Source organism: Astyanax mexicanus, chromosome 13, assembly GCF_023375975.1.
Source record: "Astyanax mexicanus isolate ESR-SI-001 chromosome 13, AstMex3_surface, whole genome shotgun sequence".
Lineage (NCBI taxonomy): Eukaryota > Metazoa > Chordata > Actinopteri > Characiformes > Acestrorhamphidae > Astyanax > Astyanax mexicanus.
Genome location: NC_064420.1, coordinates 45510918 through 45755183, shown reverse-complemented (window position 1 = coordinate 45755183; position 244266 = coordinate 45510918). Strand labels below are relative to the sequence as shown.

At 38.8% G+C, this 244266-nt stretch overlaps 2 protein-coding genes and 1 long non-coding RNA gene across 5 annotated transcripts; all 3 read right to left on the bottom strand.

Moving 5' to 3' along the window:
* Positions 1 to 58882: 58882 nt before the first annotated feature.
* Positions 58883 to 60588, bottom strand: LOC111195049 (uncharacterized). Its single transcript, XR_007423901.1, has 2 exons — positions 60150 to 60588; positions 58883 to 60002 (listed from the first exon to the last, which is right to left on the bottom strand). It is a non-coding gene; the product is annotated as an uncharacterized LOC111195049 (long non-coding RNA).
* A 37884-nt stretch (positions 60589 to 98472) lies between these two features.
* Positions 98473 to 130055, bottom strand: klf15 (Kruppel-like factor 15). 2 transcript variants are annotated; one of them, XM_022676817.2, is made up of 4 exons: positions 129870 to 130055; positions 123746 to 123899; positions 119306 to 120447; positions 98473 to 100993 (listed from the first exon to the last, which is right to left on the bottom strand). In XM_022676817.2, the coding sequence occupies exons 2-4, from the start codon at positions 123809 to 123811 to the stop codon at positions 100825 to 100827; spliced, it is 1377 nt and encodes a 458-aa protein (XP_022532538.1). In that variant the 5' UTR covers positions 123812 to 123899; positions 129870 to 130055; the 3' UTR covers positions 98473 to 100824. The 2 variants fall into 2 exon arrangements, with proteins under 2 accessions (XP_022532538.1, XP_049319108.1); XM_049463151.1 differs by lacking the exon at positions 129870 to 130055 and adding an exon at positions 124061 to 124240.
* Positions 130056 to 149032: 18977 nt separating this feature from the next.
* Positions 149033 to 241974, bottom strand: cpne9 (copine family member IX). Of its 2 annotated transcripts, XM_049463156.1 has the most exons (21): positions 241705 to 241974; positions 228567 to 228607; positions 216034 to 216080; positions 201232 to 201335; positions 200296 to 200335; positions 199801 to 199803; positions 197322 to 197398; positions 172028 to 172091; positions 168745 to 168848; positions 167720 to 167824; positions 165488 to 165529; positions 165297 to 165372; positions 165058 to 165111; positions 164908 to 164969; positions 162963 to 163009; positions 159491 to 159672; positions 157327 to 157454; positions 153706 to 153808; positions 152782 to 152839; positions 151584 to 151657; positions 149033 to 151104 (listed from the first exon to the last, which is right to left on the bottom strand). In XM_049463156.1, the coding sequence occupies exons 1-21, from the start codon at positions 241797 to 241799 to the stop codon at positions 150922 to 150924; spliced, it is 1689 nt and encodes a 562-aa protein (XP_049319113.1). In that variant the 5' UTR covers positions 241800 to 241974; the 3' UTR covers positions 149033 to 150921. The 2 variants fall into 2 exon arrangements, with proteins under 2 accessions (XP_049319113.1, XP_049319112.1); XM_049463155.1 differs by lacking the exons at positions 199801 to 199803; positions 200296 to 200335; positions 201232 to 201335; ... (1 more) ...; positions 228567 to 228607; positions 241705 to 241974 and adding an exon at positions 197519 to 197618.
* Positions 241975 to 244266: the final 2292 nt, after the last annotated feature.

The following is a 244266-nucleotide window of genomic DNA, read 5'->3' as shown; positions in this document are numbered from 1 at the left end:
TTTACTTAATTACAATTTTTCAGTACTTTTTCCACCTCTGGGAATCACCCATATACACACACATTAATTAAATCAGATCATCAATTAATCCACAATTCCTCAACTGTTCATGCATTTAGGTTGCTTCTGCTGGCACACTGACAATGTTTAGACCTGTAAATAGCCACCGTGTTCAGTTCATTAAAGAGCATGCAGCACATGGCGGGTCACATGCTTCTCTCAGGACAGATCAGACCAGATCATGACTAGAAATCATATTCGTTATTTAAAGTATCAGATTCAGTTTTAATAAGTTTTATCAAACAGCCTGTATCCAGTACAAATATCATATTTAAATCCAGTGAAAAGCACATGGTCTCCCATTCAGTCCAGTCTAGTCCATGCAAAGGCCACGCTGGAGCTCCTTACCTACCCAGCTGTCTCAGGCTCGAGTGCTGCTTCCAGTGTGTGGCATAAATCTTAGCAGGCCCCCAGAATAACGGTGGCAGTGGAGTGTGCAGTAGAAGGGGGTGGGGGGGGGGGGGGGGGAGAAGGGGGTCTTAAATTTCATCCCGTTGGCAGATTGGTAGGACACCCCAGCCTGTCTGACCCGATCAGTCTCGTGGAGAATGGTGTCGACAGCAGCTCTTATGAGCTTCGTACTCCATGGGCTTTATTTTGACCCTCACAACTAAAATTATCACAGTATTGTTACTATATGCAGTGGCTTGCAAAAAAAGTCATGTTTTCTTGCAGACATCCAACATCAAGTTTCAAAAATTAATTATAGGGAGGTACCCCCGAACCTGGATCCATTGCTGTTTTATTCTATAAACTACAGACAACATTTCAGCCAAATTTCTAATAAAAATATTTTCATTTAGAGCATTTATTTGCAGAAAATTAGAAATGGCTGAAATAACAAACAAAAAAGATGCAGAGCTTTCAGACCTCTTCCTATTTATAAAGTTTCATTAAGAGTTCAGAAATCAATCAATATTTAGTAGAATAACCCTGGTTTTTAATCACAGTTTTCATGCATCTTGGCATCATGTTCTCCTCCACCAGTCTTACACACTGCTTTTGGATAACTTTATGCTGCTTTACTCCTGGTGCAAAAATTCAAGCAGCAGTTCAGTTTGGTGGTTTGATGGCTTGTGATCATCCATCTTCCTCTTGATTATATTTCAGAGGTTTTCAGTGTGGTAAAATTTAAAGAGACTCATAATTTTTTGTGTTTTTTTATATATTTATTTAATATGTATATTTTGTTATCATTTCATTTCACCAACTTAAACTATTTTGTGCAGATGGATGACATACACTTCAGATAAAAAAAAACATATAAATACAAGTGTAATGTTACAAAATAAGTAAAAAGCAGAGTGGGAGTAAATACTTTTACAAGCAATTGTATACTAGGAGTGGGCCAAAATATCAATATTATAATATATAGCATTACATATAAGTATTTTTTATTAAAAAACACGGGCACTCTAAACTCTAAAGACTCTTCCCCCACTTTGTCTTACTGAAGTTCCTGCATCATTACTCCACATGGTGGCGCTATAATCTAAAGAATAGGGTAAACCTGCGGTGAAGAATATTGGTTGTTAAATTCTGTGAAATTAATAAATCACAATTACTGGTATTTATATATTTAGGAGTATTTTATCCTATTTAGTAACACAGATGCTGTGAAGTATTACAGAATCACAGTGATATTAACTTTATCATATATATTATTATATATACTGGAACCACTAATACACTCTTAAGTGATTTTAACTCTAATATATAAACAAAAAATCTGGGCATAAGGAAATTGAGTGGTTTTGCATTATTTTAAACATTTCTGCATTGTATATTACTACTATAGCCATCCAAACTATGACGGAAAACACATGCAGGCGCGGCAATGACTGTCAAAAACCTAATGATGAAACTGGCTCTCATCAGGACCACCCCAAGAAAGGAAGAGCAAGAGTTTCTTCTGTTGTACAGGATAAGTTCTTCAGAGTTACCAGCCTCTGAAACCAGATAAGAGCATTTAAATGCTTCTTCACAGAGTATTTTGGTTTATTCAACACTTATTTTAAGTTACTACATGATTCTGTGGTGTTCCTGTGGGGTCCTGAGCACTGATAAATGGTGTCTGTGTGTGTTCACTGCCCTGAGTTTAGATCTTTAATGTAAAGGTTGTGTTTTTAATGCAGGTAAGATTAACAGAGGCGTTAATGGTTTTAGTCCTCCACGAGATGGCAGTCCCACACAACAGGAAGCAACAGGCACGTTTTATTATTAACACCAGGGCAAAACATGGGGCACAATTCACTGACTGTGATTTTCCTGCAAGCAGCAGCATTGGCACCAAAGCTCTAAATAAATGTGTTCATTAGATGATCGCTAATGTTGTTTATGTAGCAGAACACTTCAGTCAAGCCTGCAAGAATTAGTTTTTGCAGGCTGACAAGATAAAGAAAGTATATAAAAAGCAAAATAAGTAAATTCAAATAAGTGTGTTCTTGTTGAGTAAGTAGAAAGAACAGGGTTCTTTAGAGCAACCACATAAGATGCTCAGTAAGAAAGTACAAATACTTTTTTACGTTACTTAAGTAGAAATGTTGGTTATCTATACTTTTTTCACACATCTGAACTTTCTACTCCTTACATTTTTAAAATAGCCTCGTTATTCATTCTATCGTCTCATCGTTCAATAAAACCCCTATCCAGATAAATCTCTCCTTTATCCAGATAGAGTGAATCTGATTGTGATTGGATGTAGGGAAATATAAACATATATCATTCCGACTCCCTATTGGTTTATACTGTGATCCATCACACCTGCACACACCACCAAAGCGACTTACAATAGTGAAGTACAAAAGTAATAGAAGTTTAAGGTAAAACATCTTTAGATAGGGCCTAAAAGAGGTCAAAGGGAAATAATGGGATAGAGGAGTGAAGGAGGGGAAGAAGGAAATGAGGTTAGAAGTAGTTAAAAAGTAAGTTAGAGGTGTTAGGAGAGTAAGTGCTCTTCAGGAGTTTATTAAAGAGAGTGAGAGATGGACGCCGTGTCTCCGTTCCCATTCATTCAATGAAAATGAAGCCAAAATCTTCCGCCATGTTGGCGATATCGAAACCCGAGTCTGCGCAGTAGAGTCCAGAGGAGGGAGAAAGACTGTGGAGAGCAGCCTACTCATTTAAATAACCCCGCCCCTGAGGGCTGCCTCGAGGTCACAGGCTGCGGAGCGGAACAGAGCTGACGGTCTGTTATTGGTCCCGCCCATAACCAGCTCTTTTACAATAACCACACCTTTTTGAACAGAGCTGAATAACATTAAAAAAAACGAATTCTGTGGGGATATAAAATATGACAATATAAGCAGAGGTTACACTAGCTGCTGCATTTAAATAAAGGAGGTAAAATTACAGTATATTAGAAAAAGAAACGTGATTGAAAGTTGTCTGTTTTGCCATTGAAACCTATGGGGATGGGTGGGGTTACACAGCTTTCTGAAACTGAATATCCCTAAATGCAAATCCCCTGCATTTCAATTGTGTAATACATATAAATGTGTATAATACTATAAGGCACAGTACTAGTCATAATTTTAGACACACCTTCTCATTCAATGTTTGTTGAAGGACTGTGAAGGAACACATAAAGAATCATGTAGTAACTTAAAAGTGTTAAATAAACCAAAATACTCTGTGAAGAAACATTTAGATGCTCTTATCTGGGGAGCTGTTAATATGCTGTTTCTGAGGCTGGTAACTCTAATGAACTTATCCTGTACAGCAGAGGGAACTCTTGCTCTTCCTTTCCTAGGTTGGCTCTGATGAGAGCCAGTTTTTTTTTTTAATTGACTAAAAATCTTCATTTTTTAATTTTTTTTTCTTTACTTAGTTGAGTATTTCTTGCTTCTCATAATATGGATTAGAACATTAGTCAAATATTCACTATTCACTGTATACCTGTAACTCTACCTCTTCACTACTTTACTTTAACTGATGCTCTCAAACACTTTATTAAGATAAAAGAAATTCAAGTAATTAACTCTTGATGAGTTCAGCACAGCTGTTAACTGAAAGCCTGAATTCCAGGTGTCTCTACCTCATGAAACTGACTGAGAAAATCCAGCAGAGATGTACAAAACGGTCTAATCTAAACAAGAGGTGCTACTTTGTAGAATCTAAAACATAAATATAAATATAAATATGTTTTACTTCATAGTTTGGAAAAGACTGAATTTAAGGTTTGTCCAAACTATAACTTTGATATTGGTATTGTACTGTATGTTATGAGAATCTCCCTCAAGGAGCAGAATGTCCTTCACACTACCTTTCGCCAGCCACACAGGTTTGTCATTCCTTCAGGCGGCAAAATATGAAACTTCAGCAATCATAAAGCGTTATAAAGAGTTATTCATGAGGAAGACAGAAAAAAGAGGACGAGAAGAAGAAAAAAGACATCAGTTAGTGATAATTTACATTGGAAAAATTAGGCCTACGTGTCCATTATACAAATGTTTTAATGGGTTAGCAGCAGGTAGGCTATAGCTGCCTGCCTGGCATACTGTAGCGTCTCTGCTATGCTAGCTAATTTACCATGATACTCTACCGTCTACCAAAATTCTGCTAGGGGTTTGCTAGGGGCTCCCAAATGCCTTAAAATGGCCCTCATGGTGTTTCAATCAACCAACCTTTATTTAAACTCGGAGTACGTCTAGGGTGGCCCTCATTTAAAATGTAGCTGAGCAATTACATGGGGAAAGGGATTGACAATTAAAAAAAATAGAAAATAATAACAAATAATAATAAAAACAGCATTTTAATAAGATAAGATATTATAAAGAAAAATAAGGTGAAAAAAAGAATTTAAGAGTAGGAATCATATAATCATATGTAAAAAAAAAATCCCTTCACACATAAACACAATCCATATATAGTTAGAAAGGGCGGAGCTTACTCTTTCTAAAAATAGTGATCACATCCCAGTGCGGTAAAGCTAAATCTACAAGAAACCCATTGAGAAAAAATATCTAAAAAAAGTGATGAGATCTCCTTCCCCAACCAATATTATTTACCTTTAGTGCTTCAAACACATTTATATGATGTTTCAAACCAAATCATATCAGTAAATAAAGACTCAAAAGTGTCCACAGAAAAAAAAGTGTGAAACTACCTGCTTTACTCAAACTAAAGCTAGGTATGGTGTGCACACTACTTTATATAGTTTTTATTTTACTTGCACATTTAAAAAAATATATATAATAAGAAAAAACTGTATTTTAATAAGATAAGATATATCTATATATAAAAATGTATATATATATAAAACAAATAAGTTAAAAAAAAAGAATTTATGGGTAGGAATCATAAAATCATATGTAAAAAAAAATCAAAGGTAATAAAACAAATAAAATGCAACTACAGATGAATAAATAAAATTAATCACATAAAAGAGTAAAATATAAATAAACAATAGCTAAAAACAATAAAAGAAATGGAAAAAACAGCTTAAACAAACGTGTTTACGAATATTTGGACATATACAGTAGTATAGTGTAGTTCAGTGGTCCTATCTTTCACTGAAATTAGAGTAAATGCAGGTCGGCTAAAGTTCAAGGCCCTAACATACTGAGATCTTCAGACACGTCCCTCAGATACAGAGCGCATGCTCATGAGGACGCGAGACCTCATCAAAGGCCGAGATTCAGAAGCTGACTAGAGTCTTCATGCTCGTTTTAACTGCGAGGCAAGACCATCCTGTTATTATGTGTGTTTTCTGAGGAGAGGATCTTGTGTCTAATTGCTTCCACCATGCCCATCAGCTCCGGCTTACCTAATAAAACTGTCACTTCAAACGAAGTTACAGATGTAGGCGCAACAGTATGTGTGTCGCTAACAACTACCAGACAACACGGCTTAGCTCGAGCTGCTGCAGGAAGAACCTACTGAGATCTGCAGAGATATTCTCACGCTGCTACTTTACACTCACTTATGGGCAGAGGTGGAAAAAAGTACAGAAAAATTGTAATTAAGTAAAAGTACCTTTACTTTGCTAAAATTCTACTCAAGTAAAAGTAAAAAAGTACTCAATTTAACCAGCCCTTTTACAATAACCACACCTTTTTGAATAGAGCTGAATAACATTTTAAAAAATGAATTCTGTGGGGATATAAAAATATGACAATATAAGCAGAGGTAACACTAGCTGTTACATTTAAATAATGGAGGTAGAATTACAGTATATTAGGAAAAAACGTGATTGAAAGTTGTCTGTTTTGCCATTGAAACCTATGGGGATGGGTGGGGTTACACAGTGCTCACGCTGCTCACGCTGCTACTTTACACTCACTTATGGGCAGAGATGGAAAAAGTACAGAAAAATTGTAATTAAGTAAAAGTACCTTTACTTTGCTAAAATTCTAAAATTAAGTAAAAGTAAAAAAGTACTCAATTTAAAATCTACTTGAGTAAAAGTAAAAAATACTCAATTTAAAATCTACTTGAGTAAAAATAAAAAAATACTCAAATTAAAATCTACTTGAGTAAAAGTAAAAAAGTACTCAATTTAAAAATCTACTCGAGTAAAAGTAAAAAAGTACTCAATTTAAAAATCTACTTGAGTAAAAGTAAAAAAGTACTCAATTTAAAATCTACTTGAGTAAAAGTAAGAAAATACTCAAATTAAAATCTACTTGAGTAAAAGTAAAAAAGTACTCAATTTAAAAATCTACTTGAGTAAAAGTAAAAAAGTACTCAATTTAAAAATCTACTCGAGTAAAAGTAAAAATTTACTCAATTTAAAATTTACTTTGAGTAAAAGTTACATAGTTAATTTTAATTATTTGATGTAAAAAAAATGTACTACAAATCATAAATTAAATTGTTTTTAATGAACTATTATTCCACTTAATAATTTGGACCTTTCAGGCAGTATTTGTTCAGACCCCCCCCATTAAAATATTTTCAAGAACAAGTGGCATAGGTTTCTATGATCCATTTTTTTTCTTTACTTTTAAAAGTTTGGGCATATAGGTGACTATAAACTGTATTTTTATAGTTTTATAGTTCATTATTATATTTTAACTTGCAATTGTTATGCTTTAACTGCTATTTAAATGTTTTTTTTTTAACATTCAAGCATTCAAGATTGTTTAATGATAGAAATATTTATCACCACGTGCTTTCACAGGTTTGATGTGGAAGTTTTGAAAGCTTGCATGAGGACTTTATTGCCTCGTTATTTCACGCGTGAGCATCCGTGCGCCAGCGCATCCGTGCCAATTTATTTATTTTTTCCAATTGTTTTTTTCCCCCAGCATTTATTTTTTACTCAGTAACAGGGAGTTTTCTAATGTAGCGAAGTAAATTACTTGTGTCAAAATGTACTTGAGTACAAGTAAAATTACCTATTTTAAAAACTACTTTAAAAATTACAAGTTACTCATCTTACATCTACATCTTACATCTACTCACATTACATTACATCTACTCAATTACAGTAACTTGAGTAAATGTAATTCATTACTTTCCACCTCTGCTTATGGGTTAAGGAGGAGGATGAGCTTTCTGGAAAAAATACACCTAATATGGGCTTGTGCTAACATGCTAATGTTGCTACATCTATTTAATTGTACATTCATGATTCACAAAGAGTTGTAAGATCAACCCTAACAACATTCACATTACTACTAGTGCCTAAACAAGAGCACCCATAGGCTTCGCAAGCAGAGGTATCAAGTCAAAGTCAAAGTCAAAGTGGTTTTTATTGTCATTTCAGCTATATACAGAGTACACAGTGAAACGAAACAACGTTCCTCCAGGGACCATGGTGCACATAAACACAGTGTAGACAGAACAATAGTGCAACAGTACAAAAGTGCAGACAGACAATACAACACAATACAGACAAAGAATAATAAATAACAAGACAGTGTGCAAATTATGCAGTGTGCAAAAAAGACCAGTGAGGTAGTAATTACCTCTATTACACAGTGTGCAATAGAGTCCAGTGAGGTAGTAGGGTTTTTAGTGCTTTCCATTTTCTGGGGTAAGTGGGGTAAGAGTGTGTGTGCATGTACAGAAAAACCATCGGTTCAGTCTCTGCAGTTGAGGAGTCTGATGGCTTGGGGGTAGAAGCTGTTGCAGAATCTGGTCGTGCTGGACCGGATGCTGCGGTACCTTCTTCCCGAAGGCAGGAGGGAGAACAGTCTGTGTGAAGGATGGGTGGGGTCATTCACAATGCTGGTTGCTTTGCGGATGCTGCGGGTGGTGTAAATGTCCGTGATGGAGGGGAGAGAGACGCCGATGATCCTCTCAGCTGTCCTCACAATACGCTGGAGGGTCTTGCGGTCAGAGACGGTGCAGGTCAAGTATATAAGTACAAATACTTTCTATACTTTCTATTTTTTTTTTACACAAAACTCCTTACATTGTAAAAAATAGCCTTGTTACTTCTATTTCATTTAGCTAGTTTTCATTCCGGCTTTTCATTGTTCAATAAAATCCCTATCCAGATCAATCTCTCCATCCAGATAGAAGAGAGTGAATCTGATTGTGATTGGATGTAGAGAAGTATAAACATATACCATTCCGACTCCCTATTGGTTTATACTGTGATCCATCACACCTGCACATGTTAGTTTCTTTGATTTTACCAAATTGAAAACCTCTGGATTATAATCAAGAGGAAGATGGATGATCACAAGCCATCAAACCACCAAACTGAACTGCTTGAATTTTTGCACCAGGAGTAAAGCAGCATAAAGTTATCCAAAAGCAGTGTGTAAGACTGGTGGAGGAGAACATGATGCCAAGATGCATTTTAAAAACTGTGATTAAAAACCACCAGGGTTATTCCACCAAATATTGATTTCTGAACTCTTAAAACTTTGAAGTGAATAAGAACTTGTTTTCTTTGCATTATTTGAGGTCTGAAAGCTCTGCATCTTTTTTTTTTAATTCAGCCATTTCTCATTTTCTGTGAAAAAATGCTCTAAATGAGAATATTATTATTTGGAATTTGGGAGAAATGTTGTTTGTAGTTTATAGAATAAAACAACAATGTTTATTTTACTCAAACATAAACCTATAAATAGTAAAATCAGAGAAACTGATTCAGAAACTGAAGGGGTCTCTTCTATCAACACAATGTATAATTTAATGCATAATGTTTAAAAATACATTTTATGCAGAGAAATGCAGAGAAAGTGTATTTTATGTGTATTTTCATAAAGTATATTAAACTGAAAATGTACTTGTAGTATTTTTTTATTTACCTAATTTAAACATACTTTAATGCTCTTAAGTACAGGGGATGGACAATGAAACTGAAACACCTGGTTTTAGAGCACAATAATTTATTGTGGTGACGGACAGTTCTGGTGGAAACAGGAGAGTTGAGGTGCACATTGAATTCTGCCGTGATTTGATCAGCCGTGGTTTTATGTTTTCTGGATACAATCCGGGTTAGCACCCGAACATCCCTTTCAGACAGCTTCCTCTTACAGCGTCCACAGTTAATCCTGTTGGATGTGGTTGGTCCTTCTTGGTGGTATCTCGCTGACATTACCCTGGATGCCGTGGCTCTTGATGCATCACAAAGGCTTTTTTTCCTTTTCACAAGGGTTAACCCTGATATTTATGCTTCAGCATTAAGCAACACAGTTGTTTAAAAAGGTCTATTAGGTTCAAAAGAATACTGAAATGAACAGCACTAAGCTTTGGAAACACATTTTGGCATACAATTTGGAGGCAAATCGAGGCACCCCTTTTATAGAACGCTTAACGCGTAATAATTGTGGTTCAGAGAACATTGTAGGACGTTGTGGAACTTGTGGCCGAGCTCCTGAGTTGTGAAGCGAAATCGGAGGAAATTGGGCTAATAGAAAAATACCCATAAAGAGAAGGCCTGTACTGTATCCCGCAGTCTTGGACAGGGCTGTACAGTGCGCTGTCCTGTGCTGTTTTCTGTGTTTCGACACTTTGCTAAAGGAAATTTGTGCTGAACCCGTGCCAGGCCCGACTGTGAATGAAGATCACATGAGTGCTGCTGTCAAATCATCTGCCAAACAGGATGCTGCCGCCTGTACGGGCCTGTTCTGCTGCAGCGGTGCCTAATCTAGATGCCAATGCTTGATTTGGAAAGCCGCGTGGATCACATGTTCAGTGTGTTTATACTGTAAAGACATGCTTTCTCGCTGGAGAGGAAAAAAAGTGGGCAGATGGAGAATGTTTATGAGTTTACGAGCAGAAATGATCTTATGATATTTATTTCCTTGTTCTGTCTTAACCCTTAAAACCATACAGACGGATTTTATGTCCAAAATCTCACCTTGTGTTCTCAGCTTAATTACTCAGAAATCCCTTCACACATAAACATAGTCCATATATGGTTAGAAAGGGCGGAGCTTACTCTTTCTAAAAGTAGTGATCACATCCCAGTGCAGTAAAGCTAAATCTACAAGAAACCCATTGAGAGAAAAACACCTAAAAAAATGAGAAAAAGATCTCCTTCCCCAACCAATATTATTTACCTTTAGTGCTTCAAACTAATTTATATGATGTTTCAAACCAAATAAAAATATCAGTAAATAAAGACTCAAAAGTGTCCACAGAAAAAACAGTGTGACTAAACTACCTGCTTTACTCAAACTAAAGCTAGGTATGGTGTGAGCACTACTTTATATAGTTTTTTATGTATTTTTACTAAGTAGTTATTTTGCACTAAACATTTTTATTTATTTAGACTAAAAACTTTACACGTTTGTATATATATATATATATATATATATATATATATATATATATATATATATATATTTATATTTTTTATTATTTTTTTCTTTGTGTGTCCTGATGCTGAAAAATACTGAAAGGCATAGGCTGCTCTGAGTATCAGGTTTTTAGTATCTACATGTATCCTAGAGGTGTGATTATTGATTATCAAGAAAAATAAATCCACCTGATGCTGTTTCTCCATTTATTTTAGTTATAAGTAATAATTAATAAACCATGTAATGAACTCAAATCATCAATATTCTTATACTTTTAACTCATAAACGCTCTAGTCTAACCATTTTTGAAAAGATATCTTAGGTGTGAATATATTTAAAATCTATACATTCAAAAATAATACTAAAAAAAAAAAGAAAACAGGCGCTTTTGACCAAAACGTGATCAGTTCCAGGAAAATATAACAACTCTGCTTCCTTTTACGTTTTAAATGATTATATTTTTGAGCAGCCGTATGTCTTCTGGAGTAAAAGAGATCAGGGCATGTGTCTGTCTGATATAATTACTGTGTTATAATACCTGAAAGAGGAACTGAAAACAAAAACGAAGGTTTTTTAACCTAGGGTTAAAAAAATCTGTTTTGGAAAATGAATTGAAGTGTAATGAGATAAAGTGCTACAGACTAGTAGCTCTCCAGCCCAGAGGGTTGTTGAACCCAATTGCAGAACAGTTGATTTTAAAGCAGGTAAACCCAAGAAGAAAGGAAAAAATAAATAAACACACCGCTCCTCACGCAGAATCAAACACGTGTCATCAGGGTCGTGGTCCAATACACCAAGTTGCCCTGGCTTGTGAATGGGACAAAGCTGGGAAAAAAAACGCCCTTATAAGGAGATAGGTGGCCCAAGAACAAGCGGAAAAACGAGAACGGGCAGAAACTAAGGTCAATCCGAGCGCGACAAAGAGACAGGGGAGGATGGAAAACAAAAGCTTGCCAGAGAAGCTTTTATTTATTTATTTTTTCATTATCGTTCATTATAATTAATTTATCCTTACGCCTATTACCGACCCCTGATGTACAGGACCAACTAAAAATTAGGACACACCTTAAATTCAGTGTTTTCTCATTATTTTAGAAATGTTCTGCTTTGTAGATTAATACTCCACCCGAGTCATCCCAAAAACTATGAAGAAAAACATACAGAATTATTTAGTAAACTAAAAGTATTTATATTTTACATTATACAAAGTAGCACCTCTTGTGTAGATTAGACTAGATTAGATTAGTTTTGAACATCTCTGCTGGATTTTTTCAGTCAGTTTTATGAGGTAGAATCACCTGGAATTTAGGCTTTCAGTTAACAGCTGTGCTGAACTCATCAAGAGTTAATTACTTGAACTATACTATTGCTTAACTATATTCCAGCTACCAACTTGTTGGATTGTTTTTGTTTATACTGTAAGTTAGTATATATACATAAGTGTGTAAAAGTGATAGTGCGTTTGTTGTAATATAAATCTATATATATATATATATATATATATATATATATATATATATATATATATATATATATATATATATTAAACTTTGTGAAACTGATGCACACACATGTAATGAAGTCAATTCAGTGCATGGCTTTATTCAGTTCACAGTTGAGAGCTGGCTGTAAGTGAACTGAGCGCGCTCAGAAGCAGCAGCTGTTCATGTGGGCCTCGCTCCCTTTCTCCAGTCCTGCTCTGCATTACATAACATTACTGAGAGTGATTAATCACCAGCTCAGCTTACACTGCAACACTGCCAACCCTGCAACCAACCTCATACTCTCTCTCTCTCTCTCTCTCTCTCTCTCTCTCTCTCTCTCTCTCTCTCTTTCTCTCTCTCACTCAATTTTTCAATTCAATTCAAATTGGCTTTATTAGCATGACTGTTTAAAAAAAAACAATGTTGCCAAAGCACACAAATTTCAAAACCGAACCTATAGTGAAACAACGATGAAACATAAACATCAATTAATTAAAGAAATAATAATAATAATAATAATAATAATAATAATAATAATAATAATAATAAAAAAATCACAATAATAATAATAATAATAATAACAATGATGATAATAGTAAAAACAACAATAATAATAACAATAGTAATAATAAAAAAATTATAGTGATTATAATGATCTCTCTCTCTCTCTCTCTCTCTTTCTCTCTCTCACTCTCTCTCATACTCTTACTCATACTCATATCTCTCTCTTACACTCTCTTTCTCTCATACTCTTACACTGCAACACTGCCAACCAACCAACCTCATACTCTCTCTCTCTCTTTCTCTCTCTCACTCTCTCTCATACTCTATCTCTCTCTTACACTCTCTTTCTCTCTAACTCCCACTCTTCCTCTGTTTCTTTCTGTCATATTCTCTCTTTCTCTCTCATACTTTGTCTCTCACAGTCTTTCTCTCTCTCACTACATCTCTTTCTTACTCTCATACTCTCTGTCTCGCTCACTCCCTCTCTTTCTCTCTCTTACTCTCTGTCTCGCTCACTCCCTCTCTTTCTCTCTCTTAAGCTCTCATACTCTCTATCTTGCTCACTCCCTCTCTTTCTCTCTCATACTCTCTGTCTCGCTCACTCCCTCTCTTTCTCTCTCTTACGCTCTCATACTCTCTATCTCGCTCACTCCCTCTCTTTCTCTCTCTTAGGCTCTCATACTCTCTGTCTCGCTCACTCCCTCTCTTTCTCTCTCTTAAGCTCTCATACTCTCTATCTCGCTCACTCCCTCTCTTTCTCTCTCTTAGGCTCTCATACTCTCTGTCTCGCTCACTCCCTCTCTTTCTCTCTCTTAAGCTCTCATACTCTCTATCTCGCTCACTCCCTCTCTTTCTCTCTCTTACGCTCTCATACTCTCTGTCTCGCTCACTCCCTCTCTTTCTCTCTCTTACGCTCTCATACTCTCTATCTCGCTCACTCCCTCTCTTTCTTTCTGTCTCATACTCTCTCTCTCTCTTAGTCTTAGAGTTGGTGTCGTGTCACTGGTGCTGTGTGGTTCTGTTATACAGGCACTGCCTGGATCCGTTATCATAAAGTAGAGCAGAAAATATTGTGACACACACTGAAAAGATCTACTGGAGAAACTGTATCAGTCATCATTTGTTATGGTATTAATATAATATAAAGAGGTTTTATAACATTGGCTGCCTTCAGCAGTGAAACTCATTCAATCTGTGTGTGGTTAAACCTGTTTCATCTGAATCCAAACTGGACAAACCCCAAAACAACTGCTGTTGGATATTCAGAGCAGTGCAGTGCTGTGAAAGAGTGTATGATAATGAATTTATGCAAAAAATATCATAACATATTATTTCAGTAGTAATACGATAGTATTACAGTTCTATTTGTGCCTAATCTGTGGTCATATGGAATTCAGCTATATTCAGCATGATTCACTTTGAATCTGCAGCCTATGCCTTTCAGTATTTTAATCAGGACACACAAAGAAAACTATTGTATATACAAAAACGTAAACTTTTTATACTAAATAAATAAAAATGTTTAGTGCAAAATAACTGCTTAGTAAAAATGTGCAAGTAAAATATATAAAAACTATATAAAGTAGTGCGCAAACCATACCTAGCTTTAGTTTGAGTAAAGCAGGTAGTTTCACACTGTTTTTTCTGTGGACACTTTTGAGTCTTTATTTACTGATATTTTTATTTGGTTTGAAACATCATATAAATATGTTTGAAGCACTAAAGGTAAAAAAAATATTGGTTGGGGAAGGAGATCTTTTCACTTTTTCAGGTGTTTTTCTCTCAATGTGTTTCTTGTATATTTAGCTTTACAGCACTGGGATGTGATCGCTATTTTTAGAAAGAGTAAGCTCCGCCCTTTCTAACCATGTATGGATTATGTTAATGTGTGAGGGGATTCCTGAGTAATTAAGCTGAGAACACAAGGTGTGATTTTAGACGTAGGGTTTTAAGGGTTAAAGTAGCTTAATGCATTCATTTGTAGATGTGTCCACAAACATTTGGACATATAGTGTATTTCAACACAGCCCATTAAAATGCATTAAAATTCAAGTCATGTCCAAACCAGATCAAAACTGTCCACTTGTTTACAAGCAATATCATTATGTACAGATATTATTATTATTATTATTAATAGGGTGTTATTATGTCCTGGCAGGCTGTTATTATTAGACTGTAACCACAGGGCATCCTCCCGGCCTGCAGATGAGCTGGACCAACCTGTTCTTCATTACCCGCATAAACACACACACACACACTCAGGCTGGCCAGGACTCGTGGTCGTATGTTTAAACTGATGGATCAGAAGATTATTGGGACGGATTGAGAAAGACAACAATAGGCTCACTGTAGTCGCTTTCACAACCTAATACTAAACTGACAAACATCCTCCTAAAACTGGCTGTTATTGGTTAAACCCCATCAGAATCACCAGCTGTTCTGAATTTTTAACCCTTTATCTTTACAGATAAACTATTGGAGATAGAAGGTTTTGTTGTGGTTAAGGCTCAGGCCTGTCAGTGATGCTTTGCTAAATTCATGCTGTGACTTTTACTTTGAATCATGATGGAAATGACATTTTTTATTGTGTGTCATTATTGATTTTTCAATCCAAACACCATAAATGAACTGGCTAGTGAACTAAGCTGAATAAAAAAAAAATTCTGACATTTCTGATGGTTCAATTCAGTTCAGTTCAGTTCAGTTTAGTTTAGTTCAAGTTCATTCCATTTGGTACATTTCACGTCAGTTCGATTCAGGTCTGTTTAATTTGAACTGATTCAGTGATTTTTAATTAATTAGATTGATGGGTCTAATTTGTTCAGTTTTCAGTCTTATTACATTTTGTTTTGATGTGATTGAATTCAAAATAATTGAATTCCATTTGATTCAGTCAGATTCAATTCAATTTGATTCACTCTGATTCAATTTGATTCAGTCTGATTCAAGTTGATTCACTCTGATTCCATTTGATTCATTCTGATTTCATTTGATTTCTCCTGGGTGTAAACTGGATCGTGAGATCACAATTTCGTTCCACCTCATGTACCACATGTGATGCGAACGACAATAAAATCTCCTTGAATCCTTGAATTCAGTCTGATTTAATTTGATTCTCTCTGATTCAGTTGAATTCTCTCTGATTCAATTTGATTTAGTCTGATTCAGTTTAAATCAATCTGATTCAGTTTAATTTACTCTGATTCAGTCTGATTCATTGATTTATTTTACTTTAATTCAATTTGATTCAATCTGATTGAATTCAATTTGATTCAGTCTTATTAAATTCAATTTAAATTGATTTTATTCATTTAGTTTCACCTTTAATTGAACTTTTAAATTAGACTCAGTAGATTGAATTGCTTTAATCTTATATTACGTTTAACAATCTCATTTATATTCTGACTTTGGATTCGGTCTATTTATATTTGATTAATTCTTACTTTGATTCAGTCTGAATCGATTTTAGGTAGTTTGACTCAGTTGGAAATTATTAATTTAATATTTAATGTGATTAAAGTTTTTTTGAGTCATTTTTTTATTGAATCCTATTTCATTTGGAATGGTTTGATTCAGTTACATTCAATATTAAAAAGTATATATGGGAGTTTATACAGCAGACTGCCACGGTTATGTTATTATTGTTATTATGATTTCTGAGAAGCTGTTTTTGAGCTGATGTGTTTGACTGACTCCTGTCTGAACATGTTTTGAATACAGTGTGTGTGTGTGTATGAGTGTGTGTGTGTGTGTGTGTGTGAATGTGTGTGAGAGAGAGAGATAGTGTATCTGTGGGGAGACTGCACCGTGAGGCCTCTGGTTGTGATTTGCTAAAGTCATTATGTTATTAAAGCATGCTGTGGTGTTGGTTACGAGTTTCCTGGAAAGAGCGGCTGGGCTCGGACTCTGTGAAAGCAGAGAGGAACGGCAGAGCGGCAGAACGCAGATCCAGCTCATGAAAGGGGAACATTAAACAGCACATGAAAGATGATGACAGTCTCTGGAGGACACATATGTGCATCCGTCCGTCTGTTACATAAGCTGCCTTTCAGAGCCACCGAGCCGTGCACGTGAACTAGCGACACCAGTGATAATAAATGGTATAATAAATGTTTCACCTTTAAAACATTAGTAAACTCAGATACAATTTAGATTTTGGCTGCTGCTACTCTTTTTATCTTTGAGACATGGGGGAGATTGGGGAACAAACTAGCACAGGGCAATATCTGACACAGCTTTTTATGTGGGTAGCATTTTTTATAGTTATTATGGTATCAGTTTGTGGACACTCCTTTAATGAACGAAAGATTTAACTTTTAAACTTTGAACCCATTGCTGACACATTTGCAATAGCACATACACAGCTTGTATAGTCCTTGTCGCAAAACAAATAGGACTTCCAATAGAATAGGATCCTTTGGAGCCAATAAAAATGAACCTATTGGCACTACCAAATAAACCCAATAAATACTTTAACTCATTATTTACATAATTTACAATCTGAATGTATAATCTGTGTGTAGTATTGCCCACCAGGGCTATCTTCCATTGGTATTCCATTGGGTGTTCCATTATAATTTATATAATGGTTGTTTGCCTAGTTAATGTGTTGTAGGCTATAGGAGCAAGTTGCCAAGTAAGCAGGGATGTTTTATCCTGTTTTAGGAATCAAAAACACAAGCTAACCTCCCCCGAGTAATAATTTTATCAATAAATAATCATATCAATTTACTAATCTGCTTCTAATTTATTATTTTTAACTAATTTTTTAGTGTTCGCATAACAACCACTTAACAGCACCTTAGTAACCACTTGGAATACCTTAGCAACTGAATAACAACACCTTATCAACTTAGATATTAGTGCACTTTTCCATGCCAACTTAAAAGTTCATTCATAAATTTTCCCCCTTTAGTTAGAAGTTAGCAAGTAACAGATGTCACCAACCATAAGGGGTTAAATGGAGCATTATTTTTGGTGCATAAAGGGGTTAAACTGTTGTTTTATGCGTATAAAGTTGAGTAAATGTGTGGAAAGCTGTGTTTAACTGCTTATGTTAGCAAATAAGCTGCGATGTGCTTTTATATAATGATTTATATAATGATCGTTTGCCTAGTTAATGTGTTGTAGGCTATAGGAGCAAGTTACCAAGCAAGCAGGGATGTTTTTTATCCTGTATTAGGAACCAAAAACGCAAGCTAACCTCCCGCGAGTAATAATTTTAACAATTGCTAAGGTGTTCCAAGTGGTTACTAAGGTGTTGTTAAGTGGTTGCTATGCCAACAGTAAAAAAAACACCTTTCAGTGGTATTAGCGCACTTTTCCAAGCCAACTTAAAGTTAATTTATGAACTTCCCCCTTTAGTTAGCAGTTGGCAAGTAAGTTACAGGTGTCACCAATCATAAGGGGTTAAATGGAGCAATATTCCTGGTGCATAAGGGGTTAAACTGTTGTTTAATGTGTATAAAATTGAGTAAATGTGTGGAAAGCTGTGTTTAACTGCTTATGTTAGCAGATAAGCTGTGAGGTGTTCCATTATAATTTATATAATGGTCGTTTTCCTAGTTAATGTGTTGTAGGCTATAAGAGCAATTTGCCAAGTAAGCAGGGATGTTTTTTTTTATCCTGTATTAAGAATCAAAAACACAAGCTAACCTCCAGCTAGTAATAATTTTAACAATTGCTAAGGTATTACAAGTGGTTAATAAGGTGTTGTTAAGTGGTTGTTATGCCAACCGTAAAAAATAACACCTTATCAATCAACCTGAATAGCAACCAACTCTTAGTGGTATGAGCGCACTTTTCCAAGCCAACTTAAAGTTCATTCATTAACTTTCCCCCTCTAGTTAGCAGTTGGCAAGTACGTAACAGATGTCACCAATCATAAAGGGTTAAATGGAACATTATTCCTGGTGCATAAGGGGTTAAACTGTTGTTTTATGTGTAGAAAGAAGAGTGAAAAACTGTGTTTAACTGCTTATGTTAGCAGATAAGCTGCGATGTGTTCCATTATAATTTATATAATGGTTGTTTGCCTAGTTAATGTGTTGTAGGCTATAAGAGCAAGTTGCCAAGTAAGCAGGGATGTTTTTTATCCTGTATTAGGAATCAAAAACGCAAGCTAACCTCCATCGAGTAATAATTTTAACAATTGCTATGGTATTCCAAGTGGTTACTAAGGTGTTGTTAAGTGGTTGTTATGCCAACAGGAAAAAAACACCTTTCAGTGGTATTAGCGCACTTTTCCAAGCCAACTTAAAAGTTCATTCATGAACTTTTCCCCTCTAGTTAGCAGTTAGCAAGTAAGTAACAGATGTCACCAATCATAAGGGGTTAAATGGAGCATTATTCCTGGTGCATAAGGGGTTAAACTGTTGTTTTATGTGTAGAAAGAAGGGTGGAAAGCTGTGTTTAACTGTTTTAGTGAGCAGATAAGCTGCGAGGAGCTCTCAGGAGTCGACGGAAATGGAGTTTAGCTTTGAGTGTTTTTTTTTTTAGGGGTTGTGTAATGTTTTTAGTGTTTTAGAGGATCTACAGCTTTAGTGATCTTACTCATTAGAACTGGTGCTGTAATGGGGCCAAACCATCAGCGCTGGACAACAAAATTACAGCACAATGTGGTCTAGCTTGAGTCCAAAAGCAGCTAATACTGGCTCTCTGCTCACTCAACATCTGGCCTCCATCATAGGCTTATGCTGCCCATGTGGTAGTGTTTACACCCTCCTCTTTTACACACACATTCTTCTCTACTTCATTCCCTGTCTTGTTCTTTCCATCTCTTCTTTCTCTATGCATATCTAATGCTTTCTTTTTTTGTTCCAATCCTCTCTTTTCTCATAATCTGGCCTCTCCAGATCGAGCGCTGCCAACCATTCAGTAAGGTGGTCTCTCTCTGCCAGTCTTCCCCTTAGGCAGGGGTCCGGTTCCTGCCCGTTGAGGAAAACTGGAGTAGATAAGCTGGAGAGTGATGTCATCTGGAACATCCAGCTACCAGCAGTGTTGGGAGTAACAGCGTTAAAATTAACGGTGTTACTAACGCCGTTCCTTTTTTTCAGTAACGAGTAATCTAACTAATTACTCTGACTGTAACTATAACGCCGTTACCATTTCCCACACCCCGTTACTGCACGTTACTTTAGCCGCTCAATGAACTTTACTTCGCTTTGCCCTGGTTAACCCCTCCTCTTTCCGGTGAACTTCTGGAGCTTCTGGAGCTTCTGTTTTGGTAAAGCTGTTTGATCCAGCTGTTATATTAATACCATTTTAATGGCCATTAGATTGTTGTTTTTGTCCATTCTTTTGTTTTGTTTATATATACATATTTCCTTTGAGTGTGGCTTGGTTTGTTTAATTTCATCCCCAGACGTGTTTTTTTCAGTTTTTTCAGTATTACAAGTTTTAGTAATTTTCTTTGGTCGTGTGGAGAATTTTTTTTTTTTTTTTCAACATTTTGGGTATATTTTCGTTTGTTAGTTTTATAATAATAATAATAGTAAATACATAATTGATTTTCTTTTTTTTTACGGGCAAATAACAAAAGTAACGTGATAGTTACTTTTACTGGTAACTAGTTTACGTTTATAATGGAGTAACTCCTTTTTTGGAGAAGTAACGAGTAACTATAACTAATTACTTTTTCAAAGTAACGTGCCCAACACTGGCTACCAGCTGCTGCGTTATGATCATGGTCATGTTCAAACTCCATCAAAAAGGAAAACTCGGTAACACTTTCTATAAATCAGGTATCTGTAACGTAGGGGTGTGCTATATCGTATCGTACGTGGTAATATTACCAAAGAATTTTAATATGGTGAACGATATTATACCCTAAAATATCGTGCCATATCACTCACCCCTAATTACCTAATTATCACATCAGGGTTCTACTTTTTTGCTGTTTTTAGCAAAAGAAAAATTTACACTCATTTCCCATTATATAACTACTAGAGAGCAGTATCATTTATTTCACTTTAATCCTGGATATTTGTTCATATTTGGAGTGCATTTTTAGTATTATTAGTATCATGACATTCTGGATCATTGACTTCTGTTACAAATCTGATCAATTTTTATTTTTTTATATTTCAGTGAGCCCATAACATATTGCATGCAATAATACAATTCTAAATCATTTTTCTAATTCAGTGTTTTGTCATATCGCCAAAAGTATCGTTATCGTAAAACAATACCATGAAATATTGTAATATTATTTTATTTACCTTCTTATTTACCATCCAGCATGAGCTTCGTTTTACACTAATCAACGCGTAGCCCCTTCAGCACAGAGCTGAGAAGGGGTTAGGCATACATGGACCCGCCCCCCATAGTAAAAATCATGAGTCTGATTGGTTAGATTGTCCTGCATCTTTGCTAATAGATTCATTACTACACCCTTCTCAAAATCAGCAGAAGGGTCCAAGCAGAAACGTGGCCATTTTAAAAAGCTTTGATTGGTTAGAACAGCTGTCAGTCATATAAAAGTCCTGCAGCAACTGAAAAACACAGACTAATGCTTTGAATTAGTTGCTGTTTTTTATTTTCGCTAATTTATAAAATATATACGGTGGCCGAGAAAGCCCAACGCAGTGCAAATTGAAAAGCGCTGCAAAAGCACAAAACACATCCATCAAAATTACAACACAGGCGCAGCAAATAGAAAAACGCGCAGCAAATAGAAAAACGCGCTGCAAATAGAAAAACGCGCTGCAAATAGAAAAACGCGCTGCAAATAGAACCACAACACAACGGAAGTGAGTCACAACACAACGGAATTTTCCCGGGGGACCTTAAAAGATACTGTACCAGCTAAGCTGCATCTTCAGTAACGTCTCGGACTTCACTATGTGTACAAAGGACAATAAGTGGCAAACAAGGCGTTTTGTGAAGCAGAACTTTTAATAATATGCACACAACCGTGGTAATCACAGGTAATAAACATAACTTACTTTTCAGAAGCTTGTTTGCCACTTATTGTCCTTTGTATACAGCTGGTACAGCATCTTTTAAGGTCCCCCGGGAAAATTCCGTTGTGTTGTGACTCACTTCCGTTGTGTTGTGGTTCTATTTGCAGCGCGTTTTTCTTTTTGCAGCGCGTTTTTCTATTTGCTGCGCCTGTGTTGTAATTTTGATGGATGTGTTTTGTGCTTTTGCAGCGCTTTTCAATTTGCACTGCGCTGGGCTTTCTCGGCCACCGTAAATATATGCTTATATTTTACAATAACTCTAATATATATTTCCTGATTAAATATTATTATAATGATTTACATGCACCTATTGTTACCCCTTCTCTGAAGGGTTAGAAGGGCCTTACTGCACACCACTTTGTGATATAAAGCTTTATACTGTGGTGTTATAACGTTTTGTGTTTGAGATTATAAACATTTATGTATAGTTAGAAAGGCTTCTGTCAACTGTTCTAAGTTCTTCATGAATGCATTCATAATGCTTTATAGATACCAGATTCATAGAAAGTGTTACCAAAAACTCAAACATAAAGTTCCTTCAACGCTGGAAAAGAAGGTTTCTTTCCTGTTGTGCATCAAATTCAGACTGACGATGGTTCAGATTTAAGCTGTAATTATGAAGCTTATTTAGCTAATGTAGCTACCAAGAACTGGAAGGTTTTACAGTCGACACAATTAACGCTGTGCAAAACTGTGCAGGCCCAAATCAACACACAGCGTTACCGTGAATAATTTCTATGACTTTGTCCAGACAGGCAGCTCAAATCCAATTTTTCAGCATCTCCAGTTTGAACAGAACAGATTCTCTGTTTATGTGAAATGAGGTCATTTCTGGATTTTTTGGACATGTGAGTTGGAAGCATATGATTCTATTGGCACCACACCTAAAGCCAGGCAAGCATGGGGAAGGGGGGTATAAAGCCCCCCAGCACTGGGCTGTGGAGCAGTGGAACGGCTGGAATTCTCTGGAATGATCCTCACAATAATTTTCAAAAAAGTAGAAGAAGAAAGATTATTCTGGACAGTAGAGACTAGTAGTTACTCCAACAAAAGCAGGATACATTTGGGAGAAACAATAATTACAGAACTTAAAGTGGCAGTCTGTATTATTTTGTTTCTAAACTGAAATCAGAAGCATTTCTGGCCACATAACACATCTTTATGTACTTACGTCACACGTACACCCTTTAAAAGAGGATCCGGCTCAGTTTTACTGAACACGAGCGGCTGGTGGAGCATTGGAGACTTCAGAAGAGGAAACTCAGAGCTCAGTAGCTCAGTAACTCATTCACTCATAGTAAAACCAAAGAAACAGTATTAGAGCAGTATTAGAATTAGAAAGAAAGAATTAGAAAGATAGATAGATAGATAGATAGATAGATAGATAGATAGATAGATAGATAGATAGATAGATAGATAGATAGATAGATAGATAGACAGACATAAATAGTGAGTGATAGACACTGATTGATAGATATCTTGTTTATAAACCATTTATAAACTCTTTATAAGGGTAGTCTTATTTTAAAGTGGTACCCCTGTTCCTTACTAGTGTCACATAGTGCGCTTTATAGACCAAAAAATAGACGTTTATTGATATAATTTATTGATATACTATTGCAAAGGCAGATCCTTAAAATAGCTACAGTACAAAGCACAATGTGGAACATGAAGCCATTAAACCGAAATATTGTACTTTCCATCTAAAAACTGCAAGAGTAGCGAGCATTTACGAGTCATATAAAAGCAGTTAGCTCAAGCACATCACACTCCAACTCAAACAAATGTCTAGAGTTGCATTCCAGTACATCTCCAAACGACTGCCAGAGAACTGGAGGAGATGAAGCTAAGAATCAAGACACACAAGAAATTAAACATATTAAAAGCCTCGGTGGGATTTGCTCTTTATTGGCGACGATCATCATCCAGAAGAAATGAAGATGTTCTGACTGTTAGAGCTTCGTAAATGCGGTGCCGCCAGGACCAAAGGCGGAAAAAATAACAACCCTCGAGTGTGTTTCCTGCCAGTTCAGAGTGGTGGACTGTTGCAGCCAAGAGCGATGAGGAGAGCTGACTTCATTAAAGTAGTACATTTGTGAGTAATGGAGCTTTTAGTGTGCGGAGGTACGCAGGAAACTGGCTTGAGGCTGGAGTTTAAGATTTGATCCCTGTTTGCAGCAGCGCTGTAATGTTAATATGGGGATTTGGAGACCTCTCTGGTAACCATATGTCATTACATGCACTTTGCAGTAGTTACAGCAGTATAATTTTTGAAAATAAAGGATAGATAGATAGATAGATAGATAGATAGATAGATAGATAGATAGATAGATAGATAGATAGATAGATAGATAGATAGATAGATAGATAGATAGATAGATAGATAGATAGATAGATAGATAGCGTTCATTATCATTCTGGACTCCATAGCATTTGTTCTCATCTTTTGTCAAGTCAAAGTCAAAGTCAAAGTCAAAGTGGTTTTTATTGTCATTTCAGCTATATACAGAGTACACAGTGAAACGAAACAACGTTCCTCCAGGGACCATGGTGCACATAAACACAGTGTAGACAGAACAATAGTGCAACAGTACAAAAGTGCAGACAGACAATACAACACAATACAGACAAAGAATAATAAATAACAAGACAGTGTGCAAATTTTGCAGTGTGCAAAAAAGACCAGGTGAGGTAGTAATTACTCTATTACACAGTGTGCAATAGAGTCCAGTGAGGTAGTAGGGTTTTTAGTGCTTTCCATTTTCTGGGGTAAGTGGGGTAAGAGTGTGTGCATGTACAGAAAAACCATCAGTTCAGTCTCTGCAGTTAAGGAGTCTGATGGCTTGGGGGTAGAAGCTGTTGCAGAATCTGGTCGTGCTGGACCAGATGCTGCGGTACCTTCTTCCCGAAGGCAGGAGGGAGAACAGTTCGTGTGAGGGATGAGTGGGGTCATTCACAATGTATTTTCTATAATCCAAATACTGTTTTAAACTGTTTTAAATTATTTCTTTTTCTTTTCTTATTCTTTTATATCTTCTTTTCATGGCAACGAGTGCACGTTGTCTCTCTTGCAGAAGTGCAGGGGTACATATAGGTTGAGTTATGGGACATAACAATAACAGTATTAAACAAATTGATCCACTGCAATAAACAGATCATTTACAAATATTATGTTTGATTTTTATGTATTAATTTACATAAAAATGCAATACATCAAAACATATATTTTTCCATATTTCTTTTATTGTTTCTTTCTCTCCTTTTATTGTTTTTAGTTAGTGTTTATATATAGTTTACTCTTTTTTGTGATTAGATTTGTTTATTCATCTGTAGTTGCATTTTATTAGTTTTATTACCTTTGTTTTTTTTTTTGGACATATAATTTTATGATTCCTACTCTTAAATTCCCTTTTACCTTATTTGTTTTATATCTTTTTTATTATATCGTATCTTATTAAAATGCTGTTGATTGATTTATTAATTCATTTATTAATTAATGTATTATAATTCATTCTTTTTTAATGAATCATGTTTTTGCAGAAGGGGTTGCAGAAGGGGTACCACTATATTAACTGCACGCCACTGTGCATTACGATATATTTGCGTTTGCTGTTCTTAACATTTTTTTTTTTTATTGGTGAGACCTGTTTCATGCAGCTTAATAGATGTTGAGTTCATTCACACAACGCTTTATCAAGATCCACAGCGATGCCTTCCCTCTAACTGAATGAACTCAACATCTATTAAGCTTTATTTTCTCATCACTAAAACATAAAGGCAGATCTAAAAGGGATAAACTCTGTTTAATACCCTTGATTTTGTCTATATATAGTTTTTATAAAATAAAAAATCAAAAACTGCTTGTGTGTATTCACTGAGGGTACAGTAGGACACACTCGTATGCTGGTAAATCTTTGGGTGAAAATGTATTTCTAACTCTCCCTCGCCCTTTGCAAATACTCATTAACACAAATTGGATTTGTGATGCTTGGTGATGCATGATAATGAGGGAGTATTTTGAGGCCAAATTCTGTCAGACGGGAGAGAAGTAAACAGGGGGAATAACACAGCAGTCAGCAGAGTCCATCTGCTGTTAGACTAGCCCTTGATCGACCTCAGTGACCCGTTTCTTAGAGGAAGAGATATTATCTCACTTTCTGACTCTAGCAGCCCTTGTGAAAAAAGGTATTTAAAGTATACTAAGCATTATTATGCTATAGTTCACTAAAGTCACGTCTACTTGGCTTTAACTTTACTTAGAAAATGGAAATACAATATATAAGATAATATTCTAAGCTACGCTGACTCGTAAGAGATAAGGAAAAAGAAACTTCACCTGCAGCCTCTCCCGAGAAGGGGAGAAAGGCTTTTCCTGGCGGGGGTGCTGAGTTTGGTACCATAGTAGTACCTAAATCTGCACCCCCGCCAGGAAAAGCACCGTCTCTCTGGAGCGCATATGCACAGGGTCCTTGATAAAAGTGGAGATCATTTCTTTAGCTAACTTTAATTATAACCGCACTCCCGAGAGGGGGTGCTTTTCATGGCGGGGGTGCAGATTTCGTTGCACTTACAAAATAAAAGTTTATTTTAAAACAATTTTTGCTTTTTCTGCGGTATCATTTTGAGGGGGACACAACTCTCCCAGTTCCCACACCACTGTGTGATCATCCTGTGGGTTTATTTATTTATTTATTTCTTCTTCTTTTCAATTGTTACACAATATGAACGAAAGTAATAGAACACTTGGTCATTCATTGTTTCTTCTGAAAACAAGGGTTTTGAATAGAGATTATACCGCTGACAGTTTTTAACTGATTAATTTATCCTAAGTGTACCTTATGGAGCACCATCATTTCAGAGAACACAATTATTGGTTTTAACTTAAAGTACATGAAAACAGTTGTTATAAGGGGTGTCTACGAACATTTGGACACATCTAGTGTATCAAGGGCAGGAACACTGGATTAATCTTCAGGATCTGATGTTTTTTAGTTTATATGTGTACATATAGGAAACTATTTCAGGAGGTTTGTTCGGCCGTTCTCCTGGTACAGTCATGCTATCTTCCCATCAGGACTCTCAGATCTTCTCTCCACTCGTTTCTGTCCAAACTCCAAGCCTGGTTTATGTTCATCCGGAGCTTGGGGTCTTAGGAAGCCCACAAATTAAAGAGTGAGAGAGAGAGAGATTGTGTGAGAGAAAGTGAGAGAGAAAAAGAAACAGAATGCGAGAGAGAGAGATTGCGTGAGAGAAAATTAGTGAGAGAGAGAGGGGGAAAGAGAGAGATTGTGTGAGAGAAAGTGAGAGAGAAAAAGAAACAGAATGAGAGAGAGAGAGATTGCGTGAAAGAAAAAGTGTGAGAGAGAGAGGGAGAGAGAGATTGTGTGAGAGAAAGTGAGAGAGAAAAAGAAACAGAATGAGAGAGAGAGAGAGATTGCGTGAGAGAAAATTAGTGAGAGAGAGAGGGGGAAAGAGAGAGATTGTGTGAGAGAAAATGAGAGAGAAAAAGAAACAGAATGAGAGAGAGAGAGAGATTGTGTGAGAGAAAAAAAGTGAGAGAGAGAGATTGTGTGAGAGAAAGTGAGAGAGAAAAAGAAACAGAATGAAAGAGAGAGATTTCATGAAAGAAAAAGTGTGAGAGAGAGAGAGATTGTGTGAGAGAAAGTGAGAGAGAAAAAGAAACAGAATGAGAGAGAGAGAGATTGCGTGAGAGAAAAAAGTGAGAGAGAGATTGTGTGAGAGAAAGTGAGAGAGAAAAAGAAACAGAATGAGAGAGAGAGAGAGATTGTGAGGGCAAGAGAGGGAGGGTGAGATAAAGAAAGAAACAAAGTGTGTGAGAAAGAGAGCGAGAGAGAGATTGTGTGAGAAAGAAAGTGAGAGAGGGAAAAAACAGAATGAGAGAGAGAGTAATAGAGAAAAACAAACAGTGAGAGAGAGAGTGAAAAAGAGAGTGAACGAGATTGAAAGAGAGAGAGAGTGAGAGAAACAATTAGAGTGAGTGAGAGAGAGAGAGGGAGTGTGTGAGAGAGTGTGTAAGAAACAGAGAGAGAGTAAAAGAGAGAGAGAGTGAGCGAGATTGTGTGCGAGAAAGAGATAGAGAAAAAGAAAGAATCAGAGTGAGTGAGAGAGAGTGAGAGAAAAAGAGAGAGAGAGAGAGAGAGAGTGAGAGAAAAAGAGAGAGAGAGAGAGAGTGAGAGAAAAAGAGAGAGAGAGAGAGAGAGAGAGAGAGAGAGAGAGAGAGAGAGAGAGAGAGAGAAAGAAATGCTTGTGTGTGTTGGTTGGATTTTCTCCCCCAGACATTCTTCTGGGACATTTTTGGCTCAGTGCAACCACTGTGATTCCAGCACTTCTTCTATCTCTCTCTCTCTCTCTCTCAGTTTTTTTTTTACAGACAGTATTCTGATCTTCATCCTCGTCCCTCCAGGGGTCATTAAGATCTCTATTACAAAATACAGACTAAAACAGGAATCATCAAAGGAGATGACTGAGTGAGTCCAGTTAAACTGGTGGCAGTGAAATGAAAATACATCACATATGTGGCCTAATGGAGATTCATAACGGCTTTCTATGAACATTATTCAATTAATGTTTCTTAGAAGTCATTTCCTGAGTATAAAACAGTGTGTGGAACATTACATATATATTATATCTTCTTCTTACTGATGAATATAAACTATAAATTATACTTAAATAAAAAAAGCATGGTTACCTTATGAACATGTTTGTCTTTTGTAACATACAATGATCAGCCATAACACATATACAAAAGTCTCCACCTGGATTTAGGAGAGTTGAGGTGCACAATGAATTCTGCCGTGATTTGATCAGCCGTGGTTTTATGTTTTTTGGATACATCCGGCTTAGCACCCGAACATCCCTTTCAGACAGCTTCCTCTTACAGCGTCCACAGTTAATCCTGTTGGATGTGGTTGGTTCTTCTTGGTGGTATCTCGCTGACATTACCCTGGATACCGTGGCTCTTGATGCATCACAAAGACTTGCTGTCTTGGTCACAGATGCTCCAGCAAGACGTGCACCAACAATTTGTCCTCTTTTGAACTCTGGTATGTCACCCATAATGTTGAGTGCATTGCAATATTTTGAGCAGAATTGTGCTCTTACCCTGCTAATTGAACCTTCACACTCTGCTCTTACTGGTGCAATAATGTGCAATTAATGAAGATTGGCCACCAGGCAGCTCCAATTTAGCCATGAAACCTCCCACACTAAAATGACAGGTGTTTCAGTTTCATTGTCCAACCCGTGTATGTCTGTAGCAATCATCAATCTTTCACCAAGAGGTACACTACCCAGTGCCTTTTTATGGGGGAATAAGGAAAGCAGTCCTTTTTGGAGTCACGCTAAGTTTCTTATAGCCATGGAAAGTTTCTTAAAATTCTTCTACCCAAAAAAAAGATGGGAGTTTCCTTTATGAATACTTATACAAATTAATAAAGATAAACTGCTATTCTTCAAAAAAAAAAATTCTAAAACAATGTCTCTTTTATAAACACTAAAAGCTTTTCCATTTGTTGTCCTGATCTCTTTACCAACAGCATGATCTTCTCCACCACTTTTTCCGACAACTGGGCCCAGTTACAGCAGCCCTGACACACCTGATTCCACTCACCCAATCCACTGTACCTGATTCAGTTTAGCAGGTAATTATGAAGCCCACGGTGAGCTGAGCTCAGTAAGAGCAGGGAAAGCACAACCATGTGTGGAGCATGAGGTCCAGAGACTGGAAGAGCTGGAACCACAGTGAAAATCCCTCTCATTTATTATCATTCATCTCTGAGGGTCTTACATAACCAGTTCCACGGTCTGGATTTCCAGTGGTAGAGGAGACCTTCTGTTGCACTCTGTGGGTTGCGGGATCTATTGTGGATGATGAGAGACAGATTTCTGTAGAGCGTTGGTTCTTAACCTGGGGTTCGAGACCATAGACTGTATATACAGGAGTTGGACAATGAAACCGAAACACCTGGTTTTAGACCACAATAATGTATTGTCCTGACAGACGGTTCTCGTGGAACCAGGAGAGTTGTGGTGCACATTGAATTCTGCCGTGATTTGGGCAGCCGTGGTTTTATGTTTTTTGGATACAATCCGGGTTAGCACCTGAACATCCCTTTCAGACAGCTTCCTCTTACAGCGTCCACAGTTAATCCTGTTGGATGTGGTTGGTTCTTCTTGGTGGTATCTCGCTGACATTACCCTGGATACCGTGGCTCTTGATACATCACAAAGACTTGCTGTCTTGGTCACAGATGTGCCAGCAAGACGTGCACCAACAATTTGTCCTCTTTTGAACTCTGGTATGTCACCCATAATGTTGAGTGCATTGCAATATTTAGAGCAGAACTGTGCTCTTACCCTGCTAATTGAACCTTCACACTCTGCTCTTACTGGTGCAATGTGTAATTAATGAAGATTGGCCACCAGGCTGCTCCAATTTAGCCATGGTGTTTAGCCACAGGTGTTTCAGTTTCATTGTCCAACCCCTGTAAGTATGGACAGTACAATAGACTGTGAATTAGGCTAAATGATCATCGTCCTGACCTGTTCCCAACTTAGCAAACTAGTGTTAACTTACCCAGCTATTTACAGATTTCTTACAAGAATATATCAAGAAATAATTATCGATAATAATGAATAAGTATTAGTAGAAATTTTAAATAATTTGCATAGCAACCTCCTCTTTCATTAAACTTTATATAATACAATAGCTTACATGTTTTGATGCATTATATTTAATAAAGCCCTAATTACAGTTAACTTAATAGCTAATTAGAGCGTAAGGATCTCTTTATTTTATTCAGTGTGAAATATTTTAATACTCACCCTCAATTACTCTTTGCGTTTCACTGCCATTTTCACCAAACAAGTTACTTAACTCAGCTAACCTGAGTTGGCTAACCTAGTTAACTAGTTAGCTATAGCGTTAAGTACCTAACGCTGGGTTAAAAACCTAACCTAGATAGTAAAATAAGGGGAAAGAACAAAGTATGAATGCTAATGAACTGATGGAGGAAAATTATCCACTTACTGAAAAAAACTGCAGGATCTGTTACAACAGTTAACTGCTGAACAAGCAATTGCTTTGCATCAGAAATGTCAACTGTAAAGAAAAACACTGGGGAGTATTAACACAGGAGGGGGGATTTCACAATGTACAGAACCCAACTTTCAAAAAAAATTCCTGGATGTGTAATTGGCGCTACGGCGCTCCCGCTCCCCCAGCTTCTGATTGGCCACACCTGGTCTTGTTAGTATATATACCTCTCTTTTTCAGTATCTCCTCACAAGGTATTGAATATAGGTTACTAGCTCTTCTTCTAACATTTTAGGTCTAGACAAACTGTTTGTGAGTGTGAGCATTTGCACATCTGCAATGGGTTAGCAATGGGTGAAACATATAGTAAAGCAGCTAAATGCAAAGTTTTCACTAGAAGGGTTGTCCACAAATATTTGGATATTTGGACACACAGTGTTAAATCCTGTACATCTTTATCCACACTGTAGCTCTGCTCCGCAGTGGGAGTGCAGCTATTTGGAAGAGGAAATGCAGAATGTGTGATTGTACAGCTGAGCTGGTCTGGTTTGGCGCTCGCAGCGGAGGGAAGAAAGTGCCCTTTGTGTGCCGGATGATTGAAAACGTCCCCGCTCATCCTTTCTTGGTTAGCGGCCAAAAGAGGAAAATAGCTGTGTAAGAGTTGTCATTTGGGTCCTGCACACATCACAGAGCTGGGCACAGCCGCGGGCAGGAAACAGCGGGGCAACAAACGGAGAAAACAATGGAAACCGCAGAATCTGTACGAGAATCTGGCTGGCAAATGCCAGGAACTGTATGAATGCGGCGTCATGAAAGCCACACTTAATAGTTTGGCTTATTTTTTTTTTTCCTCGAGCGGCATTTTATAGTTACGGCCTCCATTAAAATCCCTTTCTCCATTTATTTAATGAGATTCCTTTATTGCCTGAAGTAAACGAGTTAACAAATACAACCTTGGCCTTTCAGAGTGGCCTGGAATGGAAAACTGTATTTATTTACTTTGGAATGGTTGAATAAAGACAGTTAAGTACATGGAATGGACAGACCTCAAACACTGTAGTCTCTTTATTCAGAAGAAAAAAAATAAAACATAAAATTACTGTTTCTTACATAACAGTCTTGGGTCTTTTATTTACGTCCAGAGATGTAAGCCTTTTAAAGCTAAAGATAACAACATATACGTTAATGAATATAGACTCAAGACCCTAAGATAAAGGAAAAAAAGACTAAATTCTAAGCTGACTTTTAATTTAATTCCCCTTCTTCACTTATTTAATCACATTACATAATTGCCTGAACTACTATGCAGCTCTGGAAAAAAAAAATGATGAGTTTCTTTCTGATTTTACCAAATTGAAAACCTTTCAAATATAATCAAGAGGAAGATGGATGATCACAAGCCATCAAACCAAACTGAACTGCTTGAACTACTTTGCACCAGAGAAGTGCAGGCATAAAGTTATCCAAAAGCAGTGTGTAAGACTGGTGGAGGAGAACATGATGCCAAGATGCATGATTAAAACTGTGATTAAAAACCAGGGTTATTCCACCAAATATTGATTTCTGAACTCTTAAAACTCTTTATGAATATGAACTTGTTTTCTTTCTGCATTATTTGAGGTCTGAAAGCTCTGCATCTTTTTTTTATTTCAGTCATTTCTCATTTTCTGCAAATACATAATGCTCTAAATGACAAGATTGTTATTTGGAATTTGGGATAAATGTTGTCTGTAGTTTATAGAAGAAAGCAACAATGTTAATTTTACTCAAATATATACCTATAAATAGCAAACCTAAGACATACAAAAGAAACGAAGGCAGGATGTGATCTGTATTAGCAAAGGTTGAATGCATTCGTTAAAAAGGGGCGTCCATAGATATTTGGACACAGTATAATAGTGTAATAATATTTATAAGCAGTTTAAGCCACAATTCTGTATAGACACAGATCAAACCTAGATAGGACATCAAATATGACTTAACTGAGACTTATGTTTGGAGTAAGTGGAGAAAAAGATTGTGTGAATTAGTTTAAAAACATCATAATCATTTCTTACAAAGTGAATTATTTATTTGGGCCCAATCCCATTTCACCACCTACCCATACCACTTATTTTGAGTGTAACCCTTCTTCTCCTTAGAACAGAGTTAGAAGGGTAAGGGATGAAATCCTCCAACCTAAGAAATGGGACGACCCTTCAACAAGCTCCTGATACATCCGATACGTCATCAGGAGCGCTAAAGTTCAGCAACCTAACTGCTGCTGCTGCTGGTTAACTATTTAACTTTGGGGCGTATTTTATTGTATGTCTTCAGAAAGGGGGGAGATGGTGCTAAAATGAATGATTATTGTCCATTTCTTAATTCCTCTATGATGGGAAGCTAAAATTAGTTTTGATTAACTTTTATCTTATTATATTTTTCTGTTCCACCTTAAATGCTGCAGTTTTTGCCAATTGTTGCACCATTTAAGGTGGAACAGGAACGTTAGCTAGCTAACTAGCTACTGAGACAAACTACTAGCAACCTTTTTATGCTTGTTATGAAGAATTCAGCCATAAAACATTGAAACTACACATTAAACTATAGTAATCCCTAGTGAAAAAAGTAGAATAAGTATACTATAAGCATTATTATTATTATTATTATTATTATTATTATTATTATTATTATTATGTGTTCTTGTAGCCACTTTATTATTAATCAGTATATTTAAAGAGCGCTAAAATGGAACAACTTATTTTTTTGTACTTATTATACTTTAATTATAGTATAAAAATAGTATAAAAGTCTTACTTAAACTGTGCTAAGTGTACTTAACTGTACTAAAATATAACTATTTTAAATATACTTCAGTAACATTTTAACATTTAAACTACTTCATGTATGTAACCCCATATTTTAAATATGCTTACAGTAAAATTATAATATATTTAATGAGTATTACACAAATTGCATCACTATTATTATACACCAGGTATATTAGAAATGTACTAAGAATTGAATTGATGTTAAATATATGTGATCTATTTACATTAGAGTACAAATATAAATGCTTCATGTTTCTGTCTTTTGTAAGTAGCACACTTCTAGTATACTTTGTTGAGTATAAAAATATATTTTAACATACTGCACTACAATTTTAACATGCTATATATATATATATATATATATATATATATATATATATATATATATATATATATATATATTTACTGTGGAAGTAATGTGATGTAATGTAATTAAATTAAGTTTATAAAAAGTTACATGATACATTGTATTTTAAGTGAACTACTGTAACAGTTGTTTTTAACACACTTTTTACGTTTTGGAATTATATTAAATTACATTAAACTAAAAGTGTACTTCGTAATAGTTGTCTATTTTTTTTTTCAAATACACTATATTGTACTTTTTCTTTTTTAAAGTATGATCAAAGTTTACTTTCAAACGTTTGATCAAAGCATAATATTAATGTATTTTTAATATATTTTAAGTAAGTATGTTAATCTGTTAGTATATTTACAGTACAATTAAATATATATATATATATATTTTATATATATATATTTAATTTATATATATATATATATATATATATATATATATATATATATATTTTTTTTTTTTTTTTTTTTTTTTTTTACCAGAGATATTGTGCTATTTGTCACTTTTAACAAGGAAAATTCTTACATTTGTGAGATTCTTTGGTCACTTTTTTTTCCTGAAACTACTTCCCACTCTTGTGTATCCAGCCATGTTTCAGACTTTCTGGGCAGGCAGGGGGTCTCTGTGTTTGTGGAACTGAGGGTCTTCCTGCTGAGAAAATAGCCCTCATGCCCCAGGCCTTACAGCACTAAGCAAACAGCAGAAAGCACTGCAGACATGATGCTTTCAGACTCAAAAACTCAAAGCCCAGAGCAAGAACACACGGCCAATGTTCACAAAGCAGAGTTTAAATCATGATTAAGATAAATAGGCCAGTTTGCAGTGTGAGGCTAGCGTTACAGCGCTGTAGTTTATTTAGCCTGTTTTGCAGAAAGTAGTTTAGAGTGACAGTTTGGCAAGAAATCAGATTTACACAGTTTCCCCACCCTTACCCCAAACACAGTCAATGAGTCCAGACATGTCTACTGTCTGCAGCTTAGTTTAATAAGAAATTGAATTATTTCACAGAGCTGAAACAGCCATTAGCAGCAATTTCTAAGCCAGACATTAGTCTATTTGAGTATCTGTTAAAGGTTATAAACACACTCATTGTAAAATAGTGACTAAAACTCCTAATTACTGAATTAACCCCCTTCCCTGGTTATAAAAATATATACTTAATTGTACTTAAAACATATTGAGAAATGTCTAAGTATGCTGATTTATGTACTTACTTAAAATATATTTAAAGTACATTAATATTATGATTTCATCAAATGTTTTCATCATACTTTTTAAAAAGTACAATACAGTGTATTTTTAAATAAATAGACTACTATGAAGTACACTTTTAGTTTAATATAATTCAGCATACTTCTGATATATATAATTTTTTTTTTCACCAGGGGAAAGCCGGTGTTGAGCCAAATTCAGCACCGCTGCCAGGAAAAGCACCACCTCCTCTCGAGGTTATTGATTAGTAAAATGAGACGTATTTAAAAAAATTTGGTCGAAATAAACAAATTATTTTCAGCTGATTGTATTAGCTTTCTATTCAAGCGCCATTATGCTACAGCAATGACACACATTCACATTCACAGATCACGCAATTACTTTATGTCTGTCTAAATTTGCATTGCTGGGTAACCAGCAAGCCCCATTTCACCTTAGTAGGGAACAGGAGTGTTTTAAGCTGATGTCAGTTTACCCTCGTGAAAAAAGTAGATTAAAGTATACTAAGCATTATTTTGCTATAGTGCACTAACGTGCTCTTGTAGCCACATTATTATTAATCAGTATATTTAAAGAGTGATAAAATGGTGCTTAAACTTTTTTTTGTACTTATTTTACTTTAATTGTATAAAAATTGTATTAAAGTCTTACTTAAAGTGTACTTAACTGTACTAAAATTGAACTACTTTAAATAAACTTAAATAACATTTAAACATTTAAACATATGTAACCCCATATATTAAATATGCTTACAGTAAAACTATAATATATTTAATGAGTATTACAACTGTATCACTATTATTATACACCAGGTATATTAGAAATGTACTAAGTATTGATGTTAAATATATTTACATTAGATTACAAATATGCAAATATGTGTCTAACACACTTCTGGTATACTTTGTTGGGTATAAAATATATTTTAATATACTGTACTACAATTTTAGCGGGTTACACATTCACTTTAATTTTTTATTTGACATTTAAATGTGTTCTTTAACACTGTATCCTATAAATATATACTTATGTATATTTGTATATTTCCCTTATTATTATTATTATTATTATTATTATTATTATTATTATTATTAGAGAGCATTGATATACATTTTATCTGTTAGATTAATGTAATACCTAAACATATTTTTTAAAATATTTTACCAATGTAGTAATTTAATTTACTTTCTAAAAAGTTGTGATACATGATACATTGTACTTTAAGTTAACACACTTTTCAAAAAAATTACAAAAGTATATTAGGAAATAATTATTTCAGAAGTATACTGAATTACATTAAACTAAAGGTGTACTTCATAGTAGTATATTTATTTAAAAAACATTATATTGTACTCTTTAAAAAGTATGCTTAAAGTTTACTTTTAAACATTTGATGAAAGCATAATATTAATCTACATTTAATATATTTTAAGTGAGTACATAAATCTGTTGGTATATTTACAGCATAGTTAGACATTTCTCAATATGTTTTTAAGTACAATTAAGTGTATTTTTTATTTATTTATTTATTTTATATAATCAGGGTAGGTATATTGGTGCATTTTGTTTGCGCCTCTGCTTTATCTGATCAGCCAGTGGAATTAGAGGAAATAAGTAATAAGGACGGCCGCCGGGGAGCTGCAGCAGTTCAGTGTTTAGATGATATCTGAGGGCTGAGGACGTGGTCTGGAGGTCTTTTCACACTCAGAGGGTAATGGTAGTAATGAACGTCATTTAAACTCATCATAATCAGCTGCTATTTGTATGTTTGCTCTGAATGGGAGGAGCCTTTTCCAACCCAGAGGCCTGTTTATGGAGCCTTAGGCTGAAAGTGATGGTTCTGCCAAAAAAATTAAGTTTACACAGTTTCAGTGTGGAGCTGTATGTAACTCATTAACCAAACCAAATTTGGGGTCCCTGCAGAAAAAAAAAAAACTTAATTGTACTTTATATTAGGATATTATGATTTCTTAAAATAAAATATTAAGAAATGTCCATATATATATATATATATATATATATATATATATATATATATATAGTTTTTTTTCTTACCAGTGTTCTAAAAATATATAATAATAAATGGATAGCATTTTATCAAAAAAATGGATAACAAAATAAAAAAAAATGGATAGCAAAAATATGTGTTTATAATATATATATATACATATATATATATACATATATATATATATATATATATATATATATATATATATATATATATATATATATATATGTATATATATATATATACAAGAGACCAGTTAAGTTTCTGAATTAATTTGGGTATATATATATATATATATATATATATATATATATATATATATATATATATATATATATATATATTGTTGCTAAGCATTTGGTATGGACGCTAGGTTGCTCTGGCCGTGCGGGGTGTCTAAACTTTTGACCGACAGCTGGTTTATCCAATAGCTCCTCCATATACTCACACAGTACTGGAGGAGCAGGGGAGAGAAGGGGTTTCGTGTGCAGAGCTGCTGGTGTGTGAGTTAGAACTTTGGGCCCCCCATTCATTTCTATGGGGACATTTCGTACGACAACTGTACGAAAACCGTACGTCGTATCATTTCGTACATCATATTTTCGGAAAGAACTCAATAGATTCTATAGGCCGTCCGATTTTCATCTTCGTATCTCCAAAATTGTGACGTTCACGGGCGTTAAAATTTCTCCCCATTCATTTGCAATGGGAAAAAATTTGTACGTTTACGAAGTTTTTAGGAAAACTGTACGTCCAATCAAAAACCTGTATACAAGCACGCACCGCACAATCAGGCCGCACAATCTGGAGTTGGAATGGTGTCGGAATCTCGGAAACTGCGGGAGAAGAAGCGGGACGACCAAAGTACCCCATGGAAGGAAGCACTGGTGGGCAAGACTTCACACTGATGGTGAGCTATAGGATTGGGGGACACGCCCATTAGAGAGTTCAGTCATGCTCCTCAACACCTTGGAATAAACTCTTTTTAAAAATTAAAGCTACACTGCCAAAGAGTTCCCATCAACTCAACTTGTAGTTTAAATTGGAGAATAAATTCACACACTTCAACAATTTTACACATTTTTGTTTAATGCCAAATTTTTGAACTCCATAAATTTGCTGTCTGTTTAAAACTCACAAGCTGATCTCTGAATTAAAGATAGTGAAGCTCTAATCTGAAGTAATTAATCTCTCTGACTGTTACATTTTCGCTGTTTAGATACATTAATCCTCACATTAATGAACTACATGGAGAAAAATCAGAAATGAACAGCGTACACCGGCTCGCAGTGTTGCCAGATGGTTTCAGGGTGGTTTCATGCTAAATGTGGAGTTGAGTCTAAAATTGACTGGAAGAGATGCTGTGCTTTGACAGGGGGACAAAACTACCAGGTTTTAAGAGTTTGGAAATTGAACTCATCATGTTGTATTTAGATACGTATCTAACTCTGCAGAGACATAGCTTTTAGTCCTGCTGATGGACATTTGAATAAACAGTGTTTGTGTTGGTTATTATATTTTCTTGTATTTCTTTCATTGCTTGAAGGCTTATTTTTACTGTATTGTAATAACTTTTTTTTTTGGTTTGTGTGTCCTATCATACAATGCACAAAACACTTATATAGTACAAACATGCAGATACAATCATTTAAATATAATTTAATTAGTTCGATTTTTAAGATATTTGATATTTAAAGTATATCATTTAAGATCATGTTGGAATAAACCCTGTAATATTGTTGATATGCTGAACAACAGCTGTTTGGGCGGTTTTCTTGGTATTTTGGCAGATTTTAAACACGTTTTACCCATTAACCCGTTTATCCCACTGTAACAATCTGGCAACCATGGTGGATCGCTGAATGCTCAGTTTGTTCGGCTGTCTGTTGCTCAGTAGCGACACTCGCGATGCATACTGGGACACATTTAGCTCATGTGGTAAGCAACGATGTTTACTATAAATCATGATGCATTATGGGAGTTTATAGTGCCCTGAAAATCACGTTCCAAAACTCAAAGAAAAATGGCTGACGTACTCAATAGTACCCTAAATAGTAAATATAGAGGCATTTCGGTCACAGCCAAAGTGTCTTAGATGCAAATTTGATATTTTTTCCTGACTGTGTACTTGCTGCAGTATTATTATTTACTTTACCTGTCATGTGTTTTTAATGTGTTTTATGTGTTTCTGAATGTGTACAGTAAGTAAAGGGGAACTAAAGGTTTTTTTTTTACTCGGTACCGCTGCTATCAGTGAGGGTTCTTTGGGTTTTATGGGTTCTGCGCTGTGTCTGGTACACTAAACCCTGCTGCATTTATCTCACAATGCTGTTCTGCTGTGTAAGAACTTTTAAAAGGTCATTTCAGTGATTTTTATTTCTGTTCATTAAATAATGTCAGTCTGGGGATTTTCAGAGACTTTGCACATAATATCCACAGTATATCCTGGACCATAATCCTTCTAAATACGAGCCTCTTACACACCCGTCTTCTACAACTAGCTGCTCATATGCGCTTTAACACATTCATCACCAGTAACATTCAGAACAAACAGAAAAACACAATAGAACTTATAATGTCTGGTAAAAGTATAGCTGAGTTTTATATAGTTTGATCTAACAGTGCCTACCTTATTGTTGCAAGATACTCTATTATAATCATGTTTTATAGCTTATCTCATAATAATAGCTGCATAATAATCACAACATATTATACAAACGGTTAGTCTCGACCTCACAATCTGATTGGTTGAGCAGTGTTCTATCCGTGCTAATAATGTAATAACATCACGGCCTTCTCACCCTAAACCTGTATCACTCCGCCGAAGTGTTGTCGAATAACGGCATATACACATAGGGCATTTTTGAAACATCTCCTCCACCAGCAGCAGCAGCAGCAGCAGCATTAGCTTAGCACAGGCTAGCGCCCAGCCACGGCACGCTCACCCACAGCCCGCAGCGTTGGCTAGTCTTTTGTGGGGGAAAAAAGGGAAATAAAATCACCTCTGGCACAGTCTGATAGCTGGAAAGGTAACCAGCCAGGCTAAGCTAAGTTAATGCTGAGCTAAAGCAAGCTACGCTAACCTAACCACAGTCCAGCCGGCTAGCTAAAACCAACACCACCCAGCAAAATAGGCAGAAATGCTCAAAAACATGCAGCTCTCACGTGAAGACGACTTCTCTGAGCAGGAGAGGAAGGTTTCAGCGTTATTTTACGATCCTAACGCTTATTCCCAATTTTGATTTCAAGCTAACGTTAGTAGTGTTAGTCTGTATAAACTATATGCTGTTCTGTAGTTACAGCTAAGTTACAGTTGTTGTGGAACTACTTCTTGGCGGAAGGCACAGTCCATGTTAAAGCATATTCATTCTTAATTTCTCGAGGTTCTTTGATTTATTTTCTTGATTCATTTTGTAAAAAAAAAACCTGTTGTATAAAAGCAATACAACACTCGAGGTCGTGTTTTTTGGCACAAAACCTAGCCAAAACAAGGTCTACCTGCATGTTTTTTTTTATAGCCTAAAATAATATCAACCAGGAAGTGTACTGATGCCACCTCCTGCTATTTTGCAGGGAAACCTGTCAATAAAAGTTCTACACTATTTTCCCCTCTGAATGACGAATTGAATGTCACCCACCAGAGCAAACAACCACAGATAAGTATGTTTTCCATCAATTTTAGATTAATGTGTTAAAGTAGTTTGCTTATAAGCAATAATACACTCGAGGTTCGTGCTATAACGTGTAATATTGGCATTGTAGTGCTGTGATCACAGTTCCATTATTGCTGTTTATTAAAAGATTTTGAGTTTGAGAAACATTCCGTGAGTTAAAATAGTTCCATTGCTGCTCTGTTTGTAGCTGCGCTGTTGTTAGCGCTGCATTGTTGCTAGGTTAGCGTGGTGGCCTCGGCCATTTGGTATTTTCGGCCATTTCAGTCAAAATTGTTGAAATCTAAGCTTACCGTAAATAAACATAAGAGCTTTACTTACCCAAATAAACGGTTTTCAGGAGACAAATCTGTGTAGATTATAGTCCTGTGCTCCTTTTACTTTGAATGAAAATATTTTTTTAAGAAGTTTTTTAAAGTTTTGTTTACTTCGGATTACAAGGGTCCCCTATTTTCAGCCACCTCACATTTAGCTTAAAATACCCTATATTTACCCTGTGTGGTGTTCAATTTTACATTAAAATGCTTTACACATGCTTTCTTCACCTAAATTGCAAGCAATATAAACAGCTTACATGGTTAATATTTGCCCTTTACCTTTCTTATGTTACATTTCTTTCAAAAAGTGCTACTCTTTTTTTATTAGTTTTTTAATAAAATGTAAAAGAAAATTAATTAAACTCAAGAGATGAGTAGAAAATTTGTTTAGTTTCAAATTTACAAATGAAGCAATGTTTATTAGCCCCTGGCCAAACATACTGTGTGTAATATAAATGTGTGTGTGGGGGGGGGGGGGGGGGGGGTGTACAGTGTGTGTTTATCGAAAATGTGTTTTGATATATGTTTTTCACAAAAAATGAGCCAATGCCAATGAGTTTGAGTTAGAAAAAATATTTTTTTAGTATCATTTGATGAAAAATGAAAACACCACACAAGGGTTATCTGGAAAATATATACTTATACTTAAGTTTTTATTTAATAATAACAACGCTTAACCTGATATTGGTTTCTGATTGGTTTGTGTGTAATAATGCATATTTTCAAATCGCTGGGCTTATTTATTTATTTGTGGGGCCGCAACTTTGCCTGCGCTGCCTGTTGGAAACATTATGTTTCTGCACAGTGCCTCTATGGGACTCAGCGGCTCACAGTGGTGTATAATGACATCGCTGTTGGTTTGTATTTGGTTTGTAAGCGCTGCATCATTGCTAGGTTACCTGTATGTTTTGGAGTAATACATGGAGAGCTTTACAGAGAGGTTACAGTGCATTAATAACGTCTGATAACCTCACTCATAGAACGCCTCTCAGCCAATCACATTGCAAGGTCGGAACTAGATGTGGTATAACAAATCTGAACAACATTTTGGCCAAAAGTTCTTTTCCTGACTGTTTTACTCTCCTCCTTTTCCACACTTAATCAATTAATTATTAAAGATTATTATTGTTTTTTTCACCCTAACTGTACACAGCACCCAGTGCCTGTAGACAAGAGTGTGTTTATAAAGTATTTTACTGATTATTTCTCTGTTTAAACTGGGGTTTATGTGGACACTTACACTGGGAAAGAGAACCTGCGCAGTTTTTGTACTTGGCAAATAAATGAAGGCTGATTCTGAATAAATGAGTGTAAATTAAAGCATCTGGCAGATCTGACGGAGTCAAAGCTGCCTCACAAAGTCGCCTAGAGAAAGTACACAGAGTTAAAGAGTGAAAGTGTGGGATTGTGTTGTTGTGCTGTGGCGTCATTATGTAGTGTAAGGTGTTAGAAACCAGATGTATTCCATTACACCCAATTGCACTTTCTCTCTGTCACACACACACACACACACACACACACACTGTACACACACTTAAACCTCTATGAAAGGAGGCTGTGTTTCCACTTTTATTTTCCACTGAATACACAAACCTGTTGCAGGCAAACAGGAACTCTCAGAGCCTTCAGGGCAACACCGTCTCATACGCAAGTGCCTCCTTATTTAGTAATATATTTTTGATGCATTAAAATGCACTCTTGCATGGACCACAGACACTCTTAGGCTCACTATATATAAAATGTCTGCGATAGATAGCTGTGTAGTTACACAGTAAAAGCCGTGTAACCACAGTCTAACCACTAGTGAAATACAGTATAGTAGTGAAATATCCCTATAGACTCTTTAAAGCAGAACACCTTCTGTAAAAAAGATTTACTAAATCAAGTACAAGTTGCGCTTTTATTTTGAAGAACAACATGCTTCCATCCAAAAACATGCACAGGCTTCTTCCCAGGTACCCTCTTCTGGCAACTGACAGGTTTTTACCCATTGAGAGGCTTCTGCCCATTCCTAGGCTTCTGCCCAGGCACAGGCTTTTGTCTAATCACAGACGTTTGCCTAGACACAGGCTTCTGCCCTTGTTTAGAAACAAGCTTCTGCCCATTCCCTTATTCACAGGCTTCTGCAGAGACACAGGCTTCTGCCTACTTACAGGCTTATGCCATGACGCAGGCTTTTGCCCAAAACACAGGCTTCTGTCCAGTCACAAGTGTCCAGGAAGTGGTTGACAGCTACAGGTACTTGGGTGTGCACCTGACCAGCAACCTCACCTGGAGCAACAACATTTCCACTCTGGTCAGGAAGGCACATCAGCGGCTCTACTTCCTCAGGAGGCTGAGACGAGCTGGACTCGGGAGCGTAGTCCTCACCTCCTTCTACAGATGTGTGGTGGAGAGCGTCGTGTGCTCCAGCATCAATGTGTGGCATGGAAGCTGCTCTGCTGCAGACAGGAAAGCACTGCAGAGGGTGGTGAAGGCTGCACAGAGGATTGTTGGAGTTAGCTTCCCCAGCACCACAGACATTTACACCTCCAGGTGCAGGAAAAGGGCCACCTGCATCAGGAAGGATCCCACCCACCCAGCACACGCACTTTTTGTCCCACTCCCCTCAGGCCGGAGGCTGCGGAGCATTAAGTGCAAAACAACAAGACTCAGAAACAGCTTCATTCCGGAAGCTGTAAGACTCTTAAACTCCACTTAACAACACACTGCACTGACACCAAGGACAAATTACTGTTTACTGTTTACCAATATGGTCACTTTACTTGCACTGAGACACTTTATCTCCACTGCTCTAATTCACATTATCATGCTGCTATAGCACACTTGCACTCTGGACTTCATGTTGCTGAACCTTCTACTCTCTATTTATTTTTTTATTCTTGGGATATTTATCTATCTATTTTGTATATTCTATTTATTTTATTGTATTCTTTTTTTATCTATATATCTATTAATAACAGCTCTTTGGGTGTAAAACTGGATCGTGAGATCACAATTTCGTTCCACCTCATGTACCACATGTGATGCGAATGACAATAAAATCTCCTTGAATCCTTGAAAAAAAAAAGTTTTTGCACAGACACAGCTTCTGCCCCTTAACAGGTTTCTGTCTATTCACAAGCTTCTGCCCAGACACAGGATTCTGCTTAGAGACAGGCTTCTGCCCAGTCACAGGCTTCTGCCCAGACACAGGCTTCTGCCCAGACACAGGCTTCTGCTCAGAGACAGGCTTTTACCCAGCCACTGGCTTCTGCCCAGTCACAGGCTTCTGCCCAGTCACAGGCTTCTGCCATCACACAAGCTTCTGCCCAGACACAGGCTTCTGCCCAGTCACAAACTTCTGCCATCACATAAGCTTCTGCCCAGAGACAGGCTTTTACCCAGCCACAGGCTTCTGACCAGTCACAGGCTTCTGCAGTCACACAAGCTTCTGCCCAGCCACAGGCTTCTGCCCAGCCACAGGCTTCTGCCCAGCCACAGGCTTCTGCCCAGAGACAGGCTTCTGCCCAGCCACAGGCTTTGGCCCAGCCACAGGCTTTTGCCCAGCCACAGGCTTTTGCCCAGAGACAGGTTTTTACCCAGCCACAGACTTCTGCCCAGCCACAGGCTTCTGCCCAGCCACAGGCTTTTGCCCGGCCACAGGCATCTGCCCAGTCACAGGCTTCTGACCAGAGACAGGCTTTTGCCCAGCCACTGGCTTTTGCCCAGCCACAGGCTTTTGCCTAGCCACAGGCGTCTGCCCAGTCACAGGCTTCTGACCAGAGACAGGCTTTTGCCCAGCCACAGGCTTCTGCCCAGCCACAGGCTTCTGCCCACTCACAGGCTTCTGCCACCACACAAGCTTCTGCCCAGACACAGGCTTCTGCCAAGCCACAGGCTTTTACCCAGCTGCAGGCTTTTACCCAGCCACAGGCTTCTGCCCAGCTACAAGCTTTTGCCCAGTCACAGGCTTCTGCCGAGTCAGAGGCTTCTATACCCCTCTGGATCACGCCTAGCATTAGACATGGTTCCAAAAACATGCCGTGGTTCATGTCGTGTTAGTGCAGCAGTGAACTCTGTGCACTTTTTAGTAAAACAGTGATTGGTACCAAACTGGTGAAGTGATAGAAAATGCTGTGCTGTAAAACTTCACATACTTTTAACTGCTCCCTGCTGAGGTATGAGATGACTGGTGTGTGTGTGTGTGTATGGCCTAAAGGCAGACGTAGTGCTTACGCAGCACTGAACACACTCCCCTCACACACACACACACACACACACTGTATTATATACATTCAGGAAGGTGAGGGAATCTGGGGATCGTTCAGAGAAACAGTGAGGGTGTTAAAACCACTGCACTGCTGGACGGTGTGTGTGTGTGTGTGTGTGTGTGTGTGTGTGTGTGTTTGTGTCACACAAATTGTGTGAGTGTGTGTGTTTGTGTGTGTTGGAATAAGGGGGGAAAGTGTATGTAAATAAAAATAAAAACAGTGCAGCCTCAGTACAGTTTACAGCCAGACCACCACAATTCACCCACTCACCTCCTTTCTTCCCTTTCTCCCATCTTTCCATCATTCTTTCTCTCTTTTTTTTTTTTTTTTGCTGTTTTGTTAATTCTAATTTATGTCCCTTTTCCGGTTTAATTCCTTAAGTCTTCCACAATGCTCTTTCTTTCTTTCTTTCTTTCTTTCTTTTCCTACTTATTTTATCGTTTCATGTTTTTCCTCTCCATTCTTTCTTTCACTTTTTTGCCATCTTTGTTTTTCTTTCTTTTTTTTTGTTTCTTTCTCTTTTGGATTACTTTCCTCAAAATAAATGTTTTGTTATTTTTAGTGTTTCCTTTCTTGATCTGTCTTTTCTTCTCTTTTGCTCTATTTTATCTGTCTCCAGTCCAGACTTTTCCCTGAGACTCACTTTTCTTTCCTAATATCTCTCTTTTTTTCTTCTCTTGTGGTTTTCTCTCTCTCTCTCTCTCTCTCTCTCTCTCTCTCTCTCTCTCTCTCTCTCTCTCTCTCTCTCTCTCTCTCTCTCTCTCTAGTTATGTAACAGTGAACATTATCCTGCATCTCAGAGGCTTTGAAGTTGGGGGCCGAGTGGGCGGGGCTTCTCATGCCTCTTTAGTGTCAGGGTTGTTGTTAGTTACAGTTGCTAAAGCGACCGGTTAGTTGCCCCCGTCTGGACCCCACGTTTCCCCCTGTGTGGGGGGTTGTTAGCCCCCCAGTCCTCTGGTTGGGACAGACTCGTACTCTGGGCTCCTGTGGGAGATTTCTGGGTTTCAGAGGTTTTTCCTCTCTCTCTCTCTCTCTCTCTCTCTCTCTCTCTCTCTCTCTCTCTCTCGACGTAAACCACTCCACTCTCACTGTCCTGCTGCTGTTCTCAGAAAACACCCACACATGCTCCTCTCAGAACCAGAACCATGCTGGTACTGAGCCTGATCTGGTCTGGGCCTGAGATTTGGGCCTGGTGGAGGTTTGCTTGTGTTCTCAATCTTACAGACCATTTAGAACCTACAAAATCAGCTTTTCCTAACGACCAGGGGTGTCAAACGTTTTCACATTCACATGGTACAGATACTGGGGTTTAAAAATACTTCTGTAGAAGCTGCAGTATCAACTCAAACTTTTTACTTAAGTAAAAGTATAAGGGTATAAGGGTGTTTTCACACCTGTAGTTCGTTTTTCCCTCTGTTTGGTTTGGTTTCACACAGGCTTAAACCTAAACGCACCAAAATGTGCATCAACAAACCACGTGAGCAGGCTGTGTCCTCTGATTGGTCAGAGCTGTCTGGCGTGGGAGTAAATATAAATATACAAAAAAAAAAGTAAATATAGCGAGAAGGCTGGTGGGAATGGGCTTCCATAGATCTCAACTACTTTCTTCAGAATGAGAAACTCTTGATATACTTACTGTATGGCCTTGTGGTCTTGAAATGACATTACACTATCTAATATAATTAGAAGCCCAGTTATATTATAGAGTGCCTTGCAAAAGTATTCGGGCCCCTTGAACTTTTCAACCTTTTGCCACATTTCAGGCTTCAAACATAAAGATATGAGATTGTAATTTTTTTGTGAAGAATCAACAACAAGTGGGACACAATCGTGAAATGGAACGAAATTTATTGGATATTTTTTTTTTAGAAATAAAATAACTGTTAAGTGGGGCGTGCAATAATATTCAAGGGGTTCAAGGGGCCAAATGTAATTTTGTACACTGTATGTTCTGCTTTTTTTTTTTTTTATCTTTTTTGCATATCTGTTATATCTGTAGGTGTCATTACGTTAACAGCAATTTTCTGAATCTGAATCTAGAATCTAGAAGCCCTTAAACTGCCTCTCTCTGAGTGTTTATCTAAGCTGATGCTATCTGAGCGGATCTATGAGTGGCCTGTTCGACTGGGTGCCGAGAGGGAGACCCGCACTGCGCTGTGTTTAGGGGGCGGAGCTCCAGGAAAAGCCCTGATAGACTGTGTGTATAAGGCGGTCTGTTGGAGGTGTTGTCCGAGGCCCTGTTTACATGTTTACTGATAGTGGCTCTGCCCTCTCTCAGAGCGGTCGGCCGCACAGTGCGGCTCTGTGTGCGCTGCACGCGGTTGAGTACGGCAGCTCGGTCAGCCGTGGATGAAGGGGGCTGTTGTGAGAGATTCTGGCCCGGTGGTTCTGAAGGCTATCAGAATGACATGACATTTCCAGGAGGTGTCGATGCTTGCATCGTGTTTTAAGACAATACTTAATACTGTAATCTGACTGAATTACAATTTGCAAAAGTGAATATTATCAGCAGACCCTGATAAAAAAAAAAAATAAATCATGACCAGTTTAAGCCAGTCAGGCTGATTAAGCTGGTTGACCACCCTAAACCTGGGCTATTTATTTATTTTTGAGGGCTATTTGTCATATTATACTCAGCAAAGTTTGTGTGTTGGTACATGCAGTTTAAGCCAGTTTGCTAATTATACTCGCTAAATGGGATTTTGGCACATGCAGTACAGGGCAATTTTCATATTATACTCAGCAAATGGTAAGTTGGCACATGTGGTTCAGGGCAATTGTCATATTATACTCAGCAAACGGGGTTTTGGCGCATGTAGTTTGGGTCAATTGTTATATTATGCTCAGTAACCGGTGTGTTCGCACATGCATTTTAGGCCAGTTGTCATATTATACTCACCAAGAGGGGTGTTGGTTCATGCAGTTTAGGCCAGTTTGCAAATTATACTCACTCGAGATGGGCGATATGGCCCTAAAATAATATCACAATATTTCATGGTATTTTCACGATATCGATACGCGATATGACAAAAAACAAATATATATATATATATTATTATATACAATATAATACTGCACACCCAGTATTATAAGTAAGATATTAAAAATTCAAGAATTTTACCAGATTTGTAAGGTAAGTCAATGATCCAGAATGTGATGATGCTTATAATAATAATAATAATAATAATAATAATAATAATAATGCACTCTAAATATCTCCATATATCCAGGATTAAAGTAAAATAAATGATACTGCACAGATATAATCTGTCCCTAGTAGATATATAATGGGAAATGGAAATGGGAATGGTAATGCGACACAATATTTTAGGGTATAACATCGTTCACGATATTTAAAAGTTTTGACAATATTATTGTGTAAGATACGGCACACCTCTAATACTCGCCAAACAGGATTTTGGCACATGCAGTCCGGGGCAATTGTCATATTATACTCAGCAAATGGGGTTTTGCACATAAAGTTTAGGCCAGTTGTCATATTATACTTAGCAAACATGGTGTTGGCGCATGTAGTTTGTGTCCATTGTTATATTATGCTCAGTAACCGGGGTGTTGGCACATGTAGTTCACGGCAGTGGTCATATTATACTCAGCAAATAGGGAGTTGGCACATGTAGTTTGGGTCAATTGTTATATTATAAACCAGTCAATTAATCCAAAAACCTAAACGCTATGCAGAGTCTATGTATATAGCATAGCAGCCGGCACCAGGAGTAATGGCGGCACTTGGAGCTGAATCTAGCATTATGGGATGTAAACAATGTTTTTTAATAAGCTTCTTGTGCACTTTTTAAATTATTAATGCCTGGTTTTAAATCTCAGGGCTCTCCAGATTCTAGCAAGGAGGTGTGGAGCTACTTTGAGCTGGATAACGGTGGAAAAAGAGATTTATCAGGACAAATTATGCCCCGTGTCACCCAGTCTGAAGGGTGTTTAGATAAACTGTTACAATTACTGGATCTCAGAAAGCTGTGGGAGAACAGAGGTGTGCTATTCATCAAAGGTAAGAACTTTTTATCATGTTATACTACAACAAAAGTCATTTTAAATTGAAACACCAGAAACCGTAGTTATTCTTTTCAACCAATTACAGGAAACCCACATTCTTTTTACATTTTTTACTACTGTCAGACTGTAAAAACACACACACTGCAGATTCATACATACAGATTAATAAATTCACCCGCTCCCGGACCCCCACGGGTCAGACTGACACTACAGTGTATTATAGAGAAGTGGGCCGGGTCAGGGGGGCTGCTGGAGCCGCTCTGTTCCTCTCAGGGTTCAGAAAGCCTTTATTGGGGCCTCTGTATCCCCATGTCCAGACATGCTCCACTACCTCTGCCTTTCCTCCAGTTTCAAAGACCTGCCGCCCCCCTGGGTGTGGGCTGAACACACACACACACACAGACACACACACACTGACTTTCAGACGTTTGGGAACACTTACCGAAAAATTTTTAACCCTTTAACCCCTTAACAGACCTTGGCATCTACAGAGATTGGACAATGAAACTGAAACACCTGGTTTTAGAGCACAATAATTGATTGTGGTGACGGACAGTTCTGGTGGAAACAGGAGAGTTGAGGTGCACATTGAATTCTGCCGTGATTTGATCAGCCGTGGTTTTATGTTTTTGGATACAATCCGGGTTAGCACCCGAACATCCCTTTCAGACAGCTTCCTCTTACAGCGTCCACAGTTAATCCTGTTGGATGTGGTTGGTCCTTCTTGGTGGTATCTCACTGATGTTACCCTGCATACCGTGGCTCTTGATGCATCCCAAAGACTTGCTGTCTTGGTCACAGATGCTCCAGCAAGACGTGCACCAACAATTTGTCCTCTTTTGAACTCTGGTATGTCACCCATAATGTTGAGTGCATTGCAGTATTTTGAGTAAAACTGTGCTCTTACCCTGCTAATTAAACCTTCACACTCTTACAGCTCTTACTGGTGCAATGTGCAATTAATAAAGATTGACCACCAGGCTGCTCCCATTTAGCCATAAAACCTAAAATCCCACATTAAAATTTAATATACTTTTTAAAAAGTTACATTTTACTATTTCTAACACACTTTGTATATTTGGAAATAAGTATTTTTAAAGTATAGTGAATTACTTTAAACTAAAAGTGTACTTCATAGTAGTTTTTTTTAAATACACTACATTGTACATTTTAAAAAGTATGATCAAAGTTTAGTTTTAAACATTTGATAAAAGCATAATATTAATGTACTTTTAATATATTTTCAGTAAGTACATCAATCTGTTAATTACAGCACACTTAGACATTTCTCAATATGTGTCACGTCTGCCAAGTCTCTGTTTATGTCCTCTGCCTCCTCCACGGAGCCTGGGAGCGCTCCGGCGCTAAAAGACTACAATCCCCAGAACCTTATGGACTCCAGACGACGCGGGGGCAGCCTCCAGTACCTCATCGACTGGGAGGGTTATGGACCAGAGGAGCGTTGCTGGGTGGACGCTAAGGACGTGTTGGATCCGATGCTTCTGGCTGATTTCCACTCCCGGTTTCCGGAGAAGCCGGCTCCTCGTCCCAGAGGGCGTCCGCGACGCTCCCTGTCCAGTACTGCTTCCGTGCGTGGTGCCGCACGTTCCTGTTCCCCGTGTCCGTCTGGTTCAGCTTCTGGTCAGCCGGTGGTCGGCTCCTGTCCCTCGGTTGTTCCGCGTGGGCGTCCTCGCGGTCGTCCTCGTCTTCGACCTGTGGCTGCCCCTTGGGGTGGGGGTACTGTCACGTCTGCCAAGTCTCTGTTTATGTCCTCTGCCTCCTCCACGGAGCCTGGGAGCGCTCCGGCGCTAAAAGACTACAATCCCCAGAACCTTATGGACTACAAACGCGATGACGTCACGGCACACATGCCGCGACGCCGTGACGTTCCCCCGGAAGTGTAATTTGTCTCCGGTGTATTTATAGACGCCGCTGCCCTTTGTTCTCTGCCGCGTATTGCCTTTTCGTGCATACAAAGCGTTACTCTGTGTTTATTCCTGATCTCCTGTGTTTTTTGACCTTGCTCTCGTTTTTTGACTACCCCTTTTTGGATTTGCCTATGATATTGCTGTTACTGGTTTCTGAACTCTGCCCTGGACTTTATACTTCTCTTTTGTCTCACCTCTGATACTGTTGCTGCCTGGATTCGACCCTGGACTGTTTGGTATGTGCTTAGCTTGTCGATATACTGTTTGGTTTAGCTCATTGTATATAGTTGTTGTAAATAAAACTTGTACAGTACCACGTCTGCGTTTGTCTCTGATCTGTGTGACCTCTGGGTACCTTATATTGGAATGTTATATAAACCCACTCAATAAAAATGGAATAAGGCACACAGGAACGGAATGAGGCTGAGGTTTACAGAACACATTTATTATTTTGTTTAAATCAGATACATTAAACCAGACCAATCACCTTCTCTTAAAATGCTAGTGGTTATACAAAACTGACCACAGCAAGGGATTAACAATTATTAGACATTTTTTTTCAGGACACTCATACAAATCACTGTTTTCCATAAAATCACCCAATATAAGACTTCACGAGCATTATAATTTGGGCCTATAACAATGATCCCAATTATCTAAGTACTTTCACTTGGTAACACTTAAGGATTTAATAAATTCGTCTATTAAATCAGGCTTCAATCTGGGCTATAACACTGATCTCAATAGTCTATGCACTTTCACTTGGTAAAACTGAAGGATTTAGTAAATTTGCCGATTAAGTCAGGCTTCAAGCCACCAATTAATTAGCACACAAAATAAATAAAAGAAAACCCAAAAAGAAGAAAATAATGATAATAATAATAATAATAAACCACACTGCAAACAAAGCGAAATACACTCAAATTAAAATGTGCACAAAACCATAACACTACAAAGTAAATATATCAATAAGGGGCTGAAGCTCTAAACCAAAAGGACCAGTTACTTCCCATAAATCAAGTTAATGTACTCGTTGAAGCTGTACTGGAAGGCACCAGATAATGGTTCTATGAGGAAGTATGGCAACCCTGGGCCAAAAAAGCCTATGTTAAATCACTAAAACCATAATTTTATTTTAATTTAAACTCTAAAAATTATTTAGATGTAAAGATACAATCCTAAAACCCGGGAGAAGATGTAAGAGAAGATTTTGAGAGAAAAACAGTGGCTACTATCATTGGCCTTTTTCGGTCACTCCTAAAACATAAATAAAAGTTAGCCACTCCACTCATTGACTGTATTAGTTACTTTTTACTGCATAAATAAAGTATCCAGTCAGATAATACATACCAATCAGTCGTAAATGCGGAAGCCAGAACTCAATCGCCTTCACAGCACCTTCAGCATCAATACAAACGCTATATAAAAGCATAAACACACAGTTAGCTACCTCTTCCACCTACAGTAATTCAGTAAAGCAAACTTTACCCACCACTCAGCAGCTACACACCCCCAGAGTTCTTTTAAAGCAGCTTTCCCACGAGCTGGAGCTTTCCGACCGGAGCTTGTACCTGCCGCCACGAGACCAAACGCTACTTCGTGCTGGTCCCGCGAGACTATAAGCAGCGCAGAATCCTGTTCTGCCAATCAGTAGCTATCAAAATAAAAGTCCTCCCCTCTACCTAGAGGAATCTATGGTTCCGTGAGACTATACGCAGCATGAGGTCCTGCTCTACCCATCAGGGACTGTCAAAATAAGAGTCCTCCCCTCTACACCTCACCTAATGGAATCTATAGGGCAACACTAGGAAATATTAATTAAAATCTTCCCCACAGCTCTACCCGCTACATCCACCCCCACTTTAAAAAGTCACCGTCCCGGTGACTACGCGGTGCCACAACAATCACCAAGGTCTAAAAAAACATTGTACAGTGCTAAGTGTGGGCTGAGCTGCAGTCCCCAAGTCCTCATGTTGAGGGGCCACTGCTCGAGGGAGGTTGTGTGGATTAGAATGCTGGCCTGCTGTTTTACATGCTGAACGCCTTAAAGACACTGATGCAGGTGCTGAGGGCAACTCCCTCTCCTGCTGGACAGCATCCACCTCTGGTTCGGGGATGACTACTTGTTTCACCGCCCACTGACCACGATCGGAATCATCTGCTTCTTCACTGCCACTTTCTTCACAGGAATCCTTCCTTGGTTCGACAAGGCTTGGGCTTTCAGTCTCGGCACCGACTACAGGCACAACTCGTCTAGGGACTACTCTTAGCTCAGTTCTGTGAAAGTTCCGAGTGGGACCTATGGCACCCACTGGACATATGGTGTAAACCCGTCCACTTTCGTCCAAACACCGTACCACTTCATATGGCGTACTATCCCAGACATCTTGGATCTTATTTCGACCATGCGTGTGATTCTTCCTGTACACTATGGTCCCATTTGGAAGTATGGGAGCAAACCCCTGCGCTGTTGGTTCCCGTCGCCTAGCTGCCATCTTCAGTTGCCGCTCTGCACTTGCATAAGCAAACTGGAGAAATTCTTGTTGCTCTTGTACCCAATCTCCTACTGTACCTTCCACCATTTCCTCCGCCACAGTACCCAGCAGGGCATCAATGGGTAGTTGGGGTTTCCTTCCAAACATCAGTTCATATGGGGAATGGCCTGTTGATTGATGCACCGTAGTATTGTAGGCGAACAGTAACTGGGGTAGATGATGCGACCACCTTCGTTTCTTCTCCGCTGGCAAAGTTCTTAACAAATCGTGCATGGTACGATTAAACCTCTCACACTGCCCATTACCTTCTGGATGATAGGGACTTGATCTACTTTTCACCACCCCATAGAGCTTACACAATGCCCTTAGCATCTCTCCTTCAAAGCAACGGCCTTGGTCAGAATGTATCCGTTGAGGCACCCCATACACATGAAACCACTTCTCGGTCAGGATGCGTACTACTGTGCTTGCCTTTTGATCATAAGTAGGGAATGCCTGAGTAAATTTGGAGAAAACATCGGTCACCACCAGAACATTCTCTCGACCATCACTGGCCTTTTCAAGCAGAGTGAAGTCTATGGCCAAAATCTCTAGGGGCTTGGAGGCAGACAAGTGACCTGGGAAAGTTCGTACCTTAGGGAGTATGGCTTTTGCTGCCACGCAGCGAGCACACTGCTGAACCCATTTTTCAATGTCTCTACCCATTTGGGGCCAATAGCACCTCTGCCGAACAAGATATGCTGTACGTTCGCACCCCTGGTGACCATGATTGTCATGAAGAGCAGTTAACACCTCTGGCTGTAAGGCTTCTGGTAGCAACAACTGCAGCAGTTCTGTATATTCCCCCGGCCTGTGGGTCAAGCGGTACAACACACCTTCTTGGTCTCTTATCTGTTTCCATTGTTTGACCAGGTCTAATACTGTCTTTGTCTCCACTGCTCGCTCTTCGGGAGAAGGGGGGCGGCCACGTCTCCAATAGACAAGAAAGGCGCCAATTGTTGAATCAGCTAACTGAAGGGCTTTTAAATCGGCTTTTTGTCGTGTTGGTAAGGCATCCATGCTGCAGGAAGAACCAACACATTGATGAACAACAGGCAGACCCAAGCCAGTGAGTGGAACAGAGACCCCTGGAGCAATCTCTTCAATGTGGGAAGGTGCAGGCAAGTCAGATTGCCTAGAAAGAGCATCAGCAGCCCTATTGGCAGATCCAGGGCGGTACTTAACTTCAAAATTGAAGAGAGCCAATTGTGAGGCCCAACGTTGTTCAACAGCTCCCAGTTTAGCAGTCTGAAGGTAGCTCAGCGGGTTGTAATCAGTGAACACAGTGAACTTCGCCCCCAACAAGTATTCTCTGAATTTTTCGGTGACTGCCCACTTCAATCCCAAGAGCTCCAATTTCATGGAGCTGTAGTTAGACATGTTTCTCTCAGTAGGATGCAACCCTCTACTTGCATATGCCACAGGACGTCTCTTCCCCTCTTGTTCTTGTGACAACACTGCACCCAGCCCTATATGACTCGCATCTACTTCTAAGAAGAAAGGTTTGGCAAAATCTGCGTATGCCAACACAGGTGCTGTCACCAACTTGTCTTTGAGCAAGTTAAATGCCTCCTCGCATTTGTCACTCCAATGTCCCTGTAGAAATTTTACTCCTGGTTTTGACTTTGTCTTCTGAAGGGCGCCCACTAGCTGGTGAAGTGGTGCAGCATACTTTGCAAACTTGTCAACAAATCGCCTGTAATACGAAGCAAACCCAAGGAAAGAACGAAGCTCTTTTACTGTCGTTGGACGCTTCCACTCTGACACAGCAGTTATTTTATCCGGATCGGTTGCTACCCCTGATGCAGAAATCACATGACCCAGGTAGCGAACTTCATTCTGAAAGAAATTACACTTTTCCAATTTTAGCTTCAAATTGTGCTGTTGTAGTCTTCCCAAAACCATTTGCAAACGCTCTAGATGGGAGTCAAAAGTGGAAGAGAAGATCACAATGTCATCCAAGTATAATAACAAGGATTGGAAGCGTTCATCTCCAAAAACACGTTCCATAAGTCGTTGGAAGGTACTTGGTGCGTTGCAGAGCCCGAACGGCATCCGATTAAATTCGAATAAGCCAAAAGGGATGCAGAAAGCAGTTTTCTGTTTGTCTTCTTCGGCCATAGGAACTTGATTATAGCCACTGGTCAAATCAAGAGTGGAAAACAATTTAGCACCAGCCAAAGCATCCAATGATTCCTCAATCCGTGGTAATGGGTAAGCATCTTTTCTTGTCTTGGCATTCAGCTGCCTATAGTCGACACACAAACGCAGGGTGCCATCCTTTTTTTGAACCACAACAATTGGGGAGGAATAGGGACTACAGCTCACCCGCACAACTTCTCTCTGTAGAAGATCTTGAATGTGTGCCTTAACTTGTTCATACTGGGATGGGGGAAGCCTGCGATAACGCTGGCGAACAGGGGCATCATCAGTCAATGGGATTTCATGTTGGATCAAGGTGGTACAACCAATATCACCTTCACCTTGGCTAAAAACCTCACTATACTGTCGCAGTAAAGCTTTACCCTCCTGTTCCTGAGCTAGGGACAAAGTAGGCCAAGAAAGATTGGACAGATCCAATGGTTGACCTTCGGCACACAAGGACCGCATAACAGCAACATTCTCTTGATTTCCTTCCCGCTCTTCGAAAATCACCCTTTCAGTATTAGCCTGTGATTCTACCCAAAATATAATTCCCAACACAGTGCGCGGAGGTAGCCACACATCCCGGGACTCCACATTGACTACTGGCACATAGAGCTGTCCCCTATTAAAAGAAAGGTATGCTCTAGAGAGTAAAATACCTGGTGGCAACTTACTGCTCCCTGGCTCCAGCAACACTGACTGCACTGACGACCCCACCTGCTGATTGCCAACTGCTTCCACTAGTTTGACTGAGCCTGCGGGAATGCGGACAGATGTCCGACCTGCTACCTTCACTGGACCCAGGCGGCCACTAAGTGGCAGACAATCTAGCTGATGACACTCCTTCAAAGCTTGCCTCCACACATCCCCAGCGGACTGCAAAGAGGGGGTCTGGAACAGAGCAGAACCATGTTGTTGAAACAATTCACGATAACACTGACTGATCACATTCATGCCCAATAGTCCAGGCACCCTGGCCTTTTGGGCTTTACTATGAGGGTCAATGGGATCTCGGACCACTAGAACGCCCATTCCAACCAACAGTTTCCCTAAGACTTGGATATCCCGCTCCAAATAGCCAATATATGGGACCTCCAAGCCATTTGCTGCTCTAAGCTGAAGCCAACGACACTCCTGTAAGGGTCTAGACAAAGACTGAAAGTGCTGATAAAAAAACCCTTCAGTGATAGTAGTGACCATAGAGCCTGTATCTAGTAAGCAAGGAACTAACACCCCTCCCATGCATACCTCAACTACAGGACAACCACCCATCAACTTAGATAATTTACTTGAGTGCAATTTTGAGCCTACCCTAACCCCATCTGATGCTTGGCCCTCAACAACAGCGGGTATTAGTTTTCCTGTGGCTCAGAGGCATTAACCACCCTTGTCCCCATATTGGCCTGAAACCTACCACCCCTAAAAAAATGGTTTGACCCTCTGCCCTCCCGACAAAATCTTGCTATGTGGCCTGGCTTTTTACACCTCACACAAATTGGCCTACCAGAAGGGTCATAATGATATGTCGGTGCCGCTTGGCCCAAGGATGCCCCATTCACGGGAGATGGCTGGTTAGCCAAAGAAAAGTGATTTAACAACAGATCCAGCTGGGCTTGCTGTTTTTTAAACACTCCTTCAATTCAGATATTTCCCTATTTGGTTGAGGTACTACTGCTTGAGTGGCGATGTTACACTCACCCACTACCTCAAGTTGAGTATCACAGGAGTATGCGCGTGTCCTTGTATGTGCCCCATGCTCACCTTCTTCCACCCAACGAATGGCTTCACTGCGAACAGCCAAGAAAGAAATATCAGGGTTAAGCCTTACGGTACGTTTTAGCTCCCTCCGGAGCATACCATCTCGAACATGCTCAATGAACTGGTTGCGCACCAGGTGGTCAGCATTGGTAATGGGCCTAGGGCTTTGACGTTTAACAATTTCCATGAGAGATAAAAGAGAATGAGAATATTCTCTCAATGATTCCCCATCTAATTGTCGACGTTGAAAGAATTGCTTTTGTAACCCAATATAAGATTGTGAACAACCATACAGATCTACTAAAATGGCAAAAATTCTCTCTGGGTCATTCTTGTCAATAGCTGGGCGGAATTTAATTTCAGTCTTAGCCTCCCCTTCTAGATGATCATAGACAAATAAGGCTTGCTCTAATGGGGGCATATGGCGACCCTCCAAGGACCTGCGCACCTCCTCAACCCAATCTTCTACAGTCAACATATCTGAGGATTTACCAGAAAATCTAGGGCATTTTCGTTCTCTAGGAATATACACATAACGCTCAAATCTAGTTTGGTTACCCTCTGATTGAATCCTAGCCCTGGCTTCACCAGTACGGGTGCTAGCACCCACATTAACTTCCTCTGTTACTTTAAGCCTATCATTTTCGGCTTGCAATTGTTGTACACGTTCTGTCAATGCCCTGAATTGTTCTTCCATATCGGAAGTAGACATATTACTCCAAAAATAATATTAAAATACAAAAACCAAAAGAAAAAACAAACAACAAAAACACTTCTAGGAACGGTCCGCTCTGTTGTCTCTCCGGGATGGGGCTTCTTGAATAGCGTGGCACACCGTCCCACTGGATCTTCCGATAATAACCACTGTTTTTCTCCCTCTCTCTCCCTCTCTGCTAAAACCTCTGATATATTTCAAAACAAAAAAAATGTGTCCTGGAAAAAAATATTTGTACGTGTCTAAAAAAAAAACCTCTATCAGCCTCAACCCTGCCGACTACGCCAAAATGTGACCTCTGGGTACCTTATATTGGAATGTTATATAAACCCACTCAATAAAAATGGAATAAGGCACACAGGAACGGAATGAGGCTGAGGTTTACAGAACACATTTATTATTTTGTTTAAATCAGATACATTAAACCAGACCAATCACCTTCTCTTAAAATGCTAGTGGTTATACAAAACTGACCACAGCAAGGGATTAACAATTAGACATTTTTTTTCAGGACACTCATACAAATCACTGTTTTCCATAAAATCACCCAATATAAGACTTCACGAGCATTATAATTTGGGCCTATAACAATGATCCCAATTATCTAAGTACTTTCACTTGGTAACACTTAAGGATTTAATAAATTCGTCTATTAAATCAGGCTTCAATCTGGGCTATAACACTGATCTCAATAGTCTATGCACTTTCACTTGGTAAAACTGAAGGATTTAGTAAATTTGCCGATTAAGTCAGGCTTCAAGCCACCAATTAATTAGCACACAAAATAAATAAAAGAAAACCCAAAAAGAAGAAAATAATGATAATAATAATAATAATAAACCACACTGCAAACAAAGCGAAATACACTCAAATTAAAATGTGCACAAAACCATAACACTACAAAGTAAATATATCAATAAGGGGCTGAAGCTCTAAACCAAAAGGACCAGTTACTTCCCATAAATCAAGTTAATGTACTCGTTGAAGCTGTACTGGAAGGCACCAGATAATGGTTCTATGAGGAAGTATGGCAACCCTGGGCCAAAAAAGCCTATGTTAAATCACTAAAACCATAATTTTATTTTAATTTAAACTCTAAAAATTATTTAGATGTAAAGATACAATCCTAAAACCCGGGAGAAGATGTAAGAGAAGATTTTGAGAGAAAAACAGTGGCTACTATCATTGGCCTTTTTCGGTCACTCCTAAAACATAAATAAAAGTTAGCCACTCCACTCATTGACTGTATTAGTTACTTTTTACTGCATAAATAAAGTATCCAGTCAGATAATACATACCAATCAGTCGTAAATGCGGAAGCCAGAACTCAATCGCCTTCACAGCACCTTCAGCATCAATACAAACGCTATATAAAAGCATAAACACACAGTTAGCTACCTCTTCCACCTACAGTAATTCAGTAAAGCAAACTTTACCCACCACTCAGCAGCTACACACCCCCAGCTGATTCCTGGAGCTCCCACATTCACTAAGATAAAACAAACTTTCTTTTAATATACTGAAAATTGAGTAAGCTTAGTAAACTTTTAATATTTATGTCCAGTACACCCCCTAAATCTAGTAAAGTCCACTGTAATTCAAACTACCACAATACAATATTAAAAACAACCCATACCTGCTTCAACTATGGATTCCTCTCACGCACACAGTGCCCCTTGATACACCCTCCAGGTGTTCCTTTAATCCTTTCCAGTCAGTAAGCACAATAAAACTATCTCCCCCAGAGTTCTTTTAAAGCAGCTTTCCCACGAGCTGGAGCTTTCCGACCGGAGCTTGTACCTGCCGCCACGAGACCAAACGCTACTTCGTGCTGGTCCCGCGAGACTATAAGCAGCGCAGAATCCTGTTCTGCCAATCAGTAGCTATCAAAATAAAAGTCCTCCCCTCTACCTAGAGGAATCTATGGTTCCGTGAGACTATACGCAGCATGAGGTCCTGCTCTACCCATCAGGGACTGTCAAAATAAGAGTCCTCCCCTCTACACCTCACCTAATGGAATCTATAGGGCAACACTAGGAAATATTAATTAAAATCTTCCCCACAGCTCTACCCGCTACATCTGCCTGGCTTGCCTGACAATATGTTTTAAGTACAATTAAGTATATATTTTTTCACCAGGGTATAAATAGCCAAATCAGAGAAACTGATCATTATTAAGTGGTCTTTTAACCCTTGTGTGGTGTTCATATTTTTGTTACTCGTTTACTTTGTTACTTGTATTTAATTCAGCAAAATTAAGCAATTTTACATTAAAATGCTTTACACATGCTTGCTTCACCTAAATAGCAAGCAATATAAACAGCTTACATGGTTAATATTTAATTAATTAATTTAATTAGTTAATATTAATAAAATGTAAAAGAAAATGAATTTAACTCAAGATATGAGTAGAAAATTTGTTTAGTTTCAAATTTACAAATGAAGCAATGTTTATTAGCCCTTGGCCAAACATACTGTATGTAATATAAATGTGTAGGGGGGGTGCAGTGTGTGTTTATCGAAAATGTGTTTTGATATGTGTTTTTCACAAAAAATGAGCCAATGCCAATGAGTTTGAGTTAGAAAAAATATTTTTTTAGTGTCATTTGATGAAAAATGAAAACGGGTCCCACAGACCCGAACACCACACAAGGGTTAAATGTAAATCAACAGAGACCAAGAAACCGTCCAAAACAACGCTCCAAAAATCCAAGAACGTAGCATGAAATGTGGATTTCCCAGTGGAGCGCAGTGTTTTGTAGAGTTTTTTCTATTTAAAATAGTGAGGTGGAGTCTGGGTGGGAGGAAGATGTGTCTCAGAGGAGCCGTTATTGAACTGTGCAGATTGGATCTGATGTTTGGCAGAGCCGTGGACACACAGTGTACCGGGAGCTGAGTGAGCTGGTGGCAAACTGGACTGAACATTCAGTTTCTTTCTGCCTCAGCGTCTCTCATAAACACACAGGCGTAATAACAGCCTGACGAATAACTGTGACGGGGAAAAGGTCTCGGTGTACAGTACTTTACACGCCATTCAAACAAACACAGCGGGCGCTAATCGGCCATTGAAAAAACGTATATTATGTTATTTGAGGTGATTTGGGATGAGCTGCAGCAACTATTGTTCAGCACCTCCAGGAACTCCTTCCTTCAAGATGCTGAGAAAACTATTCCAGGTGTCTCAAAAAAAAAACTTTTTTAAATTTTGTCTACTGAAAGCACTTCTTACGATGGTGTCCTTTTGATCAGAATTATTATTAGATTGTAACTTTTCATTTTATAAAGATATTTGGCAGCAGTTAATATAAACGTAATATAAACGTAAGATAACCCAATCCCTCCCAGTATTTTAGCAGAACACAACATTATCCAAAAGTCGTTTTTATTGCAGTATATTATATTGTTATTGTTGCAATTCATTGTTCATCTCGTTGTGGTGAAATCTGCACCCCCGCCAGGAAAAGCACCACCTCTCGGGAGCGTGCACTCACTTACTTTAAAACAATTTCTGCTTTTTCTGCGCTATCATTTTTGGGTGGGACACGTCCAGTGAACAGTCTCTGATTCGGAAATGTACTACAGGTATAGACCGTTTCAGAGGAATATTCATGAGCGTAGGAAGTGACGTTGCTGTTCCTAGGACACTTCCATTTAGCAGTAAACAGCGTTCAAAACAGTGGACGTAACTTTTTAATTTAACATGAATGCAAACTTCACCTAATCTCAGAGTCACAAACATTGAAAATCAGGTCAAATTGTTCTTTAAACCAGTAAACTATGGAGGACCAAAAATTACATAAGTATAAATAAATACACATATAAATGTATAAATATATAAATAAATAAACGAATAAATTAATGTTGAAATGAATAAATATATAAATAAATACACATATAAATGTATAAATATATAAATAAATAAATGAATATATTAATGTTGAAATGAATAAATATATAAATAAATACACACATACACATACATAGCACTGATCACTCCTGAAGGCTTGTGTTACCTCCTGGCCGCTGCGCTCCTCCAATGAACGTCGCCTCGCTTTACCAAACAAACATTCACCCAAAGCAATCCAGACTGTTCTCATACAGAGTTCCCCAATGGTGGAACAAACTACCTTCCACTACCAGATCAGGAGAATCTCTCACTATCTTTAATAAACTCCTGAAGACTGAGCTCTTCAAAGAGCACTTACTCTCTTAACACCTCTAACTAACTACCTTCTACTACCAGATAAGGAGAATCTCTCACTATCTTTAATAAACTCCTGAAGACAGAGCTCTTCAAAGAGCACTTACTCTCCTAACACCTCTAACTAACTACCTTCTACTACCAGATCAGGAGAATCTCTCACTATCTTTAATAAACTCCTGAAGACAGAGCTCTTGAAAAAGCACTTACTCTCCTAACACCTCTAACTAACTACCTTCCACTACCAGATCAGGAGAATCTCTCACTATCTTTAATAAACTCCTGAAGACAGAGCTCTTGAAAAAGCACTTACTCTCCTAACACCTCTAACACGCTAACTACTTCTAACCTCATTTCCTTCTTCCCCTCCTTCACTTCTCTATCCCTTTATTTCCCTTCGACCTCCTTTAAGCCCTATCTAAAAATGGTTTATCTTAACTTCTATTACTTTTGTACTTCAGTATTGTAAGACGCTTTGGACAAAAGCTTCTGCCAAATGTAATGTAATGTAATGCAATGTAATGTAATGTAATGCCTCTGTTTCAACAAGGTAGTGATCACCTCTGGGTAGGTCACCTCTGGCAAGCGTTTTAAATCAGAGGAAAAAACGTCCCTCTTAAATCCTTATCAAAAGAATCAAGAAAAGAGGTTTGATCACTTTCCTAATTTCTGACCATATCTTTGCTCTGTTTTCGGGAGACTTGTGAAATATGCGCTCGTCATTTTGACGGCTGTATACTGCCTCCGGAAGCGTAGAAGGAACAGACATGCGCAGTAGCTTTGTTATTGTTTTCCTCAGTGAAACGGTCTATAAGACGTTGAGGTGTAAAAAGTGAGGAGGTGTGAACAGAGTATTTGATTTCTGAATTGTTGACGGTATTATCAGTGTAGCTGCAGTGCAACACAAACCACGTTCACTCCCCAGCTTGAGCCTCCTCCACCGAGCTGCACAATAATGGCCTCTTCTCATCCCCAGAATAGAACGTGGATAAAAGGCGGCGCTGGAAATGTGCTGTGTTCCGATTGTAACTCAGTTTACCCAGTCTGTTAGAACTCATCAGACTTGGTACATTTCACCAGCCTGTCATGCCTAGACTCCCAAGATTGATGAAGCAGGCCTGAGGCTGGTGTGTGTGTGTGTGTTTGTGTGTGTGTGTGTGTCAGCATACCAACACTGGAACAAAAAGTGATGACTTTAAGAATTCATCAAATGTCAAAACAAAGACATTAATGAAACATGCATTACTTGATCTGAGATTATGTAATATGTGCCCACAACAATAGTGATCAGGATCTGTTTTTAGATTTAGGGTGCTTTCACACCTGCCTCTTTTGGTCCGAATCAAAGTAGCAGGTGTGAAAGGGGCCGCGAACCATGGCCCGAACCAAAGGACCAGATTTTGGTCCGACCAAGAGAGGTGGTCTCGGTCCGGGTCTTCTGAACCATGGTCCGGTTCTCCTGCAGTGTGAAAGCGCTTTTCTGGATGGTTCAAACTTTCGGACCAATCACAGAAAGCTGAGCAGGCTTTCCTCAACAACAGCAGCAGAAGAAGGAACATAAATAACTACTACTGACTGCAGCCTGCGGGAAGGCGGAGTTGGAAGTCCAGCGCGTCCAGTCCCACCCACTTTGTCCACGCCACGCCTCGTCAGTCTCGCAAGTTTGTAGTGTAACACAGTATTAAAGCCGGACGACACGGCACATTATACTTAAAGTCCGCTAACTGCCCTGTACATTGTTTACGTCCGTTCAGAGGCGGGGCTAAGACATGATGCTGACAAAGTGGGCGGGACTTGAAGGCATGGCCCTGGACGTCCAACTCCGCCTTCCTGCAGGCTGCAGTCAGTACCCTCTCAAAATAACCGGAAAAGCAGGAAAACTGAGGCGTGGATACAGCTGCTTCAGGACGAGCACGTTCGTTTGGTGAAGTTGAACTAACCTAGAGTTCTGTGCCTGAAGTTGCTAAATTCTGCTGCTGGTATTAAAACCACAATAGCAGCAGCACTACTATGGAGACGAAACGAATCTGTTCATTCATTTTATCCTTATCCTGGAAAAGCTTCCCGCCGAATGAACCACCTGCTGAATTGTCAACACGCCAACGTCAGACGCACGTCCTTCTAAAACCAATCAGCGCCAAGTTAAGGAAAACGCATCGATACGTAAGTGATGATGAAAGGATGTAGGAGTATCACACAAAGGTCTTTTGTGCGCTCTCTAAACTGCAGTGTGAAAACAAAAATAAGCGGATCAAATATATACAATGTAGCAAACACATGAAGCTTGGTTCAGGCCACGGTGCGGACTTTCAGGTGTGAAAGCACCCTTAATCTTTCTGACGTTTCCTTCAGCTGTTTTTAACAGACAGCAGATATCTTCTAAAAGTAGCATAAAGGTGTAGCTAGCAACAGTAAGGCAGCATAAATAAGCAACATACCAGAGTGATTGAAGGTCATACACAGAAGATTAACAACACTAACCAAGACAGAAGGCAAAGTCCAAAAACCGGCAAGGGTCTAAATCAGAAGTTAAGCTAAAGAAGTAGTCGCTAAACAAACAGGAAGAGGTCATACACTAAAGGCAGAGAAGATAGAGAGACCGCGAGGTAGAAGAGCTAGAGATACCGGGCACAGCAAACATTAAATGAGGGGTATTTATACAGGACAGCACAGGTGAGAACAATGGGACTAATCAGTATGACGGAGAGTTCGTGAGAAGCAGTGACATGTGACTGGGAGAGTCCTGGAGAGAGCACAGGGGAATTCTGGGAAGTGTAGTTCTGCATCCCTGAATTAGAGTCCATGGTAGGCAGACAAGAAATGGCTGGCCTGACACTAATCTATTAATACACAATTTAATTTCTGCACAAATTATTCATATCTGAAGGGCATCGAACTCCTCTGCTCTACTTGTATTCCACTGGTTGATTTAACTACTGAAATCTAAAAAAAATCAAATCTACCTGATGAGTTTCTTTGATTTTACCAAATTGAAAACCTCTGGAATATAGTTAAGAGGAAGATGGATGATCACAAGCCATCAAACCAAACTGAACTGCTTGAATTTTTGCACCAGGAGTAAAGCAGCATAAAGTTATCCAAAAGCAGTGAGTAAGACTGGTGGAGGAGAACATGATGCCAAGATGCATGAAAAAAACTGTGATTAAAAACCAACAAATATTGATTTCTGAACTCTTAAAACTTTATGAATATGAACTTGTTTTCTTTGAATTATTTGAGGTCAAAAAAAATGAGCTCTGCTTTTTTTTTTTTTTTTTTTTAGTCATTTCTCATTTTCTGCAAAGAAATGCTTTAAATTACGATATTTTTTATTTGCAATTTGGGAGAAATGATAGTTTAGTTAGAAGTTTATAGAATAAAATAATGTTCATTTTACTCAAACATAAACCTATAAATCTCTTTTTTTTATATATTTTGTTTTCTTTTGCCAAAAAGTGCAACAGTAAGGTCTGTTTTGACTGAGGTTTATATAGGTTGCTGCACAGGTGCACAGCTGGTTGATGCTGATCACCGCCGGGGATTCTGGGAGTTGAAGTTTTGTGATCCGACTCTACCGTTTTCTCCCCTCTGTCTATGCCCATCACAGTGTTCCTGTATAGCTTTAATATAGTCTTTCGGTATTCAATTTCCAATTTTAAAAAATCCTAAAAAGTAAGAAAACACCTGCCCCACCAAATACGTGCAGAATTATATAGTAAACAAAAAATGTTAAACAACCCAGAATATGATTTTAATATGTTATATCTGTGTTCGCAAACACACTCATGACGGCTCAGCTGGGTTGGATGTTTAACTAGAGTGGAAGTTGAAAGCTCTTGTATTTTTGGAGCTGCTGTTAAAGAGAGCCATTGTATGATGTTACACAACAGTGTGTCATTTCCTGCAGGAGCACTGGCACTCTTACCGAGCTCTGGGCTGTGTCTCTGGGGTGGGGGCAAATACTGACAATTAATATTAGGATCTCACTCAGGTTTATATGCATGTGAAGGAAGTGATCTTATATCTGTTGTAAAATTATTAAGGTCTTTTCTTTTTGAGCATTAAAGACCTTTCCAATTAAGCTCATTGGATGTTTGATTAAACTAAGCATTAAACCTTCTGTTCTTCTGTTCTACTAGCCTGTTCTACTACCAGAACATCCCGGACAGCCTGACTTCTGTTAGAGACTGAAGACAATTGTGCCACAATTTATTCCATATGGCTCCACTGTCCCGGCCTTGGAAGCTCCTCGCCAATTCAGAACTCATTTAACGGACCATAGAGCACTAAAGCTGCATCTAGAAACGAGGGTTCCTCGTAGAAGAGCCTGTAAAGTGCCTCTGGGAGCGTGTTCTGAGCACTGCTGGATAACTGGATGGAAAAGCGATTTTCCTGTTCTATCATAACTTTGCGTTTAACAATGTTTTTGTGTTTATTTTTGGTTATTTTTCCAAAAGTACAGCTTTAGTAATCATTCCTACAGCTTTACGTGGAAAAGTGCTTTATTTCCAGTGTGTTGTTGTGGGTTTATTAAGCTGCTATTGTTTATTATGTTTCTAATAGATAAATGGATATACACTCATGGAACAGCAAGGGGATGATTTGTTCTGGGAATTTTTACACCTGGATAAGTTGTAAGGTGTTATCTTGTGAATAAGGATGAATAAACAGTGGCCAGAGCAGTCAGTGCAAGGTGAGGTGAATTATTGGAGATGGCGTGAGGTCTTATAGTGGGTGCAGATGGATGGGACTAATCACTAGAGATGCGAGAGGCCACAACACAAGGAGGGTAAAGACTAGCACATGCCTCCTCCGATACATGTGAAATCAGACTCCGCCTCTTTTTGAACTGCTGCTGATGCAGCATTACCGAATAGCTTCACAGCGCTAACGCTTGGAGGAAAACGCAGCGACTCGGTTCTGATACATCAGCTCACAGATGCAGCCTTGTACTGCAGACATCACCCTAGGAATGCTAAAGGGACAAGAGTGCCATATGGCAAGCTGACAAGCTGCATGACGGGGATTCGAACCAGCGATCTTCCATAGGGGCAGCGCTTTAGACCGCTGAACCACTCTGCGACCCGTTTTGGCGACCAATTTTCAGCCGACAGTTCCAGCAATATGAAAGGGACGACTGTAACCATCATTCAACACATCCAGCTGGACGCTACTATATCTTTATAGTTTATACACATCCAGCTGGATGCTACAAATGGGACATTTCCATTTCTGAGCTTAAGTTTTATTTAATATTCATTGATACACAGTGTTATATGTGTACCAGGCCAATCAGAGACATTTCTGCTCCGGCAACCAGTGCAAAATATTAAAGTTATGCCATTGTTTCTTAACCCTTAGATGCATAAGTGGGGTCAAAAATGACCCCGAGGGTTGTTATTCTTCAAAATCTCTGAAATTAAACGTTTTTACACTGCCGTATTCCAGGTATTCCTCATAAAACATGTTTGTGACTTGAGGCCATTTGAATTTTTAAAAATGTTTTTATACATTTTAAGAAATTGCAGTTTTTGTGTCATTACCCCAGTTTTCCATATGTGGGGTCAAAAATGACCCCAAGCATTTCCTACAGATTCTCAAGGGTTTTCTTTGGGAATCTTTGATTCTTGCCAAATGTGAGTGTCAGGATACATGTTCTGTCCCACTTACACATCTGATACCTGCATTCTCACCACCAGGAGGTCAGCAGCAGCATACATGTAAGTATTATCTTTATTTATCAACTCCATGTCTTTTCTCTCATAGAGTATCATGTTGGTCAACAAAGTAGACAATAGTTAGCTAACTACAAAATAATCTTAGTAGTAATGTTAGTTCTATGCTTGCTGGCTTACTTAGCTAGCTAACATTACACTAGCTTAGTAAGCTAGCTGATATTACTGCATTTGTTATGTAGAGACTCATTGTATTCATGATTCCGTATAATAAAAGCTAACCTGTTAGGTAACCTATTATATCATTATTGATTGTGTGTGTGTGTGGGCGCACATGTATGTCTGTGCTTTTACTTACATATAACAGACATCCCAAGTTGCAAAAGTTGATTTCAGGGAGCCCATCCCCCCCAACTCACCAAATGAAAACGAAACTTTAATTTTATATTAATTAATTTTACGTTTTTTTTTTTTGTTTTTTTTTTAATAAAATTTAGAGTATTCAGAGTTGAAATAAAATGAGTTTTATCTTTTTTCTTTTTTGGAAGGCCCTGCCTCTGCTTTCCTGCCTATGCTTTTTTTTATTTGACAAAAATTGACAGTAACAATATCACAAGAAATTGCACAAAATCAAAAACATTTCATATCATATTACAATAATTATTAATATTGCCTCCGCCATGATCTGCTTTCTCTCACTCTCTGAACAAATCCCGTCCGGGAGGGGGGAAAAACACTGCCCGCCCACACTAAAAACTGATTGGCTGTCTCGCAGACTCTTTGCAGAGAACAGGCCAATCAGAACCCTCTCTGTTTTCTCTCTCTCCTTCCCACACGCGATTAGAGAATAAAAGTCTGTGGCCTGTGTGTGCGTTCGGGGCGCTCGTTCTGAATTCCGGGAGATTATATGTGACTTGAGGGCATCCGGGAGCCACTGCCGAAATGCGGGAGACTCCCGCAGCTTCAGGGAGACTTGGTTTGTCTGATATAAATGCACAGACATTTAGCTACATATTGATTTATTGTTTTGTGTGTCATTCAAACATTGTCTGTTTTATGTTTTCTCATCCAAACTATCATGGCTACACAGAGGCCAGCTAGGAGACCCGAAGACCTTGCTCGAGATATGATCCTGAACCCATCGAATGATCGATGAAGAGCCCATCGGTGGGATTGACTCGGCATCTGACATCACAGATCAAAGGAGCTTGTAACTCCTCACATAAAAGTCGACTGGAAGGTACCTACCTACATCACTGAAGCAATGGAAAGGTGTGGAGTGAAAAAAACTGCAAACCAGCAACAGGGAGAGAGGCAAAGAGGGCAGACACAAGAGAAAGAGGTGCCTAAATTTCCTTCGGGATAAATAAAGTATCTATCTATCTAGATGTGTCCAAGAAACAAAGATCACAAAGCCACCAATTGCTGTTGGAAATGCAGTACCCCGGTGTGCAATGATCACAACCAAAAGCCAATAGTTTGTGAAAATTGCACACAGTTAATAGAGAAAATAATTTTGTGCGGGCAAATGTGAGTGGACAGTGTTCTGATATTATGTATGTTCATTTTCTTGACACATGACACATGGACATACTAACAATAATTTTTAAAGATTTTGATGTTATTTCTTGTGGAAAAATGTTACAAAAGTTGTAAATATGCAATATGTTAAATGTAAAATCTGTCTTTTGTTGACCCAAATATAATAAATATAATCACCTTTAACCAAAATGAAGGGCATTTTTTGTATTCATTGCAAAAACACTTTGATTCTAATTGGGGTCATTTTTGACCCCACTCATGGAAGAGTGTAGGTATTGGTCATCCATGCATCCAAGGGTTAAAGGTCTCATTTTATTGTTTTTTCATTCATTTTAAAATGACTAGTTGAGGTCTTTAGTATTAATGAATGCCATCTAAGCTGTATTGGGAGTTGGGGTGGGGAGGGATATGATTTCTGCTCTTGCTCATTAATATATTCTTACATGCAAACAAATTGCCTCTGATTGGCCAACAGCACTGTGAGGCAGCGAGAAAGACAACAGTTAACGTTTTAAAATAAAGACATTTTTACACTAATAACAGTCTTTGCAATGTCATATGATACTTTACAACATGTGTAATAATGCCCTGCTAAGTACAGTTCAGCCAATGATCTAGTCTTAGAGTCTCTGTAAAATAACGCCAAATCCACCGGAGATCCTATTTAAACCTAATCTTTTAGGTGTTCCTTCTTTTAGGTGTTCCTTCATAGACAAATTCTAACCATTTTTATCTTAGCTCTGAATTACTGGGTAAAGCATATAAACACTGATGTGTTATTCGCACAAATAACACAGGAATTATTTACCATGCTGTTCCTAGTGCTGTTATTTAGCTCCTATCTGACGAAATGGCGTCACTGCTCAGCTTCAGTGCTGCCTGTGGTCCACGTCCATGTCTGTCTGCTCCACCAGAGAGTCCTATTGAGAGATTCTATTGGCAGTACTTCTTCTCTACATGGAGTAGTTTAAGATTATAATTAGTCTAAAATTGGTGCAATGTAAAATTGCTGAATATGTGTAAGCTGTGTGTCTTCTGACGTAATGTGTCTTTTTAAATATTAAAGATGGTCACACTTTGATCACATGACAACAAAAATAAAGTGCAGCCCAAGTTGTGTCACATTTATCTGCTGTTTGATAAGCGCTCACGTCATCAGCTACCTGAAATCCCCTCACCGTCCACATTCACACCAACAAATATTTACACACAGTCACATTCACCAACGTCACTGTCGGAGGAGGGTCACTGACACAAAGGCCAGCAGTATAGCTGAATAGATCTGGATGAGCTGAGTACACACACACACACACACACACACACACACACACACATATACGCACACTTCTTCAGCATACCTGTCAAGTTTTAGATTTAATAATAAGGGATATTTTCCTCTGTCCGCTTAAAGCCGTCCCACCAGCCCAACGAAGGTTCAGTATCCCTTACATTTTAAGACAGGTTTACAAAAAACCACATGTGAACCACTTACACATTACAATTAGATTATCAGAATCTGAAATGTTGTGGACATTCCTACATATGTCATTCTTTTAATACAGCCAAATTAAAAATAAAAAAAAGTTAAGATTTCATGTCTTTTTTGGCATAAATGCACTTATGCACATTTATATGATATATATTTTTTTTATTTAATAGATTTTAAATTTAACAAAGGGTGCACAAATTCTGCAAAATGACTTTTGGTGACTTAAAAATAGTATCATGAGCTTTTACTAATAAAAAAGCTTATAAATAATTATGTTAATTAATACTTTTTAATTAATACTTATTTCTTTTGATCACTCCTGATCAGTTCAGTTCATTTCGGTCCTCTCCACATTTCTAGTTAAACTGAGTCACAAGCTGTAATTTTCTTTTATTTTAAAAGGTTTAATTTGTGTGTTTTATTTCGGAGTATTTTTAAGCAGCTATCAGAAAAATCTCATCACAGTTTACATGATTAGCTCTGTTACCTTTCTTTAAGAAAAATCGCTGTATATCCAGATCTGTTTTAACATCAGCTGCTCCGACTAGCTGCCTGAACTCACAGCGACGGGGGGCTTCCCCACACTGACCCTCCTTTGCAAGCTGATTGGCTGTTTCTCCTGAAAGGCGGGACTTTCTTCTTGAACCGGCTCCACAATTGGTTAAGAGACACAGAGCGGTCAGTGCCCTGTCTCATCAATAATATATATATATATATATATATATATATATATATATATATATATTTTTTTTTTTTTTAATATAATACGGTACTAATATGGGAGGACGGCGGGAAAGAGAAGTAAAATACGGTAGTTTCCCGACCAAAAAGGGAGACTTGACAGGTATGTTCTTTAGTCCAGCCGTGGAATGAATCTCTGTAAATGAGTTGATACAATATCAGAGTAAAAGTACATAATACATACGTTTATTGGGGTTGGCAATTAAGTTTGGCTGCAGTCCAGATATTTTCCAAGCCATTACGTGGCTGTTTTGGAAAATGAAGTGTAATGGGATGGAGTGCTACAGACTAGTAGCTCTCCAGCCCAGAGGGTTGTTGAACCCAATTGCAGAACAGTTGATCTCAAAGCAGGTAAACCCAAGAAGAAAGAAATAAAATAAATAAATGAACACACCGCTCCTCACACGGGATCAAACCCTGCTGAATGTTTCTTCTTTCAGGAAGTCCTGCTAAATAAATTCACAATGATTCACACAACCAGAGTATAACTCCAGTGTGTCTTATACAGAAGCCTCAGAGTCCGCGACAAGACGAGAACTCTAGGGATATGTTTAATAGTGAAAGTAAGAGCTTTTCCACAATCACAATGTGAAAGGAGTCAGCTTGTCTTAGGGTGTTTTCACACCTTTGGTTCTTAAGATTGGTCATCTATCAGTCAAATCAGTCATATTAAATCAAGATAACTGAAAGTGGGTTTTTTTGGCGCAGTTAGAGACAAAAGACTTTGCTGGGCAGGTTTTTGTTTTTTTATGGAAGTCTGGTATTTGGCATAATTATAAGCTTTTTAAACATTTCTAAACGCTAGAACAACAGTCTGCAGGAGTGCATATATATATACTGTACATTGTTACATAAGATCCTGTGGTTTTTCTCCCAGCCAGACCAGAACGCTCAAAATACGGCTGTATTTCGGGCCTCGTCCATGTAATGCCTGTTGGCCTGTCATATGACCATCAGCAAATTTTTATAGTTTAAAAATATCTGAACCGCAGTGTTTGTGCGTTTATGCAAACAAGCCCGGAGGCCTGGTCTGTTAATAATCTGCCCGGGAGAGAACGGTATAACGTGCTGAGACTCACATTTCTCACACATGGGAAAGGCGTTCAGAGCCTGGCATGAAACTATTCTTCAAAATACAGTATAATGAAAGACATGCAGAATAAAGGCATGGCAGGAAATATTTGGGCCCTATTGGAATCATCTGCAATGTCAGTAATGTATCGTATTCAGATTGTTTTATTGCATGTTCTGATGATTTTGGTCAGAGAGCTGAAATTACATACTTATTTCAACTACAGAGAGAAAAAGAAAGAGAGAGAGAGTTGTGGGCAAGCATGGAATGCTTTACAAAGAATAAGAAGTGTTAATTGATGCAATACTTGGCAACACCAGAGTTCCTCAGGGCGAATGTTTTTATGAGTTCAAGTAACTGGTTCTTCAAGTGCTTGAGTATACTCTCACTCTGTGTACAGCTGGGTTCAGAGCTGAGAACTGATTTTCTGCTGCTGCCAAGAGAAAACCACACATCTCTTATAAAGCCGTGTTTGAGCTGGATTCGTTTTTCCTCAGGTGTTTTTTTACATACAGAACCAGGACCAGTTAAAAGTCCTTTTTTTCTTTTGTTTCCTGTATTGTTAATGAATACAGAAGTCATCCAGACTATGAAGGAACACACATAAAAAGTAATGTCGTAAAAATATGAGTAGTAAAATTGTTAAACAAACCAAAATGCAACAGAGGGAACTCTTGCTCTTCCATTTCTGGGGCGGTCCTGATGAGGGCCAGTTTCATCATAACGTTTTTAACGTGGTCTTTGCGGTGACTGCACATGAGGATACTTTCTAAGGACACAAAAGTTTTAAAAATTGCACCGTGAGTGCAAGGTGTGAAAATCACGGTGGTGTCACATGGCACAATATTTTGTCGCTGTCCAATGAAAAACAAGTATCTCCAAAACAGCAACTAAACAACACAGAGATCAAACCTTCTTAACTTTTAATGAAAGTCAAAACTGTAAAAAAAAGTGTATTTGTTTCAGATCATTTTGGAGAATTTCTATTGGTCCATTCATCAAGAAATCTTGACACACAGTTACTACACAATTATTTTGTAATCTAAAAATCGACAAAAATTGATTTTTTTGGGGCGCCGAGTGGTCCAGCGGTCTAAGGTGCTGCCACTATGAGCAGGAGGTCGCAGGTTCGAACCCCAGCTCATGCAGCTTTGCCATCAAGCTGCCAGCGTCAGAGGGAGCAAAATTGGCCCTGCTCCCTCTGGGTGGGTAGATGGCGCTCTCTCCCCACATCACTCCTTGGGTGATGTCTGCAGCACAGGGCGTCTGTGAGCTGATGTACCGGAGCCGAGCCGCTGTGCTTTCCTCCAAGCGCGCTGGCTGCTCGGTAATGCTGCATCAGCAGCAGCTCGAAAAGAAGCGGTGGCTGACTTCATATGTATCGGAGGAAGCATGTGTTAGTCTTCACCCTCCTGGTGTGTTGGGGCATCACTAGTGATAGGGGGAGTCCTAATGAGTGGGTTGGGTAATTGGCTGTGTAAATTGGGGAGAAAATGTGAAAAATTTGAAATAAAATTATAAAAAAAAAAAAAATGGAATTTTTCATTGGACAGCGACAATATGTGTTATTGTATTAATAGCCCTTTACTTAAAAAAAAAAAAACTTATTATACTTAAATTGTATAAAAATAGTATAAAAGTCTTACTTAAATTGTGCTAAGTGTACTTAACTGTACTAAAATGGAACTAATTTAAATATACTTTAGTGACATTTAAACATTTAAACTACTTCATGTATGTAACCTCATATTTTAAATATGCTTACAGTAAAAGTATAATATATTTAATGAGTATTACAACTGTATCACTATTATACACCAAGTATATTAGAGTATATGTACTAAGAATTGATGTTAAATATATGTGATCTATTTACATTACAGTACAAATCTGCTTCTTGTTCCTGTCTTTTGTAAGTAGCACCCTTCTAGTATACTTCGTTGACTATAAAAATATACTTTAATATACTGTACTACAATTTTTAGCTATTACAAATTTAATTTATGTACTTTTCACGTACAGCCTCTAAAAGAGGATCCAGCTTATTTAGACTTATTTTAGACTCTTTAGCTCGTTCTCTGCGCTACAACTGTACACTCTCGCCGCTTTTACACTCTTTGGCCTGTTTTCTGCACTACAACTGCACACTCTCACCACTTTTAGACTCTTTGGGCCGTAGTTTGGACACCCCTGATCTAGTAACATTACTGTGAGAATTTAATTGCATTCAGCAAATAGGGCTTTAGTGACATCAGAATGTTGGATGATCACCACTCCATCTTATCCCCAACTTCCTAACTCATCACAGAATTGGTCATGGAAGAGCATAATTCCAGAGAACACAGTTCCACTGCTCCATAGCTCAATGCTGGGGGTATTTATATACTTTACTAGCCCCCACCTGACATTAGGCCTGGTCCCAATGGGTTCATGTTTATGTGCTCCAGATTCTCCTCTCCACATGAACAAGCTGTGTGCCCCCATTGCACATCTGTGTCATCAATAGGTACTACTTAAATTCAAACTCACTAACTCAAATTCCCTCATTTAAGGCGGCACGGAGTCACTGAAGGAAACAAACTTGACAGATAGGTTTGCTCTGGCCGCCGACGCCGGCACCCATTAAACTCCCTGGTGGGAACGACTCTGAACACAAAGCAGCATTTGTTCACTGCAAAGCTTTGTTTTTTCAGCAACATTAGAAAAGGACAGATGACAGATTGTTGTGTGAAAAGAATACAAGAAACGACGCCAATCGGAACATGGAAACCTCAGCTCTTACAGTACGTACAGACACAGAGCTTCATGTTGCTGTAAAAGTGACCACATGGTAAAACAAGCCAATATATAAGGAATTCTGCTGATTATAAGCTTGATTCTGCACTTGAATGCAAAGCTAATAAACGGTGGTAATAAATCTGACGATGTACAGGCCTAGGAAGTGCATATATATATATATATATATATATATATATATATATATATATATATATATATATATATTGTTTTATTCTATAAACTACAGACAAAATTTTTCCCAAATTCCACATAAAAATATTGTCATTTAGAGCATTTCTTTGCAGAAAATTAGCTGAAATAACAAAAAAGATGAAAAACTTTTAGACTTCAAATAATGCAAAGAAAACAAGTTCATATTCATACTCGGGTTTCAAAAGTTCAGCATCATGTTCTCCTCCACCAGTCTTACACACTGCTTTTGGATAACTTTATGCTACTCACTCCTGGTGCAAAAATTCAAGCAGTTCAGCTTAGTTCATCTTCCTCTTGATTATATTCCAGAGGTTTTCAATTAGGTAAAATCAAAGAAACTCATCATTTTTAGGTAGTCTCTTATTATATATATATATATGTGTGTGTGTGTGTGTGTGTGTGAGAGAGAGAGATAGAGAGAGAGATAGAGAGAGAGAGAGAGAGAGAGAGAGAGAGAGAGAGAGAGAGAGAGAGAGAGAGAGAGAGAAAGATTCCTTACAGATTTGCCCCCTAAATCTAATAACTTTGTTGGGCCACTTTTTGCGGCAACAACTGCAATCAAGCTTTACCAATATTTTTTTTCCACTCTTCTTTGCAGAATTGTCTTATTTCAGACACATTGGATGATTTTCCAGCATAAACATCCTGTTTAAGATCATCCACAGCATCTCAACTCAATCGGACTTTCAGAGGTGGACTTGCTTTGGATTTGTGTGCTTTGGGTCATTGTCCTGCTGCAGAACCCAAGTACGTCTGAGCTTGAGGTCACGAATCCAGGATTAGGTTTCCAGGATGGTTTCTAGCAGCCCCAGACCATCACACACACTACCAACACCATGTTTTACGTTCGGTATGATGTTAGCATGACTGTGCACTTGAGTGCAATACTAATAGACTCTGCCAAACAAGTCAAACAGCAGCCAGAGAGAGTGACTAGCAAAAGCGCCGGCTATCATTAGCAAATGTGGAGTGACAAACAGAGAGGGGTGGGGGACTAACATTGGCACCATAGACTGCCAAAGGTTACTGCGAAAGTCTTATCACCTTCCTAGTGTGTGTGTGTGTTTGTGTGTGTGTGTGTTTTTCCATCATCTGCATGGATATTAGAAATAGATGGCAATACCTGGCATTATGTAATAGTCCAGATCATTGAGGACACTGAATAACATTGCACAACATGGTGTCACCAGCGCTCACCAATGTGCACAATTTATAGTGCTGTTGCAGGATCGTTTTGGCTTGGAGTAAATGGCAAATTGTTACCACACTCAAATCTGCAGGGGTTCACCTCCAAACCCAACACCTTGTTTTGCTAATTGAGAAGAGCAAACCTATTCATATATACTCTGTGCCAAATCCTGCAGGAAAATGAAATCCGCATCTCAATAAAAGTTGTCAGTAGCAGAGGGAAGCATGAAGTGCTGTAAGATGATAATAAAACACAGTGGATCAACACCAGCAGATGACATGTCTCTCCAAACCATCACTGATCATCAGTAAATTTTACATTTCATTTAAAGTAAATCAAGGGAGCAGAGTCTGGAGGAAGAGTGGAGAGACACACAGTCCAAGATGTTTGAGGTCTAGTGTGAAGTTTCCACCAATCAGTGATGGTTTGTTTAGAGAGACATGTCATCTGCTGGTGTTGATCCACTGTGTTTTATTATCAAGTCTAAAGTTTTCCCACAAAATCTTACAGCACTTCATGCTTCTTCCCTCTGCTGACAACTTTTATGGAGAAGCAGATATCATTTTTCAGCAGGATTTGGCCCCACTGCCCACACTGCCAAAAAAAGTACAAACTGGTCTTGATTTTTGGGTTTTGATTGGTTGTAAGCCATAATCATCAACAATAAAATAAATAAACACTTAAAATAGATCACTCTGTGTGTTTAATACATATATAATATATGAGTTTCACATTATAAACTGAATTACTGAAATAAAGTAACTTTTCAATGATCTTCTATTGTTTGGAGATGCATTGGTATATCGTCGCTGTCCAATAAAAAAAAAAACAAGTATCTCCAAAACAGCAACTTTACAGAAGAGAGAAAAAAAACCTTCTAAACTTTTGAATGGAAGTCAATGTAAAAAGACTTGATTTCAGGTCATTTTGAAGTGTTTCTATTGGTCCGTTCATCAAGAAATTTTGGCACAGTGTTAGGAACAGTTTGTCTGTTCAAATTATGTAGTAAACTAATAATCAACAAAAAATTGAGATACTTGTTTTTCATTGGACATAAATGAGACATAATACATGCTTAGTTTCATAGAAATACAGTATGTAATGCGTCTGGTTTTGTCAGTAAAGATGTACTTTGGTTCCTTCAGTCTTTTTCAGAACTCCTTGTGTAGATTAAATTGATGGTACCGAATTTTACCGACATTTCAAGGCGTGAAGTTGTACACAGTTGTATTTCTTGGCATCTAAAAGGACCATAAACAGCATTGGGGGTTTAATCCCACTACTCTTATTTCCCTGCTCTCTATCTTTAATGTGAATGACCCAGAGTTACCTCCACACCAACAGCTAACATAACCGCTCTGGCCATTAATAGCCCACCCTCTAAAAATGAACCTGCCCAGTTTCTGGCTCACTGTCTTGCCAAGTTCCAGGGCCAGCAGAGCCACATGCAACTTTCTCAATACTGGCCTAGACACTCTTGCAGTTGGGCCTCAAGCCCAAAACCTTAATCTCTCACTTTCAACTGAATTTCTGTAACTCACTGCCAAAGCAACTGTGCCCTAGATGTCAAAAATGTTTCCAAATCTTTCAAGGCTAAGCGCAATAGGTAGAGGACTATAGAACATTTGAGGATCGTTTAGAATAATTAAGATTTGCTCCACCAGGGGCTTCTAAAAGGTGATCAGGTCTTCACACTGTAAGTCTGGATGAGTTGAATTTACCGTATTTTTCGGACTATAAGGCGCACTTAAAAACTTTTAATTTTCACAAAAATTGACAGTGCGTCTTATAATACGGTGCGCCTTTTGTATGGATTTTACTCGTCAGGTTGTAAGGAGCAGTAAACACACACTCCGTGCAGCGTTATAGAGAGTTTCAGTGCTATACAGAGTCCAGAGCCGTGCAGCTCCGAGGCTGAGCAGCAATAGCATTAGCTAGATGCTAACCGCTAAGATAGCTAGCTTATTCACTGAGATCAGTATTATCTAAATTTTACTCGTCAGGTTGTAAGGAGCAGTAAACACACACTCCGTGCAGCGTTATACAGAGTTTCAGTGCTATACAGAGTCCAGAGCCGTGCAGCTCCGAGGCTGGAGCAGCAAATAGCATTAGCTAGCTTATTCACTGTTCAGAGATCAGTATTATCTAAATTTTACCCGTCAGGTGTAAGGAGCAGTAAACACACACTCCGTGCAGAGCCGTGCCGCTCCGAGGCTGGAGCAGCAATAGCATTAGCTAGATGCTAACCGCTTAGCTAGCTAGCTTTTTCACTGTTCTGAGATCAGTATTTTCTAAATTTAGCACTTTTAATACTGCTGGAGCAGTATTATTAGAGTTAGATGCTAATCGCTAAGCGTTCACCGTTCAGAGGTGAGTTATCGGCCTGTAAGTCTGTGCTGCTTTGCCTGGCTAGCATTAGCTAGATGCTAAGCGCTAACTCTCTCAGAGGTGAGTTTTATCAGCCTGTAATCTGCTTGTTTACCGTGTTAAAACAAGCTACGGGGGACGAATCGCTAGCTAATATCTCACTGTCTTACCAGAACACGCAGGATTACTCAGTGTAACGCTGTCGTTTAAGTTTGGGTTAACTTTACTAGTTTAGGTGACTAGCTAGCGTGCTAGCGGATAGCTATGCTAACGCTGGTGCAGCAAGCCTTAGTGGACATCTGGAAATCTAAGCTTACTGTAAATAAACTGAAGCACGTTACTCACCCAAATAAACAGTTTTCAGGAGAGGAATCTGTGTAGATTAATATCCAGCACTCGTTTGACTTTGAAAGAGCTAGATTTGTATACTGAGACGCTCCACCGGCAAGCGACCACCCCCGGTGGGGGAAGGGAAACATGGCGCCACCCCTGTTCACTTTGATATAGGCACCCTTTCTAGTGTCACTTAACGCGCCTTATAATGCGATGCGCCCTATGTATGGAAAAATAGCAGAAAATAGGCGTTCTTTGATAGTGCGTCTTATAATACGGTGCGCCTTATAGTCCGAAAAATACGGTACTTAGAAAAAATTGTGGAAGCCAGTTGCCTTAAAAAAAGTTAAGTTAACATAACTTAGAACATAAAGTTATTACAACTAAAGGGGAAGTTGATTTAACTTTTTTTATTTTTGTTATACTGTAAGACTCTCCTTCACACACCATGTGGTCTCAGTTGCTCCGCTTCGCGCTTTATAACATCAGAAAAATTTGACCGTTTCTGACGCAACAGGCCACCCAACTCCTGGTACAAGCAGTCGTCATCTCACGCCTCGAATACTGCAATGTCCTGCTAACTGACCTCCCGGCCTGTGCAGTAAAACCACTCCAAATGATCCAGAATGCAGCAGCACGTCTGGTCTTCAACCAGCCAAAACGGGCTCATGTCACCCCGCTGCTCATTGAGCTCCATTGGCTACCAGTTGATGCTCGCATCAAATTCAAAACTCTTACAATCGCCTACAAGGTGATGACAGGTCAGCTCCTTCCTACCTGCACTGATCACTCCTGAAGACTTACGCCACCTCCCGGCCGCTGCGCTCCTCCAATGAACGTCACCTCGCTTCACCAAACATACATTCACACAAAGCAAGGAACAATCCAGACTGTTCTCATACAGAGTTCCCCAATGGTGGAACAAACTACCTTCTACTACCAGATCAGGAGAATCTCTCACTATCTTTAATAAACTCCTGAAGACTGAGCTCTTCAAAGAGCACTTACTCTCCTAACACCTCTAACAAACTACCTTCCACTACCAGATCAGGAGAATCTCTCACTATCTTTAATAAACTCCTGAAGACAGAGCTCTTCAAAGAGCACTTACTCTCCTAACACCTCTAACTAACTACCTTCTACTACCAGATCAGGAGAATCTCTCGAGCTGATGAGCAGATGTACAGAAGGCAGGTGTGTTTAAGGACGAGTCTGCAGGGTGGAAGGAGGCGGTTCAGCTGCAGAATCTCCAGATGATGATCATTAAGACCAACTGCATCCTGATCTAGTCTCCCTTACCCTCTCATCTCCACCGCACAAAAACACGTGCTAGTGAGGGAAAGCTCCATAAATCACACATACATCTCACTCTCTCTCACTCTCTCTCTCACTCTCTCTCTGTCTCTCTCTCTCACTCTCTCTCTCGCTCTCTCTCTCTCTCTCTCTCGCTCACTCTCTCACTCTCTCTCTGTCTCTCTCTCTCTCTGTCTCTCTCTCTGTCTCTCTCTCTCTCTCGCTCTCTCTCGCTCACTCTCTCTCTCACTCTCTCTCTGTCTCTCTCTCTCTCTCTCTCTCTCTCTCTCTCACTCTCTCTCGCTCTCTCTCTCTCTCTCTCTCTGCATAACAGCATAGTCAACAATGACTGAGGATGCTCTGTAGGGCTGTGCGATATTGCAAAATTTGATATTGATCCAATACCAAGAAGTCAATACAGGGCCAGTATTGCCGATACTGATACCAATCCTAGTGGAAAAAAGTAGATTAAATTATACTAAGCATTATTATGCTATAGTGTTCTTGTAGCCACTTTATTAATAAAGAGTGCTAAAATGGAACAACTTATTTTTTTTTGTACTCATTATACTTTAATTACAGTATAAAAATAGTACAAAATTCCTACTTAAATTGTGCTAAGTGTACTTAACTGTACTAAAATGGAACTATTTTAAATATACTTATGTAACATTTTTAAACAAAAAAACTACTTCATGTATGTAACCCCATATTTTAAATATGCTTACAGTAAAATTATAATACATTTAATTTAATTTATTTATTATACACCAGGTATATTAGAAATTCACTAAGAGTTGATGTTAAATATATTTGATCTATTTACATTTTACTTTTTTTTATTAATAGTAGTAATTTAATTTGTTTTCTAAAAAGTTACATTGTATTTTAAGTGAACTACTGTAACAGTTGTTTTTAACACACTTTGCTAAAAACGTACAAAGGTATATTTGGAAATAAGTATTTTAGAAGTATATTGAATTACATTAAACTAAAAGTGTACTTTATAGTATATTATTTTAAATACTTTAAAAAAGTATGATAAAAGTTTACTTTCAAATATTTGATGAAAGCATTATATTAATGTACTTAAGTAGATAAATCTCTTGGTATATTTACAGCATACCTAGACATTTCAGTTTTAAACATTTTCAGTTTTAAGTACAATTAAGTATATATATTTTTTTTTTCACCAGGGACAAGGTAATATGCTAACATGTTTCAACCTGACAGAAAAAAACACTTATAATAAAATGTTATTAGCCTCATTATGGGCTGTGTATTATATAGACCGTAACCTCTCATGTGACTTTTGACACCCATTGGTTCCCATATACTTTTTAACAAACAAACAAAGAGTCTATTAAAGATCTATTTGTCAGGATTGACCCAGGTAGGGAGACGAGGAGACAACGTAAGTGCAGGTAAGAATAGGAATTTAATAACTGAACAACAAATAAACAAATAGACGGGTAAACACAGAACAATGAAATGAATAAGAAAACCAACGTGATATAAAACTAACATAAACAAACAAGAGATACTATAAAACTAGGCAGGATAAACTAAAACAGGGCAAGGGAATAAACTAGGGAAAACACAGGGAACTAAGATATTACAAAGGATAAACAAAAGATATACACTAAGGAGGGAACTAAGGAGCACGAGAATAAGCAAGATAAATATCAACTACAAACAAAGAGGGAGGCTATACAAGGAAAACAAATGAATGAAACAAGACTATGAACTAAACAAAGCAGAGACAATTACCAGGAATAAACAAGATAAACAAGGAACTAAAACAAGGCGGGATAAACACAGAGCAGGAAACCAAGGAGCGCAGGAATGAACACAAGAAACAGAGGTACGACAAACAACAGGGGTTAGTGCAAAGACCAACCCAGGACAAGAGACAGAGGAGGGCTATATAACACACAAGGGAAGTGGAAACACCTGGGGCTAGGGGGCGGAGCTACAAATTGACACAGGTGGAAAAGTACTGGAACAGAACACAGGGGCACAGGTCACGTGGAACACACACAGGCACGAGGACAGACAGGACATGACACTATTAAAGAAACGACACCATAACTCTAAAGTGTGCGTCTCTATTTCAGGCTTTATTTTGGCACCAGTAACACTGTATAAAACATCCATTCGCTTTAAGCAAGACGTGTCACGTGTCACGGCGGCATTCCATTCCATTACATTACATTACATTTGGCAGACGCTTTTGTCCAAAGCGACTTACAATATTGAAGTGCAAATAATAGAAGAGGTTAAGTACAAAAATAATAGAAGTTAAAAATAAAGCATCTATAGATAGGGCCTTAAGGAGGTCAGAGGGAAATAATGGGATAGAGGAGTAGAGAAGAGGAAGAAGGAGATGAGGTTAGAATTAGTTAGTTTGTTAGAGGTGTTAGGAGAGTAAGTGCTCTTTGAAGAGTTCTGTCTTCAGGAGTTTATTAAAGATAGTGAGAGATTCTCCTGATCTGGTAGTAGAAGGTAGTTAGTTAGAGGTGTTAGGAGAGTAAAGCTCTTTGAAGAGCTCTGTCTTCAGGAGTTTATTAAAGATAGTGAGAGATTCTCCTGATCTGGTAGTGGAAAGTAGTTTGTTCCACCATTGGGGAACTCTGTATGAGAACAGTCTGGATTGCTTTGTGTGAATGTTTGTTTGGCAAAGCGAGGCGACGTTCATTGGAGGAGCGCAGCGGCTGGGAGGTAGCGTGTGCAGATAAGCTCAGCCTATCATACGCCTTGTCCAGCTGTGATCATGAGTGGAGTTCCCATTGAGAACGTCCTGCTTGAACTCTCCAGCTGTGTCCCAGACTACAGTTCCAGTAGGGGTCGAGAGTTAGGCTGACCAGGCCACGTCCAGAAGATCCTCTCCTCCTGGAGATATGGAGCAGGTTATGGTTGAGGTTGAAGTTGAGCCAATTAGCATCTTTGATTTCCGTGACACGCGTTATGGCACATCAAAGAGAACAGTCTGTGATCAGAGATAAACCTGAATCAGAGATGAATATACCTGTAAGCATCCCAGTTTGACCTTTAACCCTCCTGTTATGTTCCGGGCCAATTTGACCCATTTAAAGTTTAAAGATCTGGGGAAAAATAGTTAAAAGTATTTTTTTTTCATGTTGAAACTTGTTCTGCTTGCCTTAACCCTTGTGTGGTGTTCATATTTTTGTTACTCGTTTACTTTGTTACTTGTATTTAATTCAGCAAAATTAAGCAATTCTACATTAAAATGCTTTACTCATGCTTGCTTCACCTAAATAGCAAGCAATATAAACAGCTTACATGGTTAATATTTGCCCTTTACCTTTCTTATGTTACATTTCTTTCAAAAAGTGCTACTCTTTTTTTATTAGTTTTTTAATAAAATGTAAAAGAAAATGAATTAAACTCAAGATATGAGTAGAAAATTTCTTTAGTTTCAAATTTACAAATGAATCAATGTTTATTAGCCCTTGGCCAAACATACTGTATGTAATATAAATGTGTGTGTGTGTGGGGGGGGGGGGGGGTGTGTACAGTGTGTGTTTATCGAAAATGTGTTTTGATATATGTTTCTCACAAAAAATGAGCCAATGCCAATGAGTTTGAGTTAGAAAAAATATTTTTTTAGTATCATTTGATGAAAAATGAAAACGGGTCCCACAGACCCGAACACCACACAAGGGTTAAAAGTAATAAAGTAGTGAAACATTAAAAAAAATTTAAACATGTATTTTTATGAAAAACGAGTGAATTATCCTACTTGAATACCTACTTGTTAGAGGTACGGAACACCATTGCACTAAATACTGATAGAATAATTAGCAATGGAGTTAATAATAAATATTCACACTGCTTATAAGGATTTTTTTGGGTTTCAGACATCTTTTGGATAATTGAACATGAACCGGGTCAAACTCACCCTGGAACCCCATTGCTGTTCCTGACAAACAAACATAATAGGAAGGTTAATACACATTTTAGAACAATAAAGGTGCTTCAAAGGGGTTTTTTTTCTGAATCATGCCATAGAAGATCCACTTTTTTTGTTCCCTAAAGAACCATAGAACCATTGTTATAGAGATTCTTGAGTAATCAGTAACGTAATTGGTAATGTAATTGGTAATGTTCAAGATTACAGTTTTCACACCTTATTTGGTCCGGAAGTTCATAACGCTTTTCAGTTCAGTCTTAACTCAATCAAAATAACTGGTGTAAAATGTGTAATAAATCAAGTTAAACTGCACCTGAACAGCCGTTTAGCTCAAACCTGCACAGTGGGTTAGATAGAGGCCAGAATGTGTCCTCGACACAAACAAACAACCTTTACAGAATTTTTCTGGGAATCAGTTGATTCTATATTGATTTGGTTTAATTTGTTTTTACATGGAGAAAAATTGAACTGCACCAAACTACACCTCAAATTGAGGATGTAACTACATCCAAATTGAAGATGGATGATCACAAGCCATCAAAACAAACTGAACTGCTTAAATGTTTGCACCAGGAGTGCAAAGACAAAGTTATCCAAAAGCAGTGTGCAAGACTGGTGGAGGAGAACATGATGCCAAGATGCATGAAAACTGATTAAAAACCACCAGGGTTATTCCACCAAATATTGATTTCTGAACTCTTAAAACTTTGTGAATATGAACTTGTTTCCTTTGCATTATTTGATTTCTCATTTTCTGCAAAAAATGCTCTAAATGACAATATTTTTATTTGGGATTTTATTAAATTTTACTCAAACATATACCTATAAATAGCAACATCAGAGAAACTGATTCAGAAACTGTAGTGGTCTCTTAATTTTTCCCAGAGCTGTACATGCAAGTGTCTTCTCTCTCGCTTAATAGTCAGATCTGTCTGGGGCGGAGCCAGAAGGTAAATACAGAAAGAAGGTCATTTCCGAACAGTTTAGCATGGAGCAGCAGCAAAGATGCATTAGTTAATAGCTGTAGTGATAATCTGGGTGATAATTCAGGTTTAACAGCACCTGAACAGCCGTTGACGCCACAAGAAGAGACTTAAATACTTTGGTATTGACCCCAATATAACAATCCTGATATGAACCTAATATGATTGCAAATTATTTGCATGTTGGGTATAATTTCTTTGACATAAACCTGTTTAATAAGGTACCTTGTTTCAACCTAAGAAAAAAAAAACACTTTAAAAAGATTTTGACCCTCTTCATAGGCAATACACTTTCTCACAGAAACTGTCTCTTCAAAACAATAATTTCTGCGCTGCCACTATGCTCAGGAGATCGCCAGTTTTAATCCTGTTCATGCAGCTTGACATCAGCTGCTGGAGCCCTGAGAGAGCACATTTCACATTGGTGGGTAGAGGCACTCTATCCCCACAAGGCTGCGTCTGTGAGCTGATGTATGAGAACCGAGGCGCTGCGCTTTCCTCCGAGCTGACTGTGATGCTACTTGGTTTGAAAGGAGGCGGAGTCTGACTTCACATGTATGGGAGGAGGCATGTGTTAAGTCTTCACACTCCTGGTGTGTTGGGGCATCACTAGCGATAGGGGGAGCTGGGAACGTTATGTGAGAAACGTCCTAATAAGATTGTGATGCAAACCAATATTATGTGACATGTCCTTAGAACGTTTTTATTTTATGATTTTGTGTCAGTTAAAATGTCTGAGAACATTCAGAAACCTTTTGAACAGATGGAACGTTCCAAAAACGTTAACAGGAGCATTCAGAAAACTTAAAAGATTGAACGTTCCAAAAATGTTACAGTAACATTTAGAAAATGTTCCCCTAACTGAAACCTGTTAGTTAGGTACCTCCCCTTAGGGGTCCCAGTGTGGTTGTTTTAAAGGGGACTAGAAAGTACAAATCTGTCAGGTTATCTGGATGTTGTTAGAATGTTTTATTTTATGTTTTTAAAAGCTCTTACTGTTTCTGTCCGAGAACATTCAGAAAACTTGACAGATTGAACGTTCAAAAACATTAAGAGTTATATTCAGAAAATGATTGAAAGCTCTTTTACTGTTCCTATCTGAGAACATTCAGAAAACTTGACATATTGAACGTTCCAGAAACGTTAACAGAAACATTCAGAAAACTTGAAAGATTGAATGTTCCAAAAACTGTAACAGGATAATTCAGAAAACTGGACAGATTGTGTGGTTGTTTTAAGGGGACTAGAAAGTGCAGATGTGAAAACGTTGGATCTTTAAAGTGGTTCTTCTATTGCATCCCATAATTCAGCCTGTAATTTTCTCTGAGAAAATGTCTGAGAAAAACACATACATGGCCGTTCCGGACGGGAATAAAATCACAGAGGACCCCCCCCTCCATAAAAGAGAAAATTACCCCAGAACCCACTGAGAAACTAATCTCATCCGGATAGGGCTACTGTGATGTAGGCAGTAGTTCCCCTCCAAGCCGCTAGGTGGCGCTTTGGCTCAGCCCACAGTAATTGGCTGCTCAGGAAGCAGTGAGCCTCAGTTCTGTGTTATCCTTTGTGAAGGTAGGATCGGTTCTAAAGCATCCAGTTAAATATATTTGTTTATTTAAACCATCCACAGTTATATTATGCTCTAAAATGCAGTAAAAGGTTCCAGGACACTGTATTAATGTGTATTTAGTGTATATTGAGATGTTTTATGTGTTATTTTGGGGGTTTTATGTTGAACATGCAGCTATTGAGGGAACCGCATGGTTATAATGTATTGAGGTAAAATATTACTGTTTTTAGTGTAAAATATGGCTCTGTTAAGTGTTTATTTTTATAAATTTATATTTTTATGCAGTTTTAGTGTTTTATATGCAGTAGGTGACAGTGAAACCTAAGATTTAAAATAAGCTATGTGGTGCTGTGTAATAGAGATATAGAGATAGAGATATTAAAACACTCAGTTCTGTGTTATCCTTTGTGAAGGTGGCTGAGACCTGCAGATCTGTCTGATGCTGTGTGATGAGAGAAACTGCATGTATGCTGAGAGAGAAACTGTCACTAAATAAACTGCTGCTACTGAGCTGCGATCCAAAAAGAACATTACTGGTGTCCAGTCTGCCTCTCTCCTTGAAAACAAAAAAATACACAACGCAGAGGAAAAGCTACCATCAGAGGTGGACTAAGTGTGCAGGTGGTGCCAAGCACGCGACACCCCGGGTTACATCTTTGGTGCCGTGACCCGGATCGCAGTGAACAGTCACAGAACTACAGAACCCAGTGTCTATATCCTTTGGACTTGTTTTTTTGGGTGAGGAAAAAAAAAAAAAAACTACTGATGACAAATGTGCTGAAATGGTGATAAATTGGAGTGTTCTAATTTGTAAATAGACTGTGATAAGAGTTACACTTATACCATGAGTATTGGTGAGTTTGCTAATTAATCTGTAACTAAGTATTTGAGAATTTCCTACTAGAAATTTACAGTTATATTATTGAGCTCATTCATATTGAAGTACTTATAAGCTAACTCTCTACATATTGTTGATCTATTTTATTTTTGGTTATTATTTTTATTGGTGAAACATTGTCATTGTTTTATATTGAGATTTTTTTCTTTCTTTCTCTCTTTTGTGCACTAAATCACTTATTACACATTAACATTTCACTCTACACTTTAAACTCTTTCTTTCCCTGTTAAGTCCAAGTACAAATGGCTAGTGGTGACACCCCTCATAGACCAAACTTAGTGAGACAGAGGCTTACCTCTGAAACCCCATGGCAATCTTTTAGACATGAAATAGCCCAGCCACACTCACATAGCCCCAAGCATGATATAGCAGTGTGCATTGTGGAGGATGTAGCCCACCAGCCATCAGAGGGTTCACCCATAGTTAACCAGCCTAGCCAGCTGTACACATTGCCACATACCAGCCAAACTCCAGTGTCCAGCTTAGCTAATCAAAGCTTACAGAACACTCAGGTACATCCTGCAACCCCACAGCTACACTACAGTCTGCCAGCCCAAGCCACCCCTTACAGCCATCAACATGGGCTCATCCCAGCTGAGTATCCAGTGCATTCAGCTACCCAACAGACCCACTACAGTCTTCCAGCCAACACCCATGCCTATCATCAGGTACCTGCCCCTAGTCAGCAGCAGGCCTATGCCACACCCCCACAATACCACAACCAGCCTCTATCTCCATGTAACTCCCCTGTCAATCACCTACCTACCTCAGAGGCTGGTGCAGCACCTGTCCTGAGCGCCCCAAACCAAAACCCAGATAGACCCACCCAAGCATGTGGATTCACCCAAACACACCAAATCAGAAATGTCCAGGTATTCAGTGGAAGTGCTGAGTGCAAGCTCTTGGTGGATGACTGGATAAGAGACATGCAGTATTTATTGAATGCTGGAGGCCTCACGCCTGACCTTGGCTTTGCTACAGTGGTTCGACATCTAAGTGGAGAAGCCAGGAAGCTGGTGCTGAATTTGCCCATCAATGAGCAGTCCCCAAGCAGAGCATTTGATGAACTGAGAGCAGAATATGGCGATATCCAGTCGTCTCTTGATCCACTTGCTGATTTCTACGAGAGAACACAAAAGCCAAGTGAGACTGCATGTTCATATGCCATTGCTTTAGAGTCAATTCTTCGCACAGTAGAAGAAACACAAAATGATGGTAAGCCCTTTGCAGACAGAGATGGAAAGTTAACTCGTCAATTTCTGAGAGGCCTTCATGATGAAGAGGTGTACATGCGTATTTCCCCAATGAAACCAAGACACATGAGTTTTCGGGAACTCCAGTCTGAGCTTCGTCACCTGGCCAGAGAATCAAGAAAAATCCTCACACAATCAAGATCAAGACGACCCATCAGCCAAGTCCAAGTTGCAAGTACTGAAAGCATGCAAACACCTAAACCAGAGTTTGTGAGAAGACGTGACTCTGAGCTAGCGGAGTTAACAGCTTTGGTGAAAAAACTGGCCCTGACACAGGAAGAACAGATTTCCAGAATGGCAACATTAGAGTCCAAACTTGCTGCTACACCCCATTCAACTCATGCAGTGGCACCACCGAAAATTGACAAGACCACTTTAGTGTGTTTCCGTTGTGGCAAAACAGGGCATGTAGCTAGAGTGTGTAGAGCCGTTCTACCCAGTGATGACCAGCCTCGGGGAGAACGTCAAGTGGACCAGCATTTAAACGCCTAGAGCCTGTGGTCGTAGGGGCAACTGCAGGCGTGTTTCGAGAGTCCCCCAAAGACAATGAGTATTCATATGCTACTCCTCTAATTGGCCCAACAAATGAAGGTGATGTTACAGTGAATGGGATAAAGTGCAGAGCCCTTATTGACTCTGGATCACAAGTGACCACAATTACTGATGAGTTCTGGCACAAACACCCTGAACTGCACTGTCAAACTCTCCAGCCTACTGACATTCCCATAGAGGGCGCTGGGGGGCAACAGGTGCGTCACCTAGGCATTCTGCATGTGAATCTTTCGTTTCTGGAAAAGTCTTTTCAGGGAGTACCAGCCTTTGTCGTCCCAGTCTGCAGCTACCGAGCCTCTGTCCCATTGCTGATAGGCACAAATGTGATACGTGCTTCACAAGAACACTTGAAGTCTGAATTTGGCATTCAGTACCTGTCCATTGTCAAGCAGTCTCATCCTGAATGGTACTCTGCCCTCGTGAAAATTGGAGAAGCTGAGTCAGATGAGAAAACTGGTAAAGTGGGTCCTGTGAAGTACACTGGTCAGCGAGCAAAAGTCATTCCCCCTGGGAAAGAGATTAGTGTGATTGGAAGAGTCTTTGGAGGTCCTAAAAGACAAGAATATACTGCCCTGGTTGAGGGGTTGGCTTCCCAGAAACTGACTGAAGGTCTAGCTGTTGGTCGAGTCGTAGCGAATGTGAAAAGAAGCTGTGTTCCTGTTCGGATAATGAATCTGTCTGGGCGGCCTATGAAGATTTGGCCACAAGCCCCCATTGCTGAAGTCTTCTTGGTAAAGCAAGTGTCTGAAAGGGTGGAGGAGGTGGGCTTAGAGACAATTAAGCTGCCACCTCATGGAATGAAAGCCCAAGCCCACACACTCCAAGCTGGTCCAGCTCAAGACAAGCCCCACAGTAGGCCCGAACGAGATATTCTGTCCCTATTAGACCTTAGCAAGGCCTGTTTTGAGACAGAGAACCAGTATCTGCAGATGACTGATATAATTTTGAAGAACAGTGATGTGTTTTCCAAGCATCATTTGGACTATGGGCACACTACAGTTGTTAAGCATGAGATACCACTGGTAGACCCCAGGCCTTTCCGGCTACCCTATAGAAAGATACCACCATCCCAGTACCAGGCAGTGAGAAAGGCCATCACAGAAATGGAAGAAGCAGGTGTGATCCGTCCCAGTAAGAGCCCATATGCCTCACCTATTGTGGTCGTCACAAAAAAAGATGGCTCCCTGAGAATATGCATGGACTATAGGAAACTGAATTCCTGCAGCACCCGTGATGCTTTCCCTCTTCCTAGGGTTGAGGAAGCCCTGGAGGCCTTGGGGGAGGCCAAGTACTTTTCCACGCTCGATTTAACCTCTGGATACTGGCAGGTAGAGGTAGCGGAGGCTGATAAACACAAGACAGCGTTCAGCACACCAATGGGACTTTTCGAGGCAAATCGTATGCCGTTTGGTTTGCAGAACTCACCTTCGACGTTCCAAAGGTTAATGACGTGCTGCTTTGGTGATCTCAATTTTGAAAGCTTGCTAATATACCTGGATGATATAGTCATTTTCTCAAGAACCTTTGACGAGCACTTAGAGAGACTGCAGATGGTCTTTGACAGACTGAGGAAGTATGGCCTTAAGTTGAAACCTCAAAAGTGCCACCTGCTACGTCGAGAAGTTCTCTACTTAGGCCATGTGGTGTCCAGTGATGGCATTAAGACTGACCCAGACAAGATCAGTAAAGTGGCGGGATGGAAAGTGCCAGAAAACCGACATGAGCTGTTGCAGTTCCTGGGCTTTGCAGGGTATTACCGCAGATTCATTGAAGGCTATGCATCAATCGCAGCACCACTGTACCGACTAACCTCAGGTGACCCAAGAAAGAAAAAAAGAGGCAGGAAGGGCCCTCCAGCAGTCGGACTGCCATTTATCTGGACAGAGGAGTGTGAGAATGCCTTTCAGACCCTAAAGACTAAGCTTACTACAGCTCCAGTCCTTGGCTATGCAGATTATAGTCAGCCCTTTGTGCTCCAGACAGATGCATCTTTAGCGGGCCTGGGTGCAGTGTTAGCTCAAGTTCAAGATGGTCGAGAAAGAGTGATTGCATATGCCAGTCGTGGTCTGAACCCTGCAGAGACGCGGTACCCTGCACACAAGCTGGAGTTTTTGGCCTTAAAATGGGCAGTGACAGATAAGTTCTACGACCATCTGTACGGTCACAAGTTCTCAGTCCTGACGGATAACAATCCGCTAAAGTATGTGATGACCACCGCTAAGCTAGATGCAACAGGCTAGCGCTGGGTGGCACAGCTTTCAATGTTTGATTTCGACATTCGGTACAGGCAGGGAGGGTGTAATGCCAATGCAGACGGCCTATCACGAATGCCAGCCAGTGAAGTCGCAGAGGCCCTACATACGTGCCCTCAGTTAGTGCCCACATCATCCCAGAAGCAGTCACAAGAGAAAGGCGATAATGCTGAAAGAGCTGTCGATGCTACATCAAGTGAGTCTGGTTCAAACAAAGAACCTAGTGCAGACCAGTTCCTCAGTGCTGGCAGTGATGCTCTGCCAAGTATGTCCAAACAAGAGATAAGAGCAGCCCAGAGAACTGATCCTGTGATTGGGCCTGTCCTGTACTACAAGTGTCAGTATGCCAAGCCCAAACGTTCTGCAAGGACCCAGAGTAATGAGCAGGAGAAGCTGCTTAGGAAAGAGTGGAAGAAACTGGTGGTGAAGGATGACATCCTGTTCCGGCATGTGAGGGATAGGCAGAGAGGATCCTTCTACCAGTTGGTACTGCCAGAGAAGTTCCGTGGCTACGTGAAGTCATCACTTCATGATGAGTCAGGGCATTTTGGGGTGGAGCGCACATTTGCTCTGGTCAGGGAAAGATTTTACTGGCCCCGGATGTTCAATGATGTCAAGACATGGTGCGAACAATGTGAGAGGTGCTGTCTAAGAAAAACACCTACTGCCGGTCTCCGAGCACCCCTTGTCAGCATCCACACCAATGCACCCCTAGAGCTCATCTGTATTGACTTCCTCACTGTAGAAAAATCCAAAGGTGGCTTTGAGAACATCCTGGTTGTAACAGACCATTTCTCTCGCTGGGCGCAGGCCTATCCTACCAAGGACCAAAAGGCAGAAACAGTGGCAAAGGTGTTATGGAAAAACTTCTTCTGCAAGTTTGGGTTCCCAGCAAAGCTCCATGCAGACCAAGGACGAAACTTTGAGAGTACAGTTGTCAAAGAGTTGTGCAGGCTAACAGGTACCCAAAAGAGCCACACTTCACCCTACCATCCCCAAGGAAACGGGACAACCGAAAGGTTCAACCGCACCCTGATGAACCTAATGGGTACGCTGCCACCACAGTCCAAGGCACGCTGGCATGAGTACATTGATGCACTGACCCACGCTTATAACTGTACCCGCCACGACTCTACAGGTTACACACCTTACTACCTAATGTTTGGCCGACACCCACGGCTACCCATTGACCTTGTATTTGGATTAGCTCCAGCTACTGATTACTGTGAACACTCAGACTATGCCAAGACCCTGCATGACAGTCTCAAATATGCTTGTGAGCAAGCCAACCTCACCTCCAGACACTCCAAAGACACCCAAAAGAAGCACTATGATGTGAAGGCAAAGATCAGACAATTCACACCAGGTGACCGTGTGCTGATTAAAGTCTGTCATACAGAAACCAGACAGAAGCTGGGTGATAGGTGGGAACCAAAGCCCTACCTGGTCATAAAGAAACAGCCTGGAATACCTGTGTATGTTGTTAGATCAGAAGATGGCACTGTAGAAAGGGTGATACACCAGAATCTCATGACCCAGTGCATGTTCTTTCCTTTAGAGCCCGAGCAGGTGCAGGAGAATAAGGTAGAGGAGCAGAGCTCAAGTGACAGTGAGGACTCAGAAGCAAGTGAGGGCGATGTGGACAATCAGGGGATAAGCTGTGGACTTGGAGGACTGAGGAGTGATACCTCTGAAGTTGAGAGCACAGATCACATAGGAGGTAGCTCAGATGCCCAGGGCTGCTCCGCCCTACCACAAACTCAAAACCCTGGCATAAGAGAGCCAGAGGAAACTATGGCCCAAGGTGTTCAGAACTCGCCAGTACCCAATGAATGCGCAGACAGTAAAGATGCCCTCCGCCGCAATCCTCCAAGAAAGAGGCGAGCACCGAATAGACTGTCGTATCAGATGTATGTCCCTGGAGAGGAGACTGTGGAGGACAAGATAAACAGAGGACGGAGAATATGGGAGCTGGCGAGAATGGGGAATGGCAGAAATGATACCTCACACATATGACACACACACACATTCACACACAGCGCACAAACATTCATTTAAGTAACTCAGAGACCCAGTTAATGTTCTAGCTGTTGGGGGTCAGTGTTATTTAGATGGCAGGAACGCCATCATCCTTAGTAGGGGTGGATGTAGGCAGTAGTTCCCCTCCAAGCCGCTAGGTGGCGCTTTGGCTCAGCCCACAGTAATTGGCTGCTCAGGAAGCAGTGAGCCTCAGTTCTGTGTTATCCTTTGTGAAGGTAGGATCGGTTCTAAAGCATCCAGTTAAATATATTTGTTTATTTAAACCATCCACAGTTATATTATGCTCTAAAATGCAGTAAAAGGTTCCAGGACACTGTATTAATGTGTATTTAGTGTATATTGAGATGTTTTATGTGTTATTTTGGGGGTTTTATGTTGAACATGCAGCTATTGAGGGAACCGCATGGTTATAATGTATTGAGGTAAAATATTACTGTTTTTAGTGTAAAATATGGCTCTGTTAAGTGTTTATTTTTATAAATTTATATTTTTATGCAGTTTTAGTGTTTTATATGCAGTAGGTGACAGTGAAACCTAAGATTTAAAATAAGCTATGTGGTGCTGTGTAATAGAGATATAGAGATAGAGATATTAAAACACTCAGTTCTGTGTTATCCTTTGTGAAGGTGGCTGAGACCTGCAGATCTGTCTGATGCTGTGTGATGAGAGAAACTGCATGTATGCTGAGAGAGAAACTGTCACTAAATAAACTGCTGCTACTGAGCTGCGATCCAAAAAGAACATTACTGGTGTCCAGTCTGCCTCTCTCCTTGAAAACAAAAAAATACACAACGCAGAGGAAAAGCTACCATCAGAGGTGGACTAAGTGTGCAGGTGGTGCCAAGCACGCGACACCCCGGGTTACAGTAACATCACTTTCATTGTAATATAAGGAGACTTTTTTTTAGATTGTTTAAACTCTGTTAGCGCATTTGCGGATCGTGCAGCATGATTTAGGGCGTGTCAGTGAATCTTTGGTATCACCTTGGTGATGGTGATGCTGCGTAGCTAAGAGAGGATTGGGCGGCAGACTGTTGACTGTTGTCAAGGTTTTAATCGGTCAGTGCCACATTTTACTGTTCCTATCTGAGAACATTCAGAAAACTTGACATATTGAACGTTCCAGAAACGTTAACAGAAACATTCAGAAAACTTGAAAGATTGAATGTTCCAAAAACTGTAACAGGATCATTCAGAAAACTGGACAGATTGTGTGGTTGGTTTAAGGGGACTAGAAAGTGCAGATGTGAAAACGTTTAAAGCGTTAAAAACGTTAAAATCTTTAAAGCGGTTCTTCTATTGCATCCCTCAATTAATCATTTGAAGCACCTTTATTTTGTTGAGTGCAGGTTAGTGTGGATGGGAATCATTGTTCCATAAATGGGAAACACTTCTAAGTGCAAGGCTGCTCGGATGGTTATACTGAAAAATTAATAAAAAAAAAACTCCAAAAATGGCGTAATGCATAGGCCTTCTGTATAGAAAGGATTAATCTGATTAACTGATCGATGTGGCGCCCAATCAAACATACCAGTCCTGACCTCTACTATCCTCACTACTCCTCTTTACCTGCTGACTGAACCTAAGCTTAAGGCCTGAACCTAAGTTTAAGGTACACATTAAACCATGGTAATATAGTGCTAATCAGCACTTTTGGAATTTGCCAGCAGATGTGACCGAATCCGAGTGCATTGGTTCACTGTGAGCCGCGTTAGCATCATAGCAGAGAATTGATTATTAAGAGGTATGAGTTTATATTCGTGCGATCAGGTTGGGATGTATGATTGGACAGCATATAGACGCCACAGAGCTATTTCCCCCCTTTTTTCCTTTTCCCAAACAACAACACACAATCAGTTCCAACATTTTACATCCTTAAGTGCCTTATTGTGTAGCTTGGCCCCCTAAACAATACACTTGAAATAAAGGCTTAACAGATACGCCACATTCTTGATACTCCAATTAGGAGTAGGCAATACGGTAAAATATTATATCACAATATTTGAAGTCATCACAACATTTTTACTTCAGATAATAATCATTTATCCTGTACTTTCTATAAGGGTAGATGGTGTTCTCTCTCTTAAACCCTATCCGGATGGGATTAGTTTCTCGGGGGGACGTCTGTAAAAAATATTTCACACTTCTACTCTCTAGCATCCGGACTGCAAATGAAAAAAAACAGGAGGACCAGTGAGTTTTTTTTAGGCTTTCTCGGTCACGTGACACAGTGTTCAGTAGCTCCTCCACTCCTTCCACTCGCTGTTGTGTTTATCTGGATCTCCATGGAAACACATGGCGCCCAAAGTGTAATTACAGTGCGCGGCAGTGGACAAATAGCTATTTTATTAAACATGAGAAGACAAAAGTCAGATGTGGATCCGGACAGGACTAAAATAACTGGAGGACCACGGAGTTCAGCCAAAAACAGTAGATAATTCAGCCTGTAATTTTCTCTGAGAAAATGTCTGAGAAAAACACATAAATGGCCGTTCCGGGCGGGAATAAAACAACAGAGGACCCCCTCCATGAAAGAGAAAATTACCCCAGAACCCCCTGAAAAACTAATCTCATCCGGAGAGGGCTACTGTCACATCCCTTTCATTGTAATATCAGGAGACTTTTTTTTAGATTGTTTAAACTCTGTTAGCGCATTTGCGGATCGTGCAGCATGATTTAGGGCGTGTCAGTGAATCTTTGGTATCACCTTGGTGATGGTAATCCTGCGTAGCTAAGAGAGGATTGGGCGGCAGACTGTAGACTGTTGTCAAGATTTTAATAGGTCAGTGGCGCACCTGTATTTTCTTGCTGGCAAGACAGAAACACACCAGAAATTTACTTGAACACACCTCCTCACTTCCAGACCACCAAGCTCAGCAGTGTAGATTTATTCCGGGACTCTTACACTATTTTTACATTGTGAGCTCAAGGCATGAAAATAGACTGTTGACGGGGTGTAAGATAGTAAAGAGCTTTGCGACGCGATTCTTGGTTCTTGGTTCTTGGAGCTTGAACTGGAGTTGAAACGGATCATAGTAGCTTCGGTTTATCTCAGCGAGAAACAGAGCTAAGCTCCGCTACTGTATTTTGATGTAATTTGATGGAAATGAAAATGTTTTGGTAGAAAACTATATTAATTGCACTTTTACTGTTGGGACATTACACTTTTTGGACAAACCGTATTCAGCATCCTGTGGAAAAAAATCTGCTTTGCTTCTGGTCCCATTTATCCTCATTAAGGCTGTGCTGTAAGCTCAATGAAGGCAGTCTGAGACATGCGAGACCATATCGTCGCTGTCCAATGAAAAACACTTATCATCTCCAAAACAGAAACTTTACAGGAGAGAGAAAAAAACTTGTAAACGTTTAATGGAAGTCAATGTAAAAAGAGTTTATTTCAGGTCAGTTTGAAGAGTTTCTATTGGTCCGTTCATCAATAAATTTTGATACAGTGTAAGGGAGAGTTTGCCTGTTCAAATTATGTAGTAACCTAAAAATCGACAAAAATGGAGATGTGTGTTTCATAGGACAGCGACGATATAAAATCATATAAAAGCTCATGTAAAAGAAAAATGCTGTGTCCATTGTTCAGTAAAATAATTGTTTATTTATCATAATTGAGGTAAAATGCTCAATCTTGATATTTTGATTATTTTAATGCAGTGATATTGATGTGAGATCATATCACCCAGCACTGACTAACAATATCGTCATTATACTGAGAAAATGATATTGTGTACAATGATAACAGAATTTATCACGATACGATAAAATATTGCCATATTGCCCACCCCTATCTCCAATAGCTTCGCTTTCAGAAGATCAAAAACATCAAGAAAGGAAAAAAAACAGACAATAGATGATTCTGATCAAATAAATAAATAAAAAAAGTTGTTCCAAATGTGGTTTAAAATAAAACGTCTTCAATACTGATCAGAAGGCCGGCTGGTTCACATCGACGACCGCTGCATCGGACTCGTTTGATCATCACAGCGTTTCTGAAGCTTATCGCAGTTTAACAGTTTAACCGAATGTGGGTGAATTAGTAATAAATCTATAATGTGTTTATTATGCTTTCTTATAGTAGCTTATATCGGCACATTCCTGACTATACGGTCCAATGACTGTAGAAAAGCATAGACACAACACTCTGCTGTCTGGTTGCAGTATTAATATGTATGTGTGTAGCTCCGCCCATTTATTTAAATCTCATTTGTTTCCTTTTAAAGTGTTTTTTAATCACCAGTTTCCAAAGAATTTCAACAGTGAGCATTAAAACTCCTGATTTTAGCTGACTTCACTCTCAGCTCAAATTTAAAAAAAGGCTTGGGAGAGGCACTGGGTGATGTATGGGTTTAGAGGCAGGGGCAGGAGGGAGAGCTGATTGGCTGAGTGGTATTATTGGGGGTGGTATTATTGATTGACTGATTTGCATATTGTGATGTTGTATCTGCGTACCTAAAAAGTACACTGTAACATCATCCAGGCCTATAGCACAGTTGAACTTGAGAGGGCGCTGCAGAGGCAGAAATGACCACAATAAAAGCGTTTTTTAAAGGTCGAGAAAATTTTATCAATCAAAATTTTACACTTTCTGGACAAACTGTATCCAGTATCCAGTGGAAAAAATCTTTGCTTTGCCTCAGGTCCTGTATACTGTGCTGTGAGCTTAAGGACGGCAGTCTGAGAAATGCGAGACTAAGGTGCTAAAATGCTAAAATGACATCAAATTTCAAGTTTTGGCTTCATTCCTATAGAACATAAAGGAACAGACCTACAGGGGTTGGACAATGAAACTGAAACCCCTGTCATCATTTTAGTGTGGGAGGTTTCATGGCTAAATTGGAGCTGCCTGGTGGCCAATCTTCATTAATTGCACATTATTGCACCAGTAAGAGCTGTAAGAGTGTGAAGGTTCAATTAGCAGGGTAAGAGCACAGTTTTACTTCTCGAAATATTGCAATGCACACAATAACATTACGGGTGACATACCAGAGTTCAAAAGAGGACAAATTGTTGGTGCACGTCTTGCTGGAGCATCTGTGACCAAGACAGCAAGTCTTCAAGTCTTAGTGATGCATCAAGAGCCACGGTATTCAGGGCAATGTCAGCGAGATACCACCAAGAAGGAGGAACCACATCCAACAGGATTAACTGTGGACGCTGTAAGAGGAAGCTGTCTGAAAGGGATGTTTTTCGGGTGCTAACCCGGATTGTATCCAAAAAAACATAAAACCACGGCTGATCAAATCACGGCAGAATTCGATGTGCACCTCAACTCTGCTGTTTCCACCAGAACTGTCCGTCTAAAACCCATGTTTTTCTACAGTCATTGACGTGATCAGTAGTTCAAACGAACCCACGTGTTTTTTTTTTCTTTTTCTTTTTGTTATATTTTGGTTTAGCATAATTTTGCATAATAACTATGCCTTGGCCAAAAAGAAAGGAGGAGGAGGCATTGTGATAATGATAGTAGATAATAGATGATAGATAAAGGAATGTTGATGCTTTTAGAGAGATAGGCGGAGACATCAACCAAAAACAATTCATACCTCGAAGTAGAAAAAATACTTTGCATAAAACATAGTTGCCGTAATTGCGGCATTTGTTCATAAAAGGTCCGTAGAAAACTATCACAAACCCCCTACAAAAATACAATCTACAAGAAGCTTAGTTAGGACATCGCTGACGATGTGTAGTTGTGTCAAGTAACAGTTTCGCTCGCTTGCTTTCCACAATAAATTATCATCACAGTACAACGGCTCGGCATTTCTCACGTCCTGCTCGTAATTTGAGCAAATCAAGGTTCTTTGCAAAGGTTCTGTAGCTATAGTACCCTTGTGCTTTCTCTCTTTCGCGCTCTCTCTCTCTCTCGCGCTCTCTCGCTGTCCCCGGCGCTCTCGCCATGCCCCTGGTGTTGGGGGGGTTATGCAGGGTCAGTATGAAGAGCGTGCCGTCCTGCTGTTTCGTGGAAAGCGATGGACTTTGATGTGTTTGGACAGGTGATCGCTGCGGGCGAATTTCTTCTCACAGACGGGACACTGGTATGGCTTCACTCCAGAGTGAGAGCGTCTGTGGCGCGACAGCTCATCCGACCGCGAGAACCTGCCAGGGTGACACACACACACACACACACACACACTTTAATTAATTGTCCTTTCTATTCTCTTAATTCAGTTTATTTCAGTCCTACCCTGGTGAAAATGAAATGTCCTAAAACAGATTTACGTACTTATCTAAAATCTTTTTAAAGTATATAAATATTACACTTTTAATCAAATGTTTCAAAGTTAACTTTGATCATACTTTTATAAAGTATAATATAGTTTATTTAAAAAAAAAATTGACTTATTTCCAAATATACTTTTGTACATTTTTAGCAAAGTGTGTTAAAAACAACTGTTACAGTAGTTCACTTAAAGTGCAATGTATCATGTAACCTTTTTATAAAATACATTAAATTACTACATTTATAAAAAAAAAATCTAAGTAAATTTGTAACATGCAAAAAAATACAGTACAGTATATTAAAAAATATATTTTCATTCCCAGCGAAGTATATACAAGAAGTGTGCTACTTACAAAAGACAGGAACATAAATGGAGCATATTTGTACTCTAATGGAAATAGATCACATATATTTAACCTCACTCATCAATTCTAGTACATTTCTAATATATAATATAATTTTAGTGTAAGGTCAGGTCAGGTCAGGTCAGTCGAGTTTAACGCCACATCAGCTCGTCAGCTATTTCGTGGCAGGATAGGTAACGTTTATTCACAAGGTTCTATGATCTCGTCCTCAGAAGAGGACTCGTAGGTCGGTAACAGTACAGACACATTCACTCACACCTAAGGGGCAATTTCAACCAAGTTCCAATCAGCCTGAACGTGCCGTCTTTGGACTGTGGGGGGAAACCGGAGAACCCGGAGGAAACCCACGCAGACACGGGGAGAACGTGCAAACTCCGCACAGAAAGACCCGGGTCGCCCCAGCCGGGAATCGAACCCAGGCCGTCTTGCTGTGAGGCGGAAGTGCTACCCACTGCGCCACCGTGCCGCCCTTACTGTAAGCATATTTAAAATAAAATATGGGGTTACATATATGAAATATTAGATGTTTAAATGTTACTTAAGTATATTTAAAACAGTTCCATTTTAGCACAAGTAAGACTTTTGTACTATTTTTATACTGTAATTAAAGTATAATAATTAAAAAAAAAGTTGTTCCATTTTAGCTCTCTTTAAATATACTGATTAATAATAAAGTGGCTACAAAAAGTATATTTTAGTGCACTATCGCATAATAATGCTTAGTTTACTTTAATCTACTGTTTTTTTCACTAGGGGTGTATTAGGCTACGTTCACATTATATAATACTGTATATGAGTTTCACCTTTTTTTGAACTGAATTACTGAAATATAGAAACTTTTCAAAGATGTTTTATTTAGTTTTTAGATGCACCTGTATATAGTAAATCTGGTTTATTCATTATGAAAGGTTCACACTGTGTAAAACAGAGGAGAATGGTTGTATAGAGTAATGTTATAGAGCAGTGAGCGGTGGAATCAGACAGCTGAAGTATGCTGCTGCTGCTGCTGCTGCTGCTGCTGCTGCTGCTGCTCTGGTATCTGTCATCTGATCAAAGTGGCATTGGCTGACCGATCCCTGACACTGAGCACATGCAGTGTCATCTGAACCCGTCAGGCATTCACTCTCTCTCTTTACCCGCGGGCACTACAGGCTACAGGCCTCAGGCTGGCATTAAAAGCACCCATCTGATTGGTGGAGGGCCAGCGCTGTATGATTAGAACAGTCCAGTTTACCCCTTTTCCACAGGCACACAGCACAGATTGTACACACTCTAAGAAAAGTAAGTACAGATTTGTACTTAAAAGAGTACAAAGCTTGTCGCTGGGGCTGTACCTTATATTGAGGTACAAAAAAAGTACCTTTCAGTGGGAGCCCTTTTTTGTACCCATGTTTTTTGTGCCAGTAAAGATTATAAAGATTATAAACATTATCATCAACTAAATATGTGCTGAAAAACTTCATGATCCAAAATTGTCTGGCTTTCAAATAAAAAAAATGCAAATAAAATATATATATATAGTTTATTAGTACAGTGATAGTACAGAATACTGAATGTACCCTTTGTCTGCAGGTTAAATGGTACAAATCTGTACTTATTGCTGAAAGTACTTCAGAGGGAACAAATCTGACCCTGTAAAGACCAATATTGTACCTTTGAGGCTACAATTATGAAGAGTGTAACTTTGAGTACAAAAAAGTACTCATATCGTACCTCTGTTTTTTAGAGTGTATAGTCCTTGCTTGTCATTGAATGCAATCAATTTCTCACAGTTGAAGCAGTTACTCCAACAAAAGCAGGATAAACTTTTAGAACTCTTAAACCCTTTGAACTATACAGGCGGATTTTACGTCCAAAATCCCACCTTGATTTCTCAGCTTAATTACTTAAGAATGTTTCACACATCAGCATAAACCATATATGGTTAGAAAGGGCAGAACTTACACTTTCTAAAAATAGTGATGACATCTCAGTGCGGTAAAGCTAAATCTACAAGAAACTACGGTGGCCGAGAAAGCCCAACGCAGTGCAAATTGAAAAGCGCTGCAAAAGCACAAAACACATCCATCAAAATTACAACACAGGCGCAGCAAATAGAAAAACGCGCTGCAAATACAACCACAACACAACGGAAGTGAGTCACAACACAACGGAATTTTCCCGGGGGACCTTAAAAGATACTGTACCAGCTAAGCTGCGTCTTCAGTAACGTCTCGGACTTCACTATGTGTACAAAGGACAATAAGTGGCAAACAAGGCGTTTTGTGAAGCAGAACTTTTAATAATATGCACACAACCGTGGTAATCACAGGTAATAAACATAACTTACTTTTCAGAAGCTTGTTTGCCACTTACTGTCCTTTGTATACAGCTGGTACAGCATCTTTTAAGGTCCCCCTGGAAAATTCTGTTGTGTTGTGACTCACTTCCGTTGTGTTGTGGTTCTATTTGCAGCGCGTTTTTCTAGTTGCAGCGCGTTTTTCTTTTTGCAGCGCGTTTTTCTTTTTGCTGCGCCTGTGTTGTAATTTTGATGGATGTGTTTTGTGCTTTTGCAGCGCTTTTCAATTTGCACTGCGCTGGGCTTTCTCGGTCACCGTAAGAAACCCATTAACACATACACCTAAAAAATAAGATTTCCTTCAAAGTTTATAGTTTTATTCTTCCATTATAACTCTATTTATTTGCTCAAAACACATAATCATATTCAGAGTAAATCGCATCACGTCATCATCGCCACTGATTCCACAAAAAAAAAAAAAAGTGTGGTAACACTTTACTTGGATGGTCCATTTGATGGCCTTGTTGATGCTCAGCTGACACTCACCTAACATTTAACTGAATGTCTATTAAATGAAATTGAACTGAAAGCTGAAAGTTAATGATTCTCTATTGAATGTACCCCAGCATTCAGCTCTAACCCAAACTCTAATATTAACATTTTAGCATTGGGTTTAGGGTTTGATTTTAAGCTTAGGTTAAGGTTAGGGTTAGAGTTAAGTGTAAAGTTATATTTTAGGGTTAATTCATGGTTAAGGCAAGGATTAGGTGTAGGGTTATATTCTATTTTGAATCATTTACATTTAACATAGGGTTAAGTTACATTTAATGGACATTCAATTCAGTGTTAGTTAAATGTCAGTTGAGCATCAACAAGGCCATAAAATGGACCATCCAAATAAAGTGTTACCAAATGTGCAATTTGCTTTTCTCCAACCGATATTGTGTTATTTACCTTTAGTGCTTCAAACATATTTATATGATGTTTTAAACCAAATAATAATATCAGTAAATAAAGACTCAAAAGTGTCCACAGAAAAAACAGTGTGAAACTACCTGCTTTACTCAAACTAAAGCTAGGTATGGTGTGCGCACTACTTTATATAGTTTTTATTTTATTTTACTTGCATATTTTTAATAAGTACTTGCTGTATTTTGCACTGAACATTTTTATTCATTTAGACTAAAAAGTTTTCAATTTTTTAAATATTTTTCATTGTGTGGAGCTGAAAATAAAGATCTAGTATAGTGATTAAAAAACTGAAAGGCATAGGCTACCCTGAGTATCAGGTTTTTAGTATCTACATGTATCCTAGAGGTGTGATTATTGATTATCAAGAAAAATATATCCGCCTGATGCTGTTTCTCCATATATTTTGTCAAAGTAATAATTGATATTCTTATACACTCTAGTCTAACCATTTTTAAAAATATATGTTTGGTGTGAAAAAAAAAATATATATATATATAAAGTCTATACATTAAAAAATCAAAAAACATGATCAGTTCCAGGGAAATATAACAATTCTGCTTCTTTTTACATTTTAAATGATTATATTTTTAAACAGCCGTATGTCTTCTGGAGTAAAAAAGCTAATGGCAGCGTTCTTTAGCCTTCATGAGACATGGCAAAAGTCACGGGACACAATACTAGTTCCTGTTCCACAACAGAACGAGCATAAATCAAGCTATGGTGCGCGGCAGTGTTGTGTGTGATTGGCAGGTTTATGCAATGTTTAAAGACAGATATACTCTATATAGCTTTAGGCTCGTGTGCGCTTGGGTTAGATACAGGAGTCACAGCCAGCTTTCTGATCCTGCCTCTCCTCCTCGCTCACTTTAGCTCTCAGGCACTGTATTATCTCTTTCAGGCATATTGGAAACATGTGTAAAGGAGATTTGTAAGGTTATAAAAGCTGCTGTCCTCCCTCTCTCCACCTTCTCTCTCTCTCTCTCTCTCTCTCTCTCTATATATATATATATATATATCGCTTTCCCAACAAGCTCAGACAGGAGCAGTGCTGCTGCTGCTGACGGCGTATTGGAACACTCCCGCGTCTTTGAGAAACTGACTGCAAGGCACAAAGCAAAATGTGTAAAAGTGTGAGTTCAGTGTCTTACAGCAACAAACAGGCACATTAATTAACCTAAAATTTAAAGCTGATGTCTGTAAGTTTTGGGATTTGGTGGATTTAGTGCCCTCTCTGGTAAGAATAGGTAATTGTGCCAAGCATGCGGAAGAATCATATTAAACTGGGCGGGTGTGATGTGGTCTCCTCCTTTCAGAGCGGATGAATCCGATTCCAGGTTATGTTCAGTCAGAGAGAGAGAGACAGAGAGAGAGAGAGAGAGAGCTCAGTCAGAAACTTCACTCCTTCGTTTCTTTGTTTTTACTATGAATAATTAAGCTACTGAGCTCTAAGTTTACCCTTCTGAAGTCCCCATTGCTCCACCAGCTGCTCGCGTTCAGTAAAACTGAGCCGGATCATCTTTTTTAGAGGCTGTACGTGTGACTTAAGTACATAAAGACGCGTGACGTGGCCAGAAGAAGAACTCCTGCAAAAAGCTCATTCATTCATAGTAAAAACAAAGAAATGAAGAAGTGAAGTTTCTGACTGAGCTCTCTCTCTCTCTCTCTCTCTCTCTCTCTCATTGAACATAACCTGGATTAGGAGTTCTTCTTTTGGCCACGTCATTCGTCTTTACATACTTTACATACGTCACACGTACAGCCTCTAAAAGCGGATCCGGCTCAGTTTTACTGAACGCGAGCAGCTGGTGGAGCAATGGAGACTTCAGAAGGAGAAACTCAGAGCTCAGTAGCTCATAGTAAAAAACAAACACCCCAGTTTTTAGAATGAATATATTATTAGGTATAGCAGGAATGGTCGTTTCAGCACACTGGTACCATTAAACACAATAAATTATCCATATTATATTATACTTATATTTCTACTGTTATAGAGGAATTTATATTTGACATATCCACTGAGACTCAAAGCTTTTTAAAAAATTCCAAAAACTATTTTCCTCTATTTTTTGCCGTGTTTACAGGTATTTACATGTACTGTACCGCTGTCCCATGACTTTGAGCTCGTCAGCACTTTTTTTAGAAAAACAATGCGTGTATGCAGGTGTACAGGAGTTCTGATACATCAGCTCACAGACGCCTTGTGCTGATTGACATCACCACCTCACCCAGAGAGAGCAAGGCTAATTGTGCTCTCTCAGGGCTCCGGCAGCTAATGCTGATAGCAAGCTGCATGACTGGGATTCGAACCATATTAATATTAATTAAAAAAATAATAAATCCCTGTATGTAAAGTAAATGCTTAGTTGCATTAAAAAAATGTATTATTGAGTGAAAATAAAACTTTTTATTGATTTGATTGATTTAATGTCTACAAAACTAAAAGCTAACATTCAATGATCTCTCACCAGGAGGTACACTACACAAAAGTACTCGCAAAACATCAGAGAAACCTTTAATAGGACAATAGAGGAAATAGTCTCTTTTACAGTCTCTTGTGTAATCAGACCACAGGCATGCTGATTTATTTTATTTTTTTTGTCAATGAGCGAACAATATCATTTAGTACAGCTGTACCATTTAATGATATGATATATCTCATTGAACACAAAGGAACAGGTAAGACTCACTTCATTATGTTAATACAACACACACTTATCTGTTTGTATTGTAAACTGCGCATGATGCTCATGTGGGAATATTTTCCGTCTGAACGTGACTTGTTTTATGCTGGCGTGTGCTACTGTGCACAGGCCTGCGGACGACTCGTTCTACAGGTTTGCAGGATCACTGCTGGAGTGGGGAGTAGAGCTGGTGAAACCGCATGTACAAACACGTAGGACTGTGTACTTAGTAACTTTGGCATCTCTAAATGCAGGCAGATACGCTGGCGATGAACCTGTTAGCGTTCAGAGCTCGAAAGGGCTGGAGCAACGTCGCTGGTGAGCTTCGTAATTAAAGGATTCTTCACTTTGAGGAATACCAAAGGAATGCTGAGTATGCTTGTGGAACTGTAGAGCAGACAGCCAGCGAGGCATTCTTTCTTTTCTCTTTTCATTTTTCTTTTTGCCTCCAGTTCCAAAAAGAGCTAAAAGAGCAAGAATTTCAATCTTGAAATATGCATCCAATTTGGTCGGGTTCAAACTTCATTTCTCACATTTTTGTTGGGCTCACAATGTGTTCAGATTTCACACAGATTGTTTCTGAATGTCCTCAATCTTATATTTAACAGATTTTGGTGTGCATTGTTTTTCTCTTTGGATAGATACAGGGGTTGGACAATGAAACTGAAACACCTGTCATTTTAGTGTGGTGGGTTTCATGACTAAATTGCCCATTGCACCAATAAGAGCTTGTGTGAAGGTTTAATTAGCAGAGTAAGAGCACAGTTTTGCTCTAAATATTGCAATGAACACAACATTATGGGTGACATACCAGAGTTCAAAAGAGGACAAATTGTTGGTGCACGTCTTGCTGGATCATCTGTGACCAAGACAGCAAGTCTTTGTGATGCATCAAAAGCCACGGTATCCAGGGTAATGTCAGCATACCACCACGAGGAACCAACCACATCCAACAGGATTAACTGTGGACGCTGTAAGAGGAAGCTGTCTGAAAGGGATGTTCGGGTGCTAACCAGGATTGTATCTAAAAAACATAAAACTCGGCTGATCAAATCACGGCAGAATTCAATGTTCACCTCAACTCTCCTGTTTCCACCAGAACTGTCCGTCACCTCAATTAATTATTGTGGTCTAAATCCAGGTGTTTCAGTTTCAAACCCCGTAGATAGATAGTTTATTAATCTCTAAGGAAATTAAGGCAGTAGTCCATAAATTTAGACTTTGAAACCAGGCTCCAGTCTTAAAGGTCTCCTTCCGGTTAAAATCTGCACATAAAACTCTTCCTCATTGTCTGCAGTATCTAGTATAAGAAAATATTCAGAAAACCAAATTGAGTTGATCACGACTTATATCGCTTTCCCAACAAGCTCAGACAGGAGCAGTGCTGCTGCTGCTGACGGCGTATTGGAACACTCCCGTGTCTTTGAGAAACAAAAGCAAAATGTGTAAAAGTGTGAGTTCAGTGTCTTACAGCAACAAACAGGCACATTAATGAACCTAAAATTTAAAGCTGATGTCTGTAAGTTTTGGGATTTGGTGGATTTAGTGCCCTCTCTGGTAAGAATAGGTAATTGTGCCAAGCATGCGGAAGAATCATATTAAACTGGGCGGGTGTGATGTGGTCTCCTCCTTTCAGAGCGGATGAATCCGATTCCAGGTTATGTCCCGTCAGAGAGAGAGAGAGAGAGAGAGAGCTCAGTCAGAAACTTCACTCCTTCGTTTCTTTGTTTTTACTATGAATAATTAAGCTACTGAGCTCTAAGTTTACCCTTCTGAAGTCCCCATTGCTCCACCAGCTGCTCGCGTTCAGTAAAACTGAGCCGGATCATCTTTTTTAGAGGCTGTACGTGTGACTTAAGTACATAAAGACGCGTGACGTGGCCAGAAGAAGAACTCCTGCAAAAAGCTCATTCATTCATAGTAAAAACAAAGAAATGAAGAAGTGAAGTTTCTGACTGAGCTCTCTCTCTCTCTCTCTCTCTCTCTCTCTCTCTCATTGAACATAACCTGGATTAGGAGTTATTCTTTTGGCCACGTCATTCGTCTTTACATACTTTACATACGTCACACGTACAGCCTCTAAAAGCGGATCCGGCTCAGTTTTACTGAACGCGAGCAGCTGGTGGAGCAATGGAGACTTCAGAAGCAGAAACTCAGAGCTCAGTAGCTCATAGTAAAAAACAAACACCCCAGTTTTTAGAATGAATATATTATTAGGTATAGCAGGAATGGTCGTTTCAGCACACTGGTACCATTAAACACAATAAATTATCCATATTATATTATACTTATATTTCTACTGTTATAGAGAAATTTATATTTGACATATCCACTGAGACTCAAAGCTTTTAAAAAAATTCCAAAAACTATTTTCCTCTATTTTTTGCCGTGTTTACAGGTATTTACATGTACTGTACCGCTGTCCCATGACTTTGAGCTCGTCAGCACTTTTTTTAGAAAATAGCAGGTTCAGCATTACACGTTGTAAAGTAACATTTTTCTGAACATGACATTACAAAAACTGTTATTTATTAGTGTAAAAATGTCTTTGTTTTGAAACGTTTCTAACTGTTGTTCGTCTCATTGCTTCGCAGTGCTGTTAGCCAATCAGAGGCGATATGTGATGTGTTTGCATGTATTAATATGTATGAGCAAGAGTTAAAATCTTTTAGTTTCCCCGCGCCCCCATTCTTTCACCGGACTAAAGCAGCGTTATACAGAATCACCAGAGCACTTTTTTTTCACAAAAAACAGCTCACATATTCATTCATGCTTAGAGGCCACAACTAGACATTTTAAAATGAATGAAAAAACAATGGAATGAGACCTTTAATTATTATATAGATATTAATTAATCTAAAACTAAAGAAATTAAGGTAATAGTCTATATAGGCTCCAGTCTTAAATTCATGGGCTATAATCACATTGGGACAAAACAGGTGTATTGGGATTTTGTGATGTTTTACAGACTGCTCATGGAAAAATGGTGTTGGAAACAGGTCAGTTTACTCTTAATTTTGTGGGGATACAGAAGGATTGGGGAATCATATTTTGGGTTACTGTCAGAATGGGACTTTAATTGGATTTGGCCAGAATTTGGGTGAATATTTTGTAATATATTTATATTGTATATATATTTTGTATTTTGTAATCTAGGTCAGATTACAGTTGAGTTCAGTTGGTTTTAGAAATAACTGCGCTAATTTGTGTTTTACAGCATATTATACATATATGATCAGAAAAAGAAATCTGCAAGTGTCTTTGTGTTTTGTTCAGATAAAAAAAAAAGTTAAGTTCATGTAAATGTTACTTTTATCTATATGTTGTTACTTTTTGTTGTTTAATATTTAGTGCAGTTCTCAGTTCTCAGAACCCACAGTGTCCCATGGTGGTTGTACTTTTGTTTTAGCTATTTAGGATATTAATATTTTTTTATATTGGAAGCCCAATTTCTGTTCTTAATAATAAAAAGTTAGTTATAGTGTAAAATGGTGTAATAGTATTATTATGCTAGTATATTATTACTGTTGCACATTGTCAAGCAGGAAAAAAGCATTTTCTATAGTGGTGCTTTAAAATGGCAATATTATCATTTATCGCAATAATTTCTGGGACAATTTATCGTGACAGGCCTATTGCTAGGTAGGGCTGCAACGATTAGTCGATATAATCGACAATGTCGATTAGTTAACCCTTGTGTGGTGTTCATATTTTTGTTACTCGTTTACTTTGTTACTTGTATTTAATTCAGCAAAATTAAGCAATTCTACATTAAAATGCTTTACACATGCTTGCTTCACCTAAATTGCGAGCAATATAAACAGCTTACATGGTTAATATTTGCCCTTTACCTTTCTTATGTTACATTTCTTTTAAAAAGTGCTACTCTTTTTTTTATTAGTTTTTTAATAAAATTGTAAAAGAAAATGAATTAAACTCAAGATATGAGTAGAAAATTTGTTTAGTTTCAAATTTACAAATGAAGCAATGTTTATTAGCCCTTGGCCAATCTTATTGTATGTAATATAAATGTGTGTGTGTGGGGGGGGGGTGTACAGTGTGTGTTTATCGAAAATGTGTTTTGATATATGAGCCAATGCCAATGAGTTTGAGTTAGAAAAAATATTTTTTTAGTATCATTTGATGAAAAATGAAAACAGGTCCCACAGACCCGAACACCACACAAGGGTTAAGTCCAGTAGCAGGAAAAAAGCTTTTTCTATAGTGGAGCTTAAAAAAAATTACAATATTATTGTTTATCGCAATAATTTCTGGGACAACTTATCGTCCTGAAAATTTTGTTAACGTGACAGGCCTATTGCTAGGTAGGGCTGCAACGATTAGTCGATATAATCAACATTGTTGATTATTTAAAAAAAAGTGCAACATTAAACAAAGTGCTGGAGACAGAAGCGCAATAGGAGATAAATGGGGGTAAATGGATCACTTACACAGTTTACACTTAACTTAGTCTGTGTCCAAAAGTGCCCAAACACAACAGATTACATATTTACTCACTAAATATCAGTACTTTCCACGTTCAAACAACATTACACATTTAAATGCTTTTTAAATCTCATGTTCAACTGTTTCTATCGTTTTTAGGGATGGAGAAAATGGCAGAAATAATCGTTGACTAATCGAAAAAAATAATCATCAGATTAGTCGACTCCCAAAATGATCATTAGTTGCAGCTTTAATGCTAGGCTTCAGTTTCTAGGCTTATTCAGGAGGCCTTGGTCAGACTGGCAGAGAACCCAGCGGCTGTTGGGTAGCGAGACCCAGCGAGGGCAGCGATAAGCACAGCGCCAATCTTATCACCCAGGACTAGAGGCCTTTCTCAGGGCAGTGCAGGACTATGGTTTGTTCTAGAATAAAGAATAATAACTGTGTAACAGAGAGCGAGAGTACTGCTTGACTCCAGACCAGACAAGCTGGGGTGGATCATTGACGACCCTGTTGACTCAGTGAGGGACTTAGAACCTGAAAACAGCTGAAATTTGGGACATGTGTCAGAGAACTGCGGCGTTAAATCTTCCTGAAAGAGCAGACAATTGGGAAAATGAAGCAAAGAGTGTGCTGTGATTGGTCTTATAATCAGTGTGAGCACTGAGCTAATCTCATTACCCAAGTCAAAAAAAAGTAGATTAAAGTATACTAAGTATTATTACCCTGGTGAAAAAAAAACATATACTTAATTGTACTTAAAACATATTGAAAAACAGATTTATGTACTTATTTAAAATATATTATAAGGTGCACTGACGATTATTGGGAAATTAAAGGATTTTAAGTGCACCATATAGGCTGAAAAATACTACATTTTAAACATTTTGTTTAGATACAGAGAAAGAGAGTATGCCGTAAATATACTAAGAGATTTAAGAAGTTACTTAAAATATATTAAAAGTACATTAATATTATGCTTTCATCAAATGTTTAAATGTAAACTTTGATCATACTTCTTAAAAAGCACACTACAGTGTATTAAAAAAATAGACTACAACGAAGTACACTTTTAGTTTAATGTAATTCAATATACTTCTAAAATACTTATCTCCAAATATACTTTTGTACATTTTTAGCAAATTGTTTAAAAAAACGTTACAGTAGTTCACTTAAAGTACAACAATGTATCATGTAACTTTTTAGAAAGTAAATTCAATTATTACTACTAATAAAAAAAAATTAAAGTAAATTTGTAACAGGCTAAAAATTGTAGTACAGTATAGTAAAATAGATTTTTATACCCAATGAAGTATACTAGAAGTGTGCTACTACTAAACACAGGAACCTAAAGCAGCATATTTGTACTCTAATCTAAATATATCACATATATTTAACATCAGTTCTTAGTACATTTCTAATATACCTGGTGTATAATAAATAGTAATACAGTTTGTGTAATACTCATTAAATATATTATACTTTTACTGTAAACATATTTAAAATATGGGGTTACATACATGAAGTAGTTTAAATGTTTAAATGTTACTTAAGTATATTTAAAATAGTTCCATTTTAGTACAGTTAAGTACACTCAGTTTAACTCAGTTTAAGTAAGACCGTTATACTATGTTTATACTATAATTAAAGTATAATAAGTATTAAAAGAGTTTTTAACATTTTATCACTCTTTAAATTTACTGATTAATAATAATGTGGCTACAAGAACACTGTAGTGCACTATAGCATAATAATGCTTAATATACTTTAATCTACTTTTTTATCAATAGGGAAGCCCTGCTGCTGTAGCTGTTTAACACTCAACATAAACCCAGAGCAAATAACAGCGGCGGCAATGACCAAAGTCTGACATCTCGTTCAGAGCTTTATCTAATCTCTAAACAACTCAGATAACACACAAAACCAGACCTCTTTTAAAGGGTAAAGCGCATATACCTTCTATTACAGATAATGCTCAATTTAACCCTCTACAGCAGGGGTGTCCAAACTTCGGCCCGTGGGCCATTTGCGGCCCGTTTCCTTTTTTGGAGCGGCCCGCGAGGTATTTTAGAAACAGAATGAAAGTTGGCCCGCTGTTAAGCAGGTTTTTATAATGTGAGACTCAAAGTTTGAACGCTAGGTGTCAGAAACGGGCCAAAGAGTCTAAAAGCGGCGAGAGTGAAGTTTTAGCGCAGAAAAACGGGCCAAAGAGTCTAAAAGCGGAGAGAGTGCGCCGTTTTTGAAACATCAATTTGAAAACTCTTAGTTTACACAACACTGTCAAAGATAAAGATAGTAAGTCAAGTAAAATGGTGAGTAAATGAAAGTAATCAGGAAAATGTATTATTTAAAGTGGTATATTACATTATTTGAATCTGTGGCCCGTGACTTCAAATATATTTCTCCTTCTGGCCCCCAACAAAAAAAGTTTGGACACCCCTGCTCTACAGCATGGTGCTGCCCTGAGGCAACAAACCAACGTTTTTAATTATTTAAAGTAACAATCCATAGGTTTTGGGGATTTACTGACCTCTCTGGTGAGAGTGTGTAATTGCACAGAGCATGTAGAAAAGTACTTTGCTGTGTGAAATGATGTGTTTGTGAGAAGGGCTGCATGGTGATACAGAAAAAGTATTGTAACACCATTTAGTACCGGTACTTTAACTCAATTGACTCTGCATTTGACACAAAAAATCCTTTGTCGACTTCTCAACTTAATAACTGAAGACATCAGCATAGACCATATACAGCTCTGGAAAAAATGAAGAGAGCACTTCAGTTTTTGAATCAGTTTCTCTAATTTTGATTTCGCTATTTATAGGTTTATGTTTAAGTAAAATGAGCATTGTTGTTTTATTCTATAAACTACAGACAACAACATTTCTTCCAAATTATAACACAAAAACAAATATTGTCATTTAAAGCACTTATTTGCAGAAAAAAATGGCTAAAATAACAAAACAACGATGCAGAGTTTTATTAAGAGTTCCAAAACCAATCAATATGTGGTGGAATAACCCTGGTTTTTAATCACAGTTTTCAAAATGCATCTTGTCATGTTCTCCTCCACCAGTCTTGCACACTGCTTTTGGAAAACTTTATACTGCTCCTGGTGCAAAAATTCTAGCAGTTCTTTGATTTTATTTCAGAGGTTTTCAATTTTGTAAAATCAAAGAAACTCATCATTTTTAAGTGGTCCCTTATTTTTTCCAGAGCTATATGTGGCTAAAAAAAGGTGGAAAGAAATCCTACTTTTTTAATGTGGAAAACAATTCATTAAAAAAATATTTCAAGAATACACTACTGCAACAAAATAAAAATAAAATTTTATTATTGTATACGATATGATATGGCACACCCCTAACAAGGTATAATATTGTTTACATTAGTAAAAAATGTTAGCGATATTATTACGTATTATATTATAAAACAGTTAGTTCCGACCTCACAAGCTGATTGGTTGAGAAGTGTTTTAGCCGTGCTGAGATATGTGATAACATCACGGCCTTCTCACACTAAACTTGTATCACTCCGCCGACGCGTTGCCGAGTAACAACGTATACACACAGGACACCCGCAGCAACGTTAGCTTAGCACAGGCTAGCGCTCAGCCACGGCACGCTCGCCCGCAGCGCTGGCTCGTCTTTTGTGGTAAAAAGTGAAAGAAAATCGCTCGGCTAATGCTGTCTGACAGCCAGAACGCTAACCAGCCAGGCTAGACTAAGCTACGCTAAGCTAATGCTGACCTAAAGCAAGCTACGCTTACCTAACCACAGTCCAGCCGAATAGCTAAAACCAACACCACCCAGCAAAACAAGCAGAAATGCTTAAAAAATGCACAGCTTTCACCTGAAGATGATTCCACAATGATCCGATGATCTACAGTACTCGCCTTCGGCCCGTGCCTACGACCGAATCACAGCCGTGATGTTATTCGTGAAAACACACTCCCTCTCGTGTTCTATTGCTTAAATATGGCTACATTACACAGTACTGTACTTTTACTTACAGTAACTACTTACAATAGTTAAGTACGAAAAATGATGAATACTTTAGTTCTTCTACTTAAGTGTGGAGCTTAAAGAACACTTTACTTCCACTCCAGTCATTTTTATGACACAGCACTTTAACTAAATTTATTTTATTAATATATTATTAATAAAATGTTTCAGTTATAAGTTAATTTCTGATGAGTTAGGTTTTTGTCGTGGTATTGTTTCATTATTGGTATTAAGATATTTATGTAGGTTTCAAAACAAGTCATATTTTTTGTAAAACAAGTTAAAATTTTGTGACAGCATGTTTTCTGAGTAGCTTATACTGTTTTGTTCATTTTGTTCACTTATAAACTCAACAGCCCCTCAACAGACAAACTGCACTTTAGTTTCTACTGCTTTTAAACCCGTGCAGCATTAAACGTAAAGCCGTGACCCTCATCTAAATCTCACACTGTGACTTTCCCACTCTGACATTTGTTATTTCAATACACACCGGGCCTTTCATCACCCTGCTGACCCCTGTCTGAAGTTCATTTATGAATGGTCAACAGAGATAGTGATCTGCCTCAGTGCTTTCGCAATGGTCAGTCACTTATCAGCTCAGAGCCCCTAACCAAGCTCTCCAACCTTGACAGCTAGCCTAGGAGCTTAGGTTCACTGGGAGCTTAGCACTGTGCTGCACATTATAAATATAAAAAGACTGCATTATGTAACTTATAACTACAAGTGTATCTAAAAAAAGAATTTTATTTCTGTAATTTATATATTATATAGATGTATTACACACAGAGTGATCTATTTTAAGCCTTTATTTCTTTTATTACTGATGATTATTATGGCTTACAGCCAATGAAAATTCGAATAGTGGGCAGTGTGCCAAGTCCTGCTGAAAAATGAAATCCATCACTGACCATCAGTAAAAATGTTGCATTTCGTTTGTAAATCAAGGGATCAGAGTCTGGAGGAAGAGTGGAGAGACACACAGTCCAAACTGCTTGAGGTCTAGTGAGAAGTTTCCACCAATCAGTGATGGTTTAGAGAGACATGTCATCTGCTGGTGTTGATCCACTGTGTTTTATTATCAAGTCTAAAGTCAGTGCAGTTTTGTTTTCCTGCAAAATCTTCCCTCTGCTACTGACAACTTATAACGAGATGTGGATTTCATTTTCCAGCAGGACTTGGCACACTGCCAAAAGTACCAGTTGGTCTTAGCTATATAATATTCAAATTTTCAGATATACTGATTTTTTGGGGTTTTCATTGGCTGTAAGCCATAATCATCAACAATAAAATAAATAAACGCTTAAAATAGATCACTCTGTTTGTGTAATGCATCTATATAATATAGAAGTTTCACATTTTCAACTGAATTAATGAAATAATATCAAGAAGCCATACGGCTGCTCAAAAATATAAACATTTAAAAAGTAAAAGGAAGCAGAATTGTTATATTTTCGTGGAACTGATCATGTTTTGGTCAAAATTTTACCAAGCGCCTGTTTTTTTTTTTTTGTTTTTTTTTTTACTTATTTTTAAATGTACAGTATAGACTTTAAATATATTCACACCTAAGATATCTTTTCAAAAATGTTTAGACTAGAGCGTTTATGAGTTAAAATCATAAGAATATTGATGATTTGAGTTCATTTCATGGCTTATTAATTATTACTTTGACCAAATATATGGAGAAACAGCATCAGGCGGATTTATTTTTCTTGATAATCAATAATCACACCTCTAGGATACATGTATCAAATCTAATTTCAAATCAAATTTATTTGTATAGCGCTTTTTACAACAGGTGTTGGTACATGTAGATACTAAAAACCTGACACTCAGAGCAGCCTATACCTTTCAGTATTTTGAGGATCAGGACACACAAAAAAAACTATATACAAAAATGTTAATTTTTTAGTCTAAATAAATAAAAATGTTTAGTGCAAAATAACTACTTAGTAAAAATGTGCAAGTAAAATAAAAACTATATAAAGTAGTGCGCACACCATACCTAGCTTTAGTTTGAGTAAAGCAGGTAGTTTCACACTGTTTTTTCTGTTTTTGAGTCTTTATTTACTGATATTTTTATTTGGTTTGAAACATCATATAAATATGTTTGAAGCACTAAAGGTAAATAATATTGGTTGGGGAAGGAGATCTTTTTTTTCACTTTTTCAGGGGTTTTTCTCAATGGGTTTTTTGTAGATTTAGCTTTACCGCACTGGGATGTGATCACTATTTTTAGAAAGATGTGATGTGAAAGATGTGATTTTGGATGTAAAATCCGTCTGTAAAGTTCTACGGGTTAATACTAAGGGCTTTATACCCCTCTAGCCCACACCTGGCATTAGATTTGGTGCCAAAGGGTTCATGTTTGTTTATCTGCTTCAGATAGTCCTATTCTATTGGCAATATTTGTATACTGGAGTCTTCTGGATATCAGTATTGCAGGGGCAGACGCTGGAGTAATGATTAACAACAATAAACTGCACTGTGTTAAAATAAAAACAAGCTAAAGATTTTCCCACACAAAAAGTTTCCTATCATAATTATAATTCCTCTCTTCCTCTCTTCATCACTTCATTCATCATCATCATCATCATCCTCATCCTGCTTCTCATTTCAGACCCAGAACGAAGGCTGAAGGACCCTAAACGCTTTCACACACCATAAACCCAAATTACAGGCTTGTATTTAGAGCTACATAAGCCGTTTCGCTATACATTGGATACGGTGCGTAATTACGCACATGCAATTACGTGCTTAAATGTATAATTACATAATAGCCCAACTTTTTTCATTTAAAATTTATACTTTGGTAAAAGATCTGAGTCTGCACTTTCACACCACGTCTGTTTACAAACACCCTCCCCCCACAAAATCTTGTACTGACAGCCACAATGTGCCACCGATTAAACTTTATGCATCTATAGACACTTTAGTGAGCTAAGTGTGGCAAAAAATAAATCATTAAAATAGGCTACTGTGAGACGCAGTTAAAACTGATACAAATCCCATCTTTCCAACAACCCACTTCAGGAGATGGTCTGAGACGCATTTAAAACAGATACAAATCTGATCATTCCAACCACTACATGAGGTGGTCTGAGACGCACTTAAAACCACTTCAGGTCACCCTAAATTAGCCACACCCATGATTTATATAATTAAGAGATTAATTACTTCATGCCTTTTCTGCCCATATTTTTTGCGCCCTCAGGATACCAAAGACACACTGACACCCGCTAAATCCAGCTGCATGATCTGCATGCAATTGACTGGAGTGCTAGAGATCGCTAAAATAGGGCCCATAGACTTTTAACCAAATATCACAAGATGTTTCTTCTTGTATGCTGACGGTACAGAATCTACAGTGTCAGCTTTGCAGACGCAATGACAGACCCAACCGGTGCAACAGGTTCTCTCACCCGTCCCCCCAAAAAAAACTTACCTCCATACACATCCTGGCCAGGTGCAGGCGAAGGGCTTCTCGCCCGTGTGTCTCCGTAGGTGGGCCTTCAGATGGCTGCTCTTGGTGTACATCTTGGCACAACCTGGAAAAGTGCACTTGTGCATTTTGATGAGATCAGCCACGGAGCTCTTCTGGAATTTCGAACCTCCGACTAGAAGCTCCGCCCCTTGAGATCCAGGGGATTTGCTCTCTCCGAGGTCTGCAGGTTTGGCCGCAATGGGTACGGGGGCTATGCGGACGAACTTTGTGGATACGCTGCTAAGGCTGGCGGGTGGAACGACCTGAGGAACCAGAGCGAACGTCTGGCCTTGGATGTTGACGAGCAGCTGGGCGATTTTGATGTCCGAGGCGGGCGGCTGAGTTGGGGACGCTGAGGGTGCTGTGGACGCCGTAGATGGCGTGTTTGGCCCTGGCTCTTGCTTGATCTGAATGGGCTGGATCTGCAGGATGACCGGCACCCCTGAATTCTCCACGGCCGATGCTTTCTCAGAAGATTCCTCCTCTTTTTTCACCACATTGTGAGAGTTCGTAAGGGGTTCCGGTGAGGACTGGGCACTTTCAAGCTCGAGGTCTGCTGTTACGCTGCAAACAGGCACCGTTTGGTCTAAGCTTTGCATCTCCGTTTCCGACAAAGCTGCTTGGTCACTACTCAAAGTCCCATCGCCTGCCACCGCCTTTTCCTTCAAGGCAACCACCTCCATGTTCTCCTCAAGAAACTCCTCGATCTCCTCCAACGTGGGCTGGAACAGCAGCCCAGCATGGTCCTCCAGATCTCCAGGAAAAATGGGGAACTCGAAGCATTCCTCTTTGGTGGCTCGTTCCCTGCGAGACTCCCACGCCAGTTCCATGGGTAGAACCGGAGGGACCATGGCAGACGTTATGGCTGTGGAGGCAGATGTTTGGTTCAGGGTAGCTTGAGTGAGCAGGTAGTCCAGGAGGCCATCTTGGCTCTCGCCACTGGAGCTGGAGCTGCTGCACCTGGAGCCAAACCCCTGCGACTCAGGACTGGAGCAGGAGCGGGAACTGGACGAGTCGCTCAGCTCATCCTCGGAGAACGGAGAAGGCAGGACCTGGTAAACCCCCTCGTCCGTCACCATATCTGAGCGGTGATGGTGGGCTCCCTAGTGAAAAAAAAAGTAGATTAAAGTATACTAAGCATTATTATGCTATAGTGCACTAAAGTGTACTTTTTGTAGCCACTTTAGTGTTAATCAGTATATTTAAAGAGTGCTAAAATGGAACAACTTTTTTTGAACTTATTAAACTTTAATTATATAAACAAATTGTACAAAAGTCTTACTTAACCTGTGCTAAGTCTACGTAACTGTACTAAAATGCACAGTAACATTTAAACACACTACTTCATGTATGTAACCCCATATTATTTTAAATATGCTTACAGTAGCATTATAATACATTTAATGAGTATTACAACTGTATAATAAGTGTACTATTATACACCAGGTATATTAGAAATGTACTAGGAATTAGGAATTGGGAGTTAGGAAGTTAAACATATGTGATCTATTTACATTAGAATGCAAAAATGCTTCTTGAAGTAGGACACTTCTGGTACACTTCGTATATGTATAAAAATATATTGTACTACAATTTTTAGCACGCTACAAATTTACTTTAACCCTTGTGTGGTGTTCATATTTTTGTTACTGGTTTACTTTGTTACTTGTATTTAATTCAGCAAAATTAAGCAATTTTACATTAAAATGCTTTACACATGCTTGCTTCACCTAAATTGTAAGCAATATAAACAGCTTACATGGTTAATATTTACCCTTTACCTTTCTTATGTTACATTTCTTTCAAAAAGTGCTACTCTTTTTTTTATTAGTTTTTTTAATAAAATGTAAAAGAAAATGAATTAAACTCAAGATATGAGTAGAACATTTCTTTAGTTCCAAATTTACAAATGAAGCAATGTTTATTAGCCCTCGGGCAAACATACTGTGTGGGGGGGGGGGGGGGGGGGTGTACAGTGTGTGTTTATCGAAAATGTGTTTTGATATATGTTTTTCACAAAAAAATGAGCCAATGCCAATGAGTTTGAGTTAGAAAAAATATTTTTTTAGTATCATTTGATGAAAAATGAAAACGGGTCCCACAGACCCGAACACCACACAAGGTTTAATTTTTTTAAAAGTAGCGATTTAACATACTTTCTAAAAACATTCTAAAATACATGATACATTCTACTGAAAGTGAGCTACTGTAACAGTTGCTTTTAACACATTTTGCTAAAAATGTACAAAAGTATATTTGGAAATAAGCAGTGTTGGGAGTAACGGCGTTAAAATAAACGGCGTTACTAACGCCGTTACTTTTTTCAGTAACGAGTAATCTAACTAATTACTCTGACTGTAACTATAACGCCGTTACCATTTTCGACACTCCGTTACTGCACGTTACTTTAGCAGCTGAATGAACTTTTTTTAACTTTGCGCATACAGACAAAGAGCCCTATCATACACCCCGCACAAGGCGTGTAGCGTGGCGCTTTGCCACCTGTCAACAGTCTATTTTTAGGCCTTGCACGCGTCCTTAAAATAGGGTTGGACTTTGGAATATATTAACAACGATGGGCGTGGTGGTCTGGAAATGATGTGTGTTGAGGTAAATTTCTGGAGTGTTTTTATCTTGGCGGCGGAAAAAAGCTTAGCGCGATTGCTCACACTGCGCTCCAAAATACTCCATACCATCACATCTTTACCACATAAAAATAAACCACACCCAGAGCCTTCAGCAATCAACTATGAAAAAATATATATACTTAAAAATCTGCACTGTAACTATAAATTATTATTAGTTATATTTATTTCTGTCAGTTATAAGGATTTATATTTATGTTTAGTACACAGACTAAATAACTAGGCATTCTGCTGTTTAAAAATTTCAACAGATGCTATTCTCACTCAAATGCTGGAGTTTTGAAATGGAAAATTAAAAGAGAAAATAACTTTGACTGAACATAAATTTATTTTAGTTAACTTTGCTATTATTTAACTGAATTTCACTTTTATATCTGAAAAACAAAGCACATTGTCAATCTGGCGCGTGGTGCTGCCCGTCAATTATATAAAACTTAAAACATTTGAAATACACAGAAATATAACGCTATATGTTAGCATTCGTTTCTTATCACCAGGGCAAATTTATTAAAATATTAAATATATTAATTCATGAATTAAAATCTCGTCCAGCGCTCTGAAATGTCAGGCACGCAAAGTGGTGCTTGGCGCAGCGGCGCGGCATTGCGCGCAGAATAACCTCTGTCTTCTAAAAAAAGTTTTTATAAATAAGATCTGACAAGTATACTAAAATTAATGTTATTAAACTTACTAAAGCCAACAAATGTACTTTAATAATGTTAATTAATAAAGAGAAATCAGGCAAAATGCGCTGCGCCTCTCTCTCTCTCTCTCTCTCTCTCTCTCTCTCTCTTTTGCAGCGCGGAGCTGAATTCAGCGCGAGGCTATAAATAATTTACAACTCAGCTCAGTTAAATAAAAATAAGTAAGGACCTGTAAGTTAATCAAATATTGTCAAATATAAAGGATAGGTTGAGGTTTTGGTGAGCTGTTTTCATGATTTGAAACTGAAACTAACCGAAACTTTTATTATTCTGCGCAAAAAGCCTGTGATTGTTTTAAATGAGTTTTTTAATGGATTTAAATGAGTTTTTTTTAACGGATTGTTGTTTTTGTCCATTCTTTTGTTTTGTTTATATATACATTTATTTCTTTGAGTGTGGTTTGGTTTGTTTAATTTTTATCCCCAGACGTGTATTTGTTTTTTCCGTTTTTTTTTCAGTATTACATGTCTTAGTAATTTTCTTTGGTCCTGTGGAGTTTTTCGTTTCTTATTTTTTTTTATTCGTTAGACTATATTTTTGTCAACATTTTGGGTTTATTTTTGTTTGTTATTTTTCTAATAATAATAGTAATTACATCATTTATTTTCTTTATTTATTCTTTATTTATTTATTTTTACAGGGCGAAGTAACGCAATAGTTACTTTTACTGGTAACTAGTTACTTTTATAGTGGAATAACTCCGTTAGTAACTCAGTTACTTTTTTGGAGAAGTAACTAGTAACTATAACTAATTACTTTTTCAAAGTAACGTGCCCAACACTGGAAATAAGTCTTTTAGAAGTATACTGAATTACATTAAACGTAATTAAAATTAAAAAGTGTACTTCATAGTAGTCTATTTTTTTTAAATACACTATATTTGACTTTTTTAAAAGTATGATCAAAGCTTACTTTCAAACATTTGACGAAAGCATAATATTAATGTACTTTTAAATATATTTTAAGTAAGTACATAAATCTGTTATTATATTTATATTTACAGACATCTCTCAATATGTTTTAAGTACAATTAAGTATATATATTTCTTTACCAGGGCTGTCACAGTGTGACTGTAGGAGATTAAAGTGTCGTCATTCAACAGCAAGCGATCCACCATTCCTGGATGCTGCTCGTCTGGAAAAAAACGACGACGTCCCTCGATTGGATGCCGATTAAGAACGAATCAGCGAATCAGCTCCTTGAGTCTAAAAGATAGATATCAGAAGTTATGTGTTATTAATGGTATACATTACTATATGTTAATATTCATATATAGTATGTAGCTTTCGAGGATAGAAGTATACAAATTGATTGTATTGTTGTTTAAAGGTGTTGTTTCGAGGGAACGGCTTGGAAATGCCTTCACCTGTATAAGTCATGAGGTGCTCTCTTGTGAGTGACGCTGAATTTGCCCAACATGCTCATGGCAAGGTGACGTGATTTATACTGTAGGTGTTGGATGTGGTGTGGATTTGTTTGTTTAACATTCATTCATCGATCAACAGTTTAACGCAGAGCTGTCCAATCACGGGCCACACTCTGTAATAAAACAAATAATGAAATATACCACTTTAAATGATACTTTTTCCTGATTATTTCATTTACACACCATTTTACTTTACTTACTTTATCTTTGACAATGTTGTGTAAACTAAGATTTTTCAAATTGATGTTTTATTTCATGATGTCTCTTAATATTAAACTCCTTAATTACGGCAACTTTTAGACTCTTTGGCCCGTTTTTCTGCGCTAAAACTGCGCACTCTCTCCGCTTTTAGACTCTTTGGCCCGTTTTTCTGCGCTAGAAATGCGCACTCTCTTCGCTTTTAGACTCTTTGGCCGTTTTTTTTGCGCTAGAAATGCGCACCCTCTCCGCTTTTAGACTCTTTTGCCCGTTTTTCTGTGCTAGAAGTGCGCACTCTCTCCGCTTTTAGACTCTTTGGCCCGTTTTCTGCGCTAGAAATGCGCACTCTCTCCGCTTTTAGACTCTTTGGCTGTTATTTTCTGCGCTAGAAATGTGCACTCTCTCTGCTTTTAGAGTCTTTGGCCCGTTTTTCTGCGCTAGAAATGCGCACTCTCTCCGCTTTTAGACTCTTTGGCCGTTTTTTTGCGCTAGAAATGCACACTCTCTCCACTTTTAGACTCTTTGGCCCGTTTCTGACACCTAGCGTTCAAACTTTGAATCTCACATTATAAAAACCTGCTTAACAGCGGGCCAACTTTCATTCTATTTCTAAAATACCAAAAAAGGAAACAGGCCGCAAATGGCCCGCGGGGCGTAGTTTGGACACCCCTGGTTTAACGTTTGTACCAGTATATATGTCATATAAGGCATTACCATACACAGTGGACAGTGCAGTGGGTGGTAATGATTGATTATGACCTTTGGCTCATCTAAATATATGTATGTATATATGTATTCTTGCTGTCTAATGAAAAACAAGTATCTCCAAAACACCAACTTTACAGAAAATAAACTTTTTATGAAATTAAATGTAAAAAGAGTTTGGAGTATTTCCACTGGCCCATTCATCAAGAAATGTTGAAAGTTTGTATAAGTCATGAGGTGCTACCTAGTGAGTGATGTTGAACTTTGAACTTATAACCTAATTTCCTTCTTCCCCTCTTTTAGGCCTTGTCTAAAATGTTGGTAACACTTTCTATGAATGTCATCTCTATTAGACTCTATAACCACATTCATAACATATTATAATGCATTCATAAGACATTATAAACATGGCAATACATATTTATAAAAATGCATCATACATTATAAGCTGTGCTTATAATATACATGTTAAAATAGTAAATAGCTATCGTTAATAATCTAGTCCCAAAATGAAAGTATGTCACTTTACTTAGAGCGCACAAAGACCTGTTATAATACATTATAATTGACAATAACTAATATTATATTCAAGACAAGAATACTTTATGAGTGGTTAAACATATATTTATAGGATTATTGAGGGTGTGTTTATAAGTTGGAAGCTTTTTTTAGTCATGATACAAGTCTACAAGCTGCGACTGAGTTCTTTGGTATTGAGGTATAACATGTTATAAACACAACTATTAAAGCATTATAATCACAGTTCATGATGCACAATAAACATGGCTATGATGAATTATAGAGTTTTATAAATATTTATACCCATGTTTATAATGCTTTATGAATGCACTATAATGTGTTATGAGTATGTTTATAGAGTCTTATAGAGATGACATTCATAGATAGTGTTACCAAGCGTCTGCTAAATGTAATGTAATGTAATTTAATGTACTGTAATGTAATGTGCTCATGACAAGGTGACATAAGTTATGGGTGGGTAAAATTCTAATTGTAACTGTAATAGAAAATACATACAAAAAAATTAAATAAAATAAAACAAAACCATCAACGTTTTCGAGACAAATGGTTTTATATCACCTGCAGTTGTGGCCCATGAAAGGGCCAAGGGCTGTTAAGAGGTTAACGTGTGTACCAGGAAATAGCAAACACGTAATATTCTATAAACTACGGACAACATTTCTCCTAAATGTCAAATAAAAATAGTAATTTAAAGCATTTATTTGCAGAAAATGAGAAATGGTTGAAATAAAAAAAAGATGCAGAGCTTTCAGACCTCAAATAATGCAAAAAAAACAAGTTCATAATTATACAGTTAGAATAACCCTGGTTTTTAATCACCGTTTTCGTGCATCTTGGCATCATGTTCTCCTCCACCAGTCTTACACACTGCTTTTGGATAACTTTATGCCTTTACTCCTGGTGCAAAAATTCAAGCAGTTCAGCTTGGTTTGATGGCTTGTGAATTCAGTAAAATCAAAGAAGCTCATCTTTTTTTAAGTGGTCTCCTATTTGTTTTTTTCCAGAACTGTAGTAATGACATCATGTGATGAAATCACTTTCCGCACTGTTGCATACATGTGTGGTACAGTTACCAGGGATAACCAAAAATACCCGTGTGTATACACAAACAGGGCCTGAGTGCTACGAGTGCATGCATGATAGAAAGCAGATGAGAAACTGGAAACCAGGACAACTGTCAAAACATCTCATAAAATGATGATATATTGTGAGAGTACTGCTTAATCAAAGGAAACAGTATCTGACAGGTTTTATATTTCAGCTGGATGCTCAGGCTTACCAAGCATCAAACATCTGCAACAAGAAGAAAAGTCAGTCGAGGGAACGTTGTTGTTGTTTTAGTTCTGGAAACATTTAAAGTGCTGCAATCTTTACCACATGAGTGGAGCAAGTGCCATTGCCTACATAATAAAACGTGAATGAAAGCTTTTAGATCATTTATTTCACTGTTGTCACGGAGGTAATTCTACTGGTAGGACTGTAATGTTTTACGTCTTTCTGTCTTTTTTTTTTAAATAATTTTATTTCAAATTTTTCCAATTTTTTTACCCCAATTTACACGACCAATTACCCAACCCACTCATTAGGACTCCCCCTATCACAAGTGATGCCCCAACACACCCGGAGGGTGAAGACTAACACATGCCTCCTCTGATACATGTGAAGCCAGCCACCGCTTCTTTTCGAGCTGCTGCTTATGCGCAGCGACTTGGTTCCGGTACATCAGCTCACAGACGCCCTGTGCTGTGGATATCACCCTAGGAGTGATGTGGGGAGAGAGCGCCATCTACCCACCCGGAGGGAGCAGGGCCAATTTTGCTCCCTCTGAGCGCCGGCAGCTTGATGGCAAAGCTGCATGAGCTGGAGTTCGAACCTGCGACCTCCCGCTCCTTTAGACCGCTGGACCACTCTGCGCCCTTTCTGTCTTTATAACCTTTTAAAAGATATCTACTCTTTTACCCTCAAATATGGTATTAAAAAGCTTGTTGAAAAAAGTGAACATACCAAAAAATACCAGCTGGTGTTAAATAAAGCCAGTATGGCCAACTAAAGCTGGGTTTCTAACATTTTCTAACAATTCAGAATAGATTCTAATTTTCAAAAAATCTATTTTTTTGCAGGTGCAGCTACTGTCGCGCAGAGCTTTTTAACTGTCGCGAGGAGCTTTATTAACTGTACCGCGGAGCTTAGCTAATGTAGCGTGGAGCTCATACAGTCTCGCAGAGCTCACCTACTGTCCTGCTGTTAAGGAGCTCCACAGGACAGTAGCTGAGCTCCGCAGTACAGTTAAAAAGTGCCGCGCGACAGAAGGTGAGTGCCGCGGGACAGTAGGTGAGTGTCGCGGGACAGCAGCAACAGGACAGGGAAAGTTTTTGCTCTTACTGCCTCTCCCTATTAGGCTACAGAGAGGCGTGTAGTGTCGTTTTACGGTGTTTGTTGTTGCGCCGCTGAAGAATCCAACCGATTTGAAAGAATCGGGAAAAAATCGAATCGTGACCCCAAGAATCGATTCTGAATCGAATTGTGGGATTCCCAAAGATTCACAGCCCTAAAAGCTGGTCAATAGGGTCAAGCTGGCTGGCCAGATAAGATCTTGGCCATTATTGGGTGGACAACATGCCATGAAGCATCCAGGTACAGTTTTCATAATTTTGGGATTTAGCACTGTTTTCTTATTTTAGATTTTGGTTAAGTTTACAAGGACAATGGGATCCACCCAATGATGTTTCTATTATTAGAACAAAGCTGTAAACAATTCTTTACTTAAACACATCATCAATCTGACAGACCTTCATTAAGACTTTTCCCAATAACTAATTTAAGAATTGTTAGAAGGATGTTGTGTCATCTATTCTATGATGATGATAATTTGATGCTAAACAAATTGTAACCCTGAAGATGCTATGTACACTGTGCAGATCATAATTGGATGAATATATCAATATACAGTAGATGCTTTAAAATGACTAAATAAGCATAAACTCTTATTTTACATTAGCTTCCATTAAGAGTTTAGAACAGCTTCGTCTTCTCCTGTAAAGTGACCATTTTGGACATACATGTTTTTCACTGGACAGCGATCCTGTCCAATGACAAACAAGTATCTCCAAAAGACCAACTTTACAGGAGAGAGAGAGAAAAAAAAAACGTCTTTAATGAAACCTTTAATGAAAATCAACGTAAAAATAGTTTGTTTTAGGTTATTTGGGAGAATTCTCAATGAACTTTGTTTCATTCATAAAGGAATTTTGACACAATGTAAGGAAAAATTTAGTTTGTGTGTTCATATTGTGTAGTAAACTAAAAATAAACTTAAATCATTAAAAAACTGAGATGCTTGTTTTTGTTACTTGATTACATGCATGTGTATAAATACATATTGGTACATATAAAAAAAATTAATTGATTTTCTATGTAAAATCAATCTATCTATCTATCTATCTATCTATCTATCTATCTATCTATCTAGAAAGAGCGCCCTCTGCTGTTTTCTATGAGTGATATCATATGTTGCATTCACCACAGAGCTCCATGCACTTGCTTGCATTTATTTGCATTAAATGCATTACATGCAGTGTGTTAAATTATAATTGCTAATGCATTAAAGAGAATACTGCAAATGTCCCATTAAACCAATGCATTCAACACTACACATATACACATGCACATACAGCTGTGGAAAAAAAGAAAAAGAAAAAAAGTTTCTGAATCAGTTTCTCTGATTTTGCTATTTATAGGTTTATGTTTGATTAAAATGGACATTGTTGTTTTATTCTATAAACTACAGACAAAATTTCTCCCAAATTCCAAATAAAAATTGTCATTAAGAGCGTTTATCTGCAGAAAATGAGAAATGACTGAAATAACCAAAAAAAAAAAAAGATTCAGAGCTTTCAGACCTCAAATAATAATGTAAAGAAAACAAGTTTAAATGTGTAAAGTTTTAACAGTTTAGAAATCAATATTTGGTGGAATAACCCTGGTTTTTAATCACAGTTTTCATTTATGCATCTTGGCATCATGTTCTCCTCCACCAGTCTTACACACTGCTTTTGGATAACTTTATGCCTTTACACTCCTGGTGCAAAAATGCAAGCACTTGTGATCATGCATCTTCCTCTTGATTATATTCCGGAGGTTTTCAATGTGGTAAAATCAAAGAAACTCATAATTATTTTGATATGGTCTTTTTTTTTTTTAGAGCTGTATATGCATGCAATGCATAATGCAACCTGCTGCAATTCTGGGCATTTAGAAATAAACTGCACCGCAACAAAACAAAACAAAAAAAAATATGCAGACCCACCTCCTGAAGTCCACGCTATCTGTTCTCCTCCTTTATTGCAGAAGAAGATGTTCCTTTATCTTTATCTTGTCCAAACTCTCTCAGTGTAAAGTAGTAAAGTGACGTGGCTTTGCCCTTGAGGCGAGCTGCTCATTGCAAAGCCGCGCGCGAGGCTGCTGCTCATAGCTCCAGCGCGTGCAGCAGCATTACTACAGGGCTGTCACATGACCCGCCTTATAACAGGCAGGGCTGGGGAAGGCTCGCCTGCTCCTCGAGCCCTGATTGGCTGCTTCGTGCTTGGGGGCGGAGCTCACTGGGGCTGAGCCACATGCTGCCACTGCCTGCTGTGGAAGGAAGGCGTTTGGTGTTTTGCCTGGCACGAGCTTTGCCAAGCATGCAGTGCAGAACAAATGCATGCTGGTGCAGCACACACACACACACACACACTTTCTCTCCAGAAGTTGTAGCCACGTGCTTTTCCAATATGTTCCTCAGAAGTATTAATAGGGAGTATGTTCCCCACAAGTTCAGCTCTTCTAGGAAAAGTTTGTTCTCTGGATGTTGGAACATTGCTGTGAGGATTTGGCTGTAGAAGTTGAAGTATCAGCTCAAGCTTTTTACTCTTTAAAAAGAAGTTGATACTTAGTTGATAATTAGAATATTATATAAAACCAATTGGCCAGTGCCAAGTCCTGCTGGAAAATGAAATCCACATCTTCATCTTCTTTGGACTTGATAATAAAACACAGTGGATCAACACCAGCAGATGACATGTCTCTCCAAACCATCACTGATCATCAGTAAATTTTACATTTCATTTGTAAATCAAGGGAGCAGAGTCTGGAGGAAGAGTGGAGAGACACACAGTCCAAACTGCTCGAGGTCTAGTGTGAAGTTTCCACCAATCAGTGATGGTTTGGAGAGACATGTCATCTGCTGGTGTTTTTTTTTTTTTTTTTTTCAGAAAATCTTACAGCACTTCATGCTTCTTCCCTCTGCTGACACTGGCTTTTATGGAGATGCAGATTTCATTTTCCAGCAGGATTTGGCACACTGCCCACACTGCGTGCCAAAAGTCTCATATTATATTCTAATTTTCTGAGACTAATTTACAAGTTTCACATTTAAAATTTTGAATTACTTAATAAATTAACTTTTCAATTATATTTTATTTGTTTTAAATGCACCTGTAGTATACCTATTCTACTTTAGTTGTTTAGGCAATCAGTGTGCAAGCTTTTTTTTTAAACAAGGAAAATCTAGCAACTAAGTAAAGTCAACTAATTAAATAGCATATCTTCGCTGTCCAACAAAAAAACACTTATCTCCAAAACAGCAACTTCACAGGAGAGAGAAAAAACCTTGTAAAACCTTGTAAACTTTCAATGGAAGTCAATGTAAAAAGAGTTTATTCCAGGTCATTTTGAAGAGTTTCTATTGGTCCGTTCATCGAGAAATTTTGGCACAGTCTAAGGGATAGTTTGTCTGTTCAAATTATGTAGTAAACTAAAAATCTACAAAAGTGGAGATACAGGGGTTGGACAATGAAACTGAAACACCTGGTTTTAGAGCACAATAATTTATTATTTACAGAACTGTGGTGACAGTTCTGGTGGAAACAGGAGAGTTGAGGTGCACATTAAATTCTGCCGTGATTTGATCAGCCGTGGTTTTATATTTTTTGGATACAATCCGGGTTAGCACCCGAACATCCCTTTCAGACAGCTTCCTCTTACAGCGTCCACAGTTAATCCTGTTGGATGTGGTTGGTCATTCTTGGTGGTATGCTGACATTACCCTGGACACAGTGGCTCTTGATGCATCACAAAGACTTGCTGTCTTGGTCGCAGATGCGCCAGCAAGACGTGCACCAACAATTTGTGCTCTTTTGAACTCTGGTATGTCACCCATAATGTTGTGTGCATTGCAATATTTAGAGCAGAACTGTGCTCTTACCCTGCTAATTGAACCTTCACACTCTGCTCTTACTGGTGCAATAATGTGCAATTAATGAAGATTGGCCACCAGGCTGCTCCAATTGAACAATGAAACCTCCAACACTAAAATTTCTCCTGCACTGCTAACTCTCCAGTCAGTTCAGTTAAAAGTAAACTCTATGTACTGAACAGAGAATGAGTTCATGAATGAACCAATACTGAGATGAAGTCATGGAGACAAATGTCAAACCCAAAAATAGGAGATCATGCTAGGAAGTTCGGAAGAACACTGTCCTAAAGCATGACCTCATTTCTCGTGTGCCGCCACTTTACTACTATTAAAGATCGAGGCCAGAAGCTTCTGGATCCTCCACAGACATGCTTGCGAAATTTCTACCAGCAGTAATCATCGCTATGAGATTTATGGGATGTAATATGTAACTATAACTGTCAAGTTCTCGCGTTAATTGTGCTGCTGTATAATGAACGGGGGAAGTGTTGGGTTGTGGAGTTGTGCTGTTAAATGGAGCTGAAGTGAATAACAGATTTAGAGTGTCATTCAGAGCCCAAAGACGTATAATGTGTCCATTTGCACCAATTTTGGGTGCTGTTATTACTGAAAAACAAATTTCACACATATTTTAAATATCATCTCTTCACTTTTGACACCTAATCACACTGAAAACAAGTAAAGAATTCAAATAATGGGAAAAATGCCGCTCCAAGACGTTAATTATAGACAGCTTGGGATTTATTATGCGGTCAACCATCAACAAAATGTCCTGTGCAAAAAATTGTGACTTTAATTGTGAATTTAACTCTCAACTAAAATGAATTGTCTGTCCAACATTAGATTTAAATGTCAATTGGGGATCGCGCAGCTGGATTAAAGGTGTGTGGGTGTGTCTTTGGTATGATGAGAGCACAAAAAATATGCCTTCCACTTGCAAAAGGCATGTACTAATTCTCTTAATTAATCATGGGTGTGGTTATTTATGGGCGTAAAGTGAAATAAACCAATCAGTGTGTCAGTTCTTATTTCCTTTAAGAGTCGGGTGAGCTCTGACTTTGGCATGTTCGTATTTTAACAGCGCGGTGCTTTTGTGCGTCTCAGCAGGGACAGATACTGATCTGCTCGTTCACACTGTGAAGATACACCAGCAGCTCATTTAAGGGAATAGCAATGTTATTTTATTCTTTATTCTGTTTATTGTTGAGTTAAAAGTCGGGTTTGTGCTCAGAATGGACTGGACAATAGACTGTTGTCAGGGTTTTATTCAGACAGTGGAGATCCTGTTTTTTCCACCACCAAAATATAATAGAAACACACCAGAAATTTACCTGAACACACCTCCCTTCCAGACCACCATACCAAACCATCAGTGTAGATTTATTCCTAAACTCCGACACTATTTTAGCAGAGAACTTTGTGTGTATTAAAACTCGATGAAAAGTGCTTACTTTTGTTGAATAGCCCTCCTCCACTCTCCTTCAGCTTTCTGAGATCCAGTATTTTGTGCACTTTGCCCAAACAGGCTTTTAGAATAAATGATACAGGGCATATTCTTGCCCCTGCAGATAAATCTCTTTTTACACCGTTATCCAAACTCAAAGTTGCTCCACATACTTTATTGGTAGCATTAAAACAAGGCATTAATAACTTTAAACTGCATAAGAAGCTTATTTAAAAACACTGTTTCCATCCCATAGCGTAGGTAAATCTCTGGACGGCGCCATCTTAAATTTAAGTCACACTAAGTCAACCGTCAAGCACGAAAAGTAAAACTTTTTGAGCAATGTTAATGTGTTTAAGTAATTTGTTGTTGGTTTTTCGCTTAATAATATCAACAGTAACCAGATATTTTCAGCAACAGCTGGAATTCATGCATTTTACCAAGGAATTAATTTTGCAATCTGCTCAACTATCCCTACCTATTCGTTCTCGTGCTCGACAATTGACTTATTGGGACTTAAATTTAAGATGGCGGTGCCCGGAGATTTACCTACGCTATGGGTTGTAAACAGTGGCTTTTAATAAGCTTCTTGTGTAGTTTTAAAGTTCTTAAAGCCTCATTTTAAATGTCAGGGCTCTCCAGATTCTACCAATAAAGTAAGTGGAGCTACTTTGAATCTGGATAACGGTGGAAAAAGTGATTTATCTGCAGGATACTGGATCTCAGAAAGCTGCTGGAGAGCGGAGGTGGGCTATTCAACAAACGTAAGCACTTTTTATCGTGTTTTAATACACCCAAAGTTCATTTCACACCAGAGTTTTTCTTTAAAATAGCGTGGGAGTTTAGGAATACATATACACTGATGGTTTGGTGTGGTGGTCTGGAAGTAAGGTGTGTTCAGGTAAATTTCTGGCGTGTTTCTATTATATTTTGGTGGTGGAAAATACAGGAGCTCCACTGACTGATTAAAACCCTGACAACAGGCGCGGACAAAAGGCATGAAAACGGACTGATGACTAGGTCTAAGATAGCAATGAGCATTGCGACATGCCTTGCACAGGGTGTATGATAGAGCCCCAAATGTGGTGAGAACTGTGCAGCTTTCAGTTAAATCACATCATTTATATCATATTGTCCATGTTGATTTTCGTGGCCCCTCAACAGTCAGGCTTCAGTTCTGCTCAGAATTTATATCCAATTAGGAGCCGCAGCATTAGTGCCCACAGCTCCTGGAGATCAACTGTTCTCCAGACTTTCCACAGCAGCTCTGTCAAACCAGATCCATTTAATCATAAAGCCTAAAGAGAGCCAAGTGGAATTGGTCAGTGCTGGAGCCGGTCGGGTCTCAGTCTCCGGGCAGCCTGATGTACCAACATGTGGACAAACACACTGGAATGAAAGTCCCCATAACTTTTACTTAGTCCTACACTGAACGCTGATGTCACTGTTTAACCCTTTTTTTTTTCCTTTTTTTTTCAGTTCCTCTTTCAGGTGTTATAACACAGTAATTATATCAGACAGACACATTCCCTGATCTCTTTTACTCCAGAAGACATACGGCTGCTCAAAAATATAATCATTTAAAATGTAAAAGGAAGCAGAATTGTTATATTTTTCTGGAACTGATCCTGTTTTAGTCAAAATTTTACCAAGCGCCTGCTATTTTTTTAATTTTACTTATTTTTGAATGTATAGACTTTAAATATATTCACACCTAAGATATATTTTAATCAAACGCATAAGAATATTGATGATTTGAGTTCATTACATGGCTTATTAATTATTACTTTGACAAAATACATGGAGAAACAGCATCAGGCGGATTTATTTTTCTTGATGATCAATAATCACACCTCTAGGATACATGTAGATACTAAAAACCTGACACTCAGAGCAGCCTATGCCTTTCAGTATTTTAAGGATCAGGACACACAAAGAAAACATATATATGAAAAATGTAAACTTTTTTTAGTTTAAAAAAATAAAAATATTTAGTGGAAAATAACTACTTATTAAAAATGTGCAAGTAAAATAAAATAAAAACTATAAAAAGTAGTGCGCACATCATACCTTACGCTTTGGTTTGAGTAAATCAGGTAGTTTCACACTGTTTTTTCTGTGGACACTTTTGAGTCTTTATTTACTGATATTATTATTTGGTTTGAAACATCATATAAATATGTTTGAAGCACTAAAGGTAAATAATATTGGTTGGGGAAGGAGATCTTTTTCTCACTTTTTTCGATGTATTTCTCAGTGGGTTTCTTGTAGATTTAGCTTTACCGTATTTTTAGAAAGAGTAAGTTCCGCCCTTTCTAACCATATATGGATTATGTTTATGTGTGAAGGGATTCCTGAGTAATCAAGCTGAGAACACAAGGTGTGATTTTGGATGTAAAATCTGTCTGTAGGGTTCTAAGGGTAAACCCTATCAAATCGAACATCTTCCTGGTGACAATATGAGATTGTGCCGTCAGCCCAGAGGAGATACGCCGCAGCATATTGACATTAGTCATAGTAAAATGGATCAGCATGGAACTGAAGTTCCGCTTTCCATGACCTTATAAAAACGATACACAATGCTGCCTTTATTTTTAGATGCTCTGAGCTAATATGTACTCATCAGGGTGGCACAGTGGTGCGAAAGGCAGTGTGTGTGTGTGTGTGTGTGTGTGTGTGTATGTGGGCCACACTGTGTGTGCCCAGGGTCTGTGGGTTCAATCCTTGCTCTGGTCACTGTTTTTAAACTACACTCACCGGCCACTTTATTAGGTACACCTGTCTAACTGCTCATTAATGCAAATTTCAAATCAGCCAATCACAAGGCAGCAAATCAATGCATTTAGGCTTATACACTACTTATTCTGGATTTGCTTTTTTTTTAAGTAAATTTAATTTCAGATCAATTTAAGTAACTTCAACTCAGTTTCAAGACTTAAATGTTACATAGAGTAAATAAGTGAACTGAACTTCAGTCAATCCTTTCTTTTAGTAAACTTTACTTAAATTCTGCATACAATATTACCTAATTACAATTACTTCATTTATACAATATTATTATATATATATATATATATATATATATATATATATATATATATATATATGTATATATATATATATACATATATATATATATATATATATATATATACATATATATATATATATATATATATATATATATAAAATATATTCAAATATTTACATAATCTCAAAGATTTATTTTGTAAATAGACCAAGTCTCACTGTCTCAACACACAGATGGCATGTAATACATTCTATTTAGTAAACTAAAAATAATGTATTACATGCCATCCATGTGTTAAGACAGTGTAATATGTGTGTTTTAACTAAAAATATAAAAATTTCAGGAATTATAATATATTGTGTAATAGAAATGATTTGAGTAATATTGTATAAATCATTATTATATGAATCATTGCCTGAGCAGCGTCACAGCGCTCGGAGGAAAGCACAGCGGCTAGGTTCCGATACATCAGCTCACAGACGCCTCATGCCGCCCGCCGCCAACTTTGTGCGTGATGGGGAGAGAGCGCCATCTATCCCCTTTGGGCGCCGGTAGCTAATGGCAAGCTGCATGAATGGGATTCGAACCTGCGACCTCCTATTCATAGTGGCGGCTCATTAGACTGCCGGATCGCTCGGCACCCCTGGAACCAGATTTCTGCTGTTTACCAGATAATTGAAGAAAAATGTCCCTGGAAAAATGTTCCCATTTAATTACAGCTTTATTAAAAATGCAATATTTTGCCTCGCTTACTGTATTACAATACAGTATACTGTGATATTTTGAATCAACACTGAACTCCTGTATCCTTTTCAGTTTCTTACCAATAACCAGCACGTGATGCTCATGTTTTGTTTTCCTCTTGATTTAGCTTCACTGTATGATACACCCAGTCTAATTTTAGACAGAGATACGAGTGCACTTCATCCTTCTTTCAGTAATACCCAGCAGACCCCCCACCCCTCCTCCCCCACTCCCTCTTTTAATACTGTTATTTACCACTGACTCCTACAGTGAACCTCCACTAAAGACCAAACCCGAACACAGCAAGGCAAACCAGACTAAACCTGCGCTGTGAGACGTTCATATGTTACGTAATGTTTTCTAAATGTAAAACTGCACTGAAATCACAGTCCTGGTGCAGCCCGCCGCTCACAGCCCCCTGTTTAATACAGTCTTAGACAGATTAGCGTGCCTCTGTGACGGGCCAGGGTGTCATCCTCTTTACAGGATTAGCAATCAGCCTTTCGCCCACTTCCCCTAACATGTTGACTGGGTCATGTGCACGCGAGGGTCTGCCTCACTGTGTGTGTGATGCCCCCTGCACCATGTTTCACAGTTGGGATGAGGTTTTGATGATGGTGTGCTGTGCCTTTGTTTCTCTACACATAGCCCATCTGTCCACAGTATATTTTGTCAGTACTGCTGTGGAACATCCAGGTGCTCTTTTGCAAACTTCAAACGTGCAGCAATGTTTTTTTTTGGACAGCAGTGGCTTCCTCCGTGGTGTCCTCCCATGAACGTTTTCTTATTGTAGATTTATCAACAAAAATGTTAGCGTGTGCCAAAGATTTCTGTACAGTAAGTCTTCAGCTGACACTCTTGCTCAGAGGATTCTTCCTCACCTCATTGATTCTCATTCTGCGCTGTGCTCTTGCAGTCATCTTTACAGGACTTTACCACGCCTAGAGAGAGTAGCAACAAAAAAGTGCTGAACTTTCTCTATTTGTAGAGCGTCTGTCTTACCGTGGACACATGAACATCAAGTAGCTTTTAGAGATATTTTTGTAACCCTTTCCAGCTTCATTCAGGTCAACAATTCTTGAACGTAGGTCTTCTGAGAGCTCTTTTGAGCAAGGCATGATTCACATCAAGCAATGCTTCTTAAGAACAGCAAACTTAAAACTGGTGTGTTTTGCAGATTTAACAAATGATATAAAAAGTAACTTATTTTTGAAAAAGTGTCACTTCACAAAATGCTCACATTTTCAGAATTTTGCTAAGGGCAAGTTCGGACTGGCGTGTGTGTGTGTGTGTATATGCGTGTGTTTGATAGAAAGGTCTATTCATCATCAGGCTGGGTTCTGAGAGTGTACTGTAGGTGATTCCAGGAAAGCCGCAGTATTTATTTATAACAGCTCTTTAACACACTGAACCAGAATAAAAGCACCCCAGAGACTTTCTCAAGACTGTTGACTGAACTTCAGCATGAGGACAGCAGCTCTGGCGTACGGCCATAAACGTTCACAACAACAACAACCGCAACGTTTTATTATCGCCAGTGACACTGACTGAAGGATTCGCTTTCTGAGAATGAGCTAGACCAGGGGTCTTCAAACTACGGCCCGCGGGCCATTTGCGGCCCGTTTCCTTTTTTGCAGCGGCCCGCGAGGTATTTTAGAAATAAAATGATATTTGGCCAACTGTTAAGCAGCTTTTTATAATGTGAGATTCAAAAGTTGAATGCTAGGTCTCATAAAACAGGCCAAAGAGTCTAATAGCGGCGAGAGTGCGCAGTTGTAGCACGGAAAACGAGCCAAAGAGTCTAAAAGCAGCGAAAGTGTACAGTTGTAGCACGGAAAACGAGCCAAAGAGTAAAAAAGAGGCGAGAGTGTGCAGTTGTAGCACAGAAAACGAGCCAAACAGTCTAAAAGCGGAGAGAGTCTGCAGTTGTAGCACGGAAAACGGGCCAAAGAGTCTAAAAACGGCTAGAGTGCTTAGTTGTAGCACGAAAAAACAAGCCAAAGAGCCTAAAAGCGGAGAGAGTGCTTAGTTGTAGCACGGAAAACGAGCCAAAGAGTCTAAAAGCGGCTAGAGTGCACAGTTGTAGCACGAAAAAACGAGCCAAAGAGTCTAAAAGTGGAGATAGTGCTTAGTTGTAGCACGGAAAACGAGCCAAAGAGTCTTAAAGCGGCTAGAGTGCGCAGAAGTGGCACAGAAAACAAGCCAAAGAGTCTAAAAGTGGCTAGAGTGTGCAGTTGTAGCACAAAAAATGGGCCAAAGAGTCTAAATATATATATATATATATATATATATATATAGAGAGAGAGAGAGAGAGAGAGAGAGAGAGTAAGAGAGTAAGAGTGTGTACACATCTTAAATTGTACATATTACCAGATCCTTCAAACAAAATAAACTTGAATTAATAAATAACTTAAATATTAATAATGATTAACTGAACTATTACATTATTTACAATAATCCAACAGCCAGATAAACATTCTATCCACAAACTAAACCTAGGCTCCTAAATACATAATAAAATATTTTACTTTAATGTCTTGTCAATGTTTTATTAAGGCTTTTATTGGCATAAAACATAAGAAATACCAATATTTTACACAAATTTGTGTGATAATATTGATGTAATGTTGAATATAAATTCTCTAAATGTCCCTTCACTTTAGGCTCTGACTAAACAACCCAATACTTTTAATACTTATATAATACAAATAAAACCCTTATAATAATGTCAAAACCACTAATAATGTGTCAAATAAACATAAAGAAACTGGTGAGTAAACTCTGATAAAAGGTTGAATTACCTTTAATTCTAATAATGTTTTATTATACTTTTTTAGCATGTACAAAAATTATTATTATTATTATTATTATTATTATTATTATTATTATTATTATTATTATGATTTTCCACCTGTGGAAATATTTCTCTTGTTCAGAAAAACATTAAGTCCAAACATCAGTTCATCAGTTTACTGTCCTCAAGGTCCTTTTGGCACATATTTTGGTCAACAAGTAAATCAGCATTGGATGCAAATAGTCCAGAGTTCACCAAGCAGCTTCAGTGTGTGTGTGTGTGTGTGTGTGTGTGTGTGAGAGAGATTAAAGTGAAAATCTGCTGTGTTTGCTGTGACTCGCAAACCATGACGCATTTACTCATTTTATCAGTGTTTTTAAACAATATAGTTTTGGATAGATCTGCACAACTTTATTAGAAAAAATGGAAGTATAATATGGATTGATTTACAGCTCTGGAAAAAATAAGAGACCACTTCATTTTCTAAATCAATTTCTCTGATTTTGCTATTTATAGGTTTATGTTTGAGTAAAATGAACACTGTTGTTTCACTTATTTACTCTGTGTAACATTTAAGTCTTGAAACTGAATTTACGTTACTTAAATGTATCTGAAATTAAATTTGCTTAAAAAAAGCAAATGCAGAAAGTTACGAAACTTTTTTTAAGTCAATTTTACTCATAATTGTTTTCAGTGCATCTTTGGAAAATAGACTGTTGCCGGGGTGAAAGATAGCAACAAGCATCGCAACACACCTTACACAGGCTGTACAATAAGGCCCATTGGATGAGAACAGGTGTGTCCAAACTTTTGACTGGGACTGTACTTTGATTGCTGGTCTCATCCTGTGAGAGAGATACAGAGATCCCCTCTGTTCCCCCTGTTTCAGATTTAATCGATGAAGAAACTTTTAAGAAACGATTAAGAAAGTTGTGATTAAAGAAACAGGAGGTGAGGTCACTGGAAACTTGTAGGTGAATTATCCTCATAATCTTTTCTTTCATTTTTCTCTAAAGGAGAGAACATGCTTTTTTCTCCCTCCCTTTTATGGAGATGCGGATTTCATTTTCCAGCAGGACTTGGCACACTGCCCACACTGAGTACCAAAAGTACCAATTGGTCTTATTGATTTTTGGGATTTCATTGGCTGTAAGACGTATTCATCAACAATTAAAAATAATAAATTAAACGCTTGAAATTCAATCAATCAATCAATCAATCAATTAATCAATCTTAATTTCCACTTGCTAATACATTAAGAGGAAATCCTCATTTTGCAGCTAAGCATTTAATACAAAAACAGGGACTGAAAAATAAGTTTAAATCATAAAAACAAGCAAACAATATAAGATTTAATTAAGAAGAAATAAAATAATTCAGAATAACAGGATATGCACACTATTAAAACAGAAAACACTAATAAGGCTAATAAAACAGAGATAAATAATTAGAATAATATTTAAATATAAACACAATTAAAGAAATAGAGGACTAAAATAACACCAAATTTTTTAAAAGTAAATTATGCAACAAAAAAAAACAATATTAAATTAAAAAAATAATTAAATAAAAAGATAGAAGGCCAAATGTTAAACCAGTGATAAAATAAATAAAAGGATGAAATGAATAAAATAAAAGTGCTAAAAGATAAAAAAAATAAATTTGATAGATAAATAGAGACAAACCAAATAAAATAAATAAAAAGGTAAAAGAAAAAAATAACTAAACTAAAACATTTACAGGCTGTCTGAAAGTGGTTAGATATTAAAAGTTTAAAATGATTTAGTGACACCAGTTTTTATGAGATTTTTGAGCACTAGCATAACTATTTAAATATTGGTCAAATATAAATATGTAAAAAAGACAATAAATGTTATTTTTTCACACAATTTACAAAATAATGTATGTAAATTTTAATTACTAATTAAAATTTAGTTCTCAGTGATCGATGAAGAAACTTTTAAGAAACGGTTAAGAAAGTTGTGTTTAAAGGAGAAACAGGAGGTGAGGTCACTGGAAACTTGTAGGTGAATTAATCTCATAATTTTTTTTTTTTTCATTTTTCTCTAAAGGGGAGAACATGCTTTTTTTCTCCTCCTCCTCCTGCGTTTCTATTTGCCCGAAGTTTCCCTGAGCTAAGCATGCGTCTGACCTATTACCAATCTCTGACAAAACAGTTTTTGTTTCAGCCTCTTTAAAAGGCCACATTCTCCCCACATGTTCTCCTCGTTTCTTTCCGCTGCCTCATAAAAGCCGGCGAAGCGGCCGGGCTGGAAGCGGCCGGGCTGGAGGTTGTTGTCCGGTTGTTTCTGGTCCAGTTAAAATAAACATGTGATGAATATGTAGATGCCTGAAGGAAGGGGATCAGTGAAAGCCGTCAATCCACGCGGTGTTTAGCAGCGTGACTAATAGCCTGCGTCCTGTCTCTCTGGACCTTCACGTGGACACGCTGTGCTCAGATCCAGAAATACTCCCTGCTCTCCATCTGCTCATAACCTTTACACTAGAACCTGGGGCACGGTGGCTTAGTGGTTAACACGTTCGCCTCCCAGCACTGGGGTCCTGGGATCAAGTCCCTATCTGGGTGGAGTTTCCTCCAAGGACTCCCGTTTCCTCCCACCATCCAAAAACATGGAGATCCATCCAAAAGATGGAGAAATTGGATACTCTAAATTGCCCAGAAAAATTGTATACTCTAAACTGATCTGGTAAACTGAATACTGTAAATTGCCCAGAAAAATGTATTACTCTAATTTGATCTGGTGTGTGTAAGTGTGTGGTATGTATGTAAGATTGTGTGTGTGTGTGTGTGTGTGTGTGTGTGCGACTGTGCCCAGATATGGATTGGCACTCTGTCCTGGGTATATGCTGACTTTAGACTTGATAATAAAACACAGTGGATCAACACCAGCAGATATAAGACATGTCTCTCCAAACCATCACTGATTATCAGTAAAATTTACATTTCATTTGTAAATCAAGGGAGCAGAGTCTGGAGGAAGATCATCATCAGTGATGGTTTGGATAAAGAGACATGTCATCTGCTGGTGTTGATCCACTGTGTTTTATTATCAAGTCTAAAGTCAGTGCAGTTTTGTTTTCCCACAAAATCTTACAGCACTTCATTCTTCTCTCCTCTGCTACTGACAACTTTTATAGAGACGCGGATTTCATTTTTCAGCAGGACTTGGCACACTGCCCACACTGCCCACACGGTTCAATGGCTGTAAGCCATAATTAACATCAACAATAAATAAAAGAAATACATGCTTAAAATAGAACACTCTGTGGTTAATACATCTATATAATATATGAGTTTCACATTTTGAACTGTATTACTTAAATAAATTCAATCAATCAATCAATCAACCTTAATTTCAAAATTGAGGGTAACCCTCATTTTTAATGCAGCCGAGCCTTTACAAAGTTAAAGGGACTGAAAAATAAGTTTAAATCATAAAAACAAGCAAACAGATTTAATTAAGAATAATTCAGAATAAAAGGACATGCAAACAGGCAATAAAGCAAAGAGATAATTAATTAGAATGTTCAAATATAAGCATCATTAAAGAAATAGAGGACTAAAATAACACCAAATTGTTTAAAAGTAAATGATGGAACTAAAAAAAATAACAATATAAAATAAAAAAATAAATGAAATAAAAAAAGGTAAAAGGTCAAAAGTAAAACCAATAATAAAATAAATAAAAGGATGAAATGAATAAAATAAATAAAATAAAAGGGTTAAATGTAAAACATAAAATTAGATAAATAATTAGAGACAAAAAATATAAAATAAATAAAAAGGTAAAAGGAAAAATAACTCAACTAAAACAGTTACAGCCTGTCTAAAGGTGGTTAGAAATAAAAAAAAATAAATTGATTGATTTAGTGACTTCAGTGACACCAGTTTTTATGAGATTTATGAGCACTAGTATAACTATTTAAATATTGGTCAAATGAAGATCAAATGTACTTATTTTAAATATGTAAAAAAAGACAGTACATGTTATTTATCGTTATTGTTTTTCACATGATTTACAAAATAATCAATGTAAATTATAATTACTAATGTTCTCAGTGATTTATGGTTTCAGTAATGCAGGCAGCGTTTACTGCATGTGTATTTCTGTAATGTGTTTTAATGGGACTTGCTGTAAATCAATGGGACTCTGTCATACAGCCACTTCCACACACTCACACCCTTTCCTCACACACAATACACCCTTTGATTACACATGTAACCCTAAAAGTGTGTGTGTGTGTGTGTGTGTGTGTGGTGAGCAGGACTTGGTTCAGGTGACTCAGGAGATCCATGTTCATTAGATTTACTGTTCATTTAGGTGCTCTTATTTGGTAACACTGATGAATTCATCCTGTACAACAGAGGAAACTATTGCTCTTCCTTTCCTGGGGCAGTCCTGATGAGTGCCAGTTCTATCATAACGTTTTTGATGGTCTTTCAAAGTTGAGTAGTTCTTCTCATAATATGTATTAGAACATTACTCAAATATTCACTATTCACTGTATACCTGTAACTCTACCTCTTCACTACTTTACTTTAACTGATGCTCTCAAACACTTTATTAAGAAGCAAGAAATTCAAGTTTAATTAACTCTTGATGAGTTCAGCACAGCTGTTAACTGAAAGCTTGAATTCCAGGTGACTCTACCTCATAAAACTGACTGAGAAAATCCAGCAGAGATGTTAAAAGCTGTCTTTATCTAATCTAAAATATAAAACTTATTCTGGTTTGTTTAACACTTTTTTGTTACTAAATCATTTTAGATGTTTTTCTTCATAGTTTGGATGAATTTATTATTAATCTACTTTACAGAACATTTAAAAATAATATAAAAAAACAAAGAATTTAAAGTGTGTCCAAACTTTTGACTGGTAATGTTTAACAGCTTTTTTAGCAGCATGTCTTACTGATTCAGCTCCACTAGGGGGCAGTATTTTAACACCATTCAAGCTGACCTCTCTCTCTCTCTCAATTTTCAGTTTAATTTAATGTAGCTTTATTAGCATGACTGTGAGTAACAGTGTTGCCAAAACATTATAACAATTAACAACAACAATGATATGAACATACATAACATACACAATATTAACTAAAATTATTTTATTCTTATCATTATGATTATTATAACATTTATATTATTTATCATTCTGTGGGGTGTGGGTCTCCAGGATTTTAGAAGTCTTATTTTGAGGTCTGTCTCTCTCTCTGTCTCTCTCTCTCTCTGTCTCTCTCTCAAATTCAAATAAGCTTTATTGGCATGACCATGTTCAATAGTATTGCCAAAGCATTAGCACAACACAAGTGGACTTTTTAAACATTAAGAAATACAGATGTATAACCAAAAATAAATACATAAACTGAAATCTACTGAACACTATTAAAACCTTTGAACAGCTTTTCTGAACAACCTTAAAAATATGTAATTTTTATATTATATAAAGGGGTACCAAAAAAGGACTGTCTGTCTTTCTCTCTCTCTCTCTATGTCTCTCTGTCTGTCTGTCTGTCTCTCTCTCTCTCTCTTTCTCTGTTGGAGGAGCTGGTAGAGGTGTAGAGGAAGTGTCTGGGTGTCTGACAGAGGTTGAGCAGCATCTGGACAAGCTGCTGGATTCCCTCAAGGCACTGCCCAAAAACATAGTGAAAGCAGTGGCTTAGCTTAATTTCTCCCAATTGGAGGGTGATAGGAGGGCGTGAAGTCAGACTCCGCCTCTTTTTAAACTGTTGCTGATGCAGCATTGCCGAGTAGCATCACAGCGCTAACGCACAGAGGAAAGCGCAGTGACTCGGTTCTGATACATCAGCTCACAGACGCAGCCTTGTGCTGATCCACATCACCCTAGGAGAGATGTAAGAAGAGAGAGCGCCATCTACTGTACCCACCCAGAAAGAGAGCAAGGTCTATTGTGCTTTCTCAGGGCTCGGGCAGCTGATGGCAAGCTGCTTTTTTGATCTGCTCTTTTGGACTCATCCCTTTTGCTCCTGCTTGTTTTGCCAGATTTGTTAAAAACCTGCTTTATCCCTATGTGTTTTATTTTGTTTGCTGGTTTTACATGACTTACTTCACAGCAAATAATATGGTAACTTGCTCTTATAACCTACAACACTGTAACCAGGCAGTCAGTCAATATAAAACATTTCTAAAAACCCAAGGGAAGAGACAAGACACACTGATGGGGAGGAGTTAGTGGTGGGGGGCATGCCCATTATGCAAATAAATGATGCCAGGAACAAACAGGAAAAATGCATGGATAAATATGGTGCTACAGTATTTAATATGGTGCTACAGTTTTTAATAGTACAGTATTTAATATGACGCTACTACTAAAATATACTTCAGTGAGCGTCAGTTATAAAATGTGAATTAACAATTAATTTGAATAACTTACCAAAAGACTGTTGCTCTTCTGCACATGCTCAATGACCAACTTGAAAGGGTGGAGTGTAGCTTGGTTATAAATGTAAATCATAACTTCAGTAAAGTTCACTAATATTATTTGTGAAAAGTGTGATGTTATCTTTTACTTACAACCACAGAAGCTCCCGTTTTTTTTTTTAAGGGGACAGATTATACATCTTCTTACTAAAATTTGAATAGTTTTTTGCACTAAAAAAAATAGTTCAAGAAGACCTTTTCACAAGATCACTCTCACATAAAGATAAAGATCTCACCAGCTCTACTTTTTCCAGTTTCAGTCCCTTTTAGTCCCTTTAGTGTAGTCATTTATCTGCTGACTTGCCACAGAGAGTAGGTATAGATTCCACCCTCAGACAAAGTCTTCTGGCTTATTCTGGTGTTTACTGTCTCTGAGTGGGAGAAACAGGTGGTGCCAGGGTGGTTTTATGCAGGTTTCCTTTTATTGTGATGTCACAAAAAGGGAGGAGCATCCAAACATAAAGATAAAGAGCTCACCAGCTCTACTTTTTCCAGTTTCAGTCCCTTTTAGCATGAGCTAAAATGAGGGCTCTGTCACTTTTATGCAAATAAGCTGTTGCTGGCCACACCTCATACATCTCAGTATATGCTGAGAATTTACCACAGGTTAGTGTTAGCTTGTGCTAAATGGTAAAAAACATGAACAAGCTAATGTTTCTATGCTTAACTGCGATAGAAGCACAAAACTCTCCTTCATCTCCTTCATCTGCTGACTTGCCACGGAGAGTAGGTATAGATTCCTCCCTCAGACAAAGTCTTCTGGCTAATTCTGGTGTTTACTCTCTCTGAGTGGAAGAAACAGGTGGTGCCAGGGTGGTTTTATGCAGGTTTCCTTTTATTGTGATGTCACAAAATGGGAGGAGCATCCAAACATAAAGATTTTTTCCAGTTTCAGTCCCTTTTAGCATGAGCTAAAATGAGGGCTCTGTCACTTTTATGCAAATAAGCTGTTGCTGGCCACACCCTGTGAATATGCTGAGAACGTACCACAAGTTAGTGTTAGCTTGTGCTTAATGGCAAAACATGAAAAAGCTAGTGTTTCTATGCTTAACTGCAATAGAAACACAAAACTCATCCATCTCCTTCATCTGCTGACTTGCCACGGAAAGTAGGTATAGATTCCTCCCTCAGACAAAGTCTTCTGGCTAATTCTGGTGTTTACTGTCTAAAAATGGATGGATGGATGGATTTTTTGGTGCTTGGAACATTTATTATAGGGGCAGTTTAGACCCAAGTGGAAATGCAAAAGTACGCATAAAGTAAGTTTTGCATAAAATCTCCCCTTTAATGGAAAATTACAGGATTTGCAGAACGAGAAGACCAATAAACCAGACTTTGTGAGCACAGTTAAGATCACGAGACATCCATGCTTTATTTAAAAATGTGATAAAACACTGATGGCATAGAAAAAAGTACAATTACGGTTCTTCACACCTCTTTACACAACGCTGTTCCAAATGCTTTAGCTTCAGCTTTAGACACCACACTTGTACACCAGAGATTATTCTAGAAAACAACAAACACTGTTCACCACAGCAAGTGTGAATCCAGGACCAGTACGATGGAACAGCGGCACAAACTGGGTGAAACTGGATCTCACTGGTTGATTCATGCACTGTGTGTATTTATTCAGCATGTGGAAAAACATCCATTAGTTATTGAGCATATAGAGTTACTTCATAACTTAAATATGCATATTAAATACATTTCAACAAACACAATGTTGTCAGTCACACTTTATAACATATGTATCATTAATAACTGCGTAATAACGTTAATAATCCATGTAATAACAGTGTAACTGCTGTAGTGATGAAATCAACATTACATGTGGTATTTGGTCAGTGTAACGTTTATCTGTTTAATTTTCTGACCGTTTCAGGCTACATTTGAACATAGAAAATTGGGTATAAAACTTCATTTCTTCATTTGTTTCAATTTACTAATTTACTAATTTTACTTTTTCAATCTTTATGTTTGTAATTTCTGCCTTTTCACTAACAGAATTAAAAATTAAAAAAATTCTTGTAACATCTGATTTTATAATACAACTTACTTTTGCTACAAGATGAAAAAATCTGAAAGATTCATTTTTTATTTTTTTTTCTGAAATTCTAATTGGAAAAAATGATAAAAAAAAATGCTTCTATACTAAACCAAATGGCAAGAATTAAATAATAACAATAACAATTTTCTATTTTGAAATTTAGCCTTGATTGGTCAGACAATTGAATTGATAAACATTTTAATGACTGTATTTATGGATGATTTTTCATTTGGGGCCCTTTTTTAGATTTCTCTTTTTTTATATAATTTCTATGTCAAGATAATGATTAAATGCTTCAAATTAAATATACTGGTCAAACACTGTACTTTTTAAATAATAAATAAAAAATAATTAATATATTTAATTATAGTGTTGCCAAAACACTAAATAAAAAAAAAATATATATATATATTAAATAAATATATGTATATGTATTTTCAGAACAAGTTACAAATCAGAGGAAAATCAAAAACTACCCTTATAATTACCAGCTCTTATTTTATTATTAATTCTTAACATTTGTCATTTATTCATATTCGGTATTATTATTAATACATTCTTCATATATTTACATTAGTTATTATTATTAATACATTCTTCATATATTTACATTCGTTATTATTATTAATAATACATTCTTCATATATTTACATTTGTTATTATTATTAATACATTCCTCATATATTTACATTAGTTATTATTATTAATACATTCTTCATATATTTACATTCGTTATTATTATTAATAATACATTCTTCATATATTTACATTTGTTATTATTATTAATACATTCCTCATATATTTACATTTGTTATTATTATTAATACATTCTTCATATATTTACATTCGTTATTATTATTAATACATTCTTTATATATTTACATTCATTATTATTATTAATACATTCTTTATATATTTACATTCGTTATTATTATTAATACATTCCTCATTTATTTAAATTCGTTATTATTAATACATTCATCACTTTTTAAAGTATTGGTGTTTAAAACATAAAACAAATGAAATCCTAAATATTTTGATGTATAGATTTGATAGGTGGTGACGATCAATAATTTATATAATTCATAAGATATTTGTAACAAAGTATTTATAAATCATTTATAACATGGAGGCAAAACATGCTGTTTCGCTACTTAAAGAATCACTGTACCTGTTTTACCTCCAACAGCAAATTCATCACAAAGACCTACACTGTTATTACATGAATTATTAATGTGTAATTACACTTTTATTACAGATATTAAATATAAAGTGTTTTGTCTGCTTGCAGTTGGCAGTGTGTGTGTGTGTGTGTGTGTTGATTTGGAATGATGGAGTTCAGTAAGATCAGTGCAGCACAGTTTCAGTGTGGGCGGAGTTACAGATACGCATGCAGGATGTACAGTATTATTATTATTATTGCACTGTTATATTATTATTATTATTATAATACATATATCACAATATATTATGTGCACACACTCAGTCCTCACACCTACACGCACACCACACACACTCAGACACACACACACACACACACACACACACACACACAGACACACACACACAGGCTGCCTCATCCTTGACTTCACATTGTAATGCAAACAAATGCTTGCCTCTAATCCCAAATACTGCTGCCCATAATATTCTCAGCGCACACACACACACACACACACTGAATCACAAGAGAGTGACTGAGACAGAGAGACAGAAAAAAGAGAAGGAGGGAGAGACAGACAGATAGGGAAAAGGAAGAGAGAGGGAAAGATAGGAGAAAGGTGGTGTGTGTGTTTGTGTGTGTGTGAGTGTGTGTGTGTGTGTGTGTGTGTAGTGTGTGTGTGTGTGTTTAGAGATAAACACTGATGTGTAGTGTGTGTGTGTGGTGTGTGTGTAGTGTGTGTGTGTGTGTGTTTAGAGATGAACAGTGGTGTGTGTGTGTGTGTATTTAGAGATGAACAGTGATGTGTGTGTGTGTATTTAGAGATGAACAGTGATGTGTGGTGTGCAGTGTGTGTGTGTGTGTGTGTGTGTGTGTGTGTGTGTGTTTAGAGATGAACAGTGATGTGTGGTGTGCAGTGTGTGTGTGTGTGTGTGTGTGTGTTTAGAGATGAACAGTGATGTGTGGTGTGCAGTGTGTGTGTGTGTGTGTGTGTGTGTGTGTGTTTAGAGATGAACAGTGATGTGTGTTGTGCAGTGTGTGTGTGTTGTGTGTGTGTGTGTGTGTGTTTAGAGATGAACAGTGATGTGTGGTGTGCAGTGTGTGTGTGTTGTGTGTGTGTGTGTGTGTGTTTAGAGATGAACAGTGATGTGTGGTGTGCAGTGTGTGTGTGTGTGTGTGTGTGTGTGTGTGTTTAGAGATGAACAGTGATGTGTGGTGTGCAGTGTGTTGTGTGTGTGTGTGTGTGTGTGTGTGTGTTTAGAGATGAACAGTGATGTGTGTTGTGCAGTGTGTGTGTGTTGTGTGTGTGTGTGTGTGTTTAGAGATGAACAGTGATGTGTGGTGTGCAGTGTGTGTGTGTTGTGTGTGTGTGTGTGTGTGTGTGTTTAGAGATGAACAGTGATGTGTGGTGTGCAGTGTGTGTGTGTTGTGTGTGTGTGTGTGTGTGTTTAGAGATGAACAGTGATGTGTGGTGTGGAACAGTTGGACAGTGCGGGTCTGGGTTCGATTCCTCGGCTCTTCATGAAGGACAGCAGCTGTTCGGGGATCTCGGCCAGCACGTCTTTGGCCAGGCGGGCCATGCTGAGCACCTGGTTCCCCGAGCGGTCGATATAGTCCCGGAACGGCACGAACTGGGAGCCAAACACACACACACACACCAAAACTACATCAACACAGTGATTAAAACAGTGGATGAGCTGCTCTCCAGTATCAACAACTCAATACCTCCTCAGTAGTGAATATAACTAGTCAAGACTGTGATGTAACAGTTTGGGGATTTTGGAGTTTCCCACCTCTGCCCAAATCTGCGACTGCCAGAATCCATCTCTCTTTTTTTGGATGAGTGTAAAAGGTTTCCCTCAGAATTCTTTTATTATCATATAGAAATAAATGTTAATCTACAGTTACAGTAGATATAGGAATCATTAGGAATCTAGGGCTGCGTTGTATGAGTTGTGGCTCTGTGCTTTAATAGGAAAATCTCCAAGGTCAATATCAGTGCTGATGGAAGCTCGAGTTCCTCTGTGCGAATAGCACACCTGACTCATAAAGAACCTGCTAGAATTCTGTAAAAAAGTTCCTGGTAAACAGCAGGTGTGATGAGTTTCACCTGAACGATGTCCCGCTCAGCAGCTCGCCCTCTGGAGGAAACCCGCACCTCATCCCCATCCAGCTCCTCCATAGCTTTCACAATGAAGAGAGAGAGAGAGAGAGAGAGTGTGCATGAGAGAGAGAGGGAGAGAGGGAGAGAGAGAGAGAGAGCATGAGAGCGAGAGGGAAAGAGAGAGCGAGAGAGAGAGCACGAGAGAGAGAGCGAGAGAGAGTGTGCATGAGAAAGAGTGTGCATGAGAAAGAGTGCATGAGAGAGAGTCCATAAGAGAGAATGCATGAGAGAGAGAGAGAGCACACAAGAGAGAGAGCACGAGAGAGAGAGGGAAAGAGAGAGCGAGAGAGGGAGCACGAGAGAGAGTGCATGAGAGAGAGTAAAATGAGAGAGAGAGAGCATGAGAGAGAGCGTGAGAGAGAGAGCATGAAAGAGAGTGCAAGAGAGAGAGAGATCACAAGAGAAAGCACATGAGAGAGAGACAGCACAAGAGGAAGTATAAGTGAAAGAGCATGAGAGAGTGCACGAGAGAGAGAGCACATGAGAGAGAGAGAGCGAGCGAGAGAGGGAGCATGAGAGAGAGAAATATTACAATTGAGCGAGAGAGAACGCACAAGAGAGAGCACGAGAGAGAGAAAGCGAGAAAGAGTGCATGAGAGAGAGCCCCATGAGTAAGAGAGTGCAAGAGAGAGAGAGATAGCAAAAGAGAGCAAAAAAGAAAGCATGCGAGAGAGAGCACACGAGAGAGAGGGTGAGAAAATGAGCAAGTAAGAGCAAGAGCCCAGAAAAAGAGAGAGAGAGACCAGACATGGAACACGAGCATGAGTGACAGCGAGAGAGAGTAAGCATAAGTGAGAGAGAGAGCGCACGAAAGAAAGAGCACACGAAAGAGAGGAGCAAGAGAATTAAAGCGTTAGTCTCACAAAAACATCCCAAATCTATTGCACTAACCCCAAGTTGTAATCATGTGACTATTGCCCACCAATAGAAAATGTCATTTGGTGCCAGAATTTCCCATATCACACTGCGGTAACTGGAGCCCACCACATATCTATCTGACTAGATCAAGTCATATAAGCTTATATTTGTAATTATGAGTGTGAATAGTGCTTGTAGATGCAGTCTACTGTGTAAATACCAGCAATATACTATTTACCAAGAATAAATGTATATATCATTAAAGTACTATGTACTCCATACTCACCATCAAACTCTGCAGGCCCCACCCCCACAATGATGATTGACATGGGCAGTGAAGAAGCCTGTAGTAAGGGATGTAAGAATGAATACAAGTTTTATTTAGTGTGAATTGTGTTTCTCTACAGTAAACAGATACAGTGATGAGACAGTGATGAGACAGTAATGAGACAGTGATGAGACAGTGATGAGCCAGTGTCGAGATAGGGATAAGACAGTGATGAGACTTTGATCAGTCCAACATCTATTCATCTATCCATCATCATTATCCATTTGTCCACTCATAGTCAATTTATGCATCCACCCATCAAGATGAGATGAGACAGTGATGAAACAGTAATGAGAAAGGTATGGGACAGTGATGAGACAGCGATGAGGCAGTAATGAGAGAGGGATAAGATAAGGACGAGACAGTGATGAGACAGTAATGAGAGAGGGATAAGATAAGGATGAGACATCGATGAGGCAGTAATGAGAGAGTGATGGGACAGTGATGAGACATCGATGAGGCAGTAATGAGAGAGGGATAAGACAAGAATGAGACATTGATGAGACAGTAATGAGAGAGGGATAAGACAAGGATGAGGCAATAATGAGAGAGGGATGGGTGATGAGACATCAATGAGGCAGTAATGAGAAAGAGATAAGACAAGGATGAGACAGTGATGAGACATCGATGAGGCAGTAATTAGAGAGGGATGAGACAGAGATGAAACAGTAATGAGAAAGGTATGGGACAGTGATGAGGCAGCGATGAGGCAGTAAGGAGAGGGATAAGACAAGGATGAGACAGTGATGAGACATCGATGAGGCAGTAATGAGAGAGGAATGAGACAGTGATGAAACAGTAATGAGAAAGGTATGGGACAGTAATGAGAGCGGGATGAAACAGGGATGGATAAGATTGTGATGAGACAGTGATGAGACTTACGTTGACCACAGCCTCCTTGGTCTGCACCATATCTGATATAACACCATCAGTGATCATCAGCAGCACAAAGTACTGAGATCCATCCAGCACATCTGCTGCAGAGCTGCAGAAACACAGAGCTACATATCACTCACCTACTCATCTACAAAATAAAAGTCCCTATAACTGGAGATCTTGTTCAAGTGATTTTAATTACAATCTATTCACCGATAAATAAAGATATTGTCCATAAAAACATTTGTTCAATCTAATCCATCCATTTATGCATTTATACATTCAACCGACCATCTATTCATCCACTGATTTGTCAATTCATCCATCCATTCATTCTTCTGCCTTCATTTATTAATACAACTCTCAATCTATCTTTCTTTCCATCCATCTATCCATCTATCTGTTCATTTGTCCTACTCTCTATTCGTCCATCCATACATTTAACCAATCAACCAACCATCTATCCATCCATTCTTTCATCCATTGATCACTCAATCTATCCATCCATCCATCCAACTAACAGTCCAATCATCTAATCATCTATTCATCTATTTATCCATCCATCTGGCAATTAATCCAGAATCTAATCCATCCATCTGCGAGTACATCAGTTCAACTGCCTATCAATTTATGAATTAATCTAACCCTCTATCCATTCATCCCACCATCCATCCAACCAACCAACCATCTATCCGTTCATCCATACATTTAACCAATCAACCAACCATCTATCCATCCATTGATCACGCAATCCATCCAACCATCCATTGATCACGCAATCCATCCATCCATTCATCCATCCATCCAACCAACAGTCCAATCATCTATTCATCTATCCATTTATCCATCCACCTAGCAATTCATCCAGAATCTAATCCATCCATCTGCGAGTACATCAGTTCAACTGCCTATCAATTTATTAATTAATCTAACCCTCAATCCATTCATCCAACCATCCAACCAACCAACCAACCAACCAACCAACCATCTATCCATTCATCCATCCAACCAACCAACCAACCAAGCATCCATCCATCCATCAAACATCTATCTCTCCGTCTATCCATTCATCCATCCAATCAAAGACAAACCATTTATCTCAAGAATACACTACTGCAACAAAATGAAAATTACATTTTATTATTGCGCACAATGCGTACGAATCTCTCTAGTCTCTAGTAGATTTATATATAATGGGAAATAATAAGAACAGTGTCATTTTTTCTTTAGCTAAAAACAGCAAAAAAATAAGTAGTTCCCTGATGTGATAATTAGAGGTAGGTGATATGGCACCATATTTCAGAGTATAATATCGTTAACGATATAAAAAAATATTGGTGATATTATTGCGTACGATACGATAGGGCACACCCTTGCTTCCTAGTCCAGCTGTAAACTGTACACTTTATCAGGAGTGCTGTAAGAGCTCAGAGCTCTGAGGTCAGAGGACTCTCGCAAAGTGAAGGCCGCTCTCGAGCCGCTGCCCTTGCTCTACTCCACCTCAATAACAATCTGCAGATATTGTCTCATTTAGCCGGAGCGCGAGAGCGGCTGCTTCTCCACCTCCTCCTTCTCCGCAGCAGATATGAAAGGTAAACAGCTCCACATCGATCGCTGGGGGCTTCCTAAAGCTCGCCCTCGGCCCACCACACACACAAACACACAAACACACACACACACACACACACAGGGGGATATCAGGGATGCAGACCCTCGGGATCGGGGGGGATTTGCTTCTGCTTAGAAAGAGCTGTGCATCAGATCAGCTGGAGAAAGTCCCTATCAGTCACTTTAGCCATAAATCAGTGTGTGTGTGTGTGTGTGTTTGTGTGTGTGTGTGTGAAAGGATTTACAGTTGTGTAAGACAGACTGAGGGGGTTCCCAAGTTCATGGTTAGTATTCACCCTTGAGTGGAGCTGAAGCAATGTATGAACAGTGATGAGTGATGGTGAACACACACACACACTCTGTATTCAGGTGGAGGTTTTTATATGTGTGTGTGTGTGTGTGTGTGTGTGTGTGCAGGTGTGTGTGGGTGAAAATAACTGCAAATAATAACACTAGGCTTTGTTGTAAACATAAGGGGTCCTATTTTAGTGATCTATAGGTGAGCCATCAACCGTGCACCGTGCAGCTTATTTTAAGGAATGGCGCTGTGTCTTTGCTATCATAACAACAGGAAAAGTACATATGGGTCTTATGTGTCTCACAATGCACAAAAAAAAGGCAAGGGTGTGTTTTGGGTGTAACATGAAATAAAACCAATCAGCATGTCACTTGCCATTGCCATTGAAGAGCCAGATGTGCTCTGACTTTGGCGGACTGCTATTTTAATGGTGCAGCGCTTCTGAGCTTGATGTTTTGGAGATGATCTCATTAATCAGTCAAGTGGAAATTCATCGGTCTTTTCTGTTGTGAGCTATCCATATACAACATGCATGTTAATGCCAGATTTAAACACATTCTCAGATTCTTCTATTTGCCCTTTTTTGCCTCAAACACATTAAATTTTTATGCTATTTCTAAATGCATTCTCTGTCTGTTTTGTCTTTTGTATGTTTTTTTTTATGGTTTATTGTGTCGTCTTGGCCAGGTCTCCCTCGAAAAAGAGATTTTAATCTTAAGGGTGAATAAAAATTATATTATAAATTAAATTTTATAAATTAAATTAAATTGAATTAATTTAAATTAAAAATGAGTACAAATCCCCTCCAACCCCCCCCCCCCCCCCACCAGATAACAAAAATCACAATAGTTTCTAAAATATAATTCTATTTAATTTTGATAAAAATAATAATAAAATAGATATTATTATAATAGCCTGGTTGCTTAATATATTAATGGAAAATACAGGACTGGAAAAAAAAATAAGATTGTTTCTTTAATTTTACCAAATTGAAAACCTCTGGAATATAATCAAGAGGAAGATGGATGATCACAAGCCATCAAACCAAACTGAACTGCTTGAATTTTTGCACCAGAAGAGCTGGCAAAAACTTATCCAAAAGCAGTGTGTAAGACTGGTGGAGGAGAACATGATGCCAAGATGCATAAACAAAACTGTGATTTAAAACCAGAGTTATTGCACCAAATATTGATTGATTTCAAAAATCTTAATGAAACTTATTATAAATATGAACTTGTTTTTTTTTGCCTTATTTGAGGTCTGAAAGCTCTGCATCTTTTTTGTTTGTTATTTCAGCCATTTCTCATTTTCTGCAAATAAATAAATGCTCTAAATAACAAAAGTAATGTTGTCCGTAGTTTATAAAATAAAATAACAATGTTCATTGTACTCAAACATATACCTATAAATATAAGCAAAATCAGAGAAACTGATTCAGAAACTGAAGTGGTGTCTCTTATTTTTTCCAGAGCTGTATATTCAAAGCATGTTTTGATTTGTAACCTTTGTATGTATGTAACCTTTTATTAATAAGTATTAAAATGTAAATTAAAGGTGTGAATAAAAAGCATTAAAATTTCACACAAGAATAAACTAAGAGAAAGGAATCTCTTAATCTTGTGGACAGGAAGTGAGCTAAAGATCAAACCTGAACAGATCTTGAACAGTGAAGTGGGTAAATGTGTTGTTTTGAGCTGAAGGGTGTTAGCGTTAGCTCTTACTCTGCCACCTGGTTGATGACAGGAGCGAAATTGGTGGGTCCATAAAGCTGCACGGTTCTGAGACACTCGTAATACGCCTCCAGCACGCCCTCAATCCCCACGCAGTTCGCATTCTCACAGTCCGAGTTCTACAACACAACCAGACCAAGGAAACATCATTAGGATTAAAGAACTGAATATAAATATGCTGTAATATAAACTGGGTGGGTGGGTCCTTGTTAGGACTGTAATACGAAGACTCTTCTCAGTATCCTGTTAGATTCATACAGTGTATGTAACTTACATTTTTCAGATTAATAAAAAAACACAACATTCATCAAATAAAAATAACTATATTTCCCTTATAATGCCCCATAAACCTAATAACTTGGTTGTGCCACCCAATTGACCCCAATCGGCAACAACTGCAATCAAGCTTTATTGATAACTGACAACTGGGAGTCTTTCACATCTCTGTGGAGGAATTTTGCACATACGCAAATATCACATGATGACATTAAAGCATTAAGCAACTTTTCTGCATGCAAATAATTAATAAATAATTCATGTATCATCTGAGAAATGCAGACTATCCAAGATGCTGCCTACACAGTAAAATCTATAGTGTTAAAATCCCAGTGTAAACATTTTTTGAGTTGGAATTATTTGCCAGAGTTAACAAATTTCAATTCCTCCCAGTGTATTCTGTCTCACAAGCTCCGCCTCCAAATTTTGCTACACTCAAAGTTCGTCAGCTGCCATTTCCTTTGTGATTTAGTAGTGACATTAAATATATTTTGTATTGTTTTACCATGTATTAAATGTGTTTTTTTAATTCTAAATATTAATTAAATGCATTTTCATTAATCCTGTGGAATCCTTTTTGGGCTCCTTTACTTAGTTAGTTAGCTAGTGCGCTAACCTAACTAACGCTAGCTGAGGTGAAACTGAAAATTTCTTACAGTAGACTAGTTAGCCAGGCTAGCTGAGGAGAAGATTTAACCTACATTCTCTTAAACAACTAAACTTGCTCAACTAGCTGATGTGACATAGGAATTTCTTAAAAAACAAGAAACAGCTAACGTAGCGTTAGCTAGCTTTAACTTGGGTTAAATGGGGAACCTTTTACCAGAAAAGGCTAGGTTAACTAACCTAGCTAGCTAGCTAGCTTTAGCTTATGTAAAACAGGCAACTTATCACAAGAAACAACCTAAGGTTAACTAGCGAGCTAGCTGAGGTGAAATTGAAAAGTTCTTTCAGTCAGCACGGTCATTAAATTCTGGCGTTTGAAGTCCCAGTATGTAGGCTTGCTAGATAACTTCTGTAGCTACCATTTAAGGTGGATTATTTTTCTGGTCCACCTTAAACTATGCAATAGGTGCGTTTGAAATTACTCTTGTTGTACCCTACTGCAAATTGATTCGTATCTATGAATGTGTTTAAATGTGATGCATTTTAAATAAATAGAAAAGGATATGTTTTCATCTTTATTTTATTTCATTTTCACTATTCAATGTAATTAAAACTAAGTTTAAGACTTAGACTTTTAGACTTAATACTGTAATATTTACTTTTTGTTGTGTGGCACCATATATACTCCAAACGGTGTAAAATGAACTCTTTGGGTGTTCCTGTAACACTAATGAACAACACTAGCATGAGTAAATAGTACACTGCACAGTGTCATATTAACACTGAACATTTAACACTGCTATCAGTGTAATGTTTACTCTTATATAGGTAGATATATGATAGAGTGGGACCATATATGCCCAAAAGGAGTGTTAAAGTTAACTCTTTAGGTGTTGATCCAGCACTGCTAATTTTACTGTGTAGGCATTGGAATGCAGAAAACACACACACACACACACACACACACACACACAAAATGGCATCTTCAAAATATCAAGTTTGTAGGAGATTCTTCATTATTCGTAAATCATCCGTAAATATTTAATCAGTGTAAAAAAACAAAACAAAAAACAAAAAAATTGATTTCATGTCATCTTGGAACATTTCTATTGGTTTATTAATTATCGAACTTGGACACAATGTAAAGAACAACTTCCAAAACCACATTATGTCACAAAGTGATTAAAAAATATATAATAAAAAAAAAGTTTTTTTTTTTTCATGACAGAGAGAAATTTAATAACTTTAAATGACTAAATTAAAAGTATCTCACCAGAGGAAAGGCGTGTGAGACGTTTCCGTCGGGGGGAATCTTGGCCCCGAATCCGTAGGCAGGGAAGAGCTTATCACTGTCATAATCCTGAATAATCTCCCCCACCGCTTTCAGCGCCATCGCATACGCATTCATCTGATACGGACTCATGTAGTGAAGAGACGTGGGCTGGGCTGGATTACCTACAATACATACAAACACACATATAAAATTTTGCTGAAAATTTCTCTGATACTTTTAATTTTAAAAAATGGTAACTCTTCAGTACTAAGACATTTTAAGACTGGGAAATATTGTAATTTAAATTGTAAAGTTTTGTTATTTGTAAACAAAAAGCACAATTTAAAATTGTGCACATGCTATTGTTTCCTTTACATTAAATTATAAATGTTTATTATAAACATTTTAAATATATGTATTTATATACATATTTATAATCATAAGCAAATGTCTATTTACTGAGGTTCCTCTGGCAGCTTTTACTGATGTGTACAATCTCAACTATCCCATTTCAAAAATCGCTAATAAAACAGCAATTCGATTACCGTAATTTTTGGACTATAAGGCGCACCAGATTAAAAGGCACACTATCAGTAAACGTCTATTTTCTGGTCTATTTTTAAACATAAAACACACCGGATTATAAGGCGCATTAGGCGACACTAGTAAAGATGCCTTCATTGAAGTGAGCAAGGGTGTCGCCATGTTTCCCTTCTAAGAAGAAAGACAGGATTTTGACTCTTGCTCATAAATATGCATACATGCAAACATATTGCCTCTGATTGGCTAACAGCACTGCAACAGTAAATGCCTACCTGCCTTCCCACCCACCAATCACCCCCTGAAACAAATGCTTTTAGAGATACAGCCTTAGTTTTAAAGATATAGCACTGAGTGCTGGGTAGGTTTCACAAAGAACAAGAAAACATAGATTTTAGCAGAAGGAGACTTTAAAAGCAGCATTGTGTTACAATAGGTCAGAGGTCACTAATAGGCGGACCGCGGTCCGGGTTCAGACCCAAACCGATAAACTACAGAGAAGGATTTAATTCTGACAGTGTTTATTTAAAGCGGTGGAACGTTTATTGTATTCATGGTTTATGTTCTTTGCAGCTCAGTAAAGTTACAGACCAATCACGTGTGCTGTAAGATCACCAAACGCTCTCCTCTGCCAATCAGATCTGTGCAGATGCGAGAGGGCAGAACCACACAGGCAAAGCAGGCGATGAGAAGTGGGAGAATAAAGCGAGAAAAGCTAATACAGATGGTGCGCACCAGAAAAAAATATTAAAATACTACAGTTATAAAACATACTAACAGTAATGTAACCAAGCGGAGTTACTTGGAGGAATTAAAGAGAAACAATCGAGACAAGAGTGCAAAATATTCCACTTTACTCCACCTGATCAGAACTCCTCAGCAAGAAAAAAAAAACTCTCTCTCTACTCCCAAAACAACCCTACCTCAAAACTAAGGCAACCCCCAGGGGACAAAAAGCATCTTTCCCAATCAGTTTTACCCACAACATAATAAAGTCTGATTCAGTAACAATATTAAATAAAATAAAACTACTTTTTTTTGGCCAAGTTCAGCAAACATTTCTCCATATATTGTACGATTTATCATTCATGTAATTATTATGACAGGCAGGCCTAAATCTAATATAAATATTAAAATTAAATAGAATAAATACAGCATTTTAAAACAAAGTTAACATACAGCTACACATTATTAGACTTAATAAGTTCAGGGTGTTTCCATTTATTTTATAATAGGTTGATAATGTTATTATTGTGACAGGCCAATTTAAAACAATACATATTATAGAAATATACTAGTATGTGTAATTTGTTTTGTCTTTCAGTTGTTGATGACATAAAACACTGACAGAACTACTATAGGTTTCTTCAGTATACAGTATATAATACTGAATCATAACGCAAGTTAAAAATGGCAACGGTCCGGACCTTGGCCTGAAGAAATTTTCTCTAACTGGACCGTACTGAATTCTAATTAAATACCCCAGCAATTGGTAGTTCTTGCTCTTGGGCTCCCCCTACATTTGTGAAGAGTAACTCATTCTTTGAGCCACGTCTTAAGAACATTCTTTAGACAGGAAGAACAAAAGATAGAAAAAAATAAACAGAGAAATGGCCAAGAGTGAAAGACCAAATCTAAAAAACGAGCATGGGTCAAAACCAAAGTAGCAAACAAAGTGGCAAACAAAGCTAAAGGGCAATCCGAACGAGCAAACGAAAACGAGAGAAACAGGGTCAAACACGGAAATGGCAAAGAGAGAAAATAACAATCGCTATGCAACGAAAGGTTGCAGAAAAATGTTACAAACAGAAAAGGTTTAAACAGAACAACACAAACTAACATCAGCTGAGAAAAAGTAGAAAAAAAGTCTGGTAGTGTGGATCCAGGTAAGCTATTGTTTGGGATGTAACATGTGACAGTGTCTGAAGGATCATGGGAAATGTAGTTTATATATAGACTTATGTCACAAGCAGAGGTCAATGCCTTAATCTCTAAAGTCTGGGAAACTGCCCCTAAAACGTAAAAAAAAAGTACTGGGAAACCTGCTTATTCATTGATCTCACAAAAAAAACTTTTGTTGGAGTAACTGTCTTTTTTATCATTGCTGTGAGGAGCTGATTGCATTTAGTGACACCCCCCTAAAATCCTTCAAATTTCTCAAAACTCTACAGTGCGCCTTATAAGTACCTTACGGCGTCCCTTAAGTATTAATTCAGGTTGTGTGGTACATGGTGGCGCCAACTATTGGAGACATAGTGTTTCTGCACTGTGCCTACGAGATCCAGGTGTATAAAGACCATGCATTTGTCCTGTGTGGGCATCTGTACACTGATTATGTCAGGAAAACATGGGGGCACCCTTGTTCACTTCAATGTAGGCATCCTAAATAGTGCACAACACTAAAATCGTGAAAAAATAGACGGCGTGCTACGAAAACACTATGAAAATGCAGTGTACACTGCAGACAGTTCTTTCTGCACAGGTTTACGACATTGTTAGCAATACTAAAATAATAATGTTTTATGATGTGATTTTTTTTTGTGAGAATAAAGTTTAAGTGTTTGTCGGGAGCTGGCATGTTTTGGGACAGGAATTCAATGCTGGGTGAGTTACGCCACTATACAAGCTCAAGGCTGCTTGATGGCTGCTTAATGCCTTAATCGCCCAACCGTTAAACTCAGACACTGAATAATGAAGGATTTGATGGATTTGATAGAAGAAGAATGAAGTGTATTGATTTGTATTTTATGTCTTACAACTGAACAATGTTAACAGTTATTTTTAGGTAAGGTAAATAAAATTTGACTTATCTATGTCTGTGTTTTGTTTTGCTTAATGCGTCTCACAATCCGGTGAACCTTATTGTCCCTAAAATACAATCATATTTTGGGAGAAACAATGAGAGAAATAATAAAAATACGATGGAGCTCACCGTTGGAGGCAGTGAAGTCTATGGCGACTGTAAAGTTGAGCTGGGTCCTGTTTAAACATTCAGAAAGAGAATCAGAAAGAAATCAGAATCACAGATATCAGTTATCTTCCATTCCTGCTGGTCTAAGCTGGTCTTTGATGGATTAGGTGATTAAAAAGCTGCTCATCCAGGCAGGATAGGGCATCTAACCTCGACAGGTTTGGAGAGTTATAGACATAAAGTCGGCATCAGAAGGCTTGGAGCGATAGTTGCTATGAAAACAGTTTTTCTAAGCTGGATTACTTGCTGGTAGTTTTTGACAGGCCAAGAGTTCTGCACTAAATCAAGTAAATCTTTGGTAAAAGAGTTTGGTATGAACTTTAAAGAACTTTATGCACTTAAGCTATTATACCACCGTATTTTCACTAATGTTATACAGGTTCTGTTTATACTTGTACTGTCATTCCCTCTTTAACCCCCCTCCATCACTATTGCATTATTGTCTTGGGACTTTGATTCAGGTATGTCTATATGTGTCCTTGGTGTATTGTACACATAGTGTCTCCCATTCTTTTATATGTATAATATTATTTTCTGTACTTGCTGTAACTTTTTGGATTATAAGAATCAAAAGGAAAAATGTTATTGTATTTGAAAATTCAAAAGAAGAAAAAATGTATAGCAAAAATGTATATTTAAATATACTTGGTTACTGTATTATCCTTTGGAGTTATTTGAAAAATATTTCAGCTTGGATTTTGTCAGTTATTGCTTTTATCATGTTTTTGTGAATTTTTAGATTGGATTTTTCTGTTAAAGTCTTTTTCTGCTTCTGGAATCTCTGGTTTGCTTCTGATTGAGTTTTTTGCTTTTGAGTTTTGGCACACTTTCACAAGTGGGCGGGACTTAGAAGAAGGCGTTCCCCTTGAATCTCCATTGGTCGGCTGGTTCTGGACTGGCTCCCTGTGTTTGAAAGAATGCTTGAAGCTGGCGGGGTGTTTGGGGGTGTGGTCAGTCTCAGACGAAGGTTCAGGGAACCAGCAGTCAGTCCAGAACCAGCTGACCAATGGAGATTCAAGGGGAACACCTTCTTCTAAGCCCCGCCCACCTGTGAAAACTGTGCCAAAACTTAAAAGCAAAAACTGAAGCAGAAGCAAACAAGAGATTCCAGAAGCAGAAAAAGTCTTTAGCAGAAAAAAAAATCCACAGAAAATGAACAAAAACACAAAAATAAAAGCAAAGGCTGGCAAAATCCAAGTAACCAAGTATATTTCATAATATGTATTTGCTGTATATTTTTTGTTTTTTTAATTTGCAACATACAATTTTTCCCTTTGATTCTTAAAACTCTTAAAGTTTTTTGTGTAAAACTTTTGGCACAAAAAAAAAATTCACTCCATATATTTGCTATGTGTTATAAAGCGTAGACTAGAGGATAAGCCAAGATGCTAACAGCTGGGTTTGTTCAGGTTCAAGCTGCAATGCAGGCTTGAAGCAATAGCTGTGACGATAACTGTTTTTTCTGAGCTGGATTACTCTCTGTTAGTTGCTGAAAGTGTATAATTGAAACAAGCATTAAATTAGAGGGGTATCCAGACTGGTACTCATACACTACTAGTACTCATGCTGTTGATTTTAGTTTTCTCTTTTTAAGGGAATATAAAACTGGTGGAATTTCACTTCTCTCCTTTTCTTTCTTTTCTCAGGTATACAGTGTGTGTTTCTCTGCTGTGTGTGTTTGAGTGTGTTCTTTTCTTTCTTTTTTTTTATTCACCAGAAACTACCAAATAACAATCCAATGGTCAACCAGCTATGATTTCACACACTGCAAGAAACCGACACCAAAAAACATCCATCGCCTCCAACGAAGAAATGAACCTGAATGCTCTACTCGAGAACCCAGCTGGAAACTGCCTCTGCCTGCTCAATAGAGCGTGAGCCATTTAACTCTTCTCAACTCTCTTACCCTCCTCTGATGAAGTCAACGAACGTGTACTCCGACTCCACTTTGAAGGACAAGAGCGTTACCTGGAGAGAGTGGAGAAGATTAGATAATGGGGGTAATTATGTAAATGAATTGGTAGGAGAGGGCCCTCTGACAGGCTGTTCCACTTACAGTTCCCGAGTTTACGTATTTCTTCTTTCTTCCTTTCTTTTTGGGGTTGAGAACCTGAAATTACACCACGGCGGATGTCAGAGGTTAGGATGATGGATCAGGGGTCTTTACATTACAATGGAGTAGAACAGTGCTCTTACTTAAAGAACTATAGCATCTATATATAATAATGTAAAATGACTGTAAAACTGCGGTTAGCATAAACGACTGTGAATAAGCGGTGAATAAGGCTTTCTTACCTCGTACACATTAAACTGGCTCTGACCTCGAGACAGCTCTCTATAACTGGTGGTGAACTCTCCGATGAAATCATGACTTAAAAACAGGAAATAGAAGGGTTGGATTAATCTGCTGCTTTCTGAAGGACACAGTGCACAGTGTTTTTTAAAGGAGGTAAACGATACTCAGCTCAGAAAAACGGCTGCAGTACCTTCCATCCCGGTCCCAGTCAAACACATCAACTTTAACTGTTCTGCAGAAAAAAAACAAACAGTACAAACCTTAGAGTAAGGTTATTACATATACATACTGTACATGTGTACATATACAGTGTTCTAATCCAGATTATGGCAAAAACGACTCAACTAAGTAAAGAAACAACATCAAAACCGGTATGACGAAACTGGCACTCATCAGGTCCGCCCCAGAAAAGGAAGCCCAAGAGTTTCCTCTGTTGCACAAGGTAAGGTCTTCGGAGTTACCAGCCTCATAACCACTCCCCAGATAAGAGCGCCTAAATGCTTCTTCACAGAGTATTTTGGTTTGTTTAACACCTTTAAGTTACTACATGATTCCTTCATAGTCTGGATCACTTCAGCTGTACGGATGGCTGACTGGCCAGCTGTATGGATGGATGGTTAACTGGCTGGATGGCTTAATGGCTGTATGGATGGCTAAATGCATGGATGGATAACTAGCAGGCTGTATGGATGAATGGCTGGTGGGCTGGATGAATGGCTAAATAGATGGATGGACAGGTATCTAATTGGGTGGCTACATGGCAGGAAGGATTACAAAGTGTCTGGATGGATGCATGGTTGGCTGAATGGCTGGTTGTTTGGCTAGCTGTCTGCATGGCTGATAGGATAAATGGTTGGCTAAATGAATGTCTGACTGGGTAGAAAGGCTGGATGTATAGATGAGTAGATGGATAGCTGGATGTATAGAGGAGTAGATGGATGACTGGATATATGGATAGATGGATGACTGGATGTATGGATGGGTAGATGAATGACTGGATGTATGGATGGATGGCTGAATGGCTGGTTGTTTGGCTAGCTGTCTGTATGGCTGGCAGGATAAATGACTGGCTAAATGAACGACTGGCTGGATGGACTGGCTGGATGAATGGATTGGCAGATGGATGATTGGATGTATGAATGGACAAATGAATGACTGGATGTATGGATAAATGGATGCATTTCTGTTTGGCTAGCTGTCTATATGAATGGCAAAATGAACGGCTGGCTGAATGGCAAGGCTGGATGTATGAATGGTCAAATGGATGACTGGATGTATGTATAGATAGATGAATCACTGGATGTATGGAGGGTCAGATGGATGACAATGTATGGATGGATAGATGGATGACTGGATGTATGGATGGGCAGATGGATGGCTGGATGTGTGGATGGACAGATGGGACAGTGGATGTATGGATGGGCAGATGCTTGGCTTGATATTTGGATGAATAAATGGATGACTGGATATATGGATGGATACATGACTGTCTGTATGGATGGGCAGATGGATGGCTGGATGTATGGATTGGCAGATGGATGACTGGATGGATGACTGCATGTATGGATGGATAAACGAATGACTGGATATATGGATGAACAGATGGATGACTGGATGGATGAATGCATGTATGGATGGATAAACAAATGACTGGATATATGGATGGACAGTTGGATGACTGGATGGCTGAACGGCTGGCTGTTTGGCTAGCTGTCTGTATGACTGGCTAAATGAATGGCTGGCTGTATGGACTGGCTGGATGTATGGATGGACAGATAGATGACTAGATGGATGGATACATGGCTGGCTGTTTGGCTAGTTGTCTGTATGGCTCGCTGGATGAATGGTTGGCTAAATAAAGGGCTGGCTACATGGAAAGACTGGATGTATGGATAGGCAGATGGATGACTGGATGTATGGCTGTATAGCTAGCTGTCTGTGAGGATGGCTGGATGAATGGCTGGATGTACGGCTATCTGGCTGGCTGGGCTGATGCAATACCCTGTATCATACTTGGAATGAGGAGATAAACAGCGAGAGGTCAAAAACGGGGAGCGGTCAGAGTCAGCGGCCGTCCAGCACCGGATTTTCTCTCACCTCCACTGAGACACAGCTGTCCAGAGACAGTCCAGAGACAGCACACACTCAGCACGACCGCGTCCCGTCCTCATCACACAGATACACACACCCCACCAGGCCTTCACACACAGCCAGAGTGCTGTATATCTCACTGCAGGAGGCTGGGGGGTGTGTGTGTGGGTGTGAGGATAAATGACTGTGTGTGTTGGGTATCCAGCACCCAGCGACTCTATCAACATGTACTGGACATGTCTACTGTGTGTGTGTGTGTGTGTGTGTGTGTGTGTGTGTGTGTGTGTGTACTGTGTGTGTGTGCGATGCATTAATAGCCTGCTCCCCTCACCTGTCATAGTCCCCATTACACAGCGCTCTGACTGGAATGGTGAAGGACTGCCACACCGGGTTCAGAGTGTTTTTGATCACCTCTGTCTTGTGGCAGATGGTAAACCTACAACAAAAGACCACCGTAAATCCGAATAGCAGGGGGCTCAGGGTTCACACAACGGTTATATTATTATCATAGAAAATACAGTTACATTATTAGGAAATACACAAACACTGAGAGGAAAAGTGTGGTAAAACTCATGCGAACATGCGATAAAAAAATATATATTTCCTTTATTATAGCAAATGCCAAAAATCTAAATTATAAAAATATTTTCTGTTTGCAGTGTCAGTAAATTAAAACCAGGGTTCATTAGGTCTACATTATAAAATATAGCTAGTATATATACTGTATTTTTATTCACTATATACAGTAAACACTCCAGGGAGTCTACATGACTCTCAGAAATTACATTATTATGTAATGTAAATGTGATGGTATGTAAAAACAGTGGTATGTAAATCTGTGCATCGCTGCCAACAAATGTATTGAAAAAAACATAGATATATTTTTAAAACTTGGACTTTAAAACTACTGTAAAATTGTGTCGGGCATCAGGTAAAATATCTGCAACCCCATATAATGTTTGATGTTAAATACAGTATCTCAAAAAGCAGCATAACAGCCAAAATAGACCTAAATAAAACTTTTTAAAAAATTCAAAAAACCCAATCTGTACCAGAAATAAACCTGGAAAAACTACCTTTTCAAATCTATCTTTTAATGATTTTATAATAATGCATTTTGCCTGGTCACACAAAAACAATACACATAAACACAGTTCTCAATAAATTCCATTCTGAAATATATATTTTTCTTTCTTAATGGAACAGTAAGAGTAGCAATCAAAAGCTGCACAAATTTCCATAGAAAGCAAGATTTTCCCAATTTAATTTTGATTTAAAGTGTATTATACATAATATACAAAACAATACATATAATACATATATATATATACTATATACTGAGCTGTATTTACTTACGTTCCGTCCTCATTGCTGCGATAAAACACCAGGAAAGGGTCCGATTTCCCGAAGAAATCCTTTTTATCGAGCTTATTAGCGCACAGCTGCATAGTGGCAATATCCTGGTTGGAAGCAAAAAAAAAAAAGCATACACTACATAAATATAACAATTAAAGGGGACATATATTATGTAAAACTCCACTTTATTATAATTTTGACAGCTCATTTAAAAACAAATAATAATTCTATTCATTTTCTTTGAATCGGCCAAAAGCGTTTGTAGTAACATACAGGATATCATATGATTATGTAAAGATTATAATCAACATTATCATCAACTAAAATATGTGTCAAGAACTTGATGATCCAAAATTGTCTGGATTTTAAATTTTAAAAATGATAAAATAAAATTTAGCCATGAAACCTCCCACACTAAAATGACAGGTGTTTCCGTTTCAACATATTTTATGCTTATTTGCATAAAAGTGACAGAGCCCTTAAATGGCTCATGTAAGAGTGTTTTGTACAGACTTTGTATAGACCTATTCTAACTTCTTACCTATCTAAACAGTTAATGCTGAGGTAAAGTCTTGAGATGGGAGGTTTTAATTTGACTGTAAATAACCCTTTCCTTTCCCTCTCCTTCAGAAAGAGCGAGAGGAGAACGCAAACCAACTCCAGAGGCTGAGAGAATCGATATCTCTGAGGTAGCGGAGTCGTGTTAGAGGAGAAAAGCTACTGCTTCATCCATACTAATGGATCTTTACACTGGGCTGTGATTCCGCCTCTGTGAAGCGGGGCGTTGATCCCGTGGGGATTCATGTCAACAGCAGAGAAGTCACCTGTGTAAGTGCTGTAATTGGTGCAGAGAGGGGGTGTCGGGGGAATTGTGTCTGAACATTAACCCTCCCAGATCCTCTATAGAGCATACGCTTCCTTAACCCTTAGAACCCTACGGATGGATTTTCCATCCAAAATCGCACCTTGTGTTCTTAGTTTAATTATTCAATAATTGTATAGGGTTGCAATTTCATCCCAGTGCGGTAAAGCACCTGCAAGAAATCCATTGAGAATAAGATCTCTTTCAAAGTTCCTTGTTTTATTCTTACATTATAACTCTAACTCTAAACTTACATTTGTGGTTTTCTTTGGTCGCTTGTTCCGCCATCTTACCAGTGATTCTCATACCCCTCGGTTTGAAGTGTGCATGTGAAAAATCTCTGTTTGAAGGGCTAACAAGCTCTATCCCTTCCCCTAACCTACAACTCCAACCTAACAAGTATCGGGACACACCTACTACTTCACTAGTCTCAGTAGCTAGCTAGCTAACTTTCCTGTTCCACCTTAAATGGTGCAACAGACGGAAGGGGCTGCTGCATTAAAGGTGGAATGAAAAAATAAATAAAAAGCTAATCAAAGCCAAAATTAGCTGCATGTCACAGAGGAATTAAGAAATGGACAATAATCACTTTCTAAAAAGACATAAAAAGCCTAAAATGAACTAGTAAACCAGCAGCAGCAGCAGCAGCAGTTAGGTTGCTGAACTTTAGCGCTTCTGATGATGTATCGGGTGCTTGAAGGGTTGTCCAAATTCTTATATGTAACTCTGTTCCAAGGGGAAGAAGGGTTACACTCGAAAAGAAGGGGTAGGGATAAGTGCTAGGGTCAAGGTGTGAAATGGGATTGAGCCTAAATCTTCCCCCTAAAAATTGGGACAAACCTTCAAGCACCTGATACTTGTTTCATGAGATTATTGTCCATTTCTTCTTTTCTCTTGTGGTGGGTAGCTAAAATTAGCTTTAATTCGCTTTTATCTTATGTTATTTTTTCATTCCATTCCATTCCTTAAAGGCTGCAGCTTCTGCCGACTGTTGCACCATTTAAGGTGGAACGGGAAAGTTATCTTACCAGTGATTCTCATACCCCTCGGTTTTAAGTGTTCATTTGAAAAATCTCCATTTTAAGGGTGAATAAGCTCTATTCCTTCCCCTAACCTACAACTCCAACCTAACAAGAATCTGGAAACCCCTACCCCTTTGGCGTACACATGCTAATTTTAGCTCCCCACCACAGAGAAAATAAGAAGTTCAGTAACCTCACTGCTGCTGCTGCTGGTTAACTAGTTAACTTTAGGCTTTTTATGTCTTCAGAAAGGGGGCAGGTGGTGCAGAAATTAATTATTATTGTCCATTCCTTAATTCCTCTGTGATGGGGAGCTAATATTGGCTTTGATTAGCTTTTTATTTTTATTTTTTTATTCTGCCTTAAATGCTGCAGCCCCTGCCATCTGTTGCACCTTTTAAGGTGGAACAGGAAAGTTAGCTACTAGCTAGCTACTGAGACTAGTAGCAAAACTACTAGCGATCTTGTTATGAAGAATTTGCTTATAAAACATTAAAACTACACATTGAACCATGGTAATTTAGTGCTAATTTTTACTTTTTACTTTTAAGAAAATACTTACATTTGTGGTTTTCTTTGGTCGCTTGTTCTGCCATCTTACCAGTGATTCTCAAACCCCTCGGTTTAAAGTGTGCATGTGAAAAATCTCCGTTTTAAGGGTGAACAAGCTCTATCTCTTCCTCTGACCTACCCCTCCAACCCATCAAGAATCGGGACACCCCTCCCCAGGGTTGCCAGGTCCAAAAAAAAATATCCAGCCCAAAGTCACTCTAAATTCCGCCCTTTAGAAGCTTAATTAGCCCAAAATATATGTCTGTCAGACGTTTGAAGCAAATAACAAAACAACTATGAGTGTACAATTTAGTATTTTGTTTATAAGGGATTTATTGTCAGTATTGATATTTATCTTTTATTAATAATTTTGTAACTTTAGTGTTTTGTTTTTTAGTTATTTTACAACAGTTTATATCCCAGTCAAGAACATTTAATAGTAAAAAAAAGTTAAAAAAAGATTTTTACTTTAACACCCACTTTTTTTTTCTTTTTTTAAAAGTAGCCCAAAAAACCCTTAAATTTTCACCCGCGACTGGATTTGCAAACAAGCCCAATTTGGCAGGAAAACAGTGAACCTGGTAACTCTGCCCCTCCCCCTTCGGCATGCACACGCAAAAACAGAGGGGTAGGGGTAAGCGGTAGGGGTAAAGGGGTGAAATGGGATTGGGCCTCAGTCTAACTCCCTCAGACTGATATATAACTGGAGCATCTTCTGGGATGTTCTGATAGAAAACCATGAAAACAGTAATCTGGGGCTGTAAGACCGTGGAATAATGCAATCAGCAAAACTGGTGTCTGTATATGTCAGTGTGTGTGTGTGTGAGTGTGTGTGTATAACACTGACCCTGCAGTTGCTGAGTTCCTCGGCTGTAAAGACGATGTTTCCGCATTTCTTGCCTGGAATACCCCTGGAGGAGAGACGGGAAAGCAAATGTAATTTATTTTCCAAAAATGAGGAGCATGATTGCGATGTCAGGAGTTTAATCCAGTCTTTGTGAAGCAGAGGAGAAGGAGAAGTGTGTGTGTGTGTCTGGAGAAAGTGCAGTAAGTCCAGAAGGGAGAAAAATCTACTTCTGTTGGAGCACGGCAGCAATATTTGCTGTTAGAAAGCTTCAGTTATTGGAGTACAGATGCTACAGCTCTCTCTTCAGTAAAGAGCCAGTAAAAGCCTTTATAAAGAGCAAGACTCCCTCATAAAGAGCACGAGGGCACCGGGGGAAACGGTGAGAAGTACGAGAGGATGAGAAAGAGAGAGAGAGAGAGGGAGAGAGGAAGATAACAGGGCCAGGAGAGTAAAGGACAGAGGCTGATAAAAGCTAAGGTAAGAAAATGACTTGCTCCTGGACTGATTCTGGAGTCAGAGGACGATGCAGACTAAAGCCATCCCAACTACCACTCTCACATTTCACTGTTTTCACAGTAAAAACACACTGTTCCAACTAGGGCTGCACGATATATCGTTTCAGCATCGATATCACAATGTGCGCGTTCGCAAATGTCACATAACGGGATGTACAATGCTTTATACAACGTCAAATTACATAAAAACACCATATATTTTGCTCCAATCATTGATACACCAAATGCATTATTAGTCTCTTTATACAGCTCTGATTTTGCTATTTATAGGTCAAGTTTTGTGTAAAACAAACATTGTTGTTTTATTCTAAAAACTACAGACAACATTTCTCCCAAATTCCATATAAAAATATTGTCATTTAGAGCATTTATTTGCAGAAAATGAGAAATGGCCGAAATAACAAAAAAGATGCAGAGCTTTCAGACCTTAAATAATGCAAAAAAGGGTTCGAAAATCAACATTTGGTGGAATAACCGTGCTTTTTAATCACAGTTTTCATGCATCTTGGCATCATGTTTCTTCTCCACCAGTCTTACACACTGCTTTTGGATAACTTTACGCTGCTTTACTCCTGGTGCAAAAACTCAAGCAGTTCTGTTTGGTGGTTTGAGGTTTGTGATCATCCATCTTCCTCTTGATTATATTCCAGAGGTTTTCAATTTGGTAAAATTGAAGACCACTTAAAAATGATGAGTTTCTTTTTAATCTAATTTTTCCATTTTAATCTAACTGTCCAATCAGTCTGTGTGCATTTCTCTCCAACTATCTATCCGTCTATCTAGTCACCTATCCACCTCTCCATCAAATTAATCCATCTGTCCATCCATCTCTTGTCTGTCTGTCTGTGTATCTATCTGTCTGTCTGTATTGTATACCTGTGTTTATACTGAACTAAACTTCCTGCACATTCTGTTTCTGTTTTTCTCAGTTCTAGAGTTTCTCTCATAATTTAGTATTTCAGTATTCTCTCTCTCTCTCTCTACTCTTTTCTGTGATGAGCTGTAAAGAAAGCTTTTTAATTACTGAATCACTAATTCAGTAAAGTATTTTCTTCTGTGAGCACGCTGTCTCTAATCACCCACACGACTGGCGCGCCCGTGTGTTTTCTACCCGCCTGTGTTGGAGTCTGACACATTCCCTGGGAGGGGGCAGATGAGGAAGGTGGTCGGGGGTCTGTCTGTCTAAAGGATGCCCTTCACAATCATAATTACATTTGACATCATAGAGATTCAAACAGGATTTCTGCTCTGCTGGCGGCCTGTCAATAGAGAGAGAGAGAGTGTGTGTGTGTGTGTGTGTGTGTGTGTGTTTACTCTGTGTGCAGGGAGTTCCCTGCTATGCATGCTTTCAGCCATCATAGTTTCATCAGGGTTCAGACTATTTTACCTCCAGAAGGAAACCCTTCTTTTAAAATAGACTAAATGCAGCCTTTAAACTAAAGGTATAAATACAGTACTGTGCAAAAGTTTTAGGCACCAAAGCAATTTACACTATTCTATTTATCTCAACAATACGAGTGTTTCTACCTGAAAAAAGCACCACATATGATTTGAACAGATGCAAACAAACATACATACAGTGAGACGCAACAAGGAATTCTCATTTTTAACTATAAGTATGTTATTTATATCCTGTGAGCCGAGCTGAAGAACAAAGCTGCAAGGAGACATGGTCAGATGGATGGATGGATGGATGGATGGAAGGATGGACGAATCAAAGAATGGATAGATGGAGACATGGAGAGATGGATGGATGATTGATGGATGGATGGAGTGATGGAAGGATGGATGGATGATTGATGGATGGATGAATGAAGGAATAAATGGATGGATGGATGGATGGACTGATGGTTGGATGGATGGATGGATGGATGGATGGATGGATGGATGTACAGACAGATGGATGGATGAAGGAATAAATGGATGGATGGACTGATGGTTGGATGGATGGATGTACAGACAGATGGATGGATGAAGGAATAAATGGATGGATAAAACAACGAATAGATGGATGGAGAGATGGAGGGATGGAAAGATGGATGGATGGATGAGGGAATAAATTAATGGATGGACTGATGGTTGGATGGATGGATGGATGGATGGACAGACAGATGGGTTGCTGCAAGGAGACATGGTCAGATGAATGGATGGATGGATGAATGGAAGAATGGATGAATCAAAGAATGGATAGATGGAGAGATAGAGGGATGGATGGATGATTGATGGATGGATGGATGAAGGAATAAATGGATGGATGGAGTGATGGATGGATGGATGATTGATGGATGGATGAATGAAGGAAAAAATGGATGGATGGATTGACTGATGGTTGGATGGATGGATGAACAGACAGATGTATGCATGAAGGAATAAATGGATGGATGGAGTGATGGTTGGACGAATGGATGGATAAACAAATGAACAAACTAAGTATGTTATTTATATCCTGTGAGCCGAGCTGAAGAACAAAGTGTAGAGATTCCAGATTTCTCTTCACCTACTCAAGGGTATTAAAATGAGTTTATCCTGCTTTTGTTGGAGTAACTGTCTCTACTGTCCAGCAAAGACATTCTGCTATATTTACTACAGTTAAAAAACAACATAAACAAAACTTTCACTTTTGAGGGTGATAGGACTTAAAAAAAAGGGCTGGCGACGCCCCTGGACTGACATAGATAAATAGAGGAATAAATGGATGGATGGATGGATAAATCAACGAATAGATGGATGGAGAGATGGATGGATGGATGGATGAATGGATGGATGAAGGAATAAATGGATGGATGGACTGATGGTTGGATGGATGGATGGATGGATGGATGGATGGATGGATGGATGGATGGACAGACAGATGGGTGGCTGCAAGGAGATATGATCAGATGGATGGATGGATAATTGGTAGAGCTCTGAAAAAAAAGACCACCTAAAAAATATGAGTTTCTTTGATTTGGAATTCTTTGGAAGATGGATGATCACAAGCCATCAAACCACCAAGCTGAACTGCTTGAATTTTTTGCACCAATAGTGTAAAGCGTACAGTTAACCAAAAGCAGTGTGTAAGACTGGTGGAGGAGAACATACCAAGATGCATGAAAACTGTGATTAAAGACCAGGGATATTCCACCAAATATTGATTTCTGAACTTGTTTTTTTTTTGCATTATTTGAGGTCTGAAAGCTCTGCATCTTTTTGTTATTTCAGCCATTTCTCATTATCTGAAAATAAATGCTCTAAATGACAACAGTTGGTTGGATGAGAGAATGGATTGACGGATTGACTGATTAACAGATTGATTGAAAAGCAGAGTTTATTACTGCAGGAGAGATCTGTGCAGATAAAAATAGAGTTTTGGATGGATGGGTGGAATAATAGATACACCTTTCTTTACTAGTTTTAGGATAATAAACCAGCAGTTATTGATGAGAGAAGGATATGTATAAAGCTGAGTGAACTTCCACTAATGAGAGCAGTGGTACGGAGTCAGGACCCGGAGTCTGAGGTGTTGTGTTGTTCTTGCTCAGAGCTGAAGCTGAGGGAGGAGAACATGACGTCGGGGAGCTCAGGGCTCTCTCAGGGCTCTCTCAGGGCTCAGACTGAATACGGAGCTCAGTGACGAGATCTGCCTCTGGCTCCCTGCCAATACTTCCCATATATCTCCATAAATATATATAAAATACAATAACTGTGGGAACTCCTTCACACGTCCGGAAGGGTAACGCAACAGAAACCAAAGCTTTTCTAAAACACATCACACTCTATATGTTCAGAAGTACCGAAACACCTGCTCCATAAGTGTTTCTTCTGAACTCAAAGGTATTAAAATGAGTTTATCCTGCTTTTGTTGGAGTAACTGTCTCTACTGTCCAGCAAAGACATTCTGCTATATTTACTACATTAAAAAAAAAAAAAAAACGTTCACTTTTGAGGGTGATAGGACTTTGAAAAAAGGGCTGCCGACGCCCCTGGACTGACATAGATAAATAGAGGAATAAACTAATGGATGGATGGATAAATCAACGAATAGATGGATGGAGAGATGGAGGGATGGAAAGATGGATGGATGGATGAATGGACGGATGAAGGAATAGATAGATGGATGGACAGATGGGTGGCTGCAAGCAGACATGGTCAGACGGATGGATGGATGGATGGATGGAAGGATGGACGAATCAAAGAATGGATAGATGGAGAGATGGAGGGATGGATGGATGGATGATTGATGGATGGATGGATGAAGGAATAAATGGATGGATGGATGATTGATGGATGGATTAATTAAGGAATAAATGGATAGATGGATGGACTGATGGATGAAGGAAAAAATGGATGATGGACTGATGGTTGGATGAATGGATGGATGAACAAATCAACGAACAAATGGATGGAAAGATGGATGGATAGGTGGAACGATGGATGGATGAATGGATAAAGGAACAAATGGATGGATGGACTGATGGTTGGATGGATGGATGGACGGATGAAAGAATGGACAGAAGGATGGATGCAAGGAGACATGGTCAGATGGATGGATGGATTGACAGATGGATGGATGCATAGATGAATAGACGTATCGACAGACTAATAAATTAACAGGTGGACAGATAAATGAATGGAAAGATGGATGGATGGATGGGTGGATGGAAGGATGGATGGATGGATGGATGGATGGAGAGATGGATGGATGGATGGATGGACAGTGGAGATGGTGTTTTGAGGTTATATCCAGCATTTCTCTGCCTCCAAATTGGCATTTATATTTCAGTAATTTTGTAATGTAATGGCAAAAGAAGAGCGAGAAAAGTGTGAAAGTTTTTTGAAGGTTCTGGATACAGTCTGAAGACCTGTGCAGCACAGCACTAATAACAATTACACATTTAAATGTTCAGAGCTGTGGTTTGAGCTGTGGCGCTCGTCCAGCGGAAAATTACGCTGATGCTGTTCCCACAAGGTCGCAGGTTCAAATCCCTATGTGGTGCACAAAAGAAATTAGGGAAGGGCTCAGCAGGTTCTGATTCACTGGCCTGGCTCCAATCAGAGGGAAAACAAGCCCACCGCTCCCTTCTGCTCGGCAAACCCATGAGGAGGAGATAAATTAAGTTTTGCTTTTGAGTGAAACGGTGATTAATGGTCTTGTCATTGTTCCTTTCAGCAGCAACCAACAGACAACAGTAGCTGAAATTAGACGTTAATGAAAGACGTTCAGGAATTGAACTGATGCTTCCACACAACGCAGGGCTTTCAAAGTGGGCGTGGCTTGAAGAAACAAAGGATGGTGTATGAATGGAAATTTGAGTAACAATATGTAACATTAATAATCTGATACACATACAGACAGTACTAGTTTAGCACCTCACCTTTAATATAATAAACACACATACAAGCCGATGGCTCCAAATGCTGGACAGCGGATGCAGCCTTCAGCATCAGCTTACTAAATTAAAATATATATAATAAGAGTATAAAGAGTGCTGTTTAAGTGTGTATGCATACTTTATAAGATCTAAACATTTAAATTTACATAAAAAAGCAACACAAAGAAAACTCACATATTAAGGGTGCTGGGGCTCTAAAAAAGAGCTGGTAGGATTGATATAGATAAATAAATGGAGTGGATGGACAAATGGATGGAGAGATGTATGGTTAGATGGATGGATGGATGAAGGGATGGATGGATTGATGGATGGATGAACAGACAGATGGCTGGATGGATGGATGGATGCAAGGAGACATGGACAGATGGATGGAGAGATGGATGGATGATTGATGAATGGATGGATGGATGGATGGATGGATGATGGAACAAATGGATGTATTAATGGACTGATGGATGTTGGATGGATGGATGCAAGGAGACATGGACAGATGGATAGATGGACAGATGGATGGATTGACAGAGGAATGGATGGATGGAGCGATGGAAGAATGAATGGATGGACAGAGATGGATGGACAGTTGGATAGATGAATGGATGGAGAGATGGATGGACGGATGGATGGATCGATGGTTGGACAGACGGATGGATGGATGGATGGATGGACGGATCAATGGATGGATGGACAGACAGATGGATGGATGGGTGCAAGGAGACATGGACAGATGGATGTACAGACAAATAGACAGATGGATCCAAGAAGACATGGACATATTGATAGTTGTGTGTATGGACAGATGGATGGATTGACAGACAGATGGATGGATGAATGGATGGACAGACAGATGGATAGACAAATGGATGGAGAGATGTATGGATGGAGAGATGGATGGATAGTCAAAATTTCATCCAACTAAAAAGGTGGTCTGTTTCTGGATGAACTAAAGCACAGGTCAGTTAGTTTGCAGGTTAAAAACACTTTTTTGGATGGTCCGAAGTCCAAAAGTTAAAAATAGAAAAAGAAAATGTGATAAAATGTGTAGAAGTTCAGTTTTACTCTGTATTTTTCTTGGACTCACTTTCACAGCAAGGAGACACATGAAGAGGAATCTACTTCACACTTCAGTCTGGGGTATCCTCAGAGGAAACAGACCATAATAAGTGTTTCTGTACTTATGTGAACTGTGTTCTGGATGTGTGAGCAGAACCTGTCACATCCAAAGAGCTGAAGCTTCTGTAATACAGTGATCCACCCACGTTTTCCTGGTGTAGATTAGGGCTGCACAATATATTGTTTAAGCATCGTCATCATGATGTGTGCATGTGCAATAGTCACATCACAGGAGGTGTGGTCACTTAAGGCAATTAAATCAAACACGTCATGTTGCAATGTTTGATTCTTGACACAAGAAGTAGATACACAGCGCTGTCTCTGTGTCTGTCTGTGTGAGTGACAGGCTGCTGCTGCCTGAGAAGCACTTAAAGGAGTAAACACGAGGTAACCGCACGCATGGCCTCCATCCACATGGTTGGGCACGTGCTTGTAAATGTGAGCAAGTGTGGAAAGCTGTGCACCTCAGTCCAGCACAGTTTTTCAGCACAGATATTTCCAGTTACAGCTGAATTCACACTTTTAATCCCAGAAAAACGTATTCTTTCTCCTATTTACCTTTTAAAAAGCCATTTAAATGCCTGATTAACTGTTGTTTTTCTGTTTTTCTCGAGTTTTCAGAGCTCGGCGCTGACTCAGCTATTGATTGGTCCGGACGTGAGACAACGCGTGGGTGGGGGCGGGGCTGGTGATGTTATAGGCCCTGCATTGTTTAATATCGTGGGTTTACTTATTATATAGTCAAAAAAAGAACATTTGCAATGTTTTTTTTTTTGCAATATCGTACAGCCCTAGTGTATACATTGCCTTGCAAAAGTATTCTTTTCAACCTTTTGCCACATTTCAGGCTACAAAAATAAAAATTTGAAATTTAAATTTTTTGTGAAGAATAACAACAAGTGGGACACAATCGTTAAGTGGAACAAAATTTATTGGATATTTTATACATTTTTTTTAAATAAAAAACTGAAAAGTAGGGCGTGCAATATTATTTGGCCCCCTTGCGTTAATACTTTGAGTCTCCCACCTCAGCTGTAGATCAAACTTTTTTGTTGGGGGCCAGAACTAGAAATATATTTGAAGTCACGGGCCACACTCCGTAATAAAACAAATAATGAAATATACCACTTTAAATAATACTTTTTTCCTGATTACTTTCATTTACACACCATTTTACTTGACTAACTATCTTTATCTTTGACAGTGTTGTGTCAAATCAATTTTTCAAATTGATGTTTAATTTCATGATGTCTCTTAATATTAAACTCCTTAATTATGGCAACTTTTAGACTCTTTGGCCCGTTTTTCTGCGCTAGAAATGCGCACTCTCTCCGCTTTTAGATTCTTTGGCCCGTTTTTCTGCTCTAGAAATGCGCACCCTCTCCGCTTTTAGACTCTTTGGCCCGTTTTTCTGCGCTAGAAATGCGCACTCTCTCCGCTTTTAGACTCTTTGCCCCGTTTTTCTGCGCTAGAAATGCACACTCTCTCCGCTTTTAGACTCTTTGGCCCGTTTTTCTGCGCTAGAAATGCACACTCTCTCCGCTTTTAGACTCTTTGCCCCGTTTTTCTGCTCTAGAAATCTAGAAAATCTACAAACTGTGCTCCGCTCTAACCTTGACCGCGTAGCGCCGACAAAAATAAAACAAATCAGGGATAAAAAGCTAGCACCGTGGTATAATGACCACACACGTACATTAAAACAAACCGCTCGTAACTTTGAACGTAAATGGCGACACACAAAACTAGAATTTTTCCGGCTAGCATGGCAGCATAGTCTCACAGACTACAAAAAAGCCCTAATTAAAACAAAATCCCAGTATATTTCATCGCTTATTGAGAAAAATAGAGACAATCCTAGATTCCTTTTCACTACTGTGGCTAAACTCACCGGCAGTCAAAAACAAACTAGCTCCGTTATCCCTGTCGACATTAATAGTAATGATTTCATGAAGTTCTTTGATGATAAAATTAATAGCATTAGACAAAAAATTCAGTATCACCCCCAAAATTTACTTATAGATATTGATGAATGCTGCTCCAGCTCTGAGACACACCTAGAGTGTTTCAGCCCGGTTACAGAAAAAGATTTACTTAGTGTAATTAACTCATCAAAATCAACATCATGTATATTAGATCCAGTACCCACACAATTATTGAAACAGGCACTGCCAAAGGTGGGAAAATCATTACTAGAAATAGTAAATTCATCCCTTAGCATGGGCTACGTACCCAATTCTCTTAAATTGGCGGTCATTAAGCCCATTATCAAAAAGCCAAATCTGGACCCCCGCGAGCTTGCTAATTATAGACCAATTTCTAATCTTTCCTTTATAGCCAAAATCCTAGAAAAAATTGTGTTTAACCAGCTGCGCTTGTATCTACAAAGTAATAGTATGCATGAGGTTTTTCAATCTGGATTTAGACAAAACCATAGTACTGAAACAGCTCTACTTAGAGTAACTAATGATTTACTTTCAGCTCTTGATAGGGGCAGTAATGCCATCCTTGTACTGCTAGATCTAAGTGCTGCCTTTGACACCATAGATCACGCTATTCTACTTGATAGGTTAGAAAATCTTATAGGAATTAAAGGATCAGCCCTCACCTGGTTCAGATCTTATCTGAGAGATCGATTCCAGTGTGTTTACTTAAATAACGAATGCTCTTATCAGTCTAGAGTAAAATATGGTGTCCCTCAAGGATCAATACTGGGTCCATTACTCTTTACTCTTTATATGCTACCACTGGGTAAAATTATCCGTAGGCATGGTATTAACTTTCACTGCTATGCTGATGACACGCAACTTTACATATCTGCTAAACCCAACGAGGAGCTCTGTATAAATCAAATAACAGACGGTATTAAAGCCATTAAAAATTGGATGACACACAACTTTCTCTTACTTAATTCTGATAAAACTGAGGTCCTTCTATTAGGTCCTAATATTGATAAAAACATAAATGTTAATACTGTAGACATAGACGGTCACTTAATTATACCTGGTAAAACTGTGAGAAACCTTGGGGTCATCTTTGACCCAATTCTTTCGTTTGATGCTCACATATGTAGCATAGTCAAAACTGCATTCTTCCACTTAAGAAATATAGCTAAAATCCGCAGTATACTCTCTCTCGAAGATGCTGAGAAGCTGGTACATGCATTCATAACCTCCAGGCTGGACTACTGCAACGCGTTGTTGGCTGGAAGTCCACATAAATTACTCCATAAACTCCAGCTAGTTCAGAATGCAGCCGCAAGAGTGCTTACCAGAGCTAGAAAGTTCGATCACATTACACCTATTCTTTCATCCCTACATTGGCTACCTGTTAGATTTCGTATAGATTATAAAATACTTCTCCTGACGTATAAATCCCTTAATGGTCTGGCCCCGCATTATCTACAGGAACTCCTTACTCCTTACAATCCGCCGCGTTCACTCCGCTCCCAAGACGCTGGCCTGTTATTAGTCCCGCGTATTAGAAAAAACTATACAGGAGGAAGAGCGTTCTTTTACAAAGCTCCCCAACTTTGGAATAGCCTCCCTATTAATATACGGGACTCAGACACACTCTCAATCTTTAAATCTAGACTCAAAACATTTCTATTTGCTCAAGCTTTTGAGTAATGTCTCATTACAATTTTCTTCCTCTTACAGCTTATCCAGCAAATATAAACCCTGTCCTAATCATCTGCTTTCTTTTTCTCTCCCCATGTCCTGAGCTGCTGCTACCAGTGCCCATCCCACTCCAGCAGAGTTTTATAAAACCATTCTAACCCCTTTTTCTTCCCTCCCCTCTCTGTTCTCTCTCTCTATCTTTCTCACATGTGCTGAGACGCCTGGCCGGCCGGTCTTCCTGGATGCGTCCGTCTGTGGTTCCAGCTTTCAGGAATCAGCCCTGTCCTTCTACTCAGAATTATCACACAGCCCTTCTAACTTCTGCTTTTTGTTTCTCTTTCTTTCCTTTCTGTTTTCTCTATCTATCTCTTTTACATGTATGGAGATGCCCTGTTCCTGATGTTCCCAGCCTGGCTCTCCACTGCCCGCTGTGTCGTTCTCCGGCTCTGCAACCCTGCACTGATTACCATTAACACACTCAGTATCTGTTTCTGTATTAGCCATAGCTCTATAGTTTGTGCCCATCACATTCTTATATTCATAAATTAGTACCTGTTATATTAGCCATAGTTCACATTAATTCTCTGTACTGTTTTTGTTCTGTTATTTGTTTGTTGTTTGTTATTTGTTTGTACTGAGCGGGTCAACCCGAGTAGGATGGGTTCCTCTGACTGAGTCTTGGTTCCTTCCAAGGTTTCTTCCTCTTAAAGGGAGTTTTTCCTTGCCACTGTGTCACCATAAAATTGGCATCTCTGTGGTGCTGCTCATAAGAGGCGTGGACCTGTTTTTCCTGTAAAGCTGCTTTGTGACAACCTTTGTTGTAAAAAGCGCTATATAAATAAAAAAAAAAAAAAAAAAAAAAATGCACACCCTCTCCGCTTTTAGACTCTTTGGCCTGTTTTTCTGTGCTAGAAATGCACACCCTCTCCGCTTTTAGACTCTTTGGCCCGTTTTTCTGTGCTAGAAATGCGCACTCTCTTCGCTTTTAGACTCTTTGGCCCATTTTCTGCGCTAGAAATGTGCACTCTCTCCGCTTTTAGACTCTTTGGCCCATTTTCTGCGCTAGAAATGCGCACTCTCTCCGCTTTTAGACTCTTTGGCCCGTTTTTCTGCGCTAGAAATGCGCACTTTCTGAGCTTTTAGACTCTTTGGCCCGTTTCTGACACCTAGCGTTCAAACTTTGAGTCTCACATTATAAAAACCTGTTTAACAGCGGGCCAACTTTCATTCTATTTCTAAAATACCTCACGGGCCGCTCCAAAAAAGGAAACGAGCCGCAAATGGCCCGCGGGCCGTAGTTTGGACACCCCTGGTTTAGAGGAACTGCCGGGTCTTGGTAGATTTTTAGCTTTATATTATATTCAATTATCCTGTTAAATGCACCAATAGAAAAGCTCCATTCCAGACTTCCATTCAAAGAAATGTGTTTGTTTCTGTCTCCTGTAAAGCTTTCCTTTCAGAGAAGAGCAAATGGGATTTTTTGGGTTTCTTTCGGCAAGACAGCGACGACACAAAGCTTCCACTTTTCAGCTTTATTGAGTCCCACAGTGCCAGTCAGATCCACCGCTCTCGAGTTCTGCTGAAACTCTCTGACACCATTGTATCTGAACTGGGTTCCCTGCGGGGACAAACCGTGGAGTTCTGAAACGACTCCACCTGCTGCTTTTTATTTTAAGAGTGCAGCCATTACACTGCCATGGATTAAACCACTCGCACCTACATCCCACAGCTCCAAGAGGAAGAATCGCTGCTCTGAATAAATGTAATTAAGGTGGGAGATATGATAAATAAGTTATAATATAATATCTTATTATATAGCCAAAGGTACAATAAATATATGGTTGTAAACTTATCAGTCATAGCATTAAAATCCACTGCCTAATTGTGTACTTCCCCCTTGTTACCCTTCCTTTACAGTTTACAGGTAAAAGTTATTCTTGGTTATCAACCATCAAATGGTCACCGTGCAGCTTGATTTAGGTCGTGTCAGTGTGTCTTTGCTATCCTAACCATGGGAAAAGTACACCTTGCTCAGCTCTGAACGCGCAAAAGACCTGTACTAATTCTCTTAATTAATCATGGGTTTGTTTAATGTGTGTGTAACAAGAAATAAACCAATTAGCACGTCACTTGCCATTCCGATTAAGAGTCAGGTGAGCTCTGACTTGCTGGGGGATTGCTATTTTAACAACGCAGCGGTTCTGCGCTTCTCAGCAGAGGAAACTGATCTGTTCATTTACACTGTGAAGTAAATGTGTGCAAGCAGCTCAAACAGCTTGGTGTTACTGCTAGACTGAGGATAGTTCACCAACAGTGTCCTGTGGACAGCCTCCTGTAGACAGCATCATGTGGGCAGCATCCTGTGGGCAGAGTTCTGTGGGCAGCATCCTGCCACACATTGTCCTGTGGGCAGCATCGTTTGGGAAGCATCCTGTGGGCAGCATCCTGTGGGCAGCATCCTGTAAGCAGCATCCTGTAGGCAGCATCCTATAAGCAGCGTCCTGTAGGCAACATCTAATATGATGTGATGGGCACTGTCCTGTGGGCAGCGTTCTGTAGACAGCATCCTGTGGGCACATCCTGCTGACATTGTCCTGTGGGCAGCGTCCTGTAGGCACTGTTCTTTAAGCAGTGCCCGGGGGACAGCGTCCTGTAAGCAGCATCCTGTAGGCAGCATTCTGTGGGCAGCACCATGTAAGCAGCATCCTGTAGGCAACGTCTGAGGGCAGCATCATGTGGGTGACATCCTGTAAGCTGTGTCCTGTAGGCAGCGTCCGGTAGACAGCATCCTGTGGGCAATGTCCTGTAGACAGTGTCCTGTGGCCAGCATCCTGTGTGCAGTGTCCTGTAAGCAGCATCCTCTAGGCAACGTCTGAGTTGCAGTGTCCTGTCGACATTATCCTGTGGGCAGCATCATGTGGACAGTGTCCTGTAAGCTGCGTCCTGTGGGCAGTGTCCTGTAAGCTGCGTACTGTGGGCAGTGTCCTGTAAGCTGCGTACTGTGGGCAGGGTCCTGTGTGCAGCTCTACAGAGTGTTTTAGCTGTAGGTAGGAGTGTGTAATAGAGTGGAGGACAGTGAGTGATGATTAAACACAGTGTTTAAAAACTCCAGCAGCACTGCTGCATCTGATCCACTCACTGTACCACCAGCTCAACACTCACTAACACCTCATACACCACCACCATGCTAATCAATGCTAATCACTGCAGTATCTGATCCACTCACTGTACCACCAGCTCAACACACACTAACACCTCATACACCACCACCATGCTAATCACTGCTAATCACTGCTGTATCTGATCCACACACTGTACCACCAGCTCAACACACACTAACACCTCATACACCACCACCATGCTAATCACTGCTAATCACTGCTGTATCTGATCCACTCACTGTACCACCAGCTCAACACACACTAACACCTCATACACCACCACCATGCTAATCACTGCTAATCACTGCTGTATCTGATCCACTCACTGTACCACCAGCTCAACACACACTAACACCTCATACACCACCACCATGCTAATCACTGCTAATCACTGCTGTATCTGAGAATAAATGATCCACCACTCAAATAATAATTTTATGCTTGATTGTTTTTTATTCCTAAAATCTCAGATAAATGAAGGAGGAACATTTACAGCAGGGTGAATCAGTGTCTCAGGTGTCTTCAGTCTCCTCTTACTGTCTCATTACAGCAGATTTTCTTCTAAAATCCTCCCTCCCGCTTCCCTAATCACAAACCACGGAACAAAACACTGCGGAGAGTCGTAAACACCTCCTCTACTCCAGCTCTAAAACACCACATTCTGCAGTGATCTCTCTAATAGAGCACGGCTTACGCAGAACCCAGAGTTTCATTAAGGCTGCTTAAATACCGAGGCCAGCGACCGGCCCTGAATCATCCTCTTGATTCAAGGACGGCGTGATCTGTTGTGCTGTTTTCCTCACGTAGCTGTCAATGATTTCTGAAAGCAGCGGGGCGTTCTAATTCCTCCTTATTCTCTTCACTTTTTCATTTTCTAAATGCCAAATGTTCTGTTATTCTCAAAAAATAAAAGGCATATAAAGCACACCGGACAACAAAAACAAGACTCAAGAATGCAAAATGTGAGAAAACAGGATTATTATTCATTCATTCTTATTCATATTATTCCTATAACCTTCCCAGGAGTGACCAGCCTACCGCAATTGCTCCAAAAGGGATGGACAACTCATCCAGGAGGTCACAAAAGAAACCAGAACAACAAAAAAATAGCATATAAAGCACATCGGACAACAAAAACCAAGACCTGGGATTGCAAAACGTGAGAAAACAGGATTATTATTAATTCATTTTGATTTATATTATCTTATAACCTTTTCAGGAGTGATCAGCTTACTGAAATTGCTCTAAAAGGGCATGGACAACTCATCCAGGAGGTCACAAAAGAACCCAGAACAACAAAAAAAAGCATATAAAGCACACCGGACAACAAAAAACAAAACTCAAGACTGCAAAACGTGAGAAAACAGGATTATTATTTATTCATTCTTATTCATATTATTCTTATAACCTTCTCAGGAGTGACTAGCCTACTGAAATTACTCCAAAAGGGTATGGACAACTCATCCAGGAGGTCACAAAAGAACCCCGAACAACAAAAAAAAAAAGCATATAAAGCACACCGGACAACAAAAACCAAGACTCAAGTTTGCAAAACGTGAAAAAGCAGGATTATTATTCATTCATTCTGATTTAAATTATTCTTACAACTTTTTTAGGAGTGACCAGCCTACTAAAATTGCTCCAAAAGGGCATGGGCAACTCATCCAGGAGGTCACAAAAGAACCCAGAACAACAACAAAAAAAGCATATAAAGCACATCAGACAACAAAAACCAAGACTCGGGATTGCAAAACGTGAGAAAACAGGATTATTATTTATTCATTCTTATTCATATTATTCTTATAACCTTCTCAGGAGTGACCAGCTTACCGAAATTGCTCCAAAAGGGCATGGACTACTCATCCAGGAGGTCACAAAAGAACCCAGAACAACAGAAAAATAGCATATAAAGCACACCGCACAACAAAAAACAAGACTCGAGATAGCAAAACGTGAGAAAACAGGATTATTATTCATTCATTCTTATTCATATTACTATTATAACCTTCCCAGGAGTGACCAGGCTACTGAAATTGCTCCAAAAGAGCATGGACACCTCATCCAGGAGGTCACAAAAGAACCCAGAACAACAACAAAAAAAGCATATAAAGCACATCGGACAACAAAAACCAAGACTCGGGATTGCAAAACGTGAGAAAACAGGATTATTATTTATTCATTCTTATTCATATTATTCTTATAACCTTCTCAGGAGTGACCAGCTTACCGAAATTGCTCCAAAAGGGCATGGACTACTCATCCAGGAGGTCACAAAAGAACCCCGAACAACAAAAAAAAAAAGCATATAAAGCACACCGCACAACAAAAAACAAGACTCGAGATTGCAAAACGTGAGAAAACAGGATTATTATTCATTCATTCTTATTCATATTACTCTTATAACCTTCCCAGGAGTGATCAGCCTACTGAAATTGCTCCAAAAGGGCATGGACACCTCATCCAGGAGGTCACAAAAGAACCCAGAACAACAAATAAAAAGCATATAAAGCACACCGGACAACAAAAACAAGACTCAAGATTGCAAAACGTGAGAAAACAGGATTATTATTTATTCATTCTTATTCATATTATTCTTATAACCTTCTCAGGAGTGACCAGCCTACTGAAATTACTCCAAAAGGGTATGAACAACTCATCCAGGAGGTCACAAAAGAACCCAGAACAACAAAAAAAAAAAGCATATAAAGCACATCGGACAACAAAAACCAAGACTCAAGTTTGCAAAACGTGAGAAAACAGGATTATTATTCATTCATTCTGATTTAAATTATTCTTACAACTTTTTTAGGAGTGACCAGCCTACTGAAATTGCTCCAAAAGGGCATGGACAACTCATCCAGGAGGTCACAAAAGAACCCAGAACAACAAAAAAAAAGCATATAAAGCACATCGGACAACAAAAACCAAGACTCTGGATTGCACAACGTGAGAAAACAGGATTATTATTAATTCATTTTGATTTATATTATTCTTATAACCTTCACAGGAGTGACCGGCCTAACGAAGTTACTCCAAAAAGGCATGGACAACGCATCCAGGAGATCACAAAACAAACCAGAACAACAGAAAAATAGCATATAAAGCACACCGGACAACAAAAAAACAAGACTCAAGATTGCAAAATGTTAGAAAACAGGATTATTATTAATTCATTCTTATTCATATTATTTTTATAACCTTCTCAGGAGTGACCAGCCTACCGAAATTGCTCCAAAAGGGCATGGACAACTCATCCAGGAGGTCACAAAACAACAGAACAACAAAAAAAAAGCATATAAAGCACACTGGACAACAAAAAAACAAGACTCGAGATTGCAAAATGTGAGAAAACAGGATTATTATTCATTCATTCTTATTCATATTACTCTTATAACCTTCTCAGGAGTGATCAGCTTACTGAGATTGCTCCAAATAGGCATGGACACCTCATCCAGGAGGTCACAAAACAACCCAGAACAACAAAAAAGCATATAAAGCACACCGGACAACAAAAACCAAGACTTGAGATTGCAAAACATGAGAAAACAGGATTATGATTTATTCATTCTTATTCATATTATTCCTATAACCTTCCCAGAAGTGACCAGCCTACCGAAATTGCTCCAAAAGGGCATGGACAACTCATCCAGGAGGTCACAAAAGAACCCAGAACAACATCTAAAGAATTACCCGACTCCTGACTCATTTTCCTGACTCATGCAGAGGTCAAACCTCAAGGTCATTATAACACAATGTTTTTTTTTTACTGACAGGGCGTGTGTTAGCGGTTATCTGTGAGCGGCGTTCCCGGTATTCCCGGTGTTCCAAGGTTCAGAGGAGCAGTGTGGTGTGGGTAATTATGTATTTAAGAGGGATTCACACAGTTCAGCAGGCCGCCCACGCGCCGGGGAACCGCGATTACAGCGATCTGATTGGTTTTTGACCCCCCGTATCTCAGAGATGCTCTCTCCAGGAGGTCAAACCCAGCAGCTGTCAGCAGCCCAGCGGGGAGAAGACAAGATACACGCAGCCGAAGATTCACTCTAAAGCTTCACCCACCTAAAGTGTGTCATCACCGCGGGACGGCGGACAGACCACACCAGAACCACAGAACCACAACCTAAAGGTCACCTTCAATCATCTTAAATACAGACTGAGCATCTTTACCTGGATCTATAAACTAGCGCTGTGCTATATCATATCATACAACATATCATCTGATATGTATTTGCTATTTATAGGTATATATTTGAGTAAAATTAACATTGTTGTTTTATTCTATAAACTACAGACAACATTTCTTCCAAGTTCCAAATAAAAATATTGTTATATAGAGCATTTATAAATCATTCATAAGGTTTTAAGAGTTTAGAAATCAATATTTGGTGGAATAACCCTGATTTTAATCACAGTTTTCATGCATCTTGGCATCATGTTCTCCTCCACCAGTCTTACACACTGCTTTTGGATAACTTTATGCCACTTCGGATGCAAAAAATCAATCAAAGAAACTCATCATTTTTAAGTGGTCTCTTCTTTTTTTTCCAGAGCTGTAGAAGAGCAGTAATAACCACAAAGAAAAAAATATATGTAATGGGCTAAAAATATTAAGAAAAAAAGAGTAATTTATACATAAAGCAGACACATAAATCATTATTCATAGAAAATACTTTAGAGAGTCTGAGCAAATATGCTATTATTTGGATATAAGTTAAAACATATTGAAATGAAGTTTTAAAAAATGTCACTATTAGCAAATGGAAAAAATATGTCAATATTTAAAGGACATAACACACATTTATTTTTTTATTTTTTAATCTGAAAATATATGTCATGATTTAGGCAACATAAGTCATCAGTCATTATTCAGAGAAATAAGTAAAAAACTATTTAGAGGTAAAATCGGTAAATTCGTTTGGAAATTGAGAGAAAATATGTGATTTTTTAGTGAAAATAAGTCATCATTAGACAGGTCTATTATTCTGCTCCTTTAAAGGTCTCCTTCCACTAAAATCCATTTTTTTTCTTATTCTTTGTAAAATACAGTAGGTCTCTCTGAGTTGTTTATGATGCTGTGTCTACGTCAACCCGTGAATTAGTATTAGTTAGTGGCCCACCCACTTTGGCTCAGATAGGCATGGCAGTTCATTCCTGTGTTATTTGTGCAAATAACACATCAGTGTTTATATGCTTCACCCAGTAATTCAGAGCTAAGGAACAAACGGTTAGAATTTGTCTATGGAGATAAAACACCAGCCAAGTACAATTAAGATAGGTAGGTGTGTGTTTTTAGAACAGTTCTAGTTTTAGAAAACAAGTTAAAAGTAAAAATCCACCACAGGGTTTTGTTACAACTGCCCGGGCGGCTCTGCTCTGGCTCAGCCAACAAAACCCTGGGGTGGATTTTTACTTTCTGGACCTGGACTACCCACCTCTATGTGTGGTGTGTGTTTAACTATAGGTTTAAATAGGATCTCCGGTGGATTTTGTTTTGTTTCACAGAGACTCTAAGACTAGGTCAGTGGCTGAACTGCACTTAGCAGAGCATTATTACTTTACATATTATTATATGTTGTAAAGTAACATATGATGACATTGCAAAGACTGTTAGTTATTAGTGTAAAAATGTATTTATTTTTAAAAATGTTTCTAACTGTTGTCCGCCTCACTGCTGTTGTTTGCTTGCATGTATGAATATTCATGAATATTCAAGAGCTGAAAGCCTATCCATCCACTCCTCCACTGGACTAAAGCCGTGTTATACTGAATCACCGGAGCATTTTTCGTATTCATTCATACTAGAGACCACAACTAGATGCTTTAAAATAAATGAAAAACCGATAGAATGAGACCTTTAATATGATGAAAACTGATGATGATGATGATGATGATGATGATATGATGTAAAAGCCACTGGATGAAATTCAATCTAAGTTATTTTATTTATGAAGAGCTGAGAACAGGCCGAAAGCCGTGCTATTGATAAACACACAGTAGCAGAGTGTGTTTAAGTCCGCTTGGCAGATTATTCAGCTCCATTTCTGTCTCATATATCTCAATACACACCTGTGACAGCAGCGGCGCGGTGATGAATGGTCCGGCCGGATCGGACTGGGAGCATTTTCACCACAAAATGTCATGCTTTTCTTTCTTTATCTAATTGGGCCAGTCTGTTTAGGGAGCTGACTGGGGTGCAGAGTTCCCGTCAGCGAGCTGCTGCCTGTGGAACAGTCTGACAGAGACAGTAAGAGAATATAGAGATATATTGATGAGATGAGCCGTTTCTGCAGCTCTTACTGATACTCTATAAACCCTGTCCTCACTGCAGGAATGAACCTGATCCAGGAAAGAACTGAAATGTGATACTGAGTTCTGCTTTAAAACTCTAATTTATAGATATATATACATATATAATTACAACAATAGTCTGTGATTACCTACGATTAATCACACTTTTTCTTTTTAAGATGCAAGTTGTTATATTGGATATTTAAATGTAAATAAAAGAATAAATGTGAGAAATGTAAATTTATACATTTATATTTATATTAGTGGTGTTAATTGGCATTACTAGTATATACTTATATGTTTGAGAGGAGATGAAGCCATTGTGGGGCGCTGGAATAAAGAATGCATGAGGAATCTCAGGAAGTGTTTGGTATTGCACACATGATCACAATGGGGGGATGAGCATTTAAATGGCCTGAGGGAAATACAGTATGTAACGGCCAGTAAATGCGTGGGGCACATGTGTACAAAGAGTTTATTTCAGGTAATTTTGGAGACTTTTTAGTGGTCCATTCATCAAGAAACTTTGTTAAAGTGTAAAGAACAGTTTATCAGTACAAATTTTGTAGTAAACTAAAAATCAACAAAAAGGAAAATACTTGTTTTCATTGGAAAGCGACAAACAGCTCTGAAAAAATAAGAGACCACTTAAAAAATGATGAGTTTCTTTGATATTCCCAAATTAAAATCCTCTGGAATATAATCAAGAGGAAGATGGATGATCACAAGCCATCAAACCAAGCTGAACTGCTTAAAGTTTTGCACCAGGAGTAAAGACATAAAGTTATCCAAAAGCAGTGTGTAAGACTGGTGGAGGAGAACATGATGTCAAGATGCATGAAAACTGTGATTAAAAAACAGGGTAATTCCACCAAATATTGATTTCTGAACTCTTAAAACTTTATGAATATGAACTTGTTTTCTTTGCACTATTTGAGGTCTGAAAGCTCTGCATCTTTTTTGTTATTTCAGCCATTTCTCATTTTCTGTAAATAAATGCTCTAAATGACAATATTTTTATTTGGAATTTGAGAGAAATGTTGTCTGTAGTTTATAGAATAAAACAGCAATATAAATTTTACTCAAACATAAACCTATAAATAGCAAAGAAACTGATTCAGTATTTACTATTCTAAAAGAAAAGGGCAATTGGGGATGAAACACTGCCCAAACTCCCCCAAATACCACACCAACCACTCACAACCCCCCCCCATCCTCCCCCAGCCCGCCACAATGTATAAAAACACATTAGCAGCTCCAAATCCACTCAGGGCAGAGCTGAACCCAAATCCCCGCCTCAGATACAGCATCCGCCGGCCTCCCTCACCCTCAACACTCCCCTGCCTTCTCCACCAGCGGCACGGTTAGCACACCGCCTCACCCAATCGCAGTGCCAACCTCCTCCGCCTGGCGCCGGAGACCTTGGCAAGTTGCCATAGAAACGGGCAGGTAAGAATGTGGGGATTCTTCTCCGCACTTCCACACTGTAGCGATACGGTCGGTACCGGAACACAGGCTGACCTACTAACGGCTGCCCGGCCGCTGCTGCCGCAGTCGCTCGCACGGTGAGGAGCAGAGAATGGCTTTAAAGGCCAGGAGGATTGTGGGGATTTCTCCCACACTGAGTTCTATTCACACAAACAAACACAAACCACATGCTGTACACTAATCTAACACACAAACACATGTACAGAAACATCCCACAGTCTACAGATTTCTGCAGAATCTTCAGCGCAAAATTGAAAAAGTCTCCTTCCGCTAAAATCCACTTTTTCTTGTTCTTAGTGAAATACAGTAGATCTGTCTGAGTCGTATATGATGCTGCATATGAAACTCTTCCTCAACCTCCACTGTATGCAGTAGCTAAGAAAAGAAAATCCTCAGAAATACGAGTTGATCAGAGAGACGTCAGGTGTCTACATCAACCAGTGAGTTCATGGCCTCTCCTGTGGGCGGTCCTGATACAGGACCATAGACTGTGTGAGCTCTTGGAAGGCAGCCCTCAGGGGCGGGGTTATTTAAATGAGTAGGCTGTCTCTTTACAGTGTTTTAGGGTCGCCAACATGGCGGAAAATTTTGGCTTAATTTTCATTGAATTTTTACAGTCTCTTTGTTTGAGTAACTGTAGGTTTAAATCGGATCTCCGGTTGATTTTGTGTTTTAACGAAACCTTATAAACACTAGGGAAGCATGGTTTGACAAGGCAACACGACAGAAAACCGGTCAAAGCGGGCGCTGTTCGCATCAGATTTTAAAATCTAGAGCAGACTCTGGGGCTTCGAAGTGGTAAGCACTTTCGCAAATAGATAATTGGGTATAAAACTTTGTCATTTTTTTATTCAGTAGACTGAAGAAGAAATGGGTTTTTATCCATTTTTTGCAAACTGAATTTCAAGGTTTTTTTTTCAGATTTGTGCATTTTTGTGTCTCAGAACACAAACCTGATGGTATAATCCAACTTGCAAAATGCAATGTTTCCTTTTTTTTTTTTTTTTTAGCTTTTCCTAAAATTCTGATTGTGAGAGGCTGAGATGAAAAAAATTAAATTGGAAAAATGGATGAAACTTATTTCTTGTACACTGCACTACATTAAGAAAAATTAAATAATGAGTTTTTATATCAATTTTTTTGTTTTGGCATTGAGCCCTAAACAGTCAGACAATTTAAATTAATAAACGATACACTGACCCTGACTGCAATGGATTTTATTCTTTTTTTTTTCTTTTAGGGTTTTAGAGTAAAGAGGGCTAAATACTTCTCAATTTTTTTTTTATTAAAATGTTGAAAACCATGTTTCGTTTTCATTTCACTTCACAATTATGTGTTCTTTTGTGTTGGTTTATCTCTTACAATATTAATAAAATACAGCTCTGGAAAAAATTAGGAGAGCACTTCAGTTTCTGAATCAGTTTCTCTGATTTTGGTTAAGCTATTTATAGGTATATGTTTGAGTAAACTGAACATTTTTGGACAACATTTCTCCCAAATTCCAAATAAAAATATTGTCAATTAGAGCATGTATTTGCAAAAAAAAAAAAAAAAGAATGGCTGAAATAACAAAAACAAATGAAGAGCTTTCAGACCTCAAATAATAATGCAAATAATGAAAAGAGAACAAGTTCATATTCATAAAGTTTTAGGCTTTAAGGGTTCCAAAATCAATATTTGGTGGAATAACTCTGGTTTTTAATCACAGTTTTCAACATGCATCTTGGCATCATGTTCTTCTCCACCAGTCTTACACACTGCTTTTGGATAACCTTAAGCAGTTAAGCTTGGTTTGATGGCTTGTGATCGTCCATCTTCCTCTTGATTATATTCCAGAGGTTTTTTTTTTATTGAGTAAAATCAAGGAAATACATCATCATTAAGTGGTCTCTTATTTTTTTTTTCCAGAGCTGTACATTCTCTAAATAAGTGATGCTAAGCGACGCCTATTTCGCTTATCTGTTAACAGCATTGGCATAATTGTATTGAACTATTCCTTTGACATGCTAATGCTAATACATAACGATGCAGTCGCTCTATGAAAGACACCCCGTCTCTCTCTCTCTCTCTCTTCTGTTTATGTGTGTACTACGAACGAGAGCACGAGCAGACAAGCGTGTTAGCCGCGGCACTTTATTCTGGCGTGGAAATTCCACGGTCAGTAGTTTCTCAGAGGCATCCTCAGAAGGCCCCGTCACACTGCTCTTTCTCTTTCACATCAGCCAAAGCTGAGCAGTCTGAGCGTGGGGGGACAGACAGCTATTGGTGGGCTGCATGGATGTGATAAGGCGAAGACATACATGAGTAAAAGGGGGGAGTCCAGCGGGGGGGCTTCTACAGAGAGGAGGAGGGAACAGGACAGGGTAATCTGTTGTTGTTTGCTGTAGTCATCTATCCAGACGGGTACAGAGCTATAGATACACACTGTGGAAGTACACTGCATTCCTCAGGACTGAGGTTTCATCCAAACCTCATTCAAAGAGTTCAGTCAAGGACCTGCAACAGTGTTTATAGCTGAGTAACGATTAACAATAACAAATAATGATAATGTGAGTGAAGGAAAAGCTAATGTTGTAGTCAAGACCTCTAGAGCCGGTGTTCTGTCGAATTGTCCTATCCATCGATACATGCTTCCCAAAGGTACTGCGCATGTGCTGACCTACACAATTTAATTATTTCTCGTGTTTTTTATTTAGAATTAATCTGTTTTAGGGGGGGTTATGTGCATTAAACAACGTGGACGCACTGTCATTGCACAAAAAATGTATATGGAAACGAAGAACTACAATTATTATTATAAATAAATTCAAAAGCACTTTGTAATGAGCTATATTTGCCATAACTTTGCCATGATACAATGATTTATGCAATCCAAATCTAATAACGTAAATCTACTGGAATTTCACTGGGTACATGCCCTAAAATAGTGCTCCTGCTTTGTATTTTTACAGTTCAACATACATTAGGGCAGCACGGTTTGACAAGGTAGGACAATTCAACAGAACACCGGGTCCGAGTCTAGACGAAGACCGAGAAAAAACGAGTCACAATTTTCCCCTTGAACAGCTCATCACTAAGGTTAGCTCACTCATAACCATGAGCAAATCTTCCGGGGTGGCATAGGGTGGCAGCTGCCACCCTAAAAGAAAGCGTTGAAATAACTTTTTTCAGTAAGGAGTAATCTAACTAATTACAAACATTATATTCACAATTTTACAGAAAGTATTGGTGCATCAGAGTCTTTACTGCCAGACTGTGGAACATTTTCTTCCCTCAGGCAAACAGACTCCTCAACACACAGAGACTGAACTGAAAATGATCTCACGCCTCACAAACATTATATTCACAATTTTACAGAAAGTATTGGTGCATCAAAGTCTTTACTGCCAGATTGTGCAACAGTTTCTTCCCTCAGGCCATCAGACTCCTTAACACACAGGGACTGAACTGAAAACCCTCTTGCTCCTCACAAACACTATTTTTCTATATTCAAACTTTTCTAGAAAGTTGTCCTTTAATCCTTTTTTACACTTGTCCAGAACGTTCTTCCATCCACAGTATTTCATTTGACCAGTCTGTTCTTATTACCGAACAGTACAGAGCCAACTGTCTGCATAGAAATGCTGGTGTTTTTTTTTTGGAGAATGGTGGGTCAGTGTGCTGTGGCCTTAATAGCCTTAAAAGAGAAGAGTGAGCGTTCTAAATAGTGAAGAAAGCAATAATAGCAGCAGACAGAGACTTACGACAGAGTCCTCTCCAGACGAGCCCCAGCAGAACCGATGATTTCTCCGAGAGTGCAGAAGGTCTGGCCCAAGAAAGACTGAAGGAGACACACATTCATCAGTTACGCGGGAATGTGGGTCGTCCGCAGCTGTGGCGGCAGGAATACACAGCGGCGGCCCTGTCTAGACCATATCAGCATGCACATGCCAACACTCACCTCCAGCGCCGCAACGAATTAAAAGACAGATGATGCCTAACTGATGCAACCTAAAAGCAATGGATTTGATGGATCAATGACAACGGCACGGCCTACAAAAAAAGCAAATGATAAGACAAAGCAAAGCACTCGTCTCACAAACACTGACAGATTGTTTCATGTTTTTTTAAGTGAAAACAAGGATCTGAGAACTTTAAACAAAGGGCAGCTACAGATGTGGCTGATTCGTACTGAAGGAAAAAGATTGACGTGAATGAAGAGAAAGAGCAACAGTAGAGCAACAAAGTTCACGGTGGAGTGTGTAGTAGGGGTGTAATGGTACGTGCATTCGAGCTATTATGGTGCCTCACATCATGTCATTTCTTCTAATTTTCCCCCCTTTTTTTCCCCAATTTACTCAACCCACTTATTAGGACTCCACCTATCACTAGTGATTCCCCAAAACAAGCAGGGTAAAGACAGCACATTTCTCCACAGACACATGTAAAGTCAGACTCCACCTTTTTTTAAACTGCTGCTGATGCAGCATTACCGAGTAGTAGCATCACAGCGCAAACACTCAGAGGAGGCGCAGCGACTCGGTTTCGATACATCAGCTCACAGACGCAGCCTTGTGCTGATCAACATCACCCTTTGGAGTGATGAGGGGAAAGAGCACCGTCTACTGTACCCACCCAGAGAGAGAGCAAGACCAATTGTGCTCTCTCAGGGCTCCGGCAGCGGATGGCAAGCTGCATGACCGGGATTCGAACCGGCAATCTCTACTGATCATAGTGGCAGCGCTTAGCCCGCTGGACCAGTTAGAGCACTGCTGGTTATTTAAAAGATATGGGTTAAGAATGACCAGTTTAAGACAGAAAGACGAAGCAAAGCGATCAACAGAAAAGAGTAACCTCGGATTATTAGTATTTTTATTATTATTAAATAAACCCAAAGTTTTAGCATAGCCAGCTAACTAACTCTCCTCCTAATTGGCACTTTTAGCAGTGTAAGTAGTGTGCCAAGTCCTGCTGGAAAATGAAATCCATACCCCCATAAAAGTTGTCAGCATTAGTGTAGATTTTTCTTATTTTCTGAGACATTTCTACATTGTAAATGTAATATTGAAGACTATATTAAAGCTATACAGGGACACATGCTGAATTATTCTGTAAATATTTAAAATTATTAAACATATTAAACATAAAAATATGTTTTATATATTTTAGTTTCTTCTTAGTATCACATTTATCTTTGAGGACAGATCTGCACACTCTTGGTTTTAAATTATTTTAATCTCAGTGTCTTCATGAGGGAGAGCCACCTGGAATAGTTTTCTCAGCGTCTTGAAAGAAGGAGTTTCTGGAGGTGCTGAGCAATAGTTGCTGCTTTTCCTTCACGCTGTAAAGCTCCAGGTCATCCCAATTAAATCACCTCAAATCACCATCTCAGTTCATCAGATTTAGATCAGGGGATTAATGTGGAGGACTAACACTTTTTTTGTACTGTTTACTATGTAATTCCATAGATAGATAGATAGATAGATAGATAGATAGATAGATAGATAGATAGATAGATAGATAGATAGATAGATAGATAGATAGATAGATAGATAGATAGATAGATAGATAGATAGATAGATAGATAGATAGATAGATAGATAGATAGATAGATAGATAGATAGATAGATAGATAGATAGATAGATAGATAGATAGCATATGTGCTACTGTTTTCATGTCTTTAATATTAATCTACAATGTAGAAAATTAATTAAATAAAGAAAAAAAGGAATCTGAATAATTTTGAATGAAAAGACTGTAGTCTTGTTTGTCCCCCCCTCCCTCACCCCATCTCATCCTCTCTCTCTTTTTCATCTCTCTCTCTCTCTTGCTGCTGCATATAGAGAGAGACTCATATAGTTGTTTTATCCCTTTTTATTAGTTTATTTATCTCACACTGTTCCCATGTCTAGGTTTAAAAATACAATAAAATCATAGTGAATCAGACAAGTCAACTTTTACAGTTTACTGCTTAACTAGCTCTGTAATGTGTTTAAGTACATTTGGGGGGGGGTATATGATGCCAAATGGAACAAACTGCTAACCGCTAACAGCCTGTTCACATTGTATAAAAATAATTCTGGGTTATATATATCTTTATATGATTTTCTGGGGGCAATTTTCTTGTTGTAAGGCCCAAAACCTTGAATTAAACTGAGCTGTCACTTTTGTGTACCATCACACCCCTAGTATGCAGTTCTTAAAATTCTCCAAAACAGTGATTTAACATTTATATAACTTACTTTCTGTCATCCGAACATCCAGAGCAGTAGCAGAGAGAGAGAGAGATCAAACACTCTGTTATCTTTTTTTACTCTGATAACAGTTTAGATATCAAGCACATCATACAGCTCTGGAAAAAAAACAAGAGAGCACTTAAAAACAATGAGTTTCTTTGATTTTACCAAATTGAAAACCTCTGAAATATAATCAAGAGGAAGATGGATGATCACAAGCCATCAAACCAAACTGAACTGCTTGAATTTTTACACCAGGAGTAAAGCGGCATAAAGTTATCCAAAAGCAGTGTGTAAGACTGGTGGAGGAGAACATACCAACATGTTGCCATGAAAACTGTGATTAAAAAACAGGGTTTTTCGACCAAATATTGATTTCTGAACTCTTAAAACTCTAAAAAAAAAAAAAAAAAAAAAAAAAAAAAAAAAAAAGATTTTAGTTTTTTCCAGAGCTGTATTTCAGAATTATTACAGAGTTGAATAAAACATTACAAGACTTACATGCTTGGAAATGTTTGAACTTCTTGAGTCCACATTATACCTGTAACACAGATCAGAAATAACAAGCCCATTGGTGCAAACAAAAAAAAATCACCCAACTCAAATACACAGACATTCCAAAAGTCATGGGACGGAAGTATGTTAATTGATCATGATTAAAGTGTTACTTTAGAGATCTTGTAAGAGAGGCTCAACATTGGCCAGTGTGATCATGGCTAATGCTAATGTGAATTATGGGAATTAAAGGGAGCTTGGACACCCACAGTGTCATCTGTGTACCAGAAATACATCTCAGTAGAAAGAAATAAGAGACCACTTACAAATGATGAGTTTCTTTGATTTTACCAAATTGAAAACCTTTATATTATAATCAAGAGAAAGATGGATGATCACAAGCCATCAAACCACCAAACTGAACTGCTTGATTTTTTGTACAAGGAGTAAAGCAGCATAAAGTTATCCAAAAGCAGTGTGTAAGACTGGTGGAGGAGAACATTTCAAGATATTGAATATTGATTTCTGAACTCTTAAAACTTTATGAATATGAACTTGTTTTCTTTGCATTATTTGAGGTCTGAAAGCTCTGCATCTTTTTTGTTATTTCAGCCATTTCTCATTTTTTGCAAATAAATGCTCTAAATGACAATATTTTTATTAGTAATTTGGGACAAATGTTGTCTGTAGTTTATAGAATGAAACAACTATGGTAATTTTACTCAAACATAAACCTATAAATAGCAAAATCAGAGAAACTGATTTAGAAACTGAAGTGGTCTCTTAATTTTTTCCAGAGCTGTATATCAAAAGTCATGGGACACAATACTAGTTCCTGTCCCATGATTTTAGGCATGTCAGTGTATGTTTGCTACATAAACAGGTTCTACAACATCAGCAATTGTCTGAAATGATATGAATTGATGTTAAAACTCCACTTACACATCAAAGCGAAGGTTCTGCTTCTCCTCGAAGAAGTAATCCAAAACGAACTTTCTCACAAAGTCTGGATTCAGAGTGTTCTCAATCACCTCCGTCCTGCCAAACTTAGAAACACAAAAATACAAGAATTATTATCAGGCTGGCAGAACATTACTTCCATAAGTATAAAATGTGACATGTGAATGGTAGATAAAGCACCTTTTATTTTTCAAACCTGCCAGTTGTTCTTTACCATGTGTCCACATTTCATACTGAATGAATTATTAGAAGTGTTTTTTTAATAACTTAAATTACAGCTCTGAAAAAAAATAAGAGACCACTTAAAAATGATGAGTTTCTTTCATTTTACCAAACTGAAAACCTCTAGAATATAATCGAGAGGAAGATGGATGATCACAAGCCATCCAACCACCAAACTGAACTGCTGGAATTTTTGCACCAGGAGTAAAGCAGCATAAAGTTATCCAAAAGCAGTGTGTAAGACTGGTGGAGGAGAACATGATGTCAAGATGCATGAAAACTGTGATTAAAAACCAGGGTTATTCCACCAAATAATATTGATTTCTGAACTCTCAAAACTTGAATATGATGAATATGAACTTGTTTTCTTTGCATTATTTGAGGTCTTTGTTAGTTCAGTTATTTCTAATTTTCTGCAAATAAATGCTCTAAATGACGATATTTTTATTTGGAATTTGAGAGAAATGTTGTCTGTAGTTTATAGAATAAAACAACAATGTTCATTTTACTGAAACCTATTCATATAAATAGTAAAATCAGATATACTGATTCAGAAACTGAAGTGCTCTCCTATTTTTTTCCAGAGCTCATTTTACAGATCTTAAGATTTTATTCCAAAACTGCCATTTAGTACAAATGCCTTTACAATATCAGAATGTGAAAAGCAGAAAACATTTATTTAACAGAAAAAATGACAGAAGCCTAGAGAGCTGAATGTAATAAGCGATGTTTTGAGTGTTTAGTTCGTCCACCTGTACCTTTATTACAGCTTCCGCTCTATTCAGAAAACTCGCTTTCATTTTTTTTTTCTGCAGAAATCTCCAAGGTCATTCCTCCACACCTCCAAAGGCCTTCAAACTACCAGACTCTTCTATCAGTGTCTGAGCCAGGCTGAGGTCCCTCACTCTCAAAGCTTAATACATTACATAGTACCTTAATACTAATATAGTAGTAAAAAAGGGCAGTTTTTTAGAGTTTCAGGAAAAATGTACCTGTAGAAATTTTACTTGTATGTCACATCCTGGTCTCGTCTCGTGTCTGTGTGTCTTCCCCACGTGACCTGTGCTCCCCTGTGTCTCCCGTCTCAGTACTTTTCCACCTGTTTCTCATTTGTTGCTCCACCCCTTCCCCAGGTGTTTCTAATTATAGTGTTTCCTGTTTCTTTAAATAGCCCTCCTCTGCCACTTTGTCTCCGTCGGTCTTTGCACTAACCTCTGTTGTTTGTCTCTCAGTGTCTCTTTGTGATTTCAGCCTTAGCCCTAGCCCTAGTTCCTTGTTTACATCTTCTTGTTTCTTGTTCCCTTTAGTTCCCTGCTTAGTTTATTTATTCTTGTCTAGTTTAGTTTTTCCCTGTCTAGTTTAGCCTCTTGTTAGTTTTCCTTGTATATATCCCTGCCTTGTTTAGTATTGTATTTATTCAGTCCCTCGTTTGTTTCTTTGTTTATTTACTCCCAGTTTATTTTGCTATTTATTATCTCTTGTTGGTTTAGTTGATGTTCTCTGGTTTCTCTCGTTTGTTTTGGTTTTTGGTTATTTGTTTATCTAGTTTAATTTATTTAGTTCACTCCCTTGATCCTTGTATATATCTCCCTGTTTTATGTTTAAGTGTTTACTTGTTTCTCGTTTCCTGGTTTATTTATATTTATTTATTGAATTATTTATTGATTTCACCCTACCTGCACTTGTGTCCGCCTCCTCGTCTCCCTGCCTGGGTCATCCGTGACATTGTAATTAAATCTCATTAAATTAAAGAACGTTTGCACTGAAAAGAATGATATCCTTGTCCGATAGCCACCAAAGATAAATAAGGATATATAATACTTGTGACTGTAAAACAGAAACTGCACCGGATAGTATTGATAATGTAGTGTTAATATGCTGGTGGTTTTATTAATAGACTATCTCTGTAAAGTTCTTTTCTAGTTTTTTAATATCTATGATGTGTAAAATGGCCAATATGATCTAAAGAGCTATTAGTTAACCAGCTAATGTTAGTGTCGTTAGACTTTCTGAATTTTGCAAGTGAACAGTAAACTGTCGGAGTTCTGGTACACAATGAAACACTGAAGTACAGTTTTACAGCAGAAATTTCGGCTCCAAGAACACGCTTGGGAAAAGTATAATTTTATCATAAAATTCATAAATTAATAAGCATACATTTTTATCAAGCACCTCACCAGCAAAAAATTAGCACAGCCAATTAAATGATACTTTTCCAAAGTATACTGAAATACAGATTAAGCAGGTAAAAATGTAAGTATACTGTGAGTATAAAAGGTATAATTTAATTATTTATCATTTAGTTCAAGTATTTGGCCACCTTTAGGCCCTCTTTAAAATACTTTTTTTCTATTATTACTCTATGTACATCATTATTATAAGTCGCTTTGATTAAAAGCATCTGCTAAATATAATGTTATGTAAAAGTACACTATTATTATCCTTAAATACACAACTTTTTCACAAGGATAGGCAAAACTAAGAATACAAGAAACTCTATGGCTGGAACAGAATGGAATGCAAACATGGAATCTATGGAACACCCAGACAACTTACCTGAATACAAGGGGATAAAGGAGAGGAGTAGAAAGGACGAAACAAGCGAAAACTCAAGACAGATACAGGCTAAGGTGTAGGGCTGTGCCATATCGTATCATATGCAATAATATCACCAACAATTTTGGAATATCGTGGACGATATTATACCCTGAAATATGGTGCCATATCACCAGTGATGGTATAGTTACTTTGAAAAAGTAATCCGATTACTGATTACTGATTACTCCTTTAAAAAGTAACTTAGTTACTTTATGGATTACTTGATTATAAAAGTAACTAAGTTACTTTACAAGTTACTTTATTAGTTACTTTCAGCAGCTGCAGACACCACCTCCCGCCGCCTTAACATAAACATTATAACCAGTTTTGCCAATACTCCCTTTATTGGAAAATGCATTTTTAACAGCAACAATGTATCTCTATTAAGTTGAACTATTTCCTAAAAAAATAAGTTTTTTTTATAAAAATAAAAAAATTAACTTAACATAAATATTTTTTTTTTATAAAAAATAAAATATGGTCTTTCTTGATTTTACTAAACATAAATACTTGTTTTTATAAAAAATATATAAAATAAAGAAAGTCTTTCTTGACCTGACATATTTAACACTGTAAAACTGAACATTGAACTTGTTGTTCTCTGCAGGGCAGCAAGGAGTGGTTTTATAAAACAGAACCGTGTATATGGTCTAGACCAGGGATCACATATTTGCAGACTGCGGTCCGGGTCCAGACCCAGACGTTGTCCAATACGCACCCATACCGGACCCAACTACTGAGAAGGATTTAATTCTGACAGTGTTCATTTAAAGCACCGGAACTTTTCTTGTCTTTACGGCATGTGCGCTCTGCGCCACAGTGAACTTCCAATCATGTGTGGTGTAAAATCTTTAAATGCTCTCCTCTGCCAATCAAATTTGTGGCAGACCGCTGCCCTGGCTAGTGAATTGGGACGCGGCCGCAAAAAAAACGCCTTTATAAAGGAGCCCGAGAACTGGCGAAAAACGAAAACGGGCGGAAACTAAAGACACGCCGAGCGCGAGAGAGAGAGAGACAGGGGAGAAAGCGAGACGCGTGTGATTGGGGAAGAGCGGAGGGGGAATGGGTAAGGGAGCGGTGTGTGTGTGTGCGTGTGTGTGTGTGTGTGTGTGTGGAGGAGATGAGGTGGAGAGAGAGAGAGAGAGTAACGCACAGTGACTTAAATAAGTAACTTTAATCTGATTACTGGATTGGAAATAGTAACGCGTTAGATTACTCGTTACTGAAAAAAAGGGTCAGATTAGAGTAACGCGTTAATAAGTAACGCGTTACTGACATCACTGCATATCACCCACCTCTAATTATCACATCAGGGTACTACTTTTTTGCCGTTTTTAGCAAAAGAAAAATTCACACTGTTCTTATTATTTCCCATTATATACAGTATCTACTAGAGACTATATTATATCTGTCCAGTATCATTTATTTTACTTGAATACTGGATACATGGAGATATTTGGAGAGCATTATTATTATTAGTATCATGACATTGGTGATCCCCACCAATGTGCAGAGAACAATATTTAAGAAGAATCATAAAATAAAATATAATTTAAAATAGGATATACAGATACCTTTACAGTATAAACAATATACACAGTATACTAAATAACAATACACATAATAACTTACACTATAGACAAATATCGCAAGGTAATATGTTAAGTAAGGCTGAATAAGTAAATATATGATGCTCTGTTGATATGCAGATATCTGCAGTGTGTGGAAGTGAGGCAATAGTCCAGTAGGTGACAGAATAACTATAAGTAAGTGCAGGTAAGGAATGAGTTGAGTGGGAAGTACGTTTTCATTTTGTGTCAGTAGTGTATTCTTGAAACATCTTTTTTAATTAATTTTTTTTTGTCATATCGCGAAGAGTATCGTTATCGCGAAAAAAATACCATGAAATATTGTGATATTATTTTAGGGCCATATCGCCCCCCCATACTAACATTCGTCATCCGAGGTAAATGGAACACAGCCTACAGTGTGTCCTAAGATTAATGGGCTAATTCTGGAATTTAAAGGGTTAAATCTCTAACAATCTACACGATCTATAAACTCTGCAGCTACAGTATGAAACCCAGAGTTCCAGCCTCTCCTGAGGGCGTTAGGCTGAGGTTTTGGTGCGCGAGGCGGCAGATCCAAGCAGCAGATTGCGCTCAGCGTGAGTGAGGAGGTGGAATAGACTCTCCCAGGGTGATTCAGAAGTGCTGCAGCAGCTGGCGGACGTATCCCAGCGGCCGTCACACATCCGTCCCCGCCGGTCAGCGGCTCCGGCTGATATCTCCCAGCAATGAGCTATTGATTCCTCACACTGCTCCAGTGCTCAGATAGCCTCTCCCAGACCATACAAATATAATCTCTCCTATCTGCCCAATCCACACTATCTATTACAGCTTAAAGAAGAATCTATCAGATCCAAATCCAATACAGGAGGGGAATTACGGAGGGGTTTGGCCTATGGACGCACTGCAGGACCTGGAATGAGGACCTGGAACTGAGTCACTGGCATTTGAAGCTATTCATTTCAATGGGATCGGCTCAACTGAGCAAGAAGTACAGTACTGTCGCAAATCACAACCCAAAACTCCACCCAAAGCAATTCTGAATTTCAGCCACAAGCTAAAATAATGTGAGAAATCTAAGGAACATAAGTGAAGAAAAAGTTCCCAAAACTCAAAGGCGTAGGAGTTGGTTTGACATTGGGGGGACACTTTTGCTAAAAAGATTTAAACTGCATTACCGACTGATAACGGCACTCACAGAATGCCTCTCAGCCAATCACATTGCAGCATGGTCAGCGTGTATTGGCATGTCAATTCTGTTGTATACTTCTGTTGTAAAGATTCAGAGATGTTTGAAATAAGGGATGTGAGAAATTCAAGGAAAATAAGTGAAAAAAGTTCCCAAAACAATCATGAAAAAAGACGTTAATGTTCTGTGGATCTAAACAAGTGTGAAGCAAATCAAGAAGTTCTTATGAAAGGAGAATGGACTGACCGCCACAGGTGTTAGGAGAGTAGGTGCTCTTTGAAGAGCTCTGTCTTCAGTGGTTTATTAAAGATAGTGAGAGATTCTCCTGATCTGGTAGTAGAAGGTAGTTAGTTAGAGGTTTTAGGAGAGTAAGTGCTCTTTGAAGAGCTCTGTCTTCAGGAGTTTATTAAAGATAGCGAGAGATTCTCCTGATCTGGTAGTAGAAGGTAGTTAGTTAGAGGTGTTAGGAGAGTAAGTGCTCTTTGAAGAGCTCTGTCTTCAGGAGTTTATTAAAGATAGTGAGAGATTCTCCTGATCTGGTAGTAGAAGGTAGTTAGTTAGAGGTGTTAGGAGAGTACGTGCTCTTTGAAGAGCTCTGTCTTCAGGAGTTTATTAAAGATAGCGAGAGATTCTCCTTATCTGGTAGTAGAAGGTAGTTAGTTAGAGGTGTTAGGAGAGTAAGTGTTCTTTGAAGAGCTCAGTCTTCAGGAGTTTATTAAAGATAGTGAGAGATTCTCCTGATCTGGTAGTAGAAGGTAGTTAGTTAGAGGTGTTAGGAGAGTAAGTGCTCTTTGAAGAGCTCTGTCTTCAGGAGTTTATTAAAGATAGTGAGAGATTCTCCTGATCTGGTAGTAGAAGGTAGTTAGTTAGAGGTGTTAGGAGAGTAAGTGCTCTTTGAAGAGCTCAGTCTTCAGGAGTTTATTAAAGATAGTGAGAGATTCTCCTGATCTGGTAGTGGAAGGTAGTTTGTTCCACCATTGGGGAACTCTGTATGAGAACAGTCTTGATTGTTCTTTGCTTTGTGTGAATGTTTGTTTGGTAAAGCGAGGCGACGTTCATTGGAGGAGCGCAGCAGCCAGGAGGTAGCGTAAGTCTTCAGGAGTGATCAGTGCAGGTAGGAAGGAGCTGACCTGTCATCACCTTGTAGGCGATTGTAAGAGTTTTGAATTTTATGCGAGCATCAACTGGTAGCCAATAGTAACCTCAATGAGCAGTGGGGTGACATGTGCCCGTTTTGGCTGGCACATGTGTTTTTAAAACTTCGATCACTCAAACTGATTTGTATCTGCTTTAAATATTTTTTAGATGCGTTCACACTTGCATTTTTAAGTGGTTTGGTTTGATCCAAATTATGATCCTGATACTTAAGATGCATGAAGTGATCCGAATTGAATAATTGAAAAAACAGAGTGATATTTTGTAGCATGCATGCAATAAAAACATGTTTAGTTTCTCGTAAACTTATAAACTAAAGGATTCAGAGACGTTTAGGGGAAAATGTTCAGAAAGACAAACGGTGTCGAGTGTGGAACATTTCTGTTTACTTCAGGGTGTAACAGAGGTGTTAATTGAAAACGCCATTCATTTTTCCCATCGAGAAAAAACAGCTCAGGCCCAGAGTTCCCAATTTAGGCAGGATGCCAAGGACAAAATGATGCATGATCTCAGAGGGTCTATGTGGGGGAAATCATCAGAAACAGGAAACATCCACAGTTACGTTCCCTAATGGAAGCCAAACCAGAAAGGTTGGCAGGGGACTCATTTTAATTATAAATAGTTTTTTTTTTTTTTTTAATAAAGCAAATATATTTTCTAGTCCAAGAAACATCAAAAAACAGGCCTACAAAACATAAAACCTAAAAACCCCACAGATATACTGCTTGTTCAATATAAGGACCATTCCACCGAATGGTTGCCATTTCTGTCCCCAGGAATTACATGTATAAATGTGCTTAAAATAACTTCAAAATGCATTTTATTATTAAGCATAGTGTCTTGTACAGTGACCTAATTGCAAAAGTAAGATATGTCATTAAAAACATTAATAAAAAAATACTTAGAACACTGAAAAATAGCATTGTCCCTACTCTCTAGCTATAAACTTTACCATGAAATATTTAAATTATTAAAATCCTTCATGTATGAAGATGTATTTTTTTTGCATTGTTGTGTGACTCCAAATGCTTTAATCTATGCTTTAAAAATAATTAAAAAATTTCATAGGTTAATATATTTATCATATTTCGATTAAAACACACATTTCAGTTGTGTCCCTTGGTTTCACTTAGTCCTGTTACCGGAGAACAATACCCCCATCCGCCGTTTAGCTATTTTTCTTGATTTTGCAAATTCTATGCTTAAAACTCATTTAAAACATAAACAGGAATAAGTGTCAGTAAGAGGAGTTACCGCCTGAAGCACTTTTTTTTATCATGGCTATTAATAAAACATGAGAAAATTCCATATCAAATTATTTTCAGGAGATCCGAGACTACGTATATATGTCTTCATATGTCTGTGATTAAAATATCAGTGTAATTGAGTTGGTTTTGATAACAAATTCTTTACTTTTTTATCTTTAAAGCATCCGCTTTTTTGGGTGTTAGGGTTATCATACATACTCATAATGACACTGCTATTATTAGTACATTTTAAGTATTGCTTTGTAAAGATTTGTCCTGGATCACTGCTTTGGCGTTAAAATAGGATACTCTAAACTTTAAAAGGTTAGTCCCTGAACACAAATACAGTGGTATGAAAGGGTTTGGGCACCGCTGATCATTTTTAGGATTTTCCTTCATAAATCACTGGTTGTTGGGATCAGCAATTTCAGTTTAATATACAGTCATGGCCGAAAGTGTTGGCAGCCCTGATTTTTCCAGAAAATAAAGTATTTCTACCAGAACATTATTGCAATTACACGTTTTGTTATACACGTTCATTTCCTTTGTGTGTACTGGAACAACACAAAAAACTGAGAAAACAAGGCAAAAAAAATGGGCCAGACAAAATTATTGGCACCCTTAACTTAATATTTGGTTGCACACCCTTTGGAAAAAATTACTAAAATCAATCGCTTCCTGTAACCATCAACATGCCTCTTACACCTCTCAACTGTAATTTTGGACCACTCCTTTTTTGCAAACAAGTCTCTCATATTTGAAGGGTTTCTTCTCCCAACAGCAATTTTAAGATTTCTCCACATGTGTTCAATGGGATTTAGATCCGGACTCTTTGCTGGCCACTTTACAACTCTCCAGCGCTTTCTTTCCATCCATTTCTGGGAGCTTTTTGAAGTATGTTTGGGGTCATTGTCCTGCTGGAAGACCCACGACCTAGGACGCAAACCCAGCTTTATGACACTGGGCCCTACATTGCGACCCAAAATCCTTTGGTAATCGTCAGATTTTATGATGCCTTGCACACAGTCAAGGCACCCAGTTCCAGAGGTAGCAAAGCAGCCTTAAAACATCTTTGAACCTCCACCATATTTAACTGTAGATACTGTGTTCTTTTTTTTGTAGGCCTCATTCTGTTTTCGATAAACAGTAGAATGATGTGCTTTAACAAAATGCTCTTGGTCTCATCTGTCCGCAAGATGTTTTCCCAGAAGGATTTTGGCTTAGTTACATGTGTTTTAGCAGTGGAATCCTCCTGGGTCTCCTGCCACAGCGTTTCATCTCGTATAAATGTCGACAGATAGTTGGAGCTGACACTGCCTGCAGGACAGCTTGAATTTCTTTGGAACTTGATTGGAGCTGATTATCCACCACCCGGACTATCCTGCGTTGCAAGGTTGCAGGTTCGAACCCCAGCTCAGGCAGCTTTGCCATCAAGCTGCTGGCGCTCAGAGGGAGCAAAATTGGCTCTGCTCCCTCCAGGTGGGTAGATGGCGCTCTCTCCCCACATTACCCCAAGGGTGATGTCCACAGCGCAGGGCGTCTGTGAGCTGATATACCGGAACCAAGCGCGCTGTGATGCTGCTCGGAAATGCTGCATCAGCAGCAGCAACTCGAAAAGAAGCCTGAGTCTGACTTCACATGTATCGGAGGAAGCGTGTGTTAGGGGGAGTCATAATGAATTGGGGAGAAATTGAGAAACATTTTATATTAAAAAAAAAAAAACCTCTCAAATGACCTAAAAACAAAGATTGTTCAACATCATGTTTTAGAGGAAGGATCATCAGCGGTGCCCAAACTTTTTCATACCACTGTAAATGACAGGATGCACCCAGGCCTCTGTTTTTTTTAGAGTCTTTGAGTTTCTGTAGCCTCAGTTTCAGGTGTGAGTTTCATACAGAGTGCAGTCCGCTCATTAATAATGCAGCACATTCACATATGCAGAGCTAATCAGCGGCTGGGCGTATGCATGTGTCCGTGTTGTGGTTGGTATCTGGAGTATCTGGAGTCTCTGGCAGGGTGCTGAGGCTGTGCGGCGCTGTGTGAGGAGCTGTGTGAGGAGCTGTAGGGTAAAGTATGAATACTTCATGATTCCTGCTGGAGGAAGTCTCTAGAGCGCACTGATAAAGTTGTCAGCAGCGGCTCCAAATCTCCAGGGACGGCTTTGTTTTCGCTCCTCCGCTGTCCTCTCTCCCCGAGACAGCCTGTTTTAAACATGGCACCCGGATCATTTTAACCCTTTCCCTTCCAGACGTACCGTGCAGTCACTGAACCGCATGTGTCTGCTTAGAAAAAGAGGCTGTTAAGAATTGTTTAGCGTGAAAAAGTCTTCGCCCCTTAAAGATTTCTTGTGTTTTTGCTTTTTTGTTGTACTTATCAAACAAACTTTAATATCAGAAAAAATATAATCCGAGTAAATACAGCTCTGGGAAAAAAATATCTCTTCTGATTAATCTTCCTGTGCCTCTGTCATCAACTGTTGGATAAAACTGAAAAAGGAAACCTTTACTTTCACTGAAAGCTCAGTTTCTTTGATTTTACCAAATTAAAAACCTCTGGAATATAATAAAGAGGAAGATTAATGATCACAAGCCATCAAACCAAACTGAACTGCTTGAATTTTTGCACCAGAATAGAAGTGCAGCCATAAATGTTTCCAAAAGCAGTGTGTAAGACTGGTGGAGGAGGAGAACATGATGCCAAGATGCATGAAAAAACTGTGATTAAAAACCAGGGTTATTCCACCAAATAGTATTGATTTCTCAACTCTTAAAACCTGAGTATGAATATTAACCTTTTTTCTTTGCATTATTTAAGGTCTGAAAGCTCTGCATCTTTTTTGTTATTTCAGCCATTTCTCATTTTCCGCAAATAAATAAATCATTGATTGTTGGAATCAGCAATTTTAGATAAATATGTAATATAGCAAAGGAACATAGAAAGATTGCAGTAATTCTTTAAACAAAATTAATTTTAATATCTTAAGCACTAATTATTGGAACAAAATAAATTGTTTGGTAACCTCATTGACCCTTGACCTACATACACAGGTGAATCCTATTCAGGAAGGACTGTGTTCTCAGTAGTGACAGGCCTACCAAACCTACTCCAAAAGGGCATGGGCAGCTCATCCTGGAGGTCAGAAAAGAACCAGGACCGGCATTTAAAGAACGGCAGGTTTTATATTAAAATTATTACAAAAAGTCTTCAGTGGTGTAATTTGATAACAGTTTGTGTTGTCTTACTTTATAGGAGTCTAAATTTTGGTCATATACAACCAAATAAGCAATTTTTTTTTGTTTCTAATTTTGCCATCCTACAACTCCAAATTCCTACAGTAATACCATTTGAAACTTAAATGATTAATATTATGGAATATTAATGGTGTTTTTTTAAGACTTTAAGGGTTTAATTTGATAGCACCTTGATTTACTTCTTTAATAAGACTTCAAATTGTGGTCTATACATATCATGATGTTTAAAATATAGCAGATTTAACCTGAAAACAGATGTATTTTGTTTTTTAAAAGAGAACGATCTGCATTTGCAAAATGTTACACTTTTCTACAGAAAGGATTATTGTGTTTCTGGTGTATATTTGTTGATAAGATTAAATTGATTAAATTATGCTTATATTTGTATATTATATATTACCTTAGCCTGTGTCTGTCCAGTGTCTTTCCTTTTTTTGGTTCCTTCCTGCTCCTGTCCTCTGTTCTCTTGTTTTGTTTGCCTGTCATGTTTCCCAGCCATGTGCTACTGTTGTGTTTTGGTCCTGTCTCCGCCTTAGCCCCGCCGTGTCATCTGTAACCCCTCCTGTCTCATTTGTGACCCCGCCCCCCTTATAACCTCCACAGGTGTCCCTAGTGTGTGCCTGTGTATAAATACCCCATGTGCTCCTTTGTTGCTTGTCGTGCTTTTTTTTTTTTTTTGTCTGATCTTGTCATGTTACTCTGTCTGGATTGTGTTTATCTGTTTTGTTTAGCCACAGACCTGCTGTGTTTTTTGTCTACAGTGTTCTGGTTTGTTTTCTTTAGTTTGTTTCTTTGTTTGATTATTTTGCTTGTTTGTTTAAGTCTTTTAGTTTATCCTGTTTTATAGAGTTTGTTTAAGTAACCTTATTCTTTTTAGTTTGTCTCTAGTGTTTGTTTTATTTTCATTATGGAAAATAAATGGGACTTGCGTGTGCATCCTGCCTCCTCCCCTTCGTTACACAGTGACACTGAGGTGTTTAAAAACTCCAGCAGCACTGCTGTATCTGATTCATCCACTCCAGCACCACTACAACAACTCACCAATCAAATGATTGATGCATCATCTTTCTGTATATGCTAAACTCACTGACAGATATGATCCAGACCCTGTAGTTATTGAGGGCGTTTGCCTTCTTTCTGAATCTGAAATAATCCGGGTTTATTCTTTTAAACACTGTTTAATAATTGAAGGTTTGCATGATGGTAAAAAAAAAAAACCTCTCTTTCAGTTTTCTCCAGCTTTCCTTTATCTGTTATCTCTCCCGCCGTCCTTGAGTGGCTCCGTCAGTTTGTTTTTGTTGCTGACTCACTCTGAGAGTCTCTCCCTACCCAAAAGATTCATGAGAGCAGGAAGCCGAGGCTGTCTGAGACACGCTGTTATCTCCAGAGCTTCTGCCCGGACGCCACGCAGTCCTCCAGCACTCCAGCAGCAGAGAAGAGTGAAACTGCTCAAGCACCTTTAAAACAAGCTCTCTGAGTGCAGCATAAATTCATCAAACTGATTTACGAGATTACAGCCTCGCTCTTTATCTCTTCTGATTAATCTTCCTGTGCCTGTGTCGTCAACTGTTTGATAAAACTGAAAAATGAAACATTTACTTTCACTGAAAGCACTGAAAGTTGCAGGTTTATACATTCGTGTGATTCTCTTAATAAGGATGTTTTTCCTTGGTTTTACCAAATTGAAACCTCTGGAATAAATATAATCAAGAGGAAGATGGATGATCACAAGCCATCAAACCACCAAACTGAACTGCTTGGATTTTTGCACCAGGAGTAAAGCAGCATAAAGTTATCTAAAAGCAGTGTGTAAGACTGGTGGAGGAGAACATGATGTCAAGATGCATGAAAACTGTCATTGATTTCTGAACTCGTTGAAAATGAACTTTATGAATATGAACATGTTTTATTTGCATTATTTGAGGTCTGAAAGCTCTGCATCTGTTTTTGATATTTCAGCTATTTCTCATTTTCTGCAAAATAAATGTTCTAAATGACAATATTTTATTTGGAATTTGGGATAAATGTTGTCTCATAGAATGAAACAAACTGATTCAGAAACTAAAGTGATCTCTTAATTTTTTCCAGAGCTGTTTTCCATATTTATATTAGGACTGTTAACATTAAAGAGTTAACGCATGTGAGTAGAGCTTAGATTCTCTGCCCGAACCCGACCTGACCCGAGGCCCGACCCAAAATCGGGTCGGTTCGGGCCGAGATTTACCACCACATTCCTCGGGCCAGGTCTGGTCGGGCTCCAGAAAATAGTCTGAGATGTAGGCATCTGTTTTTTAAATAAAGCTCTGGTGTGATAATCACAATGTTGCCAAGTAACCAATTATTATTGTTAATGAAAACGAACCAAATAACAAAAAACTGAAAGTGAAACTAAACTAATTTATTTATAAGCGCTGTTTTCACTTCCGCAGTTCTAGCGGGGGGTGTTGTGCCGATTCTGTCCGCGAAGCGGGAGTCGGATTCAGCAGCGAGTCGGATTCGGCACAAGCGCGGCGGCACCTCGCGGTCCGCGGTGTTAGTTGTAAGCGCTCGCGCCGCAAAATACGACAGAAAACACTGAGGGAGCTGCAGAATTATGTATGGGACTAGAATATGAGCACGAGGAGATAAAAGAGAACCTTTACCTGTGAGTAGCTCACACCAGAACACGCAAATCTCTCTCTCTGTCTCTCTCTCTCTCTCTCTGTGTCTCTCTCTCTGTGTCTCTCTCTCTTTCTGTCTCTCTCTCTCTCTCTTGCACATGAACTCCTCAGCGTTTGACTTGCAGCACTGTGTGTAGCTGTTCTTAAAAATCATTTTGATTAAATAATAGTTCTATGCTTCTATGTTACAGTGTTAATTAACATAATTCTGATTATATTTCGCTCATTCAAACAGCCCAAAAACAGACAGTTTATGGGGCGGGGCGGGTCGGGCTCATAATGACAGTTTATGGTTCGGGTTGGGTCAGGTTCGGGCAGAACCTCTACATGTGATTAATTTGTAATCAGTTATTATTTTTAAGTTAATTACATCACCACGCCCCGTCCTCCGTCCAACGTGTGGATTTAATTTCTGGAACAGTTTGCTTGTGGTGTGAACATGAACTGGTCTCGATCTGACCCTGCTATCAAATATACTTCTTTTTGATTGAGCTTAACTGCTGATAAGGTGAAGTTTAATCTGATATATTAGCCAGACAAAATACTGCTGATAATGAACAAGCGCTGTCTCTGCTGCTCCATGCTGTTTACACATGCAGTATGTGCAGCGTTCACTGCTCACATCTGCACTGCACGTCCCGTTGAAAACACTGTGTTTGAAAGCGCAGCAGTTCTTGCGCCAGACAGCTCTGACCAATCAGAGGAGATGATGTGCTCGCGGGGTTTATTGGTGTGCATTTTGATGCGTTCAGGTTTATGCCTGTGTGAAACTAAACCAAACTAAACCAACTAACTCATAATCAACTAATCTGGACCAGAGAAACCAACTACAGGTGTAAAAAAACGCCCTCAGCCTCCACAAATTTTATAAACGTTTAAGCTTTGTGAACTCACCTCTCTCCATTCTTTCGTCCCGATTCCCTGCACGTATAAAACGACCACTGCAAAATAATAAGAGAGAGAAAAACATAATACATCATCAAGCCACGCACAATACGTCCATGAGAGTTGGGATTAAAGTATTTCTTCAGGGTGTAAATGGAAACCAGTGCTTCGCTAAACTGAACACTTACAGTGTCTTACATCCTTACTGTAATGTCTACAGCACGTAAAAAAGATAAATCCGTTACATCAGCTAATGTAGCACTTATATATCACACAATAACCTTTATTAATCATAAATTATATATTATACCAGAAAATCCACAGTTAATCCTGCAAAAACACACACATGCTAAATAAATAGAAATTAACAATGTAACTTAAAATCCCTGTAGATAAGGCCCAGCTTTTGTCCCATCTCATCTACATATTTTGACACTGGGATACACTACAATATTAAATGTTAAGGGAAGGAATGTAGGAATGCATTTATATAGCTTGGCTAATGCCTATTAAAAAGATGGCTATTTTTATCTTAAAAAATATATAATACACCAGTTTTTTACATTAAAACTACCCATCTTAGTAACTAATTCCTCACTAGGTCCACTGCAGCATTTCACATTTCCATTCCACCTTAAAACACATTTCCAGTCCACCTTAACAGCTTCCCTGCATTAAAACTTAAAAATTTTCTCTACATTAAAACACAGTTCCCTTTTTAGACTGTAGTTAGTAGATGATAAAGTGTTTTAAGAGTTTTACACATTTCTGCTTAAGGTGTGCAGAAATCACAAACAGTCCATAAAAAACAGAATGTGGATTCCCATTTGAATCTTTTGTTCCACATTAAAAGCGCCAAAATTAGTATCTACAGCCTGAGGCTTGTAGACAGTGTGCCGCCACATCAGCCTTTAAGGAGGAATGGTAAATTAGCAGCATTTAAGGTGGAATAGCACCTTTATTAAAGAAAAAAGTGTGTTTAAAGTGGGTATTTAAGAAAGCTGAGTAGATAGAGAGCTCCTTACACGTAATGCTGTGGCTGGAGCAGCTTGTGCACCTTAATTTAGATACGCAAACCACCTGACCAATACTGAGGCAGCAGGCAGGTAAACGAGAGGAATGCTTATTAACATGGAATGGTATTGGGGCGTGGAAGAGGAAGGAAGACCCGTGAGACTCATGCTGAATGCTCAACAGCTCCTTTATTGAACCGGCTTGCCACTCACTTACAGCCTTTAACAAGACTAGGAGAGCTAAAACCAACAACCCACAGAGCTCAAACAGCCCAAAGGCCACCAACCCAGCTGTGTGTCTCCCAGATGGCAGATCCAGAGTGGTGCCCACCCTCTCTGCATAACCCCTCCCAAGGGAGATACCCCACCCCTGTCATCCTTGCACACAGGAGAACAGAAACATGCCTGCAGGCAGCCACACAAACAACCCAGAGCCGCCACATAGCCCCCCTCCCAAGGGTCAGCCGTCCCGGCGACCCCACCAACCCAACACAAACCCCGTGTACAACAGAACATTTTTTTTTTTTCAGTCGCAAACAAAGTCATTAAGGCGGGCGGGCGGCCTCCGTGCCCGCGGCAGCCTGGAGGGGCCGGGCACGGCACCGCCTGCCAGCGGCTCCGAAGAGCCAGAGTTCAGGTCAGGCACGAGTGCAAGGCCGGCAGGCTCCGCACCACCGTCCACAGTGTCCGACAGTCTCGGCCTATAGGGGGCCAGCCTATCACGGTGCACAATCATAGTGCGTCTGCCCCACCGGATCTTATACACCACCCAGGCCGACTGGAGCTTCGGGCAAAGTTCCTTCTTCCGCTGAGGGTTATATACCCAAACCCTTGCCCCCACCGCCAACGGGTCCCCAAAGCAGCGCGTGTCGTACGCACGCTTCTGCTTCTGTCCGGCAGCAGACTGGTTGGAGCGCGCTAGACGGTGTGCTAACTCCAGCGAAGACATAAGGTCCGAGACGAAAGTGGGCGTGTCCGAAGCGTACCCGCCCCCGTCAGGAGGCGCTCCAAAAGCCAGGGAGACGGGCGTCCTCAGTTCGCGCCCGAACATAAGCAGAGCCGGCGTGAATCCCGTCGTCTCCTGCACAGCGGAGCGACAGGCCAGCAGCACTACCGGCAGGTGCCTGTCCCAGTCACGCTGGTTCTTGTCCGACACCATGGCCAACTGCGCCGCCAGCGTGCGGTTAAAACGTTCCACCAGTCCGTCACTCTGCGGATGAAGGGGCGTCGTCCTGGTCTTATGGATTCCCAGGATGCGGCAGACCTCCGCCATGACCTCCGACTCGAAATTTCTCCCCTGGTCGCTGTGCAGTTCTTCCGGAACCCCGAATCTGCAGAAGAACTCCCGCACCAGGATAGCCGCAGTAGTGACCTCCCCTTGGTCCGGCACCGCTTTTTTTTTTCACTTCGTGAAATAGTCCATCGCCACCAGAACAAAGCAATTTCCAGAGTCCGTCACCGGAAAGGGGCCCAGCACGTCCACAGCCACCCGCTCCATCTGGCTGCCGCACTGGTAAGGGTGAAGTGGGGCGCGGGGCGCCCTCGAGGGGCCCTTCTTGGCAGCGCACATGTCACAGCAGTGCACGAAGAGTTCCACGTCGGTTCTACACCCAGGCCAATAGAAGCGTTGCCTCAGGCGCTTCAGAGTCTTGGTGACACCAAAGTGCCCAGCCCCAGGTGACCCATGAACTCCCCGTAGGACCGATCCCCTAAGCGCCCGCGGTACCACCACCTGAAACTACCAGGTATGGCACAGCACGCCGTCGGACAAACTAAAACTAGCCCAGTTGGAGCGCAACGCCTTAGCAATCGGGCCCAGCGGCACCACCTCCCCCCACGACGGTGTGACGTTCGCACTGAGCGCGTGTACTGCCCACGATAATTTGCGATCCGCCCGTTGCGCATCGCGGAGCTGCTCTACGGACACCTGAGCCACCCCGACAGCGCCAGTAACATCCCCGGAGATCGCAGCGCAGCGTGCAGTCTCAGCAGATTTCTCCTCAGCACGAGCACAATGTTTGCAGTCGGCGGCCACACACGGCCGGCGCGACAAAGCATCCGTTACTGTGGCCACGGCCACGGCGGTGCACAACCTCAAAACGAAACTCCTGGAGTCTAGAGAACCAGCGCGCGAGTTGGCCCTCGGGCTCACGGAAACGCATGAGCCACTGTAGCGAGGCATGGTCAGCGCGCAGCAGAAAGGGCACCCCATACACGTACGCTCGGAAATGTTTAAGGCTTTCGACCACTGCGAGTAGTTCCCGGCGCATTACGCAATAGTTGCGCTCCGCCTTGTCAAGGCGGGGGCTATAGTACGCTATTACGCGCTCGGAGCCGTCCTGAACCTGCGACAGGACTGATCCGAGGCCGTGGTCGCTCGCATCAGTATCCACAATGAAACTCTCAGACACCTTCGGATACACTAGAATCGGAGCATTGCACAGGCGGCTTTTTAGCTCCTCGAATGCCCGCTCCGCCTCGTCAGACCAGCGGAATTTCACACTAGGCTTAGTCAGAGCATGAAGCGGCGCTGCCACGTCCGCAAACCCCCTAATAAACCGCCTGTAATACGAGGCGAGCCCCACGAAGCTGCGAACCATTTTTGCGTCTCGCGGTGTGGGCCAGTCACGGACCGCCTCCGTCTTTTTGGGGTCGGTTTCCACGCCAGCACCGCTCACTACGTGGCCCAGGAAGCTCACGCGCTGCCTTAGCAGATTACACTTTGCCGGATTGAGCTTCAGGTTAGCCGCCTGAATCGCGCCGAGCACCATTTCAAGGTGAGACAGTGCGGAGTCGAAGTCGGTTCCGTGCGCCAAGACATCATCCAGATAAACGACGCAGCACGACCGCGGAACCCCGCATAAAACACGCTCCATATGACGCTCAAAAGTAGCTGGCGAGTTACACAATCCGAACGGAAGCACCGTGAAATGCCATAGGGCTGAGCCGAGCGAGAAAGCGGTTTTCTCCCTATCCCCCGCCGCGAGGGGCACCTGCCAATATCCGCTCCTCAGGTCTAACGAGCTGAACCAGGCTGAGCCAGACCGCTGTTCCAGCGTATCGTCGATCCTGGGGAGCGGGTAGGAGTCAAGCTTCGTGACAGCGTTAAGTCGCCCATAATCCACGCAAAAGTGCCAATTTCCATCCTTCTTTTTCGCAAGGACCACCGGGGCCGACCACGGGCTGCTCGAAGGCTCAATAATGCCCGTACTCACCATCTCGCGGACTAACTGCTCCGCCGCTACGCGCTTTGCTAACGCCAGACGGTGCGGCCTCAGCCTGATGGGCTGGGTGTCACCCGTGTTTATCGAATGAACCGCAAGGCTAGTTTTAGTACACTCGCGCTCAGACACAGCGAAACTCGTGCGAAAACGGCCGATCAGTTCGCGCAAACGGAGTTGTTGGGGACCAGATAAACCCACACAACTGCGCTCCAGCATCTCCTCTATCGGATCTACACTCAACCCCGCATCCAGCGGACCCTCTACCGTATCGCGCACCGAATCACACACATTCCCTCCCACCAGTTCACTTACCCCTAACTCGTCGCGTATCTCTACGGGGAGTCCAGTCACCAGCACCGAGCCCCGTGCACAGTCAATGATAGCTCCGACGCGTGAGAGCAGGTCCTTGCCCAGAATGCACGGGTCGTTGATGCGTCCTACCCAGAACTGTTGTTGAAAGGGCCCCTTGCCAACATCAATCATCAACTTCGTTAATCCTAGGAGACCTATAGGATCCCCGGTGACTGAAGAGAGAGCGATGCGCTGGCTGTTGTCAGTCACAAACTCGGCCGCTACCTCCGTCGCTAGCTCGGGCCGTATCAGTGAGACTGACGAGCCCGTGTCCACCAGCGCGTTCACCGTCACTCCATTCAATGTGCATTTCAGGAAATAGCCGCTGAGTCCGGCAGTTCCGGAATCAGATCCCGAGGGTAAGCATAGCGTTCCTGGGGCCACCGTAACCCTCACTGGGTGGTCCTGGCTCCGTTTCCCGGCCGGCTGCAGTGCGCTCACTTGTGGCCACGCCCCCCGCAGCGCCAGCACTCCAGTTGGGCATCAGACCGGCTCCGACCCCACCTCTGCGAATCACGGGCAATCGATTTTTAGATGGGTACTTTTACTTTTACTTGAGTAGATTTTTAGCAAAATAAATGTACTTTTACTTTTTTACAATTTTTCTGTACTTTTCAGGCGTGTTTGAAATCGTATCACAATATGCTTCCATACATAGATATTGCATTGTTTTTGTGGTATTTAACATAATATGTAAGAAATATATTTAAATGTTTAGTTTTTTACCCCTTTATCTTATTTGTGGGGGTCTGACCCCGGTAATTCGTACCCCGTTTATAGGTATCTGCAGTCTCGTCTAAATTTAAGGTGGAGCCACAAACAGGCCGGTGATTAGAGGCGGCTAATGAGGAGCGAGACGGGGAAACGGCGTCTGGAGTCCAGAAATTAAAGATGATGGGGAAAGCGAGCGGCTGCTGGACAGATGGAGGAAATGGGATCCACGTATTGAAATGGAGAGCGGGCTGAGAGAAGTTCGGCGCCAAGCGGCTCCTCCGTCAGACTGATTGCAGGCTTTATGGGATGTGACTGCTGGAGAGGAGAACTGCAGACTCCAGATTCTCCAGCTCTGGAAACCCAGGTGAGCAAATTCATGCAATCCATTATGCCATTCACCCCCGTTCATTAGACGGACAGACGGACGGATGCCAGACTCTCCGCCGCTCCGGGGCGGCTTTAATTAAGGAAGGAAAACTTGCGAATCCAAGTTTCTCCAGCAAATTAGCCACAGTTTGGAATTCATAAAATTCTACAGGGAGGATCAAACGCACAACTTTAAAGCGAGGGCTTAGCCATGAATCAAATTTACATAATTTCCCCTCAACCCAAATACAATCAGGCTGGAGATGTTTGCTGTGTGAAGCTTCAGCTCTGGACTCTGGACTGGATCTCTGAGGTAACTGCAGCTCACAGGTGAGCGAAGAGTGAAAAAAAAAAAAAAACGAGGACAAAAGTCACTTCTACAATAATGCTAATTTCCCATGAGATTCTACTAGCAGTGACAGTGCTAAGCTAACACCGTGGCACTGTGTGATTTATTTATTTATTTACATTTTTTTTTTTTTGCAGCCCAGAAAACAGACCCAGTTTTGAATATTGATTTAAAATAATAAGGAAGTCAGTTAAATAAATTGAGCAGCTCATTATAGTTTCATTCCTTACAGTAATAAAGAAACGTCTACTGGGATACTACTAGAATACTGCTTCTACTTCATTGGCTAATTTTTATTTTTATTTTAATCACTTTCTGGCCATTTTCCTGGCTTATATCTCTTCTTTTTTATCTCTGACCTCAATTAATAATATTTATATATATATATATATATATATATATATATATATATATATATATATATATATATACACGTATATATATATATATATATACGTGTATATATATACACGTATATATATATATATACATGTATATATATACACGTATATATATATATATATATATATATATATATATATATATATATATATATATATTAGCGACACAGCAGCACCAGTGAGCTGAAATTCACCACAGGAAACATTAAAGTCCAGAAGCTCGCTGGGATCACTGAATCATTTTAAACTTTTAGCTTTTAATCACCATCAGAAAGCCTGTGATTTGTGAGTTTAACTTGAGTTTAATTTGTTGAGTTAGTTTTATTCATTTATCGTTTTTTTTTTTTTCATTTTGATTCTTATGTTCTTTGTTTATTATTGTTCATTATATAATTTCTTATCGTTCATATCAATTTACATCACTTTTTATATTTGTTAGAGCCATTGGTGTAGGAACCGGGGGGATGGGTGGGACATATCCCCCCCAATATTAGAAACAGGGGGATTTGTCCCCCCCCAAAAATGATACTGTTTCGCTCAGATCAGCTGTACTATTTTGAGGAGACAGACCGGACCAATCATGGAGCCGGTTCAGGTATTAAGTCCTGCCTCTCAGTAGAAACAGCCAATCAGCTTGCTGGTTTTGCAGCGTGTGGAGGAGAGGCAGTGTGCTCTTGGGTTCATATTGGCAAATGTGTCCCCCCCAATATCAAGCCCGCTCCTACGCCCTTTGGTTAGAGCCATAAAAAATATGAATCTTTTTGTAATATTAGTGTTATTTCATGCAAGTAACCTTAATGTCAGTTTAATTGAACAGGAAATTTATTATGATACAGGTGAAGTCAGACTCTGCCTCTTTTTGAACTGCTGCTGATGCAGCATTATAGCCGAGTAGCATCACAGCACTAACGCTCGGAGGAAAGGGCTCTGGCAGCTCTAAACAGTTCTAATCACAGAAATTGTTCTATCTATCTATCTATCTATCTATCTATCTATCTATCTATCTATCTATCTATCTATCTATCTATCTATCTCCTCTGTTTTCTTGCTTTCGGGTCTGTTCTTCTGCTCTGGAATGGAAGTGTCTGGATATTCCCTTTTTATATGATCACTAAATCTCCATTCTCTCCAAAACAAGGGCTAAACTTTGTAATATTTTAGTAGGAGCTTTTTTTTATATTGTCTGATTGTGTTGATCTACGATCTATGACCGCAGCACAGCAGTGCCAAGTTTACACGGTATAGCACAAAGTGTATTATTGCTAATATAGATAGAGAAAGAACTATAAAATTCTGTTGAATAAGTACAGGGCTTGGACAATGAAACTGAAACACCTGTCATTTTAGTACACAACATTATGGGTGACATACCAGAGGACAAATTGTTGGTGCACGTCTTGCTGGAGCATCTGTGACCAAGACAGCAAGTCTTCGTGATGCATCAAGAGCCACGGTATCCAGGGTAATGTCAGCATACCACCAAGAAGGACCGACCACATCCAACAGGATTAACTGTGGATGCTGTAAGAGGAAGCTGTCTGAAAGGGATGTTCGGGTGCTAACCCGGATTGTATCCAAAAAACATAAAACCACAGCTGATCAAATCACGCAGAATTCAATGTGCACCTCAACTCTCCTGTTTCCACCAGAACTGTCCGTCAACACAATCAATTATTGTGATCTAAAACCAGGTGTTTCAGTTTCATTGTCCAACCCCTGTAAGTATTAGGTAGTAATAAGGTAGTAAAGGAACTGTACTTTGTTACTGTAACACTTCTGTGTATAACCACTACCTTCAGCACTTCAGAATAAGAGTCTCCTTGAATCGTCTATTTCTGACCTTTAATAGACCACCTGAGGAGCTTTAATGAGATCAAATCAAGCCACAAATTACTACACCTCAGACGAGGTCAGCCAGGCGTTTAATTGGCCCGGGCATTAGGGCGGGTTTATAATAGGGGGAATAAGAGGGGCACTTCTGGCACAAGGGTTGGGATTCAGTGTTTCTCTGGGAGGTCTGGGATTAGCTTTTCAATGGGTGAATGGCCACCCTTGTGTTTTCCTCAAATTAACTGAATTAAATTACCAGAATAAAGTCTTCAATTCAAGCTCAAGAAGCACAGGATTTAAAGGGACCAAACCAAGAAAAACTGTTTTTTTTAACTGTCCATCATATCAGATAATATCAGATTATTATTTGGGTGTTGGGTAGGGCTGTGACGATAATTTTATTACCGCAATACCGCGGTTATGGGACGTCACCGCGGTGATGAGCTCATTACCGTCATTACCGCATTTTTTTATGGCTGTCAAATCTGATTGACTGCGTTTTGAGCGGTAGTAAAATGCTCCATATAAGCACAACTGTGGTGAATTCAGTATTAATATGTCAAGTGTAAGTCCTACACTATAGGGCTGTGCAATATATCAAATATATTTTGATCGCGATAGATATTGGTGTCAAACGATCTCAAAATTCATAATATCGAATATAAAAATTTTTGTCATTTATCTGTGCTGCCGCTGCACTGGCGCGGCAGCGAATGGGTTAAGCAAAACGCGGTGCGTGGTACTCATTGAGGTCAGAACAGCTCTGGAGTCTCCTGCTCACTTCGTCTCCATTGAGGCTGCTGAAGAGAGTGAAGATTAGCAGCACTAATATTGGCTCGGAAATGGAAGCTACAGGGCAGGCTCAGTTAGTTGAGAAAAAAGGAAGAAAAAGACTCAGAACAGAAGAGAATCATCTGCAAGTTTTGCCGGAAAGTGGTGTCTGCACCTCTCGCCAACACATCAAACTAATTCACCCACCTCAAGGTAAACCATAGAGCCATGTAAGGTGTTCCGTGGTCACATTTTGAGAAAGTAAAATATATTAATTCATTGTCTGGCTGCTGGCTGTTCTGCGTGAGCACCGCGGAGAACGCGCGGCATTGCGCTTCAGTCTTGGTAAAAATAGTAAGGTTGGTTGAAGTGTAGTTCAAACAGCAAAGCAATGATATAAAACTATAACCACCATCTTTACTGAAATGTTGTTATCTGACCAAGTCTGAGGTAAAATGCGCTGCGCCTTGTCTCTTTCACAGCACGCGGAACTGAGTTCAGAACCGCTACAAATATAACCATATAAAACTCAGTTCAGATAAATAAACTTCAGATGAGTAAGGAAACGTAAAGTGAAACAAAAATTGTCAAACATAAAGGACAGGTTTCTATTATTTTAAAATGGAACTAATGTCTTTTTTTTGGTCGGTTGTCTCTTGCGAGCCGATTTCTTAACGTCACGACATTTTAATCAACATATTATATGACGCGGTTCCCGTCAGGATATCTTGCGGCACAGACAGAACTGAATTGTTATTGGCGGGAACAGGAGTTTAATCAATCCAGAGGATGTGGGAGCACATTAATAAATAGTTAAGAAAATTGTAATAATCACGCAGTGATTCTCATGCACGCAACAAAAAAAACCCTAAGCACAAAAAAGGAGCGGAGAATGGACCGACACGCGCACACACACACCGATTTTTTTTTTGTAATGTGGTAAGAAATGTGACCGCACTATTCAGCGCGGTTTTAATAAATATTTTTATTTTATTTTAAGCACTAAATGTAATTTATTAAATTTATTTAGGACCGCGGGGCAGGTGCGGCAAAACTGTGTATGTGGCGGGCTGATGCGGGATTAAAAGAAGGATTTTTTTTGCGGAACGGTAACGGGACAAAAAAGAAATGATGTCTGAATTAATTTCCTCCAATCGAATATAATTTAACATGGTTTAAGAATATAAAATAATTTATAAACAAACGAAATATTTAATATTGAGCTAATAGCCCAAGTGCAAAAATACAAAATCTGTAATACTCTGCACTGCACAATTCAAACGAAATAGCCGTAACGCAGCTGCGCTCCCGCCCTGCGATGCAGCCGAAGCCTGGTGTGAGGCAGCAGAAATTCTGGGGTGAAAACTACATAACTACACAACATAAGGAGACATAATGCACTCCAAATATTCAGGAGGGAAGTGAAATAAATGATACTGTACAGATATAATCTGTATCTAGTAGATATTTAATGAGAAATAAGAAGAGTGTGAATAAAAAAAAAACAGACGCCTATCACAGACTTCTTGAGCCTTGAGCCCGAACGGCCCGAGGAAAGGGGTGAGAAATATATTTTTTTCGGGGCCGGGGGTCAGTGGAAAATTTTGCTGTGGATTAATTCGTCTTTTTTTTAAACGAATATTAGAATATTCGCTACCAATTACTGCCGAATATCCTGAGCTCAAAACCGCTATTCGGGCCAGCCCTAAAATAGATCTATGGATGGAGAAGGGGGAGGCGGACAAGCTGCTCCTTCAAAAAGTCTGCTCGGAAAAAGACAGGTTAGCTGTACAATGACGAATTATACAGGCAGCATATGTTCACTTGTTATGCTGTATTTATGTTTTATGTAGAGGTTGTATGTAGGCTGTATGGTTTGAAGAATAAAGATTTGTTACCAATAAATTTGTGGTGTTTTTTTTTTTTTTTTTTTGGGGGGGGGGGGTTTAGGGGGGGATTGGGGGGGTTTGGGGTCTCGCGGTTAACCGCAATATCGCCGTGATGCGTTAGTTTTTTACCGCGGTTATAAAACATCAATACCGCCCCAGCCCTAGTGTTGGGTCATTCATTCTCAGCACTGCAGTGATTAGCAGTGATTAGCATGGTGGTGGTGTATGAGGTGTTAGTGAGTGTTGAGCTGGTAGTACAGTGAGTGGATCAGATACAGCAGTGATTAGCATGGTGGTGGTGTATGAGGTGTTAGTGTGTGTTGAGCTGGTGGTACAGTGAGTGGATCAGATACAGCAGTGATTAGCACTGATTAGCATGGTGGTGGTGTATGAGGTGTTAGTCAGTGTTGAGCTGGTGGTACAGTGAGTGGATCAGATGCAGCAGTGATTAGCAGTGATTAGCATGGTGGTGGTGTATGAGGTGTTAGTGAGTGTTGAGCTGGTGGTACAGTGAGTGGATCAGATGCAGCAGTGATTAGCAGTGATTAGCATGGTGGTGGTGTATGAGGTGTTAGTGTGTGTTGAGCTGGTGGTACAGTGAGTGGATCAGATACAGCAGTGATTAGCAGTGATTAGCATGGTGGTGGTGTATGAGGTGTTAGTGTGTGTTGAGCTGGTGGTACAGTGAGTGGATCAGATACAGCAGTGCTGCTGGAGTTTTTAAACACTGTGTTTAATCATCACTCACTGTCCTCCACTCTATTACACACTCCTACCTACAGCTGAAACACCCTGTAGATAAAATAAGATAAAGTCAGAGATTGAAGATCTGAATCTGTTGGATATTTCTGGTTGGTGGATTATTCTCAGTCTAGCAGTGACACTGAGAGCCCTATTTTAGCTTGATTTAGGGCGTGTCAGTGCGTCTTTGCTATCGTAACCACAGGAAAAGTACACCTTGCACGGCTCAAAATGCACAAAAGGCATGTACTAGTTCTCTTAATTAATCATGGGTGGGTTCATTGGGTTAATTTTGAGTGTAACGTGAAATAAGAGCCAGGTGCACTCTGACTTTGGCGGATTGCTATTTTAATGGCGCAAACATCTCATTTACGAGAACAGAAATGTTATTTTAACTTGTATTCTGTTAATTGTTGATGTGAAAGTTGTGTCTGTGGGCACATGCAGCGCACCTGTGTTGCCAAGATAGCAATGAACATCTGAATGTTGAGGTCTGTTTAGACTGTATTCATTCAGTGGAGCACCTGTGCTTTCCATTGCCAAAATACGAAAACGCCAGAAATTTACCTGAACACACCTCATTTCAAGACCACCGGACCACCAGACCACTCATTTTCTACACCGTTGAAATAGATATATTCATAAGCATTGTTGCAATTTAAACGACACAGGCACAAGGCGTGCCAATAGACTGTTGGCAGGGTGTAAGATAGCAATGAGCATCGTGACGTGCCTTACTAATAATTATTTCTGCTGTGTGATGGTTTTCTCTCCTGTAGGGTCCAGATCATTGAAGAACAGCGTGAAAGGAGGATGGTAAATAAAAAATGTCCAAATTAACCGAAGCCACTTGACTAATAATGATGAGTCACAAGCTTACAAAGAACACCTACCTGGATCAGATTTAGAGAAGGTGTCCACATCTAACAGGTTCCTGTGGAAACAGAAAACAAACATCAGAAATGAAGAAGCTACTTCAGAATATTAAGGGTCCAACAGATGTGAAGAAACCTGAGATTCCTGAGTTTAAAAGCAGCACTAGGTTGAAGTAAAATTACAGCTTGAAACTCACTGCAGCGCTGCATTGAGGTGTAATAGGAGGAATAGCGGTGCTCTCGTGTCTGTGCCGGAGCTCCTCTGAGCTCAAACCAGATTCGCTCGCGAGAACTGCGACCTGCTTTCCGACCTTTAGTTCTAACACTTCTACAAGGACTACTGGTTCATTCTTTACAAACTAACATACAGACACTCTGGCAGAAGCTGGAAAGAGACAAAATATGTCTGTGAAAGCCAGAAAACGAGAAAGAGAAACTAATCTGCCTGAAACATTTATTACACTCTACAACTGTAGGGGGAGCCCACGAGCACAAAATCTCAATCCTACATAGAGGAGCTTTAAACAACCCTTCTTTCGTTACTGAGTATACGAAACGGCCAGGTATCCATGACCACTGATGACCATTAGAATAATACTTACGTATATATAGAGAATCTATATACTGGAAGCTATAGAGCTTCCAGTACGGCTCGGCTCGAACCTCCATCACTCAAAACACACAGAAAACAGACATCCAGACTCTTCTCTGTGCTGGCACCAAGGTGGTGGAATGAACTTCCACTGGATGTCAGAACAGCAGAGTCACTCACGGTCTTCAAACGTCGACTGAAGACACATCTTTTCAAAGAGTTCCTAAACTAATAATAAAAAAAAATTTAAAAAAAAAAGAGGTTCCTAGGGTTCTTAACATGATTAAGCTCTATGTATCTCTTGATCCTAGTCTACAAACTAGCTTTGGATATCTTAAGTAACTTTGAAGCACTGTTGTAAGTCGCTCTGGATAAGGGCGTCTGCTAAATACCATAAATGTAAATGTAAATGTAAATCTATAGTGAATATACCACACTATGCAGGAGGGAAGGGGAAATATTGCCCTAAAATAATATATTTTATAATATTTTAGGATATTATAATTTCAGATTTATAATTGAATAAATCTCACATAATCTCAAATAATTAGGAATGCTCAATGATAATAGATTTTTTTTTTTTTTTTTTTTTAAATCATCTGCAATACGATATGGCCAGTATTTCAAAATGATACTTGCTGATGTATTTATTGTATGTGGAAAAGGACCGACCGATGCTGACCACGCCACTACAACTGTCCAATATTGGTCATGCTACTATAAAACTAATTAATTTAATCTAATTTTATTTAAATTTGCATTATATTTAAAGCTATAAAGATATACCAGGATATCTAGTTATAAATGTGTGATATCTGCATTGGCATCAGCGGAAACAGTATACTGTATACAGGTGCATCTCAAAAAAAAATTTATATCATTGAAAAGTTACTTTTTTCAGTAATTCAATATATTGTATAGATGTATTAAACACACAGAGTGATCTATTTTAAGCCTTTATTTATTTTATTGTTGATGATTATGGCTTACAGCATTTCATGCTTCCCTTTGCTAACAGCTTTTATGGAGATGCGGATTTCATTTTCCAGCAGGATTTGTCACACTGCCCACACTACCAAAAGTATCAATTGGTCTTATATATAATATTATAATTTTTTGAGTTACTGATTTTTGGGTTTTCGCTTATTGGCTGTAAGCCGTAATCATCAACAGATGATAAAAGAAATAAACGCTTAAAATAGATCACTCTGTGTTTAATACATCTATACAATATATGAGTTTCTTATTTTGAACTGAATTACTGAAATAAAGTAACTTTTTTTTAATGATATTCTAATTTTTTAATATCAGATATCAGCATCAGTCCTGAATTCCCACATTAATGCATCCAGAAAAATAGTGTAACATATTATAACATACAATTTAAAATGTAATGTAGCAAAAAAAAAAAAAAAAATCTACCAAAATACTAAAGTGCAGAAATTTTAAACTGCAAATATTTTTTTGTAATCATTCAAACATTAAAATTAAAGCTTTACAATAAATAGCTAAAATTAAATATTCACTTTAATTATTTTTATTCTCTCAATGTATGTTTTTGTGTCTCATTTTGGCTCAAGTAAAGATCTGCAGAAATGCGAGTAAATGGTAAAAACAGACACTTGAAAATTGATGGTCAGTAATTACAGCCTCTCTGATTCACTGTGCTCTTTAAGAGCTGCTCCTGAGGACTGCACTATTATAGATAATGGTTTTTACTTCAGTCTCATATTTTTTCTTTAAAAACAGCCAAAAATACTGTTTTCAGGTAAGACTCCTCCATTAGAGCTCCATTTGTGTGAGTGGGGTGCTCTGGGTTAAGGTGGTCTGGTCACATAAGGACAATCAGTTCTTTTCTGGATGATCCACACACTGAAGAACGGAGGTACTTTCAGAAAAGCTTTTTAAAAAGATACTATGAGGAAATTTATATTTTATGATCTTTTAAATTGGTGGTTCTTTACACCACACTACTATGATTCTAACTTTCCTAGTGATAAAACAGTTTATTAAAGTATACTAAGCATTATTATGCTATAGTGCACTAAAGTGTTCTTGTAGCCACTTTATTATTAATCAGTATATTTAAAGTTATTTAAAATGGAACAACTTTTTTTCTACTTATTATACTTTAATTACAATATAAAAATAGTACAAACGTCTTACTTAAATTGGGCTAAGTGTACTTAACTGTACTAAAATAGAACTATTTTAAATATACTTAAGTCATATTTAAACATTTAAACTACTTCATTTATGTAACCCCATATTATATTTAAAATTTGCTTACAGTAAAATTATAATGCATTTCATGAATGAGTATTACAACTGTATCACTATTTATTATACACCAGGTATATTAGAAATGTACTAAGAATATATGTTAAATATATGTGATCTATTTATATTAGAGTACAAATATGCTTCATGTTACTGTCAGTATCACCCTTCTAGTGTACTTCGTTGGGTATAAAATATATTTTAATAAACTCTACTACAATTTGTAGCGAGTTACAGATTTAATTAAAAAAAAAACATGATACATTGTACTTTAAGTGAAATACTGTAACAGTTTTTTTTGACACACTTTGCTAAAAATGTACAAAAGTATATTTGGAAATATATTAGAATTTTACAAGTATATTGAATTACATTTAACTAAAAGTGTACTTCATAGTAGTCTATTATTTTAAATACACCATATTGTACTTTTTAAAAAGTATGTTTAAAGTTTACTTTCAATCATTTTATGAAAGCATAATATTAATGTACTTTTAATATATTTTAAGTAAGAATTTTGTTATTTTGGTTTGTTTAACACTTTTAAGTTACTACATGATTCCTTATGTGTTCCTTCATAGTCAGAATCACCTCAGTATTTATTTAATTAAAAAAAATTAAACACTGAATATGAAAGTGTTTTGACTGGTATTGTAAATATATCAGTTCTATCATATGTAGTCTGATGCAGCATCTGTTATACATTAATGCAAAAACTATCCATTAACTGTACATTTATTCTTCTGCATGCTGCATGCTGCCATACTATATACAGGGGTTGGACAATGAAACTGAAACACCTGTCATTTTAGTGTGGGAGGTTTCATGGCTAAATTGGAGCAGCCTGGTGGCCAATCTTCATTAATTGCACATTATTGCACCAGTAAGAGCAGAGTGTGAAGGTTCAATTAGCAGGGTAAGAGCACAGTTCTGCTCTAAATATTGCAATGCACTCAACATTATGGGCGACATACCAGAGTTCAAAAGAGGACAAATTGTTGGTGCACGTCTTGCTGGAGCATCTGTGACCAAGACAGCAAGTCTTTGTGATGCATCAAGAGCCATGGTATCCAGGATAATGTCAGCATACCACCAAGAAGGACGAACCACATCCAACAGGATTAACTGTGGACGCTGTAAGAGGAAGCTGTCTGAAAGGGATGTTCGGGTGCTAACCCGGATTGCATCCAAAAAACATAAAACCACGGCTGATCAAATCACGGCAGAATTCAATGTTCACCTCAACTCTCCTGTTTCCACCAGAACTGTTCGTCACCTCAATTAATTATTGTGCTCTAAAACCAGGTGTTTCAGTTTCATTGTCCAAACCCTGTACTTTGGCCTATAAATTAATCAGAATAAACTCCCATAGCAGAAACCTCTATTTTTAAGAATGTATGCGCTGTAAAGTCCAGTTTATTATCTGTAACAGAATCCTGCATGTTTGAGGTGGATGAAAGACGAGGAGAAACGGAGAGGGGGAAGGTAGGACAGAAGATAACTCAGGAGGGAAATGTATTCTATCCATCCTCTCTCAGCAGGGTGCTGATATGAGATCCAGAAGGCTGGCTGAGACGTCAGGTGTGACTCTCCCGGTGACGTTTCACCCCAGAAAACAAAGCTTCAGTCCTCCCTATCACAGCGGGGGATCCGGCCATCCAATCGAACTGATGCTCAGCAGCCTGATGAATGAATCTGAGTAGGCAGCAGATAGTAGTGTAGTACAGCTCTGCTGGTGTTAAAAGGAATGAACAAGGGGCGCCGAGTGATCCAGCGGTCTAAAGCGCTGCCACTATGAGCAGGAGGTCGCAGGTTCGAACCCCAGCTCATGCAGCTTTGCCATCAAGCTGCCGGCGTTAGAGGGAGCAAATTTGGCCCTGCTCCCTCCGTGTGGGTAGATGGCGCTCTCTCCCCACATCACTCCTATGGTGATGTCTGCAGCACAGGGCATCTGTGAGCTGATGTACCGGAGCCGAGCCGCTGTGCTTTCCTCCAAGCGCGCTGGCTGCTCGGTAATGCTGCATCAGCAGCAGCTCGAAAAGAAGCAGTGGCTGACTTCACATGTATCGGAGGAAGCATGTGTTAGTCTTCACCCTCCTGGTGTGTTTGGGCATCACTAGTGATAGGGGGAGTCCTAATGAGTGGGTTGGGTAATTGGCCGTGTAAATGGGAAAAATTTGAAATAAAATTATAAAAAAAAAAAAGGAATGAACAAGGCTAGACCTGCCATGGTAACTAGGGTTTTGGTTTTGGGTGATTTATTGCTTCAGAAATAATGGCAAAAAAGGACATTGAGACTGCTGGTTCCTACAGAGAAATTGAGAACATCATAGAAAAAAAAACAGTAAATCTTAAATAAATAATAAAATTGTAGTTGTATCTTTCTTAGAATTTGTAATGCTCAATTCCGCATTATTTCAGCCAACCACCTCCAATAACTGGGCAGAAGCATGGAAGATGTGGTTCCAATCCTTTCAGTTTTATAGAAATAAAGTGAAACACTTCTACCGTGTTGTCAAATTTGCAACCTTTCATTGGATGTGTGACTAGAATTTAGTGCTCTCATTTTTAAGTGGTCTCTTATTTTTTTCCAGAGCTGTATATATACAGACCTTCACAGCTCAACCGGTCAAACCAATCAGAGATCAGTGAGAAGTTTGGAGCTCGGTGGGGCTCCATGCTGCCCATTCTGATTCTCCTCCAAACTCCCCGTATTGAGTGACAGGGAGGCAGGGTGGCATCTGGTGTGCCCTGTGATGACAGCTACAAACAAGCTTGATGAATTGGCTTCCCCGGCGAAGTGCTACAGCGATTTGGCAGCAGAAAGTAAAGCGCTGAGGGGAAACAGAGCCTCCGACTTTCACACAGAAGCTGCTTCTGAACACCTTACAGACCAGGATGCTGCGGGAGTTCTGGTGGAGGATGAGTTATTATCTGATCTCAGAAGCGCGGTGAAGTGTTTATTATCAGATATCTGCAGTGTCAGTCTGAAGAGGAGTTTCCTACAGCTGTGATTTTGCTATTTATATGTTTATGTTATTTACGGACAACATAGAAATGCACACCCTCTCCGCTTTTAGACTCTTTGGCCCGTTTTTCTGCGCTAGAAATGCACACCCTTTCTGCTTTTAGACTCTTTGGCCCGGTTTCTGCGCTAGAAATGCGCCCCCTCTCCGCTTTTAGATTCTTTGGCCCGGTTTCTGCGCTAGAAATGTGCACTCTCTCCGCTTTTAGACTCTTTGGCCCGTTTTTCTGCGCTAGAAATGCACACCCTCTCTGCTTTTAGACTCTTTGGCCCGGTTTCTGCGCTAGAAATGCGCACCCTCTCCGCTTTTAGACTCTTTGGCCCGTTTCTGACACCTAGCGTTCAAACTTTGAATCTCACATTATACAAACCTGCTTAACAGCGGGCCAACCTTCATTCTATTTCTAAAATACCTTGCGGGCCGCTCCAAAAAACAAAACGGGCCGCAAATGGCCCGCGGGCCGTAGTTTGGACACCCCTGATCCTAGTTTTTAATCACAGTGTTTCCACCAGTCTTACACACTGCTTTTGGATAACTTTATGCCTTTACTCATGGTGCAAAAATACAAACATTCATTTTAGAACATCACTAAGCTTTGCCTTTTTTACTGTTAGTAACAGTAGGGTATTCTTAAAATAATAAGGAATTCACAAAATAAAAGCACCCATAAAGTCATTTTTGGGAATAAACTGTTTCAGATTTATCCCAGGAATACATGAACACCTTACAGACCAGGATGCTGCATTGGACTCCTGGTGGATGACGAGTTATTATCTGATCTCAGAAGTGCGGTGAAGTGTTTATCAGATATCTGCAGTGTCAGTCTGAAGAGGAGCTCCTGTTATTGGTGCGTTCTTTCTTCAGTCTGGATTAGACGAACACAGCTCTAAGAAAAACCTTTAATTGACCTCTTCATGCTTCAACACAGATCTGTAATGTCATAGCAACTGTTGCCACGGAGGATGTCTTATTCCAGTGAGCAAAGATGCGGAAAAAGATGATTTTTTTAAGTAATTTATTGGATTTATCTAGACTCGTGACTAGTCTTTGGGCCCTAGCTTACAACTGTCTTACTGTCTATTTTCACGACTTGTGCCCACGCCATTAAAATAGCTGTGAGGTGAGGTGTGTTCAGGTAAAATTTCTATTTATCTGTTTGTATCTTGTTGGCAGAAAGCACAGGAGCTCCACTGACCGATTCAAATCCTGACAACAGTCACAATAGTCACCAATCAATACTTATCGTAGCTAAGCAGGTGCACACACAGACGAGCTACAGTGCACAAATCCTGCATTTACATCAACAATAAACAGAATAAAGAATAAAATATCATTACTGTTCCTTTAAATGAGCTGCTGGTGTCTCTTCAGGTCAGTGTCCTCTGCTGATATAAAAAAAAAACCCTGTTAAGATACGAATGTGCCAAAGTCAGAGCTCACCCGCCTCTTAAAGCAAATTAAAGCTGGCACACTGATTGGTTTGTCTTTTTCAGTTACGCCCAAAATTAACCACACCCATGAATAATTAGGAGAACTGATTCATGCTTTTGTGTGTTTCGAGCTGCGCAAAGTGTATTTTTTCTGTTCTCACGATACCAAAGATACATCGACACGCCCCAAATCCAGCTGTTGACGCAGTTGACGGCTCGCCTTGAGAACACTAAAATAGGGCCCATAATAGTTGTAATTACTTAATTAACTAGAATCCGTATATCTTTTCGATACTGCAGTCTCTTTCTGTAAGCCAATTTAGGTCAGTCCAGCCTGGCTTAAAAAAAAAAAACATCAATATCCAACCTTTACTGAGCTGCCTGTAAGATAACGCAGGAAAAAACTTAGATTCCTACAGCTGAGAACCATTACTCTAATATTTTTTGTTTATGTTTTATTAAAGCTTTTATTTTAAAGCCAGTCCTTAGAGACATCTAGATCCCCTGATTTCTGCTCTAACCCAACTTGCAGCACATACTCTAGGGATAGACCAAAGATGTGTACTCTCTGAGAGTCCCCGAGGAACAGTCTGAGAAGCATATAGTAATAAACTTCACACTCATAAAGCTCTTTAATGCTTAAAGCTTGCTCAAAGAACCCTTCATTTTTAGCAGTATAGACCATTTGTTAATATAGAAAATTGATTTATTACAATACTTTCCAACACAGCAATCTTTCGGCTCTGATCACAGACTGCATTGACATGCCAAAAAGAAAGAAAAGAAGGGACAGGAATTAAAGTTTACTTATTATATCTATTAAACCTGTTCATGCAGTTCTTTTCATAAAATCACTTTTACATAAATAGATCTCACCAGCTCTACTGAAAACTTACCAGTTTAGTCTTGTGCCAGTTATCATCCCTTTAAGAGTCAGGTGAGCTCCGACTTTGGCACGTTCGTATCTTAACAGTGCGGCGCTTTTGTGGGTCTCAGCAGAGCTCATTTAAGGGAAAAGGGGTGACGGGGTGTAAGATAGCAATCAGCATCTTGACGCGCCTTGCGGAGGGTGTACTGTATGCGATTAACAACCTGTTTAAAACACCCCCAAAAAAAAGGTTTGTCTATGATGCATTTTTTTTTGTAAAATAAGAACATCCCACATGACTAATTCCACTAAGAAAACGACATTTTTCTTCTTCTTCTTCTTCTTCTTTTTTGGCATTTCTCCATAGAACACATTTTGGCTCTGTCATCTCTGAGAGTGCAGAGGTGAGTTAATGTGAGTGGGCAGCCCCGTCCCTCAGCTTCACAGCCAGTTAAACGGCAGGATCACAGTTCTGTTGTTGAAAGCAGATTGCGTCTGCTTTTAAAAATGTCATCTAAAGAAGGCGATGGGAAATTGATTTCACCCTGCCGGGATGAGGCGTAATCACACGGCTGCGTGCTGTATTTTCTTCACTCGTCTGCTTTTCTTTTGTGCTCGACTGTGATTTTTCACTTTGCACGTCCCGAGATGACTACCTGCCTACCGCCCCGATCCGGTAAACACTGCTTTTCTGCGCCCGGAATCTCGGCAGGCGCTCTTTCGGGCAGCTTCACGTGTATCTTCTGTCAGAAACGGCCTCCCCGCGACATCAGGGAAAACACCAAGGGAAGTTAAGGCTTTATGCAAACACAAAGGCGGCATCAGCAGTCGACTCATTCATTATTCAGAAGAGGATAAAAGGCAGGGGCTGCCGGTTGGTGCCAGCTGCGTCTGTCCAGCGAGGGGACGGGCACAGCGAGAACGGAGGTCAGCCAGCACTTGCCATTTTAAGCTGATCTCAGATAAGTTCTTGGTCTTTTTACCCCTATCGTGGCTAAAGGTTAGCGTGTAGGTAAGAGAGGAGAGGGCACGGTCACGGTCTGGGGAAGACTCGGGCTGGTTGGAAAGTCAGAGCTGGTCTGAGTTCAGTAGAAATGGGAAATTGGGTCAACAGTAAAAAAAAAAAAAAAAAAAAACAGCGGTCAGCCAGTGGGGTTTCATCCTTTGCCATGTTAAGACGGAGCCAAGTCAGGACTGGACAGCGCAGCACTGGACTGTGCCAGAGTGTCCTCTTCGCCCTTTGTTCTTCAACAGTGCAAAGAAAAGCAGGGTTTATACCAAAATTCAATATTGTGATATTGTATATCATATCGTTTTCATTTGCGATACATTACCAATAAATGGTGTCAGAGGGGGCTTCACGATATTGAGCTCTGACTTTGGTGCATTTGTATCTTAACAGTGCAGCGCTTTTACGGGTCTCAGCAGAGGATACTGTCCTGCACATTTACGTTTTGAAGGTATGACGGCAGCTCATTTAAGGGAACAGCAATGATATTTTATTCTTTATTCTGTTTATTGTCGGGATTCAGGTATCACAGCGCTTCTGCATGGCTAAGATAGGATTAGGCGGTAGACTGTTGTCAGGGTTTTAATCAGTCAGTGGCGCAGTGCATTTCCTGCTGCCAAAAAAGAAACACGCCACACTTCCAGACCACCACGCCCATCAGTGTAGATTCATTCCTAATCTCTGACACTATTTTAACGGCGCAGGAGTAAGGCTTGAAAACAGACTGTTGACGGAGTGTAAGATGCATCGCAACGGGTGTATGATAGGGTCCAAACACTGACTCTAAGATGTCAAGGTCTTCTCTGCTGAGATACAGAAACCTGTGATCTGGTCAGATGAGTCTCTTCACTGTATTCAGGGCGAGAGCATGTGGACCACCCACCCACTGACAGAAAGCTCGAGGCCTGACTGCTTGGAGGGGGGGATGATATCGGCAGGCTTTAGATCCACTTGACCGCTTAGAGGGAAGATTCACGGGAAATCAATACAGAGATGTTCTGACTGAAACCTTTCTCCTGTCTCGAAGACCCTCGCAGGAGGACAAAGCCCCCGGACCCTCGCTGGGTCACTGCATGGTTTGATGAGGAGGAAAATGATGTAAATCACATGCTATGGTCTTCATCGTTATCATCATCAAGACATCAAAAGACTGATAGAATCGTTTGGAAGAGGAGCGTTCATCCTACTAGTTCTGCTTTCTGCTCCAGAGAGTTCTTCCTTTATTCCTACGTTTTTATGGATAACAGAATACAATCCACACAAATATATATATATATATATATATATATATATATATATATATATATATATATATATATATATATATATACAGAACTGTGCAAAGATTTTAGGCACCAAAGAAAATTACACTAATCCATTTATCTCAACAATATGAGTGATTTTACCTGAAAAATTACCACATATTACAGGTGTGCGATACTGGGAATTTTGGTATCGATCATATACCAAGTAAATGCAGGGCCAGTATTGCCGATACCGATACTTTTTAATATTTTAAGCTTCATAGAGCCAAAGGATTCAAAAGTCCTATTTCGCCAAACATTGTACGTGACAACAAAATACTTTATCCCAATTAACATTTTTGTTTAGAAACAATGGAACAGTAACAAAACAAAATTTGCCTTAATATTAGGAAAATTTATATTTTTTGAGGTAGAAAAGGAGCAGCCACAATACAAAAATAAAATTAAAATTCTCCCCTCACTAGACATCTTTTCTAGTTCTTTCTTTCTTTTTTCAAATAGAATTGTTCTTAAGAAAAACAATAAAAAAAACATTTTCTTCCTTTCAGTGCAATTCTGTTTTTTATTTAAATAAACAGAGAGTAGACTTTGATGAATCTGCATGCGGAAGAGAGAAAAAAAAAGCTTGAGTATCGATCTTTTTACACAAGTATTGCTTAATACCAATACCAGCATTGGTATCGATATTAACGATATTTGGATTTATTTGCCCACCTCTACCACATATGATTTAAACAGATACAAATAAACATACATACAGCCTCAGCCAGCATGTGTATCTGTTCAGTTCCGTCAGCAGCTCACCTGATTTACCACATTTACCAGTAATTTACCAAACCAGGTGTTGATTAATATGATGTGAACTAGAAATATTAAACTCTATTAAACTCAGATGAGGAGGAGAGATTAGGAGACGTTGTTTTAAGGTAAACAGGGCTGTAAAAGCTGTAACTGCTTTTTGTAAAATTGCTATTTGTATTTATTGTAATGCAATAACAAACATTTACTTCACAGATAAGAAGATTTTTCTTTGCTAAAAATTCCCATAGGTGCCTAAAACATTTGCACAATACTGTTTATATATATGTTTTTAAGAAACTGAGGAGGAACATAACCACATGTATAAAAGTTACTACAATACAATTAAATGTCAAAGCTGCACAAAATAAATAAGATGCCACAAAATTGGATACTGCATTTCACTTCTCTGCATATCTCTGCAGAGCACATTAGTAAGAAACTCTCTCAAAGTAGCTCCACACCTCCTTGCTAGAATCCGAAGAGCTCTGAGCGCTGCCATCACTGAACTGAAAATGACATAGACATACATATACATAGACTCCACATAGCCTGCCTCCTGGCGCTGGCTGCTACGCTATGCTGACTCTATGTATATATTCTGAGAGCCATCAGACTCTTTAACTCCTCCAATCGGGGGCGAGATGCTGCTGCCGACTGAGTTTAACCCAGTCACACCATATGGACATTATTATTCAACCCCTTAATTCCTAATTCTTTACACTATCACTTCCCCAACCTCACTTACTTTCTAGTACACTTTACTCATGATTGGGTATTCACATATTCACTTTTCAGAACTATATTTGTTAGGTATGCATATTTATATTTTTATTTATATGGCACATCAGTCACTTTCATAATCAATGTCATTGCACCTTGCGCTTTGTTCTGTTCACTATTTAATACCATTAGCAACATCTACTGCACTGCTCTGTTTACAGATAGACTCTTACCTTGTATAGAACGGTTTGTATGCCCTTATATATATATATATTATTATTCTGTTCTTCCGTGTTTTTTTTTATTTCATGTTTAAATATGTTTCCTGTTGTATTGTGTTGTTGTTGCTGGATGCCTAAATTTCCTTCGGGATAAATAAAGTATCGCATTATGGGGTGTTATTAATGCCTCGTTTTAAATGTCAGGGCTCTCTGGATTCTAGCAAGGAGGTGTGGAGCTACTTTAAGCCTGAATAACGGTGGAAAAAGTGATTTATCGGGGAAAATTATGCCCCGTATCACCCAGTCTGAAGGGTGTTTGGATAAACTGTTAAAATTTCTGAATCTCAGAAAGCTGTGGACCCTGTAAGAACGGAGGTGTGCTATTCATCAAAGGTAATAACTTTTTATCATGTTTTACTACAACAAAAGTCCATTTTACACCGGAGTTCTCCTTTAAATCCAAGTGGAGACTTGTTTTTGGCCAGGCAGTGCAACATGCAGAATTATTTTGCAAACTAAAAAAAAGTGTGTTGGAACAAACCAGAATATGTTTTATATACTTTTCTTCTTAGTATCACATTTAGCTTTAAGGACAGATCTGCACACTCTTGGTTTTTAATGATTTTAATCTCAGTGTCTTCATGAGGGAGAGTCACCTGGACTAGTTTTCTCAGCGTCTTGAAGGAAGGAGTTCCTGGAGGTGCTGAACAATAGCTGCTGCTTTTCCTTCACGCTGTGAAGCTCCAGCTCATCCCAATTAAATCACCTCAAATAACCATCTCAGTTCATCAGGTTTAGATCAAACACTTTTTTACTGTTTACTACTTAATTCCATATATTTAATATTAATCTACAATGTAGAAAATAAACTAAATAAAGAAATAAAGGAAACATGAATGGGTGTGTATATAACAGCAGGACAGGTGAGTGAGGGTGAGACTGACCTGCACGAGACGGTCACTTCTATCTTGGTGGCGGGAACGCTGCTGTGGAGAGGGTCGAACTCCTCAATGGAAGCCATCATCATCTTCATCACCATCAGCTGCTCCTCCTTAACTCATTCAGCTGTTCCTCCACAGCTTAATCTCCCTCTGTTGCTGCTACATTTACGCGGGAAACAGGAGAAGCGCGTCCGGCTGCGCGCGACTGAGCGGCAGAAGTGCAGTGCGCGCGCTCGCTCGCTCGCTCTCCAGCGCGTCTCTACAGAGGAGGAAGCGCGCGCCAGGACACCTCCTGTACCCAACAGCTCCTGCTGGACTGGGACACGCCCCTCTGAGCCGAGACACAAACCACGCCCACTAACACACTCAACAGATCTCTTTGATTTTACCAAATTTAAAATCTCTGGAATAAAATCAAGAGGAAGATGGATGATCACAAGCCATCAAACCAAACTGAACGGCATGAATTTTTGTACCAGGAGTGTAAAGCATAAAGTTATCCAAAAGCAGTGTGTAAGACTGGTGGAGGAGAACATGATGCCAAGATGCATGAAAACTGTGATTAAAAACCACCAGGGTTATTCCACCAAATATTGATTTCTGAACTCTTAAAACTCTTTATAATATGAACTTGTTTTCTTTGCATTATTTCTGAGATCTTTTTTGCTATTTCAGACATTTCTCATGTTCTGCAAATAAATGCTCTAAATGACAATATTTTTATTTGTCCGTAGTTTATAGAATAAAATAACAATGTGTATTTTACTCAAACAAAAACCTATATATATACAGCAAAGGAAATAAGTATTTGACCTCCCACTGATTTTAAAAGTTTGTACTCTGACCAATAATTAAACAGTCTATGCTTTTTATGGTAGCTTAATTTTAACAGTGAGAGATGGAAAATCAATAAGAAAATGTGGAAAATGAAATAATATTTAAATAAAAAATAATTTGCATTTAATTGAGGGAGATGAGTATTCAATCCCTTAAAAACCATGACTAATATTGGCTTCCACAGACCACTGACACATCCTAATCTCAGTGAAGTCATTACAGTTTAGAGTTTATATATTACATATATAATTACATATTACATATTATATCTATTATATATTGGAGAATTATATATATTACTAGTACTGTTAAATAATAATAGTATTATTAATTATAATAATTATTCAGATTAACTGCAATAATACTAATGATGTTACTGTTAAATATACAAAATGCAACACAAGTCTTCTTCATGATATTAATGTTATTTCAAGTACATTTAATAAAAAATGTAAATATACAAGTAAGCAGCTACTATCACTTTATTATTATTATTATTAATTATGTTGTTTTGCTAATGTTATTATATAAAAAATATAAGCAATAACACTTGGAACTAATACTACCATTACAACCACTAATAATAATACTAACAATAATAATAATAACTATAATTATTATATATTAATAACCTATATTGTGATATTGTGAAGAGTAATGAGTGCTGTGATTTTTGTCAGTGTGTGTTTTATTTATAGGCAGCAGTGCTCGAACTCTTTAATGAGACCCTTAATTAGGAGAAGTGTCTCCACACTACACATTAATCACACACACACTGCAATTAAGCCTCTCTCAGGTTGTCCTTTAGGGCGAGTTTCTCAGACCTGGATTAAGCTCAGGTCTAGACAGAGAGGAATGGTGAGGTGGTGGTGATCAGTCCCTCCTTCCCAGAGATTCCAAGGGTGTAGAATTAATATTTTTTATAACTGTTATTTAACATTATTTAAATCTGCATTAATGTTGTGTGCAGAAAAATGGGAGTTGTTTTGTGCTGTTTTCTCTGTGAAAATCCTGAAAAGCCTGACTTACATAATAAGTTTCCGCTGGCATGGCAACAAGGACACTGCTATTTAATGGAATTATTAATCAATCAATACTGCTAGGTTTCAAAAAAACAGGGGCTGTGACCGAAATGGCTCCCTATTTACTAGTTAGGGCACTATTAAGTAGGGCGGCCATTTTTCTTTTGAGTGTCTGAGTCGTAAGGAAGAATTCGAATGTGATTTTGAGGGCACTAAAAATTCCCATAATGCATCAGGGATTCATAGTAAACATCGCTGTTTACTACAAGCTAAATCTGTCCCACAAAGCCGCACAAACAGAGCAGACAGTGGGGAACCATTTTCTGGGTTGCCAGATTGTTACAATGGGCTTCAGATAAAACAGATAAAAAAAGTCACAGAGTAAAAATTTTTAAAAATCCACCCAAACAGCTGATGTTCAGCATATCAACAGTATTACAGGGTTTATTCTAACATGATCTTACATAAAATACTCTAAATATCCTGTCTTAAATATCAGTATAAATACAGTCCACATGTCAGTATTAGGCCTTATTTATTCAGTGTAAATTATCATTTACCGTCTTGCTTTTCTCTTCTTTCTTTTCTGGTTTCCTCATGAAGTTTCTGAAGTTCCATATTTTGCCGGTTGCAGGAATGACAAACCTGGCTGGCTACCTTCAGCAACTACTGGGAGGTGCCTCCTTGAGGGGGATTTTAATTACAG

Bases quoted from the DNA above. Each gene is read 5' to 3' on its own strand.
- klf15 (XM_022676817.2), bottom strand. From the start codon at position 123,811: ATGGTGGATCGCTTGCTGTTGAATGACGACACTTTAATCTCCTACAGT. The intron at 120,448-123,745 runs GTAAAGAAATAT...TTTTTTCACTAG, and splicing joins GTCACACTGTGACAGCCCTG to GGAGCCCACCATCACCGCTC. The intron at 100,994-119,305 runs GTAAGTTTTTTT...TCACCCTGGCAG, and splicing joins TGGCCAGGATGTGTATGGAG to GTTCTCGCGGTCGGATGAGC.
- cpne9 (XM_049463156.1), bottom strand. From the start codon at position 241,799: ATGGTGATGAAGATGATGATGGCTTCCATTGAGGAGTTCGACCCTCTC. The intron at 228,608-241,704 runs GTCAGTCTCACC...CTGTTTCCACAG, and splicing joins GAAGTGACCGTCTCGTGCAG to GAACCTGTTAGATGTGGACA. The intron at 164,970-165,057 runs GTAAGTGGAACA...CACTCTCTCCAG, and splicing joins AATACGTAAACTCGGGAACT to GTAACGCTCTTGTCCTTCAA.